At 34.6% G+C, this 288,358-nt stretch overlaps 3 protein-coding genes across 9 annotated transcripts in view; 2 read left to right on the top strand and 1 right to left on the bottom strand.

The window, feature by feature from the left end:
• Positions 1-54,702, bottom strand: part of LOC123546337 (epidermal growth factor-like protein 7) — an 80,966-nt gene extending 26,264 nt beyond the window's left edge. Inside the window, exons 1-9 of one of the 2 annotated variants that reach the window (XM_053524523.1) lie at positions 54,042-54,631; positions 29,833-29,958; positions 9,953-10,071; positions 8,150-8,245; positions 7,578-7,700; positions 7,285-7,373; positions 2,595-2,690; positions 1,228-1,501; positions 1-867 (exon numbers count right to left, since the gene is read on the bottom strand). The exon at positions 1-867 is cut by the window's left edge and continues 1,831 nt beyond it. In XM_053524523.1, coding sequence (XP_053380498.1) covers positions 839-867; positions 1,228-1,501; positions 2,595-2,690; positions 7,285-7,373; positions 7,578-7,700; positions 8,150-8,245; positions 9,953-10,071; positions 29,833-29,958; positions 54,042-54,289 — 1,200 coding nt within the window. In that variant the 5' untranslated portion in view covers positions 54,290-54,631 and the 3' untranslated portion in view covers positions 1-838. Of the gene's footprint in view, positions 868-1,227; positions 1,502-2,594; positions 2,691-7,284; positions 7,374-7,577; positions 7,701-8,149; positions 8,246-9,952; positions 10,072-29,832; positions 29,959-54,041 lie in introns of both variants that reach the window. The other variant, XM_053524524.1, reaches the window with a different exon arrangement.
• Positions 54,703-74,004: 19,302 nt separating this feature from the next.
• Positions 74,005-89,175, top strand: LOC123546323 (surfeit locus protein 4-like). Of its 2 annotated transcripts, none has more exons than XM_045332534.2 (4): positions 74,005-74,136; positions 83,773-84,036; positions 85,398-85,441; positions 87,018-89,175. In XM_045332534.2, the coding sequence occupies exons 2-4, from the start codon at positions 83,854-83,856 to the stop codon at positions 87,469-87,471; spliced, it is 681 nt and encodes a 226-aa protein (XP_045188469.1). In that variant the 5' UTR covers positions 74,005-74,136; positions 83,773-83,853; the 3' UTR covers positions 87,472-89,175. The 2 variants fall into 2 exon arrangements, with proteins under 2 accessions (XP_045188469.1, XP_045188461.1); XM_045332526.2 differs by lacking the exon at positions 74,005-74,136 and adding an exon at positions 74,244-74,398.
• A 33,323-nt stretch (positions 89,176-122,498) lies between these two features.
• On the top strand, positions 122,499-253,459 carry LOC123546293 (dopamine beta-hydroxylase-like). 5 transcript variants are annotated; one of them, XM_045332520.2, is made up of 10 exons: positions 122,499-122,690; positions 216,757-216,973; positions 247,471-247,600; positions 247,866-247,976; positions 249,112-249,291; positions 249,698-249,733; positions 250,069-250,214; positions 250,539-250,782; positions 250,988-251,084; positions 252,088-253,459. In XM_045332520.2, the coding sequence occupies exons 1-10, from the start codon at positions 122,563-122,565 to the stop codon at positions 252,641-252,643; spliced, it is 1,845 nt and encodes a 614-aa protein (XP_045188455.2). In that variant the 5' UTR covers positions 122,499-122,562; the 3' UTR covers positions 252,644-253,459. The 5 variants fall into 5 exon arrangements, with proteins under 5 accessions (XP_045188455.2, XP_045188443.2, XP_045188429.2 ...); XM_045332508.2 differs by lacking the exon at positions 122,499-122,690 and adding an exon at positions 141,476-141,896; XM_045332494.2 differs by lacking the exon at positions 122,499-122,690 and adding an exon at positions 145,161-145,402.
• The last annotated feature ends 34,899 nt before the right edge of the window (positions 253,460-288,358 follow it).

The raw sequence follows: 288,358 nt of genomic DNA, 5'->3' as shown, positions 1-288,358 counted from the left end.
GCCAACGTTTTAAATGTAGACAAGCTCCTATCAAAATATATTATTCATTCAGGGACGTTCAAATTAAAATACAAAAACGACATCAGAGTACAAACTACAAAACTTTGACGAAATAGCACAACGGAAATTTGATTTAAGAACACTGGTTGAATGACATCAGAGTATAAAACGAAATACTGAAACACTGGTTAAAAGTATCAGAATCTAAAATAACAAAATATAGACAATACAGCCTTGTACGAAGTTAAAATTGAAATTCTTCTACATCTATCATCGCACTGAAAATATCACAAACTACAAATGTATTCAAATCATACGGAGCACCGACAAATCAATTATAACGGCTAACTAATATTGAAATATTTTGTTCTGGTAAATATTGAGACAATAAAAAGTTAATTATTTAATATAAAAGTAAAATATATAACACATCTGTTTTATGGCGCCATTATATGATCACAGTATCTATAACAATTACTAAATGTTAAAAGGGTCATGCCTCCAAATGAACATCACGATACCAACATGTTTAAAATATAATACAAGGCCTTTTTCGTATGAAAAACATATTGTAGTCTACAGGATATAGGGCACCACTAAATATAAATTTGACTGCATCTTTAACGCAGTAACTAGCACTTCCTCATATTCTACGGGCTAAGCAAGTAGTGTCTTATATCGAAAAGAAATGACATAAATCTAGAGGCGTGTCCCAAGGGTAATTGAAGTGTCATAAAAAGGCATTATTTTAGATTGGTCCGATATCATGTAATTGTCAGTGGCTGTTCACTGTACAAGTGCTCCTTCTGAACAACGAAGCTGTATACTACTCGCCAAGTTACGGTCTTCTTCGCGCATGACAATTACCTAAAAATGAAGTAGATACATGACTACTTAAGAAATCTGATAAATTAATACATTGACGTAACTGTCTGTCGATAGAAGGAAATAGGTTAAAATTTGAAGTAATTTTACTAAAATAAATGTCATGCAGTAACAGTTGAGTGTTAAAAACAGCCAGTTTTTAGTGACAGTACATATACATACTGCATTTATTTATGCATGTACACTGTGTGTACTATTCTAAACCTAATACAGGATCTTGTTAAATGTACGTTTTACAAAAACTATATGAAGTAAATTTTCATGTTTATAAATATGAACTTTAGAGGAAAATACAATCCTTAGTCGTCAGTTAATTGAAACAAGATGACTATAGTTTCTTACATAGTTCTAGTTTTTCTTCCATCATTCCTATTTGGTTACTCAAGGAAAATAGCATGTCTTCTTGGCTAAATTCCAGACCTCCCTGGTCTTGAAATGCGGACTCAGTTGTAGTGGTTGCTGTTGTAGTACTCTCCGTTGTTGTCACTGGTTTCACAGTTGTTAGAAGTATAGGCGAAGCTTGTGTCGTCTTCGTGATATTTTCAATCCGTTCCATTTCATGAATGGCATTTTCGTATTTGAAGTGAAGTTCCAACAAATTTGATTCTAATCGTTGCTGGTAAAAATTATTAGAGAATTAGATATGAAAGATATAAATGTTACTTCTGAAGAAGATTTATATTGAAAGCTTCACATTATGTTTGTTTTCTTTTTAAAAGATTTTACGAGAAAGATGATGTAGTTGCTAGACATTAGCATTTACCCTAATATGTATCTAAAATGGAATCAACCATCATTCAATTTGGGCAATATCATTTATTATTGGAAGGGTGTTCACTTAAAATTTACTGACTAAATAGCGAACAGTACAGACCATGATCAGCCTGCAGGGACCTGCAGGCTGATCTTGGTCTGCATTGATCACAAGGCAGAATCACTTGCCGTCAGCAGTCTAAATGTTAAAAATAAAATATTGGGGCAGAAAAAGAAACAGTCTGAAAATAATAGAAAAGCCTATATACTTTCAATTCAAACATGTAATTAGAACGATATGCAGTAAATTTGTCCTTCTCATCTTAATTTAGGTTTAATAATTTGTATAAATATACATATAATATGGTTCGTTGATGACAGTGTTAATACAATGCATATATCTGTCTAGAAACAACAATAGGCAAACATTCTATACATGTTTTTACTGAAGATTTACACTATGAATATATTTGTATACTTATTTGTATAAGATAATGAAAATAACCTTATATCAATATGTCACTCCATCAGATATGAGAAAAAAATTGTTATCTACCACTGCAGGATTTTACCTATTCAGATATAAACTGTATGCGGTTACCTCTGAAAATATCGTAGCTATCAAAGTGATTTTTTTATTATATTGATATTAGAATGTTGCGTTATCGGGAACATCTATAAACAGATTTCGAACAAATTTCAAATAAAAAATGAAAGTGGAAGGAATCTGACGTTGTACCTGGCATAGTCGCATACCAAAAGTATTTTCGTATTAGATCATTTAATAATGTTTTATATCTCACAGAAAAGAATACATGTATAAGAAAGTCCTTTGGACAGCGTTTCTTATGTCGGGTGATTTATTAAGTTTTGGCACATCTGAGCGCATTTTTAATAGGTTTTAACCTTTGATCTGTACATTATACGCGTTTATATTTTTTAAAATTTGTACTCACATTTTCTTCTGTTAAATTACGAATATCTTGTTCCAAAGCTTTTAATTTAGCAAATACCATCTTTTCTTCCGTTTTGGATAAATCCAGTAGCTCCCTCTGAAAATATTAAAGCACATCTTGAAATTTACTTCTCCGATGGCGTGTTCTGACACAGAGGTACCACTGTATTATATCGTGCAACCAGTCAGTTAGGTCAGCTTGCGGGATGGTCGAACAGTGTGAAAAGTACTACTAACTGGCTTATGATGGTGCATGTGAGTTTATTTATCTTTTGAAATTTTTTGCAGTAGAATGGTTTTGCAAGTTCATGCAAAACTCGTCATACAATATCAAGCATATAGAATCGATTGCAAAATATTTGACCAGTTCACAGCATATTTTGACTGAGTGCATGCAAGTTATGGTTTTGACTCTGAAAGGGATCTAATATTAATTTATTTGTAAATTAGAACTTGGTATTAAGTAAGATATTTCCACAAGGAACACTGTGGCTTTGTTTTATTATGTAGCTGTATGTAAATTCAAACAGTAGAGTGTACATTGAAGCAAAACAGAAACATATGCAACTAAGATGACGGAGAGACAAAACGACTCTAAGTACATGTTCAGCTTTGAAATTATATCACAGAAAAAGTTTGTTTACATCTTTCAACATGTTCAGTTTATCATTTGAAAGATAAGCGGATATATTTACGATAGTTCTACATATTCTGGGACTTCTTTAAACTTTGTTATACAGTCTAGAAAATAAATGCTGCACCTTCAAACTTTCGGCGAGATCGTTTCATTTACCGTACACCATGAAAAAAATTGGGTAGCAACGATATATCCTTGAGGTTAAATAATTTATTTTCTGTGATAAACTAAGTCAAAAAGTGGTGTTATAAGATATTTTCTCTATACTGTTAAGTTATAATTTAGAGACAGGCAATGTTGCATTTCGTACTGTGTATTAGTTTTATTTTCATAGACAGTTTGTCTTCATATATTCGAGCGTTTGCCTGCATGTATTCGAGCGTTTGTCTTTATATATTCTAGTGACTTCATCAGGAGAATTTCAAGTCATTTAAATTTTAGAAAATGTTGCACGACACAGAATACGTTCCTATCCCAGAATTATCGCTTGCTTCTTACGTCCCATGTGTAAGTATCCAAACACGGGGAATCGCAAATTACTAAGGTCCGGGATGAATTCTTAGTAATTTCTTTAACAAGATGACGGAATCATTTGCATTTTTATTTATTATATCTATAAAACGCTGGCTTGCAGCTAAAGACGGTATCTCTCAATGTACTGTTATCTGAAAAAAGCTAACCGGGTTGAGCGGCCGGTGTAATGAAGTATTTCGATCCCCATAGAATAACGACCCCCCGGTCATTATTCTATAGAATATGTGACTCCTTTCCTTTAAAATATTGACTCCCCTTATAAAAAACTGACTCTCTTTGAAAACTCTATAAAATAACGACCCCGGTCATTATTCTATAGAAAAACTGACCCCTCCAAGTAAAATACTGACTCCCTAAAGATGACTTCCTTCGAATCTCATAGAATAACGACCCCGGTTATTATTCTATAGAAAAAGTGACTCCTTCCATGTAAAATACTCACTGCCGAAATTACTACATTCGAACTCTCATACAATATCGATTCCCGGACATTATTCTATTTAAAAGGTTACTATTTCCGTGTAAAACACCGGCTCTTAAAAAGACTTTCGACGATAATATCTATTAAAAAGTGATCCCCACCAAACCTAACGGGCAATTTTACTAGATCTACAACTCTAATACCCTCCATTGCCAATAGTTAACATTTTGATTGTACTACTACTACTGGTGCCGCTACTTCTATTGCTATTACTACATGTACTTCTTCTACTTCTACTACTACTACTACTACTACTACTTCTACTTCTACTTCTACTACTACTACAACTGCTACTACTGATACTACTATACCTGCTTCCACTAATACGTCTTGTACATGTACCTCTTCTTCTCCTGCTGCTGTTGTTGCTGTCACTTATTCCTGTGCTGCTGCTGCTGCTGCTGCTGCTACTGCAACTGCCACTACCACTGCCACTACTACTACTACTACTACTACTACTACTACTACTACTTTCTATTGTTGCCGCGACCGTACTTTACTGCCACTGCTAAGTATTGCAACTTCTATTAATACTAAGTTCTATGCTAGCAGTTTCTTGTGCAGTTTTCTTCTGAAGAATTACTTCATACCGAAGTTTGCAGGGATTATTGACACTGGTGTGTTTTTTTGAACGTATTGTGAATTGTTATTTTCCTGAAAAAAACGTATACACCAAGATACAGCGTCTAGAAATAGAATCACTTTTCCCGTTGCGGAATGCTCTGACTTCTGTGTCAAGTGATGGTATCTGGGGCTAATGGTCAAACGGAAGGACGGACAGACAATGGCAAATCAATATGCCCCCCCCCCCCACCTCCCCCGAGTGGGGGCATAAAATGCAGCAATTGATCAAATGACCGGGGGTCGTTTTTTATGGGAGTCAATATTCTTCGTGAGGTTCAGTTTACTTCACGTGGGGGAGTCATAGTACTATGATCTGGAGGTCATAATACTATGACCGGGGGGACACTTTTTCTATAGAATAATGACCGGGGGTTTATTATTCTATGGGGGTCGAAATACTTCATTACACCGGCATGTGACCTTACGCAATACCGCTCTGAAAAGTCGCTCGATTTTGTCTGTACAAATGTAATTCCTTAACGCATCGTGTATATGCCATTCGCAATTTTTCTAACAACATATACAGAGTATCAGCAAAACATCAGAACGCACCTGAGACAGTTTGTCTTCATATATTCGAGCGTTTGCCTGCATGTATTCGAGCGTTTGTCTTTATATATTCTAGTGACTTCATCAGGAGAATTTCAAGTCATTTAAATTTTAGAAAATGTTGCACGACACAAGAATACGTTCCTATCCCAGAATTATCGCTTGTTTCTTACGTCCCATGTGTAAGTATCCAAACTCGGGGAATCGCAAGTTACTAAGGTCCGGGATGAATTCTTAGTAATTTCTTTAACAAGATGACGGAATCATTTGCATTTTTATTTATTATATCTATAAAACGCTGGCTTGCAGCTAAAGACGGTATCTCTCAATGTACTGTTATCTGAAAAAAGCTAACCGGGTTGAGCGGCCGGTGTAATGAAGTATTTCGATCCCCATAGAATAACGACCCCCCGGTCATTATTCTATAGAATATGTGACTCCTTTCCTGTAAAATATTGACTCCCCTTATAAAAAACTGACTCCCTTTGAAAACTCTATAAAATAACGACCCCGGTCATTATTCTATAGAAAAACTGACCCCTCCAAGTAAAATACTGACTCCCTAAAGATGACTTCCTTCGAATCTCATAGAATAACGACCCCGGTTATTATTCTATAGAAAAAGTGACTCCTTCCATGTAAAATACTCACTGCCGAAATTACTACATTCGAACTCTCATACAATATCGATTCCCGGACATTATTCTATTTAAAAGGTTACTATTTCCGTGTAAAACACCGGCTCTTAAAAAGACTTTCGACGATAATATCTATTAAAAAGTGATCCCCACCAAACCTAACGGGCAATTTTACTAGATCTACAACTCTAATACCCTCCATTGCCAATAGTTAACATTTTGATTGTACTACTACTACTGGTGCCGCTACTTCTATTGCTATTACTACATGTACTTCTTCTACTTCTACTACTACTACTACTACTACTACTTCTACTTCTACTTCTACTTCTACTACTACTACAACTGCTACTACTGATACTACTATACCTGCTTCCACTAATACGTCTTGTACATGTACCTCTTCTTCTCCTGCTGCTGTTGTTGCTGTCACTTATTCCTGTGCTGCTGCTGCTGCTGCTGCTGCTACTGCAACTGCCACTACCACTGCCACTACTACTACTACTACTACTACTACTACTTTCTATTGTTGCCGCGACCGTACTTTACTGCCACTGCTAAGTATTGCAACTTCTATTAATACTAAGTTCTATGCTAGCAGTTTCTTGTGCAGTTTTCTTCTGAAGAATTACTTCATACCGAAGTTTTGCAGGGATTATTGACACTGGTGTGTTTTTTTGAACGTATTGTGAATTGTTATTTCCTGAAAAAAAAACGTATACACCAAGATACAGCGTCTAGAAATAGAATCACTTTTCCCGTTGCGGAATGCTCTGACTTCTGTGTCAAGTGATGGTATCTGGGGCTAATGGTCAAACGGAAGGACGGACAGACAATGGCAAATCAATATGCCCCCCCCCCCCCACCTCCCCCGAGTGGGGGCATAAAATGCAGCAATTGATCAATGCCCGGGGGGTCGTTTTTTAGGGGAGTCAATATTCTTCGTGAGGTTCAGTTTACTTCACGTGGGGGAGTCATAGTACTATGATCTGGAGGTCATAATACTATGACCGGGGGGACACTTTTTCTATAGAATAATGACCGGGGGTTCATTATTCTATGGGGGTCGAAATACTTCATTACACCGGCATGTGACCTTACGCAATACCGCTCTAAAAAGTCGCTCGATTTTGTCTGTACAAATGAAATTCCTTAACGCATCGTGTATATGCCATTCGCAATTTTTCTAACAACATATACAGAGTATCAGCAAAACATCAGAACGCACCTGTTGTAAAATACTGTCTGACAATTCCTTCTTCATCTCCTCTACGGACAAAACCAAATCTGTGTACTCCTTCTGGCACTTGTAACAATCTGAAAAAAAGACCTGATTCTGTATTTTGTATACATAATTTACATACAAATTCAAACTTAAAAGATAGAATCAGTTTTTCGTTGATATATATGTCGAATGTTTTAAGCAATGACATGTAGTCATGTTGAGGACTTCAATGAACACAATAAGTTTATATCAACATACATATTCAGCAGGCTCATTAGCACAGTAAATAAACTTACAATTACAGGTTTTTCCGTCCTCTGCAAGTGTAAATCCGGTTTGACATGCGCACATGTAACTTCCGGCAGTATTTTTACATATCTGTTGACAGCCATGGTCAGTGTTTTGGCATTCATCAATATCTGAAAAAAGCAATGTTAGAATAATGTATTTACAAAATCAACCCTCATCAAAAGGTAAATCTGCAAATAAATGGCCAATTTTCAAATAAATGAAATTTAATTTAGAGCGACTAATCAAAACTTCGTTGCGTACTTGAGGCCGGCATTTGTTCTCCCGCATTGAGTGTACTCACGAATTAAACCTAACCCTAACATTTAATCAGTATATTGTACACTCCAATAGGGGCAATTTATTGTTGGCGGCTTGCATGACACCACATCATAGTATTTAGTTTGGTTGCTAATCTGGACGTTTCTTGGACCACACCTTCCTTTCGCTGTTGTGTTTTTGATAAATCATTTGAATTTTACAACACTTTTGGTTGAAAATGCAGCTGTATTCGTAACAAGAAACCAAAATAGGTCATCCGTAGGAGTCTTTTTCACGCGTGAGATACTTAAATTATTACCAGTGTCGCACATCTCGCCTTCATAACCTTTAGGACATTGACAAATTTCAGGTTTCACACACACACCAAAGTCTCCGCAACCACTGGTACAAATTGCTGAAATGAAAATACTGAGTAGGAAAAACATGCAAACCTTGAATAAGGTATATTTTGAAATAAAAGGTTACTGGAAACTGGCATCATAAAAAATATATTTTAACATAAGAGCGGACGAGAACGGAGATAAAAGAAGGTAAATTATTCTGCAAAAATACCTTATGGTATTTAGTATGTTCGGAAAGACAATGCAATTTGCAGCAGATCTTTGACATGTAAAAAAAACAGTTTGACCCTTCTCGTCGTCTGTCATAGAATGATGTTAAAGATGTGAAAGGCTCCCATCACGCAATGAATGTTTGTGATTTATTCTTAGTTTCCCAGTTATGTATTCTAAAAATCTATGAAAATGTACGTTGATGTCTGTCAAAAGTTTCGCCACACGATGCAAGCAATAAAGCTTCATTATATATTTGTTCTTGGCATCAAGTCACATATATTTTCTCATGATTTCTTGTTCTGTCATTATCTTTGCATGTAATTCCTGTTGCATTTGTTGTTGTATGCGTATAGGTGTACCATGTCAACCGTAATAACCGAAGTATCCTTGAGCAGTGCAATAAAACCGGCGCTATATTTCAAGAAACTTTGCAACGTGTTCTAGCTATAGTGCATTCTGTCAAAACAGTGCATGCGGTTTCGTATGTTTTCTTTTTTGTAACATTATGTTTGATAATAGCAGATTAAATGTGTCGGCGGCAACTGAGACCGTCAGTTCTAGACTGATTAAGGTAGTTCTGCACGTTTGATAAATAAGAAGTAATGGCGTAATGTCATTTATCCGGAATACCAAGAATAAAGCCTAGAACCGGCATACAGAAGCACAAATGATTTTATGATTAATGGCAATTGACGAGTAAATTTATTGCAACGGCCACGTAACGAATCTTTCTAAGGATAAAATATGATATTCAAACATGTGACACATTGCATAATGAACAGCTTTAGATCAGCTGAATGCGCGGACTAATGGTCAAAAATCCGAAAGATAAACAAAAACCTTTTTTTACTTTGTAGTATTGTTTACGACTTATTTGATTAAAATCAGATAGTAAAAAAGTTCATTCGAAAACGTCTTCAAATGTGATTTACGTGACTCCCATATGAAAAGTGTTGATTTCGAACGTTGGCAAAAATCGAGATACAACCTTTTCTATGCATTTTGAAATTTAAAAATCGATAAGAAAAAAAATTATTCGACGTGAGAACTACCTTATATAAGTATTCCTTTAACATGTTTAAAATACGAATGTGAACTGTAAGGTTAAAGGTAAAGGTTTCTCATTTAGATCTGGGTAGTCGACCAAAGCCCCCGACTGTATTGTATGTAAAACCTTGTTTCCAGTCGAACCCACAGGAGAAGTCATGTTCCACCCACCCCATTCTTCCAGCCCCACCCTTAGCATCCAGCCTAGATCGACACTGCTGGAAACAGTACCAATTTTAGCCATTCGCCCAGCACTGACCACTGGTCTACATATAACAAGATACAGTTGTAGATCAACCTCCAACCCACTGAGCCACTGACTCCATATGTGGTTGTAAAATGATGCCGAAAGAAATGTGTTCATTCATGTAGGAAAGGACTTTCAGAGAAAATGGTAGCATCTTTAATCTAGTTGCGTAAACATTATAATTTGAATCAAAAAGGTAGTAACTTATTTAGGGTTCGGATGTATTTTCCATTGACTTAAGAGAAAATCTTACGTGCCATGCAGCCCTTTCCTCTCTTTTGACCTTTAGTCCACCCAGGACAACAACTACGACGGAATGAGGAGGATTTCTGCAAGATGAAGACTGTACGGTTTTTTGTCTCGTATTTTACACTGAAAAAGATAATTAATCAATTAAGAAATAAAAACATACAGACTAAATCCTATTCCGAAAAAGGTTTATTGTTTTAACAGTGTTGCAAAGTTGATAACAAAGCAATTTGGTTTTGTCATTGCGGAGGAAATGTTGTTGTTTTTTCTTTTAAATCAGAACAGACAGACAAAATTGCAAGTTATCTATTTGATAATTTATCGCTTATATATTTGATGTTGATCAACAGTTGTTACTTGATAACTGAAACTGATAATTAGACGGAATTTGCATTTTCGACTTAGGATTGAAATAACAGTCATGTTACAGATCTTTTGTTTGAAGAGTCCGATTGCTTAAACATTTTGCCCATATTATAGATTTATTAACCATGATCAAAGACTTATTGTCTTCCTTGTCTCGACGGTGGTTTTATTGGCTAAGGATGATAAATAATAATTAGATAACAACATATAACGAAACAAATAATTATCTCTAAGTCTGAGGTTTCAGCTCCCAAAGTTCTACTCATAAAGATCAGCAAAACTTCTCAGCCTGAGATTTGGACCTACTTGTAGGCACCGAGAAAACAATAATTGTCGCGTTTGAAACCACAACACTTGAGATCAAAGTCTGCAACGACTGCAATGAAATTCTGTTGCTGCATGATGATCATCTTATAAACACGAGGAATAAACTTCAATTGCAGCATATGTCTACATACTCTGCCAGATTTGGTGATAAGCGTACAGTCATAAATTTAGCATTGGCAAAAAAGATGTCTCACCACCTTGTCCAAAAAGAAAAAAATGCTAGACATGTACATCAAAACCTATCATTTCACTTCCTTTAGAATGACATTAATAAGGACTTTTGTTGGGGCACGCCGCGAAACTTTCTTGACTGATATGTTGACGAGCTGATGCTGTTTGATATTCAATAAAATAATTATGATTTCTAGAAACATTTAAGAATTTAAACTTTTTACGACAATAGCATCGAAGGGATTTGTTCAAATTATATGTTGTTTATTATCATATTTCATGTGATACCAGGACCTACTTATATCCTGAAATTTGAAATAAGAAAAATCTTGGGAATTCTTAAGATAAAAATTTTGTTTACTTCCAGATATACAGTTTTTAAACAGTTGTGAAACACATTTGCAAGCAAGCCATCCAGTTGCAACTAATCATGAAAATGTCCAAATAAATTATATCACAATGTTAACGCATGTGTGAAATGTGCAAAATCGTCTGCAGAGTCGTTTCAGGAATGAAAAAATAAACATTTTATATAAGATTTGTTGAAATGCAATACAAACAAGTGTAGAGAAGTACATGCTATAGTGTGGGTAGTATTCGCAATAGGTCTATAGAAAAGTACGACAATCCGTATGCTACCATTCATGATTCAACCAAAAACTGTCTTTGGTTCAATCTATGTTACAATCCTTCAACTCAGTTGCTTCCTAGTCAAATCGTCACTGACCCGAATTCCCTTTTCGCTGAAAATATCTTTTCCGCCGTACACTTTGAATTTGTCATCGTCAAATGTAACAGAATATACAGGTAATATCCAAACACGAAATACAACACAAATATTCGAATGTAAAATACAACACGCGAATATTCAAATGCGCATTCAGACATGTCTGGATGATCCGATTTGTTTGCAAGATACCGGTTATCAACACGTAAATAAAGAAGGAACTTAAGCGTTGTAGTTTAGGCAGAAAAGGAACGGTTGACGCGAGAACAAGTCAGAGAGCATTATAGCGTCAATTATATACTTCAGGACCGAGTTGCTCGAAGCTTTATCTACTGGATAAGCCCTCCTGGGAATAATTCTGTTGGTAATCTATGCCTGATATGCATAGATGAACATATTCTCAATCATAAAACACTTTGATCCTGACCCAGCATCAATATAATACATATTGTGTATTCTGAAGATTTTTAGCCATTGTCAACCTATTAACTCTCTCTGCAAATTTAAATCGCAATTAGTTTGCGCGAACATCACAGTTAAAAAAAAATTAAATGGGTTTAGGATATTCAAATATATAAATAGCTTAAAATATGTTACCATGTAAATTACGCGGGTGGCATAGTGTGTCGAGCAATAAAAATATCATTTTTAGCCAATTAAACCATACCAGAGCATCATTAAGCACAATGTGCATACATGAAGAACATTTTTCTTTCATCTGGTTTATAAACTTATAACTATATCTATATTAACCACACAACGAGGAGCTGCCATAAGTTTATTCCAGCACGTCTTGACTGGTCGGTATTACAACACGATTTTTGTTTGAAAGCAACGAAAAAGACCGCAGCTTTCCAGTACTACTGAGGATTTTTTTACCCGGCTTTTCGTGTAAACAGCATTGGGCAAGCTGTGAACCAACTTTCCTACCTCAATTAGCTCCGGAAGAATTTTTCTAAATGGAATTTATTTGCTATCTGCGGTATGCTGCGGTATATGCACTGTACTATGTGTTTCCACATGAATTATTGTTACAAGTCATTGATATCAAAATCTAAATCGGACTGTGAAAAATACAGGAAAAAATCTTCTTAAGAAAATATCTAACTCAAAATCAAGATTCTTGTAACAAATCGGTATAACTATTAATCTGACCCAAGAGTGTATTTGATTTATAACTGTCTATATGTGCCATTTCATTGTCTTTGAAGAGAATACTGATACTGTCTGTTCAAAATCAGGTTCATACATTCGTACTTTTTTCAGATATTTGCAATTACATTAAAAACCGAAAAATCAAAGTCTTTTTTCAAAGACCATACGTATACACACGCACGCACACACGCACGCACGCACGCACACACACGCACGCGCGCACTATTTTAGTTTAATGAAGAGAGGGCATACAACTTAGGTAAACTCGATGACTCCTTCATGAATTTCTGATTAATACTCACATCTGTCTATAGGAAACTACTCCATTTGAACGGAGAAGTTTATTCAATGATAATAACATAACACCATTATTACAGAGCTCAATATTCACCTTATTCAATGTCTGTATCCACATGGATATAGGAACTGAATAAGTTTAAAAAACTAGCAAGAAAACGCATTTGTATTCAAGATAAATTGATTTATAGCAGCCTTACAACTAAACAATTTGCAAACCACTGAGCAGAAAAATGTTATGGTTAATGGGTTTTGAAGACAGGATCAAACTTTATTTTTACTTCTTAATAGGACAGACATGTGTCACGTTAACGTACAGTTCATTTTGTCTGATGGGAGGTTAAGTTGATAGTGAAATGTTCTACGCAAATAAACGGCATATCAAAGAATTATCAAATAAATAGGTTTCTGAACTATCTCTTGAATAAATGACTTGTAGTTTCTTGGGACGTATTCAAGGCATCGACATTTGATAATTTTATATCTATCTAACAAAGAAACAAAGAACATAATCATAAACGAAAACATGTGATAAACAAGGAGCCAACTATTTGTCTAATCTTAAAATGCTTTAGAATATTAGACATAAATGCAGGTTATTAGGAACCAATACTGTCTATATCAATAATAAAATGGATTCCTGATGTTTTAGCTAAGTGATAGAATGTTGATATGTTATTCACCATATTCAACATTATAATGCTATAGAACAGAAAGCATATAAAAGTACCACGACCAAATATAACTATTGAAAGTACGTTCATTTACACATGTTAGGACTAAAAGATGTAACAAAGAATGGCACACGTAAGGCGAAAATAGTGAAATACTGCTGCATGTAATGCTCCGTGATAACCATGATTTCAGTGCGTCTGGATGTCCTCCTTTTATCTTTTAAACCAATCCATCAGTTTAACTAGCATCCGGGTTATCTAGTAAAAAATATGCGACTTGAAAAAGTGCTATCATTACGCTCTTGGTTTAAACAAGTTTAAATTTTGATAACTGGATCGCAATCAGATTCTGAAATAAACAAACAGATAACGTGTAAGAGATTTTCTTTTACTCTGAACTGTATGGAAGGCCTGTGCACGCACCATGCTAATTGCCAAATGCTAAATCATACAGTGTTTATGCGAAATGTCATTTGTCGAATGTTAGGTGTCAAATATTGACTGTCAAACAGTAATTGTCAAATGATAAAAGGTAATTGTTAATTGCAATATGCGAAACAATAAATGTCAAATGCCTATCAAAAAAAATGAGAGCTGAATATATAAGTGGATAAATGCATATAGTCACTGGCCTCTGTAACATAACTTTGTCTCTGTGAAAGTCATTTTTATAAACATTATTGAGTAAATAGTTTCTGTCCCATGTTCCCATGGCCGGTAGAACATGTTATTGTTCTAAATTAGATTGGTAATCAAATACTTAAAAGTAACATCATTAGTTTAAGAGATACATATCACTGACTCATGAAATTAAAGAATTTGGCAATTAGCTATAACGTTTGGTAAACAGCATTAGCTTTGTATCATTTAGTATATGGCATGTAATATTTAGCCTTCCCTATTTGGCATTTAGTATTAAATATCTGTCATTTAAAATTTGGCAATTAGCACGACACAATGGCCTTCCATAGAAGTGCAACTCAGGTAATGTTAGTTGAGTTAAAATATTAGATATTTTTATATATTCCATACATAGTCTAATAGCACTGCTAACATGTTTTGATTTTCTAAGCTATAATGAAAAACTCACTTCCCTTTAACTTTACGAGAGTCGATTAACTTGTATGGATAAAAAGCCATAGTATGCAAGTGTTCTCATTCCCAAGAGTTTACACCATCTCCCAGACACCTTGTGTACGAGGTACATAGGCCTACTTGTTGTTAAGCAAACCACGGCACCGCAAAAGCAATTATTGTCACATTTAATGATTGCAATAAAAATTCCGTTGTTATAAGATTACTATCGTATCATGCAATTGTAAACACAATTGAAATAAATGTAATACTCTTTCAAGATAAAATGAAAAGCAACGACAGACTAATTACAAATTCAACAGCTGGGGAAACTTATTTCAAAGAAATTTCTTATGAAATGGAGCAATGTTAAAGCTATTAACATTATATCTGGCAGTATTGTGATTGCAACAATGTTTACTCCCGGAAATACAGTTTTTTTTAAGCACTTGTCAAAAGGAATTTGCAAGCCCGTCAGTAAAAAGCAATTATGAAACTGTCAAAGTGCTCTGTAGCATACTTTTCGGATGGAATGGATTAAGCTTTCTTTGTCAGACTAATAAACAATTTCTTGCAGACTGCTTAGTACTTGGCTAACTGCGTAGACGATATCATATCTTTTGCGTTCATTTAAATAAAGGACTCTGTATAAAAAAACTTTTGTCAATAATTAACAAATACAAATGTTTCTAAGAAAACCGTAAATTCTAAACAAAAATATATTTGAAAAAGACATCTGTATTGATGTCTTCAAACGTGTGTAACCGTAACAGTTGCTTGTATTTCAAGATTTGCTGAAAGTTGCTGGTGCAATAATATCAGGAGACTCCTCGAAATTGCACACACGATCAGATGTCATTCTAAAAACAAATAAACAAACAAACTGCTTCTTGCGTTCGAAAACTTTGATATATTAGTGGATTTAAGAATAATTTATGTTTAAGATTTATACAATTTGTTGACATATTTGGTAATTAAAATGACCCGTGAACATACTCAGTCCGTTTTTTGTATGCGTGTGCTCTGTGCTTTATATTGATCTTCTTATATATTTTATAATTGTGTCGGTGCGACGTAAACCACAACAAAATAAATAAATTCTAGTATAGATTTTATTAATTATCACAACAGCAGTCTTTCAATATTGCTTTGGGATTGTAAAAGGTCTCACCCTACTTGAACAGAGTGTTGTTATACTTCTGTTCTTTGGGGATCATTGAGTCCATTCATTGAATTGTGGTTAAAATGCCGATGGGAAAATATATACTAAGTTCAGTGCTCCAACCCGGGAACGAAAAGTACAACATTTCTTCGAAAGTTTGTCTCTAAATAGAATACAAGTATTGTATTCAGATTTCTTTTTGTATTTGTATTGTTTTATCTATAAATATAAGTATGTTTCACCTGATAAATACTACAGTCGAATGTTTTGTTAAATTTAGATATATACACCATAGGTGCAAATGTTTTGTAAGAAACTATCAGATAAATGTTATGAGGTGGCTATAAAGAGGAGGTTATGATAAATTAAGTAATTTATATTATACTTTGCTATTTTCTGTTTGTTTTAATATGAAACATGTATTTCATGACTTATTGTCACACGCCTGTATGATGAAAGTTACATTTTTTTCATCGACACTTTTCCCTGTTTTCTCGTGACAGGTGGGTATGAGAGAACTAAACATAGATTCAGTTCTAATACGCATACTATTGTCAGGCTGTCAGAGGTCCGTATTCATAAAATTGTTGTCAATTTAGAGGCAGTTGCCATTAGAAAATACATCTATTGAAAATAAAAGTTAATTTCTTGAAAATTAGTAACATCGTGACAACTAGACATTATTAATATAATAAAAGAAGAAATATGAGAAAAATTAATGATGTCTTTACAAAAGCAATGTGTTCGTTATATAGGTAAACAGTTTAATCGGTTAAGAACGCTTTATCTGAATACTTAAACTAATTTATAGAAAGAGCAATTCTTACCCTAACATGTTAATCAATTTCTTGATACAGCGATAATACTTTCAAGCTTTATTATTCAAATCTCTTAATATAGTAATGTAAAATCCCTCTTCCAATTTTTTGCTTGAATTTGCAAATATGATCTCATTGACATATCTTACTACAACAGTCAGTGGTGTACTCCTCGACAGAATAAACTTACAAACGTTACTTCTAATAGTTATTATTATTATTATTATTATTATTATTATTATTGATCATAACCATTGAAATATAATTCTTTCTGTTTGATTGATCTGCTTTTTGTTGTATGTATGTGTATTTTGTAAACTATGTAAAAGGTAAAGTTAAAGGTCTTGTTTATTATAGTGTCACCCCTATTGAAAAGGCCAGCCAATTTGGCTTACGAAACACCTTTATTGTGCGTACCAATTACCTCCCAACTCCTATCACTATGCCAGGTGCCAGGCGGATAGAAGTCGGTAACCATTCATTTAACTAGCTCGCGGCTCGAGTCCCATGATAAACATCCCCGGACGAACGCTCCCCATGGAGCTCGAACCTTCGACCTCCCGATCCCGAGGCGGACGCCTTAACCACTAGGCCACGGTGACCGGTGTATGTGTATGTATTTAGGCATATTGTAAATCAACCATAAAGTAGAGCGCTTTTATGTGATCTTTTCACCTATGTACTTGCGTTACAGACTAGACTCCATGAGTTTCCCATTTACTCTTATGTTCACTTCATATTCCACTTATTGCTATCTGAGCATAATATGGCTTTGTTAAAACTTTGCGTATCATCATGCTGTATTATATATAACTTGGGTGAATAAAGTATTATCCCGTCTTTTAAAGTTTTCTCTTATCATTTTGATAACATCAATCGACATAACACTTAAGTCATTTATACAGTGATCATGTTGATATTTTGTTTTAGGTTGCGTAATTGTTTGAACAGTGTATTTTTTAAATTACATTTTACATCTGTTCACCGTGATAAAAGATTTATAACCATCCATGTCTCGTCGGTGGTTTTACTGACTAAGATCCTTAGATAAGAACATATAATGAAAATATCATCATTAATATCAGCATCGCTTCTCAGTTTTAGGCTTGGCCCTACATGCAGGCACCAGAGAGACAATAATTGTCGCGATTGAAATGACACCACTTAAGATCAAAACCTACAACTGCATATCAGTGACTGCAATGAAATTCCACTGTTGCAAGATTAACATCGTACAAACACGAGGAATGAACTTCAACTGCAACAAAAGTTCAAAAACTCTGCAAGATTTGGTGATAAGTGACGACAGAACAGTCAAATATTCATTATTATCACAAAGGTGTGTAACCATCTTGTTCTGAACCATTTTCAACCGAAAAAAGGGTTGCTCTGTACCTCTGTCTTCTCAGACGATATATGTTTGGGGACAAGCCTTGGAATCGTTAACGGACTGACTTATTCTAACATTCGCTTGTCTTTCAAAATGTAATGATACATGATATGTAGAACCATTAGAACCATTACAAAATGAAGATATGAATTTCAAAATAATTTATATTATTTTATCTTGGTAAAGAGCCTTCTAATTATCTGAACTAGGGCAGCGAAATCTGAAATCAGACAGATCTTTGGAAATTTTGTTTACTCCCGGATATACAGATTTTATTCATATGTCAAGCATATTAGCAAGCCAGTCAGTTGCAAATAATCACGAAAATGTCCAAATAAATTATATCAAAATGTTAACTTTGCAAAATCGTCCAGATTGAAACAATACAATTAGTGAACTCTTTATTGACATATAAAAAAATAACACACAGAAGTACATGCTATAAACTGGATAATATTTGCGATGGTCCAATCAAACATATTAAGCTTCGCACACCGGGCACATTTTCAAACAATGTCGCTAGGCATAGGTATCTTTTTGACAACACAGAAAATGACGTCACTCGACCTTCAGCTATTTCCGGAAGTAAAGAAAATAAAAGTAGAGAGGCCAAACTTGAAAACGATAGTCGCATTTGCATTGGTCGATAGCCAGGGGTCACTCGCAGGGGTCGCCCGTCTAAATGTATGCGCGTGGACTTCTTATTATTTTTCTAACGGGGAGTCAGTTGTCAGCACTTTCTGATGATTTGAAAATACCTGGGCTTTAGCACGACATGTCAGCTTTTCATCTACGAAAAATGTTTGAACTCGGAATAAGCACAAATCCCACAGGGGTCCATAACGGAACAAGGGCTTATGGAGATTTTGGAACTTCGTCAAATCGTTCAAAAGGTCCTTTTTGATGTTGTCTAAAAGTGTCAATATATGCCTTGGATGAAAGATATTTCGTACATGTATTTGAGCGCTGCAGACCTAGACATTTCAGAAATAATTTCGTAATAAATGTTGATTCTACGGAAGCGTGAAAGGGCCATCAAACGCTAATACGTTTTATTACGTTACAGGTGAGGAAAGGATATACTAGTAACATATTATCCAGTGGTGTGTTGACGAAATAAACGTGAAACACCATGCGAATATTAAAACGCGAAGTACAACTTGAAATATACACGCGAATATGCATGTTTGCCAGCTAATTTGGTGCAGTATATTCAAACGCAAAATATAAGAGGCATTAAATCTGATCATTATCATAAAATTCTTATTTTCTGCAAAAAAACAAATACAGTTCCAATAAAACAAAAACAACAAGTAGATTTGTCTTGTCGCATTTACAGTAACGTAGACTGGTCGTAATGACGCCGTTCACAAAAAAAAAAAAAAAAAAAACAAAAAAAAAAAAAAAAACACACAAAAAAAAAACAACGATACAGGTATTAACATAATTACGTGTGTAACGTATAGCTACAACTCCTTTAAAATAAGTTTTTAAAGTCTTACTGCTTTATACCGAGGGACCCATTTTCTGACGAAATTGGTTGTCAAATTCAAGAGTCAACATTTGAAGAGTTAATTGTCCAACAAAAGATTTTACTAACATTACAATATGTAAATACACATCAAAATTAACATACCAGCTCAAACATTGGACATTTCGAAAATTTCATAAAAGCGACAGTAGTACTTGACTACATTTACACACATTCATCATAAAGGACAGGAAGTCATTTTCATTAATAAGGACAAGGACAATTTAAGATATCGCCAGATACACTGTCTTTATATCCCAATCTCAACTTTCTGCGAATTAATCAAACCGATCGTTTATGTTAAACCCTTAGGACGGTGGTACTTTGGTGTATGACTCTAATTCTCAAAGCTGTTCAAAATTCGAAAGCTGTACTGTATATTTATCTGTTATTGTATGTTCTTCTGTTTCCGACAGTTATACATTTTTGTCATGAGGGATATTCGAAAAGAAATGCACTTAATCTTCGTATTTCCTGATCTTTTAAGTTAGTTAAAGCATAGGGTCATTATTGCAAAGATAGGCGTTTTAGTTACATCCAGTATAAATGTCACAAGAACTCAAACTATAAATAACTTTGCTTTGGGTTTTATCATATCCACTAATATCAAAACATTTGCCAGTTGATTTGGTGCAGATGATTTGGATGTCTTTATAATTAAAATTAAACTTCATAATTTAAAAACCGAAAGTGGAATAATGTAAATGAGTTTCAAATACTGAAACACAAGTTAATGCAAGAAACAGTGTAATAAACACCACCAAAAATAGTTTTAAAAGAAGAAAAATGCTTTACTAGAAACTTGATTGAAAACGACAAGGTCATGCAAAACCTTAGAATGTTTATCCTTTTTTTATATATATGTCTAGTATTTAAAAATATTGGTGAAAATGCTTCCCTTTAGCGGAAGTACTAGGTAGTTGCTAACGATAAGAGGACAACTCATTTAGTCAAAATGATCAAAAGAGCCTAATTTACTTAATACAGATCCAGTTTTATTACGTTTCGAACAACCCCCGCGCAGAAAAGTTTTGTACTAGTCATATCAAAGGTTTTCGAATCAAGTTTACCTATCAAAATTACACAACGGATTCATCACGAGGTGCATGAACTTTGACAATAATAAACTGATGAACATCTTATTAAGTTCGAATTTGATTCTGTAATATTGTAATAAGGCAAGGGGCACAATTTGCTGGGCAATAAAAATTTGTTACGGCCTATTTATCCATACAGGGATCTTCATTAAATGTGCACGTTTAAATTGCATCTTTTTGTCTACCAAAAAGATTGTATAATTTTCCAAAACAAATATATTCGTAATTTCAGCAAACACTGTGACGAACTGCCATAATCTCTGATATTTACTTTTCAACAATTTAGAACATTTTCTCACACTAAGAAATGTCAATTGGACTCGTATGCAACCAACAGATTTCTGCAGGGTTTTTTTTTCGACGTATTTTGAGTTTTTATCTCTTTTTCACATGCGCTCTGCTCACAAATTCCATCCGGTTGTGTATTCAAAAGCGTTGGGAATAACAACAATTATTATTTACTTCACTCCTTTAAGATCCAAATTTAGTTTAGACGTACAGTAGCGCTATTCAAGTCAAAGTTGACACACACAAACGGAAATAAAAAAAACTCTGTTTCTTTCGTTTCTAAAATTGAGAGGATATATATCCAGTAAAGATAATCATTCCTGTCAGCCTGGCAGTTCTAGTAGAACCCTCTTACAGTTCGATGACTTTAAGAGACCAGATCCGGATACAGATTATAGGACGTTGGTTCGACGAATAACGGTATAAGGGGAAGGCCGACGAAAAAGTCGCCCTAATTCGAAAGTTTTGCATTTGTCTGGTTATGTAACTTTTAATTGTACATTGTACGTTAAAAGAGGGGATTTGGCCTGCAACATACCTTGTCTTGTTTACTCATTTGTCAGTTTAACACACTAGATCTATTCATGCATTATTAAATTTGTCTGAAGCCGCATTAAACTTATTTCTTTTCGGAAAATTTGCATGAAATGTATTCGTAATAAAGATAAATTGCTAAAAACCGGCCAAGTGCTTAATCTTAAACAATTCTCTTGGATTTATTTTGAAAATGCAATTCATCACTTTATTTGTTTTTGTATATCTGATATGATAATTAGCAAGTACAGGTGTGCGGAGCGGTTAAAGTACAATTCATTTTTTTTCCAGTATGGAAGGTTTGGCTTTCCTACGCATATTATTTCCAAATGACTGATATTTCTTCATAAAATTGGAATTCAAATTATCAGAAATATGTTGATTATATTGATGCATAAAAACAGAAAATCTAGACACTTTTAACTGGAGACAACAAACGAAGAAATGTGAAAAAATAATTTGATTAGTGCGTTATCGTTGCAAAACTAAACATAAACCATTTTGTTTCAATCGAAATAGGAAAATACGTAAATTAGTACATTTTATGTTTTCATTTCTTTTCGTTTATTAAAAATAACTTCTGTATGGGAAACAAAAAGTAGCCCACGTTGTACGCGGAGTCTGAAGATAAATATCTGAACTAATTTTAGAGTTGAAGACCAAACTGATATGCCTGAGTTTCAGAAAATGTATAAAGGTAGAACATAGAGACAAATGTTAGCGAGCTGTTGAGGATGAAACTGTGTATGTCTACATTCCTCGCTCATTAGTAGATGGAAAATGCAAAGATTCTGTGAATAAATGCAAAAGAATTGCATGGAATTTCCGGCACCAATGTGTACAACATGCAAGCTGCAGAACCGCAAATTGGTTTGACAACGCTTTGACAACTCTTTGCAACCACTGCAATTACAGTGCATATCTATATAGTTTTTGCAATATATTTAACAGATGTTTACAATCAGACGAAAATAAGCGTGCAAACGCTTCAGGTTTCATATCAATAAGGCCTATTGTCAGATAAACTAAACACTTCCATCCCAATCCAGCTAAAAATAAATTAGTGTATGTAAATTAAATTCTGTATACTTTTTACTTCCAGCAAAAGAATAAATGTCATTTTTGTTGACACTGTCAAAAGAAATATAACATGCAAAATAAAAATTAAAATTTCATCATAGAAAGACACTTACAAACATATGAGTTGAAAGCCCGCAATATCATTTTTGATCTGTAAAAGTCTTGAGCATTAGTCTACGCTTGCTGGGCCAGTCTTCAAGTGTAAAAAACTTTAAACAATTTTCATCTTTTATCACATTTGTCATTATATACAGAAGACGCGTGCAAGCTTAATTTCGCACTCGAAGAATACCTTTTCCGGAATTTTAGCTTATACATTGTACTGTGCGGCAAGATCACCAGCAGTTAACTAATTTAAAAGTACATTCTAGCATAAAACTTCTGTTCTTGTCACTTTTCGGGGGTGTTTTAACAAGAGAGAAAACGTGTGTTAACAGAGAGATTCTCGCGCTCACGTGCTGTTATAACACCTTTTTATATATGCGCTTTCCGTGGCAAAGCGTAATCGCATTACGGCCCCAAACGGATAATTAAAACGGAAGGACGTCAACGTGAAAAAAAAAACACGCAGACCTTCCTGCGCGTTTCATGGAATAATGACGCTGAGGGAGAATGTATTCATTTATTAGTGTTTTCTTTCACTTTTTATGCTAGAATAGCGTTAGCGCATGTTCATTTCGTGTTATAACATCTTCAGAATCCCTTAGGATAGGCTAGGGTACCAACCAATCCCTCGGGATTCTGCAGACGTTATAACACGAAAAAACATGCGTTATCCCTACATTGAAGGATGTAAACAGTCATAAGTGGTTCATTTTGAACAGACCAGGGTGAAATTTACAAATCGGAGCAACTGAGAAACTGAAGTGCATTATGCATCTTTTTTTATGATACATGCAAAGATTTCAGTTTAGTGATAAATATAACGTTAAAATTGTTTGGTCAATGTTGCACTCAGTAACCTTGACTTAATTTATGACGTAGCGTTTTGCAGATGCGAAAACTTGGTATTACAGCAAATGTACAATTTTCATTGCGAATGAGAGAAGCCACGAATTCAGGGTTTGCAACAGACAAGCTAGCCTGAAGACATACATTGTTCATGGTATGTAAAAAGACACATAAAATAATGTTAAATTAAAAGATGTTTATTTTAGGTGTGAGGCAAGTGAATGTAACGTAGATGACAGTTTTCCTAGAAGATTTGAAGAATGTTTTGCCATCTGAGCGTGTTCATTTAGGATTATTTTTTACATCGGAACCGAGTTGCTAAAATCTGTATTCTCCGATAAGCCCTATGGTGGATAACGTTGTTGCTATTTTGTGCATAAACATAGATGAATAGCCGTAAATACGTTCTTTAATTCCATTTAAACAAGTTTCAGCAATGTATTCTATTTAAGATTATCAAGTTAGTCAGTTGATAGCTGTATGGTCAATCTATTAACCCTTTGTGTGGCATTTTGATCGTGAACAGTTATGCGAATTTCAGATTTATCATAAGGGGTAAATGGGTTAAGGACATTCAAATGTAGTAAAAATCTAACTAAAATCAACTTAAATTATGCAAAGATAAAATTACATAAGTAGCATGGTATGTTGGGCGATAAAACGCCAATCTTGTAGCCTATTCAACTTTGCCAGCTACCTCATTAAACACAATCTGCGCACATAAAGCGCATTTTTTCTTCATCTGGTATATAAACTTACAAAATTAATAGCTGTTTTATTATACATTATGGACAAATCTCCAATTACGACACAGCGAAGCATACCATAAGCTCTGACCTTTTTTATCACCCGTTAATAAACCATTCCACGCCAGTAAATAAAATCTGTAAGAGCTCAGTTTGACTGAGTGAGTCTGCTCATGGGAGATAATTAAACGGGGACAACACTCACGCCCCATAGATTCGTGCATGTTTTACGTTATGATTTTATGTATCTGTCCTTTTTCAAATGTTTGCAAGTACAATAATTTCTCTCCATATATCTGACATCTAATCTTATGATATATTGTTGTCCTCTAACTATGGTTAGAACATTGACCATATTAGAATGGATTATTTATATATTTGAGATATTGCTCTTGTACTTGTATCAATGTATAAACTGAGTACTATGAATACAGTTGGAATATTGGAATCTTGAAGTTAAAAACTGCCTCAATTTGATTCGATAGATTCAGTCTATTTCGTTATTTTTAAACAAAGATCCTATCGTAATACCGTCCCGCCGAGACGGGTCGTAATTACCTTGGTAGAAAAACACTTCTGTGAAATTATTCAAAAATGGGATAGAAAGTAATGCTGTTGACATTTAATCAATTTTAGCTATTTAATGCCATCAAGTTTTTTTATCCGTTACTTATTTCGGTTTTATTAGCTAAAATGAAACTTCACTTATCTTCTGTTTTTCGATAACGGTTTTAATGAGTTATGTTCGACAAACTCATATCGATAACAAGAAGCCATTAGTAGAGTCTGCATCATTTCGCAGGCATTTTGTATATGCCTATATGGGGGATATAATCCTACACAAGACAGGAAAAAATTCATTGTTAAAGTTAACGACTTAACTAATAAAATCCGTTGTAAGAAAAATAAGCATCGTACTATGCAATTGTAAACAAAATTGAAATTAAATTGCAGACTGCAATATTAGCTGACAAGCAACGACTGCACACTAATACATCAAACAGTTGTAACAGCATGTCTGTCAGCCCTGCTTCGAAACCATTTGAGCCGCAGCGGCCGGATGCGCAAGCTGGTCTGGATCCATGCTGGCCGCAAACGCACTATGTTGGTTTTCTCATTGTGCGGCTCATTTTTATAAACTGGAGCTATTATTTGTGGAAATTTTGAATTTCGAATTACCCTAGATCAGCGCTATCTTTATATTTATCAAAAGTAAACACATTTGTTTACTACGCGATATACATATTTTCAAACATTTGTCAAGCCAGCCAGCCTAGGGAACTATGAAACTGTCCAAATGCATTATGTCAAAATGTAAAAAATACCAAGTGTGCAGCATATTTTTTTCAGAAGGAAGGAATTAAGAGAATATCTAAGAGCTGTACAGAATTATTCAACATTTTCTTGGAAATGGGTTTCTTGCTTGGCTGGGCACATAGCCAATATCCTTTTAAAGGTCGATCCAAATACAGGGGTCTGTAGTTATGATATTATCAAGTGCAACAAAGAATATTAAAAATAATGAAAGTAAATATTTGATTACGTCGTTTGATATCTTCTAAGAATTATGTCATGAGTATTCAAACTATTTTATTGTACAGTACTGTGATACCTATAAATATTTGGAATAAACCTACAGTAACGGCTCAGAATTTCATCGTAAATAAATTCATCATAAATTCACTAGAGGGAGGTAGGAAACCATATTAAAAGAACATTGATATGAATACATTTCATGTTACCAATTCTAAATTGATTCAGCAATAAGAGCTTGCCACTTACATACTCGGCTATATGTATTGTGACTGGATATTGTATTAGGATAGATTCGTTTAACGAAGCGCGTGAACTTATCTGAAACATAAATCACCGAAGCCATCGAATCTAATTGAGGCAGTTTTAAACTTCAAGAATTCAAGATTTCAAGATTTTATTCATAGTACAATACAAGAACAATATCTCGTATATATATAAATAATTCATTCTAACTGGACTGCATTAAAAGAAACAATCGAAACATATTCTGTCCCTTGAACTACCTTTAAAAATCCAAACATGAGAAGTCGTCCGTATAAGTGGTAGGAGGAGACTATAAATATATTCAGAAATTCATTTCCCGCTGACATTAGAACAAATTACCAGAAAAGAAAGACGAAATTTGGTCCAGAAAGTGTCACTATTGATAGGACAGACTTACATTTAATCGGATTGTCTTTCTATTCTACCGTCCTCTTTTACTTGTTTTGTACTTTTTGAACGTTTTTCGTCTTTCGTCGACAGGAACAGATGCAATGTAAAATACTTTTTTCTTCTGTCGGAAGTTTACGTTATGCATATTATTCACAAACCAACAGGGAACCATAGTTATCTAGTGACATTAGACAATTTCTATGACATATACGCATTACCAGCAAATATATTTCTGTTTATTATATCATGGAAGCCTTGGAAGACATCTGCTTGGGAATTATCATTATACATCAGACGCTGGATAGCATAGGCTTTATCTGATTCAAGAGAACATTATAATAAACGAAGAACTCTGTTGAAATTGCTGATTAACTTAGGCGATGAAGTATCTTGTGCAATGGGCAAACATTGCATGTTATTTTATAGAATATAAATATTAATGTGCATAAATCTAGAAGCCAACATTTTTTTCTTATTGTTATCGATGAATAAAGTTTATTCTCGAGGACTAGCTGTAGTGGTTTGGTTTTCTGGGTTCACGATATATTTTCGTTTAATTATTAACCATGTTATTTATATAATGCTGTGATGATAATGTGCCATCTAAAACTGCTTTTACAAATATTTTTGTGTAATTATGTTTAGAGTTATATGCGAGTTCTGACCCGACTGGTTAAGCTTTCATAAATGTGACGACTGTACAGACTAATGCAACATTCACGAGCAGAATTTCAGGCTCCGTTGTTGATTACACGAAAGCTGCAAAATTGCCGAATGCTTGGATAATTCTTGGTAACATCAGTGATAAGAACATTTTTTATCGTTTTTGCAATATTAATTTTACAGATGTCATATAGGTTTCATGATATCTGGGGACCAAATGCCGCTTTTCATGGAATTACGCGCCACAACCCGTGTATCATTGAAGGTTCCAAGTTCACCACCGTTTGAATACATCTGCTGATGTCTCTAAATTGCTTTTTGTACTTTTAGCATGTGTAAATGTTGAGTTCTGCTCAACCCGGGGCTAGAGGGCGTGGACGTTAGCATGCACTTCCACTACCGTCCATGAACAGGCTCAATCAAACCGAGCCTGCAACATTTTCGTTTTTGTCGTGTTGAGCGACATGTGAAGTTTCCACTTTTTCTATTTCATTTGGCCAAAATGAATGTACAAACGAATGTTAAAGGAATTGACTCCAGATTAAGAACAGTTTGAGGAGCGTCCACTATCAAAACAGTGAGGAATTGTAATTTGCTCTATATTTTATTTATAATCCATTACCAGTCAAAAATCGCATAATGAAAGGGGTTTCGTTACTGCGGTGAGTTTGTAATAGAGGTCTGTGTATTTGCTCCTTCATTGTTCACTATGCTAAACCAGCGTTTAGAGATACTGAAGAAAATTGTATTTGTAATACAGATAAAGTTCTTACAACCCGCACTGAAAATGAAGAATTTGCCAAGTCTTGAGCAACAAATGTAATATTTTACACCTTTTGAAAATGGAATTCATCACATTACTTCTTTTGTATGTTCTCAGTTTAACAGGGAGAGGTGTATAACAAATGGGTTTGACTTTATTGTCCATATATTTGCCAAGTTGACTATAGAACATTTACATGAGAAAAAATATATATCGGAAAGATAAGTTCTTGACAATGCTAATTTACAACAGTGTCTCTACCTAATTAGAGGAGAAAAGAATAAATGATAAATGATGTGTTATCGTATATAGTATATGGAACCAACCTTTTATTAATTTTCAGCAAGATATAAAATTGCATACTATCAATTTGATAATTCATTCTTTTAACGAAACAAAAAACGCAATTGGTTTAAATATGAAAAATACAAGGTTAGGGTAGATTTCCCGGGAGCACAGAACTCCACAATGCGATTGTTAAAAGTGAAATGAAAGGTTTAATAGCTTGGACGAATATTGTTTGACTGCGCATTTGGGGCGTTAGAAATGCACATGTTACAATTAATGCACAGACATATTTTGCAAGAACGGTGTTTATACTATGAACACTTGAAAGTTTTTGATTGATTGGACCTCAATGATATCATCAAATACTTTAAACATTTGTTTTTGTAATATTTGTTAACAGATGTTTATCAAATGTTTTTCACCTGGCCAAAGTAAATCTGCCAGTGGAATTTGAATAAACAACAAAAAACAGGCATCTTGTGGGATGTATAGATTTAGTTCCATAATCATTTTCACCTGATCGGCTTATGGAATGCTGATTTCATATTTCTTTCTTACCATGCTTGACTGAAGATCGCGAGACACCTTTTTAAAATAACCAGTTGTTTCGTATTTCTTGATTTAGTTATATAGAGTTTGTGTAATAAAAGCAAAAATGAGCCAGCACGTTTTACGCAGCAAGAATAATATACTTGAATTTTGTTTTAAAATGATTGCTTCAATAATATACATCTTGTGGCATGCGTCTGTGAAAATGAACTGAGGCGTTATGTACAGCGATCAAATGTACATATCTACTGCATAGACCAGGGTCGAATTGTCAACAGACAAATTGTCGAGAAGTGTTATTTTGAATCAAATGGTTCGCTTGTCTTGTTTTGCCAGTTAAGTGAGTTCTATTATGGTCAGTATCATCCAGTACTTCAAAACATTATGCTGTTACAATATCTTGGTAAAGATAAGAGATATCAATAGATGATAATTATAACAAGATCAAATTATATCAGCAACAACTAATTCGCATGCATTTCCCTACAAATTAGTATTTTTAGAAGAAGAATTTTAGGTGAATGAAAACGGTTAACATCTACTAGCTCGGGATCCGTGCAAATGCTTATACACGAACAAAACGTGTTTCAACCCTATGTTAAGGATAAATTAAGTCTTATTGCGCGATTTATTTTTCAAAAAGGGGTTTTATCTCAATTTCAATATTTATACTGTATTTTCATTTGCAGTTGTTATAAATAAAAAGTGAAAACAAAGTGTCCATATCGAGGTGAGAATGTGAAAGAAGTGCTTCTTTAATAATATGCACTTAGACTTCTTTCACATTCACCCCTCGATTTGTATAAATGTAAAATACAGTACACTTGGAAAAGCTTACCGTAGTGTTAATCACGTGGTAATGTTAACTATAAGAAAATTGATTATTATGTATTGCATAATCATAAAATATTATCTTGTGACAATATTGATTTCTGACTTTTGATATTGTTATTACGTTGACATCTTTTAAAACGATATATCTATGTTCACCTGGAGATATGTCCCTTAATGTAAGTTCGATAAGTATTGGAGTAAAAACTTACTCAAATTGTGGACAGTTATTGAAGTTTGGACAGTCTCTCGGGTGGTTTGTGTAAACAGGCTTCTTATACGTCTGTGTGACCTTGACGGGCCTCGATATGACCTTTTCTGCCGTGCACACATGTCGTCTGAAATTATATCAAATTAATGTACATGAGAATTGTGACAAACAAACATTGTGTATCGTATTACCATATTAAGTCATACCGCATCATATATTATATTTATTCAAAGCTTTTGTCTGGCTTGCAGCCTTGTCTTCAGGTTACATGTATTAATTTTGTCATCTAAAACCAGAATTTCACCCCAGGCCTTTTCGCTGGCAATACGACGCTCTGAAGATATCGACGAAAATGGGTCGACATTTGCATCGACATAATGGCCGAGCATTTTCATTTTCGGAACATTTCAGAGTCACGCTGTAGTTTTTCAGTGTAGCGTCATTATCACAGTTAAGTAAGTAGCTCAAACGTATAAATAACACTAATGTGTTGAAGAGAGGTAATTTGAATATGATGTCATAGACAATTTAGTGAAGGGAAGTTTGATAAGTGTAAAAACAGTGACTGGCTGATCACTTGCTATCAAGCCGGAAACACCTTGCCAAAACATTGTTTTCGAGTAGTAAGTGCATCCACTTTTGAAGTAGTAAATAAATTTCCTTATTTCAATTTAGCACAAACTGTTTTTCTTTTTAATTTGACAAAATTGTTACTTTTTTTTTACTTTTTAGTCTGGTTTTTTGTAAAAAATATATTAAAAATTATTAAGTTTGTGGTGCGATTATATTCAGATTCGCCTAAATCAACTGTAAATCTAAATTTCAGACACAATCCCTTGTTAAATACGAACCTTACAATCATATACCTGTTTGTTACGTAATTTTCAGTGAATTATTGCAATGTTAGAGTTAAATGTATCTGGCGACTTCAAGTAATGTACACAGGGATGAATCTACACAACAATTAGTAGACTCAAAAATGAAAAGAGAATGGGGTTGTTAACAGATTTAAATATGTATCACTCATCTTACGTATTCACTCGTAGCTACACTAAATCTGATGTGCACTCAATGGAATGTATTGGAAAGAAACAAATATCACCTATAATCTTTAGCCAAATGTCTTTCTTTATGTTATGAACCGTAGTGTCTGTTTAAATCTATTACGCAATACCGCACACTGATTATTTTAATTCATTTAAGCTATGAAAATAACATTCAATTAAAGATAACCTTGATTTGAATGAAAAACAGATCTTCATAAAATGTAGATATTAAGCAGTCTGTATTCACAAGATTGTTACAGGCCATGGAAATGATAGGTGTAATCAAAGGTTTGCATGCATAATTATTTCCAATGTAAAGCTCCGAAATTATGATTTAACTTTCCATTTCTAATTTAATTGCTTTATGTTACATCTGATAGATAGCAGTGACATATTAACGACAACAAAAACACATGTAGCTGTCAAAAAATAAAATTCTAGAGAATGAATCCTTACAGTTTTAAAACATTTAGTTAGAGTTATCTGATATTTATTGCCATTTTTATCAAATAGTTTACAAATTGCAAATTCAAAATAATTTTTAGATTAAATTTCAAATAAGTACAGTATCTCAGACTATTGAAGGATATAGCTATATATTTTTTCACATTTTTCTTAGGGTAAATTTTTTCATCTGTATAACAATACAACAATACAATTAAACTTTGCTTGGAAAATAAACGAAGTTTGCTGTGATCTTTGTTGATTTTTATGACGGAAGCCGCCTGGCTCCCTAGCTGCATGGTTATCTTTTTATAAGTACCGCAAACATCTTAAAAGTAAAATTTAAGTCTCTTAATGGCATATTTTTATCTGCTGAGGGAAAGACAACTTTCACCAGACCCTATATAGAGCCAGGGGCAATAAAATGTTAATGTAAAAACAATCTGCTGGAGCTTCTGTCACGGTTAATGAAGAAATGTTATATATATGAGAAATATGACAGAAAAGACATAAAGACTGGAGCCAGTCTAAAGCTTCGGATACGGTCTGATTTAAGAAAGCTATAACGTGTAAATCGAACAGTGAGTAAAGTGAATACTCATAAAAGCAACAGGAAATGCCATGTTCCAAAAACGCAGCCTCCCCAAAACGAAAGTCACAGCACGCAGATGTGCACACTACCCACACGCACGCACGCACTCGCATACAAAGCAAACACACGAGGACAAAACGAACAAATAAAGGGACACAGTGGGGCACCGCCTTGGAACTGTCAGTGGCAAAAACACCACTGGGAGCTTAAACCGGTTTATGGTGTGCACCAACCTCACTCTTACCCCAACAATGTTCAAAAGACACGGGACACTGTTAAAAAGTAATGCCCGCCAGGTGAATATCTAACACACGCAATGGAAACAAAAAGCGCGGCATGTAAAACACAAAAATGATCCTGTATAATTATATAAAAAGCAAACCTTAAGAACCAAAACGTATGTACCCAATGCCTTTGCAGAAGACAGAGCATCAAGAGAAACACCCTTAAAGGCCCGACGAAACAGGCCAAAACAGTTCAGGACATGCACTTATTTATGTAGAATTTATGTTTACTTCACATAACAAAAATAAATGATATATAGTTAGATCCAAATTCATATTTGAAAATATGAACAAATACCTCCTGGCATCTATGTTACCAGAAATCAACATGTGAGCCGTGCCATGGGAAAACCAACATAGTGGGTGTGCGACCAGCATGGATCCAGACCAGCCTGCACATCCGCGCAGTCTGGTCAGGCTCCATGCTGTTCGCTTTTAAAGCCTATTGGAATTGGAGAAACTGTTAGCGAACAGCATGGATCCTGACCAGACTGCGCGGATGCGCAGGCTGGTCTGGATCCATGCTGGTCGCACACCCACTATGTTGGTTTTCCCATGGCACGGCTCAATTGTTGAAGTACATAAACAATTCTCTGTGTTAGGTTAAGAAAAGTGCACACCTAATACATGAGCACTGAAGAACTGGAAGTTTATACGATGTTGTTGTTGTCTAAAGCTTTTATCTCGCGTCCGCTTACAGGTGTAATATGAGAGGGCCTAGTCGTGACTGTTATTGGGCTAGAACCCACGCTCCTCGCACTGAGTGGCCGTCACCTTTCTCCTTTAAATAACAGAGTTCCACATAAGCCGGTGCTAGAGAACGTTTAAGTGACATGACATTCCATTTATTTGTTGTTATGATAAAAAAACAAGAAGGACAGTCGGTCATTGGATGGACATTTATTCATATTGCCTGTGTATTCTTGCACATCAGAGGTTGGTCTTGAGATTTTTAGGAACAGCTGAAGTGTAAGAATGGTCGGAATGTCTCGGATGTTTTCATCGTTGTGCAAAATCCTTTAATAACATCATAAAACATTGAAACAAAACGATATAAGAGGAGAAACAGAATATACAGGTAATGCAGGAAAATTAATCTCTGAGAAAATATATGAACAGGCATTGTATTATCTTAATACACGTAATTTAATTTTGACCGAGAAGGAAGATAGGAGATGGTGGTAATGGTTCAGAAATCCAAACAACCAATGGAACTACAATTTAATCTCGTTCTAAAGCGCAGTAAATTAGTCGACAAAAACAGGACGATTTTGTTACAATAATCGTGTTATGCCGGAAGAAAAAAATACGTGTGTTTTTATAACAGATTATCTTCACTGCATGTATTTGTATGAGAATGTGCGCCAAAACATTCGAGAAAGTGGTTTTAGAAAAACAACAAGTATAAGAGCATACTGGCATTTACAAGTCTGTGTTTGCTCAAAGTAGTAGTATTTAATGTGAATCGACACGTTAAAGAAAACATGTGATTATTGTTTCAACATTTCATTATACGATTTTTATTTAAAAATGTGTATATTTATGTATTTCCTAATTCAACGTAGAAATAAACCGAGGAACTAAATAGCGTTTAAAATATCACTGCTAAATAATATATTTTAGTTATAGAGGCATTCGAAAGGCGAAGAGCACATGTCCAGATATAGCTGTTTTCAAATAAGGTTCAAATTCATAACTTGTCGTATTGTACGCTACAAACACTCACATGAAATCCAAAATGCCATTCCGCGACCAGAACGTACAGAAATAACAAAAATAACCACATTATTTTCAATAAATGATATAGGTAAATATATAAATTGCAGCCAATCTCTTTAAGACCAACGCAAAATCGCTAGTATACTCTTCTAGAGTGAGGCGATTACTGAAGATGATTATGATGACGATGAAGATACCGATTAAACGAAGTTTGTGCGTTTAGTGTACTGTATAGAGTATTTCGGTTTTATTAATTTCATTGAAATAGATATAGTTCGCCTAAGGCTAGAATGCATTCGTTTCTCAGTCGACAACTGAATAAGTACTGATGGCAATCAGAAAATTTCACCGCCGATGTGTAAGCGACAATCAAGCGCGTTCTCAGATCATTTAACAGAAATAAACAGCAAATAACAGTTCGAAAACCTATGATTTTTAAATACTACAAGCTAACAAAATAATTTCTGTTATCCTTTTGTTATTCATATTGCATTTGATGTCCAATCGGTAAAAGGTAAGTAGAAAAGAAACAACAAATATCTATACTTTTTACAATACAACTGACGTACCAAATAGCCAGTTACACCATTTTCAATACTAATCATTGGAATGTCTTTCTTTATTCAAATGTAATGCCTGCATAAATACTTAATAATAACATTGTATACAGCACACTCATTTTTTACTCACTTAAGCCATGACACTCATTTAAAGATGATCTTGATGTGTATGAAGAACATTTAGATTTCCATAAAAACTGATTCATGATTTATCAGATTGTAACAGACCATGGAAACGATAGATGTAATCATGGGTTTGCATGCATCATAATTATAAACTGGTGCGTATTTTACATTCCAGTTCCAATTTGATTGCTTTATGTTACATCTGACAGATAGTAGTGACATTTTAACGACAAAAACATATGTAGCTACCAGGTAATAGGATGTTGAAGAAACAAATCATTTTTTGAAAATAAAACCATAACAGTACACAGAATTGTTTTGAAATAGGAGTCAGAATTGGGTTAGATAATAAGCGGGTTTAACTGTGACAATTCATATTTTCTTATGGCTGACCGCAACTGAAACTGAGTCGCTTTTAGATATGAACTGCCTAAAAGATATTTAAAGGGGTAAAAAAAACAAATATTTTTCGATTTTCACATATTTCATTACATCATAATACTCAAATCAAGAGTATACCAAGAGCTCGTAGCATATGATATGCCTCCCTTGATGTATTCAGTAACTGCGCAAGGACAGAAATTATTTGGTCACTGTATATAGAAGTTCTACTGTTCAGGGTCAATGAGACCTTGACCTTTGACCTGAAAATCAAAAGGGTCATCTGCTGATCATGATCAACCTCCGTATTTAGTTTCGTGATCCTAGGCCCAAGCGTTCTCAAGTTATCGTCCGGAAACGGTTTAACTGTTCCGGGTCAAAGTGACCTTGACCTTTGGCTTACTGACCTCAAAATCAATAGAAGTCATTTGCTGGCCATGACCAACCTCCCTATAAACTTTCAAGATCCTTGGCCCAAGAGTACTTGAGTTATCTTTCAGAAACGGTTTAACTGTTCTGGGTCAATGTGACCTTGACCTTTGACCACCTACTGACTCATAAGCAACAGGGATCATCTGCTGATCATGATCAACCTCCTTATCAAGTTTCGTGATCCTAGGCCCAAGCCTTCTCAAGTTATCGTCCGGAAACGTTTTAACTGTTCCAGGTAACTGTGACCTTGACCTTCGGCCTACTGATCTAAGAATCAATAGGGGTCATCTACTGGTCATGACCAACCTTTCATGATCCTAGGCCCAAACATTCTTGAGTTATTATCCGGAAACCGTTTAACTATTCCGGACCACTTTGACCTTGATCTTTGACCTACTGATCTCAAAATCAATAGGGGTCATTTGCTGGTCATGATCAACCTTTATGATCATAGGCCCAAGCGTTCTTGAGTTATCATCCGGAAACCGTTTAACTATTCCGGGTCATTGTGACCTTGACCTTCACCTTCCTATGAACTTTCATGATCCTAGGCCCAAGCGTTCTTGAGTTATTATCCGGAAAAGGATTGGTCTACCGACCGACATCTGCAAAACAATATACCCCTCCTTCTTCGAAGGGGGCATAAATAGTGTTTCCACTAGAAATGTTAAAGTTAAAATTCTAACTGTAAAGCAAAATCTTTGGTTAAAATCGAATCCTCAAAATCAAAATGACCAGTTAATTTGCCATGGCATTAAAATGGCATGCATGAGCAATTTTCTCCCAGCCGTTCCTTTAAAGGGTGAGAACAGTCAGACGTTTCATGGTAAAGAAGAGGAAAGTATTTTACTCTCTAAATGACGTTGCATGCAGATATGAAGTGTATTGTATCGTAACAGTTTCAATAGGAGATATCTTAAATTTTTCTATAAAATGATCTTTTGCTTTTCCTTCATACAAACATTTATGGGGTTTATGGTTTTATAAAATATGATTCAAGTGTTTTATTTACAGATCAAAATGTATAATATTAGACAAACGCATGCCCTAGTCCACTGGTACCAGACCAGAAAGAAAGAAAACAAAACAGTGTACACACTATGCATTACCCCTTGGTATACTATAAGAACCATGGTCATTAACTGGAAAATGTAATAACCCATTTTAATCGAAGATTCAAGATGTCCAGTGAAAGGATGGGTATTTGTATCTTTAAAAAGAAGAAGAATTGATTTGCTTCCAGCCTCTACGTAAAACTTGACACTAAATAACATATGCGAAGAAATGCAAACTATCGTATCACTTTCTGCATATACATGTGCGATAGCCCATCACCTTTAATGCTTTGATTTTTATTTTATCTTCTCGTGGCTACAGAACTTTTTATTAACATGCCACTTTCAAAACTATTACTTATCTATGTTCTCAGGTATTCATCAACAAAATGGTATATAAAAAGATACGTCAAATTATATGATATAAATATTACATATGATGATAGCAGAACAAAGATCTCCTTGAATAAAATATAAAATGAACTTTGGTTAAGTTATCTTGGTGTCAATTTCTTTATTTCAATCAGATCATGCAAACAAATACGACAACATGAGATAATAACTAAATTACTAATATTTAAACGTACAAACACGACAGGACTGGTGATAATTGTATACCATAAAAATTAATTTTATAAGATGTTTAAAATAAAAATAATAAGTTAACTCAATGGATATTACAAATATGTGAATCAGACTATTCTCTCACTATATATATTATGACTAAATTAATCTTACAGCTGTTTATGATTATGTTTCATGCTAAGGTATTTTACTTTAATATGAACTTTTGAGATATCTGTATTTTTTAGATAATGTAAAAAATACACGCAGTTCTCACCAAAAGTACAGGCCCCTTTTAAATTATCTTCGACGCATGTATCACATGTAACACACTCCCGGAAATTATAGAAATAATTTTACAACAAACAGACAAGATGCGCAGTGGGTCTGTATTCGCTCATTATAATGTTACGTAAGTTAATAGGGAACACGCGATTGTTTTTTTCTCTCAAACGTGTGCTTAGTATTTAAATATAATCTGAAAAGTAGATCCCTCGGAAGCACCGAGAACAAGGCAAACAGTGAAAATTTCAGACTCGGTTTGATTGAGTCTGTTTATGAGCAGTAATGGAAAATGCAACACTGCCCACGCCCCGGCTTAAGGACACTTCGGTGAGAGGGTATATCAAAACCTGTTCTATGGGGACGCTGTTTACAAACTTCGTAAGATTTTGGGTCATGGCAATTTTTCCAGTTGTATTTGGTAAAGTTATTAAATGTTCCATCAAAAGAGGTTATGACCCAACAGTTCTGAGATATACCGCATGTTTAGCTTACAACCATTTTACAGTAGGACCATGCGCTTTCCTCTTTGATTGTGTCTGACGGAATAGACAGGGAATTTAATAACATGTAATTCCTTGATCCCATCGGGACTGTGCTATTTTGATATCTGTCTTAGGGCTGTTTCATTGAGCCCTTAAGGGTGTTTCCCTCTTGTTCAGTCTTCTGCAAAAGCACTGGGTACATGCGACTTTGGTTCTTAAGGATTGCTCTTTACATAAATTTAAAAGAGCATTTTTGTTCTTTGCATCACTTGCCTTCTGTTGCAATATTAACCTGTTCTGACGGGGATAATTTTTATTTACATTTTCCTGTAATTTGTGAACATGGTGGGGAGAAAAAGTGAAGTTGGATGCAACATAAACCGGTTTAAGTTCCTCTTTGGAGTTTGCCACTGTTCGTTCCAAGGCGGTGCCTCACTGCGTTCCTTTATTTGTTCGTTTTGTCCTCGTAAGTTTCATTTAACAATAACGTATATCTTGATATGCTTATTGTTTTAATAATACAGTACGAACCCATTAACCAACTAAAATGCAATTAAAGTGACTAATTTACATATTTCTGGTTGAGAAAATGAAATAATCTAACTGCGAGAAATCTCTATGCAGTACAAATGCATGTTGGTTGCATGGCGCTTTTTCTACATGCTGATTAAACCAACACATGTACGCGTACCTACTTAAATTAAAAACCAGTAGCCATTCTTTTATTGTACAAGTATACAATAATTATATTTAAACATTTAGAGAGATCAAACTGATGCAGGAAATTGCATGCATTTCAAATACACAGGCATTTGAAAATACACTTTTGTAACTTTGGCAATTTTGGCTGTTACACACTGAATGTCCGAAAACTTGCAATCAGAATCAGTATATGACAAGACAGCTATCTCTACTTGTCTTGTAAGTAGGACAGTAAGTCTTGTAGATATACACTTATCATATGAAAGTTATACCACGAAATATCAACATAAGAGTCATAAAATGGTTCAAGCAAATCTAAACACAGATTTTTTTCACATATTTACTGCGAGTGAAATAATTTAGATAAAGTATCAGCAAGCGATACCATAAATCACAACAAAAAGCAAACGGACAAGAAAAATGTTACCCACGTCATAAAGTGAAAAATGAAAAATAGTTCCCGAAGCTGAATCGCAAGTTAAGAGCTGTTGGGGTCCACTTTTACCAACTAGCAGCGGATTTTCACACCACATGATTTCTGCATTATGTCATTCTTACGTAAAAATATGTTCTGCATATGTTTGCCTACTTGTCTATTGATACATAATTTTCATATCTATATAAAAAAACAATATTTATTTTCAAAACAGTCGCAAAAAGTATACAAGCACAAGAGGATGCATTTTGACTGTATTCATTTGTTGTTATCAATACAACAATAACTCCTAATTGATCAACATCAAATAGAAGAAAAACGGTTTGGACAATTTATACAGGACTATTTCATACTTTATACCTCAGGAGAAAGGTGGTAAATAGGAATAATCTTACGTTCGGTTGATTTGGTCACTGGTCATGAGATTACCCAGACGTCTGGTTGCTCCGTAGCAAAACGTTCGTGGTGTGAACTACTTCCACTGTTATAAAACTTGAATTATAAATGTGCTAGGCCTATTTTTCTCACTGCTGGTAACTGTTTTTTTTCTTTTCATGCAGAGTGCGGTTATAATAAACGTATCTTATCTTACCTATATTTTCTATTTTTATCTTATCTTATCTTACCATATGCATTGAAAAAAGTTCAAGTTGTTATGTTACGTCCCGTATGCTTACTGTAAGCGATGTATGCAGTTCGCAAACTCGCGAGAGCATGACTCAGTAACTCCTAAATTAAGAAATGTGTGTAAATTTAATGAGCTTTAAAAGACAAAAGAAATTGGATATAACAGGGTTATTATGGCAGTGTTCTATTCAGTTGGAGTTGATTTTGTCAGGCCTTGATACCACGAGGCGCTTGCGCCGTGTGGCCCGGTCCTGCAAAATCTACGACATTGAAGATCCTTTTAATGACCCTTTCATTATATAACTCCGCCTTATTGTATTTTCATAAAAAACGTACATAGTCTTTTCTTGAAATACAGCTGTATTCCAAACACGAGTCGGATACGGAAGAAAAAACCGACAGTAGGACTACATGCTTCGATCGTGACGTCAATCTTGGTCACAGAAATGATTTAATTATGGCGTCTCGACGATACATCAATAAAAATGTCACCATTTCAAACGAGTATTTAGATTTATTTGCTTAAAATTGTATCTAAACCTTATCTAAATTTCAGACCCTTGTTAATTACTGTCCTTCGCCATGATCTGTATCGTCATTGAACAGTTAAACAAATTGTTAAAACATTAGAATAAATTTCACAGAAAATAATATCAAATTGGTTTTTCACTGGTATAGAAATTGGTAATGTTTGGTAAAGCATGAAATAAAACAAAAACTTATTTGTTCGAAAACTCTTTCACTCATGAAACAAGGTTTCGCTCTTGAAACTATCGGCTGGAATAATATATCTTCTATTAACTAAAGATACAACTGAAACACCTAACAGCCAATTGTTGGTCTTCTATTCACTGTTTTCACTCATTTAAGCTATGAAAATGACGCTCGTTTAAAAAAAATCTCGATATGAATGATAAACATTTAGAGGTTCATAAAATTTTGAAATAAACTCTGGATTCCTCTTTTAATAGACCATGGAAACGATAGGGTTAATCGCACGTTTGCGAGCATGCATCATGATTTCAAGTGTAAAATTGCGAAATTATGATAAAATATTGCTTATTTTACATTCCATTTCCAATCCAGTTGTTTAATATTACGTCTGATAGATAGCAATGACATATCAAAACAACAAAAACACGTGTATCTGTCGGGTAATAAATTTTTGAGTAATAAATCATTTATGTAAAACCTAGAAGTTTCAAAACGTTTTGTGTATGCATATATTTTATTCTAGCCTGGCTCCCTGGCTGCATGGTCATTTTTTATATAAATACTGTAAACATTGTATAAGAAAATTTTAAGCCTTTCAAATAGCACAATTTTATCTGATGGCTGAACCATACCTATGTTTGGAGCCAGGGGCAATAAAATGTCAATATAGAAACAACCTTCTGGAGTTACTTCCCTCTTAATGAAGACAAGGCAGTCTGAAAGACAGCTAAATCCCCCGCCGCTGCTATGGATAGTGAAAGGGTAAACCCTTGACCTTTAGCTTTGACCTTGACCTTGAACTGACATGGCTGACTAATGAATTGAATTCTGCACAATGTCTTGATGAGGTGATCATTTGACCCAAGTTTCATGAAAATCCTTCAAGGGGTTTAGGAGATACAGAGCTCAAACCTTTGACATTGAGTTGTGACCTTGACCTTGAGTTGACATGGCTGACTAATGAGTTCTTGATTTCACCCAAGTTTGATGAAAATCCTTCGAGGGGTTAAGGAGATAACGAGCGGACACAAAATGGAAGTCTCAAACCTTTGACCCTAAGTTGTGACCTTGACCTTGAGCCGGCATCACTGACTCATAAATTCTGCACATCGTTTTGATGAGGTAATCATTTGACCCAAGTTTTATAAAATTCCTTCAAGGGGTTTAGGAGATAAAGAGCGGACACGAAATGGAAGGCTAAAACCTTTGACCTTGAGTTGTGACCTTGACCTTGAGCCGGCATGGCTGACTCGTAAGTTCTGCACATTGCCTTGATGAGGTCATCATTTGACCCAAGTTTCATATAAATCCTTCAAGGGAATTAGGAGATACAGAGCAGACCCAAAATGGAAGGCTCAAACCTTTAACCTTCAGTTGTGACCTTGATCTTGAGCCGGCATGGCTGACTCATAAGTTCTGCACATTGCCTTGATGAGGTGTTCATTTGACCAAAGTTTGATGAAAATCCTTCAAGGGGAGATATAGAGCGGACACAAAATGGAAGGCTCAAACCTTTGACATTGAGTTGTGACCTTGACCTTGAGCCGACAAGGCTGACTTATGGGTTCTGCACATCGTCTTGATGAGGTGATCATTTGACCCAAGTTTCATGAAAATCCTTCAAGGGGTTTAGGAAATATGGAGCGGACACGAAAGTGTTACGGACAGACGGAAGGGCGGACGGAAGGACGGACGAAGACCATTCCTATAACTCCCCACAACTTGTGGTGGGGGATTAAAAACTGATATATGTAAATAAGAACAAACATAGGGACGGGAGCCATTCTAATTTTATTCCTCTCTGATGTAATAATGACAGTAAAATGGTTAACAGATGACTAATTCCAAATTCCCAAATTATTTCAAATGTATATCTCAAAGCCATACTTGTTAATATTTTACCGAAGGTATATTTCATTTCGTCAAAATAACCATATAATAAATACACAATACATCTAAATGAAAAGAGTGCCTCAGAAAGTTTCGCAAACAAGCACGTATTGTAATGAAACTTTACGTATATGTGTATCGGCCAGCTTGAAAAATTTCATTTAAAGGTGGTCAATCACATTTAAACAACATTTAATGACATTTTTTACTTTTTATATATTCTGGTAGATAATTATTTAAGGAACAAAAAGACCGATTACATAGAGTTAAGTTCCTATTTGAAATGTATATGTTATTATTTTTATAAAATTTTGTAATTACTCCCCTTTAATATGAAAGTATATAAAAAGCTGGGTATTTCTTTTTATTTCGATACAATGTCTAGTTTTACATTTGCATTTGATAGACATATCAACTATTGAACAATCTGAACCAAAATGCAAGTTTAAAAGCTGTGTGTAGCTTCTGAATTCATCTATTTCCAATCTATCTTCGTTGCGCAACCAAGATAGGCAAAGGGAGGTAATAATATTTTTTCAAACTTGCGTTTCTAATGAATTCCATCTAAATACATAATTTTTAATGCAAATATTTTACAAATATATTACAATATGTCTAATATTTATACATTTCCTTAGGCAAAGTATGTTTATCAAATTTATACTTATGATAAAATAACTCTATCTTGGTTGGGCAACCAGGATAGGAAAATGAAATTTTAAAAATACCTCCAGTGAAAATCTAATTTGTATTAAGTGTTAAGTGAACATAAATGAGTGTAAATGATCAGATGCTAAAGTTTCGAACAAATCCGTTACATGGCCAAAATCTGATTATCCACCTTTAACTCAACCTCTTGTAAACAAATTTGTAACAAATTAAATATTTCTCATTAAGGGGACGCGTACTTTGAAATTAGAAAAAAGTGGGTGGGGTATTATAAAATTTACCTGCAAAAAAGTACAAGGTTTTGGTAAATGAAATGAATACTGTTTCAACTGTTATAAGTACACAAAGGATTGCTCACTAAAATAAAAATGAGAAAAAGTGAAACAAGAAAGTTATTGTTGAATTACATAATACTTCTTGTGTACATTCAAAGTCAACAATTAAGACTTCTTGGTGCGAAAATAATAGTGCTTCACTTTGTCCAAACATTTATCAATGTCCTACAGATTCTAATTTAAAGAAAGAATGTGAAATAAGTTCACTGTCTTGCTTTTCATTTGGCATATGTGAGCTAAAACACATTATTTAGTTTGTTTACAAAGTAGTGCATAAGAAAAGATACGGTGGTCAAGGAATGCCACATTACAAAACTAAAAGAGTATATTCCCCTTAATACATTAAACATTTATCATTACAGAAGTCTAGTGGCTTACAATAAAGGCCTAGAAATGTTGCCATTATTAATTTTTAACTTGGTATTCATGAACTGCAATGCACTTAAATATCAAAACACATTCAACAAACTTCTGAAAATGTACTGTCTTAAAAATCCCTAAAATAAGTTATGAAATTTGGTTGAGAGGTCCAATCAATGTGTATTTGTGCAAAAGCAACATTCTAATCTTGTTCACAAAAGTTACTAATACACAGCAGGAATGTCAATGATCAAAACTGGACGAATATACAGTTATCCTCACTTTAATGTCATTTATAATTTGTCCTTGAATTCTCCACCATACTTTTCATAACTCTGTTTGCAGAGTTGCACGAGAATGCTGTCATTCACGTAAAAAAATGGGGTCAAAGAAGTTGTAAATGCAATATCATGTAAACGTAGTTAATGGATTATGCAGTTCAAGATAAACTTTATCTCATAACGTAACGAACATGTATAATGTTGTAACAACAACTTTACTTACAATGATTTAAGTAGCAGTCGGTTTATAAGTGACTTTATTGATTCATTTTGTGTTTTGTTATTGTTGTCAAAAGTATAACGGAAGTGCCTCACAACTGAAGCGGAAACCAGTTTGATGCGCAAAGTAGTCCACTGTAAGTAATATTTTTTGACAAATGTCCACAGAAATTAATAATTTTCTAATATTAAAGACGAATATCTGAATAGGATTCATTATTTGATAAGAAATTATAATCATCGACATGTTTTTTTAAAAATCATACACGTGCTGACACCTAAGTTGTCTCCCGTTGTTTATTACAGTTACCTTTCGTCCGGCGCAGTAATACATTTGCAGTGAATCGCCGAGAAGTCGTGGGAAAATTAAAAACCATGTAAACAAACAAAAATTAACCACCTTTTCAAGATACATTTCAAGTGATCGACATTATGCATTTAACCCGCCTGACCTGTGTAGCATCTTAGATATCTGTTCTAAGGTATTCATTGTGTAGAATGTCGTGTTATGCCCTTGCAATGCTAATCCCACTCTGATTTTTTTGTTTACATTTCTTATCAATGAGAAATATGGCGTCCATCCCGAGATGAACTGACGTGGCGTTAATTTTTTACACGTTTAAGCACACCTGGTGTGTTAGAAAGAAAATCTCATCCCTTCAACATTATTTGGAACACTGTTATTGTAAAAAACCTGTTTTTTCCTTATACAAAAGCTTAATATTTTGTGTTGAATGTACTTTCACAAACACCTCTGTTTTCCTATTACATTCATAGTACCACATCCTTATCCACAAAATACTGAACATTACAGGTGTCCATCAGTATTATATCAGTTTAGGAATATGTTTTTTATTTTCCCACCATCGATTTCTTGAATATGCACCCCTTCCGCATTGCTGTATGAACTGTGAATGTAGCAATATGCGTCCCCTTAACTCTATGTCTAAATTTATAACTTAACATTCATGGATACGGGCACAATAACCCTTTGAATTTTATTTTGCCACTTCATGATAACTAAATTTTGTCATTAAAATTTCATTTTTTTAACTACTATTTATCTCATTGCCCATTTATTCATCAACAAAAACTTATATACAGATATACGCCATATTTAACACATAGATATTAGATATGATGATAACAAAACAGGGATATCCTTAAATAAACCATAAAATGATAATTGGTTAAGATATTTAATGTGCAGACGCAACAGGACACCGTCAAAATAATTAGTTGTTTAAGAGATTTCAAAATAAAAAGGGGAAGTTAACCAACATTTTATGTCTATCCGACTATTACGATCAATATATAATTAAAGATCACTCTAATCTTACAGTTTTTATGATAATCTTGTTGCAAGTGTATATTACATTAATAGGAACGTTTCAGATAACAGTATTAAACAGATAACCTTGCAAATTTACACATACTTTCTCACAAGGTTTTAGAAATAACTTTGACGTGGCGCTTTTGTGTTGCGCTAATACCTGTCCCTAAAATACATCATGAAATATGATTATGACACAAACTGAACAAAGATGAAATGCATTTTGTAACAAGCATCTAGTTCAGTTCTATTAAACTGTCGGTCAAATAAGTCGCATGGGGTTTAGTACGAAATAGGTTGTAACTGGTTAAAACAGGTATTAATGAAAATATTTTGAGGGTCCCCCATGTTGTTGGTGTATAACGAACAATTGGGTTATAGGACAGGCATTTATTTAAGAAATGAAATGATTTTTTCGGTGTTCATGCGAAATGAAAGGCAGAATAGGATCGGCAAATCCATGAATCGCGTTAGCGGTTCATGTTTAATTTGCCGATCATATTCTGTCGTTCATTTCGCATGAACACCGAAAAAAAGTTTCATTTCTTATATTTACATTATATTTCCTTCCCATTTGTAAACTATATAATATTATGAATTGCATATAATTTGTAGCATTTAGCATTAAAATCAGCTTCCTGGCCATTCTGTTCGCCAGACGGAACAACTGCGACGTCATCTAAGGAACGTCCTCCCTGACTATACGCGGACGTCGTCAAAACAGCGGTCAACATTGATGGGCATCTGAATACTAATTAAATATAGTTGAAAATAGTTTTCTTTTTTGTTTTCATACACTGATTCAGTTTAGGTCACGAGGCGACATTTCCATCTTGTGGTGATGGAAGAAGATCCCATAATGTCCCTACGAGTATTGTTTCAGGTAATGACTGATACCTAGGTCTACATGAAGAATTCTACGTGCAAAGCGAGGTTTCGATCCCACATTGGTGATTCGAAGTCAGCTACCTTAACCACACGGCTACGATGCCCCCATCCCCTCCTCCCAGCTGAATAGTATTATAGCATTTAGTTGTTTTATACAGTTCCTTGTATACAATTGTATTTCTATACCAAAAGCGTTAAAGACTTTAAAATACAGCTTAGATATGGAATCATAAAGTTTAATTATTGTGTTTGTGATCGTTATGTATCTGATAGACTGATGTTCTAAAAGAAATTAACCAAAAGCGATATAAAGTGACAACTTTGATGACGGAATATTTTTGCTTGTTAAAAAAAGAGAATCTCTAAGAAATCAACGGACGTGGTATTGTTGAGGTAAAAAAGACTTGGTGTTAGTGAATAAAACTACAGTTACATGTACTAGTATATGAGAAACTGGGAGCAAGTACTGAAACAATTCTAAAGTTTTGCGATGTCATCAAATTTCAAAGATAGGGAAAAGCAGACAAAAAACGTCAACAGCAGTTATAATAATACTTACTTTACTGTAAAAGAAAAATTACGTATGTTTGCATAACATAATTTAAAACATTAAAAGATATTATCTTGGCTGCATGTATCTGCCAGAAAACGCTCACCAGAAAACTAAAGAAAGCAATTTTGCAAATAGCAAAAACTAGGAAATCATACATGCATAGTGAGTCTGTGTTCGTTCAAAGTGCAATTATTTAACATGAACTGACACGTTTAAATGGAAAATGCGATTATTGTAGTGCCATGTACCAAAATGCAACATAAAATTTCTTTTACTAAAATGTCTATATTTATTTATTTATCGGTTTTAAGAAAAGGTAATGTAAGAAACCGTATAACGTTTCAATAACTCCAGATTAACGTTTAAATGCTGTTACTTTTTTCGAATGTTGTTCATGTTGATATCTTGATATATTGTACGCCACAGACATCCAGTTGAAATCTCACTATTTTCATAAAACTGTTACTATATGATTAACGGAGTAGAGATATTTTCGGTAACTTTTACAACTTTTATAACTTGTGCCTTTAGCTTAATGCTTCCTGGGTCTCATTGTTTTGCACTTTTAATTCACAATTCACTGATGAGTTTTCCTTATCTAAAAAAGCCCCAAGAAACCCCCCAAAATATAATTTTGTAGACCGTTTGCAAACATATCCAAACTGGAAAATATGTTCTGTTACCCATTCATTGCCATCAAAATCAGTTGCGTATGTTAGCTTATATTACTTGTATAGCTGCAGTGTTACTCCTCTTTGGTAGCTGGTAATTGGTAATAGTAGACGTATGGTATAAACTTGACCTTCCAATGCAGACAATCAAATCCACAACCCTACTATCACAGAGCACATACATTGTCTCAGAATAGCACATATAACAAATCACATAATCGAAACTAAAATTCCTGCAGGATACCACATTTTAAAAGCTACAGAGGTGTGGGGGAGTATTTAAGGTGAGGGAGGGGAAGGGAGTCTTTAGAAAATGTTAAGAACACCAACTACAAATATTAATAAGTTGAAGTTGAACTTAGGCGCTCCGTAAACAGCAGCTACTCGAGTAAAATGACAACTTCGTGGTTATAATATTTTTGATGAAGGTTATACGGAAAAACATCGAAATGGAGTCATAAAATCTTTCAAGTATGCATAAACATAAACTAATATTTACTGCAAGAGAAATAATTTAGATAACAAATCTGCCTTTGAATATAAACTATAAAGATAACATTTACCATTTTGCACAAATTGCGACAAAAATGTTAAGAAAATCCCCTTAGAAATCACAAACATTTCTTGTAGCCAAACCTTGCGTTATTCGAAATCAACTTTCACCCAAACAGCAGCATATTTTCCATTTTTCTGTACAATGTCAGTTTGCCATTTGTATTGTTTACCTACAGAGAATGTTCTACTTGTCTACTGAGACATAATTTTTCACTGAGGACTATTTGTTTCCATACCTACTTGTGTTAAAGGAAATGAAATTGATGTAAATTTATCAAATAAATTCTTGCGGCTACATCTGTTTTCTCGAACGACTTGTAAAACCGCGAAACATGTGACAAAACTTAAAACAAGCATGTTTACAAAAATCTATATATCTAAATTATCCATAATAAAACCCGAGCCTTGCACACGTATGTCTGTTTTACGAAAAATAAAAATTACTCAATTACATCGTCTTTTTAAGAAATAGTATACTAGTAATACAAATCAAAGGTAAAGATAGTGTAACGGTCAAAATGATTTAATTATCCGCTTCACCCTGACACTTTTTAATGCTCACATTATTTTTAGTCTTGTCTTTACTGATTGTAAAGCCGATGGGTTAATAAATAATGACACAATTCTGGTTTAGAACCTCATGTAATGACGAACTGCTTTCTGACTTTTGCATCAAAAAAGGAGACAAAACTCCTAAATCCCCGGCTTAGTACAACAAAACAAATCACAACAATGAATTGACCTTCATAAGAATGTGTGAACTCTTCTAAAGTTCTACACCCCTACCATAACCACCCTCTCTCAATACCTACAAAAAAACAAAGACAAATATCAAACAGGGAATGCCACGCACCAAAAACGCAGCCTCCTCAAAACGAAACCCACAGCACGCAGACGCGTGCACCACACAAACACACACACACACACACACACACACACACACAGCCAACACACACACACACACACACACACACACACACACACACAAAGCCAACACATCAGGACAAAACGAACAAACAAAGGAACACAGTGGGGCACAGCCTGAGTCCAAAATCTAATTCATTTCGAAGTCTTACGAGATGGCCGATAAGGCCCATTTAGAGCGATATCTAGGTGAAAGAGTTCAAAAAGGCCTGCAATATGCATACAGAACGTTTTGCTCAACTGAATACGGTCTAACAAAAGTCCGGAATAATATCTTGAACAAAATATGTTACAGTTCTCGTGCGTCTTGATTTTTTCCGCAGTTTTTGACAACATTGACTAGGAAACACTGTTACACCTCCACCTTGAACACCTTCTCGGAGTGCCACTGGCAACCTTCTAACTTGGAATGCCACCGTTACCAAACGGGTCTATTTCATCATTTCTAAACATATCTGTCCATGAAACACTGCATTATATCGGGCAGTATCGACCCCTTGATGCATATAGATAAAACACTCAGCAGCCATGCAGAACTCCAAACACACTGCTGACGTTTCGTTGAGGGTTAGTTACTGTAAAATCTACAAGGCGTGTGAGGAATTTGTGGACAGTGTCAAGACTCCAATACGGACATGAAAGAACAGGTCAACTCTTTGTAGATGTCTCGCTTTGTGCGATTGCACAGGAAAGGTCAAATCAGACGTTACTTAACTAGAGATGATGTCATCAAACCTCTTGTGAATACCTGGTTACCTCATACTATCCCTACTACAGCAACATGTCCAGAAAACGACAGCTCATAACTTGTTCAGCTACAGTCTTATTACCCAAATATTGAAAGAGCGTTAATGACTTCCCATGAAATACAAAGTGTATAACACATATCCAAGGATAAATTCGTCAGTCTTGTTTGGTTTTGCGTACTTTATGTACTTTAAATAATCATGTTGAATTAATTCATATGCAGTGTTCATATCTGTAATCGCTCACAAATGTAATTTTTAACAGACTACTGGAAAGTGTATGAGCAGATTGCTGTATAAATGTGGTTTAATGATAAATGCTATATCCTTAGGACACCGGGCACAGTTTCATGCAGTCTCGCCCGGCATATGTATATGTTTGACAACAAAGAAATAATCTCAGTCGATCCAAAGTTATTCACAGAAGTAAAGAAAATGAAAGTAGACAGGCTAAACTTGAAAACCAAGGTCGATTGACGTTGGTCGATACTCAAATGTTGCTTCTACGGAAGCGTGGAAGGGCCCCTCAGACGCTAACACGTTTTATTACGTTACAGGTGTGGAAATGATATCTAATACTAACACATCGTCGCGCCTTATTCTTGCATCAAGTCATTTTCTTCATAAAAAAGCGTCTTTCAACAAATATTTTTGAATAATTAAAAAGAAACTGGTTGATGGTACCCGTAATTATTTCTTGATATTTTAATAATCAAACAGCTTTTTAGACGCAGTTTCGCTTTTTAAGGTAGCTAGCTCAGCACTGGAAAAAATCAGCTTTTTCAGTTAGCTATCTACCATTTGTTCAATAAAATATGTCTGAAATAACTTACTATGATGTAGAAATAGAAAAGGATTGTGTGTGATGAAACATAAAGGATTTAGCTTAATACGTAAAACTTAAAATATATAGGTAAAAATATCAATTTACCATTGTCCTGTGCTATCTCCAGAACTTACCGTGTAATGGTGAAATAATTCTGAGAAATGTAGAGATGCGCAAGATGTGACTTCAAGACTCTATAATGGGGCTTGAAATCTTAACTTATATCTTATCAATATATCTATAATGTACGTTATTTCTATTATAGGCCTGAACCTTCGTTGGTCAACCGATGTTCCACTTCATCAAATGAAAGAAATTTTCATCCCTAGCAGGATACTTGGACGACAGATGCGAGGACCAAGTGATTCAAAACCAATTACCTTAACAACATACGGATTTGGAAATGTTTATAAGTGTATATTTTTACGTTACGGAAGTATAATTTCGTGAAACAAAGTTATTCACCCAGTGCCTGTTTTCCTAAAATGCATCCTAATGCAATTATATACATTATACTAGTTTATGTAATAAGAAAAGATATGTACTAGTAAGTGACAAGCATTATTGTCTAAATAAATGAATTCTTTTAATTGTGCGCGACACCTGTAAACTCATGGGAGCATGACTCAATAACACGTTGGATTCTCTTCAAAATCCTGTGAGAAATGTTGAATGATAAGGAAAGACTGGTGGATAACGTAACATCATAATACATTGTACATTATGCTGTATGACATACAGTTTACAATGTATGTTGAAGATCAGTTAAGCGTCTGACAGGTATATCAATGTAAAAATCGGCAAAAAATAATGAGCGAAGTTAAAACCATATGTTGAACACACTGTGAGATAGGTTTTTTTTATCACGTCTGGTGCATTCTGATTCATTTTCATGAAGACATAGCAGCCGATGGACAGAGAATCCGCGAACAGCCCTTTCGCTGATATTCAATTTTTGGGTCCAACATACTGTTTTATCCATAAATGTAATCACTAAAACAAAATCAAAAGCTAATAAAACACAATTTAAAACGTCATATATGCCCGAGGTGACTGCTTCTTGTACAAAATCAAGAGCGGTAACAGAACGCAGGAAGAAAGCGTCATTTTTGAAAACAAATCCTCGGGAGGTTTATTTTAGTGATTGATCGTAAACAAAGAAACAGTGTCCAGACTGAAATTATGAAGCAGGAGACAGCCGGATAGTTAAAAAATGGCTTGTGAACACAATTTAAAATTTCATATTTCCAACAGGAAGAAATCGTGTTATTTGTAAAATCGCGCATGAACACATTTCCAAATATTTCAAACAGGAGGCAAACGCAAACTACTTTCAAGTTTATTTATGATTGCAAGTACGAATTTATCACACAGACAACCGCACTACTTTTCAAGTATTGGCCAAGTGCATTAATTTTCGGGTGGCGAAGAGCGCATGCTGTTAGAGTATAGAAATTATGAACGAAGATGTTTTGGTATGTCTAGTGTACAAAATGCAAGGGCATTGTTTTTGACGCCGCGAACCGAACGCACTTCCAAGTATTACCATGTTATTTATGATCTGGATAATAAAAAAATGTTCCTGATAGTTTTGGATTTGGATTGGATATTGACTCTTTTATCACAAATAAAGTTGCAAATAATGATTGTCCAGAAACAAACTAAAAAAAACAATACTTTTTTGTGGCAATACTGCGTTCGGGAAGAGTGAACTAAAAGCTCAAACCATACCGGCGATCGAATACGGTCCTCGATCCACATTTAAACCTTCAGTACAATGCGTATACAATGTATGCTAAAGTATTTAAAATACTCAAAATTCTTTAGTATTAAATTACGATTTTTTATCAAGCGCACCATTAGATTACTTTTAACTGCAATTTAAGTGCGATTTTTCATTAATCACTCATTTCTATGAAATATATACTTGCGTGATGGCTTATCAGGAAATAAATGGCTACACGTATCGCCAAAGATCAGCCATGAATTCGTGCTTCTTCTCCATGATAAAATTTACGTTTGGCAGGGTAGATTATATAGCGCAACATGAGAAGTATGGTAAAAAATTAAATCACATTATTTGATAGTATTGACGGCACTTAAAACTGTAGTAAGTGTTTCTTTTCTTAGGCCAGGCAAAGTGAAATTAGGTTGTGCAAGAACAATCTCAAAGCTATTGAAATAAAGAAAACAACTAGCCACTTAACTGATAAAATTTCAATCCACTTAACAGTCCATTTCTACCTTAATATTACTTACCATAATCAACAAACCAGGCAATTTGAGGAATATATATATTATATATATACTTTGAATTTTAAGCAACAACAAAATTTAAAAAAAAAAACAATGAAAAAAAAACAATAAAAAAACATCGATGCTTCTACATAATTTATAGACTAGTAATACGTAGAGACATTCTCTCACAACTTCAGTCTGTTAATACGTGATGCGATACACACGTATCGCTCGCTGTAGACCTATATGAAACTGAAATGTTCTTAAGATAACATAGTTTTATACAGAGTTTTTTTCACTCCTCTTATCGTCTCACACATCGTTAAAATGTGTTAAAAAAGTACAGAAACATTTCTAAGTGCAACTTTATACGAGTTACTTTTACTTTATCATTTGAACGTATGGTTAAGATACCAGACCAGCTAATATATTGTTTCATAGACCCTATCGCACGCGATACTCTTGGTTCTAGGCTTGTTCACTGATATCGGCTCTGCATATGGCATGCTGTCATTTGCATGTATTTATAGAATCGACTAATCCATCCATAAACTCTATGGGTGATAATAGGAGCATTTTATTTTGAAGATAAACTTGGTATTAAATTGTCATAAAATCAATTTATTATGGGTTCTTGGTCGTACTTTCAATCGAACCTGAAAGTCTCAGTTTTTATTGTTTACTTCGAATCATCAAGTGTCTGACTTATGTTCTAACTAAACTTGAATTCCATTTTCACAAAATACGGTTAGATGAATCAGGAGAAAATAAAACCAAAACTTTCCCTATAATACCCATCAAAAGCTTAAATCTGTAAGTTTTAAAAAATAACCCCCCCCCCCCCCCCCCCCAGAAAATCACATAACTTGACTCGATTTAAGGAATAGACGAATAAGGCAAAATTCAACATTCATTTTTTGTTAAATGTCACTCTAAGATGCGAATTACTTATCATCCCACGTCATTATGTAAACACTAAAGCCTTTGTGGTTTCCATTAAATTATATTAAGTACCACTCGAAAGAAATACCAAACGTTTTAATAAATATATAAACATTAAACAAATTTAAACAAGAAAAAGAAAATATATTTGGTAACATTCATGTTTACCTTTTTTTCTTTTTGCATGTTACTTTCTGAAATAACAGGAAAATGTATTATTTTTACCATTTTAAATTATCATAAAAATGTTACACAGAAAACAATTTTAGATGTAAAATTTTATATAAAAAAATCTTAAAGAAATATTTATATTCCTGAATAATTATCTTACCCTGGTTTAACAGTAATCTTTGTTCCCAGTACCGAGTGTATAAACTGGTCACTTCCGGTAGTTTCTCTACTGTGACGCTGGTCACTTCCGGTAGTTTCACTACTGTGACGCTGGTCACTTCCGATGGTAATAACTTTCAAAACTCTGCCACTGCCGGTTGCATTATTTTTTAGGTGTATATCACTCCCGGCTGCAATGACCAGTGTCAGTGCAATTACTTCTAATATAAAATACATTTTAAACACCATTATTGAAAGACTGACTTTTTACATGAACCACTCCGTCAAAATTGTTTAAATAATCTTTTTCACAAAGTTCATTCTAATTAATCTGTAATTGTTTATTGCAAGTCACACGTTCTGTTTTCTGTCTGTGATGCCTTTTCGTCTCCAGCGTCGCGTGTTATTCCTTCACTGTAATGTATCTTTCTACATGCAAAGATCCTGCTATGATGCGAATATGCTTACTGTAAGATAGCACTTCAGTCCTTATGTGCGGCTACTGTTGTAAATTCGTGGGCATACTAGGATACCATCAAGAGTTAATAACAGTGTTATGTTATAGTGAAATGTGAAATGATACTAAAAAGGCATAAATATTTAAAGTGTTTGACGTTCAGCAACACAAAATGACAAGTATAATTTACTCAAATATAATTATAACCTTCACATATGTATATTAGTGACACAGTTTTATAAACCGAGCATGCTCCTTTTCTATTTTGCTAGATGTTCATTAAGATATAAGATATGCTGAAAAAAATAGTTCAACAGTGAAAAATGTTTCTCACAAGTTAAAATTAAAATACTTATAGGCAATTAAGTTTGTACGAGTTTTGCGCGACATTATTCCGCGGAAGAACGAGTGCACTATTCTCTGTGTAAAGCTAATATTCTTTTTATTACACATGCATCTACAACTTTAATCATTACAATAATTTATATATTATGTGTTTCAGATTAATTTAGTTTAACGAAATTTTTTTTAAAAAAAACTAACACTTCAATCATTACAGTTATTGAGCATGCTCTCTTCCTTATAGTTCTGTCTTATGCATCTGTTTAGTTCATCTTTTATCTTTTCTTTTTTTCTCTTTTTTGTTATCGTTTTATTGTATATCTTCTTCTTGTTATTGGTGTAGTCTTTCTTTTAACTAGGTAAAGATAACATCATGCACTGTAAAAGATATCGCAATTTCAATGATGATTAAATTCGTGCAATGAATACAAGTTTTTATATTAGAGTTTAATTGACATGTTTGACCTTTTTGATATACCTAATGTATATAACCTTTATCTCCTATACGTATTTGATATATGCTATTTGCAGCAGTACATTACAACCAAACTCTTAACATATCACAGTTGAAGAACTTATTGTTTAACATTAAAACAGTACTACCGACAGGACCGATATATGCAATACTATATAATATCGTAAGTGTATAAAAAATAACTTTGAAAAAGAAATAGCTCTAGCTTAATAACAACATGTTACATGCACAACGATTAAATTATCACAGCCACAGTAGTGAGTCATTACCACAGTGTCAGTCAATTAACTGCTCGTGATGAACGGCTTCCTTCCGGGTTATGTACCTTCCTTCCGGGTTATTACCTTCTTTCCGGATTCTGTGGTCTACGCTTCCATTGATCTTACGTTGCGGAAACGATAATGGAGAATGTTTCTCAAAATTTTATGAAATATGTTTTCTGTTACCTTGTATTAGAATACCTTCTTAAAGTAACATTATGCGCATCTTACTGCACATAGTGTGTTTTGGTAAATATTTTATAAAAGCAATTTTCGGTTGCTTTACATTTAAGTGTGTTAAATTAACGATAATGCCGTATAAGTATTTGAAGTTAATGCTTTAGAAATAAAGAAATCGGACTAAAAAAATAATAGTTCTTTTTTTCAGTCTTCTAGGCAGTGATCTCCATAACCTATATGTAGAGATGGGAAGCAACTCCTGCGTGCAGTTTGACTTTTCTTAAAAAGACTGTCCCAGTCAAAATAAGAAAAATCATATTTGGAAAGTTATTATTTCGTACTGGTAACAGAAACTGTTCGGTATATTGGGTTAAAAGCTATCATTTCCTCCATCCGTTCTACACACACATCTATTTCAGCTGGATTTTACTTGAAAAATGCGCATAATTCCACTTTAACGTTACCCTGATCAACAAAAGGGGTGTTTAATTCCCATTCCATCTACGGCGTTATCAATGATAGTGAACCAGTGACCTAAAATAATCTGTAGAGGCAGTTTTGCACAATTAAACCAATGCACGAGAAATCATAAAAGTACCATTTAAAGATTGTGGCGAATGTATCATATACGAACGTGGCACTTAATCGCGTATTATTCCAGTCTGTTGATATGGGTGACCATATCCGTTCTGACCGTACTTGGACACCATTATTATATTACTATTTTGGTTCCGGTCGTCTCTGTGGACCCAGCCAAATTAGTTCATGAATTCAATAATTGTATATTTAAAATGAATCTACTATTTTATTAACAAAATCGACAAGGCAAAACTTAATTACTGCCTCTTGCCACATTTAGATGACTTCTTTACTGTTTCCATGATTTACTTTTTGATATTGTAAACAAATTAAACAGAAAAGCCCACATGAAAATATAGATTTTGTTCACATGAGACTCATTATAAATGAAATCTATGAATTAAGAAGATCTCTTAGAGGTATAAAGGTAACTAAACCAAATAACAGCAGACTCAATTTAATAATGAAGCTGAAGCTCCTCCTAAGGGCGAGAACTCCCACTAATCACAAAATTCATTTTAGTTAAAGTTATGCATGTATCTATTTAATACAGAGAAGGTATCTCATAAGTCATAATACATTTTACTATGATGTGAACAAAAATACAAATGTAACGTCTGCAGTGAAAAATTAGAAAACGTGGCTGTTCTGTTTATGTTCATTCCAAAAATTATTCAAGTTTTGTTTCTAAAAATCAAGTCCTTATCCTGTTGTTTCTATGTATTCTACATATTATATCAATAAATTAAGGAAGGTGGATTGAAGGGGAAATTAGCCTCGATAGACGTTAGGAATTGTGAATAACTCGAAAAATTTCAGTGCATTCTAAATTTTATTAAACTAAAATCCATTGATACCATTTAGTGCCATTAAGTGCACCAGGGTGATAATCTAAATAGATCACGTAAAATGACATTTTCTCAAAGAACATTTCACTTTACAGTAATCATGTATACCTATTTATTGAAGGGCGATTCTGAAACAAGTTCTACAACTTATATCAATCACTCCCGGCACCTCATTCCTGGAGATATCCATTGTAACGATGGTACAACAGAACAGAAGCCAGTTCCTACTTAATGTTAAACACCAAGCAAAGAAGCTGCACATTTTTATTTTTCACGTCTTTGCTCTGACGCGGACTCGACCCCACTGTACTAGTAGCCCACGCGCTCTATCATTACGCTGCTGTAGCACTTAAATCATTTTAAAGACCTTATATGTGTTAATTATTTTTTATCCACCTGTTTGATGAAGCTTTCCATCTCCACCACTGAACCTCTGAATTTATATTGATTTTCGTCTTAGATCGTAACTGTTGCAACACTTTTATTAGAATAGACAGCGTAATTGTAGTAAAACCGGTCTGACTTTGCAAAGCAGTTATAGATATCCTTTCCGCACCTGTAACGTAATAAAACGTATTACCGTCTGATGGCCCTTTCACGCTTCCGTAGAATCGACATTTATTACAAGAAATTAATTTTAACAATATTTCTGAAATGTCTACGGGTCTGCAGCTCTCAAATACGAAAATATCCGAGGCATAAACTGACACTTTAAGACAACATCAAAAAGGACCTTTTGAACGATTTGACGAAGTTCCAAAAATCTCTATATACCTTTGCTCCGTTACGGACCCCTGTGTGATTTGTGTTTATTCCGAGTTCAAATATGTTTTCGTAGATGAAAAGCTGACTTGTATGTCTTGCTTAAGCCCAAGTATTTTCAAATCGTTAGAAAGTGCTGAAAATTGACTCCCCATTAGCAAAAAAAAAAAAAAAAAAAATGTCCACGCGCATACATTTAGACGGGGTGACTCCTGACTATCGACCAATACAAATGCGACTTTCGTTTTCAAGTTTAGCCTGTCTACTTTCATTTTCTTTATTTCCGGAAATAGCTGAAGGTCGAGTGACGTCATATTCTGTATTGTCAAAAAACATACCTATGCCTGGCGACATTGCATGAAAATGTGCCCGGTCACCTAAGGATATCAACTCTCATCCCCATCCCCCATACACACACACACTCTATTCTGATAAATAGCCAACTGTGTTAATAACATTATCCAGTAACTCTAAACTGGTAAATTTTATATTTTGTATTTGTTGAGATTTGAAAAGTTAAATTCATTATCAAATTCATTTGTCACGCTATATTAAACAGTGTGCCCATACCACGTGACTTTGACGTCATTTTATGGCTAAGACGGCAAGCCAAATTCCATCGATTCGATTCTACAAAGAGGCGTAAGTTCTTTATTTTTTGATCAAATATGACCAAATAAAGCGCAGGCTAAGGAAAAAAGTGAATACTTCACTCACAAGTAAACGGTTTTATCAACAGATGAACAGTTTTGGCCTGAAAACGGGAAAACTGTTTTGTTTAGAGAAAATGAGCATGGTAAGAGCCCTTTTTGACAGAAAACGGATGATTGTACACATCAGAGATGTCGCACGTATTACCGATTCACAGGTATTTAATGTCGGCTCTGTGGGAGGCCTTAACTGACAAAAATGTAGCATAATTATTTAAAAACTTTTAAAAAATCTAAACTATGCTAAGCCGGCAAGTCATTTTTATTAGATATATAAGTTGCACCAACTTACGTAATTCAACACGTCCGTGGTTACAGGCTATCCATCCTTCTATCGATCCGTCCGTCAGTAACATTTTTACTATGTTTCATCAATGCTTGTAAAATAAAATAGAGAAAAGTGGAAAATTTACAGATCGCCCAACACGACAAAAACAAAAATGTTGCAGGCTCGGTTTGATTGAGCCTATTCATGGACGGTAGTGGAAATGCATTCTACCGCCCACGCCCTCTAGCCCCGTGTTGAGCAGAACTCAACATTTACACATATTAAAAGTACAATAGGCAATTTAGAGACATCCACAGGTGTATTCAAACGGCAATGAACATGGAACCTTCAATAAACACTTACATAAAAGTTCAGTGACATTCATTGACCATCTTTCATTTTCTCCTTGAATCACTAGTGCTGGGCAAAAGAGATATGAACGGTTTATCCTCACTGTTTTCTCATTAAGTCAAAACAATTATTTTAACTTTGGACCATACACCGTTTTTGGTGGAATTACACATTATCATTGAAGCTACCATATGCATCGCCGAATGAATACATCATCAGATGTTGCTAAATTGATTTTTAGGTTGAAACCACGAAGTGGTTGAGACTAACAATTACCGTATTCCAGAGCATGCAAAAATATCAGACTAACCATTTTCACTGAAAAACAGATTAATCCGCTGTAAGGTTTTTGCCCGTTTTTTTTTCTCGGGCTAATCGACAGATATTCTTATTGATGTTTTCTGAACATTGTTCTACAGTCGGTTGATATTTTCATACATATGTAAATACAGTAAGGTTAAAGAATGCGTCATTTCGTATTAAAATTATGTTTTCAAGTCTGTTGATCCATCGAGCATGACTAAGTTGAAAAGCGAACGTGTATTTCTTTAAAACAATTCAGAAAATCCGCAGACGTGACCGAAGCGCATGAAACTATGCCGTGAAAAAAAATAGTTCGAAACGTATAAGAAAGACTTCTCTAGTTTAGCCTTAAATTAATACATGTTGCACTCGACAGTAAACAAAAAGCATATGATCTGAATCATTCATTTTTCTAGTTGTATAGGATATAGATCTGCATGCGATTCTTTCTACCTGTCCTGATTCGAATGACAAGGGAGATCACTCTATAGGAGTAAGCTAAATGATAAACTGCTTTATTTAATTTAAAAATAGATTTTGTGTACAGCATTTATAACGACCGATTCATATTATTTATTATTTAACATTTTACTTTATCGTTTTAATATCTCTGTAAGGCTGATACAAAACTGAATCAAAATATTTGTTTAAGATTTACTTTTTATAAATAATTATATCTGTAGTATATTAATTGCTACAGTGCTCCACTGTAACATAGGAAGCTACACGTTAAAGGTTAAAGCCCTGTATCGCGGCTATTCAAATTCTTTTGTGTGTATGCAACTCATGATTACAATAGGTAACAGTTAACGGCCACGTGCCAACCTTTAGCACTCAAAACCACAGGTATTAATTTCATATACACGGTGCACAATCACGTGGTCTATGATGTCACGCCGTAGGTATCGCGCCAAGCAATTTTTGTCAACAAAGCGTCGATTCAAGAAGAAAATTCGTCGTAAGTATTTTATTACGAATTTTTGTAAAATGTCTTTAGTATGTTGCAAGTCCGTTTATAAATGCGTACCTCCGATCAGACAGCATCTGTCCGTGTCTGCTTTAGTTTGGCTGGAAAACGGGACAAACTGACCAAAATCTCAAAATCGCTCTTGCTATCGCTCCAAGCTGATTCCAGAACCGCATTTAAACCAGCTTTCTCTTGCTAAATTCTCCAGATGGCCATTTTTGTTTGTAACTTTTTGTCTCAAAACAGCCGCTGATGGTGTTATTTTCAGGTAAAACCAAAGATAAAAACTATGCTATTGCGGCAAGTTATGGAAGATAAATGATATTGCAACAAGCTGAAATGATATTCTTATTTTAAGTCAGTTTTCCCATCAGTAAATCAACGCATATCACTCTTTCACCTAAACCGAAACTGGTCAAATGATAATGCAGATGCTAAAGGAAATATTTGATACTTTTATTTTGAGAAAATGTGACATTGGATTATACGTGCTATTCTTATTTTACAGGTCCTTTTACTATCGAACTAGCCGGAAGACTGTTTGCAATCTGGTGGACAAATATGAGCAACGAGCAGAAGACAGATCCATACAACGTGTGCCCACTAATAAGCGTTGTACATTGGAAGACAGGTAATAACCTATATTCAATAATAATAATATCATTATAATTATCAATAATGATAATAATAGGGGAAATTCTAGTCTGTAAACTCACTGAAAAAACCTTTACACCGGCAAAACAAACAAACTTCATAGGAAACGCCGTCGGGTTACAAAATAATTGAATAAATTTAGAAGAGATCCGTAGAAAAAAAAGACAAACAAAACCAACATTCGATTTGAGTCAGTTCATAACGAACTATGAGTAAAACAAAACTATCAACGCCCTTGGCAACGCTGTAAGCAGTACATGTATGTATTCATTTGTTTTGGGATTAAACACGTGGCGACATGTTATAGCAGACACACGACATGTCACATCTGCATTTATAATAAGCCATCTTTGATCTTATAAGACTTAACCAGTTTTTGTCTTTTTGCTTGTTACAGGGACCACGACTTTGATTGCTCAAAGAGAACTAGGGTCTTGTGCATGAAAAAAGGTAGCTGAAGTGAGCCTAGACAGGAATGCTGTTAAAGGGGACCCCTTTGTGTTCGATGGGACAGCAGTGCAAGGCAGAATGAAAGCAAACTATGATCCCTCCGAGCGTTAGAATTGGACTTGACAACTGATGATACACAGCATATTTGCGTGTTACTTGACTGCCTTTCGACTAAAAATTCAAGGCTGCTGACATAGGACGTTTCTTTCAAAATTCTATTTTAGACATTGTCATGAGTCAATAGACCAAGTTTGAAGAAATTTTGTATGTTGGAAAGTTTAGTTATTACACAGTTAACTCTCGTAAGCCTTTAAGGCTATGTATCATGATGTAGATTGGACTTTTCCTGAGTCAGGTCGTTTAAACATTTGTAATATTTTACAACTAACACATTCCAGAACTTTCAGCTTCATTTTTATTATTTTTAAAGACATGTAACTTCATGTATAATCATACGTAAACAAGATAAAACTCACACTTATCAAATGATTGTAAAATAATGTATAATTTCCCGAAAATTCGTTCCTATGAATATTTGGTTTACATATACCTTGTCTCTACATTGAAAGTAAGAAATCCTGTTTTTCTGAAACAATAGTTCATAATGTGCTAAAAGAACTTTTACATTTGTAAACTTTAAAGATGTGTTTATAGTATCTAAAATATGTATATTATTTCTGTAATGATGGATTTCGGATAAAATTAGACTCTTACACCAGTTTTGCCAATGACTGTGAATGTAACATACGATATTAAAATTTTATATTTCGAAACTTCAAAATAATTTCTTCCAGTAACTGCTCCACATGTCGAAGCATAGTTGTATCAGTTGCAAACTGTTTCCTCTGTATTACAATTCCTACAATTTTAAAGGTGTGTATATATCCACTATATTTTTAGCTACTGAAAAAGTGGAATGAATTTTCTGAACATTCATTTTATATTTACTTTGCAAAATAATGCCAGAATTGTTTAGCCATTTATCGCTTTAGCTTGTTTTTCTTAAAGACCCAATGTTTATCTGTACATAAAGTGAACAAGACTTAATATATCAACAGTACGTTTTCTTTTCTGAAAATCGAAAGACTTCGTCAATACTTCTCAATTCCGTAATTCAGATTTTGCATTAAAAGAAGTATGACGTCAAGTCAAGAAGATTGAGTAAAGTAAATTTCAACCAATGAATTCCATCATATATTGCTTACACTTATGGACATTTCCGTTACAAAAATATTATACACCTGGAAATAAACGAAATAAACTGCACTCATGGCCTAAAATGATATGCTTATATATATATATATATATATATATATATATATATATATATATATATATATATATATATATATATATATATATATATAAATGGCGGCAAATAGAAGCATTTTTCTGTTGTTGTTTTTTGGTTTTTTTTTTTCACCTCACGTAAAAGATCTAAATCAGTTTTTAGAAGTTTTGATACCTATATGCATTTCGGCCATTTTGGGAGGTAGTGCAAGGGCATGGGCGATTTTTCAAGCGTGTGTGTGTTCAAGCGTGCATGTGAGTGGGCGATGTATTAGACGGATTGTTGACGCCTGACTGTATTTAATGACTACTGCAACAAAACTTATACTTTGAACTATAAAATACTGGCATTAATCAAATCGTTGTAAATCACAGATTAAATTACAAACATAAGAACTATATATGTTTTATGAATCTTCTTTGACGACTAACCTTTAGTCTTGTAACATGATGATAATATCCCCGCGAATATACCGCTCTACATTAACACATAAACAGGTTTATTTTGCTTCAAAGCCTTTGATTTATCCTGAAAATCACGCTCAAACCTTTCAAGCCGTCGTCGCACATAAATGCTTCAGTTTGTTGCGATAGCATTTATCTTTTAGAACTACCTGCTAGAGCTTGTTGCGATATCAATTATCTTTCAGAACTTGCCGCAATAGCATACTTTTTTATCTTTGGGTTTACCTGAAAATAACACTTTTAACGTGAAAAATAATCTATCAGCGGCTGTTTTGAGACAAAAAGTAACAAACAAAAACGGCCATCTGGAGAATTCAGCAAGAGAAAGCTGGTTTTAATGCGGTTCTGGAATCAGCTTGGAGCGATAGCAAGAGCGATTTTGAGATTTTGGTCAGTTTGTCCCGTTTTCCAGCCAAACTAAAGCAGACACGGGCAGATGCAGTATGATCGGAGGTACGCATTTATAAACGGACTTGCAACATACTAAAGACATTTTACAAAAATCCGTAACAAAATACTTACGACGAATTTTCTTCTTGAATCGACGCTTTGTTGACAAAAAATGCTTGGCGCGATACCTACAGCATGACGTCATAGACCACGTGATTGTGCACCGTGATATAGAATTTCATATACAATAGACTCTATTTTGACAGACGTCACTGTTCATAGTCAGGATTTTCATGCTTTTTCAGTGACAATCCTAGCTTTAAGGAAAATGGTCGTGCTGCAAGTACACGTCTGGTTAACTTAACTATTTGTTTCGATATTAAATGAAATAACCTATATTAATACTTACAAGATAAATAATTGACATTCCTTGCAAATCCTGAATACATTTAGATGTTAGGGATACTTTACTATGACTTTTAACAACATTACATCAGTTCCGGATTATGATAATTGTTATTGAATTGAAAAATTTACATGAAAGTTGTCATTTTGATAAACGTTAATAAAAACAGAGTAAAAGCTACAGAGTTTTTTTTAATATATTATGAAGCAAAATAGAATCAAAACAGTTCATAACGAGAATTTATAGTCGTTTAAAAATCTCATCAGAGTTAATGTTACTTGTAATTTGACTTTCCGACTCAATTAATAAATCTTATCTTAGTATATCAAATGTTGGTGTTTGCCTGATGTGAAGTTTCTATGTATGTGTTCCCGATAAATGAAACTGTTTGATTTCTTTTAAGCAAAATTGAATCAAAGCATATCAACGGATTACTTAAGTCGTGACATCAGTACATTTATTTCTAGTCTCGGCTAAATAAAAAGTTGATTTTGCAGAAATGTGTAGAATTATACAACCCTTTCTCCAAGAATTGTGAAAGTTGGTGTATTTGTGGGTGGTCCCAATACTCCCGCTTTCATAGCCTTGGGCATTGTTGAATTACCCCTTGGATATGGTGCCTTCTTTTTAATTTTGTCTTTTGACTGTTCTTGTGATACATAGGCTCCATAACCTCAGATCCCCTTCCTAAATTCCAGTTTGTTTAGTTCTGCCCATTGTTTTCTCGTTTGGGGCAAACCCTTTATTTTATCTGGGGACCAAACGCCGCTCTTCATGGAATTACACGCCTCAACACGTGTATCATAGAAGGTTCCATGTTCATCATCGTTTGAATACATCTGCGGATGTCTCTAAATTGCTTTTTGTACTTTTAGCATGTTTAAATGTTGAGTTCTGCTCAACCCGGGGCTAGAGGGCGTGGACGGTAACATGCATTTCCACTACCATCCATGAACAGGCTCAATCAAACCGAGCCTGCAACATTTTCGTTTTTGTTGTGTTGAGCGACCTGTGGAGTTTCCTCTATTTCTAATTTAATATGTGATATCGTGTTAAATTTTGGGGAAAAATAAGATGTTTCTATTCTACTCAATACTTTGAACACAGCTACAAAGAAATACTTTTTAAAGCATGTCTTCTAGCTTATAGACTGAGTTAAGAATAAGATTCTTATTTGTCAAAACCTTATTCTATATATCTCAAAATTGTGTTTTTGATTTGTGGCGGTCGACAAAATGGCTCCTCTTAATAAGTAGCGTTATTTTTAATACATAACGATTTGTCAAGAAAACATTCACTCAGACATTATATGTACAACAGAGTTGTGAACATATAAAATAGTATTGATTAGGTCAAAAATGTGTATTATTTGTTGTTGCCTGCTGCCAACTGTATATTTGTTCTTTAGTTTTCGTAACGCTATAACATACTTTAATCCAAAGACCGACACGCAGAGGTACATCCAAGATGGTATACATGTGTAGCTTTTGAATTCTTAATCTTTCTAGAACAGTGCGCACTTATATGCCAATCCTGCTAGAGCAAATCATAATTCTCGTTTAATTTATCTATTAAGCCTCACAATTTAGCAATTGTACCAAAAAAAGCATATAAGGTAGTTCAAAACATCATATGACTTCACATATATAACGGTTCTTTGATGTTTTCCTATAGTTTTGACAAGAAGTAGAATAATCTACTATTGGTAAACACCCAATGATCGCTTGTAGAGAAGTGCGACTCCATAGACGATAATATTATAAAAAATGACTTGCCGTCTTAGCGGACTTGCCGTCTAAGCGTATTTTGGATTTTTAAAAAGTGTTTAAATAATTCTGCTATATTTTTGTTAATTAAGGCCTCACAAAGAGCCGGTATTAAATTCCTGTGAATCGGTAATACGTGCGACACCTCTAAGGTGTACAATCATCTGTTTTTCTGTCAAAAAGGGCCCTTGCTTGCCGTCTTACCATGCTCATTTTTTCTAAACAAAACAGTTTTCCCGTTTTCAGGCCAAAACTGTTTATCTGTTGATAAAACCGTTTACTTGTGAGTGAAGTACTCACTTTTTTCCTTAGCCTGCGCTTTATTTGGTCATATTTGATCAAGAAATAAACATTCTCATTCATCAGATGTTCGACATGGTACCCGAGACGAACCGGGGTACCAAGATAGACATCTGGTTTGCGAGAATGGAAATAAAGAACTTACGCCACTTTGAAGAATCGAATCGACGGAATTTGGCTTGCCGTCTTAGCCATAAAATGACGTCAAAGTCACGTGGTATGGGCACACTGGATGTGGCTCACACAATGAAATACTGAAGGTTTACAACATTATTTAATGCATGCCGAATATTTACAAACAAAAAGAAAACAATCAAGTAAATTAATCCATAGTTCAAAAAAAGAAAGAAAAAAAGAAAGAAAGAAAAAAGATACAAAAGCGCCCAAGTTCCTCTCGAAGGCAAGTTTCCAGCATAATTATCGTGGAAGAAGCACAAATGTAAAGTCATTGGTCGTAACACTTAACAACTGGACATAACAAGTGTTCGGCAATGTCCGTAAATGAATTGACCAAAGAGAAATATTGTAACAAAAAAGAGTATAATTGGACGTTGCACGTGCACGATCCAATGAAATTGATTTACAAGTTTAAAGATAAAAATAGGTTAAACACGCATCAATGATCTAATCGATACAGACAAATGTGCTTGCTTAAAGTTGCGAGCAAGAAAGGTAGGTTTGTCTGTCTATTACAAAAGAACAAATATATTTATTGAAAGAATTTTGCCAATCTCAAAATTTAGCAAATAACAACTAACATAGATTACTCGATCATATTAGTTGTTTATTAACTAAGAATATCGTCAAACCAATGAGTGTGGATGCATATTTTAACCAAGCAATATATCAAATATGCAAAATGACAAAAAAAGAAGGTATTTCTTTTTATCCAAAAGTACATACCAGTTCTGCTTATTCTGTGTGTTGGGTGATTCTAAGCCCATCGTAGTACACGAAATACATGGTAATTTCAAATTTTCAGGCACTGTGGAGAATGTAGTAATTAAGATAAGTGAAATGACAAACTGAATGAAATTCATTAACTTACTTCTGCATCGTTGTTTTTTCTCCTCCAGGTTTACTTTTGGTGTATATGTTGGTTTATTTCAAGATTTATTTAATATTGTCATGGTTCATCATAAGAACATGTGACATAAAATACAAAAATAATATAAAATGTGAACATGTAACAACCGGAACACACACAATTATACAAAGTAACAGGAGAATGGGTAACAATTACATTGTAATCATTATATTTTCTCCCATATTCAAGGACTACGGACCAAGGCAATTAGCAAAGGTCCAAAATCCCTGGAAGAAGAACATGTGACATAAAATACAAAAATAATATAAAATGTGAACATGTAACAACCGGAACACACACAATTATACAAAGTAACAGGAGAATGGGTAACAATTACATTGTAATCATTATATTTTCTCCCATATTCAAGGACTACGGACCAAGGCAATTAGCAAAGGTCCAAAATCCCTGGAAGAAGAACATGTGGCATAAAATACAAAAATAATATAAAATGTGAACATGTAACAACCGGAACACACACAATTATACAAAGTAACAGGAGAATGGGTAACAATTACATTGTAATCATTATATTTTCTCCCATATTCAAGGACTACGGACCAAGGCAATTAGCAAAGGTCCAAAATCCCTGGAAGAATAACTAGCCTCTAAACAGCCACAACTTGAACAATGAAAAAACAAACAAAAAAAAAACAAAAACAAAAAAACACACACACACAACAAATTTATGCATCATTAACAAATTTCTAAAGAAGAAAACTAATGATAGAACATTATCAAACCTATTTGCAGGTTGTAATTATTTCTTTACAAAACAATGCAAGATTTCAGTGTGGGGGAACACGTGACTTAAAACGGCAGCTTACACGGAAAAATGGCCGATAATTTCTCCGATTCGCCAGGAAAATCCAGGTATTTCTGTTGATCAACCTTTGTTTAGATGTTCTAATATATCCTATCATATGCCCCCTACCTTCCGATTTCCTCCGGTACCCATACTTGTTTCCATTCACCTATATTTTTCGAGAACACTTGGGAAATTTGAATACATTTGCAAGTTTTGGAATGACGCTATCCACGGACGGATACAGTTTTGTCCAGAAAATACAAATTACTGAAGTAAATGACTGTACAGTTACATGAAAAGTTAATCAAATACCCTGTTCAGCCTAAACATGTAAAGAACTGGCAAAAAGCAAAGCTGCCAAAAAGAGAATGTCGAAATCTACGAAATGGCGCTGAACACGTACATAGTCTTCGAAGGCGCTGTGCACGTACAGGAGCAACTATTCTGTTTTATATTATAGAAATACTAAAGTTGCCACGAGGCTTCTGTATTTACAACACACTATATGATTGTTTTTCGTAATAAATTAACATTGTGACGTCACAGCTTTAATACTTCACCGTTGTTTCCCGCACCGATGTCAAATAATATTCTTTCGGAATTCACAAAGATTCAAAAGTCTTTGGGTAGATTATAGCACAAAATATGATTGTATTGTTTAAACACAACAGAGAATATTGGCAGAAAACCCTGATTTACTCACTCAGTCATAGCTGTGTAAAAGAATTTACTGGAAAACATTTGAATACACAACACTATTTATCATATACAGAGGATATTACATGAGTGTCTTTTCATATTGAATTTATTAAACGAGTTGAATAAAGTAATAAAATGCGAGGCTATTGTTTATATTTAACGAGTTTAATAAATTCAATATGGAAAGTCACAAATGTAATATTCTATTTATCACATGTTAGCCTTTCTTGTCGAAACATTAAACATTCGACTTTCTTTTACTATATAAACAAATCAATTTGATCAACGTCTCCTATACTATAAATGACGTCGACGTCAAAGCTTTATTACACTAGTGTATTATCATTTTTATTCAATGGCTTTATTACACTCCCGCGACGTCAAACATGTGATAAAAAGTGAATCTACTATGCATTCGAGTTATGAATAAGGAAACTGATTTGTCAGATTTATTTTCTTTTGCAGGGGCATTCCTTTCCCACCATACATGTGTTGTCACATAATCTAGGAGTTCGGTGACATGGTCCCCCGGAAAATTGTTTGGTATTCGGCACATCTGAGTACCTCTCCAGCAACATATGATTGGCAATTTATTTAATAAATTTATTTTGACTTTTTTTTTTCCAGAATTTGAAACTGTGGTCAGAAGCCGGTACTGACCTATTTCACTCACAGTTTCCCGAAGAACGACTTAGCGGCACTAAGAAATAACAATGCAAAATAGGCAGAACTGACCTTTTTATTTGCCTCTATTTAATTCAGCGACCATTTCCACAACTCTTTTATATTTGAAAAAAGCATCTTGGACTACACTTTTAAGAAACTAGAGTTTTACATTTGATTTCCCTCAGTTAAAAATACTACACCATGCACAAAATCGTACCAATAATTATCTTGACTTTTAGCTATTCAAATTTCACCATGGGTTCAGTTATTTATTAATCATTTCTAACGACCGCTACAATATGTTGTTCGCATTTAACAATAATTATTCGGTAACTTTTGTCTGATATAAAGGGAAAATGTCTAATTTATAGAATCGTAAAGAGCTGGCACTGGGTCAGAAAAAGTCCATATTCAGCATTTTCTTGAAGAGAAAGCATTTAAGACGTGGTCTACACCTTTGCAAACATCCTTTTAAATGTGTAAAGAGCTAGTAAAACATTCTATCACTTGTCATTGTTGAACGAAAGTAGTTTTTGAATGCTTTCATTTTACTGAATGAGCGTTCGCAAAATGCAGATGTTGGAGGCATAGTCAGAAGCACAAACAGAATAGTGTTTACACACGGAAGCAAGACCTTGCAGGGATGTATAAGAGTGGTCTGAAGTCTGTGGTTTCTGACTGGCAATGTTCAAGTGTAGTTTCTACTTTGTACCTCATTTTTAAATATTTGAAATGCGCCATGAAGATCTGGTGAATATGCGGCGTAAATAGGCACTGACACTTCTGACTTGTTTTCAGTAGATATTGGCAGCAAAACGGACTTCATTTTGTATGTGAGTTGCCATTTCTAGAGAAAATGGTCGAAAAATACATTGATTCCATAAACTCAAAGTAATCCAAGACAGATTCTGCATCATGGTTGTCTGTATGCATTTACGTTCCAACACGCCTTGATTTAGATGTTTTAGTGCCGAAGTCTCTGATTATACGCCTTGCCTTTTTGTATCGGGCAAGCCACACTGCAGAGTAATTCCGCTCAGTCGAGAAAACTTGTATCTTTATCTCTGTAACGGCATTTAGTAAGTCCATATCTTCCTTCTGAAAAAAAAGGCTCGTTAGCGCTACGATGATACTCAACACATGTTCAGATACAAGAGAAACGACTAAGTCAAATCTAAGAACTGCAGCAAGATACTAGCGTGCCTTCTCATTTCCATCTTCATGCAGTATTTTCTGAGCATGGAACATCACTGAAAACGTGCTCTTGATCATGCAAAAGGCCCGACTTGACCACAAAGACTCAGAAAGGATTCGCATTTTAATGCGTTGTTCCAATTCCTCCCTTGGAACTGTGTCCCTTGCCAGTTCCTCGGTAAACGCTACCGATCATTCAGCTGAGTAATCGAACAGAAAGTTTATATCTTGCACAGTTCCCATCAAGGTTTTGACACATGGGACTTTAGAATTGTAAGGTTAAATTCAAACAATGAGCTTTGCAATGTATATCAGTTGGGGTCAGTAGCTCTTTCTTTTATAAGCGTTTGCACACCACGGTATTTTTATGTTTAATGCCCCATCATAGCATTGCGCTCTTAACTTGAGAATACCTAGATCAGCTTCTTGCAAGAAATCCAAGATATTGCGCTTGTAACGTAGCACGTTGTACCTGAAGCTTGTCTTGAACACAACACATTACAACAGTTCTAACATTTATTTTCTACGAAGAGCAATGCACAGTAACTTATAAATGCTCAGTCTAATTTCATGAACATAATCAATGTTCAATAAGTCTTTTAAAACAGTTCTGTTTACTGATCTATTTAACAACATTTCTTAATTATAAATATATTTCAAACTAGCTCTTAACAAAGCTTATTAAGTTTCAGCTCATGAGAGCGGGAACAAGTCCCTTAGCCCGCCGCCTGGGCAGTCTCTCCCCTGATCACAGAGTGTATTGAGTTTATAAAGGATTATACAGGAAAACATAGCAGACACATTGTCTAATTTCCCGATCACTTAAGGATACCTACAAGTTCAACAAGCCTTAAGCTACTGAAGATTGTCAAATCTTGTCTGACTTGTCAATTTATGAAATGTACAGTTTTCATCTTCTATAATTTTTTAAAATCTTAAACTTCTGAAAGAAATACCCGAAATAAAATACAAAACACATGAGCATTACACTACACGATTAACTTTAACACCTTTGATAGATTTGCAGTCAATAAACCATATAGGAACTCTTTACAGAGGCACATTTATCACCAGTCGGCCTAATCCTAATGCATAGCGAGAGGTGTTTCTTGGTTGATTTGTCAGTTGCATCGTCAACAATGATGGCAAATAAAGGAGCATTTATACAGTCCGCTTACAGTTTTTCTCATATTTGATTAAAGCAAACTCTCATTATCTCATTTTGAATGTCAGGAGATGCGTATTTTGAATTAGATCTCTATATGTGCATTGTCAGATTTTTGTTGTTGTTGTTGTTGTTGTTTTTTTAAATTATACTGTGCATTGCCCAACCTTTATTATTTCTCCTATTACGTGTCTATTTCTTTTTGCTAAATTCTTTGTTGATTCAGATATTTTCTTGCTTATCAAATTATTTTTTTCCTGTTTTGATAGTCGCATAATACCTTCCCTCTAGGACCGACGAAACGTGGTGATAGGATTCTGTATAACATCTTTTGAGCCAGATGAAAAAAAAATCTTCGAATCTGAGTAATACTGGTAGCTGTAATATGAAGGTTTTCCTCCTACCGCCAACAAACATACTGAAAATATGTAAAAAACAACAACAACAACAACATGACTTTCATATGAATTTACAGAAACTAGGGGAAAAAATTATGTAACATCCATCAGCCTTTTCACCCTCGTACTCTAATTGCATTTTTGGTATTTTCGTGTTTTTTTTTCTCATATTTGAAGAAAAGCGTAGTCATATGTTTAAAGTGCCTATATGTGTCTCCGAGACGTTATATAACACTATGTAAGTATGTGTTGCCATTGATATTACCCTAAGTACTGCGTTTATGTAATTAAATGGGAAAAACTGCAGTCCACCTATAAAGTTGTAAAAAGGTTTTCTTTGTATTTTCATTTGCATGTTCTTTCATGCACGTTCAGAATTAAATTATGCGGACAAATATAGAGCATGTCTGCTTAAGTGTATGAACTTTCTTAGATCTTGTTTTTCAGAAAATGCGATTCAACCTTTGACATTATAAATATGTAAAACACTTTTAAATACAGAAGCCTCGTGGAAATATAAATATTTCTATAATATAAGATTGAATCATTGACCCTGTACGTGCACAGCGCCCTAGAAGACTGTGTATGTGTTCAGTGCCATTTCGCATATTTCGACATTCTCTTTTTGGTAGCTTTGATTTTGCCAGTCCGTTACATGTTTATGATGGACTGGATACTTTGTTAAGTTTTAATGTCATTGTACTGTCGTTTACTTCAGTAATTAGTATTTTCTGAACAAAATAAGATCGGTCCGTGGATACCGTCATCCCAAAAACTGCGAATATATTCAAACTTCCCAAGTGTTCTCGGAAAATATAGGTGAATGGAACAAAGGAAAGGTACCAGAGGAAATCGGAAGGTAAGGGGCATAATTATGATAGGACATATAAGAACATCTAAAACAAATGTGTATCAATAGAAATACCTTGATTTTCCTGACGAATCGGAGAAATTATCGGCCATTTTTCCGTGTAATCTGCCTTTGTAAGTCACGTGATTCCCTACACTGTTTCTTAAAAGTGTTTTATTTCTACTAATCATAAGTTCTCATAAGATCCCAAATTTTGAGGAGGAACACCCACTTCTTCAAGCTGGGGATTCCTCCTGGATACCTATTTATCTAGGCCAATGATAAATAGAAATAAAGATAAATGCCTGTTTAAAATTTAAAGTCTAAGTTTTAAGCTAAGAACTCTATAACGTAATGCTTAAGTGCATTACATTACAAAACCTGGGAGGCTGCACACAACTTTCGTGAGCCTATGTTTCAATAAATGGTCTTAAAAGCCTGTTGTGATTGTTTTATATATCACATTAAGAGGGATCCCAAAGTCTAAGGAGGACTTCCAAAAAAAGCAGATCTCGTGATTCCTTTGGGCATCCTTTTCAAATAAGTTAATGTCAAATCCTGCCCTATAATAATATGGTTTTCCATTACGTGTGTTAGAGATTCACCTGGAGGGGATTACTTTTATTTACACTGCCCCGTGTCTTTGGAACATGGTGGGGGTAATAGTGAGGTTGGGTGCGCACCATAAACCGGTTTATGCTCCTCAGTGGTGTTTTTGCCACTGACCGTTCCAAGGCGGTGTCCCACTGTGTTCCTTTGTTTGTTCGTTTTGTCCTCATGTGTTGGCTTTGTGTGTGTATGCGTGTGTGTGTGTTTGTGATGTGCACGTCTGCGTGCTGTGGGTTTCGTTTTGGGGAGTTGGTACGTGGCATTCCTTGTTTGATATTTGTCTTTGTTTTTTAATAAATTGACGTCTACTGTTTACAGAATGTGTACAATAAAAGAGATACAATAGTGAAATCCACCACCCTATTGGTTTGCATCACATAATTTAAAGTACATACTCGTAAGTTTCTATCTATATTAAAGAATTGGCATCTTCGATTCATACAAAATGTTGCTCTTTCTGTTTATTTTCAATCTTTAGTTTTTATTTTGAATGGTTATTACTCTGCTTTTAAACCAGTCAGTAATCAGTTCGCCACATAAATTTCCGGTTCCGGGTAAAATTTTGTACGTGGCTCCCTGCCGGGTATACCAGAAAGAGAATAGCCATTATGGCTAAGCAGAATGAGCTTATGGATAAAGCAGAGGACGTAGCTGACCAGGTATAATGCATTTCCATGTTGTTGCATCTGCTTGTCACATGAGCTCTATGTAATATTTGCATCCGGTCGTGTTTTAGATCACTTCCATTTCGGATAAGCAGCACACTTGAAGTTTGTTGTTGTTGAAATAGGTAATGGTAAACAAAAACTTTGTTCAACGTTTCATATATTTAAAAGTCTTGAAAATAAACAGAATTTTTAAATAAATCAGGAGTAGTAAACTGTAAAAATCAGACCTCTACCTTCAGTTTTTAAACACAGGTATCCAACCTGGGATGAAAAAATACGAGCACACAGATTAAAACCCTGTTTAGAGTAGGCATAACAATGATTTGCGTAAAAACTATATACCTTGAATAAAAAAAAAATGATTTAACATTAACACCGTATTTCTTTATCCTCAGTTTGTAAAACAATCTTTCGAGTATTCAACCATATTGTTAGGGAAGTGTCTAGCCTTCAGGTAACCGAATGCCAAGCCTGCGTTCTAGCCGTCAGATAATTAATTTCTTAATGAATAAGTAATGATGATATAGTTTTAAGGATATTCCGCAAATTGAAATTAGAAATTCATGTGAAAAATTAGGTCCTCGATACAGCTTGGGAAATGCTAGGACACAAAAAATAAAAGATAAAATTTGAAATGATATATATATATATATATATATATATATGTAAGAAATTTACGCTGAACCCTATCTCCACAGTGCATTGAAATAAAATGAGTGAAAATTTTTGATGCGGAATTTGGGTATGGTATGCAACTCAAACTGCTACAAAATATGTATTTTCAAATCCAAGAAATCCCAAAATAAATATTGCATACGTAGGGTTGGATATCGTTAAGGACGAAGCGGTCCGATACCAACGAAACGATACGGTATTTTTAACGATACCAATACCATGCTTTGTAGTACATTAAATAAGCAACGTTTTGTTTAATATTATATATACCTATGTAAGTAAATATACATGAAAATTTGCTGTGATAAATAAACATTTCAAGTCGTTTAATGGAATGTTGTATTAGATTATGAAAGAGTAAAAAATAAACGTATCTTACAGATTAGTTTTCCAAAATAAAAATCTAGTGGCTGTGTAAGCATCGGCTTGCAAATTATTAATGAAAGATCGGAACTTTTTTTAAAACAAAGTTCAATTTCAATCATTTTCAAAAACTGGAAATATTGCACATTGTGCTGAATATATAAACAAAACAAAAATCCCAAAAATAAACCATTTTAGAACTATTCCGGGAACTATACGCTTCAGCCAAACAACGCATTTCAAAATGACACAAAACTGATTTCTCTGTAGACAATGTCACAGTTCACCTGAGTTAAATTGCTGAAAAAGAAAATTGCTTAGGCCCTACTTGTTACAGTTTTACGTCCTGTAGAAAGCAATCAACTTGCAACTTTAAATGTATATTTGTTCCATAACTATTCCAATCCCAAAAACAGTCTGATCTTTTCCATGAGAAATAAAACGAAGCATTATCACGAGACTCCTGTGCATTTTGAACCTCGTGGTGAATAAACTGAACTTACTTTTAAAGTTACTTAAGTATGGTGTCTCAATTGAGCAGTTATCTGATAATTATAAAGAACATACATTAAAGAAGTTGTATGAGATTACACATATTTCAAAGTCTACTTTGAAGAACTTTTGATCCTTGGTTTCGTAGACAGTGTTAGTACTGGGACGCTGCGTCCAGTAATGTAAAGTCAGTGTCCATTTCTATGCTGGAATTGCAGTAGTACACATTTATTATCAGTTTTAAATCTCTGAAAGTGTGAAAAAATAAAAAAATATCATTTTTAGCTCGACTATACGAGGTATAAGGAGAACTATCCTACTCGACCCGCCGTTGGCGTCTTTTCGCATCCCCACCTGGTTAAAGTTTTTTTACATTTTCTCTTTTTTCTACTTATCTCTGTAATTACTTGATAGATTTGATTCAAACTTACAATAGTTATTCCTCATCATCAACCACATCATCTGACATAAGGGCCATGACTCTGGCACCGGTATTTCATGAATTATTCCCCCTTTTTACTTAGAATTTCAGGTTAAAGTTTTGATGCACTTTCAATCTATCCCTGTTATTAGTATTATTGGATTGATGTGATTCAAACTTAAAATAATTGTTCAGCATCATCGCCCACATCGTATGACATAAGGTACATAACTCTGGCACCATTTTTTTTCATGAATTCTGCCCCCTTTTACTTAGAATTAATTTTGATGCATTTTCACTATATCTCAGTTATTATGAAATGCATTTGATTCAAACTAGAAGTAGTTGTTCCACATCATCACCCACATCATATGACACAAGATGCATAACTCTTGCAGCATTATTTAATGAATTATGCCCCCTTTTTGCTTATAATATACTTAAATAGTGTTTTGATACAATTTATCTTTACCTTTCTTATTACTTAATATGTTTGACACAGACTTAGACTGTTATGCAATATCTTCATCCACCATTGGAGTAATTAAAAACTCCAGTGACAGCTCCAGTTTCCTCAGATGTGCCCAGTTTCACTATCAAGCATCGAAATAGTCAAGCGCGCTGTCTTCTGTGACAGCTCTTGTTTAACGAAGAGCCAAAATATCAAAAAGTTACTTTTGAGATATTTCTATTTTAATCATGTTAATCATCAGGCTTTTTGAGCGAAAGGTTCAACTGATTGCATTTTTTCAAAACTGCTAAATGTTTCATAGTTATCTAACAATAATTGTATCCTAACATGATTTATTTCGATATTTTGCTGTACATTTTTTCTGTGTTTAAACATTCTGCATAAATTCTCAAATTGTATAAAACATGGATAAATCAAAGTTGATTAGTTTACAATACATGTACAGAGCTCCAGATAAGCTTTTGGTGCAATTGGGTATTTACCCATCACTTTTTGTCTGAATTGGGTATTGGAAATTTGAATTGGGTAAAAATAATATCATTACCCAGCCTTTTCAGAAGTAATTGGGTATTTGCTAAAACAAATTGGGTATTTTACCAATCTCGCACTAACAATTGAGTATTTTTTTGCTTACAGTATACATGGTATATATCATTAAACAGGACTGACTAAGTATTTTAATGGCGCCCTTCAATGTTTAATATAAAAATGTATTTAAAATTGTAATGAATGTTTCATACTGTTGTTTTCTTTTTCACTTTTAATGCAGTCTGAGATCAGTTCATCCACAATATCCCGAACGATGTGGTCACCGCAATATGCATTCTCCCAAAAGATGTCATCCAGTATTGGTGACACTACATCGTCACAAACAGATAACTGTCATTGTTGAACAGCAAATTATCCCACTAATTTGTTTGTTTGTGCTGCAACAATGTTTTTTCCTGCAACCTCTTTACATTTTATCGGCGTAAAATTGTTTACAAAGCGTCCAAATAACACCGATCAGCCGACTGAATGGTCCTGTTATTTTTCCGATAAATTGCAACCTGTTCTGCAGTAACGTATAACCAGTCAGTCAAATCTAGCGTTAAAGTCTCGTACCCGTTCTAGTTATAAGGAAAATGCGATACGCAAGCTATTTTTTACGAATTGGGTATTAGGAATTTTAATTGCGTATCAGTACGCACACTGTATGAATTCAATTGGGTTTTCTGCAATTTTAATTGCGTAAATACACAAATACGCAGCTTATCTGGAGCTCTGCATGTAACATCTATACACATTCGGCACAATAAGGTGTAACTTGTCCCGGACCGGTATGCTGAAATACAGTGGTTCGATGTTACAAGATTTTCTTGAAAATCCTGATATAACAAATTTTTTGATTGTTTATATCATGATTTATAAATATACAAATACATATGTGTGAAAAAAAGATACGATTAGCAATTTCGGTAGATAGAGATAAGCAGCACCTAAGTACATTAACATTTCATGTCCACTCAGTATCTCCTAAACCCCTTGAAGGATTTTCATGAAACTTTGGTCAAATGATCACCTCATCAAGACGATGTGCAGAACCCATGAGTCAGCCATGTCAGGGTCATGGTCACAACTCAAGGTCAAAGGTTTAAGCCTTTCATTTAGTTTCCACTCTGTATCTCCTAAACCCCTTGGAGGATAATCATGAAACTTGGGTCAAATGATCACCTCAAGACGATGTGCAGAACCTATGAGTCAGCCATGTTGGCTCAAGGTCACACAACTCGAGGTCAAAGGTTTGAACCTTCAGTTTTGTGTCCACTCTGTATCTCCTAAACCCATTGAAGGATAATCATGAAACTTGGGTCAGACGATCACCTCAAGACGATGTGCAGAACTTACGAGTCAGCCATGTCGGCTCAAGGTCACAAGTCAAGGTCAAAGATTTTGTGTCCGCTCTGTATCTCCTAAACCCCTTGAAGGATTTTCATGAAACTTGGGTCAAATGATCACCTCATCAAGACGATGTGCAGAACTCATGAGTCGGCCATGTCAGCTTAAGGTCAAGGTCAGAACTTGGGGTCAAATGTTTGAGCCTTCCATTTTGTGTCCGCTCTGTATCTCATAAACCCCTTGAAGGATTTTCATGAACCTTGGGTCAGTTAATCACCTCATCAAGATGATGTGCAGAACTTATGAGTCAGCCTTGTTGGGGTCAAGGTCACAGCTCAAGGTCAAAGGTTTGAGCCTTCCATTTTATGTCTGCTCTGTATCTCCTTAACCCCTTGAAGGATTTTAATATGACTTGGCTGTAATATTCCATTTATCATGACAATTTGATGTGCAGAATTCAAAATTCATCCCTGCCAGCTTAAGGTCAGGGTCACAACTCGATTGTTTAATGGTTCCACCTAATACCATAAACCCTTCCACTATCCATAGCAATGGAGGGGGATACTGTCTTTCAGACTGCCTTGTTCAAATGTAGGCCAAGTGTTAGGGCCATTAGAACTAAAAATAGGAATACCTTAAAAGACTTCTTCTCATGAACGGCTTGATGGATCTCTATCAAACTTGGTCTGTAGCATCATTATAAGATATTCTCCCATATTTGTTCAAACGTGGGCACTTGGTACTTTTTTGAGCCAAAAATAGGAATACATGTACCTTTAAAAGACTTTCTCATGAAGTCCTGTCTTAAATTTGTTTGAATGGGGGGCAGTCGGCTTTTTGTAGGGGCCACTAGGTCTAAAAATAGTAGCATCATTATAAGGTCCTCTTCAAAATTTGTTCAATTGGCGAACTCTTGGCCCCTTTAAGGGGCTGCTAGAGTTAACTTAAAAATAGAAATACCTTTAAAGTACTTCTTCTAATGAGCCATTTGATGGATCTTCATCAAACTTTGTAACATCATTTTAAGATCTTATGCCAAATTTGTTCAAATAGGGGCACTTAGGCCCTTTTAGGGGCTACTAGAGTTAAAATAGAATTAGCTTTGAATGATTTCTTCTGATGGTTATACGTTTTTGGTGCGTGACAGCAAAATATAGAAAAAACATTAAATAACTTTTGTTTTAATGAACATCTTAAAGGATTTTCACCAAACCTAGTTTGAAGTCAGATAGTTATTAAGGTTGTCTTCAAGTGAGGGACTAAGGCCCATTTGGGCCTATTATTTTTAAGCTACTGGGAAGAAGTTTAATTTTTATGGTACAGATTTTGGTGTACAGTAGTGTCAGTTAGGCTTATTTTCAGTATAAGGCACATAAAAACTCATGAACTAGGAACTTGCAGACAAATGGTGGCACCTGCAGGCAGTGCTCTTGTTTAATTTTATTGCTTATTTCTAAGATAAAGTCAAATTTAATTGAGGAAAAACTGCAATGGTGGAATGTAAAACTAGTTGTCTGTTTATATTGCCATAAATGTTTTTATCCCCCGACGAAAGTCGGAGGGATATAGTTTTGGCGTTGTCCATCCGTCCGTCCGTCCGGAGCCATATCTAGGAAATGGTTGGGAATATTTATTTAAAACTTAATATACATGTTCACCACTATGAGTTCTTGCGGCCCGTCAAGTTTCAGTCAGATTGCCCAAGTAACACCAGAGTTATGGCCCTTAGAAATTTCTAGTGTTAACTATATAGGGTACTATAAATATGGCAATTTCTGCATAATAACTTTTGATATATTTGACCTAGAACTATGAAACTTAAACAGAATTTAGATCACCATAATGTGGTTGTGTAAACACAATTTCGTTCAGATTTATTTGTAAATTAAGAGTTATTGCCCTTTCATTGTATAAAAATCCACATATTTGTACATAACAAACTTACTATTTGGTAGAATTTCATTAAATTTCTTTCATTCTTTTCCATGAACATTTATTGTAAACATGTGAAGTTGTGTACCCACACCTGGTCACCCCGATGCCTTGATCACACCCCTCCCCATCCCCCGACATCCCCCCCCCCCACCAAAAAAAAAAATCAATCCTTATTTTAGATTTTTTTCTTCGTATACATGTTCACCACTACGAGGTTATGATGGGGCCCATCAAGTTTCAGACAGATTGCCCAAGTAACACCAGAGTTACGGCCCTTAAAAGTTTCTAGTGTTAACTATGTAGGGTACTATAGATATGGCAATTTCTGCATCATAACTTTTGATATATTTGACCTTGAACTATGAAACTTTAACAGAATTTAGAGCACTATATTGTGGTTGTGCACACACAATTTCATACGGATTTCTTTTGTAACTTCAGAGTTATTTCCCTTTAATTGTCTAAAAATCCACATATTTGTACATAACAAACTTACCATTTGGCAGAATTTCATTAAATTTCTTTCATTCTTTTCTGTGAACATTTATTATAAACATGTGAAGTTGCGCACCCACACCTGGTCGCCCAAAAGCCTTGGTCACACCCCCTCCCCCCCCCCCCCCCCCCCCATAAAAAAATTTTTTTTTTCATTTCTTATTTTAGATTTTTTTCAAACCTTCCATGATTATTTATCAACATGCAAGTTGTACCATTCCCCCGCCTCACTCCTCCACCCAGTCATGCCCACAACTGATCATGCATCCTCTGCCCCCCCCCCCACCCCCACCCCCAAATTCACCCTTTTACCCTTTTTTTTTTTTCATTTTTAATTTTCCATCAATATTTATAATCAGCATGTGAAATTTTGTTTCCTCTCCCGTTCCCCCGCACCCCCACCCCCTAAAAAAATATATATATACATATATATATTTCCATTCCTTTTTTTTTATGCCCCCGAAGGGAGGCATATAGTTTTTGAACCGTCTGTCAGTCTGTCGGTCTGTCCGCAATTTTCGTGTCCGGTCCATATCTTTGTCATCGATGAATGGATTTTCAAATAACTTGGCATGAATATGTACCACAGTAAGACGACGTGTCCAGGGTTCGAATTTTAGCTCGCATACTCGCGAAATGCGAGTGCAAATTTCAAACTGCAAGGTGAGATTTCAGACACCAGCATTTTTTTGCGAGTGAAAATTTTTGGCCGAATAATGTGCATTTCTAACGGTCGTCTCGATCTTACACTGTTCTTTCTTTCGGAGCACTCTTTCATCTTTCATCGTAAAAGGACATTTACACTCGATACATGTCCCGTGCGCATGTCTTTTCAACTGCTGACAAGTACCTGCGCCAATTTTGATGACGTTTACCGCATCCGGTGGGTTTTTTGGTAATCTGTTAATAAGTTACAATTTATATAGCGCAAATACGATTGGCTGGACTTGTCACATGGATGTTTGTGTTAATGTTCTAATAAAGTAACATGTCGCGGAAAATGCAAGTTTTTTTTCATTTAGCAAGTTAAAAAAATACCACTTGCGAAAAAATGCAAGTAGAAAATCAGGCTAAATTCGAACCCTGGTGTCGCGCACAAGACCCAGGTCCGTAGCTCAAAAGGTCAAGGTCACACTTAGACGTTAAAGGTAATTTTTCATGATAGTGCATTCGTGTCTGGTCCATATCTTTGTCATCGATGGATGGATTTTCAAATAACTTGGCATGAATGTGTACCACAGTAAGGCGACGTGTCGTACACAAGACCCAGGTCCGTAGCTCAAAGGTCAAGGTCACACTTAGACGTTAAAGGTCATTTTCATGATAGTGCATTCGTGTCCGGTCCATATTTTTGTCATCCATAGATGGATTTTCATATAACTTGGCATGAATGTGTACCACAGTAAGGCGACGTGTCGCACGCAAGACCCAGGTCCATAGCTCAAAGGTCAAGGTCACATTTAGACATTAAAGGTCATATTTCATGATAGTGCATTGATGGGCATGTCCGGTCCATATCTTTGTCATTCATGCATGGATTTTAAAATTATTGGGCATGAATGTGTACAACAGTAAGACGACGTGTCACGCGCAAGACCCAGGTCCGTAAGTCAAAGGTCCTAAACTCTAACATCGGCCATAACTATTCATTCAAAGTGCCATCAGGGGCATGTGTCATCCTATGGAGACAGCTCTGGTTTTTTTTTGTTTTTTTAAATGTTCAAACCTTCAACATGTTAAGTTGTGACTGCACAAACCTTGCCCTCAGTCATGTTCAAGATATCTTACCTGTGTTCTCTTAAGGACATTCTGTTCTTTTAAGTTCAAATGTACATGTTAAACAGCAACACCTGGTGCCAAACCACTCAAAGACAATATTTCGTTCCAGTTCTTCAACTTCAAGCTCACATTTCAATTAACTGCATTTAATTTTAAAAGCTAAGCTTATTACAGTAAGCATATTCCATTCAAAATAAATTCTTTAGTTAGGATCAAAATATCATACATTTATTATGAACTCTTTAATTAAACATTTGTTTTCTGTTAAATTGATTTTGACTAATGAAATTATTTGCTTCTTATTAACATCCTTAACTTTTTGCCGGATATATTTTTTTGCCATTCCTCACCACAAACCCTTTCAGCGGGGGATACCAATTCATCAAATTTGCTTGTTGGTTTTGTAAATGAAGGGTCATAAACCACAAATCAATAGTGTATTTCATGGTAATACCATTTTAAGTAATGACACTTGTCCTAATTTAAGGGAGAAGCAAAAACACTCAGCTTAACATAGTGTAATTATCCATGAAAAAATACACGTGCAGCCTGTATATAAGTGGACCAAGTGCTAATTAATATACACATCAGATTAAAAAGTTGCTTATTTTTGATTTGCACATGGGTTTTGATATGCCTTAAATTGTGTTGTTTATCCCACTGAATGTGCACAAGCATAACTCGGATTCCTTCATTAATACTGATTTAACCCCATTAAACAATAAATGTATACACTGGGAATATGAGTGTCACTCAGACTGCTCTGGTCCAACACAGGCATCATAATTATAGCAGAAGCAATATTAATACTCTTCATGTCTCCTCAGTTTGCTAATTTATTTTGAACTTTTTCAGGTGCTACGGCATTCTAAACATATATTACCACACGTAGCCCGGTTTTGTTTGATTAGCACCTTCTTGGAAGATGGCATACGTATGTGGACACAGTGGGGAGAACAACGAGACTACATGAATATATCGTGGGGATGTGGGTATTTCCTTGGCACGATGTTTGTTCTAATCAATCTGATTGGTCAGCTTGGTGGATGTGTAATGATCTTGAGTAGACAAAAGGTTCCCATTGGCTGTGGAATTCTCTTCTTTATCATAGCTTTACAGGTAATGAAGTTTCTGTAGTACAATTATTAAAACAGTTTTTAGCTCGACTATTCATAGAATAGTAGAGCTATTGGACTTGCCCATGCGTCGGTGTCCGCGTCTGCGTCGGCGTCCGTGTCCCGATTTGGTTAAGTTTTTGTATGTAAGCTGGTATCTCAGCAACCACTTGTGGGAATGGATTGAAACTTCACACACTTATTCACTGTGATAAACTGACTTACATTGCACAGGTTCCATAACTCTATTTTGCTTTTTTACAAAATTATGCCCCTTTTTTGACTTAGAAATTTTTTGTTAAGGTTTTGTATGTAAGCTGGTATCTCAGTAACCACTTGTGGGAATGGATTGAAACTTCACACACTTATTTACAGTGATAAATTGACTTACATTGCACAGGTTCCATAACTCTGTTTTGCTTTTTTACAAAATTATGCTCCTTTTTCGACTTAGAATTTTTTGTTTATGGTTTTGTATGTAAGCTGGTATCTCAGTACTCACTAATGGGAATGGATTGAAACTTCACCACTTGTTCACTGTCATGATCTGACATGCACAAAGCAGGTTCCATAACTTTATTTCATTTTTTTTACAAAATTATGCCCCTTTTTCAATGTAGGAATTTTTGGTTAAGTTTTTGTATGTAAGCTGGTATCTCAGTATCCACTAATGGGAAAGGATTGAAACTTCACACACTAGTTCACTGTCATGATATGACATGCAGTGCAAAGGGTCAATAACTCAACTTCGCATTTTACAAAATTATGCCCCTTTTTCAACTTAGGAGTTTTGGGTTAAATTCTTATATGTAAGCTGGTATCTCAGTACCCACTAATGGAAATGGATTGAAACTTCACACACTTGTCCACTGTCTTTAGCTGATAAGCGCTATGCAGGTTCCATAACCCTATTTTACTTTTTTACTAAATTATGCCCCTTTTTCGACTTTGGTATTCATTCAAGCGACAAGGCTGTTGAATAGTTGAGCGTTGCTGTCCTCCGACAGCTCTTGTTTTTTCGATATGTGAGATCTTAATATTTTGTCATCTGTGCACTCGGGTTTCATTTATGTCGGTTTTGTATATATCTGTATTAACTCAGGTGTGTTTGACTTTTTCATACCCGCGACTTTTACCTGTTCAGCTTTCATGAGACATGGCATTACGGCTTTACATCAAAGTTCTTGCCTGTCATGTGACAAGGAATTCTGATCCAAGTCAATAGAACTAAAAGGAAAGTGAGTCAGAAGTGAAAACTTTCTGATTTTGACCTTAATTCTACCACAAACAGAGTTGATAGATAAATATAATGTGACTGTACTGTCAACTGTAGTCTAGACACTGACTTAATTTATCGTTTTTCAGACTGTTGCCTACAGCATAATCTGGGACCTGAAGTTTTTGATGAGGTAAGATATTGCTTGAAATCTGTTTTCTTTTTTTTTTGGAGACAGTTTGTAGTGTAAGAATGTGTTGAAATGGAACACTGGGCTGTTATCAGGGGTTACGCTGTTGGTTGTCTCTTGAGTCATTTGCGACCAAAAAATATGGCTCTTGATAATTTCTAGTTGATGAAAATGACTTGAATCTGTCTGTCTGCAGAAACTATCAATTTTGCCTACCCGTACTTCACAGTTTTTATGGACCAAAAGGTGTGAAAAATCGATAATCTGTGAAGACAAAACTTGTATCTAAACAACATTCGTTGTTGAAAGGAGGATAATCAATTAGCAATAATTTTATTTGAGTAGGCAGTCAATTGGCAATAATTTTATTTGAGTAGGTAGTCAATTGGCAATAATTTTATTTGAGTAGGCAGTCAGTTGGCGATAATTAAATTACTGGATAACATATTGGATAATTATAATGCTTGATACGATTATATGAATGGTCGGCCGTTACGGTAATATAGAATTCAAATTTGTATTATTTTTTGTACATGATTAAAACAGAATTTAAGAATTTCCAATAATTTTTTTGAAAATGATGCAAAATTTTGAATATTTTGAGTACACAAATCTTGTTCTAAAAGTTGGGAGGTGGTAAAACAATGCTTGCCTAATGAACATTCATTCCATGATTATGATTATGTAACATGTGAAATGGTTTACAGCTATTTCTATGTGTTTATCATTGCCATACAGAGTATCTGATGGGGATACTGTCTGTCTATCAGTCTTATGTGTGCTTCCATCTGTAACATGTATATTTTGAACACAAAAACTATGATTCTAACATAACACAAAACTATGAAATGAATTTCTTTGAATCTACTCAATAAAAAGAAATTGTGGGATAGACAAGAATCGTAACTCTCCTTTGCTTGAAATATCTCCTTGTCTTATATTAATCTCCCTCCATTAACAGGCATTACAAAATATTTCCTATTTGGCCACATTCACTACTGCAGGAGTTGGGGAAGGGGAATTGCCATGTCCAACGTGATTTTTGTTAAACTAGAAGTTACTTGTGCCAGGAGCATGAATGTTGTTGTGTATTTCATAAATCATAACCTTTCATGGAAAGACTTGCATAGAAAATAATTAGGCTCTGTTTTGAATGAGTCATAACACAATGGAGAAAAATAATTGCAGACTTTTGTTTAAGTATTGTAGTAGAGAGGTAATGAAATGTGCAACACCCCTAGCACCAGTTTGTGTGAAATTCTGTTTTATAGATACATTCAATGGACTCCCAAGATCTCAAAGTACTAGAAAATATAACAAACTAAATTAAGTTTGGGGAGACTTTTTATGGCCTGCTTGAGGGTCCAACTAAGTTCAGTAAATTATCAATCACACTGTCCTGCTGTATTTATTGGCTTTATTCCCAAGTATATCCTGAATTTTTTTTAAAAATCTGTGTTAAATAAAAAAAATTCTTGAACTGCCATATTAATGAAGTAGTCAGTTATGCATATTTTCTTTTCAAGAAATAGTGACACAAAATTTATATCAAATGATAATGTTTGTTAAATTGTTTCAGAAACCTTGCCCTGGCTGGTGGTGTATTGTTGTTGCTGGCTGAAAACAAAGCTGAAGGTCGGAGCCTGTTTGCCGGTCTCCCTTCACTCGGAGAAAACAACCCGAAGCAGTATATGCAGCTCAGTGGGCGCATACTGCTTGTCCTGATGTTCCTCACATTACTACGCTTTGAACTGGACTTCCTTCAAATCATTCAGAATCTGGTCGGCACAGCATTAATCATTCTCATTGCCGTTGGATATAAAACAAAGTTGTCTGCCCTTGTTCTAGTAGTCTGGCTTACTTGTCTGAACTTTTATTTTAACGCATTTTGGAATATCCCTGGGTACAAGCCAATGAGGGATTTTCTGAAGTATGACTTCTTTCAGACCCTCTCAGTGGTTGGTGGTCTGTTACTTGTGGTTGCATTTGGACCAGGGGGAGTAAGCATGGATGAACATAAGAAGAAATGGTAGAATAGTCTCCCTTTAGGAAAAAAAATTGTACACATTGTTGATAAAGATATTGTTTTAGCCAAATAAATTGACATTATTTTGTTAAGTTCGGTATTGTAATGACATGCATGCATGATTGAGCTTTACTGTGTGTGATACTTGATTATAGAAAGAATACCTAAAACTGTATTGAACTGCAGTTCAGCAGTTTAAAAAAATGGCAGTGTTATAAGTGCTTTTTATCTGGAGCACTGGCACAAGATTAGAAAGAAAATATCAATAAAAAGATCTATATGCTATCTGTCATCCACTTTATGAACCGGTATGTGTAATTATGAGATCCAGACTGGCACAAGAAAAATGTACAGGTCATTATACTTGCTTGTGTCTGAAGTAAACTGCCATATCCATAAAACAGGTTCTATTCATGATAAAATTTCAATTTTTTTTCTCACATTTCTCTTCAAATTAATTTTCACGAAGACATAAAAGTAATTTTCTCATTCCTCAGCATTTAGCTAGATAGATGCTATCCAAATTGGGATTTTGTTATTTTCTTTCTGGTGTCAGTGGTCTAACATTTGCTAGTCATATAAACAGCGAAAACTATAATATATACATATATATACACATACAATTTTTTTTTTTTTATCTTTACTCTGTTGTGCATCATGTACTTTACATTGATAAATGAGGCATTGTTCTTGTGCATTCAAAATTTAGCTGTGGATTACTACACCCAAGTCCCCTTTTTCATTACTAGTGTCTCAATGACTGTTGTACTCCTGTTTTGGTCTAGTTTTAGGTATACTGAAAATTGTTTTTGTTTGTATATGATGATTCTTATTCCAAAATATTTACAATGTTCACAAAATTACTCTTTTCTTGAGTTTATATCTGTTCTGAACCTTTAAAGCAGCTATGGAGAAAATAAAACAACTTGTTTTTAGAGTAAATTAAGTCATATATGTTAATTCATGTACTATAGAAATAAAATCTTGAAAGAAAAATTGTAAATATGTTGACATGTATTGAGATTTTTTAATTTTAAATTTTTGTGTTCCAGAAATTTAGCAACAGTTTATATTTAAACAACAAAAATGCTGTAGTATATGGTTTAAAAACACTCCTAAAAATGTTGCTCAAGCAATTACTGGACTTCTACAGTTACTCTACATAGCAGGTTTTAGGACAGGCAACATTTCCTTACAATGGGACTTTATGAATTCTGTAACATAATCTCTTTGCCTTGCTAATCTTTGAATGATAACTCACGGATCATAGAGTACTAAAGGAAAAACCAAAACAAAAAGCAGGAATTTCTGATTTTACAGTTTGTAAAAACCTACATAGATTATTGCTGCTTAGGTTTGGTATTATGTAATTGTATTCATATATTGTAAAATCAGATATTTTCACAAGGGTTTTATTTTTTGCTATATTTTCTGTCCTTTGTGGAAATAAGTACTTGTAAAAGTGTTACTATTCAGTAGTCCTGTCTTTTAAACAAGCAGGCCAATATCATCAACAGTCTACCATGCTAACATTACAGCAAATTTTTAGCCTCACGAAAATATCTGATTTTATAGTAGTTGTATGGCAGTGTTATTGTGAAGTCTGTGACTTCATAACATTTGTGTTCTGTTTTAAAATACACATTTAGTAATGGTGTTCATCTTTATTGTAATGTATAAAAGTTTTAAGGAATAAATTTATATGAAATCATCCATTTTCATCTTTTTCATCTGTTTCTGAATGTAAAGATGTCATGTACTGTGAAATCATACAGTTTTGTACACATGAAAATTTTGTTGTTTTAGCCAAAATAGCAATTTCTTGGGGATATAAATTCATGGATTGCAACATTCAGTCATAAAATTGAGTGCAAATTTTTCTTGTTCACAGATATTTTATTAAGTGGATTAACGAAAGTTAGCCCCTCCCTCCACCCACATGAATAGTAATGATTTCACAGTAGATGCCATAGAAGTGTTAAAAGGCAAAAAATGTCCGAGTTATGTATGGGATCTCAGCATTGTGAATTACCTATTAAATGAGGTGTATACAGTATACATAAACAGTACATACATAATATGAGGAAAAATGATCCATAATCAAATATAATCTTAACCCTTATCATGCTGGACAGGACTTGAGTCTGCCTTTGCGACCAGTATATGTCATGATCAGCCTGCACATCCCTGTAGTCTGATCAAGATCTACACTGTTCGCCATTCAGTCAGTATCTTTTTGGTAAGCACCCCTTTCAACAGTTAATGATACTGTCCAAACTGAAAGATGGACAAGTTCATTATAGAAATATAGCAGGGTAAGGGTTAAAACATTTCATCAAGGTAGTGGACCTGTAATGACGTGAAATTAGGTAATTCTCTATATGTGATTTCAACATTGTCCAGTTTTTGATAAAAGCCTTGAGCTCTATTTACTTCAGAAGAATGCTGAATGGCCAATCAAAATTTCATAATCACACGAAAATTGCCTAGTGTCTTTACTTAAATTCTTCATTCTAAAATTCTGTGGCTTGTGTTGGTGGAGACTTAATTCTGGGTGGTCAGACTTTAAATAAATGTAATCCAACCCCTCTGTGAAAATTATGATAATGAGGACACATGTACTCAAACTTGTTCATAACTAATATCTGTTTGTTAGATTTGTTTTGGGGGTCAGTACAGTGACTGGTTAATAATGACTACTAGCAATAGACGTCATAATTATTCAACCACATCATATTCTATCTTGTTCATATAAGTATCAACAACTGTTTTAAAACTGCATAAAACATTCACCTATAACTAGTTGTGAAACCTTTAGTCTTAAGTAAAAGAAGTGCTCTGTTTTAGCTTCCGACACCTGTTTTTGCATGTAAATATTGCCATGTTTTGACTGGTCTACATAGAATGCCTTGATTTGTTTCTAGATTATATCTTAGTTCATATAGTGCTTTAAAAAAAAATGACGTGCAAAGGTTCATACTCATTTTTTGATAATTATTTATAATTTAATGAAATATAATCTGTAGAGTAGCTGTATATATTTTACATCATTGAAAGTTAGATTATTGCTAAGTCATTATTTTTAAGATATATAGTTGTACTTATGCTGAATGATTGTTTGTTAGACACACACTGAAGATTTGCATCATTTTTTTTCAGAGAAAGTATTTTCACTGATTTATAGAGTTTAGATGGTAATTTACCAAACTAGAATGTATACAAAGTCTATCTACTGTGTTTGTAACACAGTAAAATTTTCATTTAAAATAAATCTCCACTTACAACATTTTTATCGTACTTTGTTCTAAAATTTTGATGTATTGTTAATGTAGTGTATGTTTTTATTGCAAGAGTTTATGATAGTCAAAAGTCTTTTCTGTTCCTAAGTATAAGAAATGTTAATAAAATAAAATACAGTACCAGATGTAACCCATTTGTGTGGGAAAAGACTTTGTGTTCAGTATTAAGTTGAGATTATCAAAATTTCAGCCTTTAACCCTTACCCTGCTAAATTTCTAAAATGGACGGGTCCATCTTTCAATTTGGGCAGTACCACTTCTTATTCAGAGGGGTGTTCACTTAAAATTTACTGACTGAATAGCAAACAGTGCAGACCATGATCAGCCTGCACGGATGTGCAGGCTGATCTTGGTGTGCACTGGCCGCAAAGGCAGAATCACTTGCCGGCAGCAGGCTAAAGGTTAAAATGTTTGGAATGAGAGTACATTGATATTTCTAATTCTTTCAATATACCTTTTAGAATGTTAATTTTCTGTGTTGAGAAAGTAGCAGTTAATTAACTAAAATCTAGACCAATGGCAGTGCATTGAATAGGAATATCTAGTAATTAAGATTGAAAGACTGGAGTATGCGGTCAAGTTCATAAAATGTTACACTTAGAATTTATTATGTTATTAATAAAATAATTTGATTATGGTTACTGGTAATTGGTAAGGATATTTTTGTTTACATTATTTTTTTAAATTTTATTTTTGAATTGGTTAGAGGATATATTACTAAAATCACATTAGATTGTTCAGTTTCAAACCTTTCTCTATGTCAGCCAAAAACATGCTAGTAACGGTGATATAGACCAAGGTGAGGCAGCTGCTACAGTACCATACAAAATTGATGTTCACAAAACAAAGTTTTCCCAACAATATACTTGCATACATTTCCTAATTTGTTGGTGAACACAAGTGCAAATTCTGTATTCGACCAGCATTCATAAAACTTTGCAGGTTATTAAGATAATGTAGTATAGTTTAGTTTTAATATTTTGCATACATAACAATAAAGACACATTTAGAATTCTTTGAAGAATAAACAAATTTTGAAATGTTTGCTGTTTCTTTAAAGGAAAACCTGATGAAAAAAATCGTATTAAATTTGTGAGTTTGTAACATTTGATTGCAAAGGTGTATACAATTCAAGTTAAGGTTATTTTGTAGCAAAAGGTATTAATTAAGAAATAACATTTTATGATTTCCAGCAATATATATCACAGTGGTACAACTGCTTTACAATATTTCAATACACATGTAAGTCTATGGTAATAACTGTTTTGTGAACTTTAATTTGGCATGCCTGCCCGCTTAGCTCAGTAGGTAAAAGCGTTGGTCTATGGATCGCGGGTACGTGAGTTTGATCCTCGGGCGGGGCGTATGTTCTCCGTGACTATTTGATAAACAACATTGTGTCTGAAATCATTAGTCCTCCACCTCTGATTTATGTGGGGAAGTTGGCAGTTACTTGCGGAGAACAGGTTTTTTCTGGTACAGAATCCAGGAACACTGGTTAGGTTAACTGCCCGCCGTTACATGACTGAAATACTGTTGAAAAACGGTGTTTAACCCAAAACAAACAGACAAACAATTAATTTGGCATGTAACTGTATTTTAATCTGCAATATAAATTTTTGAAAGCCTGTCATGGAACATCAATGAAAGGTTCTGCCTCGGTGTGTTTTGGTTTCTAGTTAAGTCTTGTTATTCTGTGTATCCTGTGCGTGTTTCTCCGGAAGATAGTATTGTCTGCTTTTTCTGTTAAATCTTGGCATGAATTTGTTTGTTATTGTAAAACCAGTAAATTGCATACAGTGAATAAAGGTATAAAAACAAACCTGGTGATTTTATATTTAATCAACTTTGTTTTTTCTCTTTCTGCCTTTTTGAAGATGTTTGTTATCTCGATTCTTGATACAGGTTAAACTGCAAAAAATATCACTTGCTATAAAACAGACGATTTAAGTTTCTTTTCTTGTAATACAGTCTAGCAAATCAATGCTTTTTGGGGGAAGCAAAATCTCTCAGATTCATTTAGAAGTTATAAAACAAAATTACAATTCTAAAGAACTATAAAAAGCTGCAAAAGTGTTCTTATTGCCAAAACCCATTTAGAAAATTCATGGCTTTCTTAGAAGGCTGTACTTCAGTAGATGGCCGCAAAGTGTTTAAGTTGAATTAATTTTACCCTAACTTCTGAGGATACATAAAATTACAAAATCCTGCAAGCATTATGTTCCGTTTTGTTTGCCTGAAGGATTGAAAACGCAATATCTATTATGAAAGTATGTACAAAATCAAACTTTTCAGCAACATAGGGTTAAAGTCAAGATCATACAGTGAGATCAAAGATCATAATGCAGAATTTCTTGTCTGTTCAACACCTTTTAACAATTTTTAGCTCACCTGAACATTGTGATTGCCCACTGTTCATCATCCGTTACCTTTCCTCTGTCGTCAACAGTTTCTGTTAACATTCATTTACACTCTTGGCCAAATCCTAGAGAAACGTGGTCAGAATGTTTATTCAATAACTTTGAAAACGACTTTTGCTATCCTGTTTTATGGCAATCTGTTCATGTCTGGTAGGAAAACCTGTGTTTTAAAATACAGTTGATCATTCTGACTCCTGTTTTTTTGCCCTGTCTGTCTGTCCGTCCATCACACTTCTTTTCCAATAAATAACTGGAGAAACATTTGACCTAGAACCTTCAAACTTCATAGGGTGGCAGGGCTTATGGAGTAGATGACCCCTATCGTTTTTGGGGTCACTCCAAAGGTCAAGGTCACAGGGGCCTGAACATGGAAAACCATTTCTGATCAATAACTTGAGAACCACTTGACCCAGAATGTTGAAACTTCATAGGATGATTGATCATGCAGAGAAGATGACCCCTATTGATTTTGGGATCACTTTTAAAGGTCAAGGTTACAGGGGCCTGAACATGGAAAACCAATCAATAACTTGAGAACAACTGACCAAAAATGTTGAATCTTCATAGGATGATTGTTCATGCAAACTAGATGACCGCTATTGATTTTGGGGTCACTAATAAAGGTCAAGGTCACAGGGGTGTGAACATGGAAAACCATTTCCGATCAATAACTTGAGAACCACTTGACCCAGAATGTTGAAAATTCATAGGATGATTGGACATGCATAGTAGATCACCCCTAACGATTTTGGAGTCGCCGTTAAAGGTCAAGGTCACAGGGGCCTGAACATGGAAAACCATTTCCGGTCAGTAACTTGAGAACCACTTGACCCAGAATGTTGAAACTTCATAGGATGACTGGACATGCAGAGTAGATGACCGCTATTGATTTTGGTGTCACTATTAAAGGTCAAGGTCGCAGAGAACAGAACATAGAAATCCGTTTCCAGTCAGTAACTTGAGAACCAATTGACCCAGAATGTTGAAACTTCATAGGGTGATAGGACTGACAGAGTAGATGACCCCTTTTATTTTTGGGGTCACTTTATTAAAGGTTAAGATTGCAGCAGACAGAACATGGAAATCGATTTCCAGTCAAAAAATAGAGAACCATATGACCTTGAACCTTCAAATCTCATAGGATGATAGGGCTTACAGAGTAGATGACTCCTGTTGTTTTTTGGGGTCACTCCATCAAAGGTCAAGGTCACAGGGGGCTGTATGTAGAAAACTCTTTTCAGTCAATAACTTGAGAACCATTTGACCCAGAATGTTGAAACTTAATAGGATAATTGGACATGCAGAGTAGGATAACCCGTACTGATTTTGGGGTCACTCGATCTAAGGTCAAGGTCACAGGGGCCTGAACATGGAAAAGCGTTTCCAGTTCATAACTTGAGAACCACTAGGCCCAGATTGTCGAAACTTAGTGCAGCCAACCATCTGTGTCTCTTTGACTCTTGCTATGTTTTAAAATACAGTTGATCAGGAAGAAAGCTTAACCATTCAGAGTAGAACAGACAATGAGAATGGTTTCAAGCTTTTAAGAATGAACTGACTGTACTGGACGATAATGGAAAAGTTGATATGAAATTCAGTGGTTTACATTTAAGATTTTTTTGTTTGTTTTGTTGGGTTTAACGTCGCAACGACACAATTATGATGGCTTCTCTACACGAAGAATTCAAAACACCTATTGAGTTTCGAACACAACCCGGTGAGGGGCAAGTGATTTGAAGTCAGCGACCACTCGGCCACGTAGGTCCCCTTACATTTAAGAGGGACCTATGAAAGTTATCACGAAGGAAGAAAAGAACACAAGGACACATATCCTACAGGAAAAGCCACATTTAATGAATGCTTGTATAACACTCCGCATGAAGGAGTTGTTGGTTGATTCAATGTGCTACAGCATGGCCCCTGCAGGGGATCCGGGGATAGGTGGGTTCCGACCCCTTCCTGGAATGAGTTTAACAAAAGTATAATTTATAGTTTCATACACTTTTCTATCACAACATTATGTGACATATACGTTTCAGTGTAAACTGTCAAAAATGACCAGACAATATGTCACATTAGACAAATGTCAATTTTACCGTCAAATATAATCACACAAGTGTTACATATTTGATCTGTTACATATACGGCTCTGCACTGATAAGGCTTAACCTAATGATATGAGACGATGATATAGGCTGGTACGCAGATGAAATCTAAGTACACAATTTGATATAATAATAATTATCATGCATAAAATTCATATACTGTAAAAATTAGCAAACATCAGAAAAATAACATACTACTGTAAATGATTTGAAAGCAATTGAAGTGACAATAAATTAAGATTGAACTTCCACCAACAAAGAGCTTTGTTACTCTTGTTTTTCACGTCGTGAATTAGAGCACTGCGAATGAATTTGTGATTAATATAGTTATGTTAGAAAACTCCCACTTGCATGAACTTTGTATGTAGATCTAACTAAATATGGTATTTTTCACTGCTGTTGTCAAGTTTTGCCTGGAGTTTTTCAGCTCTGTTGTATTTCAATGGAGTTTTCTTATTCTGTGCAATAAATGGCAATGTTTCAGAGAAAAAAAAACAAAAACAAACAACAACAACAATAACATATACAGTATGTCACACAAAATGAAAGTAGTTATCACCCAACACTCGTTTCTCAGATTGCCGCACACAACAAAAGTAGTTATCACCTGTGATACAAATACAGACTAGGCGATCTCGACACTTTCGTTATTTATATTAGAAAGAGGCATTGCATGAACAAACAGCATCAGCAGTTCTGGTATTGCACGAGTTTTCCTGGCACCGGCGCGGGGTATGCATCTGCTACACCAGTTGTGATATAGCCTAATATTGGATTGGGATCGGGGTTCTACTGAGGATTCTCCTTGTTGATAAGTTTCTGTCTGAATACACCAGTCGTACTGATTGTATTTCAGTGTTATTAAATGACTGATGTCTAATGTCTATTTTCAACAAGATAGCAACGCTTGTCTGCATTTACATGCCTAGACCTCCCAGGGAAGCATTGTATTTTCCAGCACGATAGTCAGCTCACACTACACTGGCTACCGTTCAACATATTCAGTGCAAAGGAGATATTTCTTCAGATTTGTAAATTTCAGCTAGATCTACTTTTAAATCAACAACTCTAAAGTAATTCATTTCTAAAACCATTTCTAGTTACTGATTTGATTAATAACAACAAATTTTCCATTGCTAATACCTTAATTTTACGGAAGTTTAGAACAAATATTCCAACATAATCAACTCAGTCAGGTACAAAATGTATCTGCCAATTTGGCTGAAATGAGAGAAACCTGAACTTCACAGAAAATGGAAAGTTAAAACTTCGGACACAAATCGCCACATGTACATCTAATATATTTGAGCCGTGCCATGAGAAAACCAACATAGTGGGTATGCGACCAGCATGGATCCAGACCAGCCTGCGCATCCGCGCAGTCTGGTCAGGATCCATGCTGTTCGCTAACAGTTTCTCCAATTCCAATAGGCTTTAAAAGCGAACAGCATGGAGCCTGACCAGACTGCGCGGATGCGCAGGCTGGTATGGATCCATGCTGGTCGCACACCCACTATGTTGGTTTTCTCATGGCGCGGCTCATTTATGAAACTCATTTGTTATCAGCTGCAAAGTGTTTTCTAAGGTAGCACCAAGGACACCAGTTGCATGTCCTTCCAATGTAATACGACTTTATCTCCGGATCTATAGCTGTGGCCTTGGTGAGGCTTTCCTCTGTTTCTTCCCTTGAGCAGAATTTTGATTTTGGAAAATGACTTGTGAATTTAAGAGTTTGCGGTCTTCAGATATATATTTATTAAACCACTCTAGACATATCAGACATATCACCGAATATGGTCTATATAATAAAAATGATAAGTTCAGTTGATTTATTTTGTCTGTAACGCTTAATCGAGTTTACATGTGCGATCCGTCTATCTGTCATCAAGTAATAAGAGTTTGTTGTATGTTCGAAATGTTGACCTACATTCCATGTCATCACGTAGATTGACTGACTGAAATAAATGTGAACATGTTTTTCCTATATTTCCCTTCGTCCTGTTTTAATTGCATTCTTCTGATTAATTTATTACGTAGCGTAAAACAGGAATAGATAGACTTTGTGTGCAGAATGTTGTATAATAAACAAAGTAATTAACAACAAGCACTTAATTTAACATTTATCCTTTTCATACCAAACGGGAATATTAGATCTAATTAGCATTTTAACAGTAAAAAAAAAGAAGACATACATTTCTACGTCTAGATCCACAGTTTTCCTGAAATGAAAACCAGTAAAATAAATGCGTATGATGAAATTCGAGTAAAATATCAGAAAAGAAAACAAGTCCTGCATTCATGTTACATTGTATTCACGAGAAAACCCGTGCAATATTATGTCTTGTAGCCCTATATTTCCAGGAACCTTGTACAAAAGACACAATGTTCGATCACGTTTAGTCGTGATGTCAGAATTTCAAAGAGGGCCTAAACAGTCAGTTTTACAGTACTCTGCCGTCATGTGTGGTATTTCTCGCATGCTACAGGCATTCACGAGGATAACTGAAATTTGAGAATCATTTGTCTTCATTCTTACATAATTTCTCAGACTGGAATAGAACGTCACTTAAGTGTAACAAAATTGATTCTCTCAAACAAAGCAGAAATGGTTTTGTTCGACGTATTCAGAAGATTTTTAGAATTTTTTGTTAACATATTTTGGTAAATTTGGTTATTTTAAGGGTGTTTTTATCATAATAGATCTAGATCTATGTAGAATCTAGCATTTGAATTGAACAAGTCATTATTTGAATCATGTGTAATAATTTGGTGATATTGGATAGGGTATCAAAGCTTTGTGATATCACAGTTTTGTAATATTGTAACCACGATGCATGGATAGTTTATTCTGTTAAAACATAAACTATACAGTTAAATAATCTATCATTCTAATATGCCTGTTTCTGTTAGAACACGCTCACGCTAAAATGACGTCACCTTAACGTGGGATGACGTTATTATTTTTGTTGCGACCAAGAAATAGCGCTACTATATTTTATCTACTGTAGTAGGCCTATATTAGAATCGAAATAATGTATAGCAAAACCGTGTTTTACTTAAACTAACGCAATCAAATCGGTTAAACGTTCCCAGAATAATTCACTCGGGCTACGCTCTCATGAAATTATTCCGCGGACATATAACCTCTTTTCGTGCATTAATTACGTTAAAACACGGTTTTCAATACATTATTTCCTAATTCTAGCACTATGTTAAAATTCATAATTTTATCACATAACAGCATATCCATAAAGAATATATCATTTCTACAAAAGTTTATAGTTACATTGTTTCAGGCATGTGCGGGCAGCTGGGTAGAAGCACTGACCTTTCGTAAGCCAGCTGGATGGCTTCCTCACATGAAGAATTCTACACCATATGAACTGTTTCGAGGGTTAAGCGGCCGTAACCACATAAATCCACCACTGCCTATTTATTGAAAAGTTGTAAATGCTATTGTTAGAAACAAAGCTCTGGAATGCATATTCGTGGATATTCTAGACTGCACATTCATATCTCTTGTATTACTGCTGCCATTCATACCTTTCTATCCGAGAACAAAACTGATGCTCAGTTGTGGACCAGATAAAAAAAATCAACATTAACGCGTTGCATTGGTTATTTAGAAAATAACCAAAAAACTAGTTTGAGACACAATTAATGGAATATTACACGAGTAAGCCAAAATCACAGAGACGTGATATGCACCTGCAAAAACAGTGTTTTTTTTAGATTTAGTTTTCTCTGACAGAGGTTGTTTTATATGCTATAAGCAACTTCTGTATGAATACGCCCATTGTTCTATTTACAAGACAGTATACTGTTTGTTTTATGCTTTGTTGACACATGTTTTGACATTTATTGTTAATGACTGTCTATTTCAACACCATAGCTTTACGTGTCTGAGACCTCACATGCAATCGCTTTCATTTCCAGTAAAAAAAACAATGCTACACTTGATATGTTTTAAGAAGATTCCAGATCTTTTTTCAATGTTTCTATACAAACATTCTGGTCTGCTTTATGCCTTCACCAAACTAAAGGATAAGTATAGCAGTGCGACTTAAACTCTAAAGAAATGGAATCTTGATACTGACTTTCCAGCTTTGATGGTGGGGGAAGACTCCAGGTGCCCCTCCATGCATTATTTCACCTGGGTAGAACCACCAAAACTTCAGTAAGCCAGATGGATGACTTCCTCACATGAAGAATTTAACGGTCCGTGTGAGGCTCGATCCCGGTTAGTGGCAAGTGATTCAAAGTCAGGGACCTTAACCACTCGGTCACGGAGGCCCCGCGGACTTTCTTGAGTTAAACCTTCCACTGAATGTATAATGGCTAAACCTTAGCCACCATCTGACCCCGCATTGTTCCTGTTGTGGAGTAATGGAGACAGTTCCCTTCTAAATGACTTGATCTCTGAGGTTGTAGATATGACCTCTCTCCCGTATGCAGATCAATGTTTTAGTACAACGATTTGTTAATTCTCGAACGTAAGTGTCGTCAGATACCCCTTGTTTAAATTCTATTTAAACCCGCTTTCTGTATCATATATATTTTCTAGTCATGCAATGATTTAGCGATGATGTGAAAGAGTATTTTGATTCATCTGAAAAAGTTTCTTTCTTACATCACATAACATTTTGTTGTATGTTCGAACTATTTACTTGATTCTAAATCACTCCGTACATTAACTGGTGGCATTAATATGCTTTTCCCCTGCGTTCCGATTACTTTATAGATAATAGCTAAGTATTAGGTAAAATGGGAAAATATGTACGAAAAGTTGTAAAACGGGCAACTGATCATAATTTGTATTAACAACAGCTGATATTTATGCATATAAATAATATAATATTTAAAGAATTATCACAAAAATATACATTTTTCAGCAAACACTATCAGGGTTTACACATTCCGAAATTGAGATAAGTAACATATTAAATACTTGTAATGGAATTCAGGGCAATATATCAGAAAAGAAATAAAGTATGCTGCAGTGTTGTCGCGACCAAAGTCTTCAAATAGTATCTTGTATAATTTCATTAAATGTAAATAGCAATAATAATTTTGAAAGACACACTTTTCAAAACATAATTTTCAAAACATAATCTTGGTATCCTAGAGGGCTTAAAGCAGAAACTCTACAGTAATCTGTCTGCAGGTGTGATATCTCTTATATACTTCTGGAATTTGCTCAGATAATTTAATTGTTTCGTTACAAATTTAAAACGAACGTGTCTTAATTCGATTCCAGACTGAGAAAGGAATAGAGAGAATTTTAGCGAAATTTATATTTTATTTGTTTGTTCAGCAGCGCTCTCACACAAAATGATATTCTTGCATGAAACCGTGTTCCCAGAGATATAGTAAAAAGGAAGCAAATACGCATTTACAGAAGAAATCACATGATATTTATGCACTACTTTTCTGCAGGACCGCATAGGCAACAACTAGAATAGTCGAAACGAAAAATGTACTTATCGATTAAAATATTCAAAGAAGTTTAGTATGCATCATTTAGCAGAAAAGACTTAGGTAGATTTTGATGTGAAAATGCTAAATGTAGTATTTCACTTCACAAATTATCGCAAGATAAAGTGACAGGATCACAAGATAACAAAATCAAATCACTCCGACAAGTGCGCAAGCTTACGAAATGAGAATGTTGTTGGAGGAAATAAATTTTTAGAATTTTACTTCACAAATTATCTCAAGATATTTATTATTCTTGAAATTGTGTTCGAGTCCACCAAATTATGAAGTGATATGAACAATTATTGGTAATTTTATGTTTGTAATAACGAGAGATAAAAAAGTCGTTTAAAAACCTTCAGGATGTGCTTTTGATAGTGTTGTTTACGGATACGGATATTTAAAACATGTTTACCGTTTCCAAGAACAACAGAATGGTAAACAAAAAATGTACCGGAATCGTCAAGTCATCACATATGAAATCAACACATAAAGTCGTCGTGTAATGTTTTTTTTTATGCAAGAATAGCGACAATACATGTTTGTTTTGTGTATTAACGTCTGCAGAAGCCCTTGGGGTATGTTTGTGACCTCGACCTTCAGCCTCGGTCACAAACTATCCCGCAGTCTTCTGCAGACGTTAATAAACAAAAAAAAAAAAAACATGTATTATCCCTACATTAAAAGCAGGGATAAAGTGAAAGTGCGTCGAAATTTTTACCTGATATTTTAAGTAAAAATGGGGCATAATAATTTTTTGATAACTAACATGTTGATGCCACAGTTATAGACATTGTGTCATATGATGTTGTAACACAGACTATAGTAATAATTTGGAGCAATTACAGTAAAATTTTTTAAAGGAGTGCAGCACAATTATAGATAAGCTTGAAAATCGGTGAATTTCGATTTATTAATGAAGTTTTAATTACACATGGTTATAAAAAGTAACAAGAAAAGCGCTATGGTTGCCGTTGACAGATCCATAATGCACATTTGTTCATCACATGCATTAGTCATAACGTCACGTTCTGACGTCGACATCAAGTAGCAACTTAATTATGACGGGTGAAAGGGTGCTGTCGTTATCTCATCGCTTCTCAAAGATTGATGGCATTCTGCATAAATAAAGCAATACAACTCAAAGCAATACAACTCATTAAACCTTTGGTTAGTCTGTTTCACTGATTTGTCTTATCGAATACAGTTAATAATTGTAGTATCTAACGCGTGGAAGAGTCTAACCTTTGGTGTGTATACTTCTAGCCATAATGGCACATCACGTTTCGTAATGGCCCTCGACCTTATGTTGCAATAAATAATGGCAAAGAAGGCCTAACCGAGCCCTTAATTAATCTCTTATTATTTGATATATTTAAAACAGAAGTTATTTTTTTAATAAATTAATTTTTTTTTAATTTTATTGAAGTGATATCTTTTTTAAGAAGGGATTTGAATGGATTAAATTAGTAAAATCTGACAAACATTAAAATGCAGTATTTTCAGTACCGGTATTTCTATGTATTGTCTTAGTGTATATTGTATGAATCTGTATTGAACACTAATAAACAGTTTTGTTTGAATAATGTATTGCTCTATTTTAATGGGTCTGTAAACTATTATTATTATTATTTATTATCCTCCAATAATGAAGATTACATACACAAAACATAGCACATACATATATACAGAAACATATATAAACAGAAATACACAAATATATTTACACATTTCTAAAAGCTATACAGACATTATATATCTCAGTGATTATGTTTCTTTCGTTCATACATATATCACTGAACGCCTATAAAAAGTACGGTTTTACAATCTTTTACCTTGATATTACTTGCTGTATACATACATTGAGAGCAACATTATCTATAATTAGTCATATATATAAACCATTAAACAATACATTAATACCCATTATGTTGTATGTATGGACTCTAGGCAATATCATCCACACCCCTTACCGAAACGAAATATTAGAGATTTAGACATTCTTGCCATTACTTAATTAAAGACTGGTTCTCACCTTATATCATTCACATGAGGGCATTATTAATCTGTGTCATTTATAAGCCTACAATCACACAGTTGTAAAATTGCAAGCAGCATCATGACAACCCTTACCGAAATGAAACATAAGAGTTTTAGAAACTAGTGCAATTTTACCACATCCTACCTATTACATAACACAGTTTATCATGTATATTAAAATACCTATAAAATATTGTGCAACAACATTAAAATATTCCTCAAATAATTTATATTTTGAACATGCTCATTTGTTGCCAATACAGAGGTTAGGTCGAACAACAAGATTTTGACCTGCTCTTTGGGGCTTGATCCAATCAAATGAGTATAAAAGTCTTGTTTATTCGTAAGAAAAATATACCGCCACAACTTAAGCCTATCGCCATTACTTCCTGTACAAAAACATATCTTGTGTGTTAGCAAGTCAGTGACTAGTCTGTTACACTTTTGACACACTTGTAGATATTCGCGAGAATAAAACAGTCCCATGGCATTTACAACAGAAGTACAATATGGTGCTAACACCGGATTGGTCTTACTTAATTTCCATAACTCACAGCTTCCTTCAATGTTTAATATTAACTCCGTCCGAACGTCAGGGTATTTTGCAGTCAAGTTCAAAATCACATTCCATTTTGCTTGACCAATTACTGCCGCATGAAGAATATTTCTCCACTGACAATTACTTGGGAACATACTCAATAAACCATACTCTGTCAAAAAATCTAAAAGATTATACTTCTGCAATATCTTATATATATCTGGTACAAATCCATGCATTTGCATATCACAAAAAGCTGAATAGTCTCTTGTTAAAGAAGTCTTTTGCATTGTATTGTGTAGAAAGCCGACATAACTGTCCTTAAATTGCAGCTTTCTGTAATCAATTTCGCAATCAATAGGATGGGAACCTATGGCCCTTAAAGCAAAATCAGTGTTTATATTTGCGGAAAGATGTTGAACATATTTGATACAAAATCTGTGTGATCGTTCAAGCTGCAGCAGATCAGACGGAGCATAATTGTTCCAAAGCTCACATCCATACATCCCTTTCGGTATGACAATTGATCTATAGATGGAATACAACGTTGTTGGATTTAACTCATCAGCATTTAAACCACAGTTAGATATACTGAGTAGGGTACCACGTAGTTTAACACCCGCATTATACATGTTACTTTTACTGGATAGTAAACTGTCTGTGTTAATACCAAGATGAACATAGGACTCAGTTTCCAGTATCTGTTTGTCACCCAAAAACCAACGCCTTGGTATATCGCTTTTACATTTGCTTTCATTAAAAACAATTATACCACACTTATCTAGATTATGCTCGTATCGCCACCTACGCGAATAATTGTGGCAGATTTGCAGCATTCCATTTAGTCCAGCTTGTGAATACGACATGAGTACCATATCATCCGCAACTGTCGGTGAGGAAATATTCATATTGTATATGGAGAATCCTAAATTACTGTTATCTAATTCTTGTATAAGCCCATTTATAAACCATGTTTCATCTCATCTTGAACGTATGGCTTTCTTATCATTGCCGTGAACAATATTGAGAGAATATTCACAATAAATGTACCACCAAACTTTAAGTGTTCATACATGATTCCGTCTGCGCCTGGTGCTTTACCAGTAGGACAAGAAGAAATAAACGATTCGATTTTCTCACATGTAACCATCGCACCATTGTCTGGTACACAGGAATAGATGTAGTCTTAGACTGAGTTATTGACATAGGTTTTCCAACTCTGTTCATAATCCTGATTGTCTTTTGGCGTATACAGATCTTTAAAGTAAAGCCCCCACTGCTCAGTGATGAGTTCCTGGTCTCTATACACTATATCATTAAAGCGCAGGCATGTCCAGGTGTACTGTTTGAACTTTTACGCCGTTTGTTAACCAATTTCCAAAATACCCTAGTATCAATTTCTGCCTTTTCGTCAATCTCTTGATTAAGCCCAACCATATATTGATTTACATAGTGTCTATGGTACAATCTAAATTCACGTTTTGAGTCTTTATATTTAACGAAACACTCAGTCTCTAGTTCTCTAGGTCGACCTTGATCACACCACCGTTTCCGCAACTCTGACATAGCGCTATGAAGCTGAGATAAATGTGTATTCCAGTAAGGCTTTAAGTAACTCTTATACAACAATTTTGGAAAACATATTTCGCCATACCGTACAATATATTTGACTATCACCTTATATAACATGTCAATATCATGTTTTTGAAGTAAAATCGGACAAACATTAAAATGCACTTATTTTCAGTACCGATATTTCTATGTATTGTCTTAGTGTATATTGTATGAATCTGTATTGAACACTAATAAACAGTTTTGTTTGAATAATGTATTGCTCTAATTTAATGGGTCTGTAAACTGCCAAACCGCAGAAGGCTGCGCCGGGACCTATGCGACTTGCGAAAATAATCGGATCGCATTTATTTAAGCCACAGACATCTAAATTAAAGAATTTGTTTGAAAAAAAAATGCTGTAAGTTCAAGTTTTATTAGTTTAATTAAATTTGTTATTTCAGTGTCTGTTTACATTAATTTATTTTCAATTATAAAAATACAGTATTTTATGTATACAGTTCATATAATGGCGGGGTTATATATTAGTATCGTCAAATGTGATACATTTAGTAATGGACTATCAACAACCTATAAAGTATTTTCAAACTTAAATTAAATCCATTTAGAAATAGACTGACAGTAAAAAGAAGGCATGATTTCTGAATTTTGGTATCAGAGGTATTGTGTCATGTGGTGCGAAGTTTTAATCAAATCCATGTAGTAAACATGAATTCTAAATAAAAAAGAAAGCACAACTCATGCTCAAGAAGCTCAACTAAACCCAAGTCGCTCATATATAGAGAACTTGGACTTTTTTGTATTTCTTCTGACCAAATCTGATGAACATCTATTAAACAGTTCATTAAAAGTTATTTAACATTTTTGTCACATTCTTTTTACTGTGATGGCCCTTAAATGCGTATTAATTTAGGTTCATCCCTGGGTGCTAGAGATCACATTAGTCCATCAAGTGGTTTATGAAAAGTGTTTGTTAAAAAAAAGTTAAAAAACAACAACAACAAACAAACAATACAAACAACATATTTCTGAAAAAGATAGAGCCTATTGCAGAGATTTCTGCAATTTTTAAAAGAAAGAGAAAGACGTCCCTCTGTCTGTTCTTCGAAGAAATTCACTTATGAATTCATGAATATTTTGTAAAGGGAGAAAATTAGGTTTTATACAAAGCAAAATGTAGTGCCGCAATGTGTGTTGTTTTTATCTCGTATGATCTTGTTTCCAGATAGTCACACATAAAAAAGGAAAAATAACATTCTGTAAGAATTATTTTATTCAGCATTTTGAGGGTTCAACGCAATAAGGGCGTATCTACATATAGTTATTATATGTAGATACGCCCTTATTGAGTTGAACCCTCGATTTGTGAGGTTGTGAGGATAATTAAATTGTTTCATTGGAACTTCGAAAGAAATTTTCTTAATGCTATTCTAAATTCAATTCCCAGATTTGAAAAGAAAGACAGAGTCATTCTATTGGTTGGAAAAGAAAGACAGAAGTTTAATAAAATTCATTCTATTTGTTCGGAACGATCCAACAACCGTTTTTCTCTTTGTTAAAATATGTCAAGTTTTTTTTTGTTAATACGTTGTTGTAATCATCAAAAGATTTATCATAGCAGACGAACAGTCATGAAAAACTGTTAGTAGAATGGAGTTTTATAGGAGAAGAAACGCAGAAACGCTGATTGTTCAACCATAATAATATTGACACGAAATGTGTAAGAGGAAAGAGAATAATACAACGTTGGATATTAAGATATCACACGAGACGCAAGTCTCTATGATTTTATCGGAAACATTTTTTTTTTCAGTTTGAAAAATGAGCATGTCTATACGTTCATACACAAAAGACTTTTGTACTTTTCCTGTGATTTACATAGAAACTTTATCCAGAACAACATTATATCAATAATTTAACATGCATCACACAGGTGAGATGTGTAAAGGCACCATAGACATTTAATGATATAATTTGAATTGAAAATTATAAATGCTATTTGTTAAGCCACAGAAGATCCGGAATCTGTATTCTTAGAAATTGTAGACTGCACATCTATGTCTACTTTCATAGCATTCTAGCACTCATTCCTACAAATCGATTTTCTGTAGACCCTACAAATCAAAACTCAGCTGTGTTACAAATATTAAAATATTGTTTAAAGTTCAATATAGATTTTAGTGTTAGTTTAAAAACAGATGGAGCTGCTGTCCAAATTTATATTATGCATAACCAAGTGGTTTAAAAAGCACTACTTTTGGCATGCAGACATTTAATAAGAAAATGGCGCGAAAAAAAGGTAGTCGCATAATGGCGGATTCAAATAATCTTCTAATCCTCAATTATTTTTGCTCTGTAGAGCAATTTTCCTTATTTTCTTTGCATTTGTTTTTGCTGAAATCACATGACAGATCTATGCTTGACATGTAGGTAGCATTTTCATAACGAAATAATAACATGACAGAAGTTGTCAAGGAAACCTAGATTATACACCACCACTGCAATTTAGCTGATTTTGCAGTTTGTGTGTTTGGCTGAAAATATTTTTCTTGCATCAAACATGACACCCTCACCCCCATACACTTTTCTTTTGATTTTTATTCAGCACGGAAGAAAAATGTAAGTTTCAGACTTTTAAAATGGGCCCTGATGTGTCCTGCGGCCATTGGAAATATGTCAATTTCATATTAAATAAAGAAGAACAGGTATTTAGTGTATTGCAACCTTTTGATATTGCACATGAGGTTATACTGTTAGAACTATAAAGACGGAGGAGGGGGCTAACAAAACAACGGATTGAGTAATACTTTCTAATATGTTAACTCATATTCAAACCTTGGACAATTATATGTTGAAACAGTTATCGAAAATGGACAAATTTACAACGCTGTTGGTTGCCTTTTTTGTTTTTTTGTTGTTAAAAAAAATGTTGATTTTAATGCGCATGCGCTATTTGTGTGGCAAGAAAACCGTTCAACAATAAGTAAACCTACATAAAATCATTTTATTACGATCTGTAATGCCACAATGAAAAGATTTTGACCACACAATCTTTTGTATAGAATGCCTTGATTAAAGACAGATATGTTATTAATTATATCTTACAGTGGTTCCGCCATTTTTTCTTAATTTTGGTCCGTCCACAAGCATTCTCAAGTCTAAATCCACTCACGGAACAAACATAAAATTTGTTCTTTACATTTGAGAATTTCGTTTTATTTGTCAAATGATTTTTTTCTTTAAATAGCTGTTGTATATACCAGTATTGTTTTTTTTTCTCCGACCTGAATGATATTTATCATAAAAATTTAAGGGAAGCGACTTATGTCATCGAATGTGCTGTTTTTAGTAATATACGTAATTATTATGCAACGACATGATAAAACATAAGTCATTATGGTGACCAAGACCATAACATTGGACTTTTAAAATCCATGGACGGAAATTAAATGTCTGCTTCAACTACCCTGTAGCCGGGGAGCCAAGGCATGAAAAATGGATTTACCTGTCCGGTCATGCTATAGTCAGTTTCTATACATATTATGAAAGTACAAAGTCTCGCGGATCAGAAAAATCGGGCCTGCAAAACAAAAGCTCTTGCAAAATTTGAAAATATCAAGGGGAGTTAACTCTGTATATTTGCAGTTTTTTAAGATTCAAATCGTGTTTTTACTAACAAAACATGGCACCATGTTTCTAAAATCAGATCATATATATATCTTTTAACATTGCTTTTACGCATAAGGCTTATGGTTGAAAAATACGCAAAATGTACTCATTTTATGTACATTTTATTATAAGATTTGGCACCTAAAATACCAGAGAATAAAATAAAAATATTTAACCTAAAATTTACAGTATGAAGAAGTAACCTTTAAAATGGTCTTATTTCTCAAAGTCATTTATTAATACCGCTGCGAAACAGTCTGTTAGAACAGAAAATCATCTAGATACTCTAGTTTAGGTTTGGCTAAGAAATACGCAAATCCGGGGTATTTTATGTACCCCACCCACTTTATATAATGCAAAAATTGTTTAATAAAAATATTCGACCAACAACCAAGAAGATATATTCTTTTTATCACGTATACAATATACTCTATATTTTTGACCATATAAAGCTGGATGAGTGGTATTTAAAAGATTTTAAACAGAAAAAGGGGGTAGGAAAACTTATGTATTTTACAACCGATAATTAGAATAAACAACCCGTTATTAAATAAGAGCAACACTAATGAAAGGCAATGAAACCTTTTCTTGCAAACTATTCATTTGGAAAGTAATTTATTCAAATACTCTTTCGTGCAATCTAGTTTGGTTTGGGCTAAGAAATACGCTAATACGGGGTATTTTATGTACCCCACCCACTTTATATAATGCAAAAAAAATGTATAATAAAAAATATTCGACCAACAACTAAGAAGATATATTCTTTTAATCACGTTTACAATATAATCTATATTTTTGACCATATAAAGCTGGATGAGAGGTATTTAAAAGATTTTAAATAGGAAAAGGGGGTAGGAAAACCTATGTATATTACAACCAATAATTAGAATTAGCAACCCGTTACTAAATAAGAGCAACACTAATTAAAGGCGATGAAACCTTAACTTACAAACTGTTCAGTTGGAAAGTAATTTAATTAAATACTCTTTCGTGCAATCTACTCCAGGCGTGGCTAAGAAATACGCAAAACCGGGGTATTTTATGCACAGGCACCAGTATCGGAACTGGGACAAAAATATGTTTGTTTTCATCCTAAATGAGTTAAAAAAGAAAAATATGTAGTGAAATATGAGCCCCATCAAAATATACATATGTCTACTGAAGGCCAGAATCTCGAGAATCGAGCCTGCGAGCAATGGGTTCACTTCCCGGGCCGTTGTGAAATAAATTCTCTAGACAATTAAACAAACTACCTATCAATATTTCACGTGTACATTTAGCTACAAAATGAGACCGACCCCAAGTCTCTAGCCCTTCCCGTTCATGAAATATCTATCAGAAAACGAGTGCCTATCTGTTGAAAGTTCCAGGTAGATAGAAATGTGGCACAACGGAACGGTACGAAATCACGGACTAAAAGATGTTTGTCAGCCTAGCAAGGGTCAAATTCATTTGACATTAATAACAAGTATTACTAAATATGCAAATTATGGCCACTCACCACCGTCAGTATCATCTGCTACACGCGATATTTACTTTTTTATTTTTCCGTTGGTCTTTCAATTGTATTATCCGCCATTGAAACCGATACGATAATATCAGAGTAATTTTGTGCGAAACGATGCGGTTCTGTCGGAGTGTGTCGCTATTGGCCAATCAGAAATTGCGTTTAAAAATACCTTACGAATTCTGTTCAATGGCGTAGCATTCAATTGAAAGACCGTGGAAAAATTTGAAACGCCAATATCGCGTGTTTGAAATGCTACTGACGATTGTGGGTGGCCCTGGTTTATGTATTTATTTATACTATTTAGTATTTTTTATTGAATTTGGCCCTTGCTTGGCTGACAAACATATTTTAGTCCGTGATTTCGTACCGTTTCGTTGTGCCACATTTCTGTCTACCTGGAACTTTAAGCAGAAAGGCACTCGTTTTCTGATAGATATTTCATGAATGGGTAGGGCTAGAGACTTGGGGTCGGTCTCATTTTGTAGCTAAATGTACACGTGAAATGGTGATAGGTAGTTTGTTTAATTGTCTAGAGAATTTATTTCACAACGGCCCGGGAAGTGAACCCATTGCTCGCAGGCTCGATTCTCGAGATTCTGGCCTTCAGTAGACATATGTATATTTTGAAGGGGGCTCATATTTCACTACATATTTTTCATTTTTAACTCATTTAGGATGAAAACAAGCATATTTTTGTCCCAGGTCCGATACTGGTGCCTGTGATTTTATGTACGCCACCCACTTTATATAATGCAAAAAAATGTATAATAAAAATATTCGACGAAAAATCAAGAAGATATATTCTTTTTATCACGTATACAATATACTCTATATTTTTGACCATATGAAGCTGGATGAGTGGTATTTAAAAGATTTTAAACAGAAAAAGGGGGTAGGAAAACCTATGTATTTTACAACCGATAATTAGAATAAACAACCCGTTATTAAATGAGAGCAACACTAATGAAAGGCAATGAAACCTTTTCTTGCAAACTATTCATTTGGAAAGTAATTTATTCAAATACTCTTTCGTGCAATCTAGTTTGGTTTGGGCTAAGAAATACGCTAATACGGGGTATTTTATGTACCCCACCCACTTTATATAATGCAAAAAATGTATAATAAAAAAATATTCGACCAACAACTAAGAAGATATATTCTTTTTATCACATTTACAATATAATCTATATTTTTGACCATATAAAGCTGGATGAGAGGTATTTAAAAGATTTTAAATAGGAAAAGGGGGTAGGAAAACCTATGTATTTTACAACCAATAATTAGAATTAACAACCCGTTACTAAATAAGAGCAACACTAATTAAAGGCGATGAAACCTTAACTTACAAACTGTTCAGTTGGAAAGTAATTTAATTAAATACTCTTTCGTGCAATCTACTCCAGGCGTGGCTAAGAAATACGCAAAACCGGGGTATTTTATGTACCCCACCCACTTTATATAATGCAAAAAAATGTATAATAAAAATATTCGACGAAAATCAATGAGATATATTCTTTTATCACATATACAATATAATTTATATTTATGATAATTTAAAGATGAATGAGGTGTATTTAAAATATTTTAGATAGAAAAAGGGAGTAGAAAAATGTATTTTACAGCATTTTACAACTGATAATTAGAACAAACAACCCGTTTTTTACCATTTAATAAATACAAGCAACACTAATAAAAGGCGACGAAATTTTTACTTGCTAACTGTTCATTTGAAAATAAATAATTTAAATACTCTTTTGTGCAATTTTGTCAAAATTGTGAAATTGTAGGGGTATGAACATTACCCCACCCATCTAAAACTATGTATAAAATGTGATTGATCGATCAATACAGTTTTTACAAATTAACAAAGTATAAATGCTTGCTTCGGGGTTGTACACATCTGTTTTTTTACCTTTCTCATGACAAACAGACTGATGGAATGTGAGTTCTGATGTGTTGAATGAAATGTAGAAATTTGACATAATGTATAACTTTAATGTTTATAAAATGAGACATTTTGAATAATCTTTACTATTCAGAAGATTTTAAAACTAATTAATGTAATGATAATTCATTATATCACTATTCAAGAATTTTTACAAATCGTACAAAAAAGTCGTAATTATATCACACAAACATATATAATTCAAATAGATTCTGTCAGAGTTTTAGCTCAACTGTCACGTAGTGACACAAGGGAAGCTTTTGTGATCGACTTCGTCCGTCCATACGTTTGTGAGCACGATAGAAACCACATTTTACTATTGATTTTAATCAAACTTGCGCGCAACTTGTATAAGAGCTAGGAGACGAGAAGGAAATCTACTGGCCACCAGGAACCAAGAAAAGAAGTCAATGCAACCTTTCAAGGTTATGCATTGGAATGCAAAAGGACTCCTCAATAAGAAAATGAATTAGAGAACATATTATTTGATAAGACATTCAGTCTGCTGCATCAAAGAGATTCACCTTAGCGAGGATAAATCCTTCAATGTTAAGAGGCTACCAGTGCTTCCGTTGTGACAGGTTGGGAAGGAGAAAGGGAGGAACCTAACACTGATGAGAAACAACATAGCAACTTGTACTGGTATAAAAATCTCGCTTTAAAAACTGGCCAATCCCATAATGGGTTCCAGAGTTAGGGCCCCTTAAAGAGCCAAAAGTTTCTGTTTTGCTTGTGAACAGGGTAGAGACCACATTTTGCAATTGATTTTAATCAAACTTGCACATATATTCTATTGGCATAACATCTCGGTTCCTGTCGAAAACTGGCGAGATCCCATAATGTGTTCTAGAGTGGTGGCCCCTTAAGGGCCAAAATTTTGCCATGTTGGCTTTTGTAGCCACACAGGCACTTCACTTATAGTTTGATTTGAAACAAACTTGCGAAATATCTTTAACAGCAATAAATCTTGCATTCCACGATGACTTCATCAGATCAAATCATAGGTTCCAGAATAACGGCCCTATCTGAACCTACGAAAGTCCCAAGATTTGTTAATTGTTACATTATGAACACACTAGAAATGACATTTTACGTTTGACTTTAACCACACTTACAACTTAAGTCACGATACGATCTCGGTTCCCAGTTCGAAACTGCTTTGATTGACCTTTTAGCCATAAAGAGGTTTCATTTACGCTTTGATCTGACACAGACTTGCAAATTTGATCATATTTAGACCAAGTTTGAAACTGGATTATGTGGGGCCAAAAACTAAGTTATCAGGTCAAATAAAAGGAAAAGCTTGATAGCACCGTAGAGGCCACTTTAAACTGACGCTATCTTCATAAAATTTTTGGTCAGAATGTTTGTCTTGATGATTCCTATGCCAAGTTAGAAACTGGGTCATATGTGATTAAAAACTAGGTCACCCGCTAAAATCAACGAAGAGTCTGTTAACATTCTTGAGGTCGTATTAATTACCCAAATCTTCGTAAAACTTGGTCAAATTATTTATCTTGATGATCCCTAGGCCAAATGTAACAGGTGAACGATATACATGACCCTTTTTTTCTCAGAAAATGCGTGTAAATCTTAGATAATCTAAATTATAAACTTATTGAATGGCTTGTTTGTCATTACTTATAAATTACCTAGTATATTGCTCTATGTCTGGATGACAAACAACAAATAGTTTTGACTATTGATAGGCAAGCCCTTCAATTATTGTTTTATACATGACATTAGAATTAAACATTTGTTGTATTTTTTCACGAATTGAACAACAAAGTGCCATGAACCAAGTATTTATACAGAGTCATATCATTTTAGATAACATTTACTGGTTTGGCACTAAAGGCTATAATAGTAATTAGAATTTTATTTATATGCGGTCCATCTGGAGCACAATTTTAGTTACACATTCCTGCAGTACTAACGACAAATAGTTACATCTGTATGTGCAATTTAAGTAGACATTAACACAATACTTCATAATATCATGCGTAACTATTTTTCCGATCTGTATATAGAAATACTTGTATCAATTTAAACTTTACGGCTACACCACAAAAATGATATTATCTCGTACTATAACTTGCACTGGCAGTGTAAATGGTAATACGTTATATTGTTTTAACTTTAAATATGTGATTTTAGACTGCAACAGTTCAACATGTCTTTTTCGCAACTTATACACTAGTATTAATCAAATTCATAGAAGACACCTGATGTTAATAAGGTCAATGTTATAAAATTAGAACTTACACTCCCCTTTGCCTTCAACAAACCATCAGGGGGCATATGTTTTATACAAACACCCCTTCTTTATATCATATTTTATATAACTTCAGATAAGTTATATGCGCCGCACCATGAGAAAACAAACGTAGTGTATTTGTGACCAGTATAGATCCAGAAAACAAACATAGTGCATTTGCGACCAACATCGATCCAGACCAGCCTGCGCATCCGCGCAGTCTGGTCAGGTCCCATGCTGTTCGCTTTCAAAGCCTATTGCAATTAGAGAAACCGTTAGCGAATAGCATGGGTCCTGACCAGACTGTGCGGATGCGCAGTCTGGTCTGGATCGACGCTGGTCGCAAATGCACTATGTTGGTTTTCTCATGGCGTGGCTCATATTTAGTGCAAATTACCTTAATAATAATTCTAAGATACGTTTTAAAATTTGTGAAGAGTAACTGCCCTTGACTTTTCATTTATCAGTTGGATAAGTTTTGCAGTCACGAACTTTCCAAATAAATCAGCATTTAACTATAATCATTTGAAGAGAACAACGGACTAGCAATATCGTTTTCCGTGCATTTTCGCTATTTTTGCCCCTATGGTATAAACATTTGTCTTATTCAAGGTGGGTTGGTGAATAAATTACTTCTGGTTTTTTTTTTTGGATTTGACAAACTTGCAAATGAAAGTTACTAATAATTAAAATGAGATAGTACAAAATTAAAGTTTGAATGTAAAGGCTTCAGTACTTTTCGGTAGTGTTGCTTGCATTTTATCACACCACAATGAACAGGTTGTTAATTCTAATTATTGGCTACTGTTTTTACTCTTAAATGGTTGTTGGTCGAATATTTTTATTATACAATTTTTGCATTATATAAAGTGGGTGGGGTACATAAAATACCCCGGATTTGTGTATTTCTTAGCCAAACCTAAACTAGAGTATCTAGATGATTTTCTGTTCTAACAGACTGTTTCGCAGCGGTATTAATAAATGACTTTGAGAAATAAGACCATTTTAAAGGTTACTTCTTCATACTGTAAATTTTAGGTTAAATGTTTTTATTTTATTCTCTGGTATTTTAGGTGCCAAATCTTATAATAAAATGTACATAAAATGAGTACATTTTGTGTATTTTTCAACCATAAGCCTTATGCGTAAAAGCAATGTTGAAATATATATATTTGATCTGATTTTAGAAACATGATGCCATGTTTTGTTCGCAAAAAAGCGTTTTGAATCTTAAAAAAACTGCAAATATGCAGAGTTATCTCCCCTTAATATTCTAAAATTTCGCAAGAGCTTTTGTTTTGCAGGCCCGATTTTTCTGATCCACGAGACTTTGCACTTTCATAATATATATAGAAATTGACTATAGCATGACCGGACAGGTAAATCCTGTTTCTAGGCACTTTTCGCACTTTTGGCTCCCTGGCTACTGTATTCAACTTTTCGTTTTTAAGTACGACTTTTAGTGACACTATCATGCAAGCTAATTGCGACAGGTTGTAAGTTCTGTCAAATCATGTTATGGCTTGTCCATAAAACATAAGTATTAAATTGATGGATTGGTATCCCATTTTTCTTCAACCTACATTTGTCCAAATAAAGATCAATGTTGCTGAAGAATAGTTAATTGCTTGTCCATTATGAATCTAAATTAACAGTTATAATACGCATTAAATTGAGCAATGCAGTTTAGGATCTGCAAAGGATTACATAAATATATTTTTCTGTCCTGCTTGACACATATAGTGACCAAATTGATTGGAATGTGATATAACTTTTACATGTCTTTTTTTTTCCTACGTAGAATGCGCATGCGCGAAAATTTACTTCCGTTAATAAGAAATAGGCCGATTGGAAATTCATCTTCATTTTAAAGAAAATAATGGATTTCATTCTCATAACAAAAATGTGGCAGCCACGTTATAAACAAATGCATTATGAGCATTTAAACAAAAAACTCTGATATTTATCCGATTAGCATAACAAATCCATCGCCTTTTAGAAAATAACTATCTGAAAAAATACTAATAGAATGGTGCACGAATGCGCCCAAAGCGCAGACAGGTAATCTGTCTATAAAAACTGTCTGTGTTTGGATTCTGACTAATTCGAGAGCGTAATAATTCAAATATAGTTTTTATACTACATGCAACAAGAGGCCATTGATATCTTCCTCTGAATACGCCCGTTTTTCTATTTACAATAAGTAAACGTTTTGTTTTTGTGTTTGTTGAAATCTGTTTTGATATTTATTGTTAATGACTGTCTATTTCAACACGATAGCTGTGTGTGTCTGAAAATAATGTGATAAGACCTCCAATGGAATCATTTGAATTTCCGGCATAAAAGTCAATCAACTTGAAGCATGCTTCTTGAAATTTTCTAAAGAGTTTAGAATGAAAATTATAGGACCTTAGATTCGTATATCAATGTGATTAGAATATTTACATTCACTATGCAGTCTGTATGGAAAGAAAATATTGTGGAAATTTGTTTGTTTTGAGTGAATATGGAATATATCTCACTGAGAAGTGAGAAAATTTCAAATATTTTCACGAGCGCATAGCGAGAGTGAAAATGTGAAAATTTTGTCACTTCATATTTTCACAGTGTGAGTGATGAGATATGAAAATATTTAACTGATAGAATACGGTATTTCATTAGTTATCATAAAATAAAGAGAGTTTATTTTCGTATAACTAACGTTGCTTGAGTATTATCAAGAGCGGCCCTTTCCGCGAGATTGCACGGGTAATCTGATGACATTCCCAAAAAGGCATCAACAAAATGGCGTTGTTCGAAAAATTCTTTCAAAACTGGACACAATATTAAAAAAGCTAAAATTAATTTTCTGAAGGTAAAGATCAAAATTGAATCGATACAACTGTATGATTTCTTCACTGGATTTAACGATATCTTAAATAAAAACCAGGAGCTGTAGTTTTATTAGAAGGTGAATTACAATTGAACGTGGGGGGTCTTTTTGGCTGTTCTATTTAGATATTGAAAAAGATCGATATCCTTATCCTGACATTTACTTTGATTTCCTGATACTCATGGAAATTAAATCACTTATTGTTTTAGGAAGCTATCGTAAAAATGTAAATGTAAGAATTGAATACTATTTTTATGCGTTTATACTTGTATAAATAACATTTTGCCTTCTTACTGGCGCGATTCATGGATTTGCAAGAAGTCCCAATTTCACGGTATAGGACTTGAATATCAAAACTGGGAGAGAGTGTGTGGGAGACCTGGTAGCTCAGTCGGTAGAGCATCGGAACAGCACCCCGAAGCCCCGGGTTCGAGTCCCAGTCTGGCTGCACCTTTTCCAACCGTGTGACTTAAACGCACGAAAGTAGCATTTAATTCTCAAGTAATTCATTTTTCTAAAACCAAATCTTGCTACGTAATTTTTGTCTCAGCTGGACTAATTTTGCTTTAATGCAAGGACAATCTGAAGAGCAAGTCTTACATGTTAGTTTTGACTGTTGTATTCTAGTAATAAGATTTTGTCTCGTGTATTAAGTTTTTTTTTCGGAATTTTAGAAACAATGTTTATTAGATGGATTAACAGGTTCATTATCTGTCACTCTAACAATCTTATTCGATATCCTTCTTTCATTACGAAAATAAGGCAGAATGAAGTTGGCCGTAAGCTTCCTAAGTACATACCAGCGACATTGTAGTAACATATTCGCAGCAGACAGGTATGGTCTCATAATAATAATAATAATAATAATAATAATAATAATAATAATGTCAACTGTCTACCGACATGCGATACGACGCGCGACAAAACGAAACAACGCGCGACATGACGCACGACAATGCGAAACGACATTAATGTGTCGTGCGTCGTGTCGCATTGTTGTACTTCGTCTTGTGTGTTGACCATCTACTCTTCTAGATCGACGCATGCAACAATACGAAACGACGCGAAACACAACTCTCGACACACGATACAACTGGCGACACGACGTCCGACATTAATGTCACATGAGCTAAACAGGACTCCGTAGGATTTCGTAGTTTAGACCTTAAATGATTCTAGTGTTGTGGCAAATACTGCGCCGGGGCTCAAACTTTTAAATATCGAATCAATAACGTATGTCTGGCGCTACAGTCATACGGTTTGTCATTTCTAAGCTCTTCCCATAATCCACACAATGCTTACACTCACCCAATCCTATCTCGGCTTCAAAAGTATTGACAGTTATATCTAAGCTGTAAAAACTGTTGAACCTAACTTAGTTTATTTTCTTCTTTTGTTGCGCGACATTGAGCGTTGGTGTTGCGACATATAACGGTAGACAGATCCTTGCGTTAAGGGTATGACATATAGCGGCAGATGATTCTGGACATTTAACGGTGGTTGCGACATTAAACGTCAATCTTGCGACATTTAAAAGTGGTTGTGACATTTATAGGTGCCACACAATGTATTGTGTGCATTTGTGTTTTGTAGGCATGTTTTCTGGCATTTTTGTTAAGATCTGTATATTTCAGTACAATAGCTGTATTTATCTGCATATACGTGATGAGCTTCCAGGAAAGCATGTTTATTTTCAATATGATTCATTTGACACGACACAGGGTGAAGTAGGGAATACTCCCGAACTTTTCTCAGTGGTGCTTTCATATACAAAAACCAGAAAAGAGTGTTTCAGAATTGCAAGATTTCAGATAGATATTTCAAAATGATTTCAATCACACGTCTTTACTTCTAAGGTTATTCAGTTTTCGAAACCTAATCTTGGTACAGATTCGTTTATTGCATCTTTCTAATCTGAGCAATTTTTAACCAAGCATTTATAACTTAACAAAGGCAAAGTGACTATGGTCAAACGTGTTCCTGAATTTACTATGACCCGTGTTTAATTGAAGTTATGTACTTGCTCAACGCAGCCATGTATGCCTGAGATAATATCGCTGCAAGAAACTGAAACGGTAAAAAGGGATGACTTTGGACATAGTGTGTCCATCAGAAAAAGGAAAAGGATAAATGATAGCTTTCTGGAGTTTAAATTTTCACTAAATGTCCGACGGCATGACTTTATGCGCCTGCGAGTTGATGAATATTATCATATACCTGCTCCTATTATGTATCTCGAGCGGTGCCAGATACCGCACTTAAATGTTTCATCATCGTCAACTGATTTCCAGTCCCGTTGCGTTGTACCTGGGCGATGCAAAATGTGGCATTTGAATGCTTTACCATCGGCAATTGATCTCCAGTTCCATTGTGTTGTACCCGGGCGATGTCTGATGCGGCAGTTAAATGTTAAAATGTTAAACCGTAAATCGAAAGTCCGTTTTGTTGTTCTCGGGCGGTGCAAGGTGCAACACCACCGTCAATCGAGCTCCAGATCCGCTGTGTTGGTCCTTGACGGTGTCTGGTGCAGTACTTAAATGCTTTATCGCCGTCAAATGATCTCCATTTTCGCTGTTTTGTTCCCAGGCGGTGCTGGACATTTAAATCCCTTACCACCGTCAATCGATTTCCATTTCCGCTATCTTGTTCCCAGGCGATGCCAGATGCCACATTTAAAATGCTTTACCACCGTCGACCTCCAGAATTGTATCTATATGAATATTTCCTCTCTCCATGACTTTCTGACTTGGCACAGATAGCGTGCTGTCGTCATGTATCCCTTGTTTACATTCTGTTAAAATCAACCAGATAGATCATATATATATATATCATCATGTCTGGTATGTATCACACAAATGATATAATTAAGATGTGAAAAGATTTTGATTTATACTATCTGTAAAGCATACACGGGTTCAGATGTCGGCTTTGTCTGTCTTTAATCGACCAAGGAAGGAAAAGCTTAGCTAAATAATTGTTTCGCCGATTTCACATTACCCCGCACATGACCTTAATATTGAAAAATCACGTGACCTATAGTTTCTCTGTGCTTCCATTTGTCCTTAATTTGCCATCTTTGATTTGTGTATGACTATAACATTTAAAACGGTCACAAAAATGAGTTAAAAATCTTCACACTTTTTAAAACATGAAAACAGAAACAGATCTGTCGGTATTCCCCAGCATGATGATTTTCAACGGAGTTATGGCCCTTGCATCCTCAAATTTTATTATGTTTTGGCAACTTCTTTTATATTATTGGGGACTGATTTCCACCAAACATTACAGGTATGGTCAGTGCTAAGCCTCAATTTGCATATTGTCTGCATTTTCCAGCTGTATATAATTTGATGAATAAAGAGCCATAATTCCTCTAAAAACATCGAACTGGAAGATACCATCAATATACAAAATGAGGCTTAGCACTGCTTTGTTACGTACAAAAAGAATGAGAATATTACACGTCGTTACAGAGCTATCGAATAATGCTTATATTCCTGTTATAATTGATTTATTTATTTCAGTCAACAATATACACTTTAACCATGGACTATATACATTTCTTTTTTTTTTCTGTATTTTTTAATTTCAATAAAGGTGCAGAAGGTGTTTATACAAAAAAGCTATAGATATATAATTGATGTTATCATCACTAAATAGAACGAGAGGCAACTGCTTGCAAATTTCACAACAACACCACCACCAATCAAAGAAAAGAAAGAACGACACAAACAACAAAACACACACACGCATGCACGCACAAACACGTGAAAAGCAATTACAAGAAAAACAACATATACCACAAAATAACCAGAACTGCAATAGTTATCTCGTTATTTCCTCAAAGCATTCCGAAATCAAAAATGTCTTTATTTATTACGATTCACTCTGACTTTTCTGATAAACAAAACAATAACAGTTATTATAGTATGATATTGCAAGGCGTTGTTGAAATTGAGACCTTTCTATTATTTATCTTATCATCTGAAACAGTTCCTAGTTAAATAGCTAATATTTAACTTGAACTGGAAATGTTCTTTACATGCTTTAATAATCTTATATTAGCCATATCATATTGCGCAGTTTTGGAATTCAGCAAAAGTTATAAAAAACGCTCTAGAAAATCAGCTTTAGCTGGTATTTTGAAAATACCACGTCTGCCGAAAGGTCTTGTCTTATTAACAAGATGATAAAATGTACACAAAAAGAGGGGTATATTGCAGCTTTAAGATGGCTCAATACTTTCCATATACAATGCATATACCTTTATTCCCAATTAAGGATTATACATTTTATTGAATTGCTTGCGGGTCAATAACTGTTTTAACACAATACATTAGAAATCAAGTCTCGACTTTAGCCCATTGTACAAAATTTGGGATTTAATTTGAGACGGGTCATATAGCACAAACAATTAACCGGCGACTACGTGTAGGCTTCTTACATTTTATCATATGAAACGCGGTTTTTGCACAGTCCGTATTTGTCACGGAGGTTTTAGATTCATGTTACTAGCTACTGAAATAAGACGACAATATGTATAAAATAAAATTGATAAAGTGAAGTCATTATAAAGCACCGTTTCATAAAATAGAATTGTTATCTAAAATATCAATCCCATGGAGAGTCCAGGCTGGACTATGTTGTAGATAGATGAGGCTTTAACTGAGAAAAAAATAAAGAATAAACGCAACGTTCTACTACACCTCCTGTTCCCTTTATGTGACAGAAATTGATTCAAATGTGAACGAACTTTGAATTGTGCAACATATAAGCTTATTGCGACTTTCGTCTGGCAATCATGTCGGCCAACACGTCAGCTTATATTTTGAGTACGAAAAACAGTAAAAACTAACAGCAGCATACACCTAAATCAAATTAAAGATAAATAGCCGAATTAAAATAATTAAACATACAATAAGATAACACAGCCTATTTATGTGCTATTTTTTCCTGTGTACTACTTGTACACTTACTAAGCATCTCAAAAATAGTTTAGGAATGTTTAGTATCGCAGTGGTAATCCAGATAATGTGCAGTGATTTGTCTGTAACACTGTTTTTTCTTGCAGACTGCAGCTTACGTCTGCGAGAATTATCTAATCATTGCTTTACAAATTGGAAACGATTTTGTCTTAATTTTACTCTTAAGTCGTTCATCAGATTAGAAAAGAACGTCAGAGAATTTCAACAAAATTGATTTTGTTCGGATGCCCGCTCATGCAAAACAGAAATGATTTAGTTTTGTCTGTCTTACTCTCCAGTTTCTTTGTCGCTATTTCGGTAATCACATCATGCAACTTTAGCTGCAGCGGCCAAAAATATTTGTTCATTCGATCAAGTGCCAAGTGATCTTTTTAAGAAAATCAGGAAATATTGTATAACAGGATTTAATATATGAGACTCTCAAACTTAATACTACGTTGTCTTGGGGAAGGACATACTATACACAGAGTTGGATATCAAGGTTATAGAGTGGCTTGGTTTTGTTTAGGAGTTTGGAAACGTTCTTCAGAATTTGCAAAGTAAGTTGGTCTGAAATTTCGTTTATATATAGCTTCAATCGTCCTGGAAATTTACCTGAGACTAGTTTGATAACGTGACATTTTTGTCATTCTTTGCCAATTTATAAAAGTTAACTTTTGACCAAGTGATTATTGTGTTGTAGCAGTTAGATAATGCTTTATAATTTGCAGTATTTGATTCCTAGTTTGAATATTCGGGTGTTTAATTTTGATTCGCATATTTATAACAGATATTTGATTAGTGTACAAGCGATGATTCGAAGACCCGATTTAAATTTCCATTTATAGCTCCAGGAGTGCATTTATGTAACGAATATATAAGATGATTGCAATACCTATATGGATGAGTTCATACACTCAGGATATTTTTGTTTGTTTCAGTGTAAGATCGAAATATATTTCATCAAGTGAACATCAGAAACAATATTTGAAAATGTGGAATCGGATGTGTACAGGTGAAAGTTATTTCAATCTTACATACAAAACAAACACATTTTCTTTTTACTACATGTATTTTCAATTGTTTTTACCTAATATCATAACGTCATAAGTGATGATATTCTACCGATAAATTGAACCACATTAAACCCTAATTGTCAAAACCTGATAGATAGAAATCAACTCATGCGACTAAACGTCTTTTTTTATCACATGTTAGCTTTTTCTGCTAAAATATCAAATGTCTTGTGTCTTTACCTATTATACACCGAGTCAATTCGACCAACGTCTCTCATACTTGAAACGACGTCAACGTCAATGTTTTATTACACTATTGTAATGCCAAAATAATGTAATGGCTTTATTTCGATCCCTTAATGTCAAACATGTGGTAAATCTAATTATTGGTGGACTGTTTACTTTCACTTTATCTGACAATTTATCTACTAAAACTCCAGAGCAAGTGAATATGCGCTTTTGATCGAAATAATTGTTTTTCCTACTTAGATGCTTGGAGAAAATAATGTTAACATAGAATTCATATCGGAACATATCATTTAAAATTATTTGACGTAAGATGTAACATTATTATTATTATATATCTTGAATGTTCTAGCTGATGATCGTTCAGAATGGAAGATATTCGATAAATATCAAAATATGAATTTAGAAAGTACACATGTACACGCTTTAATATTGTATCGATAGATACTGAAAGCATAGTAAGAATGCCGTAAGATCATTTTTATCATGGGAACAATTAATTCTTGGTAAAAATATTGCGTTACTAAATAACTGTATATTCATTCTGCACTAAATTAAATACGATTTTAATAGAATCACATGTGCCTCGATGCAACCAAAATTTGAATATAGCTTTGTAAAAATGCTTAAACAACTAGATCCAAGGACAAAACTTGTTAAAATCGGTATTGTTACGAATAGGATTTTTTTTTTCAATCTAGTGACTGCAACATCCCCGTTTCTGTTCTCTCCCACTGAAACATGGGGCATGGATTGAATGGAAGGAAACATTGCCTAATTGGCCGATGATACTTTTATGTCGATAATCTACAACAGGATATTCCGCTGATTCATGACTAATTAAAGCATTTTTGCTTTGTCGCCGTATTTTGCCTTGCATCAAACTCCAGAAAAAAATTAAGTTAATACAAAAAAAAAACAAAAAACAAAGACAAATATCAAACAGCGAATGCAACTATCAAAAACGCAGCCTCCCCAAAACGAAACCCACAGCACGCAGACGTGCACACCACAAACACACACACACACATACACGCGCACACACACAAAGCCAATACATGAGGACAAAACGAACAAACAAAGGAACACAGTGGGGCACCGCCTTGGAACGGTCAGTGGCAAAACCACCACTGGGTTAAGACAAAGATATTAATATATTTCGAATTTGATAGAATTTATGCTTTGGCTACTACTCTAGTAAAATGATATAGCAATATTACATCATATTTCATGCCAGGTCTATATTTCTAATAAATGATCTCCGCAAGTGAATGGCAATATTCCAATTTGACTAAAATAGCCGACAAGATGTCTCCTGCCGAGAAAGGAAAATAATCTGGTGTAAAAACTGAAGGCTAGATTCATATACTTGAAACTCTGTAATGTGTATCAAACAATAGAACTGCTTCCAACATTTTCTGGCTGAGTCGGATAGGCGGCTGCAATTATATACTCCCTCTCCATGCAACCCGGTCTCCGGGAATATAGCCCGAGAGAAAGTATTTGTCCTAGAGAGATGCATTGATTTTGTGAATTGTCTTGGGTGCTGTCATGAGAAATGTTTTGTTCAGCTACTTTACTTAACTAAACAAGATCATGTATTCCATTATGCCTGTTGTTGTTTAATAAAACGGATTGAAATATATAATCAGCTACGATTTACATGATGTATAAGAGTATAATTGACTTATTCATGTCTTTCGTCTGGCAGTAATTCAGACTTATCGGCTTATTTTCTCCTACGTACGGAAAGCAACAACAACATCAAAAGTCCGAAACCCAACAAACCAAACAAACAGCGAAATAAAAATAATAAAGAAACATATAACAAACATACTGTAGTCCCGACCGACAACTTTCTTTGACTGCTCCCTTCATGTATTCTTCTTTCACATTTCTCAAAAATGTTCAATAAAGAATATTTAGTATCGCAGCGGTAATAGAACAGAAATTGGACTGCAATTTGTCTGCAAGTGTCTTATAGCAAATTTTATATAATTATGTCTTTAGAAATTGGAAAAGATTTTGTCTTAATGTTACCCTATTTAGAGTCTTTTAATTTACAAGATTGGTTAAGAACGTCAGCAATGTGTAAAGACATTGATTGTGTTTGTCTGGAAGCCGGCTAACTCTAAAGAGGAATGATTATTGTTTTCCGCTTATTCTTATTCTCAAGTCCCCCAAGTGGAATACGGATATGTATTGAGATATTAGACTAGGATTACTGGAAGTTTATTTTGATTTGGGAGACGTTTCTCAGCCTTTCAAAGTAAGTAGTCCTAACATCTAATGTGCAATAGAGTGTGTTCATATAACTATATGTGCAAGTGAATTTAATCTGTGTCTAGATAAAGTTTCATAACATAACGTATACTGATTGTATTTATGTTAGAAGTCCACACAGTTGGTTATATTAAGGTGATGTCACATTTTGAATTTCCGGTGAATAACAAAAAAAAAAAAAAAAAAAAAAAAAAGAAAATTCAGTTCTTTGCAAAAACCGTTATGTTATGATTCAACCAAATAGTTTCCCTTGTCTATCAGAAAGGCATAATTCTTCTTTCCTTATATTGAGGTTTGATACCTTTATAACAGACAATAAACTAAAATAATAGAAATTCATACGTGAGTTCGGTTAGCTCAACAAAGCAATTTCAAGCACAAATATTATTGTGGAATGTAAGGTAAGTTACACACTACAATATCCGACCAAGATACTTAAAAATAATTTTGACAGCTCGTGAAAACTAATGACAAATTTTGACAGGTATATGATGACTCATGACCTAATTAATTTTTGTCTGTTATTTTCTAACTTCCAGTTTGATTTTGTTAAAAATGGGTATTCTATGTTGTAGCTTACAACTCGTGAATAAAAACAATATAAGAATATATTGTTACCTTACTATGGTTTTGTCTATCCGAGTCACGTACGAATTTCTATTGTTTCAGTCACTTGTCACTAATTAGAGCAACTCACAGTGTTGCAATTATACAAAACATATCCCTTATTTTCACATAGAAATTGAGGATTTATCTAATGAGCACATGTATTGGAAACACAATTTTAATACTGATTGTGTATTGCAATAATACTAAACTATCTCAGCCGTGACGTGTTCTTAAAGTTAACTAAGGCGTTTCACACATTTGGTAATATGTATGTTACCTAAGCTTTTATTATATTAGAAAAATAATAATGGATGTAACAACCCGTCATCCCCGATTTAAGTTGCCTCAGAAATCGGTTTGTAGTAACCTCGACTCATTGATCAGCAGAATAGATTGATTATGTTTTGGACTATTTAGACACATTTTGACATAATGAGGTATTGAAGTTCCGAGTAATGTCAATAAGTGACTGGGGAATGCATTAATTTTGAAAGTTCTACTAGATGGTCTTTGAGATGTTTAATTACTAAATCATTGAGACTGTTTCGTAGAGCAGGCAGATGGTTTCCATAGTCCGATTATCTAACTTTTATAGACCATTCAAAGTGTGAAACGGTGTAGAGGGAGCACACACTTAGCGCACAGAATAATATGTGTACATTTGAACACTGTATTAAATGAATAAAGACAATTATATCCTATAAATTTAGAAATAGATGCGTGTTGTACAGAAGTATGTATGAAATTCTGTTCGTTATCAATTATCATGTACTAGCTTGCCTATTTACTTTGCCAAAACGAGAACTGATATCATATCCTCGTAAAATTGCAATATGTCTATGTCTTATTTGTTATTGTTATGATTTCTTTATAGATCATAATAGGTACAATGTTCGATTTCGGTTTGAAAAAAATCATGATACGTGCAATATGAGATAAAATGATTGCGCGAAGTCTAAGAAAGATAAAATATGAAATATACGTTGAAAAAGCCATGATTGCATGCTAAGATGAAATGAAATAGAAACCTGTCATGATACAAGCAATATTAGCTGAAACTATTGCGTAAAGTCGTAGAAAAGGAAGCATGATTTCACGAAATACAGAGGTCTTCAGAGAGAATGCAATGAGTGTATTGTTCTGCATCATTTTAACGTTAATGACTTCTTGTGTAGTTAGTATCGAAGTAGGCTAAACTTCTCATCCCGACTTCCAGAACAAAATATTAACAGACATGAAAATTTGAAACATGTAATTGTTGCCAAAGGACACATATGAGACTTGAGTTCAGGAATATGAAATATTGTCATTCGTCAGAAGACGAATTCATTTTGCTATCATTCAAAATCAAGTACAAGTTGCAAATGGTTCCATTATACATGTTACATCAAAATTAATGATAAAACAAGATGAGCAATGGGATTCTTGGAGAGCAGGTAATTTTTATGACGTATTTGAAACATCTAAATTTATTAAAGCAGTTTAAGTATTTACGTATTTAAAAGAAATTTTCGGGAAGTGTGAGTGAGTCGTTTATGTAAACAACAGTTTCAGTTACAAGCATAAATTCCATGATATAGAACTTGCTAATTCATAAGAATTGTAAAATATTAACGTATTTATAAAACAAATCCTTCTGTGTTTATCTGTAAGTGCGGCGTCTCCTGTATGGTGTTCCTTTATTTGTTCGTTTTGTCCTCGTGTGTTTGCTTTGTATGCGATTGTGTGTGTGTGTGTATGTGTGTGCGTGTGTGTGTGTGTTTGTGTGTGTGTAGTGTAGTGTGCACGTCTGCGTGCTGTGGGTTTCGTTTTGGAGAGACTGCGGTTTGTGGAACATTCCCTGTTTGATATTTGTCCCTGTATTGTGTAAGGTAACAACCTCTGTGATAGTGTAACTGTAACATTTCAGTCTAGTTGGCTATGTTAGTGTTTCGGCAATTACTTATCCAGAGTTTCATAACTTTCGCCTGAGCAGCCGAAAAAGATTTTGCACGTGATAAGTTGTCATGTGGTATGTTTTAGAAATTCTGGGATAATGATTTTGAAAGAAGAGACTACAATAATTTATTGGCGCTAGTTTTTAGATTAATGAGAATAATAAATTGTTAAATATTACAATATTAGATGCGAGTAATTCGAATGTTATAGAAATATTTTTCACATGTGCAAAGATGTTGAAAACAAATAGTGAATACGAAAAGAACTTCAATTATTACAAAATTATATCATGAGGCGTTGCTATAACTGAGAACTTTTTATTTGTTATCTTATCACTTGAAACGTTCTTCGAAAAGTTTAATATCAACTTGAACTTGAAAGATTTGCACATGCATTCGTAAATCAAATTTTTCTCTATCTTATTGTGTAGTGTTTATCTGCTAAAATAATAACGAAAATAGTTCTGCTCACATCTGCGTTTATGTATACATATGCTGGAATAGAACTATACTTTTACAAAGCAAGGTGAATAACTTCTGAATTTCGACGAGGGTAACGCTACGTCATACACGTTGCTTTTCCGAGGAAAATTACCCAATGTTTCATTATTTTGCAATCAAAAAATCATGCTTGATATGAACAGAACAGAACAGAATATTTATTTTGACTTAAGCATATACAGCTTATCGTCCATACATAAAAATATATTACAATGGCCTGCACATGAAAATGGCAAAATATCTAAGTTTACATAGAAGGCACATATCATACACTTTAAACATCAACATTAATCAGGTCATTTCTTATTTTAAGTGCTTTTATAATAAAAGTTGATAGCCTATACAATAGTTTACGATTGCTACTTTTTAAAAGCTCAACAAACTTGAACATATTTGGTCGATTTCTGTAATAGGCAGGAATGTATGATTTTCGCAATTCTTTGTATGAGTCACATATACACACAAAGTGATATTCGTCCTCTATATCGTCCGTATCACATAAAACACATTTTCGTTCACTTCTTATCTGGTTCCTGTGTCTACCTCGCTCTACAGTGGGATGAAAGTCTAAGTTTGGCCAAAGCATTTCTGGATTTACTATTGTCAATTGTAAGTAGGTATTCGGACATCTCAAAAGTTTGTTTTATTTCCTTGTATAACAACAATGACGTTGAAGTGTTTACTGCTTCTCTACATTGACCTATATAAATGTCTCTAAGCCTCATTTTAAACTGTGTGATAAAACATCCTATATTTGTAACCGATGTACGAAAAGTCCATACATCATTGAACCCTGTCTGTTGTAACATAAACTTGACATTTGATAGCCAATTATTTTCTATTTCATGTGATTCAAAAAGATCATTATAAACAGAATATAAAATACAATTTGTATTATGACAGTTTAACAACTTGAACCAATATTTTATTATTTTTACTTTTCTATCCAAGATTAATGGAAAACGACCAGTCTCGCCATATAGTGCATAACTGTTTGTACTCATTTTAACATTCAATGTCCACTTCAAATATTTTCTGTGAAGCCGTTCCAGTTTGTCTGCTTGAGAAAACCCCCAAAGTTCAGAGCAATATGACATTATAGACGTTACATATGCATCAAACAGATTAAAATTTATATGTAGAGGAATCTGCATGTCCCTGGTAATGCTTCTTAATGAAAACATCGATTTAAGAGCTTTATCTGCTAATGCCTCTATTCCTTTGCGAAATGAACCACCACTACTAAGTACAAAGCCCAGATAGTTAAAGCTGTCAACAATATCAATGTTTTGTCCGTTATATGTCCATGACAGGTTTCTTGATAACGGACCGCCCTTTCGAAATACCATAATTTTTGTCTTCTCGACGTTAACTGTTAAGCCCCACCTTTTACAATACACCTCTAATTGGTTTGAGTTAGCTTGTAGTCCTTCTGGGGTTTCGCTCAGCAATACACTGTCGTCCGCGAAAAGAATTAAATAAATTGATAATTGGTCTAATGTAATTCCACAATCGATATTTTCTTGTAAGCATATTTCAAGATCATTCACGAAGTGGCAAAATAATAGTGGCGAAGTTAGCTCCCCTTGAAATAATCCGAGATCAATTTTAAAGAAGTCTGATATATTATTTACGTGCTTTACACACGATCTTACATCGCTATACATAGATCTTAACAATTTAAGTATTTTCCCATCAAATCCTTCTTTTATCAGTTTATACCAGAGGCCATTTCTATATATCGTGTCGAAACACTTTTGGTATTCCACAAAGGCTGCGTATACATTTTTATTTTGTGAAGTATACTTTTTTATAAGGGTTGATAAAACGAAGACAGCGTCTGTTGTGCTATGACCCGACTTAAAGCCGAACTGGGCGTCGGATAATTTGTCGTTGCTTTTACTCCATGATTTGATTCCCTCATTCAATATTCCAGTAAATATTTTACCGAGGCAGCTTAAAAGTGTTATTCCTCTATAATTATCTGTGTTATTAGACGGTTGTTTTTTAAGAATCGGTATAATTAGTCCCTCCGACCATTGGCGCGGAAATTCACCAACGTCTAGTATTTTGTTAAACAAAAATAACAATGGCTCAATAAGTATATCAATACATTCTATGAAATATTCATTTATCATATTGTCTAATCCCGCAGCTTTATTTCGATTTAGCTTTTTTACTATTTTACGTATTTCTGTCTCTGTAACAGGCACATCTAATTCCTCGAATGTACTTTCATGTACCCTACTATCAAAATCCTTTAGAAAGTCGACTACTTCTTCATTATTTTCAAACTGTGTGGTAGCCAGAGATTTAAAATGCTCAAAGAAGTCGTTTAATGTAACACTCTCATCCACTGACTTATTTCCATTTTTAAACATTTTCCAAAATTCCCTTGGCGTTTTACGGTGCATTTCATTCATACTTTTTCCCTTTTCAATATTATATAATGTCTTAGTTTTTCGTACAAAAAAATTGTAGTCTTTTTTAAGTCGCTGAAAACACTCAAAATTTTCTATACTTCTTTCATAATTGTACCTTTCAAGGGCCTCCCGATATCGTTTTCTTTTATTTTCGCATTCTACGTTAAACCATTTTTTACGCTCCGATCTTTCACTATCGAGAAAAGTAACCGTTTTCGTTTTAAATGTTTTTTTAAACAATATGCCTGCTTTTGAATCAATATAGTCTGTAAACAAAGTAACTGCCGTGCTAAGCGTTTCCCTATTTCGTACATCATTATTTTTCATAGAGTCTATTAGATTCCTCATTCCGTTTGCCAGTTCCGCCTTAAAATTATCCTTAACGCTATTGTCCCATTTATAAAATGTCCTTGTTTGATGTTTACTCATACTTTTATGCGTTCCAGTTTTTATTTCAAACGTTATTGGGGAATGATTTGAGTATTCGTTATATTTATGTATTTTAAAATCCTTAATACATTCAAAATTGTTGTAATCAGTTACTACATAGTCGATTACACTTTCCCCGTTATGCGTATAGCAGGTAAACTTTCCCATATCGTCATCACTCGCCGTTCTCCCATTTAAAATGCATATATTTAATGACTTACACATATCTAATAAATAATCACCGTATCTATTACTACGTGTATCCATCGAAATTCTCCTATTTGGAATATTATTTAATGACTCGGTAAATTCCATGTCCGTTAAAGTCTCATGCTCAATAAAATCAAGCTTCTGGCCGACCCGGCAGTTAAGGTCACCTATCCATAAAGATCGACCTAATTGTGAGTACTGACCTATCTCGTCTTCGAGTTTGTTAAACAAATCAACACTGTATACACCATATGCTGGCGACCCTTCCGGGGATATATAAGTCGCTGCTATATACCAGTCTATATCAATTTCAAAAAACTGTTTATCTAGCTTAATCCATACTATGCAGTCAATATCATTTCGTATCAATGTGACGCCTTTTCTTACGTTGTCTTTAATATAAATAATGATACCGCCACTTGCACGTTTCGCGCGTCTGTATTGAAATTTCCTAAATGAGTGTATAGGGTTGCTATATCCACTAAGTGTAATATTCGTATTTCTACTGGTGAATGTTTCATATAGACAAATTATATCGTATTTTGAAATGAAATCTGTAAATTCCTCGCTAGATCGTTTTGCTTTAGTTAAGCCTTCCACATTCCATGATAGTACCTTAATGCCACTCTCGGTTAGATCCTAGGCTTGAGGCCCTGGCACGTACTCCACATCATTGATAAACAGCTTATCGTACTTAAAATACACCCTCTTTTTGTCTTCCTTGGCTTTCTTAAATGCCCCGCTTAAGGCCTTTCTCTTATCCGCAATGTCTTTGGGGAAATGTGGCGAGACGCCGATTGACGTATTTTTCAAATTTGGGCAGGATTTACGTACTTTTTCACGATCTTCAAACTTTCCGATTTTTACTACAACAGGCCTTGTCTTCCCCGATTTAAAACGCCCCATTCTTTCAACGTTGGTCAATACAATATCTTCTTTAGCGTTATCGACTTTCATTTTATCTTGTATAATGTCTAAGATAGAAGTTTTGCAGTCGTCTGACGTTTCATCCTCGGAATCGGGAACTTTAAAAAACAAAAGATTGTTTTTTAAAGGATCGCATTTTAATTTATTCACCATGTCGTCGCAAGATGACCGCTCTGCTTCCAGCCTACCAAGAAGTTTTTTTCAAGCCGTCGACCTCTTTCTGTTTTTCCATCATCGTGTCTACACTCGTTGAGTCAAATGATCGGCTTGTCTTAAGTTCCGTTAATCTCTTTTCAAATGAGATGATCTTTTCATCAACACTGTTCAATCGACCCATTATAACGTTGATTGACGACTGAATTGAATCTAACTGTATTAACTTATTGTCAACTCTGTCTAGTCGCTGAAGGATTAGCGCAAATGGGTCAACATGTACTGTCGATTGCTGTGATATAGGTGTATTTGGCGTTGCTAAGGGCCCCTGAGGCCCCTGAGGTATATATTGACCACACACAGGTGAAACTGAATTCTGCATCGAACTGCCATTATATGTGAAAGTTCCAGGAGCAATAAAGTTCTGACCTGTATATGAGCTGTTCAAATGTCTATTTAATATCCCACCTGGTGCAGGCGAATGTTGGTTAGAAGCCATATTTTGTCTTTTGTTCTCGGTACCTTCTTTGTTCTCCGGCGAACTCTTACTCTTTTTGCGTTTACCGGCCATACATTCCAGATCTTGGATCAAGAGTCACTCATTAAGTATCCGAGACTTTTTTATACACACCGAGACACTTTTTCAGTTTTTTTCTCCGCTAAATATATCCAATGTATCATAAAATATTTATCAATTTTGTGCAATTTTGAAAAGTGCCGCCATTTTCGCACATGCGCACTTCTTTTTTTTTGGAAGAATGTTTGTTTTCCCTGAAAACTCAAAATCTACTTCTTCTCTTAAACATTATTCGTTATATTGCATAAGCCGATGAAGTTCGATCTCCAACTGAAACAAATCAAGTCAATATCTTTAGTATTGAATATGGTGCCTAATTGATGAAGTAGTCTTGATGGTGTTTAAATCTGGCAACAGATAGAGTACATGGAATTGTATTACAATAGAAAGTTGTTGTGTGACCTACTTTCAGTAGTCATAAATTGAGTTCATCTCAAAGAACTAAGCTTGTAAGTTAGGCAAAATACGCCTAAAAGGCATGAAACAACTGGGTGACTTTTTTTGTAATAACGTAATAAATGAAAATTCACTGAAGAACGTTATTTGCTTGTTTGTTTTTCAGTTATGTTAAATATTTTTATAACTGATTTTAATTCCACCCACACCATATTTGACTCATACTTTTCTTTGATATGTGTATTTATCGCCACATGAACATGTATGTGGTTTTGCCTAATAAACTTCGACTTGATTTGAATATTACAGAAATATTGTATTTGAGCTTACGCACATTAATGCATCAATTCAGACATCCCCACACTAATTGCATATGGAGATATGTGCATGAGAACAAATTGTTGTTGTCTAGGGGTTTTATCTTTTATTCTTAAATGGTGTCTGGTGAAAAACATTGGTAAATAGGTATTGAGCTGTTTTGACTAGCGAACAATACAAGTCAGACAAATGATAGCAGTAACCATTTTCTTATATTTCTTTGAAGAATATTTTTATAACATGCAAGCTGTCGAAACATTATTGTATAAACTGAAGCTATAATTTACGAATGTTTTGTCATTCCTATTGTTTATATCGTCTCATTTACATGTTAATCTTAAAAAATCTTTTAGGATTAAATATGATTTTAAACAAAGAACGAAGTCTTTGACGAAATCAAATACAATATAATAGAGCTTGCATGCATAAAAGGTATTAAGTAAAAGGTCATATGATGAACTTTGTAGAATGTACAATGACTGCAGTGACTTAAAACTTATAAATTAATAAGAATATAATTAGCTGAGGTAATATCATATGTGTATTTTAACTTTCCTTCTCTTGTTGTAAATACTGCTTATAACCGCTTACATTTACGGTTAAAAGCCCCCATTGCCTAAAGCACTGGCCGAATTTAAGACTCTTTTCTGGGATATCTACTGCGAAGTGTCTTAATATTTGGGTCACTGTTACTGAAATAGACATATGGATTCCGCTCAATATCTTAAGTTCGAAACAAAGATTGGCATTGCATTTGGGGTCACTCGGATCAAGGTCAATATTGTTGTTACTAAAAATAGAAAATGGTTCCTGCTCAATATCTCTTTTTTAGGGTCAAGGTCACTGTTACTAAATTGAAAAAAAAAACTGTTTCCGAAAACGTTGAAAATCTGTTTTCGTGGCGTTGACGCGTTTCTTGTCGTAATTGTTATTATGGTAATAATTTGGTAACTACACACACACATGACCTTTACCTTTTTCTTTACTGTATCTCTACCTATTTAAGCTGTACAATATCCTAGATATTCGTAGACAATCAGTTCCCTAGTAACATGGCTTATTTTAGCTTTAACTGCTTTTAAACTGTTGCGCTGCAATTTGTTAGATAAGTTTGTAACGGTCTAAACTGAATATGATAAATTAGGTATAAGTATTTCAAGTAATAAACGAGCTTTTCCGATCATTTGATATTTCAAAAACAAACAAACAGCTGTAAACTTTAATATTTTACTAATGTATAAACCATTTTGCGTAATCATTTCTCAAAGTTTTCGGATTTTGCTTTGCTTGTTATCGATTATAAAGAGATGACTGTCGTTCTCATCATCGCACTAATTTCATAAAAAAAAAGAAATGTCAAACTTGTATCTGTAGCCTCCATTCATCTTCCCGTCTAACTTTCTTCACGGACAGTCATGTTCACAGCAGTTTGACGGATGTTTGCCAACAATATTGAAATAGTACCTACTAGAAATATCCGGATTTTCTTAGTTGCCGCGGCGAGTACGAAATACTTTCGTTAAATGGCTAAATATATACTGCAAACCAAAATCTGCGGTATATGTCTTTGCAATGTTTAAATTTTCATGTTGGAAAAGTGACAAAAGAGCATTGCAGTACATTTCAATAAATTATATAAAAAACTGCCTAAAACATTTCGAAAATAGCACAGGGTTTCATGACATTGAATAAGTGTCTTTCGACTTATTGTAGGCAACAGGCTCAACACAAAGTCACAAATTCCTGTTGAATATGGCGGGCCTAGTTCAAATTGCGACTCGTATTATGCTTTACTTGGAAACGTAATTAATTCCATTAAATGGTGTTCATATTTCCCCAGCAAGAAATGAATTTTTCTACTATATTTAGGGAAAGATATATATGCCCCCGTATTTATGCGGAGGGATATATAGTGTTGCTGCTGTCCGTACGTCCGTCCGTACGTCTGTTCAATTTCTCCAACACTATTAGCCTGATTTGCTTCAAACTTTCACAGATGAACAAGCTTGATCTGCAGATAATCACAAAGGAAGGATTTTTTCTGTAAATATTTTTACCGCAGTTATGGCCCTTTGATTTTGCTATTATGGAATATAGAGAAAAGTCGTGTGTGTCCAACTACTCCCACACAATTAGCCTGATTTGCTTCAGCTTCATGCTTTAACAGATGGACAAGCTTGATGTGCCACAAAGGTAGAACTTTTTCATTGAAAAGTTTTACTGCAGTTATGGCCCTATGATTGTTTTTGCTATATAGAGGATGGCACAGTATGTGGAGGCATCCGTGTTCTGTGGACACAATTCTAGTTTAAACTCTTCCCTTTAAATTTCTGAGTTTATACATTATATTCATAGGGCAAATTTATTATGTTTCTGACCGTTCAATAAGAACTACATTCGAAAAATCTTAAATATATTCAGATTGAACACAGCAAAATAATAGCGGTAAATAAAGCCGTGATTTTGTGACGTATGTCATCCATTAGACAGAATACAATATGTGTTTTCTTCAACATGCATCGTAAAACTGCAAGTGTGTTTGAATGTTGTCCGAGGGAAATAGGATAACTTTTATTGGTTAATATTTTGGACCATTTATGAAACAGTGCTATACGCAACATTTTATGTATTTATTACATGTTATAGTGAATTATCGAAATATTAGATTGAATTGTATCTGGTATATTCACAGCGAACAATATCAATTATATTTTTCACTGATAGGAAACTATAAAAGGTGTTATTTAAGTTAAAACATGAACACTGAAACAAACAAATATCCTCTCTGTAAAATTTAATTTTCTAACACAAGTACATGTATCTGATTATTGTGCAAACGATGACTCGAAGGCCCGCTTTAAATTTCCCATTTATATTTTCAGATGTTAAAACTGAATATGTATAATTATTTTTGAATACATCCAAAATTGACCGTCGATATTTATTAAGTGGAGGATAGCTCAGTGGTTTGCACACTGGCCTTCCAATTCTGAGGTCGGGGGTTCGATCCCAGGCAGCTCCTCGGGATTTTTTTCAGAAACGCTTTTCAGTGTTTCCCACCAGCTGTACTGGTCAGGAACCCAGGCAATCCTTGCGTGTATCAGTGCTATACACTGGGTACGTTAAAGAACCAGGCTGTCTATTCGCAACGAGCTAGGCTAAGTTAGCCTTACAAGCCTGTACCTGATTTCTGATCTCTCTTCGTGGGGGCTTTGTTTCACTCTGTCCCTCTGGTCAGATCACTCTGTGTCTGTACTAGTAGAGGATGAATTATGCGCCCTGTGTGGCTGTGTAAAGCGCCTTTGAACGTGAAATTGATCATGAAAAGGGCGCTTTATAAATCTGGTATAATAATAATAATAATAATAATAATAATGAAGTAAAATTGATAATTGTTGTTACCTGGAAACAATACATATCTTGATCAGTCGTGGTTATAGTTGCGTTATAATTTTGGTGATATTTTGTATTTTGTAAAATTAACATTTGTGTCATGTACCCTTTCAAAACGTATTTGAATAAATGATCTTGATGGAAATAACATTTCCAAGAAAATGCAGCAACTTTTTTATAACGGCCTTGTCCAGTTTATTTAGACCAACCAACTTTTGTACAACGACATATGTAGGGGCGTCTTACAGAGTACATGTCGTCACAAATTAAAGGTTGTGTATAAGAAAAAGTCATTAAAAACCTATCAAATCATGTTAAAGTTCTTGTTATAATGGATCCATCTATTTTTATCAGCAACATATACTTTAACCATGGGATATACAATTTTTTTCTGTATTACCCTATTTTAATTTAAATAATGATGCAGAAGATATTTATAGAAAATAAACTACAGAGATGATCATTATAAAGAAGGTATTGCAGTATTACAACAAGGTAGAAAAACACCAAAAGAAGAACGACAGCAACAATAAAACACACACACGCAGACATGCATGCACGCAAAAACACCCGAACAAGAAACAACACAAAAATAACCAGAACTACAATAATTATCTCGTTATTTCCTCAAAACATTCCGAAATCAAATACAAATGTACGTCTTTATTTATTACGATTCACACTGACTTTCTGATAAACAAAGCAATAACAGTTATTATAGTATGATATTGCAAGGCGTTGTTGAAATTGAGACCTTATTTTTATTTATCTTATCTATTTAAACGGTTCCTTGTTAAATATCTAATATTTAACTCGAACTTGAAACGTTCTTTACATGCTTTAACAATCATATATTAGCCATATCATATTGTGCAGTGTTGGAATTCGCCAAGATATATAAAAACGCTGTTAGAAATTAACTTTAGCTAATATTTTGAAAATGACACGGAACCAAACAACTAGGCCAGTTGAGTATGCTTTTATTAACAAAATGATACAATTTAGAAAACATAAATTTTACAAAACAGGCGTGGATTGCAATTTTAAGGTTCCTCAATAGTTTTTAAATACAATGATTACATTATTTTTTACTTTATGCTAACTGGTGAAACACTGAAAATTAGCAGTGAGATATTTCTCTAAATCACTCAGTGCCGAACTTCTTTTTTTTAGAAAAAAGTTATCTCCCTTCAAATTTATTCTTTAATCACCTCCCTCTGTTGCCTTTAGAATTACTGGTACCCTATGTTAAACTTAAATTCCAGTTCATGTACAATCCAGTATAGAAAAAGCTAGCTATACTAGAATTTTCAAAAGAAATTATAGATCTAGCAATGCTCTCGAAATGTTACCCTGATTGCTTAAATAGAATTACTAGAACTTGCTTTGTGTGTTCTTCCTCCACTTTTCTTATGTTTACTATCGTTTGGTAGATTATACTGGCGACAGCACATTTAGTTGGCTGTTGTCTTAGCTAACTATCACAAGACATCAAATCACTCTTACTTAATATGCTAGCATTTTCGTCGAAGTAGTTTATCAACCAGGATCAGCCAGTTGTGTTCCGAAGTTCGTGGCTATGCAGCTCTTTATCAGTATTTCCTAGCTATTTCCACTGAATCCATGATAATATAGAATTCTGAAGCTTTTGTTAGTTAGGCCTGTTGGTAAAGCCTTCGTTCTTTACGTTTTTCGAGTTGTATTTAAACTGACCTCCAGCGAGTGTAAACAAAGCAAGCTTCCGGTTATACAACGAATTGTCCTGAAAAGTTGTAAATACATACTTAACTTTTTTCTCAAGTTTCGACTTCAGCCTAGTTGGACAATTCCCACAGGAGTCCGTAACGGAGCAAAGGTACATAGAGATTTTTGGAACTTCGTCAAATCGCTCCAAAGGTCCTTTTTGATTTGTCTGAAAGTGTCAGTATATGCCTCGGATGTAAGATAGATCTATTTCCGTATTTCAGAGCTGCAGACCTAGACATTTCAGAAATATTTTCAAAATGAATTTCGTGTAATAAATGTGATTATTATATACCTATATAAATTCTGTAAAAAATCGGCTTGTATTTCACAATCAGATATGGACAGACAGACAAAAATTACGTACTGTACCTTTTAAATTCCGTATTGTACCTTCCGTATTGTATGCTGCCGGACTATTTTTATTAATATGCATGACCTGACAAAGTTCTATAAATAGCGCACATAAAAACTTCACAAATTCCATTAAATATCGATAGACATTGAAGATTTCGTTCAAGAACAAAACAAGAATTAAAATAGTAAAGGTATATAATAAAATGGCCATTATAACAGTAGCTGGATCTGGGACTTTGTATTCGGCTCTCGTGGATTTTGCAAGGGCGGATCACACTCGGCGCTTGCGCGCCTCGTGAGATCCGATCTTGCAAAATCCACTCGAGCCGAATACTGCATCCCAGATCAAGCTACTGTTATAATAACCCTATTTTCTACGGAAGCGTGAAAGGGCCATCAGACGCTAATACGTTTCATTACGTTACAGCTGCGGAAAGGATATAGCACAAATGATAATGACGTGAATACGTGTGGATTTTATTGTTTAACATATAAAACCTTTTGTTTTGGATATGCATTAAGATATGAACGAATTTTGATTTATTTTATAAATGGGTGCATAATCTACTTTACCAGTCAGATTTATTCTAGCTTTTTACTAGCAATAACTTCGGCCAGACACCAGAGAAAATTAGCGAAATTTAAAGGTCCATTACTAAAACCCGAACGAGTATTATATGAAAACCAGAGTTTGTAGCTGAGACTTCCTATTTACTGAAAATATGGCTCACTGCATCTTATCTGACCAAATAGTCATGAATATGTTCAAGAATAAGTAACAAATAAACAAAAAATGTTGCCTATGTCAAACCGAAAGTATGTTTTCCGACTGCTTACGAACCCTTCGAACATCTTCGGATTTTTTCGGAAGAATCCTCCGAAACGAGGCTATAATTTATAAATAGATGCAAAATATATTATACGCCCAAACGATAACGTGATTTTTACAAACTTAGCACATGGAATTCAACAATTTTGTAACTCACAAAACCTTCATGAAAATCATTCTTATAATACGTGTGATAAACAGCTATGCTACAAGTTTGCGGAAGGACAATTCAGGCCCTTCCCGAATAAAAGTGTTTTTACAACTTCGTCTGCAAACGTTTTCAGTTAATCTCTTTTCAGTATAGTTTTAAGAATATAAATGAATAACTGTCTTACACTGCCGAAACAAAATGTGATTGAAATTTACCTAAATACACTGATTTATGTACATATGGCTACATTGATTTAATAAGATTTTAGACATTAAACACATTGTCTTGGCCTAATATATCACTGTCAATTTTAAACATAAATTTTGTATTTCATATTTTTCGTGCAAATTGTGTATAATTACCATCATGGAAATACAGTTATTTTGTCGAGCGTCTTTAAACGGATATTCGTTTGAAACAATTTTAAAATCACGTGATCCCGAAGAATTTCCGACCGATTACGGAAAAACGATAAACATGAAAGTAGGACAAAATGACCCCCCCCCCCCCCCATGTCAGTCTAAGAAAATACAGAAACAATCATTTGTTTCTCTGTTCTTGTTTTGATTTCAAGGGAATATTGCACGGCTATCATTATGTTTAGTACTATTTTACAAAATGTGTAGGTTTTTTTTAAGATTTATGTCTATTCATTTGTCTTTATTTTGCACCTTTAAATAATTAAGCATGCAATAAGATAACATATTTAACAGATAACTTCCTGTATGCTTCTTTTACACTTTCTTAGCGTCTCAAAATATCTAAGGATCGCAGTGGTAATCCAGAAAATGTGCAGTAATTTGTCTGCAACTGTCTTTCTTTCTCATGCAGACAGCAAGCTTACATCTGGGAGAATTATCTACTGGTTCCTTTACAAATTGGAAACGATTTAGTCTTAATTTTACTATTAAGTCATTCACCAAATTGGAAAAGAACGTCAGTGAAGTTAAATAAAATTCATTTCGTTCGGATGCCTGCTCACGCAAAACAGAAATGTTTAAGTTTTGTCTGTCTTACTCATAATTTCGGTTATCACATCATGCAACTTCAGCTGTAACAGTCAAGATATTTGTTCATGCAATCTAGTGTGATCTGGTTTTGAAGATCAGGAAATATGAGATTACAGGACTTAACAAAAATAGTCTAATTTTAATATTACATTGTCGCGGAGAAGCAGGGACTACAAAATAGGGTTGCATATCAAAATTATAGACTAGAGTGGTTTGGATTTGATTTGGATTTTGGAAACGTTCTTTTGACTTTACAAGGTAAGGTAGTCTAAAAATTCGTTTACAATAGATTATGATCGTATATATCTTCAAGTGTCCCGAGACTTTGCCTGTGAGAAGTTTGATAGCGTGTTCATTTATAATTTTGTCATTTTGTCAATTTATAAAAGTTAACTTTTAACCAAGTGATTATTATGTTGTAGCAGCTAGACAATGCATTAAAATGTTTTCTTATTAGCAGTTTTAATATTTGAATGTTTAATTTTAATCTACATTCTTACAATACAGATATCTGACTATTGTACAAGCGATATCTCGAAAACCCGCTTTAAATGCGCAAGTTTCAATTAACAGTTTCAAGAGTTCAATACACTCATGGATGATAGGTATTATACAGAATATTTGTTTGTTTCAGTGTAAGGTAGAAATATATTTCATCAAGTGAACATCAGATACGATATTTGAAAATCTGAAATCGGGTGTTCACGATAGAAAGATATTTCGATCTTACATGTAAAACAAACAAACTATTTTCTTTTCAATTGTTTCAACCAAATTATACCTATTTTACCTATGCAAAGTCACATGCACAGCTTCATTACGTCTCTGTATCATGACGTCGCAACATATGACATTATACCGATAAGTTAAACTAAAGAAGAGACTTTTGTAACAGCTACCGTGAATGTACAAACATTTTCTAAATCTATATCATTACGTAATATACGCATAATATTGATCTAAAACTTCTCTAACGGACAAGCAATTATTTTCATTCTTTTTGTACGTGACAGGCATTAATAAAAGAGTTAAGCCGAGTGTCTTTCTTTAAAGAAATAAAAAGGGCAAAATATGTTGACATAGAATTCATGTCGGAATATATTATTAAAAACGGTTTGACAAACTTTGTAATATAATCATGATATATATTGAAGAATATGCTAGATAATGGTCGCTCAAAATGAAAAAAAAATCCATAATAAATGACTATTCAATAAATAAGTTATAACTTCGTGCTTACAAAGTACCCTTTCACTGCCATCGTCGCATAAATGCGACTGCATATATAAGGGAATGAAAAATCAATAGAATTAGGCCATCAAAACAAGGATAAATATCCAACAAGGAAAGTCACGTTCAAAACACGCAGCCTATCCAAACGTTAACCCAGCACACCGACAAACACACGGCCGACAACACACTCTCACACAAAGCAAACACACCAACACACACTGTCACACAAAGCAAGCTGACTAGGACAAAATGAACATATAAAGGGACACAGTGGGGCACCGCCATGAAACGGTCAGTGGCCAAACCACCACTAAGGAGCTTTAACCGGTTTATGGTGCACCTAACCTCAGTCTTATCCCCACAATGTTCTAAAGTCACAGGACAGTGTAAATAAAAGTTATACCCGCCAGGTGAAATCCTAATATACGAAATGGCAACTGAAGGCATGTTATGTAAAACACAAAAATTCTCTTGTATATTTATATAAAAAGCAAACCTAAAACGCATGTACTCAGTGCCTTTGCAGAAGACAGAGCAACAAGGGAAACACCGTTAATGGCCCGGAGTAAGTACTGAAAGCATATTTAAGATGCCGTAAGATCATTTTGATCATGTAAACAATTCGGTTTTCTTGCATGATAATATTGCTGTAATGAATAATTGTATATTCATTCTGCATAAAAAATGATTATAAGAAGAACGGATAATTAATAATCACATTTGCTAAGATCCAAACAAAATTTGAATGTAGACTTGGCGAAATGTGTTAACATCCAAGTGCAGGAGCAAAATTCGTTAAAATCGTTGCGAAGCCGAGAAGGTTACGAGTAGATTTATTTTGTTCAGTAAGTGTAACATTCCATTTCTCTATTATAGTGACAGAATTTATAGTGGCTGATTTGTGCTACTTCATTATTTTTCGTCCCGCGACCTCGCCAAGCGAAAACACGAGATTTAAGAAGTTTAAATAGAGGGAGCATGGAGCGAACACTCGCTAAACAGCGGGGGTGCTGGACGAAAAGTCGAGATTTTAAAACTCAAACGTCGGAATCGAGACGTAACCAGAACGCTAATTACCGTCTTTTCGCTCCGAGAACACGCCATTATGCCTCTTATATCTCGCCTGTTCGCCCCCGCGCTCTCGATAATTAACGTGTTTTCGCTCCGTGCCAACGCCATTAAAACTTCTTAAATCTCGTTCTTACGCTTGGCGGGGTCGCGAGCGAATGAAACGAAATTGTGCAAATCAGCCACGGGCACAATGTGTAAAGACGAGGTCTAAGAGGCATAATTGCGGAGGTATCACTAAATTAATTTAGAATATCACAAAAAGTGAATAGATAGTGAAACGGTACCCCATAGGCCGCGATATGTCTTGACGAGATACGCTAGGCTAGACATCGTCTTTTGTAATTAGATGGCATACACTAAATGAATGATATAGAAATATTTTATAAAATTTCATACTAGGTCTTTATTTCTAATAATTGTTCTTCGCAAGTGAATGGCAATTTGTCTATAAAAGACTGAAATTGCGGGCCGAGAAAGGAAATGAATCTTGTAGATACCTTAAAACTGAAGGAATGACTGATATACTTGTATCTATATGTGTGTATCAAACAACAGAACTGATTCCAACATAGTTAGGTCGGATAGGTGGCTGCAGTTAAATGTCCCACCTCATGAAGCTCGTTCTTCGCGTATGTGACCCCTATGAAAATTCTTTGTTTTTGTACAATGTGGGTACTGTTCATAAAACAGATACAGCCCTACCATCAGATGTATTTATTTGTTTTTATGATGTATAAGCGTATAATTATTTGTCTATATCGACTTTATTTAGTCTTTCGTTTAGCATTAATTTTGACCCGTCGGCTTATTTTTGTCCCAAGTACAAAAAGCAGCCATTACAACAAAAGTCAAACAAACAAGTACAGCGAAATTAAAATAATAACGAAACATAAAACAAGCACACTGCAAACCTCCTCAACTGCTATATGTATGTTTGTTTAACAATTCCCAGATATGTTAAAGTCAGGATTTTAGCATGCAGTGGTAATAGAAAATGTACTGTAATTTGTCTGCAAACATCTGCGTAAATTATCTAATTATTTCTTAACAAACTGGAAACGATTTTGTCTTAATTTTACTCTTAAGTCACTTACCAGATTGGAAAAGGACGTCAACGAAGTGTAAAAACATTGATTCAATTTGTTCGCAAAAGAGAATTGATTATTGTTCCCTCTTTTTCTCAAGTCCCTTCTGTCTGTAATAACAACATGTAACTTTCGGTGCAGATAACTTGAGGATATTTGTTCGCGTGTTCTTGTGGCACATAATATGCTTTCGAAAAATCAGGAAATATTGGCGGATAGGATTGTATTAAAGAAATGATCTAACCACCGCACTGTCATAATGTTACATTGGCTTAGAGTGTTTAAGAGGAAAGTGTATAATACGGATATTGAGATATTAGACTAGAATAACTGGGATTTTAATTTGATTTGGGAGATGTTACTCAGCCTCTCAAAGTAAGTAGTTCTTAAAGCTAATTTGCAATAGAGTATGTTAATATATCATTTCAGCACCTGTAACGGAATAAAACGTATTAGCGTCTGACGGCCTTTTCACGCTTCCGTAGAATCAACATTTATTATACGAAATTCATTTTGAAATCATTTCTGACATGTCTATGTCTGCAGCTTTCAAATACGGAAATATCTTACATCCGAGGCATATACTGACACTTTCAGACAACATCAAAAAAGGACCTTTTGAACGATTTGACGAAGTTCCAAAATTTCCATATACCCTTGCTCCGTTACGGACCCATGTGGGATTTGTGTGTGTTTTTTTTTGTGGTTATTCCGAGTTAAAATATTTTTTCGTAGATGAAAAGCTGACATGTCGTGCAAAAGCCCAGGTCCACGCGCATAAATTTAGACGGGGAGACCCCTGTGCGTGACCCCTGACCAGTGCAAATGCGACTTTTCATTTTCATTTCTTCCGGAAATAGCTGATGGTTGAGTGACGTCATTTTCTGTGTTGTCAAAAAACATACCTCTACGCCTGGCGAGATTGCATGAAGATAGATCCGGTGTCCTACGGATATATGTGCAAGTTTCTTGAAACTTTGTCTAGATAAAGATTTGAAACGTAATGTACATGTAAATTTTTTCACACATTTAGTTATATTTATGTTAACCAAGCTGTTTCAAACATTTGGTTATATTTATGTTACCTAATGTATTTTATACTTTTTTATCATTTTCAGACATTTGATGCTATAGATACTTGGGGTGTTGAATTCTTCATGTGAGGAAGCCATCCAGCTAGTAGTATAAAACGCACCTCCCCCGCCCCCGTTTTATACTACTCCAGCTGGCTTACGGAAGGTCGGTGGTTCTACCCAGGTGTCCGCTCATGATGAAATAATGCACAGAGGGGCACCATTAAAGCTGGAAAGTCGCCATATGACCTATCATGTGTCGGTACGACGTTAAATCCAACAAAAAAATATTTTGTCATCTAGAATATCTGATCTGTTTTGATCTCAGATAATTACAAAGATATGATTTTAATGTAAACAATGACTGCCCACTTTTAAAGAAACTGCCATTTAAATCATTAAAGGGTCAACGATTGTTAACAGCTGTGGTCAAGAACAGCTGCATTAACTAACTATTACATCTATTTAATAATGCGATATAATATTTTTTTTTCAATTTTAAATATTTGCGCAATCGTGATACAGTATAAAGATATTGATCATTTTAGGGTAATAATACACTAAATTTTAACATACCATTTAGAGTAAGCAAATGCATTTTTTAATAACATAAATGGAATCGATATGTTTATTGCCTTTATGAGGTAAGGCAAATTGAAAATATGTTAAAAATGCATTCCATATTTTGCAATACCTTAATTATTGAATCACCAATAAAGTATAATAGTATGTTTAATTCACGCATATCAATAATGGATCTAATAACCCGTCTCCCCGATTTATATTGCCCCAGAAATCATTGTTCATTGTTCAGCTGGATAAATTAATTATAATTGCATGAAATGGACTATTTAGACACAAACTGACATACAGGTTCCGAGTAATTTAAATAAGTGATTTGGGCAATCAATTTGCAAATTCTGCTAGATGGTCTTTGACTTGTTAACGTGTCAATTGTTAAGTACTAAAATATTGAGACGGTTTCGTAGAGCGGGTAAATGGTTTTCATATTCCAATTATTTAACGATTTAGACGTTCGAACTACTCAAAGTGTGAAACGGTGCAGAAGGCACACAAATTACAAGCACAGAGAAATATTTGTACAATGGAACATTGAATTAAACAATGGAGAAAATCATTTCCTATAAAATTTGAAAAGGAGGCTAGTTGTAAAGAAGAACGACATATTTTCGTTAATAGATTGTTAATACTGTATGAAATTCTGCCTTTTTTCATGTATCATATACTCCGCTTTAGCTGGTTACTGAGTACTTTATTCTTCCTTGTGATATTTTTATACAAACACTGCAAAATGATATCTCTATCCCCTCTGCAAACTTACGACATTGTCACCTTGCATCAAAGTAAGATTTTAATACTGGAAGAAGAGGAAACTATTTCCGAAATAGATTCGTTATAACATTTTATACTAGTTATGATATTAAGTATCTTTTTACTAACCTAAATGTTTTCGGTTTCAGAAGAAAATATTCCATCCTTGAGAGCGACATAGCTCATGTAACAATGCTTCAGGTATAGTTGAAATTACTGATGAAGCTTCGCTTATTTGTTTTCAAAAAATATTTGAAATGGCTTTTTCTTCTTTCGTGCTTGAATAGAGACATATTCTCCTTTGCCTGAACGGGAACTAATGTCATATGTTCGTAAAATTGCATTATGTCTATTTCTAATTTGTTATTGTTATGGTTTCTTTATGGACCACAATACACGCAATATTCGGTAAAATGAATCATGACATAAGCCATATTCGATCAAATGAAAGCGCGAAATCTACGAAAGATAAATCATGAAACATTAAATATTCGATTAAATAAGCCATGATTGCATGCAATATACGACAAAAGAAAATAGAGAAATGTCATGATACAAGCAATATAAGCTAAAATGATCTAGTGAAGTCGGTGAAAAGCAATCATGATTTCGCGAAATACAGACCTCAATAGATATAATGCATTGAGTGTATTATTCTGCTTCATATTAACGTTAATGACTTTTTGTTTAGTTAGTATGGAAGTATGTTAACCTTCTCACCCTGATTTCCAGGGCAAAATATTTACAGAAATGACAGTTGAAAACACATTATTATTGCCCGAAAGAAACGTATGGGACTTGAATTTCGTGAATATATAATATTGTTATTCGTCAGAAAGTGAATTAATTTTGCTGGAAAACAACTTAGTTGTCATTGACAAACAAGTAAAAATCGAAGATGATTCTACTATACATGTCATGTTGCATGAACATTAATGATAAAACAAGTTGAATAACTGGATTCTTGCAAAGTTAAACACTTTGAAAATGCATTTTTATAAAGTTTTTTATACATTTAATTTAATTAAAGTATTTGGAGTATTTTTATATTGACGGAGAAAATAACGAGAAGTGCAAGTCGTGTATGTAAATACCATTATATAGAATTTGATATCTCATGAGAATTGAAAAATATTAATTCATTCTTTTATCAAAACATCCTACTGTTAATCTGCAAGTGCGGCACCTTCTGTATTGTGTAAGATAACACCCGCTGGGATAGTAACTGTAACATGTCAGTCTAGTTTGCTTTGTTGGTGTTTCGGCAATTACTTATCCAGAGTCTCATAACGTTCGCTTCAGCAGCCGAAAAGATTTTGACGGGATAAGCTGTCATATGGTATGTTTTAGAAATTCTTGGATAATGATTTTGGAAGAAGAGACAACAATAATTTATTGGCGCTAAAATTTGTAGATTTATGAGAATAATCAATTGTTGGATATTATTAAGATTTTAGGTGCGAGTAACTCAAATGCTAAAGATATATTGTTCACATGTGCAAACATAGTCTACATATGATGTTGAAAACAAATAGTGAATACGAAATGAACTTCAATTATTACAAAATAATATCAGGAGGCGTTGCTATAACTGAGAATTTTGTATTTGTTATCCTATCACTTGAAACGGTTCTCGACGAAATATTTAATATCAACTTTACCTTGAAAGATTTGCACATGCATTCATAAATTAAATTTTTCCCTATCTTATTGTGAAAAGTTGATTTTATCTATTAAAATAATAACAGAAATAGTTTTGCTCTCATCTGCGTTTATGTATGCATTTGTTGGAATGGAACTGTACATCGTTTACAAAGCAAATTGAATAACTTCTGTATTTTGACGCTACGTCATACGTACACGTTGCTTTGCCGAGGAAAATGACCCAATGGTTCAATGTTTCTTACTTAATATATCGTGCTTGATGACTTTAGCCATGAAAAAGATCTTTCATTTGTTGGTGATAAAATTCAGAATAGAGCTTCATCTAGACTCATATCTCGAATGTAGATTCAGAAATATTGAACGGAGTCAGCGATTATGTACAAAATGTAACATGCATCAGATTGAAAATAAATACTATTTTTTATTGGTTTGTCCATTTCATTCTGATTCAAGAATCATTATTTGCTAAAATATTATTGCATGTGACCTTTAGAATCAGCTCTATGCATATTGAACAAGTAGAAAATCTTCCATCATGCACCAGTCACATTGTCTCAATATTTCATATCGCAAAGACACTCTCCATGTTTTATGCTTTCGTAAACTTTACTGAAAAACTCTAATGACCTTCCGGTCTAAACGTCACGGCCTTGTGCAAATGTACAAAAATAGAATGTAAAATATTCACAGTTACATGATAAAACTCGAAAAGAAAGGAAAGTCATCTTAGAGATGATTTTGAATTTGAAATCATACAATGGTATACATTTGTATAGTTTAGTTAATTCACATTGCGCATTTATCTTGCATATGCACATTCTAGCGTACACGTGTAGTTGAACGACATGTTGTATTCATTTCCAGATCAGTAAATCGGAATAATTTTGTTTTCTAGACCGGAACTACAATAGGGAAGTTCACCCAACTCTTTCCTGTAACATTATAAAATATATAATATGCGGAGTGTCTCTGCAATATGAAATACTAAGGCAATGTGACCGGTGCACTACCACTTGTTCAATATGCACAGTACCCATTTACCAAACTGCGCGTTGTAGGAAAGAAAATGCAGAATTGAAAATAGTTAGTGCATTTTCCCGTTCATTACCATGGTTCGTACTGTATACCTTTGGGTAGGGTAGAACATTATACGGTGGCATTTTCTTTCTGGTCTGGTGCCAGTGTGAAGAACGTTATTTGCTTTTCTGTATTTCTATAATGCTAAATATTTATATAATTGATTTTAATTCAACCCATAACATAATATATGACTTGTACCGTTCTGTGACATGTATGTGCTTTTGCTGAATAAACTTTGATTTTGACTATATTTGAATATTACAGCAATATTGTAATTAATTATTTTAGTAAATGCCTTAATATATATAAAATATATAAAATATTAGCTTTCAGACATCCCCAACACACTGCATATGGAGACACGTTTGCCGCAGGTTTGTCTATGGGGTTTTATCTTTGTATTGTTAAATGCTGTCTTGTGATTTGCATTGTTAAATAAGTTTTAATTGTTTTCTTTTGTCGAGCGAGCAATACAAGCCAGATAATTTTATTCACAGTTACCATTTTATTAAATTTTGGTCTTATATTTCTTTGTAGAATATTTTTATAATATAGAATCGCCAGATACACTGTGGTATAAACTGTTTTATTATAAACCGTCTGCTGTAAAGAATGATGCATAACATGCTCCGCTTATATTTACGAAAAAGCAGTCATTGTTATAAAGCACTCGCAGAATTTAAGACTATTTTCTCAGGCATCTCCTAAAAAGTGTCAATTTCGTTGCACTTAATTACATGCTTACGGAGTTACTAGGGGACATGGGAGAGTTGCACTTTCCATTTCGTCATAAACAGACTCAATCAAACTCAGTCAGCTATTATTTTACATGGTTACGTGTCCCATATCCTAACAACACAATAATTTTCAGGATTTTATATTTCAAAGTCACTAACGTTAAAATAAGCGAACAAGTTCGACCGTAGAGCGATCGATGTAATATCCGAAATGCTTTCATAATCAAGTCAATAGGAAGGTCCAAAGGGAAACACAAAACAACTAAACAAATAAAAGGGAGATTCAGTTTGATGAGAAGTTATGAAATGCGCAACATCCGTCATGCCGCCTAGCAACGGCGAAAGCGGATTTTTATTTACAGTAACATTGAACGGACTGTATGATTCTAAAAGACGAACACTGACAATATGAGAAGCATAAAATAATCAAGCCATTGTATCGCAAATTGATATCAAATAGTGTAGGTGGTTCACTTGACAATCCATCATTTACATATGTTTGTATTCGCACTTACTGTTACTCGACATCATATTTATATGAAACGTATTAATCAGTTTTGCAGATACTTTGATAGTGTTCATTTCGTGTGTATAACAAATCTTTTTTACTGTTTTCACTTCATAATAATATTGTACATACATTAAGTTTTTGGTAGTATGAAAAAACAATAATCGCTGCAATAAATGTTAGTCAGTAATAAACAGTATGTAGTTATTAAAGAAACATCTGGTAATTAGAATTAGGGGTATGTCGTTTTACGCACGGAAAGAAAATGCGGATGGCATCAAAAAGATCGTTTCCACTCAGTAACTTTTGTTAGGTTTTGATTAAAATATTGTAACGAAGCTTGACCTATATGAAGCTATATAGTAAGACCAAGGTGGGAATTGCGTTTGGGTTCATTGGTGTCAAGGTAAAGGTCATTTTTACTAATAATAGGTAAACAGTTTAAGTCTAATAACTTTAGTTTGGATCGAGGTATTGAAATTAAACTCGGCCTAAAAGTTATTTATAGACAGGCTAAGACTGGGATTGTTTATGGGGTAATCGTGGTCAATTACGTTATTAAACTGCATACTTTGAAGTTTCCAACTGGGCAAAGGCACTTAACTTTTTTTTAATGTAGAAATGTTGGAGGATAGCGGCGGAAAAGTAGTGGTTGTAATCGCTGTCTGGTCATCTTTTGTCATGGCAAAAGAACCATTTAGATGCCATTGGGTCAAGTTCATGGTAACAGTTACTGAAAATAGGAAAACAAAAACACAGTGATCGCCAAAGAAGGTGGTTTCTGGTACATAACTTTTGTTAGGATTGACGTACTGTCAATACACTTCGTGTATAGAAAGGCTATAATGGCCATAGATTGTATTTAGGTCACTTATACTAAAAATAGAAATACGGTTTCCACTTACTACCTTTAATTTGGTACATCTTATCGAGACAAAGCTTGGTAATGTATTTTGGACACTCGGATTAAGGTGAATGCCATTGTTTCTAAAACAAGAAAATGGTTTCTGCGCAATGCCTTTCTTTGATCTTTTCCCATAAAACTTGGGATGTAGATAGCCTTTATTAGGAGAAAGGTTGGGTTAATATTTTTGGGTTCTTAGGGCCGATGGCAAGGTCATTGTTGCTAAAACTAAAAAAGATTTCTGCTCAATATATGGGTAAAACTATTGGCACCAAACTGAATGTCAAGCTTTTATTGAAGCAAAGTGGAATTGTATTCCGTCACTTCTGCCAAGGTCACATCTACTAGAATGGAAAAACGGTCTCCGCAGACCGTTTTCCTGTTTTCATGGCGCTGCCGCGTTACTGGTCGTAATTTTTTATTATGGTTATAAAGAGGTAACTGCCCACACGTGTCGTTTCTTCTTTCCATTACTGTACCTTTGCCTATTCAAGTTGTACAATATCTTAGATAATTTCATATACAAGAAATAGCAAACTTATCTCTGTAGCCTCCATTCATCTTCCTGTCAGACTTTCTTCACGGAGAGTCTTGATCACAGCAAACTGACGTAATGCTCAATATACTGTGTAGACAATAATAGAATATTTGCCAACAATATCAAAATACCACCTACTACAAATATCTGGATTTTCTCAGTTGACGTAACGAGACAATGTGCGAGCACGAAACACTTTCGTTAAATAGCTAAATTTAGGGAGATATCTTCACAATCTTCAAATTTACATGAAGATCATCCAAAACTCAGTGCATTGCATTACATTGCATATAGAGACTGTCCGAAAGCATTAGCAAAAATAGCACAGGGCCGCATGACATTGTATTAGATTTATTTTAAAACTTACAAACTCCTGTGGAATATGGCGGACATGGTTGAAGCTGCAATAGTTCGCGTGGAAACGCAATTGAATTCCTTCAAATGGTGATTACAGACAGCTCTGTCCCCATCAGGTACTGAGTTGTTCTACTATATTTTGAAGAACATATTATGAACTCTTGAATTGTATATGCAGACTGAAAAATCTAAACCATGTTCCAAATAATCACGTCAAATTATGTGTGATTTTGTGACGTATGTCATCTATTATGCAAAATACAATAAGTGTTTTCTTCTGCATCATGACAGAAATAATGGACTTTTGTTTTGTTACTTATAAAGTAAACGGACCTTTTCAGCATTAAAGACTTGTAGACGGAAACCATGTAATGGGTACACGATGTTTTATGTGAGATGCGATGTTCATGTACATAAAATACTCAAATGAATAGAAAAATACAAACAGATTTCCATATTTTCTATTTCTATTTTCTATTCAGGTACAAAGCGCTCATTGTTGTATAATAATGAATGAAAAGTAAAAACTGTACCCTCCACCAAACAAAAACAAAAAAAAAGAAACTAAATCATGATTGCATGAAGTATTATTTTATTAGAGATCACAATAGGTGGACTGTTCTGCATCGTATTAGAGTTAATGGCTTTATGTTTTGTTAGTTTCGAGATAAACTTACCTTTTCATCCTAGCTTCCAGAAAAAATATTTACAGACATAAAAATTGAAAGCATGCGGAATGGATTATCATTAATATGATATATTGTAATTATGCTTTAAAATGGTGTATTCAGTAAGAATGAAAAGACTAACTTGTACTTGGAAAACAAGACAACAGAGCTGATGGCAGTGAGTGGGAGCAAAGCTGTTTCAGAGATGAGGGGTTGTTTTAATTGGTTAAGGTAATGCGGTCTTTACGGACGTAGAAAATAACGGTGTAATGTCGGTCATGTACGTGATCAAAAGTCATTAAATTACATTTAACACAGTTCAAGAACCATTGTAATGAATTCCATGTCAGGAAACAGTAAAAAGGGTGAGATAACATTGATTGATTTAACATTTCTAATATTTTACTGTACTTAATCTTCAACTCTGCCACCTTTTGCAATCTGCAGCTGCAGGGTAACACGATCGGGAATAATCTAAATATTGTTTAACTAATTCGAAACGTGTTCTTATTATCAAATCTTAAATTAATTTAGAACACAACGTAAGATAGTAACAAAACTTCATTTCATGAGTTTGCTAGGATTCAACACACAAATAACTTGCAGCCCCTTTTGTTAGTCTTCTGTGTACGTATAAATATCTTATATTAACCTGATTTCATATTTTATTGTGTATTATCGAATTGTCCTATTGTAAATGTAAAACCAAATAAAACGTAACTCGTTTGGCTTAGATCAAAATGTAACTTGACCATATAGGCGAGCAGTGGTGACCTAATTGATAATGCGCAGATCCCGTAATTGGGATTTCAAAGTTTCGAGTTCCGTCAGAAAGGGGCCTTATCACTGAAAGATACCGGTTGGTAAACCGCAAGATAATAATATCCACCTGCATCATGCCTAGCAATGAAAAAAGGAATCGGATTGTAATGATATTAAATTAATGTAGGTGTCTCAAAAGCCGACACTATGATCAACAAATAGTTTACTTTACATTTATTTACTAATAACTCGGACAAGGCCAATAAATTACCGTATTCACCGCCAGTTCATCATACACATAGACATTACGTTATATCGTTCTAGTGATGAGAACGTGTTAGAAAAGAGATTTTGTATTACTTGCCAGATCAATATTTCTTTTTACTTTAGTATAGCCGACTACTAATTTCTTTATTGAAGATAATGATTTTAAAAAGTTAACAGTAAACACAAAGTTATGCTTACAAGTAATAAGCTGGATTACCATGTTCACTTGTACACTAAACCTGTTTTCACGTGCAAGACCAATTACAGCAAACCAAAAAGCTCTACTATAATGTAATTAAAGAAGAAACTTGGAATAAATACATTCACCAGAACTCAGAAAAAAGAGAAAGACTGACACTGATTTCAATCAAAACAGTCTTGTTTGAAAGAAACTGCGATACGATATCTTGGCTGATAATATGATATCAAATGATTGATCTGACCTTAGAAGAAACTCTTTCATTTAACAACTGAAAATATAAACAGTAAATACATTTTGATAATTATATATACTGTTACAAAGCGTGTGTTTATTAAATATATTGCTTTTTTTTACATTACTTACAATTACGGACCGGGGCCTCCGTGGCCGAGTGGTTAAGGTCGCTGACTTCAAATCACTTGCCACTCATCGATGTGGGTTGGAGCCTCACCCGGGGCGTTGAATTCTTCATGTGAGGAAGCCATCCAGCTGGCTTACGGAAGGTCGGTGGATTTACCCAGGTGCCCGCTCGTGATGAAATAATGCACAGAGGGGCACCTGGGGTCTTCTCGACCATTAAGGCTGGAAAGCCGCCATATGACCTATCATGTGTCGGTGCGATGTTAAATCCAACCAAAAAAAAAAAACAAAAAAAAGAAAACCAATTACGGACCAATGAAAGCACATTTTATCGTTTTATGTACATCTGAATTTTACATGCATTTGAATTTTTGTATCCCACCCACTTAGCTCAATAGGGAGAGCGAAGATCTACGGGTCTTGGGGTTTTGAAGGGCAGAACATATGTACTTCATGATTATTGTGTCTGAAATCATTCGGCCTAGGTTAACTGCCCGCCGTTACATAACTGAAATACTGTCGAAAGAAGGCGTTAAACCAAAACAAACAAACAAACAAACAAACAAAACTGAATTCAGCCACGGCAAAGTCGTTAGCTAAGTCGTTTACTTATACATTGTACATCGTGATATAAGAATCTCTAAACATGTTACCATTGCAGTGTGTGATATAATGTTGTGTACGAAACCTAAGTTTTAGAAATGTTGTTCCTAAATATTTATGAACAGAGAATAGGGTCTTTATGCGAATTTTTATTTTAGTTAAAAATGTGTGAATATAAGCTCAATGACCACTAGAACTTTCGTGTTCTGGTGTAAAACTATTCATAGAAAAGCTATTTATCTCATTTTAAAAATATTTTTGATCGATATTTGTACTCCAGCTTGTCTGCCTAAATGAATATTACTGATACATTCGACAGGAATGATTTGTGACGTTCTGTCGCACAGCATGAATCCCAAAATAATATTAATTCATAACCATAACGTCGTTGTTTCTGTTAAACAACGTTAATTATTCAAACAAGCTGTCGGTTGTTTAATAGCCTTCAAATACTACAGTATCTTCTATATACCTAACTACGGAGCTAAGAAATCGGCCTCAAGACATGCTACATAAAATAAAAAGGACAAAATCAAGAAGGAATAGCCATGTTTCAAACCATCATTTTCTTAAAAATAAGGAAGAATATCCTACAGGGAAAGCCACGTTCTAAAACGCAGTCTCCCTAAACGCGCACACGACCAACACACGCACACACCACACACACAAAGCAAACACACAAGGACAAAACAAACAAATAAAGGAACACAGTCGGGCACCGCCTTGGAACGGTCAGTGGCAAAACCACCACTGGGAAGCTTAAACCGGTTTATGGTGCACCTAACCTCACTCTTACCCCCACCATGTTCCAAAGTCACAGGACAGTGTAAATAAATGCTATCCCCGTCAGGCACAGGACAGCAAAATAGTATTTATCTCTATCAGATGAATAAGCATCTTCCGCTAACTGTTCTTTGAAGTTTCGCGCTTTCAGTCAGGCACCAATACATTGCTTAGATCACTTATGAAATTTAGAAAATAAAATGTGCTTTATGACGCTCTGAAATATTCAGATCAGATGTATAGTTAGGAGGAGAACAATGGGTAGAAAGTTTTACTGTGAGGAACGATGTTAAGCGTTTTGTCGATAAAAATGTAATAACAAGGGAATCAGGCGCAGACATAAAAGGATTTACAATGTTTTAAAATGTTATTATGTCAGATCAGTGGCCATATGGGATCATAATTGTTTCCTTGACATAAAGTTTACTATTTGTATTTCCCACAATCGTTTTTGTGACAAAAATCAGGGCAGGTGATTATACAAACTGATTCACGTCGCCCCTCGTTCAACTGTAGAGTCAAGATGTTTAATATCCAGTGTTTAAAGAACAGAAAATGTAGCATAATTTGTCTACAAGTATTTTTAGCAAACTTTAAACTTACGTCCTCGGGAATTTTCTGATTATTACTTAACAAATTTGGAACGATTTTGTCTTAATTGTACTCTTAAGTCATTTACTAGATTGGAAAAGGATGCCAGCGAAGTGTAAAAACATTGATTCTATTTGTTCGCAAAAGAGAAATGATTATTGTTAACTCCCTTCTGTCTGTAATCACACCATGTAACTTTCGGTGCAGCTTCCGAGAGGAAATTTGTTCCCGTGTTCTGGTGAAACTTCGAAAAATCAGGAAATATTGGAGGACAGCATTTTATTGAATAAAATGTAATTGACCATCGCTGTGTCATAATGTTACATTGTCGCTAAGTGTTTAAGAGTATAGGTATTGAGATATACGACTAGAATGACATGAAGTTTATTTTGATTTGGGAGACGATACTCAGCCTGTAGCCTGGCTCCCTGGCTGCATGGTTATTATTTATATTAATACTGGAAACATTTTATAAGAAACTTTTAAGCCTCTAAATAGCACAGTTTTATCTATGCTGAACCATACTATGTTCGACCAGGGGCAATAAAAAATCTCAATGTAGAAACAACCCTCTGGAGTTACTTCCCTCTTAATGAAGAAAACTGATATATATGTAAATAAATACAAACATAGGGACGGAGCCGTCTACCAGCTGCCAAAGTAAGTAGTCCTAACGGCTAATTTCCAATAGAGTGTGCTCAAAATAAATTATATGTACAAGTTTCTTAAACTGTGTATAGATAAAGTTTTGAAACTTACTGTACATGTATATTGTTTGCATTTATGTTGACTAAGCTGTTTCACACATTGTGTTATACTTATGTTCACGAAGATGTTTCATACATTTGGTTATATTTATGTTAACAAAGGTATTTCATACTTTTTTTTATCGTCTTCAGACATTTAATGCTACATATATTTAGTCATTTGGAATATCTAAATCTATTTTGATCGCACATGATTACAAAGATATGATTTTTATGTAAACAATGATTGTCCGCCATTGCACTAAATTACATTCTTATAGAGTAACTAGGGGATAATGGGGTGTTGCACTTTCGATTTCTTCATTAACAGACGCAATCAAATACATTCCGCTATTATTTTACATAGTTGCGTGTTCCATATCCTAACAACATAATAATTTTCAGGATTGTGTTTTTTTATATTCACTTCCGTTAAAATAAGCGAACAAGTTCATAGAGAGATCGATGTAATATCGGAAATATTTGCATAATGAAGATCCAAAGGGAAGCACAAAACAACCGAACAAATTAAAAGGAGATTCAGTTTGACGAGAAGTTATGAAATGTGCAACATCCGTCACGTGCCCTAGCATCGGCGAAAGCAGATTTCTATTTACAGTAACATTGAACGGACTGATTAATTCAAAAGGACAAACACTGACAACATGAAAAGCATAAAATAATCAAGCCATTACATCATACATCATAAATTGATATCAAATAATCCAATGTAAATGGTTCACTTGATAAGACATCATTTACATATTTGTGTATTCGCACTAATTGTTACTCGACATCACTTATTTGAAACGTATTAATCAATTTTGCAGATAATTTGTTAGAGTTCATTTCGTGGGTATGACAAATCATTTTTTTACTGTTTCCCCTTCATAATAATTTTGTACGTGCATTTAGTCTGTAGTAGCATGAAAAAACAACAACAAGGATTGCTGAACTAAATGTTAGTCAGTAATGATGTAGTCATTAAAGAAACATCTGGCTATTAGAATTAGGGGTATGTAGTTGTACGGGCAGGCGGGAAGGCGATCAGCGTCAAATAGATCGTTTCCGCTCAATAACTTTGGCTAGGTTTTGGTTGAAATATTGTAATGAGGCTTGACCTATTTGAAGCTTATAGTAAGATCAAGGCTTCGGGGTCAATAGCGTAATTAAACTGCATACTTTGAAATTTCCAACATGGCGCACTGAGCTAAGGCACTTAACCTTTTTCAATGTCGAAATGTTGGAGAATAGCAGCGGAAGGGTAGTGGTTGTAATCCCAGTTTAGCCATCTTTTGTTATGGAAAAAGAACTGTTTAGATGCCATGGGGTCAAGTTCATGGTAACAGTTACTGAAAATAGTAAAAAACACAGTGATCGTCAATAAGGTTGTTTCTGGTACATTACTTTAGTTAGGATTGACATACTGTCAACACACTTCGTGTATAGCCAGCCTATACTGGCCATAGGTTGTATTTAGGTCACTTATACTAAAACTAGAAATACGGTTTTTGCTCAGTATCTTAGGTTGTGGTCCATCTTATTAAGACAAAGTTTGGCATTGTTTTTATGGTCATTCGGATTAAAGTGAATGTCATTGTTTCTAAAATATGAAATGTTTTCTGCTCAATGTCCTTTTTAAGTAGATCTTTTCCCACCAAACTTGGGATGTAGATAGCTTTAATCGAGAGAAAGATTGGGTTAATATTCGGGGTCATTAGGGCCGATATCAAGGTCATTTTTGCTAAAACTAGAACATATTTCCGTTTAGTATATGGGTAGGACTATTAGCACCAAACTGAATGTCTAGATAACTTTAAATGTATTGACTGGGATTGTATTTCTGTCACTTATGCTAAGGTCAATGCTACTAAAATGGAAAAACGGTCTACGCAGACACTGAAAACCTAGATTCGTGGCGGTGCCGCGTTCCTTGTCGTAATTTCTTATCATAGTTATAATGAGGTAACTGCCCACACGTGTCGTTTCAACTTTCCTTTACTGTACCTTTACGTTTTCAAGTCGTACAATATCTTACTAATTTCATGTACAAGAAATAACAAACATATATCTGTAGTCTCCATTCATCTTCCTGTCCAAAGTAATGTTCACGGCAATCTAACGTAATTCTCAATATGCTGTCTAGACAATAATAGAATAATTGCCAACAACTTTAAAATACTACCTACTACAAATATCTGGATTTTCGCATTTGACGTGTACTTTCCAGATTTTATTTTATTGACAATGTGCGAGTACGAAACACTTCCGTTATATAGCTAAATTTAGGGAGATATCTTCACAATGTTCAAATTTCCGAGAAGAGCATCCAAAACCCAGTACATTGCATTACATTGTATATAGAGACTGTCCAAAAGCATTAGCAAAAATAGCACAGGGGCTCATGACATTGTATCATTAGATTTATTTCGAAACTTAGAAACCCCTGTGGAATATGGTGGACCTGGTTGAAATTGAAAGTCGACTGCTGCAATGGTTCACGTGGAAACGTAGTTGAATTCCTTCAAATGGTGATTACAGACAGTTCTGTCCGCATCAGGTACTGAGTTGTTCTACTATATTGTAAAGAAGATATGAACTCTTGAATTGTATATACAGTGTTTATTCATGTTATCATATCGCAAGTTTAAGATGTTCCTGATCTTTCCATAGGAATAACATTTCTACACATCACACTACGTCACACAAATTGAAAAATCTATACCATGTTCCAAATAAACGCGTCAAATTAGGTTGTGATTTTGTGACGTATGTCATCCATTATACAGAATACAGTAAGTGTTTTCTTCTGCATCATGAGAGAAATAATGGCCTTTTGTTTTGTTACTTATAAAGTAAACGCACCATTTCATCATTAAAGACTTTTTAAACTGAAACCATGTAATGGGTACACGATGTATTATGTGAGATGCGATTTTCATGAATATAAAATATTGGTATTCTGTATAAAAGTGACTTCTGCAAGAATATACTTCGCAATCTTAGAAACAAAGAGCAAAATGCGACAGTTCTAAATGGATGAATTGTTGTTGAAAGCCGACATGCGACACAGGGTTCTAGCCAAGATAAGCAGCAGTTTTTAAAATGTTTTATTTAGAATAACATAATATAACTAGGCGCTTTCTAAGTTTCTTAGTTACCTTTTCATTGAAACGAACTTAACTAAAATGTTTTGGATGTATTGTGAGCCATATCGTGTTTGTGTAGTGTTGAATTTTACTGTGTTTGCAATGCTATAAATAACGGAAATAATTTGGTTTCCAGCGTATTACTATTGCAATGAAAAGGGTATTGTTTCCGCTTTCGTCATATTTACAACAAACCACTCTGCTTTGCTGGCGTCGCCTTATAACGGCTAGGCAAGTGGAGAAAAAAAGAATGATTATACTCCAATAAATAAAAAGATACAAACAGATTTCCATACTTTTATTTGTATTTTCTATTCAGATATAAAATGCACATTGTTCTATGATAATGAATGAAAAGTAAAAACTGTACCGAAAACAAAGAAACTAAATCATGATTGCATGAAATATGTATTCTATTAGAGATCACAATATGTGTACTGTTCTGCCTCATATTAGAGTTAATGGCTTTTTGCTTCGTTATTTTCAAGATAAACTTACCTTTTCACCCAAGCTTCCAGAAAAAAATATTTACAGACATGAAAATTGAAAGCATGCCATGGGATCGCAAGGGTTACGTGTGGGATGTATTATCATTAATATGATATAATAATACTGGTATTATAATTATGCTTTAAAATTGTGTATTCATTATGAATGAAAAGACTAAATTGTACTTGGAAAACAAGACAACAGAGCTGATGGTAGTGAGTGGAAGCAAAGTTGTTTCAATGTTCATGCATGAATGATAAATAAGCGGTAGCCCGGAATAATAGCAAAGATGAAGGGTTATTTTAATTGGTTGGTTGTAATTAAGGTAATGCGGTCTTTACGGACGTAGAAAGTAACGGTGTAATGTCGGTCATGTACGCGATCAAAAGTCATTAAAGTACATTTAACACAGTTCAAGAACCATTGCAATGAATTCCATGTCAGGAAACAGTAAAAGGGGGAGACTACCTTGATTGATTTAACATTTCTAATATTTTACTGTACTTTATCTTCAACTTCGCCATCTCTTGCAATCTGCAGCTGCAGGTTAACACGATCGGGAATAATCAAAATATTGTTTAACTAATTCGGAACGTGTTTTTATTATCACATCTTAAACTATTTTAGAACAAGCGTAGAATTAACAAAACATGATTTTATATGTTTGCTCGGATTCACCACACACATAATTTGCAGCCCTTTTTGTTAGTCTTCTGTGTACGTATAATTATCTTATATTAAACTGATTTCATATCATATTGTGTATTATCGAATTGTCCTGTTGTAAATTTAAAACCAAATAAAACATAACTCGTTTGGCTGAGATTAAAATGTAACTTGAACATATAATCGAGCAGCGATGACCTAATTGATAGTGCGCCGGCTCCGTAATCGGAACTTCGGTTGTTCAAGTTCCGTCAGAAGCGGGCCTTGTAACTGAAAAAATACCGGTTGGTAAACCAGCAGCAAGATAATAGTATCCACTTGCCGGATGCCTAGCATTGAAAACAGGAATCGGATTGTAATGCTGTTCAATTAATAAAGTGTCTCAAAAGTCGATCCCTTTTAGTATGGGTGACACTATGGCAAACAAATACTTTATTTAATTAGGATAAATCCAATAAATTACTGTATTCATCACCAATTTCATCATACACATAGACAGTACGTTATATCGTTCTAGAGACGAGAACGTCTTAGACAAGAGATTTAGTATTCTTGCATTACATTCCAGAAATCAATATTTTCTTTTTACTTTAATATAGCCAACTTCAAATTTGTTTATTGAAGATAATAGTTCTAATAAGTTAACAGTTAACTCAAAATACTGCTCACAAGTAAGTAAGCTGGATTACCGTGTTCACAGGTATACACTAATCCTGTTTTCACGTTCAAGTCCAATTACAGCAAGCCAAAAGCTTTACTATAATGTAATAAAAGAAGAAACTCTGAATATATACATTCACCAGAACTCAAAAAAAAAAGACTGACACTGATTTCAATCAAACAATCTTGTTTGAAAGAAACTGTGATACGATATCTTGGCTGATGATATGATATCAAATGAATCTGACCTTAGAAGAAACTCTTTGATTTAACAACTGAAAAATATAAACAGTAAATATATTTTGTTAATTATATAACTTTTACAGAGTGTGTGTTTATTTAATTTCATTAGCAGATCCAACTGAAACATATAGCTTTTTTATACTTATAATTACGGACAAATGAAAACATATTCTATAGTTTTATATACATCTGGATTTTACATACATGTGAATTTCTGTAGTCCGCCTGCTTAGCTCAATAGGGAGAGCGAAGATCTACGGATCTTGGGGTCGTGAATTAAATACACCGGCAGGGCGTATGTACTTAATGATAATTTTGTCTGAAATCATTCGGCCTAGGTTACCTATTGAATCATCAATAAAGTATAATAGTATATTTAACTCACGCATATCAATAATGGATCTAATAACTCGTTTCCCTAATTTTATTGCCCCAGAAATCGTTCTTTATACCCCAGTTACACATACGGCGCGGATAGTACATGTTCTTGAACATGCACAAAAGTTTGAGCGATCCGTAGCCATTTGAGCGTGACTTTAGTCCAACTTGGTTGAAACTTATTCATCCGTAGTTAAACGTACTAAAACGTAGTTATCCGTACTGAAACGTACCTTGCCGTATTGATCCGTAGCTGCCCGTACTTAAGCGTAGGCCCGTCCACGCTCTGGGCAATTTGCCAGGCGCAGTAAAACGTAGTTCAACGTAGTACTTATTTGCGTCCTGTATTTTTTGTTCCCCGTTTCTCACCATGTTTCCCGTACTAAAATAGAAAAAGTAGAAACTTCACAGGTCGCTCAACACGACAAAAACGAAAATGTTGCAGGCTCGGTTTGATTGAGCCTGTTCATGGACGGTAGTGGAAATGCATGCTACCGTCCACGCCCTCTAGCCCCGGGTTGAGCAGAACTCAACATTTACTAGGCGTACTGCTCTGTACATATCCGTGTCCGCCCCACCATCCCATCCGCACCGTACCTCAACGCATGGACATATCCGTATGTATGACTGTAGCTTAAGTAACCTCGAATCATTGTTCAGCATGATAAGTTGATTATATTTGCATAAAATGGACTATTTAAACACAAACGGACGTTGAGGTTCCAAGTAATTAAAATAAGTGACTTGGGGGTCCATTTTCATAATCTGTTAGATGGTATTTAAGTTGTTAACGTATCAATTGTTAAGTACTAAAACACGGAGACGATTTCGTTGAGCGGGTAGATGGTTTTCATAGACCGATTATTTAACGATTTAGACGTTCAAACTACTCGAAGTATGAAACGGGGCACAAACTTCAAGCAAAGAGTAATATTTGTACAACTGAACATTGAATTCAACGAATAAAGAAAATCTTTTCCAATAAAATTATAAAAGGGGGCGAATTGTAAAGAAGAAAGATCAATTTTAAAGTATATTGTCCGTAGTATATAAAATTCCGCTCTTTTTCATTTATCATATACTCCGCATTAGCTTGTTATTGAGTACTTTATTCTTTCTTCCGATATTTTTGTACAAACACTGCAAAATGATATCTGTATCTCATCTACAGATTTAGGCCATTGTCACCTAGCATCGAAGTAACGATTTAATACTAGAAGAAGAGAAAAGAGAAAAAGATTCGTTATAACTTTGTATACTTATGTTTTCAGTGTCTTTTTACTAATCTTAATATTTTCGGTTGCAGAAGAACATTTACCAGCTCTTAGAGCTACAAAGCTTATGTAACAATGCTTCAGGTATAGTTGAAGATACTGATGAAGCTTTGCTTTATTGTTTTCAAAAAGACTCCAGATAACTTCTTTTACTTTTGTGTTTGAATAGATTATAAATTCAAAAAGCAGATATATTTCCTTTGCCAGAACGGAAACTGATACCATATGTTTGTAAAATTGTAATATGTCTATCTCTAAATTGTTATTGTATGGTTTCTTTATGGACCACAATAAGCACACTATTCGATAAAATGAATCATGACATGTACCATTTTCGAACATGAACGCGCAAAATCTACAAAAGATAAATCATGAAATATTAAACATTCGATTAAATAAGCCATGATTGCATGCAATATACGACAAAAGAAAGTAGAAAAATGTCATGATACAAGCAATATAAGCTAAAATGATCGCGTGAAATCGGAGACAAATAATCATGATTTCGCGAAATACAGACCTCATCAGATAGAATGCAATGCTGCTTCATATTAACGTTAATGACTTTTTGTTTAGTTAGTATGGAAGTAGGTCAACCTTCTCAGCCTAACTACCAGAACAATATATTTATAGATATGACAATGGAAGACATACGTATGAGACTTGAATTTCGGGAATATATAATATTGTTATTTGTAAGAAGGTGAATTTATTTTGCTGGAAAAAGACTTTTACAAAAAGGTAAAAATTGAAGATGATTCTATACACATGTTGCATCAACATTAATGATAAAACAAGATGAGTAAACATAGCAAAGTTAAACACTTTGAAAATGCATTTTATAAAGTCTTTTACATATCTAATTTAATTTGAGAAAATAACGAGAAGTGTAAGTCGTGTATGTAAATACCATTATATAGAACTTGATATCTCACGAGAATTGAACAATAATTAATTCATTCATTTATCAAAACATCCTACTGTTATTACTCTGCAAGTGCGGCATCTTCTGTACTGTGTATGATAACACCTGCTGAGAAAGTGAAACTGTAACATGTCAGTCTAGTTTGCTTTCTTGGTGTTTCGGCAATTACTTATCCAGAGTCTCATAAATTTCGCTTCAGCAGCTGAAACGATTTTGCACGGGATAAGCTGTTATATGGTATGTTTTAGAAATTCTTGGATAATGATTTTGGAAGAAGAGACTACAATAATTTATTGGCGCTAAACTTTGTAGATTAATGAGAATAATCAATTGTTGGATATTATTAAGATATTAGGTGCGAGTAGCTCAAATGTTATAGATATTGTTCACATGTGCAAACATAGTCTACATATGATGTTGAAAACAAATAGTGAATACGAAGAGAACTTCAATTATTACAAATAATATCATGAGGCGTAACTATAACTGAAAACTTTTTATTTGCTATCTTATCACTTGAAACGTTCCTCGGCGAAATATTTAATATCAATAATTAATTAATATGTAGATTCAGAAATATTCAAAGGAGTCAGCGATTATGTACAAAATGTAACATGCATCAGATTGAAAATAAATACTATTTTTATTGGTTTGTCCATTTCATTCTGATTTAAGAAACATTATTTTCCAAAAAATTATTGCATGTGGCCATTAGAATCAGCTCTATGCATATTGAACAATTGGAAAATCTTCCATCACATTGTCTCAATATTTTCATATCGCAGAGACACTCTATTTTTATGCTTTCGTAAACTTTACAGAAAAATCCTAATGACCTTACGGTCTAAACGACACGGTCTTGTGCAAATGTACAAAAACAGAATGTAAAATATTCACAATTACATGATAAAACTCGAAATGAAAGGAAAGTCATCTTAGAGATGATTTTGAATTTGAAATCATACAATGGTATACATTTGTATAGTTTAGTTAATTCACATTGCGCATTTATGTTGCATATGCACATTCTAGCGTACACGTGTAGTGTAAACGACAAGTGGCATTCATTTCCAGATCAGCAAATGGGAAAAAATGTTTTCTAGACCGGAACTACATTAGGGAAGGTCATCCAAGTTTTTCTGTAACGTTGATGAAAATATAGGCTATAATATGCGGAGTGTCTCTGCAATAAGAAATACTAAGGCGATTTGACCGGTGCACGACGGAAGATAAATTACCACTTGTTCGATATGCACAGTACCCATTTACCGAACTGCGCCTTGTAGGTGAAAAATGCACAATTGAAATTTGGTTTGAGCATTTTCCCGTTCATGACCATGGTTCTTACTGTATACCTTTGGGTAGGGTAGAAAATATACAGTGGCATTTTCTTTCTGGTCTGGTGCCAGTGTGAAGAACGTTATTTGTTTTCTGTATTTCTATAATGCTAAATATTTATATGACTGATTTTAATTCAACCTATAACATAATATATGACTTGTACTTTTCTGTGACATGTGTTTGTTTTTGCTTAATAAACTTTGATTTTGACTATATTTGAATATTACAGCAATATTGTAATTAATTATTGTAGTTAATGCCTTAATATATATAAAAATATTAGCTTTCAGACATCCCTAACACACTAATTGCATATGGAGACATGTTTGCCATTGGTTTACATAAGGACAAAATGTTGTTGTCTAGGGATTTTATCTTTGTATTGTTAAATGCTGTCTTATGATTTGCATTGTTAAAAGATTTAGTTTTTTTTGCCTAGCGAACAATACAAGCCAGACAAACTTGTTTACAGTTACCATTTTCTTTGGTCTTATATTTCTTTGTAGAATATATATTTTTATAATATGCAAGCGCTCGACACATTGTGGTATAAACTGTTCTATGACAAACCGTCTGCTATAAAGAATGATGTTTATCATGCTCCTCTTATATTTACGAAAAAAGCAGTTATTGTTAAAGCACTCGCCGAATTTAAGACTATTTTCTCAGGCATCTCCTATGAAGTGTCAATTTCATTGCACTAAATTACATTCTTACAGAGTTACTAGGGGGCATGGGAGAGTTGCACTTTCCATTTCTTCATAAACAGACTCAGTCAAACACAGTTCGCTTTTTGTTTACATAGTTGCGTGTCCCATATCCTAACAACATAATAATTTTCAAGATTTGTTTTCATATTCACTTCCCTTAAAATAAGCGAACAAATTCATAGAGCGATCGATGTAATATCGGAAATATTTGCATAATCAAGATTCAAAGGGAAGCACGAAACAACCAAACAAATTAAAAGGAGATTCTGTTTGACGAGAAGTTATGAAATGCGCAACACCCGTCACGTGCCCTATCATCGGCGAAAGCGGATTTCTATTTTCAGTAACATTGAACGGACTGATTGATTCAAAAGGACAAACACTGATAACATCAGAAGCATAAAATAATCAAACCATTACATCATAAATTGATATCAAATAATCCGATGTAAATTATTTACTTTATAAGCCATCATTTACATATTTGTGTATTCGCACTAATTGTTACTCGGCATCACTTATTTGAAACGTAATTTTGTAGATACTTTGTTAGGATAGAGTTCATTTCGTATGTATGACATCTTTTTTTTTACTGTTTCCACTTCATTATAATTTTGTACATGCATTTAGTCTGTAGTAGCATGAAAGAAAAACAACAGCAAGGATTGCTGAAATAAATGTTAGTCAGTAATGAAACAGTGTGTAGTTATTGAAGAAACATCTGATTATTAGGATTATTAGGGGTATGTCGTTGTACGGACGGGCGGGAATGCGGGCGGCGTCAAATAGATCGTTTCCGCTCAATAACTTTGGTTAGGTTTTGGTTGAAATATTGTAATGAAGCATGACCTATATGGAGTTTATAGTTAGATCAAGGTGGGGATTGCGTTAAGGTCATTTTTACTACAAATTGGTAAACCGTTTAAGTCCAGTAACTTTAGTATGGATCGAGGTATTGAAATTTGTCAGGATATGAGTTGTAAGAGCAGGGAAGTGCCTACGCCTTAAGTATCTTGAACAATGAAATGGCTCCAATCGCTAAGGTGACTATGTCTTAGACTAGCTGACAAACGATGTAGAATGTCCTTTGTTATAACATATAGCTGGTGAGACATATATATCTCGTAAGTTCGTATTTTGTTGTTATTTTGACAGTTAGGTTGGCTTCCGCTTTGAAAATAAAATTTAACGGATACTGATGTAACATCGTAATCATCACATAATGTTGAGTGTTAAAGACAAGGAGAAACAGTAAACACAAGGTCAAAATGACGGAAGAAAATCACGTGTGAAAGAATATACAACTTAAGACAACATACACAATTAGGTGTGAAGTTACGAAGCAATTAAACTAGTATGACCGAAGAAGAAAGATAATGAGAGGATTATGTTTATTCATTGTTGCAGGTCATTTTATTTAACACGGTCATGCCAAACAGACACAAAAATTGCGTGAATCTATATTTTGGAAAAATTCTTATCTGTGCATTGTAACGGTATAATAATTTTTATTAATCACGCCTTTTTCAAGTCCCATCAGCTCAAGCTCCTAAAGGCTGAAGATGATATACTTGACTGGTCTTTTTGTTGAATTTCCCGTCAGACAAAGTCTTTGAACCAATACATAGGAGTTCTATCGCATAGATGTTCAGCCTATGCCCTCTTAATTGAAGCTGTAACTCGATAAAATAAGCATTGACTCCTGGATGCTCAGCGCCTATATATATATATATAATATAACATATAGCATTCAACTACCATATACGTATTATGAAATCTCTGTTATCCATCTACCTATTTATACCCTAGCAGAAGTGTGCTTTGATTGGTGCTATTTATAGAACTTGTTTCTGATTGGTCAAAATTAGTACATAGTATTTTACAACGGGTACTTGCTTTAACACAAAGTTGGTTCCCTTTTACTATTGATTATAACATATTATGTGATGCTGGGATCCAGCTATTACTGTAATTAATCCAAATCGTTCATAAATGATCCAAATTCTATTATTTACAAGTTATTCAACTATAATTATAAAAAAGCGCAAGAGTCACAAGCACTATTAGTGCTTATTTGATATATTAGTAATATACTAAATATACAAATTACTCTGACAAAATTTAACTTGACCTAAAGGTAATTTATTGACAAGCTATGGCTGGGATTGTTTATGGGGTCATCGGGGTTAGTATTGTTATTAAACTGCATACTTTGAAATTTCCACCTTGTTGCAATAGGCTAGGGCACTCAACCATTTTTAATGTAGAAATGTTGAAGGATAGCGCCATACTGGCCATAGAATGTATTTATGTCACTTATACTAAAATAAGAATACGGTTTCTGCTCAGTCTTAAGTTTTGGTATATCCTATCGAGAGAAAGCTTAGTATCGTATTTTTGGTCCCTCGGATGAAGATGAATGTTATTGTTTAAAAAACAGTTTCAGCTCAGTGTCCGTTTTGAGTAGATCTTTTCCAACCATATATACTTGGGATGTAGACAGCTTTCATCTAAAGAAAGGTGGGTTACTATATGGTGTCCCAAGGGTCGATTCAAGTCACTGTTGCTAAAATAAAAAACAATCCGCTATATGTATGTTGTAGAACTTATTGCACAAAATGAAATGATTTATTGAGCCAAAGATTGGATTGTATTTCTGTTCTTATGCCAAGGTCACTGCTACTAAAATGGAAAAACGGTCACCGCAGACATTGAAAACCTTGTTTTGCTGCTGCGCTTCTTTTTGTCGTAATTTTTATCATGGTTATACTGAGGTAACTGCCTACACGTGTCGTTCCTCCTTTCCTTTACTCTACCTTTACAAAGTCTTATTCAAGTTGTACAATATGTTAGATTATTCCATATACAAGGAATATAAAAATAATCTTATATCTGTAGCCTCCATTCATATCCCTGTCCAACTTTTAGGCAGTATCGCAACAGAATCGCGTAATGTCAATATGCCGTCGAGACAATAGTACAATGTTTGCCAACAATATTAAAATACTACCTACTACAAATATCCGGATTTTCTCAGTTGACGTGACGTGACAATGTGAAGTCGCGAGCAAATTAGTTAAATACCTAATTTTAGGGGATATCTTCGCAATTTTAGCATGGCATAACAGTATATTGCATTACGTGTTATAGAGAAACTTCCCAACTTACCAAAAATGCGCAGGCTCATGACATTGTAATATTAATTATTTATAGAAACTAACAAAACCCTTTGGAATTGGCGGACATGTTGAATTTGAAATTAGACTGCAAGCACATAGTTACGCGGAACAGTAATGAAATTTTCCCAAAAATTTTTTATAGACAGTTTACTGGATTTTCTATATATGAAGAATGATATTATGAACTTGAATTTACATGCAGTGTTTATGATGATTCATATCGCAAATTTAAGACGTTCTGATATTTCATAGAAACAAACATTCCCAACACAAACTACGTCACACGAATAATTATTTAAGCACTACATCTTGGACGGGTTACAAGGGGAAAATTACACTAGCTGCTAGCCTTGTCACGTGCCTGACGGGCAGTTTCAGTTAATATAGCAACGTTAAATTGTAGAAGCGGAAAATTATCAATAATAATATGACATTACAACGAAGTTTTACAAGAAATTATAAGTTGCCCACACCATCCACCCTCCATTCGATTTCTGTTTAATTGGTCAAAACTGTTAGGATGCCTCTCAAAATATAATAAGATTTTCTAAATCTTGCTAATATTTCTATTTCTAATAAATATTATAATGTTATACAAAATGTATTACTAGACTATTTAGATATTTAATACCTGAGCCATTCTTTTATTCTTTTTATCTTTCTGCTTGTTGATCAATTTCTCTGAAGCTACTGCTTCTATCAATATCCAGATTTAATCTACCACCGTTGTTTACAAATAGCCCTATTTGTATCTACATATAGATGACGTTTATAAACAAGTCTGGTTTTCCCGTTATTTTTACATATCCACTAACCAGTGCCACTTCCTGTCCTATTTTGGCGTTCATGTGCATTTGGAATATAATAATGTTAAATCTAACATTACTAAGTAATTACAAAATGTTTAAAAAGAAATTACATGGACTAATATGAACAATGTAACATTACGTTAGATACATAGATATTTACATAAATTATCATGCTTATAGACGTTATTTTGCCACTATAAATGTCAGCGGTTGTTTGTCAAAATGGGTAAGGTAAACCGGCATAGCAATACTTCTTTTGTAATCATTGCTGCCGTACTTGTTTTTAATAGTTTCAGAAATGTTCAAACTCTCGTCATAGCTCAGCTATGGACTTGTTATGGCAGACTTGACTGGAGAAGATTTGTAAATGTACAGGGAATCTCCTGAAACTGGCTAAAGACTTTTAGAACTTTTTAAAGCAGCTATGTGTGTTATCGTTTTAACAGCCAATGCAAGACTTTGTCGAACTTCTGACATTTACAAAGTGTGCATTTGTTCTAAGGGCATTGTCGTATTAATTGGAAACATAGTGGTATTAATTGCAAAGTTAAGCAATACTCATTAGTAAGGTTGACATAAGACTTTGTGATCTGTTCTTTCTTAGTTTCTTAGTTTCTTCTTCATTTGAAACGATGCCCGAATAAATGTATGCTTTTTTAACTTAGCTTAAATTTCTTTGATGTATTGTTAGCCATATCGCTTTTTTGTGTAGTGTTTAATTTTGAATTTTACTGTTTTGTAAAGCTAAGTATAACGGAAATAATTTGGTTTGTAGCATATTACTATTACTAGGGTAATGCTTCAGATTTCATCATATTTACAACAGGGCTGTCTGCTTTGCTGGCGTCGCCCTATAACGGCTGGACGAGTAGAGATAAACAGAATGATTATACTCCAATGAATAAAAAAATACAAACAGATTTCCATATTTTTTATTTCTATTTTCTATTCAGATATGAAATGCACATTGTCCCGTAATAGTGAACGATGCCGTAAAATCTGTACCGAAGAAAAAAAGAAACTAAATCATGATTGCATGAAATATGTATTCTATTAGAGATCAAAATAGGTGTACTGTTCTGCATCATAATAGAATTAATGGCTTTTTGTTTTGTTAGTTTCGAGATAAACTTACCTTTTCACCCTGATTTCCAGAAAAAAATATTTACAGACGTGAAAATTGAAAGCATGCCATGGGATCGCAAAGGTTACGTGTGGAATGTATTATCATTAATATGATATGTTATAACTATGCTTTAAAATGGTGAATTCATTATGAATGAAATGACTAAGTTGTACTTCAAGAACAAGAGAACAGAGCTGATGGTAGTGAGCGGGAGCATTGTTGTTTCAACGTTCATGCATGAATGACAAAGAAGCGGTAGTCCGAAATAACAGCAAAGAGGAGGGGTTGTTTTAATTGATTGGTTGTAATTAAGGTAATGCGGTCTTCTCGGACATAGAAAATAACGGTGTAATATCGGTCATGTTAGTGATCAAAAAATCATTTTCAAATAAATTTAAAACGGTTCAAGAATTATTACAGCTAATTATATGCCAGGAAACAGTAAGAGGGTAGAGATTGACTTGATTATTTAACTTTTCTAATATTTTACTGTACTTATCTTCAACTCCGCCACCTCTTGCAATCTGCAGCTGCAGGGTAACACGAGCGGGAATAATCTAAATATTGTTCAACTAATTCGAAACGTGTTTATATTATCACATTAAACTATTTTAGAACAGAACATAAGATAGCAACACAACTTGATTTTATAAGTTCGTTCGAATTCGCCACAGAAATAACTGGCACGCTCTCTCTCTCTCTCTCTCTCTCTCCCTCTCTCTCTCTCTCTCTCTGTAATTGATATTTCGGTAATTATCGATAGGCAGTAATATGATTCGGAAAAGACTGGATATGCAGTCATATCTGTATAAGGAAACACTTTACCAATGGATTTCTTGAGACGATGTCCTCCCAATTGTTTTGCGAGAATTTTTTAAAGGATATAAGAATATTGATAGAAATATAGATATTAGACGAATGCAATCCCTTTTGTTAGTCTTCTATGTACATATAAATATCTTATTTTAACCAGATTACATATCATATTGTATATTATCGAATTGTCCTATTGTAAATATAAAACCAAATAAAACAAAACTCGTTTGGCTGAGATTAAAATGTAACTTGAACATATAATCGAGCAGCGATGACCTAATTGATAATGCGCCGGCTCCGTAATCGGAACTTCGGTGGTTCGAGTCCCGTCAGAAGCGGGCCTTGTTACTGAAAAAATACCGGTTGGTAAACCGCAATATAATAATATCCACCTGCATGATACCAGGCATCAAAAAATAGGAATCGGATACTAATGCTGTACAATTAATGTAGGGGTCTCAAAAGCTGTTCCCTTTTAGTAGAGGTGACTCTATGATAAACAAATACTTTTCTTTACTTTACATTTATTTACTAACAACTAGGACAAGGCCAATAAATTACTGTATTCATCAACAGTTTCATCATACACATAGACAGTACGTTATATCGTTCTAGTGACGAGAGCGTCTTAGACAAGAGATTTAGTATTCTTGCCTTATATTCCGGATATCAATATTTTCTTTTTACTTTAATATAGCCGACTACTTATTTCTTTATTGAAGACAATAATGTTTAAAAGTTAACAGTTAACACAAAGTAATGCTTACAAATAAGTAAGCTGGATTACCATGTTCACAGGTATACACTAAACCTGTTTTCCCGTTCAAGACCAATTACAGCAAGACGAAAAGCTCTACTATAATGTAATTAAAGAAGAAACTCTTAATAAATACATTCACCAGAACTAAAAAAAAAGAAAGACTGACACTGATTTCAATCAAAACAGTCGTGTCTGAAAGAAAATGCGATACGGTATCTTGGCTGATGATATGATATCAAATGATTGATCTGACCTTAGAAGAAACCATTTGATTTCACAATTGAAAAGAAAACAACAACAGTAAATATATTTTGATAATAATATATACTGTTACAGAGTGTTTGTTTATTAAATATAAATTCACTAGATCTAACTGAAACATATTGTTTTTATAGAAACTACAATTACGGACCAATGAAAGCACATTTTATAGTTTTATATACATTGAATTTTATATACATTTGAATTTTTGTAGCCCGCCCGCTTAGCCCAATAGGGAGACCGAAGATCTACGGATCTTGAGGTTGTGAATTCAATACTCGGGCAGGGCTTATGTACTCCATGATGATTGTGTCTGAAATCAATCGGCCTTGACCCGCCCGTTTAGCTCAGTAGGTAGAGCGTCGGTCTACGGATCGCGGGGTCGTGAGTTCGATCCTCGGGCTGGGCGTATGTTCTCCGTGACTATTTGATAAACGACATTGTGTCTGAAATCATTAGTCCTCCACCTCTGATTCATGTGGGGAAGTTGGCAGTTATTAGCGGAGAACAGGTTTGTACTGGTACAGAATCTAGGAACACTGGTTAGGTTAACTGCCTGCCGTTACATGACTGGAATACTGTTGAAAAACGGCGTTAAACCAAAAAAAAAAAAAAAAAAATACAAAGAGTAAGTTTTAGAAATGTTGTTCCTAAATATTTATGAACAGATGATATGGTCTATGCGAATTTTCATTTTGTGAATAAAGGCTCAACGACCAACAGAAAATTGGTGTTAGCGTGTAAAAGTTTTCATAGAAAAGCTACTTATCTCATTTTTAAAACATGTTTGGTTAATATTTGTACTCCAGCTTGTCTGCCTAAATGTATATTACTGATACATCCGACAGGAATTATTTGAGACGTTCTGTCGCGCAGCATGAATCCCAAAATAATATCAATTCATAACCATAACGTCGTTGTTTCTGTCAAACACCATTAATTATTCAAACAAGCAGTCCGTCGTTTAATAGCCTTCAAATACTGCAGTATCTCCTATATACCGAAATACGGAGCTAAGAAATCGGCCACAAGACTGCCTAGATTTAAAAAGAAATGAAAAAATCAAGACGGAATAGCCATGCATCAAACCATCATTTCTTAAGGCACAGGACAGTGAAATAAAATTTATCTCTATCAGACGAAAAAGTACCTTCTGCTTACTCTTCTTTGAAGTTTCGCTTTTTCAGTCAGGCGACAATAAATTGCTTAATTCACACATGGACTTTAGAAAATAAATTGCGCATAATAAAGCTCTGAAATATTCAGATGTTTTGTTAGAAGGAAACAATGGGTAGAAATATTTTACTAACCTATGCGTTAAGGTAAAACTCCTTGTGTGAAATATTTTACTGCGAAAAACGATACTAAAAGAGGTAGTAACAAGGGAATCAGGCGCAGACAGGACAATGATTTAAGATGTTTTATAATATCATTACGTCAAATTAATCGTCACATGTGATCAAAAGTATTTCCTTCACATTTAAATATAAAATTTGTATTTCCTACAATCGTTTTCATGACAAAAATCTGGGAAGGTCTGGTTCACATCGTCCCAAGGATAGTGACCTTTAGAGTTTAAACCTGTCTATACGCTCAGCGAACTCCTTGGTGCCCCTTGCTTTTCAATTTTGATTAGTAAAAATAGTAAAAAACAATTAATTCTCATGTTTTTTAATAACATATTATATGTCAGTAACTTAGTTTCAAAGCCTTCTTAAAATATTATATAGCAATACTTTCCTGATATCTAATTTGTTCTTCGTTTTTGTTGTCGCACGATCTGGATATCAGTGCCTTTAACGAAGAAACTAACATAAACCTCAGACTTGCTATAGTTAGCACTAAGAAGTCTTGAATCGGTTTTACTAGCTTACGTCTTATCAAAGTAGACACTACTGAAGACTACGTCTAATATATTCACTAACTTGAAATGGATTAGGTTTTCATTTGTCAAGGAGCAAACAAATACTAAGTTTCCCTTGGTTATTACAAAAAAATACACGTACAAAGACCCGGAAAATAATATTTTTTGATAGCGTATAATAGGTATTTTTTTAACTAAACGACAGATTTATACAACAGTCTTGCTTACTGGACGAAAGTGTTCAGTTTTTTTTCACTGTGTCTTGTGCAATACTGAGTGAAATGGCAAAGCGTTTTATTGCCCGAATAACACTGTTTACAGATTTAAGGTATGTGTCTGTCTGCATATTGAGCAAGTATACTGAATGTCTCGTGAATACAATAGAATATTCCGTTTAAATACTAATTTTAAGGGACTGCGTATGGTCGTATTATACTGCATGTTACATTGATAGGTGTGGTTTTCGGGTACTATCGAATTAAGTCTGCCAGGTAGAGAAGGAGTTCTGATAACTATCTTTTCTCTTGTGAATAACAAATTACAACCATTTTCATGCAAGATTTTTGTATTCGGTATCGTATGTTTTTCAGCTGTGGAAAGGAACCACAACGAAAGCAGGTAAACCGTGTTTGGTTGATTTACGGAACAATGGTTTTGTTTACATACACTTTTTTAAAAAGATATTTCTTGTTTGATGTATTCGTGTTGAAGTAAACTTACCCTTTCACCCTGACGTCCAGAACTAAATATTTATAGACATGCAAATTGATAGCATGCCATGGGTGCCCGAAGGTTACGTTTGGAATGCGAGTGTCGTGTTTATAAAGATATTGCTGTTCCTTGAAATAGCATATTCGTTCTACATGGAAAGAACTCTCACTTGTTCTCGAAAAACAATATATAATGCTCTGATGATACTTAATGTGCGCATTACTATTTCAACAGATAGGAATAACAGGGCGGAGGAATGATATTTCAGCTAAGAGGAAATGATGTTATAACATTCATTTATTACAGTAGCTGCACAAACTTCCCGATACTTGGAATTTCCTGGTCCTTTCAGATCATGTAGTCCAATCAGTTTTACTATTAAAAGTCTCACTTAAGACTTGGGTTGTGACAGATGTTGCACATTACATTACCTCTATCTAAAAACTCAATCAAACTGAGCGTGCTGTTATTTTGCTTGGTTTCCGTTATTTCTTACTGATTTTATTAATAACCTCGTTTGCATAGCTCAGGTACTTAAATTCCCTCATTAGATTATTGTTTTACTTGTATATAGTAAATATTCATCCAATTGTCGATGTCATGTGACAGTCTGAAGGGGAGCTTGCCTTTACCACTAGGTAGTGCAGATAATTCTTAATCATATCTACAGTTATATTTCTATCATTCTACAGTAATGTACTTGCAACTCAGGCATTTCTTTCAAACCACATTGTAACACGAGCAAGAATTATCTACATGTTATTTTACAATTATATTAATTTCATTTCTTGCTATTTTCCATAAATAGAAAGAAAATTTATATTAGCTAATTCTTATTTTGAGTGTAGTATCTGTGTAACACTGTGTAATGTTCTACTGTCTCCATTTTTCAAATCAACTTTGGTGTAAAATTTTTCTGAATTGTGAGGTCATCTGTATTAATTTTACAATGATCTGCAAATTTGAAGTACTTGTTGTACAACTTGAGAAGCGTTTTAAGTTTTATAGGCATTTCTGGAACGATTTTGTTTGAAATTTAAAAGTACATCCCCAGAAACAGTGTGGCATTAAAATGACATATCTGTAGATGAATATCAATTTTTAACTCATAGCAAAGTATATGAAAAAGTCATAAATCAAATGCTGGTTTCAGTTTATATTTTATGACTATGATAAAAATTTGATTTCTTTCGATTTCTAAACACATTACTATTACATGACTAAGTATAAAGAATTTTTCTAAAGCTGTCTTTAGCTCCCAGAACCATGATGATGTTACACTGTATTTACAATCACGTATCAATGACATCACTTTCTAGATTTTAAGCGTTTAACATACGTCTGCAGGCTTGCCCCTTTTAAAACATTCTCGAGATATATGCCAAGTCGATAATTTAACGATGATATTGGAATCTCCTCTGTTATTCAAAATTTTGATATCCTCTCGTATACCGAAAGAGGTAGATTAAGAAATGTTGTTAGATAAAATGGAAAATATGAGGTACCGCCTCGGAATGGCCAGTTGCGAAAGTTTTAATCGGTTAATTTTGCATAAATTCTTGTCCCAGAACAAAATAAAACAAAAAGAACGAAGTGCATTATCACTTTTTTAAAATCACAAAATATTGACCTGACAGACCCATAATTATCTTATTATATTGGAATCTCTAAGTTTGGTCATATTATGAACAGAAGTTTTTGTTTCTAAACTCCCTTGAAAAGTGCGAAATCAACAAAGCAAAAATGTCCGAGGCAGGAATCGAACCCGGACCGCCTCGGGAATAAAAACATTCCTCATTCGCACTCAACGACCTTTACTTTAAAGCTTTAATCCTCCAGTATCCCGTTACAAACGCGTTAAATTTTGAATCGAAACCAAATAGAAAAAAAACGAACTAATTTTCGTGTGTTTCTATAACATATTTTCTTTCAGTAACTTAGTTTCAAAGCCTTCTTAAGAAATATAGCAATCCTGTCCTATATGTCTTGTTGTTGTTGTCCTACAGTCAGGAGGTTAGTGCCATTAACGTAAGAAACCAACAAAGACCTCAGAGTTGTTAAAGTTTACACTCAGTAGTGATCGAACTGAGTGCTCGATATCGCCTAAAACGAAACGTATTAAAACGTTTTGCTATATCCTGGGAAAGTTTTATCGGTCATTGTGACATATCTCTTAATTACAGAAGAGCATTAGTGCCATGTGCGTTTTTTATTAACTGGAAATTTCGACTTACGTAACTCGAATTTTCGAGTTAGTAACCCGGAATTTCGAGTTAATAAGTCGAATTTTCGAGTTAGTAACCTGAAATTTCGAGTTAATAAGTCGAAATTTCGAGTTACTACCTTGACCTTTTATCCACAAAATTTGAATGTCTGTCCGTCTGTCAAAGGCCAAAAATGTAATGGTCGACTTTTGACTCTTCGAAGTGGAATCATTTATCTACACATCCACATATTGTACCGAACATGTAGGGACTTGAACATATACTACCGTACATCAATGTATGACCTACCATAGCCTCTAGAGCTACTCTAGATTTCAAACTGTATCGAGGATATATACCCCCATTTGCATGTATAGTATGTTCATGTGGTAGGGGCTCGAACTAGGTCGGAAACCTTCCAGATATGGTCAAAATAGTTTGAATACTTCGCGGTCTCCTTCTTTGACCTCTCCTCAAAATCTAAATTTGTCCAGGTACCCAATCTTGGTCATAACTATACTTTCATTTAGGGTATTTCTATATTTCATTGACATATGGGCTCAAACTAGGTCGAAAACCTTCCAAACTTAAACATAGTTTAGGCATCTGAGGTCTTCCTCCAACATAAAAGCTGGGAAGTCGCCATATGACCTATAACTGTGTCGGTGCGACGTTAAACCCAACAAAATCAGTCAATAAATAACATGGTCTAAATAGTGATATTTTCTATGAGCAAACCCTGTAGAGCTTCCCAATGGATACACCAGGTACCTAATCTTGGCCAGGACCTATACATCAACTTAAACTATTGTAGTTATTAACTCGAAATTTCGAGTTAGTAACTCGAAATTTTCGACTTAGTAACTCGACATTTCAAGATATGTAACTCGAAATTTCGAGATACTAACTCGAAATTTCGACTTAGTAACTCGAAATTATTTCGAGATAAGTAACTCGAAATTTCGAGATAAGTAACTCGAAATTTCAACTTAAAATCGCTTAAAAATATTCTTTATTAGCAATTGTCCAGAGATAAGTCAAAATCAACTTTACAACGATGGAAGATAAGTATATTCAAAGCATATTATGGAATCTTATGATTATCGTAAAGTGGAGGCAACCACATATTACGACATTACGGCTTTTTACTTCTTTGCTTCAGTGCATGTCTACCAATATATATTAATTTTGTGTTTTAGTTGCCTATTGCTATGGCAATAAAACTCTCTAACTTCGTTCAGATTCTTTACATCATTTTGATTATTTTGGTTGAATGCATTGCAGTAATTGAATCTCTTGCGCAGTCTAGGGTAATTATCATCTATAATGCTATATACATTTTTTTTGCATGTTGGTAATAATAAAAAAAGGAAAAGGAAATGTTAAATTCTTGAAGCACTGAGCACATCAAACAGACCGGATATCGCGAAGTAGGCAAATCATATAAAATTATAGAAGACGGGTTGCTTCAACTATCTTTCGAAAAATACATTTTAATTATATGAAATATATAAAAATGGGGATGGGTTAAAAAAAAGGAGGAAGGGGAAGCTAAAAGGAGAGAGGCATAACAAGGTGGCTAAGGGGGAGAAACATCCCCTACATACAGGAGAGTATACATTAACATAATTATGAAACGAAATTGGAAATAGGGACATGGCCTGGGAACGGTCAATAACTTATAAAAAGGTAACCGGGGATTTTAACGTGTTTGTGGCACACTAACTCTATTTGTAGACAGTCTAAAAAGTGTAAATACTTCCCCGCTAAGGTAAGCTCTAACATTAGAGACAAAATACCAATGTATAAAGTAAAGATATAAACACGGTTATCCGAAGATCTACTCAATAACTTTACTGAAGCGCTCGACTAAGGAAGCGACTAAGGAAGTTGCAAGACAAAAATCTGCTTCCTCCGCATGTTGTTGTAAGCATTATAGAGTCTTACACTTCAGTAGTCATTGCACTATCTAACGGCGTAGAGGAGACAATCACCAAATATGCACTTTACGTTTTTTAAGTGTGACCTCTTTTGATAGTTTCTACCATTTATTACAAATATTTTATTACAATAAGCATAATTTGTAATTTTCCATACATTCCCAGAGTGTATGTAATGTGTGAGACCAAGTTTAAGACGTGTTTTAAGGTTTATGTTGTATTTCTTTACAAGTGTGGACTACCAGTAGTAAATTCAGTACAAGGCTTCCCTAGTTTGTAATAGCAGTAACTATATTGTAACAATTTTTTTTTGTGTTATAAAGATTTTTATAATTATAGTTTTCTAACTTTGAGCAAGTCCTTGCAAACCAAATAAGTTGTGATATAGAAATTACGTGATGTTGCTCAAGAGACGAAAATCTCCGTCCAAGTGGGGAAAATTGACAATTTCAAAGTTGAAATCATCTATTTTATCACACCACAAACCAAAAAATCCGAAAACAACATAAAATATTTAAGTATTTGGAATACTTCACCTTATCATCTCGGAGTTTCCGTTGTTTTTTTTTTCCTGTTATCATTTACACACAGGCGAGTATCTTCCGTGTATAAGTACAAAATATTGCTTTTAACCTCATTGAAAGCACTATTCATCTTTCTGTCAAGAAGCGATAATTTATAAAGGTAGAAGATGAGAATGATACAGACAAGGTTCTATTGTAATGATAAACTCACGAAGACTTCCGTTTTCTATTTGTCAAAGTTATAAACGGCTAATAAATTATGACACGGAGGGACACCTGGGGTCTTCCTCCACCATTAAAGCTGGAAAGTCGCCATATGACCTATAATTATGTCGGTGCGACGTAAAACCCAACAAAATACATAAATAAAGATAAATTATGCGTTTTCAATAGTTATGTTCGCCTACAAAAACAATTACTACTTTTGAATGAGTTGTTTTTGCATTTTTCAAGACCGGACTAGTTTTTAATGCGTCAGTTGTATTTACATGGCTGCCCACCCAGATCTCAAATATGACAAAAGAAATATTAAATTTTGGTTGGTATACATGCGGCTTTATCTGTTTGATTTACTTCCTGAATTAACAAACAAAAATCAAGGACAAATGTCATAGTTATAAGAACAAAGCAACCTCAAACCAAAACTCTGCAGCAGTGAAGTCACTTTATCCGGTCTGAAAATCAGCTAGGATTATAGGCTAATGCAAAAAAAAAAAAAAAAAAAAAAAAAGAGAAGACTCAGTGTGAACACTCGATATTGCATCAGCACAAAATAATTCTTGTTAGATATTAGTATATAAGACGCGAATGATGTGGTGGTTTAAAAACGTATCTACAAAGTAAGCTGATCCTATCGTATCAGTTTATATCTAATACTAGTGTTCTTATGTTTTGCCTATATTTTGTATGTACTTCTATGTATTTTGACAACTCAACAAAGAAGCACCCACTTTTACTCATCGTACGTCTCCGATTTTACAATATTTGATTTATTATACAAATGATTGTAACAAATATTGAAAGGGTAAATACATGTAACAAATATTGTAAGCATAATTTACTGAAACAGATATTGGAAACATAAATACCTGTAACAGAAACTTGAAGAATAAAACCTGTGACAGACACTGGAAGCATAAATACCTGTAACAAATATTGGAAACACAAATATCTGTAACACATGTTGGAAGCATAAACACCTGTAACAAATATTGGAAACACAAATATCTGTAACACATGTTAGAAGCATAAATACATGAAACAAATATTTGAAACACAAATATCTGTAACACATGTTGGAAGCATAAATACCTGTAACACATCTTAGAACCATAAATACCTATAACAAATATTGGAAGAATAAATATCTGTTACACATGTTGGAAGCATAAATACCTGTAACACATCTTAGAACCATAAATACCTATAACAAATATTGGAAGAATATACATCTGTAACAAATGTAAAATCATGAATATCTGTAACGAATATTAGAAGCATAAATACATGAAACAAATGTTGGAAGCACAAATATCTGTAACACATGTTGGAAGCAAAAATACCTCTAACACATCTTGGAAGCATAAATGCCTATTGCAAATACTGAAAGCAAAAATATCTGTCAAATGCATCAGGTGGTCGGCAACTGTTAGAGTCCAAGTTGTTGACTTGGTAAATCCCTTGTTATTTGTCGTTTCAATGACGGTAAGAAAGAAGCAAAATAACAAATGCGTTTTTGTTGGCCAATGTGTTTATATTCAGTGACGTCATCGATAACTTTTTCGACTCCAATTAAGCCGAGGTGTTTTTCAATAGGCCGCACTATCATTTAAAGAAAGCAGCTGGATAACTTAAACTTATATTGGAATATTTCAAATCTTTATCGAAGAAATTTTACATTGTGCAGTATTAACAGTTTGAATGCAATAAATTGATGAATATTTCCAGGGCGAGTTCGCTGAGTAATGTTGTTTTGAAATAAGGGTGTAATTTATTCCTTAAATTAATAAATATATATATCAAGATATAAACGCTTCAACAGAACATGGTTAAATGGATAATACAGATTATTCTAAGAACGTTCAAGTGGGCAAATGAATTCTTTGTCCAAATATCCAAAGTTACAATGTCATTCACAGTACTTAATTTCGATACACCGGACGAAAATCTTATTTACAAGGCTAATAAACGTAAGTGAAGTGTCCAAGTTACAACAGTAAATGTAAACTACATTTGGCGTTTTTTTTTTTTCATTGAATTGCCTGTAAAGCAGTTTCCACATCTAGTGTCTATCGTTTGTACAAAATGTATTTTCAACATTCAAGTCATTAACATCTATGAAATATAATTTATTATATTGTTAGAAAATGTTTCGTCAAGTACCACTGATTTACGATCACTTAACGATATCCGGCAAGCACTGGTGCTTTGTATGATTAATTGACAAAAACAATGATAACCGAGAAGGCTGATGATGTATGATGCCATTACACTGATCTGTACCTGAGGAGGGTCATTTATTACATATATTATGTTGCAAACAGACTGATCTGTGTCTAAAAATGGACGGCAATTATATATATATGTATGATGTCAATAAACCGATCTGTATATGGGAAGGAACGGTTTTTATACACATAGTATGATGCCGATAGATTGATCTATATATTGAAAGGTACGGTCATTATACCGATATAATACCAATAGATTTATAGTTTATTTGTTTATTTCAGTCTCATCCATTTACATGTTTACAGTATAAAAACATGACATATACATAATAAAACACAAGTAAATGGCCACTCAAATTTGAATTACAAGAGACTATATATATAAAATTTCTACATATCACATATTTCACATAAATCAATTCTCATATATTACAGTAAAAAGCAAGACATGTCTGCTAATCATAACACAAAGATGTGTCCTAAAATTTAATTAAAAAAAAAAGGGTTATAAGACACTGAACCAGATTAGACAGGTGCACTAAATGTGCGCTAGTAAAAAATGGCTTAAAGAATCAAGTATCCCCACCAATCAGATTGGTAGAGAACAGATTAGCAGATATCTCTTACTTAACACTAAAATACTGTAATTATTTAAAAGAATCTACATACAATTTAGTAAAAAAAAATTATAAATAAATAAAAGCCTATCTATACAGGTACATTAAACTGTGTTTATATTATATAAAGTATTACTTCTTTTTTTAAGTATATCATTACAGGTTTTTGCAACTATTCTTATCAAATTTGGATGTGTGAATAACAGAACCAGTTTATCATTGTCATTTAGACTCCCAAAGTTTACAAATATAGAAGTGACCTTTTCTAATAGAAGTCTTCGTTCAACAGTATAAAGCGGACAGCATAGAATAACATGTATCTCTGATTCTACAGCATTACAACCAAATGGGCACAATCGTTGATTTTCTGTTAAACCTTCGTAACGACCCGTTTCGAGTCTTATGGGTGCAACACCGCACCTGAATCTAGACAATGCAGATCTATGAGAGAAAGGCATAAGCAACTTACAATAAGGTTCTACATTACACTCATTCTTAAACATTCTGTAGGTTCGTAACTTATTTTGACCAGCACCATTGACACCAGTTAATCTTGAAATGTCAGTAGACCATTTTTCTAAATGAGTATTTAACAAAACAGTAGACATAGTTTCAATTAAGCGTTTTCTTGAGAAAGGTAATTGCAAGAAGTCATTTAACTCTAAACACTTAAATTTTTCTTTAACAATAAATGGCCAGTTCTTACATCTTGAGTTACCTTTCTTAAAGGACCAGCTAAAGATCTTTTTATTTATACGTGTATTTTCATAACTCAGACAGCGATACCAATGATTACATACTGAAGTCCACTGATCTATAAGGATTGGCTTCCAACCCATTTCACCATAAACAGCCACATTTGGTGTATATTTTCCTGTTCCAAGGTAGAATCTCATGGCCCGGTGGTGGACTGCATTTATACATGAAAATACCTTAGTTCCCCAAATTGAGGAGCCATATGTTATAATTGGGACAACAATTGAATAATACAGTTTTGTGTATACATCATATGGTAAGCCTCCATTGTTTTTAAAGCGAGCAATGAGAAGACCCAGGGCACGTCCAGCACTCTGGGCAACAACTTTTGCTGTTACATTATAATCAAGGTGTTCTGTCAACATAATACCAAGGTACAAATACTGACTGACATAATCTAATTTTGATTCACCACATACAAATAAATAATCAGATCTTTGAACAGAGGTAGGTCTAAAATGTACAATATTGCTCTTGCTGGTATTAACAGACATACAATTAATTTTACACCAATCATTTAACATATTTAACATGAATTGCAAATCAGCTTCATTTTCAGCAATCAAGACAATGTCATCTGCATAAAGCAAAATACACACCTTTTGATTATCAATATAGACACCTTTCTCTGTACTTTTCAACATTAATGCTAGATCATTAATGTAGATATTAAAAAGAACAGTAGACAATGAACAGCCTTGACGTAAGTCTGTATTGACAGAAAACCAGTCAGTAAAATATCCATTAAGTCGTACACATGAAGAGATATTACTGTAAAGAGATCTTACTGCCGATAGCATTTTGGTTGATATACCAATTTCAATTAATTTTTGCCAAAGGCGGTTTCTGTTAATGGAATCGAAGGCCTTTTTGAAATCAATGAAAGCACAAAAAGTTGAGAGACGGTTTTTCTTGCGTGTATCAATGATATTTGTCAAACTAGAGATGTGATCTACAGTGCTACGCTTACTTCGAAAGCCATTTTGCTCTTCAACAATAACATCTCTTTCATCAGTCCAGGATACAATACGGTTATTCAAAATACCAGAATACATTTTATACATTGTAGCAGCTAGTGATATACCACGGTAAGAGAGCGGATCTCTTTTGTCATTACAACTTGCTTTGGGAATAGGGGTTATAATACTCTTCGTCCAGAGTGAAGGGACCTGACCTGTTTCAAAACATACATTGAACAAGCTATGCAGAATAAACAAAGAAGAATCATTTTTAGAACCTCTGAAGGAATATTGTCAACCCCTGCTGCTTTACCTAGTTTGGCTGTTTCTATTGCTTTTACAACTTCTAATATACTTATTCCATTATCAAGCGTGTCACAAGATACTTTATGTGTAAAAGAATTAACATGAGCTGTAGAACTATTATCATCAGTTTTTACATTTAATAAATTACAAAAATCATTTTTCCACTTTTGCAAAACAGCTTTGACTTCGTAAGAAACAGTTCCATTCTCAAGAACAACTTGCATAGGAATAGAGATATTACGGTCAGATATAATACCCAACTTCCCAATACTTTTCCAAAAATTTTCTGTATTTTTATCATTTAGGTCAGACAAAATATCATTCTGCTTCTTATACCAATAGAAACGTTTACATTTTTGGACCTCTCTATCAAATTCTTTTCTAATAGATACATATATGTGCTTAAGATTGTTTTTTCTGGCTCTTTCTTTACATTTTAGCCATTCCTTTTCAGCCGTATGTAGTTTCTTAAAAATACTTGTTAAATTCGGATTCCACCACGGTTTCGAGTTTCTGTTTTTCCTTGTAATAGTAGTACCAGAGTATATTGTCTTATGAGGCAGCTTTTCATACATTTCATGCTTCATAATTTCACACCAGCCACTATAGGCTGTATCAATATCACCCTGTGTACGCAATCCCTGTTCAAGCCTATCAATAAGCTGATTAACTTTTGTTAGAGTACAAGTATCAAGTAAAAAGTCAGAGGGAATATTTTTTAAATCAAATCTGTCATAAGGAGCTACACATTCCTCAACATCTGAAAAACTATTCAAATTATCTGATTGTTCAGTGTCTGGTATATTGATTTTCCATGAAATTATAGAATGATCAGGTATATTTTTAGAAAAACAATTATGTATACCAATAGTATTCAATAAATCAGAGATATGTGTCACATTAAAATCTGAAAAATAATGTAAATTTTCATGTGTGACAAGGCAATAATCAACAACGGCGCAGCCTTTTGATGAAATTGATGTATAATCATTACATATGTAGTTTCGCCCATTTAATATACACATACTACAGTCAATCAAAAATTGTATCAACATGTCACCATATGAATTGCAAGTAAAGTCAACAATATCACGACTTACAATGTTATCTACACCTGCAATAATATCATCATTATTGCCACAGCGGCTATTAAAATCACCACATAAAAAGATTAATCCTTTATTTTGGTACTGATAAATATCACTAAGTAAGTTTTCATAAAATGAGTTTGCATCTGAAAAACGTGATGAATTTTCAGGAGGAAGATAACAAACACATGGAAAAAATGAATAATTTTCATGCTTGTGAGCTAATTCTAACCACATTATTCCTTCATGTGAATTATTTAAAATGCTTACGTTGAAATCATTTAAAAGACAACTCTTTACTAAAAAACCAACTCCACCTGAACCGCGTTTTGCATTTTTGTGCGCTTTCCTATTATTACCATACCAGATATAATTATCTAGATCAATAGTATCTAAGCCTAACAGGTGACTTTCAGCAATTCCTAAAATGTCAAAGTTTAAAAAATCTATACATTGCTTCCTAAGTTTAAAATTATCCGAACTACTGTCTATATTCCATCCACGGACATTCCAAAAACCTGCGCTGACCTAAAAATGCCCCCTCCTGTTGCTGGAGCCATGACCTCTCCCGCGTTTATTGCCATCACCACGACCTTTCATGTTGGACTTGGACCGAGAGCCTGAAATGTAATCAAGTCTATCAGAGTGTCTGTCATTTCTGTAATGACCTTGATTGTTTTTATTGTTATTATTTGCACCCCTTGAAGAATAATCATGTCTATCTACATTTGTATGAGAACTGCCATTTCTGTTATCACGCCCTGAAAAAGAAAAATGTCTGTCTCTACTTTTACTTCTATTTTGGCTATTTGAATCCCTGCGATCACGAGAATTTGCACGATCACTATTGTTCCTTGGATGATCTCGCTTGCCGTTATGTTTGATATGGTTTCCCTGTAGCTGAATTTCACAGCCACCCTCCCGAAGAGCACCAACAATGACTTTAAGATTTTTATTTAATGTTCTCTCCTCATATCATTGGTCTTTCATGATGAATACATCTTTATATTTTGTAGATGCCTTCAAATCTGACTTTCTAGCTAAAATATCTTTTCTGTTATCAATTGATTGCAGAGTTACAATTACAGTTCCAGGTTTAGCATCAGAACCTGAACTCTTCCTTTCAGATTTCACAATATGAATATTTCTCAAACCCAAACCGTCGTGAATCAGGTCATTCACTTTCCTATTTAGATTTTCCCCTTCGTGGTAAGGTAGTCCCCGTATAATCACGTTTAGAAGTCTATAATTGTCTTCTTTACTCACTGTTTCAACTGTTAAGTGTGCCACTTTTTCATCAAGCTCAATTAAATCTGTGCGGATATCGTCTCTGAAAGATTGCATCTGCGAATCAATATCCTTCTTAATGCGAGAAACCTCACTATTCATCCTTTTATCTATAATGTTTGCAAACTTCTGAGTAATACGAGATTCAAGCGTGGATTCAAGTTTATCAATGCGATCATGCAGACTACCTTTCAATGAACTGACATCCTCTGATAATCTACAAATTAACTTTGACAACTGTTCAATGTCATTTGTTTGAGGTGTATGGGATTTTGTATGCAAAGTTTGACTACAATTCATACCATTTTCTTTCCTTCCAGGTGTATCTCCATAAAGTGAGCGTCGAGCTTGAGCAATAACTCTCTGAGATGAGCAATCGGGTTCATGTAACTCACTATCAAATGTATCAGGTTTGCTCTTTTTCTGTGAAATCAAGATCAAATCCTCACTTAAGTGTCTTTTCCTAGCGGACCTTGGAGTATTACACTTATATATGCCATTGTTATTCAAAGAAGTGATCACTGAACTCACATATTCATTTGCATCCTTCAAATCTAATGCTGTTCCTTCTGCCATCACAACTTATCGACACGCGAAAACTTATTTCTTTGTAAGTCAGCCGGTGTCAATGACACCTGAATATTCTGTCCCGTGCGTTTAGTCCGCAAATAAAATTTCCACTGAATTTCTCCTATAAACTGGAAATCACTCACTTCACAACTAGTCCCAAAATAAAAAGTACTTAATCATGTACAAATCAGCACAGTATGAGTTTTCAATACTCGCTCTAACACAGTAAACTTTGAAATTATTCACAACCACGCTACGCAATTCAACCTGTAAGGTCTCACACCATGTATATGTATCTGGGAAGGGACGGTCATTCTATGATCTGTATTATGAAATATCGTCGAAATTACACCACAGTAGAATACAAACAATGTAAATGAATATTCCACTTTCAAACTTTCAGCACACTAATTCTGTGTTTTGAAATGTAATTTGCAATTATTTGTTAAAACATTATTTACCGCTTTGTTTTCTCAGATGATACTATACTTATTAATTTGATATATTCTTGTGGCGCTGTCGACACATAGGCTAACAAAGACATTTAGATTATTCAGATATTCTCCTTTGTACACCACAGAGTAGCATTCATCAGTTAAAGGAATGAGTATAAGATATGTATAAACAAAGAGTAATGTCTTAGACAAAACATATGCATTAAACTCGATTAGCTTGAGGGAATGATTGTAAATGTTACAGTAATACGGTGTTTAATGCAAACCTAGTTGAATCGGACTTTCAAGAATTGTTAGGAATAGGTTAGGTTCTAGAACAGCATAAAACTTCTGAAATTTTCTGATTCTTATTTTAAATATAGAAGACAGGAAACACAGACGACATTTTATCGTTCGACTTGGAGTCATCATGCATATAATAGTTTGCATTATTCATAATATCGATGTTTCTATTACAAACAATCAATTATCCAAAGGAAACAACCTGCTTTGATTCTAAAGAATACAATTTCTATCTTCCGAAAAAGCAGTGATTGTTTTAGATTATTCTCTGTATATCATAAATGTTATTCCCGAGGCATCTTCTGTGCATAGTCGATTTTAATTAGACACTAATTTACATGCGGGGTTTGGAGCAGTAAATGCGGGCTCAACATTACTTAGAATGATGAAGACAAACTGACGCTGCCCGCACATTCTGCACGAAACATTTTTTTAGTCTTTTAACAAAATTGATTTAAGTTACATAATGCGAATATAACTTTTTTTTAAAAAAATTCATTCTCATCTATACGAGTCAAGATTAGACAGTAGCATAATATAAGCGAAAGGGAGGATGTGCATGTTTATGTCATATTTATAAACCAAGACTCGGAATAGAGATATCAAAGTTTCTACCGTGATTTGCAAGGCCCTCTGATTTATTTTTGCACAACTGTGATGCTTTTATGCCTCTTTTCAGTAAATTGTCACAAGTTGATCGTTTTCAAGTTTCAATATTAACCTTTAAAATGCTAACTTTCTAAAACGGACTGGTCCAATATTTAATTTGGTAATACCATTTATTATTTATTTTGTTGGGTTTAACGTCGCACCGACACAATTATAAGTCGTATGGCGACTTTCCCGATTTGATGGTGGAGGTAAACCCCAGGTGCCCCTCCGTACATTATTTCATCACGATCGGGTACCTGGGTAGAACCACAGACCTTCCGTAAGCCAGTTCACATGAGGAACTCAACACCCCAAGTAAGGCTCGAACCCACATCCCTGAGGGCAAGTGATTAGAAGTCAGCACGAACGTACAGGCTGATCTTAGTCTGCGCTGGTCGCAAAGTCAGAATCTCTTGCCGCCAGCAGGCTAAATAGGTTATGCGGTTTCGAAAAAAAAAAAGAACTAAATTTCTCTCAATATATAATAAACTGCCACAAGAAGTACTGTGATATGATTTTGTAAGGCATGCAAATGCATTTTTAACTACACATAATTTTGCCAAGCCTGACTGTAACAGTATATTGTGTACCTTCTTGTTCACGTGGTGAACCAGTTTCAGTCAGTATCAGTTACAACTGAATGGTTATTGACATATTTTAAGTTAGTTCTGCACGTTGTCATGACATCACATCATTCATCCGGATAATAAAGCCTACGGAATGACGTATCAATGTTATCTCATGTAAACATACATTACTTTCTTTCTGAAGGAAGATATGAAGCCACGTGAACTAATCCTACATAATGTCTTCAGATCCGCAGGAAATGTTCTAGTCCCTTAAATACTGAGCAAATAGCTCAAAATAAGTGTAGGACCTATACAGTTTATTTTACCATATAATAGATAATTTGTTCATTTACAACCGTGAAAAGTTTCATTAAAATCTACATTGTGAAGAAAAATATTTCGAGATCCTCTCTTCAAATTAATCCAGCAGAACACCAAGCACGCGACCCTCTCTTCTTTTATTTGCCGAATTTTCATAGTGTAGTCTTAAGTTTCGAGAAACCAGGGTTTCATCGAATTTTACATTCACACTGTAGAAAAAGTGCACCTTAAGCAATTTCATTACATCCTGTGAGTAGATTTTGTCTGTCTTTTGTATGTTTCTCCTTCTTTTTATCCACTTAAATAAAATACTCTTCAGACATAAGAAAAAAATCAAAGGTATCAGAAATTAATACAATGTGAGAATTCATCAAACAACTTCTTTTTTGTCTGCTGCGTGGCATTAAAATGTTAAAACATCATTTAAGTAATATACAGAAATAACACCCAAAAAAAAATGAACAATAGAAATATTTATATAAATCGTATTAACAACATGTAAAAATATTCTCTTATCAATTCTCAAAGCTTTCGTTTTTCTTTCCTTATCAGTAGACACGTTTCTTATAACGTATAACATACATATAGCAAAAAACAACAACAAAAACACAAAAACAACGATATTTGTCTTCCGGTGAATCAGACTGTATTGGAGCTATGATTTATATAAAATAGTTCTATTTTACTTTTTTCACAATACAAGGCCTCATTTATATAAAACAGAAGCGATGTTTTGTTCTGCATGCTATTAAGGCTAATAGCTTTTTGTTTGGTTTGAATGCAAGTAAACTCACCTCTTCACCCCAGAAAGACATATGAGCCATGCCACGAGAAAACCAACATAGTGAGTTTGCGACCAGCATGGATCCAGACCAGCCTGCACATCCGCGCAGTCTGGTCAGGATCCATGCTGTTCGCTAATGGTTTCTCTAATAATAATAGTCTTTGAAAGCGAACAGCATGGATCCTGACCAGACTGCGCGGATGCGCAGGCTGGTCTGAATCCATGCTGGTCGCAAATCCACTATGTTGGTTTTCCCATGGCATGGCTCAATATTATAATTTACAGACATGAAGAGCGAAAACATGTTGGTCATTGTTATCTTGCTTTTTTTGTGTGAGATGGTTGTGAATATACAAAACTATAATCTTAGTAATCGTGTGGCGTTTTTTTTTGTCTGCATGAAAATACTTAAATCATCTCTTAAAACATGCAACGAGTTTAAATGAGTGTTTTGTTTTTTCATAGTAATAAATATAAAAGGTGGAGATACAGGAATCTAGGAAAGATGAAAGTTACTTTGCATACTGAATTTTTATTGCCTCACCATTTCTCATGTAACTAATATTTTGTTTGTTTTGTTTTTGTTAGGTTTAACGTCGCACCGACACAGGCAACTTCCCAGCTTTGATTGGTGGAGGAGGACCCCAGGTGCCCCTCTGTGCATTATCTCATCACAAGCGGGCACCTGGGTAGAACCACTTACCTTCCGTAAGACCAGGTAGCTAGGATACAGTCAACACGTCACTTCAAACTTCAAGTGAAAATAAAGTATTTGCGACAACAGCAACTGTATCATATAAACATTGGCATGGAATGTGTTATTTGAGCTCTTGGACCAAATATAATAATAATATGATAATAAAAACCCCACCCACGAAGGCTCCGTTATTATCTTTTTGAAATAAAAAGCACATTCGAAGATCTTAAATGCGGTATCTTGCAAATACAAATGATTTTGATGAAAATTTGCACAACGATATATATATTTTGAAAACATTATATCAAAGTAAGCGTTTTCGGAAGTAGCTACATTCCTTGATAATAAAGTGCTAACGATCGATATGTTTACATGCCAGGAAAGTCTGCAAACATTTGTTTCTTCTTGCTGTGTTTAACCCGTTATAAATTCAGAACAACAGAAGTCTCTTTGCTTGAAACACAATTAGGAAGAGTTGAATGTCGATAATTTGGTTCACATGAATGCCAACCCACTAAATTAGGCAGTCTGCGCTTGTAACTCTACAGAATATTTTCAAGATTATATCAAGTGTGTTATGTCCCAACTCCTGTGCGAGAATGAGATTGAAAACGTAATGTAACAATAAAATACGCACTGTTAAACTATAAATGCCGCAAGTCGTTATATTCTTTTAATCTGCTATTCATTAGCACAGTGTGAGTTATATAACACAAAATTTAAAAACAATTTTTAATCGCAAAATCAGCACTTTATAACCGCATTTTAATACTTAAAAGTCTGCATATTTGAAAAGAAGTGGTGTATAAATATAACACATCAAACATCAAGGCACTTTAAAACTTCCTGCACAAAGTAATTGTAGTGGTTCAGATTACTCATTTTTTATATTTCCAGTTTAATAACAGAGAGGAAAATTTGATTCTGAAAATGTCGTCATGTAATCTAAATTGTGTTGGTGCGACTCTAACCCCACCCCCATAAATTATCCATAATTGAACAGTCATAATAGAAGAAGGTACTCGAGGTTTGATACGTGTTTGTGGACTTTTTCTTAGTCATAATTGTGTCTGTTTGACGCAGTGTGAGATAAATTTACGCCAATATACAATCTGAAAATTACAGAAAATGCCTTTGCCTCACTTTTTAATTTTTCTCGTATTAAGCCACCGACTTAAGATATTCATTCCGATTGCAGAGGCCTGTTTTACCGAATCGTCTACGTATACAAAAATATAAAATAAAAAGGGACTGCCATATGGGGCTCCTGGCAGAAAAAGTAAAACTGTAGTCTAGCCTCAACAACTGCGTAAATAAATAATCAAATAAATAAGTAGTTTGGCCTCAGTTTCAGCGAGGATCCCTAAGAATCTTTAAAAAAAGGCTCACATCGATTGCTTTGACTATTCAATTTATTTTTTACTATTTATCGGCTGGCCATTCAGTAAGAGTTTTATTACATTATTATTTTCATGATTATAAAAGTACAAAATATTGTTTTTAACCTCACTGAAAACAATGTCTGTCAAACGCATTAAACTCGCGATGTTTGCGTTTTTTATTTACCAGAGTTAAAACATGTTATTTCTATACGGTTTAAGGAATGATGCCTTTTTAATAGTTATATGCATTCAGATATTTAAAAATGTAATTGCAGAACCATATACATTGTTTTTGGCTGAAATCGAGCGTCAATAAATTTGCGTTTCTGTATTAGGCGAACCCTCAGGTGGCAGTAACGTACCTAGGATACAGTATGGATCCATGAGCCATATGCACTTAAATTTACTGCAATTATAATGTTTTCTTAGGAAAAAAATGACAAAAAGCCATTTTGAAAAAAAATTTGCTCCTGTGACAATGAGCCATGAGAAAGGTGATCAAGAACAGTTTGACATGTGCATTGCGTCCAGGTCCGTATTTTTTTTTTTCAAAACAATATTTCCTTATTAATGGTTGGCCGCCTTTTCGGCAAAAGATTTATCTTTCGGAAAAACCTTACTTCAAAACCCAGTTCCAAACCGTTTACGCATCACGAGCAAGCAGCGGCATACGAAACGATAGTGATTTCTCCACCCGAATAAATCCCACACATTTTTCGCATCGAAGTCTCCCCCAAAAAACACATCAAGCACACAGTGCGAGTTTAAAATAACGTTATAACCGTTCATAACAGACTAAACACAAACTAACAAGACCGAAAACTAGGTTCAATCCTACTTTTTTACTTACAAATTCGCTATTTAACATTTTCGCTTTCGGAAATTACCTTCGCCTGCCATGATTACCGTTGACAAGACGGTGGTTGTAAAGAACGTTTTCACTGGCGGAGACAGTTTACGTATTTCAAACGTAGCGATAAAATCCAAAGAGTACCCGAATATAAACAAGCAGCGATGGCTCACGAGGATTATTTACCAAATTCAAATGAATAACAACTGGTAAGTAATTAAGTAGAATTGAACCTTATTTTTAGTCTTGTTAGTTTACATTTAGCATATTCTGACTGCTTGCAGTGCTATTTTTAACTGACATGGTGTACTTGATTTGTTTTACGGGGGAGACTTCGGTGCGAAAAAAGTGTGGGATTTATTCGGGTGGAGAAATCACTATCGTTTCGTATGCCGTTGCTCGCTCGTGATGCGTAAACGGTTTGGAACTGGGTTTTGAAGTAAGGTTTTTCTGAAAGATTAATCTTTTGCCGAAAAGGCGGCCAACCATTGATAAGGAAATATTGTTTTGAAAAAAAAAATACGGACCTGGAAGCAATGCACATGTCAAACTGTTCTTGATCACCTTTCTCATGGCTCATTGTCACAAGAGCAAAATTTTTTTCAAAATGGCTTTTTGTCAGTTTTTTCCTAAGAAAACATTATAATTGTAGTAAATTTAAGTGCATATGGTTCATGGACCCATACTGTATCCTAGGTACGTTACTGCCACCTGTGTGCGAACCTACATAGATGAATGTTACTTCTTTTAAAAAATTGCAGCGCACACTACAGAACATTGTCGCAAATAAGCATTTAGGAAGTTCAAATAAAACAGTGACCAATATTTGTTTTTATGATCACCATGCGTTAAAAGAATATATCGTACAGTTGTAGACTTGAAATTCGAATACCGAAGGCCTTTCGCGAATATAAAAACAAAATGATAATGCATAGAAAAATAGAGCGTAAGAAAGGAACAAAATTGCTTTATATGTAATTTTATTGTATGGTTCCTGAAAACTCATTTTAATCATTTTCTACGATAAAATAATTTTCATGACATGGGTTAAGCATCGAAGAGTTTTAAAGTAGTTTACATGTCTACATGTGCGGTATCAACTTGAATCCCGTTCTGACTTTACAAAGTCGTAGATTTAGTCTAAATGGTTCTCCCAGATCAGCATCGGAAATTACTACAATTGATTTTATTTGGACTAAAGAATACACAAACAAAACATAAAATGATATTGTTTTTTCTCTGATACTATCTCAAGTTTCTTTGTTATCACACATAGAGAGTAATGTAACTTTCGCCGCAGCAGCCGAATTCTTTCACGTGATCTGATATCACGTGATCCGTTTTAGAAAATCAGGAAATCTAGATAATGGGTTATTATAGAAAAAGTGACTCTGAGCGCTCAATATTGCATTGGCGCACAATATAGTTAGGAGAACGGAACGGTTAAATATTTCTTAATTATTTAACCAGAGTGACTGGAATTTTATATGATTTTTCGAAAACGGATGTAGCAATTTGCAAAGTAAGTAAATATGTCTTAACAGGAGATTATATAAAATACTCACTCAAAACAGAATTTAAAAATATACCGAACGCACATATATATTTGGATATATATTTAATGCATCAGTGGTGCCCAAATTTTAAGAGACCAAATCGTTAACTTCATATTTGATCTCTTTTATGGTAAGAAAGAGTTGTAAATAAGCAGCCTGTTAAAAAATAAGACTTATCATATGTATAAAAAATACCGGAAAGAAAAAGACTGATTCACAGAACACTAGTAAGCGCTAAGATTGATATACGTTCAGGTTGATAAGCGAGGAGGCTGATGTTATAACAGCATAATATTGATCTGTATCCGAGACAAGACGGTATTATAGCTGTCATGTTTTCCATTTACTTACTTTATGTACACATATTTCCGTAAAAATATCGCAGCTGAATACAAAGAATGATAATAAATTTTCCCGGTCTCTAATTAGGCCCTAGTGGACTTGCTGGGGAAAGAAGATTAATATTTTGTCGTTTTGGATGTTTTCAATTTGGTATTATCAAGGCTTTGCTTTCTAAATCGATTTGTAACATTCTTTAGTCAAATCTCTCTGCATTAAAGACATTACCGACAGGCTATTGTTGTCTTGAAGCTGAATATGGATATTTTTTTTATTTTCCTTTGTTTGCATATGGAGTTAGTTTTTTATGAATTTGGCTGATTATAAAATCATGTTTGAGTATCAGATATGTCAAAACAAAGAAAATTATCCATAACTAAATTTCAGAAATGGCACTTGCGTACTTATTTTTTTTTTCAACTCGCAAATAGTCAGATCATGGTTTTTAAAAGTACGTAACATTTAATAAGACCATAATTGTTTTCCTACAAATAACTAAATAACTGTTTCGAGGAATTATTTTATGTAGATCTTAGATATTAGAACAACTGAAGACATTCTGAATTTTCCTGTCTCTTATTGATACAGAAGACAGGAAAGATAGATTTCATTTTGTCGATCAACGGATTTATAATTTATAGAGTATTTTACTTTATTCGCGATTTCGGTGTTTCAATTACAAATAGTCTTTTTTCTAAACAAGCAGTCTGCTATTATGCAAAGGAATACAACACTCATCTCTATCTATGGAGGGAAGAAAGCCACCGTTTAAGATTAAAATTAGATTAAAATTTTGATTCTCGAGGCATTTTTTGTGAAGAGTGTCTAGTGTGGAAAGCTGTCGATGCGTAAAGAACTTGCAGTACTTGTACTTGGAATGACTGAGATGTTGTGATGCTACACATCCTCTATGAGGGTACGGTCTAAGACAGAATGTAATGATCATGTGGAAGAAAAAAAGGTTTTAACTCATTTTTCTCGATAGTATTGACAAAAGTTAAATTTACTTATGTCTGGCTCACATTAAAACGTGTAAAGACGTTAATTCATTTCATTATTTATATCAGAAAATCCTCCTGTGTGACCTTGCGACTTGGATCATCATACGTTTGTTTTTTTGGTATTATTGTTCTTGCTTGAAATCTATACGGCGTCACATAAATATGTTTTGGGTAATAATGTGTGTGTGTGTGTGTGTGTGTGCGTGCGTGCGTGCGTGTGTGTGTGTGTGTGTGTGTTCGGGTTTAACGTCTTTTTCAACAATTTTTCGGTCATATAAACGACGGTGTCTACTTGTAGCATTGAGCACAATGCCCAACTTTATAGTGCTACCTCACTGGAATATCACGCCATAGACACGTGGCATGATTCCCCACCCAGTCACATTATACTGACACCGGGCTGACCAGTCCTAGCACTATCCCCTTAATGCTGAGCACCAAGCGAGGAAGCTGCCAGTACCATTTTTTTTACGTCTTTGGTATGACGCGGCCGGGGATCGAACCCACGACCTCCCGCACTCGAAGCGTACGCTCAACCACTAGGCTACCGAGGCGGTTTTTGGGTAATAATACTGTCGGCAGCAAGTCCACTCGAAAATTGCAGTTGTAACTAATATCGCACGTTCGGCCTGTGACCCATACATTTTCTAGTATCATCCGTTCAAAACGCATTTATACTGGTTGTAACAATGTTTTAAAATATCTTAATGACACAATCACAGAATGAGAGAAATGTGACGATTTATTTAACCTTATCCATATTTTTCATACTCTTACAAAAATTCATTACTGCCCTTTTATAAAACGTTTTGTTAAACGCAACCTAAAATATAATGGTATCAGAAATTAATGTAAACATGTGTATGGAATAGCGCTTTCTGTTATAATGTGATATTCTATAAGACAAATTTTCGTCTGCTGCGTGCTATAAAAGTTTTAAATATCGCATAGATAATATGCAAAAAGGTCACCTAAACAATATTGATATAAATTCTGCTAATACCGCCTAGTCCATCATCAGTACTTTCGTATTTCCGTAGACACGTTTCTTATAATGTTTTGGCACAAATAGCAAAACTAAAATGCAAAGCACTACAAACTACTCAATGGACATTTAAAATAGTTTTATCATTTGTCTTCCTGTCAAACAAACTGCATGGAAGCGATTATTTAAAATAAATAGCACTAAAATAGTCAGGTTTTCTACAATGGATTATGAAAAGCCTCTTTGATAGCTATGTTACCATCTTGAAATACAGCTGTTTCTGCCAGAATTAAAACTTTTTACCAGTTTGTGTGAATGGAGCGTTTTAATTGCGAGATATCTAGATATGCAGAAATGACAAATCAAGTATTATTACATAATCAGTTTTATATTCCTTTAAGTTGCACAAGGAACCTGATACATCAATATTTTTCCATGTTAACGTCTAAGTATCATATCTAATGCGATGCCATTTGTGGTATAGTCATGCGATATCCCCGCACAGCTGATAAGATGTGAATACTGAGTGTCATTCAAACCACTAACAACCAAATTTAAATTTTATTCTGGTTGTCGACATTGAATTTTATGGATTTTTTGGAAAAAGTATTATGTCTGTCCGAGATAATACAGTTCCCGCGACTGCCTGCTGTGCACTTAAAACAAATATCATTTAAAACAATTTGTCAGCTAGTCTAAACCCCAGTCACTGCTTATGTCATCTCACTTGGTCATAGTGTCCAAACATTTGATGAAATCAACCTACCAAAACAATACATGAAAAGTTAAATCCGATAAATAGTCGAAAAAATGTTTCTGTTTATAATGATATTAAAATGCAAAATATTTTACTGATATCAGAAAAAAATCCACTCACATGATTTGCCCAAATTACGTAATTTGGTTTATAAAACAAAATATATACATAAGCGTTCGTGATATTTCGATTGTTTCTTACCTTCCCACCCTTACTTTTAGAATGAAATATTTACTTTATGAACACTGAAAGTTTTCTGTTGGTGCCCTGAATTTCATCGTAATCGCCTGTGAGATGTGACTTTTTTGTGAATAAAGATATTGTTACTTTTAGTAAGTAGGAATTTATCCAAAAAAACCAACACCAGTTCTCCGTGAAAAACATATAATTGATCTAAATGGGTGTATTGTTGCCTCAACATCAATGATAAGAAACGGAAGCACAGAATTTTAGCAAAGATAAGAGTTAATTTTAACATAGAGTTTTTAGTTTTACTCACATTTCTCATTAAACTTAGATACTGTAAGGGTTTTTATAGACACTGAAACCAACGGTGGAATAATGGCTTATTTTCCAAAAATTTCTTTACAAAAATCCTGAGTTTACGTTTTAAACAAGACATATGCAGTGCGGGATGTTCTATGCTTTTATGTTCGGTGCTACCTAACGTGACTGTCATACTTTCGGATTCAGTTATTGTTAAACTAAATAGTTTGCACATACAGTTTTATTGATGCATCTGTTTGAATAGACGGAGCCTCAGATATTTCTGTCTCTTTGTAGAAATATTTATTTGCTTTGTCATTTGCTTGATAAATTGATGTTATATTTACACGCATTTTGATCAGTGTCAATCAGTTAAATGTAGCTGTTTACAAACTGGCTGATACTGCACGTAATTCCAGTGTGTAATACAGTTTACTATAATAACAGATCAAACGCGGCCATAAGCTCACATGAGTGTTTTAAGGGAAATGGTGCGAAAATGGTATTCGCATAATGGCGGATTCAAATAGCCCTCAGGTTTTTTTGTTCTGCTCTGTAGAACTAGTTTCCTTATTTTCTTTGCAATTATTTTGCTGAAATCACATGACAGATCTATGCTTGACATGTAGGTAGCATTTTCATAATGAAATAATAACACGATACAATATGTCATGGGAACTTAGATCATACACCACCTCTACAATTTGCGGTCTCATTTTTAGCTGATTGTGCAGTTTGTGTTGAATGAAAATATTTTTCTTGTATCAAACATGACTCCCACTTTTCTTTTGATTCAAATTCAGCGCTGACAATATTACCCAAGAAAATGTAAGTTACAGACATTTAAAATGGGTCCTGGTCTGTTCTGAAGCCATTGGAAGTATGTCAATTCTATATAGAATAAAGAAAAACAACTATTTGATTGTCCAGTTTTGTGTTGTGCAAATAGTAATCTCTTTCTGGTGTGCCCTCTTTCCAAATTTGACCATGCACACCACTGCATAAGAAATCTACGTATATGACCATGTGTATTATCGCAGAAGGTACTTGTAATTTACAAAATATCGTAAAACGCATTATTGTATTTTGATCACAAGCATCATTGCAGTAACTGAAACTCATTTATTTCTTTTTTATTTTCATAAATTTCATCACGTGCGTCATTGCACAAAAAAAAAAAAAAAAAAAAATATGCTACTGAAAATTCATTCCTTCTAATACCTTTTATCACGTGTTTCCGTGCTGACAAAACCGTACCTAGGAATTTAATTTGTTTATTTTATCCTTTGCACCCATAACATAATTTATATTTTTGGGTATTTTGGCATCTTAGCACAGAAAAAATACAACAACACACAAGCACTGTCAACAGTCTGAGTCCCCAACAAAACACCTAAATACACTCCTTCGTTTGCAACTGTAATCCCGTCTTGCAGGCAAAGATTCAATTAAATACGTATACGACCTCAAATCATAATCGGGGCATATAGAGGGCACTTGAAATAGTGAATTCAAACTGCAAGGCAGCATCGTTAGACACTTTACATGACATTATTTTGGGTTCTTAGCATTCTGACATAACATTTAATTTTATATCACAAAGGTTAACGTATGACGGCAGACACATGCTACCTTGGAGATATGCTGAGCCTTGAAAACGAGTGCTCATATCATATTTACGAAAACCATATGGACTGTTTCTTTCAAGTAAATAAAATATTCAAGACTCTTAGAGCAGAAACTAAGTAAAATGAAAGCAAATTGATACAGTTCGTGTGAGGTAGTGAATATGTGATGTATCCCTTATATTGGAATTCTGTTAAAAAGTGATATCAAATGCACACCAACTGGACCAGATGATCTAACAGCACTAAGTCACACAACCTCTGCAGATACAGGATTCTTTTCATTTCTAAGACAGAGCCACATCCTTTGGTCATAATATCCATATGTTGTTACAAAATCATTCGGAAGAAATATCGGACAACCTATATAATTCATAAAAGTATCGGTACAGTATGGTGGCTGATTTCTGCCATCTCGTTCTGGCGTGTTGGCGCGTTTGCAGGGCGCCAGAACGCCAGGACGCCAGGACGACAATTATACGCGCCAAGACGACAAACAAGGCATTTGTCGTTCTGGCGGGGGCGCCAACACGCTAAATTGGGAAGTTGTCGTCCTGGCGTTTTGGCGTCTTAGCGCGTTTGCAGGGCGCTAACACGCCAACACGCCAGGACGACAATTATACGCGCCAAGACGACAAAATCCATATTTGTCGTTTTGGCGCGTTCATTTGTCGTCTTGGCGTGTTGGCGCGTTGGCGTTTGCAGGGCGCCAAGACGCCAAAACGCCAGGACGACAATAATATGCGCCAAGACGACAAAATCCATATTTGTCGTTTTGGCGCGTTCATTTGTCGTCTTGGCGTGTTGGCGCGTTGGCGGGGGCGCCAAGACGCCAACACGCCAAGACGACAGATGAACGCGCCAAGACGACAAAATCCATATTTGTCGTTTTGGCGCGTTCATTTGTCGTCTTGGCGTGTTGGCGCGTTGGCGGGGGCGGGGGCGCCAAGACGCCAACACGCCAAGACGACAAATGAACGCGCCAAAACGACAAATATGGATTTTGTCATCTTGGCGCATATAATTGTCGTCCTGGCGTGTTGGCGTCTTGGCGCCCTGCAAACGCTAACGCGCCAACACGCCAAGACGACAAATGAACGCGCCAAAACGACAAATATGGATTTTGTCGTCTTGGCGCGTATAATTGTCGTCCTGGCGTGTTGGCGTCTTGGCGCCCTGCAAACGCGCCAACACGCCAGAACGAGATGGCAGAAATCAGCCACCATAGTACAGTAATTTTACGAATATAAATCCATATCGAAAAATATTCGATAAATTGAAGTAAGCATTTCGATTTGAATCATATTTATGCTGGCATGTTTGACCAATGTTGCAGTGGATCCGCAAAATGTTTGTCCTAAATATAGAATCTATTTCACGGAACAGTTTAATTCTTTGTTCTGCACGATATTAGTGCTTTGTCTGTGTTTGTTTACAAGTAAACGTACCCTACCCTTGAAGAACAAACTATTTACAAACATTTAATAACACAGAAAGCATGCTAATGGTGCCCGAAGGTTATTGTTATCGCTTTTGTGAATACAAATATTGTTTTTCTTGATAAGTGTGTATTTGTTCTGCAAGAAAAGACTAATGTCTCATTCGGATTAAATGGGTGAATTGTTCAGTATCAATGGTAAAGAACGAAGGCGAGGCACATGATTCTTCCATAGACAAGACGTTGTCTTAACATTGACATTTATAACCTTGTGCACAGTTTTCGTTGTAGGCACTAACGGTGAAAAAATTACCGTTACGTTCATAACTGCCGGTTAAATTGTAGGGTGAGAAGATGTATGCATTTGTGTTTAGGGCTAACAAGATTTATATTTTCACGTTCAAATATTGCTTAAGTGAGTTACTGGGACATAGTGATTCGTTCTAGTTATGAAGCGCTTTATAAAATATGGAATCTTAGTAAATATTCATCTGTTACGCAATTTGTCAATAAATGATTTTTACTGATACGTACTTTGATCGATATTAATCAGTTAGATGCGGCTTTGATACAAATCGGCTGCGACTGCCTGTAATTCCAATGTGTAAGTATAGTTCATTATAATGCCACATGCGATGTATAAATAAGAGGCTCAAGTGAATTTTTATGTGAATAGCAATAATTGCACTACAAAATGTACTCATTATACCTTGCATGTTGCATGTAGCAAAGCAGTGCATAATCATTGGATAAATCTGGAATTTAAATGATTATATGCAACAGGGTAAGTTTATGTTTCTTTTATTTCTAAAAGGAATGAGCGGTGGTATTTTATTTGAATGTTTTGACCTGTTGGACTCGAATTTGTTAAAAGCTATGGCTGGATACATCTCATCTTTTTCCGTAATATTCACCTATCTACCCTGACAGGTTACGTGTTTCTTTAATTTCCCAATATCCTTTCCGCTACCGTGACGTAATAAAACGTATTAGCGTCTGATGGCCCTTTCACGTTTCCGTGGAATCAACATTTATTACACGAAATTCATTTTGAAAGTATATTGTAATTGGTGATTATTCAATATAGCCCAAGACAACTTACCAATAATACTTAGAGTATAAAACAGTCGTAGATGCTTGTCTACAGGCAGATTACTAATGAATGGTTTGAGGACGTCTAACCGGCTGGAACGCTCCACAGTAAATCACCCTTTTCGGCTTCCGGTAGGGCTATCCTCACGTATGTCGGACCAGACAGGACAGGCACTACACTCCTCCCCGTCCTATAGAAGGAGGTAGTCTTAGACCATGGGAGCTAGCCATGGTCTCTTACTCTCAATAATGAGAGATTCCTGGGTAAAACCAGTACTAGTATTGCGGCTTTTCCGTCACAATACCACAACTACCGGTGACTATGGACATTTCATCCACAGTACACCGGGTTGAGCCCCTATGGCTTAACCGGACTCATCACCGTACATTGAGACTGGAGGGAGCTTCTCAATGTACAATCTTTTGCATTATCACTTGCCAACTTGAGGAGGTCACCCCAAGATTGGCCTCTGGCCTCAGCTACCCTGGATGCAACCCATCCAATCATATAGGGATTGGACTTTTTACAGCGTGGCGGGCTGAAATAAGGAGCAACCGTTTCAAGGAGCAAACGGGAAGACTCTAGTTTCCGGAGCATGTCTAGGTAGTCATTGGACTTACAGACCATAACTGTGAACCCAACATAAGTGTTAGGGAACACCTCTAACCATTTCTGTAACATGTCCAAAGACCGTGTAAAGCAGTGAAGGTGAATCAGCTGATCCTTACTGACTGAGGGATTACTCTGTAACAAGTAAAACATAGTTAACAGAGACTCATCTGAAAGGTTTGTCAAACTTCTGCAATGAATAACGAGCACATGCTCCAGTTGCAGCAAAGTCAGGACTTGCTCAACCTTGCGGAGCTGTTCAGCCCATTTTTCAGCAGGTTCAGTTCGATCAAGACCGATCTCCCCCAATCCTGCTACCTCCGGAATTTGGAGAACTTCCGCCAGCTTACTGAACCCTTTCTCGGTAACCGCCTTCCGGGGGTGGAGTCCCACGACCGGTACAACACCCTGTTCAGACCATGATTTAATACCCTCCTGTGTAGGGTAAGTCGCAGGGTCACAGAAAACCCCTACCACTCCCACGAGGTGAACCTCGTGAGACTCTAGCGGTTCAGATTACTCATCTCTTTCAGAGATGGGTTAGTCATCCCCCACTTCCTCATAGTCCTGTCAAGGTGCCAATGACTATCAAAAGCCTCAGGCAACTTAGGGAGATTCTGTTGATCATCCTGGGACAGCTGAAGTAAGTGTCCAAGTTTCTCAACCTGATGTCGCTCTAGCATTGACATCAATGACAATAGAAAGCGCCAGTGCACCAAGGCTGTGACATCATTACCCTCCGGTCTTAATATCACGTCCCTAGCAACCGACTCCCCCAAAGGCCTACCCAAATCAACCATTGCCTGCACAGTGGAGGCATCTGGCTGCTCAACCGAGGATAGTGGACTCAGCGATTCAAGATAGACCAGTAAATCACTGAGCTCCCGATGTGCTCCTTAAAGCCGCCTGCAGCATAACTTCAGGGCGCTTAACCTGCGTTGAGATATTTCATCTCCTGAAAGTGCCAGATTAAACACACCAGGCAAATGACAGAGAAGCGCATGTTTGCGACTAACACCTGCCCCACATCCTCCTACCGGACACCTAGGGCCATGCCCTGGTTGCCCTCCACTCAGCGTTTGCTGAACTGAACGGCCTTTAACATGGGACCCTTTCCCCGGACCAGTAGGCTGCTTCCCCTTACCCGGCACAGTAATGACTAGCTAAGGCTTGTCTTGCCGAACAGAAGGTCTTGGTGCCCTCTCTGCCGGACTTCTAGAAACAGGGCCTTGCGGAACCTGCCCTGTCGCAGAAGCACTGTGCCGGGTCTTACTCTCGTCTCGCTCACGCGGACGAGGCTTAACCGGGCTAACCGGCTTCACACTGCCTGAGGGTTTTGTTGGGCTGTTACCTCCCAACAACTTTTCGGCAGTTCCAGAAGAAACCGATTCTGACTCGCTGTCAGCCTCTCCCCCAACAAGCAATTGCTGCTCTGCCGGAGGGACCGGCTCGAGATTCTCACCAGTCCGTTCAATAGCCGGATCTGTCCCTAATCGGATGTCCCTACTCTGTTCACGTGGGACATCCTGCCACTTGGATTTACGAATGGGCCCCAAACGGCTCACATTCTGGGAAATCCACTCACGGGAGTGACACTGTAGAATGTCTTACTCCCTGGCCAGATCCCTTAACCAACTAAACTTATGCCTGTTTCTGGCTTCACGGACATGGTCCAACAGGATTTCAAACCTGTTCGGTCGCCTACTAGAGGTGATTTGTACAGCCAACTCCTTTGGGTTCATTAGGTTGCCCATCTTGAGAACCTTCATTACCCTGCCCAGACCGTCCCTGTATTCTTCAGCCATGATTCTGAAAATAGACACAAAAAATGATCAATTTTGAGTCCTCGCTCTTCTTAGACAGTCCGGACACTTGTATTGATTTATGTCTAGTGCATCTGAAGCGGTTATGTTCACACAGGACCCATGGAACCACTCTTTACAGAAATCGCACTGGATCATAAATCCTGACATGGCTTTCGACATAAGCAGTAGACTCTGTCGCTGCCTTTAGCAGCAGTTATGTCACCTGGATTTTGTTCCCAATGCTTAATCCACCTTGGCACTTCTCTGTCCCTACACTGTTTTAGTCTATCATGGTTCGCCACTAAAACAGCATTTCTTAGTTTTACACGGAAAAGGAATGATGACAATTTAGAGCCTATCACCCCGGGTCCCTTCCATGGTGGACAGAGCTTGCGGCATTTACCCTTCAATACCGCAGTATCAAGTAGGTAGACCCTATCACCTACCTCATAATTCCTCTCAAGTAAACGCAAGGCATAATTGCGCTTCATTCTTTTTGAGGAAGTTTTCATCATTTTGCGGGCTATATCATGTGCCTCCCGCAACTTTTGGACCAATTCATCTGAGTAATCACTAGGGGATTGGCCTTTATCCAGATGCTGAGGAAACATTAGGTGAGCAGGCGCATTGACCTCCCGATCTAACATTAACTTATTGGCCGTAAACCCGGTCATACGGTTCACAGATGATCTCAACGCTCCGGCTATTTGCTGAAGGTGCAAATCCCACTGGTTTTGTGATTTGCCTATGAAACATCTAACCGCATCCATCAGAGTGCGATTATACCTTTCTACCTGACCGTTGGCAGAAGGTCTATACGGAGTAGTCCTTGCTTTGTGTATTTCAAGAACTTTACAGACCTCCGTAAACAGATTCGATTCAAAGTTTCTACCCTGATCAGAAAATATCTCAAAGGGCACTCCAAACCTTGTAAAGAAACCGTCCACAGCTGCCCGTGCAGTAATTTCTGCGGACTGACTAAGGAGTGGTATACATTCCATCCTTTGGTGAACTGGTCCACCATCATAAGCACATACTCATTGCCCCTAGGAGTTTTAGGTAAGGGACCTAGGAAATCAATTTGTACTCTTTCCATGGGCGAACCTGCCTGGTATTCAGTCAATCGGCACTTTCCTTGCCGATCGGCTTTCTTATTCTGATTACAGGTTTCACATCGCGACACGTACTGTCGAACGTCCCTGCCTAACCCATACCAGACAAATTTCTCCTTAACCCTCTCCTTAGTGCGTTTCACACCCTGATGTCCCGAAGATGGAAGTCTATGGTTGAGTGCTATAGCTTCCTCTTTCAGGCTTTCTGGTATAACAAGACGAATGTCATCTTGTTCTGGGTCATTCTGGTATAAAACACCATCTAACAGAAGAAATTGTTCTTTGTTTTACCAATTTGACTTAGCCCCTGCACTGGCACGAAACAGATCGGACGGATCCGGATCTATTCTCTCTCGTAACTAATTCAAAACAAACAGCAATTTCACATCCTGTTTCTGAGCATCTCTCAAATCTGCTACTGAGAGCCCCCAACTACACAGCCTTGATTTATCCCTCAGAGTTCCTTGATCTGGAACCGGGGTCGAACTCTGAAGGCTAGACCCCTGACTCTGTGTAGAGTCGGAGTTACCTGTCGCACCCGTAGGTACGGCAAGTCCTTTGTCCTTTCCGGGGGATCGGACCTTATACTGTGCACTTGGTTGCCCTGCAGTAGACACTGAACCTGATTGTCCAGAATCGACTTTATTACCGAGACCCTTACCCGCCTCAGTCTGATTTTTGGCACCCTTCCTCGTGGTTACCATATTTATGCTTGTAACTTCAGTTCCTGGGCTGTGCTCAGACACCTCCCAGGGAATGAGTTCTACAGCATCCCTGAACATATCTACCACAATAGGGCTTACTCCCCCAGAGTGGTCTACATCCATGTCAGATAAAATTACTTCATCTGGTAGGCTACTCTCAGAAATGCATTCTGCATCTGAGACTTCTATTGCAAGGACTGGCTTGCCACTCTCACCTTCAGTCTTAGTGGTTGTTCCGCCGTCTTGATACCCGTAGACAGTCGTTCCCATGCCTTTGTTGGTCCCAGGCTTCCCAGATGCTCTGTGATGGCCAACCACAGAGGTATTGTCTAGGTTACCCTTATTTACCAACGGCACTGCGTCGTCTACTTCTTCATAAAAGTTTTCCCAACTTTCATGGGCCTTTTTACAATATACATCCGCCACAAGGCAACTGTTCCAGTCGTGTACCAGCATGATACTCTTCGCAATGCCCATCCTCAGCCGGCATTTTAGACAAAGCGTCAGCATTACCATGCTCACGACCTGCCCTGTGCTGCAGCACCATATTATACTGAGACAGCTCCTCTTGCCATCTCGCCAGTTGACCTTGAGGCTCTCGGAACCCCATTAACCACCTTAAACTCGAGTGGTCAGTCCGTACAATAAACGGTCTGCCAAGTAAATAGTGTCTGAACTGCCTGGTAAATCTAACTACAGCAAGCAGCTCCTTTCTTGTGACACAATAATTTCTCTGCTCGTTTGTAAGAGCATAACTACCATATGCAATGACCTTTTCTTTGTCATCCTGGACCTGAAGTAATTCTGCTCCAATAGAATTATTAGAGGCATCCGTGTCCAGGATGAATTTATCAGTTTCGGTTGGCAAGGCCAACACAGGCGGCTGCGTCAGAGCTTCTTTTAAAGCTTCAAAAGCTCTGGCCTGCTCTTCCCGTCATACAAACTGACGTTGGCCTGTCACAGCATACAGAGGTTCGGCTAACTTCGAAAAGTTCTTAACGAAGCCTCTATGGTAGTTCGCTAAGCCCATAAACCGTTCTACATGCTTTGCACATGTTGGAACCGGCCATTGCTGGACCACTTCAATGTCAGTCTTAGACATAGCTAAGCTATTGCCACTGACATTCCTTCCCAAGAATTCTATATCTTTCTGAAAAAAGATACATTTCTTAGGCTTCAGTTTCAGCTTGTATGTGCGAAACCTCTGCAAGGCCTCTTTCAGATTAACCATATCTCTGAAACTTTTACCAAGCACTACTATATCGTCCAGAAAGGCTAACACCGCTTTCCATGTTAGGCCTCTGAGGACTAAATTCATAATTCGGGGATATGTAGCTGGTGCTCCACATAGACCGAATCCCATTCGCACATGCTCAAAAAGACCGTATTTCGTTATGAAGGCAGTCTTTTTCCGGTCTTCTTCCCTGATGGGAACTTGCCAGTAGGCAGAGTTCCTCACCAGCAAAACACACAGGCGTACGCCTCATGCGTTGCTTAACTGGTTCAGCATTACCCGTTTCAATAACATGTTCCATTGCAGTAAAATTACCAAGATCAAACTCATCTTGAGCAAACACATCTTGGTACTCAATAAGCAACTGAGCCAACTGCTGCTGTTGCTCTTCATTCAAATGTTCACAGGAATCGGAGTATACTTGCTGAAGGTGGGGCGGGAGAGCACTATCACTCTCCGGCCTAGGAACAGTGTCCTGTCGCCGACCCAGATCAGAAATCTGATTTATTTTATACTCCTCATCCTCCTCCCCCACTTCAATAATTTCGGACACTGGATAAGCTCTCCCTATCTCTGATCCCTTTGAAATTAACTTATACCTATCAGTGGGGTTTACAACACAAACTACTGGATCAGTGAACCCTTCCCTGACCACCCTAGGCTTCCATACCTTAGACTGGTATAATGGCTCAATGACATAATCAGTAAGTTCTGTGTCCATCTTACACTTTACATGGGCCACCGAATGAGGCGGAATGACCCTGCGTTTAGCCACAATAACCCTGGACACTGAAGGAAAACCGTTTATGCTATCAACATCAAGAGTTATCTGCATGCCGTCAAAGATTATTATACCCCTACCCATGTCTAAAATCGATTGGCCTTTATCACAGAGAATGTCAAAACCTAACAACATTTGTTGTTCTATTGGGGCAACATATACATTCTCCTTATACCATTTCGATCCTATTTTCAACCGTACGGGGCCAACAATGTAGCCGTTTAACCACAACTCCCTCCCAGCAGTCATAAGTTTAACCTCTTTGACCTTAGGGGGCTTATGCCGCAAGGAATTATAAACTTTGTCTGAAATAATTGTGACCTGGGCAGCAGTGTCCACAATTTCTTCTACCGGTTGATCACCCACTTGAATTCCCATGGAAAATTGAGAGGCCGACTTTACCTGGCATACAACAACATGCTCAAGATCAGATTCAACCTCCACCTTAACCTGGTTATTACAAGTGCTATTACAGTGGTCTTTCTGTTCTTCCGGAACAGGGAATTTATCTAGGGTCGGGGTGCCACTGCTTTGTCCGACCCTTTGTAGTTTAACCGATCCTGTTGATCGGTTCTTTTCTTTGGACAGTCCCGGCGGAAATGTCCCTCCTTGCCGCACCCATAACACCGAAAAGGCCCTTTCTTAGCTTTAGGCTTTGGCCTATCTCGGTTGTGCTTAACTGCCATGAATTTATCAAATGTTTGTTGCAGTTGTTTAATTGCCTCCATGACAGTTCTATTACCCGGTGCTTCTCTAGCACTTCCGGATCCTTCACTCACAGCGTAAACCCGTTCAGATTCACGCCGCTTGCTTTCGCGTTTTGGTTTATCATATATGGCCGAATGTCCCTGTTGGTACTTTCGAACCATCTGTTTAGCCTGTTTGATGCTAGGAGGATTAAGCATGAACACATTCTGTCCAGCATCCTTATCCAATAGGCCCTGACAGAAACGATTTATGACCTGATTGGTCACAAATGAATCTGGCAGGCTTTTAAATGCTTTCGCCGAAAGAGTCAAAAGCCGGTCTGCATAATCATCCAACAATTCACCATCTTTCTGGCAAGCTTGTTGAAATTGTGTTTGAGCTGTTGCCGGCAGCTCCTGTTCCCCAAAACGCGCTTCTAATTTACTACGTAAACTCTTATACGAGTTCACGTCCGCTCTATCATGTATTAATACATAATATTCAATAGCTTTGCCAGTAAGTGCCCAGCACAAGCCATCAAATTTTTCTACATCTGACCATCCGCAGGCCTCTGCATATCTGGTAAACTTTAAATCAAAAGCCTCCCAGCTGCCTTTACTGTCAAATGTCAGATGCTTTGGTAAGGAACTTATTGACTTCCTTGCCCTACTACAGTCAGCGGTCACCTCTAACTCTGGCGATGGTTTAGTTGCTTTTGCATTACCATCACCCTCTTTAGGGGTGCTAGTTTCACCAAGGTCGAACTTTAATTTCGTCCTCGGTACCTGTAATTTACTCCTGCCCACCGGTGTTGCAGATACAAATTCGGCCGGACTTTTCAACAATGGCTGAAATTTACTTTGAAATTCCTTTGAGCCATTGCAGACATATAAATAGGTCTGGGGATGGCCCTTACTGGCGAAACCCCAGGTCTAGCATGAGCAGACCTTATACCTTCGGCCTTTATACGTGATGCTATGCTAGGCTCCTTAGGAGTCTTAGCCTGTTCATCACCTTCTACCTATACCCACATTTTATTCCGGGTAAAATCAATTTTACCCAGCTCTATTTCCTTAAATTTCTTACGACAAATTACCGACAGCGTTTCTGGGGTTATATTCCCAGTAGCCTCACGAACGGACAAAAGTGCCTTGGCAATTTTTTCATTTATGCCCGGTATTGTTTTTAATTGCTCAAGTGTCGCAAAATTAATTGGGACCACCTGTGCACTTAATTCTATAGCAAAAGGCTTACCTTTTAAATCTTCTTTCTGTGCCATCTTCGATAACAATCAAAAGAATAACAACAAACAATATATAGGAAATAAATTTATTATTTCAATTCCAGACTAATCCAAAAAATATATCTTTTATGGATCCTGAAAAATTCACCAAAGGAAACTGAAATGCCGACTTCCTTGATTTCCGATGGCGCATGCGCAGACAGTTATCCGCGAGATTCGAATATATATTTCAATTATTCGGCTAAATACACTCAAAACAAAATTTTAAATGTATCTGACCAAGAACGTAATCGTCTAAATACAGTTACGCCCCCCTTGGTCCTTTATCTCACCCGAATTACAAAGTTTTTAGATTGGCAAAATGGCCGAATCTAAAAATCAAATTCTGTTAGATAGCGATTTATTGGTCGACGAAATTGGGCTCTAAGTCACCGCTGCCACCAATATTGTAATTGGTGATTATTCAATATAGCCCAAGACAACTTACCAATAATACTTAGAGTATAATACAGTCGTAGATGCTTGTCTACAGGCAGATTACTAATGAATGGTTTGAGGACGTCTAACCGGCTGGAACGCTCCACAGGAAATCACCCTTTTCGGCTTCCGGTAGGGCTATCCTCACGTATGTCGGACCAGACCGGACAGGCACTACTTCTGAAATGTCTAGGTCTGCAGCTCTCAAATACGGAAATATCTTACATCCGAGGCATAAAATGACAACTTCAGACAACATCAAAAAGGACCTTTGAACGAGAACGAAGTTAAAACATCTCCATAAAGCCTTGCTCCGTTACGGACCCCTGTGTGATTTGTGTTTTTTTCCGAGTTCAGATGTTGTTTTGTAGATGAAAAGCTGACATGTCGTGCTAAAGTCCGGGTATTTTCAAATCTTTAGAAAGTGCCGAAAATTGACTCCCCTGTAGGAAAAATGTAAAAAGAAGTCCATATGCATACATTTAGACCCCTGCACGTGACACCTGACTATAGACGAATGCAAATACGACTTTCATTTTAAAGTTTAGCCTGTTTTCTTTCATTTTCTTTACTTCTGGAAAAAGCTGAAGGACGTCATTTTCTGTGTTGTCAAAAACATACGCATGCCTGGTGAGATTGCATAAAATTGTGCCTATAACTGGTTATATAGTAGTTGATATGATGTGGTAGTATGAAACATTACGAAGGTGGTCTTCAGATATAATAATATGATATTTATATCTAATGCCTTTGTTTTAATTAAAAAAAAAATTGCTGTTTGTCTTTTTTGGCAAACTCTGGACGAATCATCATTGATGTTGAAATATCAGATTCTCAGTCCTTATCTGTTTATAGTGTTAAAACATGCAATATTTCTATTTATGTACTAACATCTATAGGCTCAATTCTATTCTGTTATCTATTCAAGTTTTTTTGTGTTTTGTTAATGTTCTGTGTCGCCATAGCAAGTTTTTTTTACCCCATTTGACAAACTTATGTGAAGATTACATAATAAATAACTAATAATTACAGGTTGTAACATGTAACAAGTTATATTTCAACTTATATGTTACTTTCATGTAAATAGAATAACTATATTACCAATTTTCTTGGTATCTTTTTCAAAAATTATATATCTGAAAGTTTAATATATTGATTTCATTTTTGGGTAGTTATCACTTCCTGTAGAACATGTACCAGCTGTCGAGATTTGTGAGAAATAGTACAAGGCTTATTAAAGATTCTGATATTTATTTGATGAATTTGATGATTAATACGAATTTGATGAATCCACAAATATCTTAGATTATATGAAGTAGTACACGCGTAGCGTAAACTTGCGCCAGGAAATGTTTATCATTTTTTAATTAAAACATGACATGCGTATTTTGTTTACGAAAGTTTGCATATCAAGACTATTCTTAATCCAGAACAATTGAAGTCATTTAGTTTGAACTGAAGTGAAGGGAGTGCTGCATGTAGATAGGAATAGAGCTAGAATTAGGTTCACACGAATGCCAACCCACTTAATTAGGCAGCCTGGGATAATTGTTTTACTTGTTAATCTACTGAATACTTCCAAGATTGTATCAAGTGTGTTTAGTCCCAACTTCTGTGTGAGAATGAGATAAAATAGGTAATAAAACCATAAAATACGCACTGTTACTGTATAAATGCCGCAATTGTTATTTTCTTCTTAATCTGTTTTTCATTGGCACAGTGTGACTTTGTTTAATGTGCAATATATAGCACAGAGTTAAAAAAATAATTTCAACATCAACCCATTAAACCCGCAGTTGAATGCTAAAACTTCTGCATATTTGAAATGTAAAATATAAGAGCACATAAAACGTTTTGCACTAACATATTAAAGTGGTTTGTATGACAAAAAGGAACAACGAAGCTTCTTTAAGCCTTGTGTACAAGTCCAATGTGTCGAGATAAGTTAGCGTTATGACTTCACAAGGTTAGATTTTCTTTCTTGAATAACTCAGAAGTTGAAAGCTGGATCTGATGAAGTAATTTCGTAACAACTTGCCCTTAAACGGCATATGTGAAAAAAAAAAGACAGATGAAGATTGGTTGTAACTTTTCATTTATATTAGAAAGCAGCCCACCTCTTAAAACAAATCGTTTCTTCTTTTTTAACTAAGCAGTCAGCTGTATGAGAATTGTGGCCACTTGTACAAACTTTAATTAAACACTTCTTATCAGCATAATTAGGAAACAACATATCAGGTTCTGTCCTAACCGTGAGATTGAGATTGTCTCCTTACGTGTTACATAAGTTATTTGAGCTGTGCCATGGGAAAACCAACATAGTGGGTTTGTGACCAGCATGGATCCAGACCAGCCTGCGCATCCGCGCAGTCTGGTCAGGCTCCATGCTGTTCGCTTTTAAAGCCTATTGGAATTGGAGAAACTGTTAGCGAACAGCATGGATCCTGACCAGACTGCGCGGATGCGCAGGCTGGTCTGGGTCCATGCTGATCGCAAACCCACTATGTTGGTTTTCTCATGGCACGGCTCATTTAAGTATTGAAACCTTCGAGTTGTTGTTTCTTTCAGGATGTACTGGATAAATGTGATAGCGGTTATTTCTGGGATAACATGCGTTTCTAGCCACACAAACTATGGTGATCGTATACCTAATGGTTACAGAGTGCCACACCCTTGTGGTGGTGGACAAACATGGGAGGGAGTAGGTCATCATTATCCCGGTGGAGCGAGGGGGACCGGCGGTATCAGAAACCGGTTTGGCATCGACTTTAAACTTGCTGGTCTGGTAAGTAAAAACAATTGCACTCATCAGTGTTCTCTTCGACATACTGATAATTAACAGGGAATGGAGTACTGCAGTTAGGAGAATTACGTTTGCTATTGCATGTGCCAGGTGGTTGTTTTAAAGCTTCAAATCACATATCTGTCTGTTTTCTTGATCAGTATATAGAATACTATTGTACTCAATATCTCTTTCTTTTAATTATTTGCGAGTACCCGTATTGTATTGTGTTGCTCTGATTGCATTGGTTCGGTCAGTGTTTCCAGGGATTTGACATTATTCAGAAATCATTTTACGAGGTAGATGTCCTTGTCCGTTTCTTTGTCTTTGATTCTACCTTTCTTAAAATAATATAAAAGAGGGAGCAAAAAGTTTATTGAAATTTTATTGATTGTTCTCGCCGACATGTCAACCCAGTGAGTGTTTACAGATCAGGATGTGGATTTGACACTGTCAGTTTTCAAAAGCTTTGATAGCACAAAATATATTCTGCAATCAGTTTAACACATTCGGGACTCCTTATCAAACCACCCATACTGTTTTACCATCCTGCAAAAACAGACAACATGTAATAATCGCATCATGAACACGGATGATGTTTTATCTAATTGTGTCAGAAAAAAACCCATTTGGCCTGTGCTTTTGAACGTGATGTGTATGGGGAAACTGAGCTCTATCTAAAATCAACTTGAGATTATATAATGAACAAAGTAAGTTTTGATTTAATAAAATTTAACTTCTTGCCGTTAATATAATGCAATATATGGTCAATAACAGTATTTATCATGCATATTTAAGTGTCTTAATATCACAGTATTTTTAGAAACAAAGGAAGCGATGTAAACATACCAAAGGTTTTTTGGCAAGCTAATATTTTTGTAGCGGCGTTATGTACCATACAAAGATTTAAAGATGTGTAATCCACATATACCATTTGGCGTAATGTTGAAAATATGTTTTAGAAAGAGAAAGTAAGATATTTATGATAAAATATCATCATTTTTCCTACTGTATATAAAACGACCGATTGCTATGGAAACGCTACTTTGACCATTAATTCAGGAGTAAACTACAATTTCTGATTTGTTCTATTTAGAAGGAAAATAGTCATACAGAAGTCTATTCTGAATAATTTATGCATCCCTTATCAAAACGAAGCGTGGCAGAATATCATATCTTGATAACAGATAGGACTACTTTGTTGTGAACTATTTAAAGACTGTCTTAACACAAAATGGTATCTAACTATCTATGAAAACGTCCAGAACGTGATTTTTTTTCAGTTCGGCACGTGAGATAACGAAACATATGAATAAATGTACATTCGCTGTTTACATTTTATGTAATAAGATTTTAAGAGAAAAAAGACGAGAATATCGTTCTTCCTCATTTTGAATACTTTGTCACTATGCTTGCGGTCACTGTATGGCATTATTGTATGTAATTCTTTGGTATTAAACTGGTGCTGGTCTTATGTTTTCATATTCTATAATGTGATACAACTGCCAGAGGCAAGCCTGAAAGGGATATTCAGGTTTTAGCGTTGTTTTTACTCATTTATAGCCGCCACCGTTAACCCATGAGGGTCGCTACTCCAGAAGATTACCGATCCCTGGTTTCGTAATCTGACAGTGTTACCGCTTGACCGCTGCGACTGATCACATGATCCATTTATGTTGTTTTACTCATTCGGTTAAATAAAACAGAAATATATGCGTTATATTACGTTATGTGAAGTCGCGGAAACATATGACAAATTCTTTAACCGACAATCTAACTATCGTATGTTTGCATAGTTACAATAATTGAATTCTGGAAGAGAAGTGAAAAATTGTATTTTGTAGCAATTTTCTGATGTCTTTTTAACCTTGCATACGTAATTCAGGTTAGCATAATCATGAAAAGTACACTTCAAGTCGTAAAGAAAAGAAATAATTCTTTTGAGCTACAAACTTCAATTTAAAAAAAGTTTGACTAGTCGACGAAAATTCCAACCTGGATTGAATGGAACAACTTATTTCCAGCCGAGCCCAAGGCAGGCGTCTTATTTACCTCCCCAACATTCAGTATAGGCCGATACTGCAGGAAACGGTACCAATTTTAGTAAATCACCCAGCACTGAACACTAGTGGGGATATCATCCGCGACCGGGAATCAAACCCGGACCGCTGGAGTTTTAGTCCAACCTGCTAACCACTGTGCCACTGACTCCCTGTTTGAGAAATGTGAGAATAATGTTACCTTAGTGATTAAACGGATTACTTCTTGTATAACGTTAGAAAATAATATGTAGTGAGCAAATATTTAATAAACATTTGATTGGTACCACGTGAAAAAGGGCATGTAGAGTAAATCATTCATTTCTTGTTATTATTCATAATCATAGTATTAACTAAATGATATATTAGATCATTTTACCTCATATAAATACCCAATGCAAATATTCTATTAGTTTTAAATAAATACTGCATTCTTGAGAGGGTGATATGAAAAATGTTCACCTCGAGATATATGAATATCAACCGGGGCGTCAGCCGGTCAATTTTGACAATATACTATTATATATAATACTGTCCTACTCCGTGTAACATTTTTTGAAATCTGGTAATAAAAACACTATACCTCAAGGAGGGGACTATGATCCTTACAAAACATATGTCAAAAACAATCGCCCCTGTCTTTTAAGTGACAGAACATTTGTTTTCGTGCAAGAGCATTAGTATAAATTATGTAAATTAGATCTATTAATTATAATAACTGTATTTTTGCAACAAATTGTTAAAAAGACGTTTCAGAAACGTAAAGGATGTAAAATCTTAAAATGTAACATAGTTCTGGACTTTTGAAAATTGTCATCTATAGCCTGCTGTACTTAAATGTTTCAGCATCACTATTGTTTAGAAAGATTTTTGTGATTCCATTCAATAGATGTTTCAAATGATATAACAACAACTGCATATGAAAAACAAGAAGTATACGTGTACAGTCCATAAGAAGTTGAAATGTATGCAATTACTTAGTAGAATCACATCAATAGAGGATATTTGTTTGTTTCCAGTGTGATATCGAAATACATCTTCACCGATAAGGGAGACAATAGTTTTAGGCTATATGCCAATAAAAGGTTCTATGTTTCATATATAAAATTCAGCTACTTCAGATCAATTTTGATAGAGTTTCTAGATTTTCACTCCGTCGTAGATATTTTTCATATGATATCCATACATTTGCTCCAAGAACACGAAAAGAAAAAGGGGCAGTGAAATGCAAGTCAACTGAAGTCAGGTACCCTCATATTGCCGCATTTCAGAAAGCGGTCGGCAGAAATAGCCAGGAAATATTAATTTAGGAGCTGCATACCATAACAGGTCTATCAAATCTTTAAAACTCGGGCGCGTCTTCGTGTTAAAACACAGTGAAATGTCATCATCATTCACTGTGGTAAACTCTGGTTATACATCTAATTAAGCTGAAGTTCTATGAATTTATCTAAGTAAGTTTATACCATTATACTAATCATATTTCTGTATGTAGAGTTGCACTGTGGACAAGTGTTAGGATCCCAAGCACTTCAAACTGCAATGTCAAAATTACAGGTAAATGGGAATTCCATTTATTACCAAAGAGTGGCCCTGTATGTTAAACGTTATATAATTTTATGATTTAAACATAACATTAATCAGTACGTAACGCAAAAGTGGCTTCGGCACACCTGGGGAAGTGAGACATCTGACCTTTTCCAATATGCACATTCTTTCCCATTCAAATATCTTGTACTTGAATTATGTATCTTATCTTATCCAAATGAATGCGGATGCCTTTCAGAATTACGCAGTTAACGCGTGATTTAGAACAAACTGCAATCGCGTATCGCAAGATCATGTACATCCACGCTCAATTTACGGAAGTACAAGCATCTCCCGTTGATAATAGCTTGACGGAAAATTAAACCCAACTGGTTCTTCCTTTAATGAGTCTGTTTTGAAAGTACCTTCGTATTCATGTCATGATATCAAATCAATGTAATTTGGTGTTTAATACTTAATGCACCTAGTTATCTTATCTTAAAATGTGCACTTCAATCGGAAATTACCCTCAAAGGCACGCGTGTAATGTCTTCTAATCACATATGCAGCTAGAGACAATAACACAGTTTTCAAAATGAATTTATTTGACATTTATATACAAATATTTGAAATTTCAGACCATTTGCTGTCCAAACGACATATAAATGTTTGATACATTTCTCAAGATAAAGACTGTAAATACGCCGAATTAGAAAGGGATTAAAATTGGGCCCTACCCGCTGTGCATTTGTTTAAAAGACTTCTGTAAGAAAAACTTTAAAAAAATTCATTTCAAAAACCGTAAGGCCAAGAACTTAGATATTTGGCATGTAGCATTGTGTAGTGGTTCTCGGCCAAGCTGACTCACATCATACCCCTTGAGTCAAAATTTGCCTCACTCAGGGCTTCACTTCATTCACAATGCTATATATAGACTTATAAAGGAAAGACTTAAGAAACGTCTTCTTTTCTAATACCTCAAAGCCTTAAGCATACATATTTGGCAGGTAGCATCGTGCAGTTTCTCTGTTTAGTTTATTCATGCTTCTTGGATCGAAATTGGCCCTGCCAGGGCGTTTGCTCATTTTACATCTTTGTTTTAAAAATCTTCTTGTCTAAAATTGTAATGCTTAGATATTAGGCTTGCAATTTTTTGTAGTGGTCCTCTACCAATTTTGTTCAAATTATGTCCCTAGGGTCAAAATCGGTCAGATGTGTTCTATTTCAAACAATACTATTTAACACACAAACATTTTTATTACGCGATTGCATAAAAGGTATGTATTTATTGTTCATTTTTCAAATATGAAATTATGGCATAATATAAATTTAACAAAATGTATGTACAAATTAATTTGCAATTAGTGGGACTTGCAGTGGTGAAGAGTGTGCAGTTTCAGATATTATTTATTTAAGACATTCGTACACGAATCATTTCAGACTGGTCAGTACTGTGGCCAGCTTCACAATATACTATAATTCAGGAAAACAATACTGGTATTTTGCTTGAGATCGCCGGTGTTTGAAAAATTGTAGACCTCTGTAATAATTATACCTTCAGTGAAATTCTGATAAACATCAGTAAAGACATCTAATTTTTTACTAGTGTGGAACTACACACATTCTAACAGAATGGAGAATAATTCATTTGTTTTTGTAAACTTGTTTTCTAATCCATTCATATACAAAATTCATGTATATTGTTATAATGTGCAGTTTTCGAAATAAATACTGTTGAAACCAACATTGATGACACAAAACACGTTACGTTGCTTGAACTAAATGAGTATAATTTGGTTAAAGTCACCAAAAAATCATAGAATAGAAAGATTTTTTTCTGAAAGATCTAAATACATTTAACTCATGAACAACACGATTTACATTTTCACTCGCGGCTGCGCCACTCTTGAAAACATTGCGCATGTTATGTTGTTCACTCAGATCTTACACTATCACAATTCTCTATATAAAAAAAAACAATATTGCGTTTCTTTCAGCAAGATTGTATAGTCAAGGTTTATTAGTAAAAGACAATATCTGTCCTCTCTGACTCTTGAAACTGAGCATTGCATTACAATGTACAAAGCTGTTTGTTCTGGTATCCTTATTCAATTTCATAACATTCCGAATTATGCTGATAAACTTCATCATAATTAATGATTTACAAAACTATAGCACCATGAGAGTATCAGCAGCATCGGTGGAATAGAAATAATTTTAAGTATATCGGTTGTTACTTTATTTAACTGTGTTGGAAACAGTAACTGATTAAACCTGGCTACCGCTAAAATGTTTCCAAATGGGTCATGTTAAAAAGAAAAATAGTATCAGACCGATGAAAGAAAACTTTTAGAATAAAGTATTTACGCCTTATCGCAGAATTTCATATGCTGGTAATTGACGGAACTATTTTTACATCTATCTGAAGCTTGTGTCCTGTCGGTAACATATATAGAATGCGAGTACCCCTTCAGACACGTGGAGATGGGGAAACATATGAATAATTGTCTCCTTGAAATCCATCTTTTTAGAGAAACTTTTGCTGTTTTGGCAATTCAGATATTCTAAGCGGTCTTTTACGCTTTTTGTTACTATTCATGTCTTCTTGTGAGCTAAACGTAATACTGAAAAAGAATTTTCCTTCTAATGTCATGGTAGAGTTGCTTTTGGTCTTTTTGATATGAACATTCTGCCACTCCGAATATTTTGTATTTAAAAGATTTATCTCATCAGATTTATCTCATCAAAATGAATATGGATGCATGTGAAACTTGTGCACAGTTTATGCGCTATTTCCTGCAGACTTTAATAACGTATCGCGAAATCCTGTACATCTACGCTCCATTTACTAAAGAACAATCAACTCTCCTTGATAATAGCTTGTCGGAAAATTAGTGCTAGCTGTTTCTCTTTTGATGAGCTGCTTCATGAATATGTTACAACAAGTTTGATATCAAATGAATGTATTTTGGTGCTAGATACTTAGCGTAAAGATATCTTATCTTAAAATGTGCATTATTCATTATATGGTGTAACTGAATCGATGCTCTTAGCGGTACGCATGGAAATTTCTTAACATCACGTGTACGGCTAAGGATTTTATAAGACAGTTTTGAATTCAATTTGTAAAACAAAATTAAACACAAACAACTTTTTTAGAACCTTGATACATTACTATTTTAGTACCTATCCTGATACAGATTTGTTTGAATACAGGTTAATTAGTTTACAGTATGCCAAATTTACAAAGATTGGAAATAAAACTAAGAGGAAACTCTGACGAAATTTAGCATTAAAGCAACTATTTTCGTTATTCATGTATATGGCGTAACGACAGTTCGTTTCTGTCGGCAACGTAAACAAGTATAGTAAAAGTATGTAAAGTAAGACATGCATAGTTATCCAGTCATGCAGAACGGTGGTTATTTTCAGATTAGCATGTTATTACCTTGCATGAAAATGGCAGACTTTCACCAAATGTCATACGTACATGTATACAGAAAAAAACTGTATGAAGATCCTATTGAAACATATGATGCAACCGAGAAATTTAACAACACACTCGGTTTGGTCGAGTCTGTACATAATAGACTTTAAGCCCCTTACGGCCCTAGTACAGGCGTAAGCAAAAATCTGTAACAATTGAATGTACTTTATGATCCCGCAGGACCAGAAAATATAACAACATTCGGGTCCAAGTATTGGGAGAGTTTAATGGCCACAATACGGCCTTTAATACCAGTCGTGCTAAATCTTTGAATATACGGTGATAAAAGCCTGTAAGCATCAATTGCAATTGATGAAAATAATACCAGACTCGGTTTGAAAAAGTCAGTTCATGAGAGGTAATGAAATGAAATGCGGTGATATTTCTTTGGCGTCCATATGGTAGTTGCTGTTGATAAGGAATAAATGTGTTATAAAAACCCTTACATACATTTTAATCACGTTTAGATTTGCAACATAGTTGTACAATTTTAAACATGTGATTCTTGCTTTTATAAATGAGGAATAACATGAATTATAAATAAAAGTAAATTCAAATTTTTAACAGTAAGACTAATATCATGTATCCATTTAAAGCACTATTATAACACGCAATGTTACGGGAGAACGTTATAATATCACGCATAATAGTCATAAAATACATGCTGCGAATTGGAATTTTAAATACTAGTAACTTTGATATAAGGTACCTATTTGGATTATAACAGACACATGTATGCATCATATATTTTCATCGCACTCTTCGACAGAACTGGTTGCTTTCAGTCATATTTAAATTTTTATTCTAATGCAATTTCGCTACATGTCCAGCGGAGAAAAGAACTTGCCTAAAGTTGTATTATCCGATTAGATATAAACAGATTTGAAAGAAATAAAAAATTGATTTATTTACTCATAAGAGGCTTAAACAAGCCTCATCTTCCTTTGTGTTTAATATTATAAGAATGCAAATGATATGTACTGATAATGTACCTTGGAAGTGGTACTTATCCAAGACGATTGAAGAGTAACAACACTGAATTGACCAATAAGCTTATTTATTTTGTTGTGTTTAACGTCGCACCGACACAATTATAGGTCATATGGCGACTTTTCAGCTTTGATGGTGGAGGAAGACCCCAGATGCCCCTCCGTGCATTATTTCATCACGAGCGGGCACCTGGGTAGAACCACCGACCTTCCGTAATCCAGCTGGGTGTCTTCCTCACTTGAAAAATTCAACGCCCCGAGTGAGGCTCGAACCCACATCGATGAGGGGCAAGTGATTTGAAGTCAGCGACCGTAACCACTTGGTCACGGAGGCCCCCGACCAATAAGCTGAAGCCAGAATAAAAGCAATGATCATAATTGAAAAGGAAAACTAAATAGGCACTTTTGCCAACAACTGATCAGGCAGAAAAATATGACCTACAACCTATATTTGTTTAAAATTCTCTGTCATCGTTAACAAAACAATTATTTTATACGCCGTCCTGAGGCCATGCCAGAAAGTTTAGAAGTGCATACAGTTTAAACATTTATCAATTACATTCAAGAAATGTTATGACTTAAAAGAATCCTTACTGCGAATATTTCAGTTTTGGAGTTTTAGCAAAAGGTAGTTGCTGTCACTAAGATACCTTGGCTTACACAAATTTGATACAGAATATACAATGTATATCTAACAATGAGAAATAACAAAACGATAAAACTGGTATTACTTATTTGTAACAGCCTACGTAGAATGATCTTGTAGTCATCATTTCATTTCAGCATTTCAAAAGTGTTTCAGACGCTTTGCTCATTTTAAATATTTCTCAGACTGTTCAGGAGTACTTCGCTGCAAATAGCATAGATCAAAGGGCCGCTGTCATTAAATCTAGCTATAACATATTAAGGTTGTGAACCCGTAATGACACTTTGCAATTTGAGTGTGATTACGTATTCCCGTAAGCAATTCGACATTCCGTAGAGTAGTATTGTTTTCCGTAAAAAACGGAGAATGCCGAAACAGCATACGTAATTTGCCGATTAATCACGGAGCTATATTCTTCGTATACAGTTTCCTTGCTAAATTACTTGTAGCTCTGTTCCGCATATAGCTCCTTAGTATGGAAAGCCGTAGTTCACCCCCGGAGTACTATTCATTTTTTCTATATAACCATATATGGCTGTTCTTCTACTTCCCTTATTCATTGCCGGTGAAGGAGTATCCAGACTATATCGTGTTCTTCTCCGCCGATTGTATAAAAGGACGAAGAACAACCAACACTGGTATTGTACATCTTCCCATGATGATTTTTCGACGAAGCATCTAAACTCTGTTCTCTGTCGGTTTTTGTAAGGAAACGAAGAATAACCAACCGCATGTTATACAATTCCCTGTTTTTTTCTCGATACTCCGAACTATGTTGTGTTCTTCTCTGTCGTTTGTTAAATTATAATTTAGATAAGCCGTAGTTCACCCCCGGAGTACTATTCATTTTTTTCTATATAACCATATATGGCTGTTCTTCTACTTCCCTTATTTTATGGAAAGCCGGTGAAGGAGTATTCAGACTATATCGTGTTCTTCTCCGCCGATTGTAAAAAAGACGAAGAACAACTAACACCGGTATTGTACATGTCCACATGATGATTTTTCGACGAAGCAGCTAAACTCTGCTGTGTTCACTGTCGATTTTTGTAAGGAAACGAAGAACAACCAAACGCATGTTATACAACTCCCTCATTTTTTTCTCAATACTCTGAACTATGTTGTGTTCTTCTCCATCGGTTGTTTTAAACATAATACTTTTCAACGCGATACTTCTCACACAATGAATTTGGGAAGTAGAAGAACAGCCATATATGGTTATATGGAGAAAACTTAATAGTACTCCGGGGATGAACTACGGCTTTCCATACCTTAGTATCTTTATGCAACATATTACATTCATTTTATTTCAAAAATGCGACTTGAGATATAAAAAAGTCAGAATCTATATTCAGTAATATATGTGGAGTTGGCACTGGGATTGGCTGCATTTATATTGAAAAACGCATGCCGAGCTGCAATGCCGAGTTTAGTCAACGGCATCCGATTTTATATAGCAAAACAAAAAGAATACAGAGCTGGAATGCCAAGACCTACATTGTATTTTAATCTTTCGTCGTAATAAATGAACGCCGAGCTACACCATGAGTCAGGACAACCTTGGGTCATGTTCAGTACATTTAATTGAAATATTGAGGCTTGGATCAGCTGGGTCATGCTAAATGTATCAGGACATTATCTCTAAGACATAAAGTTTCCGCATTTACACAGAATGTCAGACCGGTTGTAATTGAAACTATTTGCGTCTGCTCTTTCAAAGACGGTAACCACGTCAGTTTGTGCAAGCACATAGTCGAGATTTTTCTGTAGGTGATTCTATATAGACAAAACTAGAGCTCTGTCCATAATCAAAAGCATTAATATTTTGATTTGTGTAAGCCAATATATCCTTAGTGAGATTTAGGTAAAAAGTTGGTGACTGTGTAATTTTTAATGTCTAGTTTGTGTAAAAATATTTCACGTATGAAGTCTCAGATCTAATTTAAAGGTCATAACTCGACCACTGTTTGCCAATCAACATTTCTGTGCGGTAATAGGGAGTCGTATTTGAATTTGCACATGACTGCGTTCGTATAGCTATTCCGAATACAGCTCCTCGGGGAGCTATATCCGAAGGGAGACATATAGGATGTGACAGAGCCTTTCATTTAGGATTATATGCCTGTAAAACTGATGTGTAGGGCATTCTTCTGTAAACATAATTTGAAACATTATCATCGGATCGAGTGCGCATTTATATCTCCTGGAACCTTTGAACAAAGTCAACGCATATAAACCTCGCACCAAACCGCACCAACTTCTATCTCAAACCGCACAAAGCAGGATCTAAACAAACCTGCAATGCTGATTTTAAAGTGCATTAGCGAAATCCATATAACGTGTCAGGCATACACTAATTGTAGATAATGTAGAATTATTTCTGAAACTCATTAATATCAAAACGGATGGTTAAAATGTGAAGTATACCATGGGGAAAGGGCAGACGTATCACAGTATGGAATCTTATTATTTTAAGACTCCGGTTACCATAATCCAACACTCTTGGTTCGATTCCCGAACAGCTTGGTCTGCTTTGCGTAATAGTTGTTTATGGTGGCCATTCATGTACATTTGGGGGAATCTCATACCCAAACGGAAGACTAGGTCTCCCAACAATAATTAACAACACAACAACATTACTTCAATTAAAGACATCATGTTATTATTATTATTATCATTATTCATATCGGGCAAATGCCCACACAGTGATAAATTTATTACAACTAGCACTATGAATTGTCACTTATTTAAACAGTCAGTGTCAATATGCTTATTTCAATAGACAGATCTTTTGCGGTACCAAATAGGTGATAGATATATCAGATCCTCCGCGGTACCATATAGGCGACAGATAGATCAGATCCTCCGCGGAACCATATTGGCGACAGATAGATCAAGCCCTTAGAACACTGTTTTCAAATTAAACGTCTGTCCCTGTATTGCGTAAAGCTTCCTATAATTTGTCCTGCTGTCGTTGTGGAGATATGTGGCCGCTAAGTAATTCTGAAGTCGCGATAGTAACACAACTAAGCACATCTGACTGGCGCGTAGCGGAAACTCAAGCTTAAGGTGTTATGTGACAAACGAAGAATAAAAACTATTTTAAGCCATCCCCTGATTTTCTTGACCCAGTGGACTAATATGGTAAGTTATTAAAGTGTTACACAACACGCAAGATTTGTTACACCATGCACTACCGTGCTACACCATGTACGGACGCGCTACACCATGCACTAACGCGCTACACATGCACTGACGTGCTACACCACGCACTAACGTGCTACACATGCACTGACGTGCTACAACACGCACTAACGTGCTACACCACACACTAATGTGTTACACCACGCACTAACGTTCTACACATGCACAACGTGCTACACTAGTATGCACCAACCGGCTGCAGGGCCTCACAAAACATTAGCCAAACAACAAGGATTACTCGAGAGACACCAAAATATGCACGAGCGAACCTCGAGACCCTGTAAGATCGTATTTTTAAATTTTGTTGTACGCAGTAACAGGGGAGGCCTAAAATACGTTCACTTTCACACATTTAATGGTAAAAGATTTACTAAGATTATCAGTTCTAATGAACTTCGAATAGCTGGAAAATACATGCAACTCTAAAGCTAGAATTTCCTCCACAAAATTTTCTCGAGAAAATTTCCGCCAAATTCTAGCCTAAGTTCTCTAGCCTTAGTTCTCTCAAAGTGCGACGCAAAGTTTATCAAGTGAAAAAATCAAGGCCGGAGTTAGACGAATGGATTCATCTGCGCGAAATAATTCTATCGCTTTATAAAAAATGTCAATTTTGAGAATCCTGTTACGACTGTTCTGAACTATTTCCTTATGCCCTATTCCATTTATACGGCGAAGTTTATCAATGGACAAGTGAAACGATACACAAGGAGAGGACCATTGTGGTACCAAGGAGGCCTGCTGTAGGAGCATGTGTAACCTGACAGTTTCGAATCGAATGTTTAGAGTAATAACACTAATTGTAGATAATGTAGAATTATTTCTGAAACTCATTAATATCAAAACGGATGGTTAAAATGTGTAGTATAGCATGGGGAAAAGACAGATGTATCACAGTATGGAATCTTATTATATTCTAAGTTGTTGATTTTCGATATTTCAGGAATCTTTATCGGGATTAAATAGAAACATTTGATTATGTTAATAAAACATTCGTAATGCTGCGTACTACTGTTACTACATGTCTAAATAGGAAATGTTTAAAAACACTTTGGTGTACGTTAAGACGTGTTTCTCGTCTCCTGTGATAATGCTTATATTAGATATTAATTTCTACTCATCTATTACAAATCACTATTTGAAATGAAAGATTCAGACAGTTTGGTGTCATGTCTGATATTGGTTGTGGTTACTAGGCATGATTAACAGAATGATTCCATATTACTTCTGGAAATTGACCGTTTGCATTCTTGTTTTTTTCTACTTATTCGCTTATTCAGTTTTATAACATCATTGCTACCTCATTCATGACAATTGACGGTCACTGACACCATGACGGTAATATTACGGACATAAAGCAGCGCATATGGCACCGCTTCAGATACAAATTACTACAAGTCTATTACTTGATATACTATGATCTCAAAGTGCCCGCTGCAAAAATGTACATGGATAACATTGATTGTCGATAAACCGATTCCAAGAGAGTTCAGATAAAAAAATACCAGAAGCATTTAAAGCAACATGTATCAGACAGAATTGCTGTAACATTAAATATCATTTCTGTATGAGTTATATGCTGATATAAGACGTTATTATATTACTGTGCTCTATTTAAAGACAGTGTCATATCAGTAAAGTGTTATCTAGACATCTCCAGTTGAAGAAGAACAGAGTGCGATTCCTCATTCCAACACGCGAGATAGAGAAACATATGGATATTATGATATTCTCCTGTTTATATACAGAGCATGCTCGATTGATCTAGTCTTTAAGTCAAAAGGAACTTCGACGAATTTCCGTATATATAAAGTAGTTCTATTTTATACAGATTATCAATATCGTTTAAACTTTCCCGATAGTTATATGTAATAATGAAACATTTAAACATTTTATGGTGCTGTTTCTATCAATGAAATACGTAATTCTGTAATAAATTTAAACTTTACCTGCCGTCAATGTAATTTAGGCACACCTGGGAAATCTGGACATTTTTCAAAAGAACATTCTTTCCCATCAAATGTCTTGCACTTAAATTATGTTTTTCATCTTATCAAGTAAATGCAGATGCAAGTCAAAATCACGAATTTCAAGTGTGATTGCCACCAAATCAAATTGCAATCCTATTAGTAGAGTATGTGCATTCGCACTCAATTTGCGAAACTACAAACATTTCTCGTTTACTACATTTAATGAGTTTGTTTGAAAATTGGCATCGTACTTATATGATTAGATTTTACATTTATTTCAGTCTCATCTATACACATTACAGTAAAATCTATAGTCTTGTATATGATGACGTGTTTGATATCAATTAATGTGATTTGGTGCTTAATGATTAACAGAACAGAACAGAACAGAACAGAACATACATTTTTTAGAATTAAGCATAAACAGCTCATCTTCTTTTATATACAATACGAAAATGATAAGTATCTAAGCATTGAGTGAGAGTGAATAAAACCATTGGGCTACAATTTGGAGGATATTTTCTCCAACACAGTACATATATATATTTACAATACAGTACATATATATTTTTACACTCAAATGATATTTTCTAAATCTTTAAGGATACGCTCTCTGGTGTACAATTTCGGTGTATAAAACATTAATTGTATGCGCTTGTAAAATTGTGAACGTGCAGTGATTCGCACGAAAAAAAAACCTACTGTCAATAATTTTCCGATGAAACGATTATAAGAACAACTCGATAAACCCGTGCATCCATGAGTGACCGATATTTAGCATAGCAGTGTGCGGTTTACTAACAACTTTTCAAACCAAGTGAGAAACTGTGTACATATAACATTACAATATCGTGTCCAAATAGAATAAAACATACATTTATACAAGCACATTTTCAATAGTCCTTCGCGATAGTACAATGGAGAGCGTAACCACAGATAATATGCACAACAGACTTCCACGCTGTTTCAGTACTCAACGTCTTTAAGGTAGATTAATCATATACAAAAAAGAAACAGGCAACCTTCAGACTATTTCCGGGACTTAGTGGACAGCTTCAGGACAGCCGGCAGACGTCGAGCCTTGAAAACGCATAGACTTCTGGTGTGCAATAAAACTAAGATACATTATACATTATAGTGCAAACAAATCATGTTGACTTATTATAACGCATTCAATGCATTGTTTCTTATTTTAAACGCTTTGTTACAATATAAGGCTAGCTTTATCACAACTGATTTCCTCGTGGAATTTAGGAGTTCGATAAACTTGTACATACTAGGGTGTCTTACGTAGTAATTAGAAATATACAAATTTCATATTTCATTATATATGGGACAAATTATTACGAAATGATATGCAGCTTCGATAAGCTATATCGTTACAGTTACAAAGTGTATATTTTCTTTCACTTCTGTCAATATTATTATGTCTTCCTGTTTAACGTTGAGATGTATATCTTGAAACGTACATTATAAATTATATTTTCAACTGTTAATACATATATTCTCAAAAGTATGGGTGTCTGTTTCTTATCACCTGTGTGGTAGCGCAGTTTCGATACTTTGACTATTTACACACGTATTTTGTTCATATAAAGATTTACTACTTTCCAAATAGCCTACGACTAAAAACGGTGACCTCTTAAACTGAATGAAATGATATAATTAAGAAATAATATATCTCATCCAGTGATTTGTCGTTGAATAAATCATTGTTTGGAGTTCAGATGCGAAGGAATTATATCATCACAAGGGCGCAGCCCGAGTGATATAATAATACGCATCTGAACGACAAACAATGATTTATTCAAGAGCAAATCACTAAATGAGATATATTATTTCGATTCTAACACGTTACCAAGGATTTTTAAGTACATCCTTGACGACATTCATTAAATATTTGCCCGTTTTCAATCGGTTTCTTTTCAAGCGCGCCGCCATGCCGTTTGACGCCATGACGTAATAATTGTGACGTCAGAACAGTGATTTGTTTAACAAATAATCAAGGCCTTCGCGTTGTTTATCGTCTAATTTACCACGGTTCAGAGTTTAGATGCGTAAGAATTGAACCACGAGGGCGTTAGCCCGAGTGGTTAAATACTGAAGCATCTGAACGATGAACCGTGGTAAATTAGACGATAAATCACAAGAAGGCCTTGATTGTTTTCATTCTGACATGCTCATTGATATATTTTAATAAATGTTATACTGGACTTCATTTACGCGAGGAGTCATGTATCGGACGTCATACGGCAATTTGACGTCATAATTGACGTCATAATGCTCTCTTACCGGTCCGCGCGTCAACCGTTGTTTATCGCAGAATATACAGAGCTTGATTTCCTTCTTTGTTTAACTGGAAATCAAACCGAGTCATGTTAGAATGTTTAATAATTCACTGTTTTCTGCCTTCTTTGTTTAATAGGAAAATGAATCGGATCGTGTTAGAATTAATTTTTACCAATGAAAGGCTTAACCTAACAATTTGAAAAAAATCAAACTTCACCAAATCATAGAAAGAATACACTTTAAAGAAACTGAAAATATTAAAAAAAAAAAAAAAAAAAAAAAAAATGTTAGCATGTATGAATAACTGCTTGAAAGTCAATCAGAATTACGACCTTTATATTTCAGGAATAAACTATAAATTAATGTAGATACGAAATTCGGAGACATTATGACAGCGTGAGCCTATTTAAAACACTATTACCATAAAGAATACAATTTAAAAGGAGCAATAAAGTCATATTACATGTTGTTATATACTGAGCAACAAAACATGCATGCTGCGAATTGTTAACATTTATTGCAATTTTTAATGTATTTTAGATAATAAAAATAGATACATTATGAAATTGTTTAAACTACCTTATTATAACAGTTCAGTAGGTTAAAGTAAACTCAGTATCACCTTGTTTTCATTCCCTTCGGAACAAAATTTCCAGTTGTGAATATGTCAAATATTTCACATTTTTTTCCAACTGGTAACTCATAGCATTCGCTTATATCTGAAATCTCGTTTCCAAGACATGTAGGACATACCGTACATTTCAGTTATGCATTTTGAGGCAGGATGTATAAGAAAATTTGGGAAAAACTTATTTTATTTGCTGATTTTGTGTGTAACTTTTGAAAATGAAGAGTAAGTTATTCGTTACATTTCATGTTGAGCATAATACGTTCAAAACAGAGCGTGTTATAAGAATATAAGTATATAAGAAGCTATGTCAATAAAAACGCAATATTAAATTCCAAGAAGAGTATGTATGACTTATTGTTCAGCCGCGTTTCCCGTAGAATGGGTGTGTTTTGCATATTCTGTTATTTATATTCATTTGCCTATATACGTGATTTTAATTGCTATTAATAATAAATGTAGACAATACGTAAGTCTGTAAAAAAATCTGTTCTGTTCTGGCCTGTTCTGTTTAATACAGGATTTTGTAAATGGACATATAGAAAACACATACGAGGTTCTATTTATTGTTTAGCTGTTGAAGGTTTGTTATATATAAGTTTGTATTATTAAAAGCTTTAAGCATAATTCAATTGTTCTTGATTAAGTACGCCGTATAAGGCCGCGTGTAAGTCAGAACAATAAGTAAATAGTTCCCCTCTTGCTATATTACTTGATTTTATTTTCTTAAGGCAAGAATAAAATCCTGGAAGCATTTAACAAAACTAACATGGGTTAACCTCAGCAACGTCTGTCCCAGACCACAGAGCCATGGTATATAATCTCAAACCTCAACGGCGTTAATCTAAAACCACACCCAACATCAATTAAAACTGCAATCGTCAAAATCGCCAATCCAAACTGCATCCAGCTTTAACAAGTTTGAGGTTTTTGCTTTGTTTACACGGCATTTCAGTATGTATGCATTTAGCAGACATGATGTTTGTAACATGTGAGGTATTATGCAGTAATTGTAAATATGTGCAGTCTGATCTAAAAGTATATCCCCGAAATTCGTTAATGCCGAAACAGATTGTAAAAAGGTGAAATATATAATCAAGGCTTTACTTCGTTACTTCCTGAGGCAAGGAGTGTGTGCGTCATCAGACATGGAATCTAAATTAGTTTTGATATCTAGGAATTTGCAATTTGTCAGATTTATCAGAAAAGTAATTAAGCACTAACGAAATAAAAGAAAAAATAGTATTTTGTAATCAAATACATTATTTTGTACATTTCAGTGACCATCTAACAAGGGGATAAAAAGTATCAAACATATTTGTTCTTCCTTTATGTATGGTTAAATATCTCTTGAGTGAGGATTGATGCAAATATAAACTATTACTGCCTTTCTGTTATTAAGCCATCAGTTTCTTTGAGCATTATTTTAGACTGGTCTCTGTTTGTGCTTACTGTACATGCCCACAAATTAGAACAAACGGGTTGCATTATAAAGCAATATTCATTGTCCTAATACCTGATGGTGCTGATATGTACGATCCTCACACTCTGACACCATGGGAGTAACATTTAGGTTACCAAGCAGTACACACAATGAAACGTATTACAAGATCATTGCTTGTACATGTTATGCTAAGGTATTGTAGTTACAGCTATGTGAATGGTAACTGACTAAAGCTAAGTGTTGATAAGACGCTTCTAAATTGGTATTTTAAAAATGATACCAGTTGTAATCGATTCCCTATTCAGACAAGTGAGATCGAGAAACGTGTTAATGATTTTCGTTTTGACAACATACACAATATGTTAAAAGATCTAGTTTGTAGACAAGAAAAGACTTGAAGAAATCAAAATGGCTGTCTATATGCTAAGCGTTGTCTAAAACTAGTCTATTTTGTTGGCTGTTTAAGAATATCAAGACAGTGTGTACTCGTTCGAAAATATTTTTTTCTATTTTCCCCTGTTTTTATTATGTTAAACTGTTTGTTTTCTGGTTTGTAACAAAGTGAGAAGACAGTACAGACAAAACTACTTTTTGTATCTGGCATTCTTGTATATCCTTAAGCGTGAAAAAGGGTTTTGACACTTCCATGCTTCTGTAGAACCATCTATTGCAAATTCATTTTTTTTTTTAATTTTGTAAAGGTTACTTGACGCAAAATTTGTTTTCTGACTATATCATCGATATGACTATAAACTTTGTCGATCTGGGAACACAGTATATTGATTATTTTGAATAATGCATTTTCCTTTATACGCGTCTGTCTTTCGGAGGAGAAACTAATCTGTATATTCCGGTAAAATATCTTTCTGTAGAACTACTCTTTATCTTTGCAGTTATCAAGCTGTGCGTAATATTTGATATGATATATAATTGAGCCGCGCCATGAGAAAACCAACATAGTGGCTTTGTGACCAGCATGGATCCAGACCAGCCTGCGCATTCGCGCAGTCTGGTCAGGATCCATGCTGTTCACTAACGGTTTAACTAATTGCAGTAGGCTTTAAAAGCGAACAGCATTGATCCTGACCAGACTGCGCGGATGCGCAGGCTGGTCTGGATCCATGCTGGTCGCATAGTCACTAAGTTGGTTTTCCGATGGCGCGGCTCATATGTTGGTTTAATTCTTTTATCTTTCACATTTCAAGCTGATACTAATTTTTAGCCAAAGTGCCTATTTAAGTGTAATGCATGTTATTAACAAATTTGTAAATAAGGAAAGAACAGAGTAAGTGCTTTTGTATTTTTGTTGGCCGCTAAGTGCGAATGCTCTTGTAATATTTAGACGTTAAAAATGATACATTCCTGTTGTTTTTTTATGCAGATTGATTTTCGCTCTTTCAAGTAGGAAAGCAAATAACTGAAATTGAGATAAAAGTGAAATAGAAGTTCCAGTGACCACGAGACCTGTTTAAAGGATTTTCATGTATTTGTTTCATGAAATGGATCTGAAATTTATCCACACTGTTTAAAATTTACTCAGTGAAATAAAGGAAACGAAACGAGATCAGATTTATCAAAATATATCTTGCTTTACGACAATCGCTACATGATAAGAAGTGAAGTCGCAGGAACATGTTACAAATAAATTAAGTCAAGAATGGAACCATCAGACTACCATTAGTGTATTTTGATAAAGTGAAAAAAGGAAAGTAACCTAGAATATTTTAAAGAAATTTTAGCGAATATGCTAATCTACAATATGAAGGTTAAGAGGGTAAGTAGTTAAGGTTGCTAACTTTGAATCACTGCCGCCTCACCGATGCGGGTTCGAAATCTCGTTTAAGATGTAGAATTTTTTTGTGAAGAAAATAAAAAAGTTGAAAACCTCAGGTCGCCCAACACGACACAAACGAAAATGTTGCCGTCCAGTTGTCTCAGGGAAGAACGATGGTTTTACGAAGGTGCCAGTCCTTGGCAAAATAATGCTTGTAGGGGCACCTGGGTTCCTCCACTATAAAAAGCTGACATGTCGCCGCATGACCTAACTTCTGTCGCCACCACCCTATACCCAACAAAAAATAAAAGAGCTTAGGTCAGGTAAGCAAACTCCAGAGTTGTAAGTGAAAGGTAACATTTATCTTGTTTGCCATAAAGTATAAAAACTATCACTTCTATAACAATTAGAAAAAATCAATTTTCCACAGTTAGCCTACTTGTATGACCCTTTAAATAGACATTGCTTGGCACTTGACTTCATTAACTGATAAAAATGTCGAAACAAATTCATTCATCTTCTTACAGTTTCACATACAGAACTCATTATAGAATTTATCATTAATGTCTAGCAATGTCAAATGTCTTAATTTGCAGTAAATCCTTGCAGCAGTGAGTAATGCTGTTATTGGAAGGCTGTCTAGGGCAAAAGTTCTTGTTTATTCAGTGTTGATTAATTGCCGATGAACTTGTCAAACATATCATTTCGCTCTTCCGAACAGCATTGCATTCTCCGATATATTTTTTACCAATGCCAGAAACAGTGCATGTAGCGATTCCTTCTTAAATTACATTTCATGTCCACTCTAAGTGCCCAAAATGTTTATCATTTCGAAGACATGTTTCCTGTCCACTGATGAGGAATATGGTAAGTTGTCACTACTTCTACGCGTGATAACATACTTTTCAGGCACAAATTAGACACCTTCGATGTACAAGATACGTGTGCTAAGTGTTTGTGTAATAAACTAACTAATGATTCTTTCATGATATCGTTAAACATAAATTATACAATATCTTAGTCTGGCTACCCACTAGTTAATCATTTAATAAAGATAAGAATTATTTTTAAATATGTAAAAGCAGATAAAATCCTTGACTGGTATTTCTAAATAAATTTGTCCGAATTAAAAAATAAAGATACAAATGAATAAAATCGAAACCCATTTGAAAGCAAAGAACGCAACCAAACGAAATGATGCAGCAATTTCTTTGATTGAGTCTATTCACGAGAGACAATGAGATGTGCAACTCAATTTAAATCTCAAAGCACTGACTTCTGTGTTATAGAGAAATATAACATGGACTCAATGATCGAAAATGCTTCGAAATGTCTGTACACATGCTTTACGACTCTTGGAGACTGCTTGAACATTCTTCACTCCTCCATTGGAACTGTACATGAAACCTTTCAATAGAACTCAAGAATTCTCTCAAACCTCAAGCAATACCTTTCCATGTCTTTTAGGCTATTCAGATACCATTTTATTGGCATTAACCAGTGGCATGTCTTAGCTGTAAGATTTAAAAGAAGATCATGTAAACAGATATATCTTAAGATTTAATGAAATCGCGAATGACTGAAAACCCTGTGCGATAAAACGAAAGTAGGAAGTTTGCAGAACATAAAGTGGAAATGATTACAAGACCCGTAATATGATAAAAAGACCGCAGGAGGGTGCTGCGTTAGCGATTACATTAAGTTAACATAAACAATAAATGTAAGGTCAGTTACATCTTAAATGCAAAACAATAGTTCTACCTTTTTATTGTGTAGTTCTTTATTCGTAAGCCGTGTATGACTTTCTTCCGGGTGATGTGCTAATTGTATCCAGGGATTATACATTTGTTTTGATTAAAAAATACTTGTAGTCTTATCCAAAGATTAAATGTATTTGATGCAAGTATTAATTTGATGATGTTGTTATAGATATGTTTTTGCTTAAGAGAGAGAGGGCCGCTCTGGAGAGGTCGTACTGTACAAAATTTATATAGAAAAAAAAATTTGATATTCACGTTAGTTACGTAAAAGAAGTAATTCGTTACAGTATGATTTAGTGTGCTTAACGCAAATCCGTAATACTAAAGACTCAAAGATATGTACCCTTCATTTTCAGAAATCCTAGAAATGTGCACGAGGCATTAAGCAGTGATTGTAAACATGTAAAACATAATATAAAGATGTATACAATTGCTGTTTAATTCATTCTTTTGTACTGTAATACTCTTCCATATCCCTTATTAGCATAAACTCACAGAAAGCAGTTAATAAAATAGTTTTATTCTCTTCTACGAAATCCATGTTCTGAAGCTTAAATACCGTAAAGCTAAACGATTCAAGAATGCAGTCCACATCAAGCCAACACCTACACCAGCAGTATGTTTGAATCTGTTCTAACTGATATTCACAAAAATACACAATGTTTACAAATGAAAAGTGTGAAACTAAACGCATACACGAAGGAACAAAATAGGGTACCGTTTTTGAACGCTCAGAGGAAAAATCACCACTAAAGGGTTCAATTACAAAACCTCACCGTGAAAGTACAATACGGTGGTATGCGTTGGACACGCAGTTATTTTGTTTTAGGTTAAATTAGCTCGAGCCCACAAAACATATGTGGTATGATCCAGATAAGACCGCAAGCACTCGAAATAGGTAGTTGTCATCTTGAGATAAGATGTTGTGCGCTCAAACTAAGATGTCAAGCCCTCGCACGACACATCATAACCTCGCTTGAAACGTCATAAAACGATTTAAACCTTTCCTTAAGGAACGAGTCGATGAAACTGGATTTATTTATTTATTACCCTTCTTTTAGCGTTTTGGTCTAAGCTCTACAGAATTATTTATTATTGTCACAGATCTCAAATAAAAGCATTCATTGAACATATATTTTCTGCTTGTAGAATAAGTTGAACAACTATCGTATAAGATTTAATTCTTACGTTTTATAGGAAGGAGTCTTTCTCAGGACAAAATGTTTCAAATGGTAATGTGCCGCTTTCTTTTCTTCAACAAGTAGATGAGAAGCCAAACTGAAGAATCCCCATGCCCTATTTGAATTGCTAAAATTAATAGATATATTTTAACACCACGGTATCGACATTTATGGGTCTTTCAAACAACGGCCCTATCCGTATACGCGATCATGGCCGTTTCTAGCATAACACATGTTGTGATTTGAAGACATCTATTGTAGGGTAGTAGGTGAAAGTGTTGCATAATAGATAAGGCGTGTATTGTCATCATCTGCAGTTAAGTTGTCAACATTCGAGTATGAATACGCGCGTTACCCCACGTAGGCATGTAACAAACGATACTTCTCTCATGTCAAAATTTATTAATGTTTTGAAAGCATCTTATTACATGATATAAGCGGCCCAAACAATTATGCTTTCGAAGGATTTTTTTCAAAAGCATTATTTACAAGAACTCTGTAAAAGATGTTCTTCTTCTCTTCTTCTTGTCGTTCGCGGACATAGCGACATCGCTCTGTAAAAGATGAATAGTTATATTAAATCTTAAACTTATCAGAGACTGGCGATGTAGTATTTTTTTTTCAAGAAATTAAAGAAAGTTTGAATCATTTTACAACCTTTAAAACAAGGAGTAAATGTCATAAATGATATTGAAGAATTTCGATGATTGCAAACAGCACTTATAAAATATGTGTTATGTAAATTTTGTAGTTTACTATAATAAATTATTGACACATTATTGTCTGGGATACACGTAACTTTATCAAACATATTGGAAAGTTTTTAACTTCAGGCTGCTGACATGCGCATGCTTTTGCCGTTTGGCTTGAATTATGTCTGTTAATATTATCAATATGAATGCTGGTGCATTTCTGTCGCATTTCGCGTAGTTTACCGCAACAGATGAAAGTTTTGCATCACATAAGCGTTTATAGACATCTACTGATATTATAATCCCCCATTCTATTTTGATAATACCTCTGCAGCTTAAGAAGTGCTAGGTGGAAAGTGACATGTGATATTTTAAGCTATATTTACCTAGCATGCGTGGGTATAGAGGGTGAATAGTTCCGGTTGCTACCTTCCAATCACTGCCACATCGATGTGGGTTCGATTTAGAATTATTCATGCGAAGAAGCCACCGAGCTGGCTTAAGGAAGATCGATGGTTCTACCCAGGTGATTGCCCTTGTCTGAACTCATGCTTCTAGGGTATCAAAAGCTTGAAAGTTGCCATACCTACTTATTTTGGTGTGTCTCTAAACCAAACAAAAATTAAAAGAGCTAAGGCCAGGTAAGCTTAAATCTAGAACTGCGCTCGTACATCAACAATGTAAGATATTGTTTCTTTTGTATGCCATTAAATGAAACAATAAAGAACTTCAATATTATATCAATCAGAGGGAATTTAATCTACCTATATGCCACTATTGGCACCTGACTTAGCAAACAATTCCATCTATCTTCTTACAAATTCATGTACAGTCCTCATTATAAAATAAATCACTTATGTCAGATATTTCAATTTGCAGTAAACTCTTCCAGAAGTAAGTAATGCTGTTGTTGGAAGGCTGTCTAGGACAAGAGTTCTGGTTTATTTAGTGTTGATTAATTGCCGATGAACTTGTCAAACATATCACTTCGCTCTTCAAAACAGCATTGCATTCCCTGATATATGTTTTACCGATGCCAGAGAAAGTGCACGTAACGATTATGTCTAAACTTACATTTCCATATTCACGAGATCAGTCATAAGACCGCAGGGTTAAAGATGATCATTTCATCAGTTTCTACCAGGTACATGTGCTACCTATCAGCATAATTTATCAAATTGTAAAACCATAAGACACATTTTACAGTTAACAATCATAGACAAATATCTTGCCGTAAAAATAGGAATTAGTGAATGTTATTAACGAGACCTTTCTGTACACTTCATAGTTTACTACTTAAATGCCATGTGTTCGTTTAGACTGAATTTTATCATGGGCTAAACCTCTCCGATCAAAGACAATTTAAGAGAAACCTCAAAACCTATTGTATATGCCTTCCGTATTAACATACTTAGTCTAGTAGACTGTATTATATCAAATACATAATGTCTCTGTCAAGTTCTATAACAACCTGGATTGTCCCAGTGATTCTTGAGTAATGGCCCTCGAATTTTTAAATATTGCGGAATCTATTAAGGCCACGTTTGATACCCATTTGTCCAGACTGCTTTGTTGTTATGACACTTGAAGTACTAAAACTGAAAAAAATTGACAGGTTCTGCTAATTTGAAGAGTTCTTAAAACAATAATCTCCAAATTATATCACAATGTTATAGGCTATATATCTCAAACAAGTTAGATAACTAGCCGAATACCCAGTTACTCTTCAGTTATCGCCATTGCATTACTTAAAATTGCGAAAATTGAAAGTGTCCATTGAATAACTTAAGGATGTCTTATTATCCAAAATTCGCCAAACTTAGAATAATAATTTGCATGTTATCTTGGCCAAATTCGATAACTAGCCGGATAGACTTCGTTGCTGCTGTGTTACTGCCTTTGAATTAATCAGAATTGAGAAAATTCATTTATAAAGTATAGTAAAGTCAAATGAATATTTTCATGACGGGTGTATATTGTGACAGTTTGACACTCTTGTTTAAAGAGTTTTACACTGTTTATAGATAGTTCCGATTTGCATTCAATAGTTTTCAAAACAAGAAAAATCACAACACCTTACCTTGTATCGCCAACAAAGCGATGTGTTTTGGTGTCAACATTTCATCGGTTAAGCCAGTGCTAGGGGCTTCAAAGTTTTTGAACTTATGAACAGACACATGTTTGCTGTTATTTTGCTTGGTTACGTTTGTTTTCTTTCAAAAATATCTTTTTTTTAGATTTTAGTAGATAAAACAGCCAGAAATGCTTATAACGAATACAGCTTTAACTTGTTGCATGAATCGGAATGTTTTGCTGTTTTCTTTCTTTAAAGGAAACGGAAGGTCTAACTAGAAATATTAAGAGTTTATTTATTCTGTGCTTTTACCCGATTAGATTAAAACTACATACATAGATTGTAATATTGAGAGTAAACTCCTGGTTGGTTTACAGCACATATTTTTCATATGTTGGAGATAAAGGGGAAATTATACATGGCTAAGGATTAAGTTGTCAAATGAAAGAACCTCTAAGTGACCTTATAGCAAGTTGTCAAACGTTAATCCTTTCAAATGCTTGCAAATAGCCAGGTTTGGAAACATATATAACAGGGAAACCATGTTGAGATGTCAATTATCTCCTACGTGGGATCACATAGTTTTCGGGACCTTCAGTATAAATGATTTTAAAGGTGTGTTTGCTTTGTGACTATATAATAAACTAAATCTTTAGATTTACTATTGTGTAATGCTTCCATTTTGATATCGCAAAAAGTAATTCGTCTGGTTAACCGATTACATAATCATTCTAGAAAATTAAATATAAGTCTTAATTTTCTCACTTAGACTATCACAGCAAGATTCTGACCCGGCTCTGATTATGTTTTGAGGGTAAAATGGGTACAGTTATACACAGTTTGAATGGTTCAGGTGTTATTTTCTATGAACAAAACAAATGGTCTGAATACAGACTAAAGACCTGTGGCTATATGTTCGACATCCGTGTTCGTTGACTGAATCACTTGCCGCCCACCGATGTGGGTTCAAGCCTCGCTTAGGGCGTAGAGTTCTCTTTATGTGAGGGGCTTACGGAAGGATGGAGGTTATATCTAAGTGTCCATTCGTGATAAAATAATGCCATATGACCAATAATTGTGTCGGTGTGACGTTTAACCCAAGAAAAATAAAACACTGCCCATTAAAGCATAAAGGATTTGCAACAGTTAAAAGCCCTCTCGAAAACTCAAGCAATACCTTGCCATGTTTTTCAATTCATTTATGACATCATTTTATCGACTTTAACCAGTGGTATATCTAAGCTGTTTAGATTTAAAGAAGAACACTTAAACGAATTAATGCAATCTTGAATGACACTGAAAGCCCTAAGCAATAAAACGAAAGTAGAAAGTTAGCAGAACATCAGATGGAAATGATTGAAAGACCCGCAATGTGATATAAAGACCACAGGAGGGTGCGTTTTCGATTAAATTAAGATAAACAATAAATGTACGTTAATGCGAACCAATAATATGTTAAAGTGCATTTCATGTGTCATAGATATTCATACTTAGTTACGTATCTCACCTTACCTTGTGTGGGATGGGTAGGATCACTAAAGAAAACTGTATGATGCTGTTCAGCCACAAACATGTGTATCTTTTTACCGCTCAATGCCGGTGTCCCTATTTCCAGTTTGCTTTTGTGTGAAAAGTTTGATATATAATGTTTGCTAAGATGTAGGTTGGCTCTGATACCTGCACAGACAACGAATATATTACGATGTCCGTTAATATATAGTTCTTTTCCTATCAGCGGCGTTTGATATTCTTTCAGTTGATGTACTTAAAGTGTCCAGGGTTTATACATTCGTTTTGATTGAAAATAATTGTAGTCTATGCTAGATGATTATATGTACTTGGCGCATGTATTTATTTGATACATACATGTAGTAAATTTCTGTGGATATGCACGTTAGTTACATAAAAAATCATTATAGTATGATATATAGCGCAGACTGCAAGGCCGTAATACTAAAAGCTGTAGATATGTACCCTTCATTTTCCGAAATCATGAAAAATGCGCTAGGCATCACGCAGTGATTGTAATCATATACAGCATAAGATAAAGTTGTATAGGAAATGCTGTTTAATCCTTTCTTTGATACTGGAATATTCTTCTATAATCCTTATTAACATTAACAACAGAAAACAGTTAATGAAATGCAGTTTTATTCTCTCCCACGAAATTCTTATTTAAAGCTTAATTTGTGTTATTATCAAGAATTTCCCCCCGTTCCTCGTATAGTTCCTCATACTAAACTATGTACTTTGATCCACGATTAGGAAAAACAAGGGACATAAATAAAAAAACAAGACTACAGCCAAACATACAGCATTGTTGATGATCAACATAATTACCCAATTGTCTCATCTATGATGTTGGCAAATATATTTATCAATTATATGCAATTCAGATAGGTTACGGGCCTCCGATCTACTTGTTGGAGAAAAGACTGAGCGACACATTACCGTGTGAAAAAACTTGTCCTGAGAATAACCCGTTAAATTATTGGTGTTTTTGTGTATTTGCATTTTTACTCCATTTAATTTAATTTATTTGTCTCATACGGCGTTCTGTGCACAATAGTCCTACTTCCGTCTATTAATTTTACTGACTTTACTGCTAACAACAGCCCTATGCGTGTCCTAGCCGTTCCTGGCAAAAATCACGTGGTGATCCTAGGCATCTACTTTGTAGGGTAGTAGGTGAAAGTGTTGCATAATAGATAAGAAGTGCATCGTCATCAATTTCATTAAAGTTGTCAGCAGTCGAGTATGTATACGCGCGTTACCTCACGTAGGCATGTAACAAAACGAAACTTCTCTCATGCATGCGCATGCTGTTCCAAACTCAAAATTTGTTTCATTTGTTTGGAAACATCTTGTTAAATGATAAAATTAAGCCGCTCCAGACGATCATTTGTAGAAAGCCTCTTTGAGCGATGTTATTGTAATTGTTTAACATTTAACGCGTAATTTTGTCGCTGATATGATTATATAACTGATTCTTCAACTAAATTGAAACCGCCTATATAGTACTGTATTAAATGATATTTTACTTTTTTCTGTCTGCTGACATGCGCACGTTCGCAGCAGAAAACAATCTTGCATAACAAGAGCATTTACATTCAACAATAGCTTAAGAGTTATGTTTAAGTCAATATTAGGGGCACGTTTTATTACACCTCCTGAACCTACTCATTTAAACCAAATCTAGTTTTATGTTATTTAGATGCATTTGGCTGTTCTTATGGATTTTATTAAATATCAGAACAGCATTAGTCAAGTGCCGTGTTGTGGCTATGAAAAGTATCCCGATACTTGAACTCAGCGGCGTTGTTATATTTCATGGTCCTTTTGGTTTATGGAGTCCAATCAATCTTTATAACACTGCAACAGGAAGTGACGGTTTTTGCACGTTTCATTTCCTTTATGAACGGTTTCAGTGAAACTGTGTTTGCTGCTATTTTGCTTGGTTGCATTCTGTGCTTCCAAAGTATCTATTTCTATTAGATTTTAAGTTTCTGTTCTGAAAATGCTGTATAAAATATATTATGAGTTTTAGATATAAAAAGGTAGACTAAATCGAAGAGTAAATTAAGCAGTTACAAATATCGAGGAATGCAGTATACACGTAAATGTCTGCGAGATACTGTTTACCCGAAATTAGCCTAACATATTGTCGAATTTGCAATTCAAGTTCAGAAGTTCATTACAGTATCGGGTGAAGTCAATTAATTCGTCATGATGAGGATTTATCTTGAAAAGATACTTTTCAATAGACTGACATATTCATTCTAGTAAACGAAATGTAAAATGTCTTCATTTCCAGTAAACTCTTCCAGAAGTGATTGAAGCTGTTATTAGATAGTTGTCTGATTTAGTCTTTGTTGATTAATTGCCGATGATCTTGTCAAACATCATTTCGCTCATGCAGATTTCTCGTTCTTATACAAAAATAAACATTCTGAAGTCACTTTTCTTAACTGATATAGAAAATAACAGATGGTAGCATATGAAAGTGCATCGCATTTGCAAGAAAATCAACAACATTATATTAAAAAAGAATTCTACATTTTAAGACACGTAATTTTGAATTATTTTATATCAAATCAGTTTTCTTTTGTAATTGTTTTCACTGATGGTTTCAATATAAAAGCAAGAGGAATAGGTTTTTACAGTTGATATTTTCCGCTTTAAATTTTAATCCTACCGGCCATTACTGGTGGTAGTACTTTTCATGGGAACGAGGATACTGGGAAAACAAGTAAACGTTTATTTTCATGAATATCATGGTATCTTAAAGAAAGTCTGATACAATAATGTCTGTAATATAGAACTTTTATGCATATTCAACGACAGGTTCTTTTTTTCTCTGTATTACCTGAGACACAGTCAACACTGAAACTCAACTTAAGAACAAAATTAAATTCTGTTTTGCTTTCACAGTTATTGCCAGTTATTCTTTCCTCCAAAATCAACAAATAGATCTACGCACCGCAGTTGACGAGAACAGTTGTTAAAAGCTTAATGTACAAATATATTTTATACTGATCAAAACAGCTAATCTACATTTTGCTATTTTGCCTGTATCTTCGAAATAACTAAAAGTACATATTTCGGCATTTGGCTTATGGCAATGATATGAATTGATTGATTTTACCTTGATCGGCTTTATTTTTAAAATGCCTGATAAAAAAGTATGTTTTATAAACTCTACTGAATATTTTATATTATCATTATTATTATCATTATTATTATTATTATCATTGTTAATATTAATATTATTATTATTATTATTATTATTATTATTACAGATGTGGACTCATGAGTTATGCAGAAAAGATTCCGATATGGACGGATTGACAAACGGCGAAGAATTAGGAGACCCTAACTGTAACTGGAAACAAGGAGATGTTCCTGAAATGGAAGCCAAGTCACATCCAGGTAAAACTTACAAATAACTGGGATTATTATATAAAATCGATTTTTTTGCAATTAAACCTTGCCAAAATATGTAGTGTTATTATCCTTGTTCAAGTCAATGCTAATTAAAATCTCTCCTGACGTTTGTAACGATTTTCTAATACAATTATGTCAAAAAAGTTGACACGATTTTTTGTAGTATTTGCTCCATTTTTTTGTGTCCACCGCTGAAACATCATCAGTATTATCAGTTAGAAGCATGGTTCTAGTGTAACATATTTTTCAGGTATATGTGAGCCTATTGACAGTGTGAAATGTCAAGAGCACAACGAACGCTTTGGTGATCGACTTGACTGCGCGAAGGTGACAAAACATTGTCCAGCATTGTCCGAACCAGGTAAGATAGTCAAAATATCATGTATATGAGACAAAATGTGTTTTTCAAATAACAACTATAAAAAGTACAGATTAGGTTATATAAAAGCACTCCCAAGGAAAGGTTTCAAAATGGACTAAATTTGTATTGCGTCTTGTAGTCTTTATTAGACAATTTAATTATAGCATATTAACACTCAGAACTGAAAAAGAAAGAACGTTTAACATAGGTCTGTCTAAGTCTGTCTCGTTTGTAGGCAATTGTATTTGTACACATCCAAATATATGTGTGTTTTAATGCAACAATGATAGTCTTGAACGATAATCCTACAAAAAGCATGCCAACGTGACAAGGGAGACCTTAATCTTTAGGAAATGTTACGTAACGAATGCTTACACTTTTAGGCAGTGATATGTTACATAACGCCTGCTTACACTTTTAGGTAGTGATATAATTTGTGTTTCTTACACTTCATTTGCTGGAATGATGATTATAATTCATGTCACGAAGAATTTTATGAAGTTTCTTGATAATATCAGTTTATATCGCAATTTATAATATCAATATTTTCTGAACAAAATGTGTTGTTATAAATATGTATTTATTATGTATTTATTATGTTATTGTAAATGGAATAAAAATGTTTCCCGTAAAATAATTATTGACATCAAACATGACTTGTACACTTGTACATAAATATTATGTGTAATTGCAGATATATGAATAAAATGGTATGTTAACATGAATTCGAAAGGAAAGTTGATTGATTTTGTTTGCAATTAAACACTTGAAAATATTCTTATTTCTAGCCAAGATGTTCACATTCTGTTCAGCAAAAATATCTATAATAATACAATCTAAAAATATATCTTTAGAAGCTTACTACACTTGAGAATTTTATGCATTTCAAGTAAATATCTAGCCTAAGACATACATCCAATCTTTCTAAATTTACTCTTTATATATATTCCGTAATTATGTGATCAGAAGAATATTTTGTCGCATATAAACATGATTTTGAGCTTTTTAACTCACGCCTATTTTGCTGTTTATATCAATTTTCAATGAAATTGTTTACAAGAGAGGTTTGGAGTTACTCCTGCAGGTATGCAAGATCTGTATGCTCGACATATTTTTGTATCGGATATTCTTCCAGGAATGAAAAGCAAAGACCTACGTTTTCCTTTGACCCCTATCCCCGGTACAGAAACCGTCTACAAGTGCATGGCGTACGACCTGCCGACAGACGGGGACTTTCATTTGGCGTCGACCACACCCATCATTAACAACACAGATATAGTACATCATATGATATTGTTCGGCTGTGACTTTCCAGGTAAAATTTGTCCTTGTTTTTATATTGTTTCCAGATTACGCAAAGTTTTAAAAGCTAGACACCTGGAAATATCCAAAACCACGTCAAAACAATGCTTCTAACAAAATAATTTTCAGACAAAATAAACGAAGTTGAGACCAAAATTTCTTATAAAAGCTGAATGGAGATTTTCGGCATGCTATCTAAGTGAAGTCGAGTAAAATCAAAATATTTATTGACATAAACATATATGTGTGTTTTTTTGCCAAAAGACATTCTGTTAGGTTAAACATATATTTGTCTAAGAATATGTTTAATTCCATGCGAACCAGGCGATAACTATGCAGCAAGAAACTCTTATGTCACACGAGTTCTGTCCGATTTTGCTGCGAGTTATTTACATAATATTCTTACTGTTTTTTTATAGAAAATTTCAACAAAACAGTTCTATATAGGATGAAAGGTAAGATCTTTTTTTAAATATTGCTTTACATGGATTACAAATGATATTAGTATTTAACATTGGACTAAAAATACCGATTTTATTAGCGACTTATAAGATAAAACGGCAGACAATTATTTATTTCTGTAAGGATTTATTAAAAGAAGACCAGGTCCGGTTGCAAGGAAACAAAATGTCTCATGCTGAAAATTGCGCTGTCTTTGAATGAGAATAAATTTAGCTTACCGTCGGCGGCGATTGCTGATGTAAATTTACTTAATAACTCTGTTTGAAGCTCCATGCCAAACTGAAGATTATTTGTAAAATCAACTGTAGTAAGATTTGAATATTGACAGCCGCACCGTATACTTGCGAAATGACGCCACATAAATACTGCAATCATTTTCTGGGCACATGGACATATGGTCATCCAGGGGATTGCTGGTCAAAAGAAGCTGGTTTCCGGATTGGCCGCTATGGTACAAAAGTTGCAGCCCTACAGGCAAGATAAATATACATTATTTTTCTTCTTACACAACTTTATATCAAACTAAGATATTATTTCTAAGACTTACATGTATGGTGCGGCATCATCTCGAAGTGCGCGTGTGAGGTTGTGTCGTATTAGTGACGTGCACAACAGTCCAGATTTTAAACGTAATAAAACTATATAGATCAGAAAGAAGTTGACTGTTTTATCTTCTGTGATACACTTAATTATGTTTGAAAAAAATGATTGTTTAATTTTTCTTGACTAAGTGTAGATTTTAAAAATGTCATGTTTTAAGTGTCTTGACTCAAATATATTTATCTTTCATATTCACAGATTCATTGGAATAATCCACGAAAATTGCTCGGCCAGAAGGATAGCTCCGGTATGACTATTCATTACACGGGCACACGGAGACCCAACGATGCATCAATGTTTATTCTTGGCCAGGAATATCTAGAGATACCTCCTCGCTCCAACGGTGTAACCTTCAGCTCAGTATGTCCATCGGAGTGCACGAGGGAAATGTTCCAAGAGAAAATATACATAACACGTGCAGCCAATCACATGCACTATTACGGTACTATTTACTAGGCATTTTAGTTATATAGTCAAAACAATATACACGCTAAACTTGATTTCATGATTTAGCTTATAGGGAATGAGTTTATTATCAACATATGCCTCCTTTAAGCGGAACTATCCAATGAAGATACACGGTCCTAAAGCAATAAAAATAAAGTTAAGTCATTTCTTATTTCTTAATATTGTAGTTTACATTTCAGGTAAGAAACAACGCATTAGCATCTATAGGAATGGTACAAAAATCCGGGATCTAACAGATGAAGACAATTATAACTACGATCATCCCATTTTTCATCAGTAAGACCGACACTTTCTGTTTTATATCATAAAACCTGATGTCTGTTGTCAGTGTTGACTATGCAGAAATGCGGCTTTGAATTTGTATTGTAGAAGCGATTAAAAACAAATTTTGAAAATGATTTATAAAATACTAACATAGTGATATATAGACTCAGTCACACTTTTATCTAATGTCATAATCACACACGGGAATCAATCCGTTACCATAATTTTAAGCTTTGTTACGGAGTTAATGTATATATGCCTTAACCAGGGGCGGTTTCAGGATTTGGTGTTAGAGGGGCGCAAGTAAGGGGTCCGGGGACATGCCCTCCCCCCCACCTCCCCGGAAAAATTTGAAAACAATCCATCTGGTGCATTCTGGGCGTTCTGAGGTACAGGTTATGTGACAAAATCAACCCAAATAACATGCTAATTATAGCCCATGTTTTATGTCTTGTCAGACTTATTCTTGCGTAAGTATCTTAGAATGGAAGTTTTAGCCCGATTGGATTTCTGAGGATTTTTATGGGGACGGGTTAAAGGACTATTAACATACAAATGGTAAAGAGCGTTATAAGAGCTCATGCAAACTTTGTTGGATTTTTATTGTACGAGCGTAGCAAGTGAGAAAAATGCATATTTTATATTTTGTTTTACCTATAACAGAAGACAAATTACCTATGCGAGCTTAGCGAGCGAGAAACAAATGCATATTTTATATTTTTCACCCAGAACAAAAGATAAATACCTATACGAACGTAGCGAGCGAGAAAAATGCATATTTTATATTTTTCACCCAGAACAAGAGATAAATTATGTATGCGAGCGTAGCGAGCGAGAAAAAATGCATATTTTGCACTTTTTTCACCCAGAACAAAATACAAATTACCTAAGCCCCGGCGATTTTAGGGGATGGGGGTGGGGATCCGTCCTTGTAAACTATTTTTTCAAACGATCCTTAATGTATTTTTGCAATTTTATAACATTTTGAAATGAATTTTACTATTTCATTCCTCAGTTTCAATCCGCCGGTCGAGGTGCTGCCAGGTGACGATATTGTGACAGAATGTACGTATGCCTCTGACAAGGTGAAAACAATAAAGTTCGGTGCTGGAACAAGTGACGAAATGTGCTATGGATTTTTAACGTACTATCCAAGACAAAACTTTCTACAGACTTTATGCATTCAGTGGAAAAGTGTGCAACGTTGTGTACGAAAATTACCAAAATTTAAAGGAATCTATAATGGTTGTGAGTGGCGTAGTTTCACGGAGGGTTCAAATAAGGCTGTTATTTCTCAGGCGTTTTCTAATGACACATGTGGATATTATCATCATCATAAAATATGCAGTTCTAATTGTACAGACTTTTCTCAGAAAATTTTACAACATCCATGCCTCCAGGGGGACCTCGGTGATTTTATAGGAAAGCGCACAAAGATGCCTATCGACATTCTTCGTTCTTGTGCCGAAAGTAGTGCCGAAAGTAGTGCGAACAGAGTAACGTTTGAAGCTGTCGCTTTCGCTAGTTTAGTTATCTGTTATTTGCATATACAAAATTTGTATAGAACCTAGTCACAGAATTGATTTCCTGATTGTAAACTAGTGTGTATATGTGAACCACGACTGTCTTCCATATTGGAAGTACCTTTTTCTAATTTGTTTTATTTTAAATTGACTGCGCTAACAATAATCAGGAATCGTTTTCAAGACAATTACATCGGAGGTCCAGCGTAGATTTATCCTTCTAAACAAGTCGGCCTGTACTTAACATATTTTTCGCAAGAATATACATGTAAGATCATATCTTAAATATGGTGGCAGCTGATAGGAGTATAACTTTGGTAAATATGAGCATGATGACAGGAGATTACAGGACATGGAACATATTTCATCGTTTGAGGTGTACTGACCGTCAGCAGTTAACAGCCTACATAAAAGGATAGTATGCTGTGTTATTGTATTATCATAGTTTATGTATGATCCTTAGCAACAAACAATGCTAACCTCTTACTAAGAATAGCATTTGAACTGCCAGAGGTACCAAGGACATTATGGAAAGTTTATCAAATGTCTGTGACGAGGGATTTTTCTATAATACAATATAGTGTTAACTAGAAACTACATTGTAAACATTGAGTACTCAGGACTACACACGATTTTTTTGTACAAATATACATTTTACATTCTCTGTGAAATACTCGAAGAAAGTCTATGACTCGTGCTTATATTTTTGTATGAACTTATTTTAAGTAAACAACCATATTACCTTGTGATCTGACTTTGACTGCAATTTAAGTACACGATAGGAAAGAAATAAAAATTAAGCTTTAATTGCACAATTATGTTATTGCCAGAGGATATTCGAAAATAGCAGACAGTTTCTTAGAAGTTCGCCTTTGTAGTCATTTTAGTTTAGATTCTGACAAATTTATGGTTACCAGGTATAATTGTCAAGAAATAAAAGAATTATCTACACTGTAATACTGGTTGGGGGCCAGTAGCCGGACAGGACCAGTTTCCGGACACATGTAATAACCTCTTTATTTCGACGTACCTGTTCACGTAAATGTTTCATCTGGATCATTTGGATGTTTGATCTACATGTCTACAACGTACCACTATATTACAAGGCTGTATATAAGTTTTATGATACTACCTCACCAGTGTTTACAAAACAACTTTCTGTCTTCACGGGGCATGGAGATAGCATTGCGCATACGCAGTAGTTTACACTTCTGGAGGTATCAAGTGGGGAAGAAATAATTAAACTACATATTGATTGTCTGCTGATAGCATGTGCTACTTTTTATTTCACGGTAATAGTTACATAAAATGCAGGGCTGTCGATTTTTGCACTAATTTTATTCTGTATCTATTGGAATTATCAAGAATTAGTGCTAGACGAAATTCAAGTTTTTTTTATAGTTAGTCCCTCTTTGCTTTCGTAGCTGTCATTGAAAGTCGGGTTATCTTTCATTTGTACAGAGATTAATGATAAAGAAATGTGTAAAAATAGTTTAATTACCTATTTTGGTATCAAAATAACAGCAAATCATCGTCAAATTATTTGTCCGGCTACTGGTTTATACCTCACGGGGAAAGTAACTTCTTTTTGTGACCCCATGGAACCCATATTCCACGTCACAATGCAATGCTGATTGCAACATCGGATGCAGGAGCTGAAGTTTGTGCAGTGTGGGCTTCATTTATGTCAAATATATTTTTAGGAAATAATGGAGCCGAAATATGAAAATTTGTCCGGCTACTTGTTCCCAACAATACAGTCGAGAACTTGTTTTACTTAAAGTCAGAGTTCGACAAGACGAAAGCATCTTTAACGTTAAAACAGTGCTAGTATCTACCAGTATTAATCATTCGCTGTTTTATAATTTTTAATCACATCATTTTTACCAACTTACCAATTATTGCATTTCTGATGAAAATAATGACAAATGTACTTCTGTTGCAAGCAATTCTTTACGTTAGGTATAACTACGTACAATAATACGATGTGTCAATGACAAAGTTTATTTGGTTCAATTTGTTTGCTTTCCGTGCATTTTATTTCAGATATTTTGGTTCGAAAATGTAATAGTCGGGGATATGTGCAAGGAAATTCCTTTTCTAAAAGTTGTGTAAATTAACATCATAGCTTTGTTTATTAAAAGTGGTCTGGGCGGCATTCTCTAGTAACAATGTAAGGCTATGCAACCTAAGGAATAAAGAATACTCCCGTTTCTGCTAAAGATTACTGTATATTTGAAGTCTTGCAATATCTTATAACTGTAAATCATCTAATACTGTTCTTATATTGGTGATATACAGGAAGTTATATAAATTAAGTTGTCATGTAAAGTTGAAGATAAAATGAAAATTATAGACAGCTGAGAATTAAGGTTTCAGGAAAATGAAAATCTAAGTGACCTTAAATTTGCATTTAAACGAAAAGAAATACCGCTTAGAATTAAATTGTCAGAAGAGAAACCCATAAGTGACATGAGTATTATGTTCATATGTTTGAAGGTAAAAAGGGGAAGGTATCGCTATTCATTCAGTTGCGAAGATAAGGGCCACGTAAGTTATCGGAAAATTAATCTTTGACTACATATTCCAAGTCTAACACGAGCCGACCAGAATTAGTCTAATTTTAAAACAAAGAATACTGAAACTTTGTTGTTATTCAATCAAAAAAACTCTTTATACGTCAAAGTTATTACACATCAGCGTCAAATCCATTGCGGCGCGCTGAAAGAAAACGCACAAAAAAACAGGCAAATAGTTACTCATGTCGATGAGTATGTAGATAATAATTCTTCATGTGACTGAATTGAGAAAATATATCTTCAATTTTAAGTGCTTTCCTCTTGAAGAAAATCTTTTTTTTTCGTATTATTTTATCTATGGCTGTGCCCTTGTGATTTGATTCCTTTGCATCTGAACTCCAAACAAAGATTAAATAAAACGACACATCACTGTTTTAGATATATTATTCCTTATTTCATTATGCATCCTTTAGAAAAAATTGTAAACTAGAGAAACCATAATGAGTTGTCGATAACTTTCTGTGTGTGGTCAAATATTCTGATTTTTTTTACGAACAGATGCTATGTAATAATGAGATGTAATACACCTTCAGCGTTGAATGTTTGGAATAGAAGTAAACATACGTGTGCTTAGTGATGATATAAAGCACTGACTTTGTGACTTTTATGTAATGTTAGCCGTCCTCGGTGAAAATACGTAACAGAAATGTATATAGTCTCTGACTTTTATGTGGCATAAGTATTAACTAATTGAACGGTATGTCTGTATCTGTTTAATCTGACAGGGGCTGAAACGTTTGAAAATGATGTCTATTATCAGAAGTTATATACTCGTACTCTTAGCATTTCCTGCTGAAAAATTCACATTGCGAAACTTACTCAAAACCGAAAGTAAGCGCATCGGGAAAACGCAAAGACTTGATTGCCAACGCAACAGGATTCTTACTGTTGATTTGTAAGAGTTTTGGTTGTTCACGAATCCGTAATTATTAAAAACTGTACACTCAAGACTAAAAATTATATTTCGAAGTGAGCAAGCGTTGCGGTTGTGAATCAAGTCTTTCATACAACTGGTTTTGAAGCGTTCTTGTAACAATATGATAACTACAAAAAGCTACACAAAATACGAAATTAGACAAATAATAATTACACTATGTAGCCGGCTGACTAGTTTGGAAAAATACTTGTTAGTATGTTTTAATAAAACAGATAAAACATTCAGACTCATTTCTTAACCACCATAAACACACAGAGTTAAAACATAATTTTAACATTATTATATTGTCATTTAATACGCACATTTTTACGTTTAGCCTGTACAAGCTAAACTTGATATGGGTTTTAGATAGTTACTGAGATACTTTTTTCTGATCAAATCCCTATATTTTGCTATGAAATAGTTTGATGATATAAAAACTAGCAATACTTTATTTATAAGATAAAACCTTTTTTCCGCTGCATTCATGCATTAAAACTTGACATGTATCTGAAACATTCATGCGTTGGTGGGCAGAAGCTTGCTTTTCCTCTTCCGTCCATGAACAGGCTCAATAAAACCGAGCCTGCAACATTTTCGTTAATGATGTGTTGGGCGACCTGTGGTTTTACACTTTTTCTATTTCACTAGACTCTCGTGAAGATATTTGGTAGGGTTGTAAAATTTTGTAATTTATGTAAATACAATAAAGAATTTGAAAACTATCGCTAAGTAATGTTCTCAACAATGCAAAACTATGGGTGCAAATATTGACGGAAAAATATACCTCCATAAAGATTATCACGGAGCCAAATATTAAGATGTACATTTGATGAAATAGAAGTTTAAAAGGTTCGATATCTAAAAGGTAATTTTCAGACAGTTAAAAAATAAAGACTCACTGTTTTTATCCATTCACAAAATAGCAAATTGCACTGATGGTGCTTTAATTATTCACAAATGTTTGGCTTTTTCATTTTTGCCTAGGGAGCATAATATCATGTGTACCAAAACCTTACATATTTTTCTACTTTGTACAAGATGAATATCGGTCAAAAATAATGTCTGCTAGGAGCAGGAAGGTCTAATACGTATCAGTTGTTCCAGCTAGGAGTCAGTAATCTTCTGCTTGCATAAATGCATCAAATGCATATGATTTGTGGATGGCATTCCCAAGTGGAATTGTTGAATTGTGTAGAAAAATGACCTCGTTATCTGCAATTACATTAAAAAGGAGAAAGCGCAGTACCGACTAACATATGCGAATTATTAATCAACAGCAATCGGGCTGTTTTTATAATATTGTCATTAAATTTAATACGTACTACTGAATATGAAATAGTTCAATAGCATAACACCTAGCAATACTTTGTTTATTAGATAACACCTTCTTTTCTCTGAATTGGTGCAATAAAATTTGGCATGTATCTAAAACATTCATGTATTGGTTTATTTCTAGGTAAACTATTTATTCACACTTGTAACCAAATCAGAACTTGACTGATGACGAGACGTTGAAACCTGGTAAACAGGAGGTTCGGTTGCTTTGAAGAATTGAGCGAACACAATGATTAAAATGAGCCGGGAAACTTCAGCTTGTTTATTTCCAGTTGCAAAGAATATGATAGGAAGTGTAGATATTCATGTTTCATGCAATCAAGATAAAAGTCCAATTTCTTTTAAAATTGCATCTGCTGTGTTGGGTTAAAAGTTTAATAACTCAACTTTATCAGTAATTTGGAGTACCAACGGGGTTGCCATTTGGGCCAGATAAACACAGGAAAGGAAAATGGCAGATAATACTATGTCAAAGTTTATTGTACATTTTATGGGCTTTAACTAGTGGTAGATCTTAGTTGTTTAGGTATGAAGCAGATAATTTCAATAAAGTTATCTAGTAAATGAATGCAATATGCAATAACAAAGAATCCTACGCAATAAAACGAAAGTCGAAATTTAGCAGAACTTGAGATGGCAAGGATAAAGGCGCTGCTGATGTGATCATATCATTGGAGGGCACGTTACCTTTGTAATAATAAATGTAAATGTATATTCCTACATATTCAAACCATTAATGCAAGCCTGATAGTGTAATATAAAATTTACATGCTTGCACTAAAATCAAGCGATATCAAAACTTTGCTATTGAATAAAGTACGGCCACTGAGAAAGTTATTTAAACCCGAGCATATATATCTTGATTCGAGAGATGTAAATTAGCGAAAATCATTTTCTTACTTGAGGCAGAGAAATGACTCTTCGTCAGAACAATAAGTTGTATTAAACAACTGTCCTTCGAAGCCAGTTGTAAATTGGTACCAGCAAATTGCTGAGGAAAAGGTTCAGTTGGTTAGTCTGTTCTTAAATAGGGTCGCTCAAAAGCGCTAAAGAGCTTATGTTCTTTGTTTCACAACGCGACGTAAAAAAAAATTTACCTTAACTTTTATAACGTTTTGTTTACATGCCACTTGAGTTACCCTCACCCTCACTCTAAAGCTTACCTTCACTCTAATCTTCGCCCTTTTGCTTACCCTCACCCTAACATTCACACTGATAATAATGTGAAAACACATGTAATTTTTAACAAGAGGACCATGATGGTCCTGAATCGCTCACCTCTTCCCACATGACCCAGTTTTGAGTATGACGTCGTTTTTTCTATTATTTGACATAGTGACCTAGTTTTTGAGCTGATGTGACCCAGTTTTGATCTTGACCTAGATATTATCGAGATAAAAATTCAGACCAATTTTCATGAAGATCCATTGAAAAATATGGTCTCTAGAGAGGTCACAAGGTTTTTCTATTATTTGACCTATTAACCTAGTTTTCGAAGGTACTTGACCCTGTTTTGAACTTTAACTAGATATCATCAAGGTGAACATTCTCACTAATTTTCCTGAAGATCTCATGAAAAATATGGCCTCTAGAGAGGTCACAAGGTTTTTCTATTTTTATACCTACTGGCCTAGTTTTTGACCGCACGTGACCCAGTTTCGACATTGACTTAGATATCATCAAGGTGAACATTCAGATTAATTTTCATGAAGATCCATTGAAAAATATGGCCTCTAGAGAGGTCAAAAGATTTTGATAATTTTAGACCTACTGACCTAGTTTTTGACCGCAGTTGACCCAGTTTCAAACTTGACCTAGATATCATCAAGACAAACATTCAGACCAATTTTCATACAGATCCCATGAAAAGTATGGCCTCCAGAGAGGTCACAAGGTTTTTATTTTATTTGACCTACTGACCTAGTTTTTTAATGCATGTGACCCAGTTTCGAACTTGACCTGGATATCATCAAGGTGAACATTCTGGCCAATTTTTATGGAGATCCATTTACAAGTATGGCCTCTAGAGAGGTCACAATGTTTTTCTATTATTTGAACTACTGACCTAGGCTTTGATGGCATGTAACCCACTTACAAACTTGACCTAGATATCATTAAGGTGAACATTCTGACCAATTTTCATGAAGATCTCATGAAATATATGGCCTCTAGAGAGGTCACAACGTTTTTCTATTTTTAGACCTACTGACCTAGTTTTTAACCGCACGTGACCCAGTTTCGAACTTGACCTAGATATCATCAAGATGAACATTCAGACCAACTTTCATACAGATCCCTTGAAAAATGTGGCCTTTAGAGAGGTCACAAGGTTTTTCTATTATTTGACCTACTGACCTAGTTTTTGATGACACGTGACCCAGTTTCGAATCTGACCTAGATATCATCAAGGTGAACGTTCTGAACAATTTTCATGAAGATCTCATGAAAAATATGGCCTCTAGAGAGGTCACAAGGTTTTTCTATTTTTAGACCTACTGACCTAGTTTTTGATGGCACGTGACCCAATTTCAAACTTGACCTAGATATCATCAAGGTGAACATTCTGACCAATTTTCATGAAGATCTTGTGAAATATATGGCCTTTAGAGAGGTCACAAGGTTTTTCTATTTTTAGACCTACTGATCTAGTTTCTGAAGGCACGTGACCCAGTTTCGAACTTGACCTAGATATCATCAAGATAAACATTCTGACCAACTTTCATAAAGATCCCATGAAAAACGTGACCTCTAGAGTGGTCACAAGCAAAAGTTTACGGACGCACGGACGGACGCACGCAAGGACGGACGACGGACACCGCGCGATCACAAAAGCTCACCTTGTCACTTTGTGACAGGTGAGCTAAAAAAAATACATATTTGGCCGTCTATTTAGTCACTATTACTGCTCGTAAGTGATATATGCTGTAGGTGACACTTGTTGTGTGTGGTGGGCTTAATGCTTCTAGGGATTCTAGATTAGTGTTCATCGAGAAAAAAACTAATTACAACCAAAGAGAAAAACTTAAACTAAACTAAATTTATTTGGAGCATATTTTCTGTTGAAGTTTGGTGAAATTCAATATACACATAATAGTTACATGACAATAATGGATCAGTGTATGGTAAACTACGCAGATTCAACGTCTGTAGTACTGAACCTCAACAAAACTACAAACTTCATTTTCAAAAATACTAAAATGAGTCAGACATTATATGAAAAAAAAAACGTATAAGATCGAATATAAACTTGCCTAAAACCTTTGCTTAGGCATGCCTCATAAATCAATGGAATTCATTTAAAGAGAATTCCTATAGTTTTTTTCCTTTCATAGAATTGTTTTAAATTCACATATATGATAGGAAAATTCGTGCTGAAAACAATGAACAAATAAAAACAATAGGTCACCAAGCTTGTTTTTGTGAAAAATTGTTTTGAACACACCCACTGTTGCTGAAACTGCCAGCGATTTTTCAACATTTTCATAATTTTCTGCTTTTTTATAAATACCAACCAAAATATACATCCAGGCAGCACAATACGGTTTTTTCTTTTTACAGATTTTATTATATACTTATTTGATATCATAGTCATATTTGTAATACTCTATCCTTACAATAATGGGTACAAATGAAAAAAAAAATATTGTTTCATATTTACTTTTGTGAACTTTTTTCAATGAAAAATACCCATAGTGAAGAATTTTTTTTTTTAATTTTGTAAAAACTCTTTCATAGATTTTTTTCTTTTTCTTCTTGTGTATAGATAATTGTATTGTGAGCATAAAAATGGCTAAATATGTATGGGTCACCAGGCTAAATTTTATGTTAAGACCGCTAGAATACAACACCAGTTCGGACGGAAATGGCGCTAACCTGGCCAAATTGATTACATGTATGTCTGCTAAAAGTTTAAAAAAAGTTAGAAAAATTCTTAATTCTTTCTATAATTGAATAATATGAAATAAGGCACTGCCTCAATCGGGAATCGATCGGACTTCAACTCATCCCTTTAACATTTAAAAAAACTGTCTACTAGGGTGTTTAATAACAGGCAAATTGTTGAGAAGCACAATGACAGACTTAAAGGTGATCACAACAGCTCACACTGTGCTCAGGTGAGCTAAAAATCATACAAACTTAAAAGTTACTAGATTGCAGCTCACTGTTAACAAGACTTAACAGACACACATTAACAATCTATTTGCACCACGGCAGGTTAAGAGCTCAGTCTAGGGAGACATATTAGCTTTCTTGTGCAGGCTTGGTTTTTTTCTATTTGTGTTAATTGTAATTCTGAAATTACTCGTAAAACAAATCCTAATTTGCTTTTATATACACATCACAAAGACTTGCATTACACTTTATTTATTGAATAAACTGTTCACATGTTTAAGTTTTATCTGTATACACATTATAATGACACAGATCACATAATTTGTTTTATCCATACATGAAATATAGCTGAACTGTGAATAACAACTTTTAATACCAGTACTGGATGCTTTGTCAGGCTTTGAAATAAGTATTGTCAAAATAAAGAAAATGTGACTTGCTGTAATCTGTATTCTAAAATGTACAATTTCTCTTACAACAAGAACAAATAAACAAAGGGCCATGATGGCCTGTATCGCTCACCTGGCATATTGACATAAAGATCATCAAGATCAACATCTGACCAAGTTACATTAAGATATGATCATAAATGTAGCCTCTAAAGAGTTAACTAGCTTTTCCTTTGATTTGACTTGGTGACCTAGTTTTTGACCCCACATGACCCAGATTCAAACTTGACTGAAGATCATCAAGATTAACATTCTGATTAAGTTTCATGAAGATGCAGTCATAAATGTGGCCTCTGGAGTGTTAACAAGCTGTTCCTTTGATTTGACCTAGCGACCTAGTCTTTAATCCCACCTGACCTAGATTTAACTTGGCCTATAGATCATCAAGATAAATTCTGACAAAGTTTCATTAAGATATGGTCAAAAATGTGGCCACTACAGTGTTAACAAGCTTTTCCTTTGATTGACCTGGTTACATGTTCCTAGTTTTTGACCCTAGACGACCCAATATCAAACTTGTCCAATATTTTATTGAGGGTAACATTTTGACCAAGTTTCATTAAAATTGGGAAAAAATTGGGACCTTGGGAGTGTTAAAAAGGGTTTCCCCCCTTTGATTTAAACCGGGTTTGACCTATTTTTGACCCCACTTGCCCAAAGATTTAATCTGATCAAAGGACATTAATTTTAAACTTTTCCCAAAGTTTCATGAAAAATATAGTTTTAAAGTGCCCTTTCTCAGTGTTAACAAGCTTTTCCTTTGTTTCTGATTTGGGTGACCTATTTCAAGATGACCCAAACATCAAATGTGCCCAAGTTTTTTAATTGGGGGGAACCATTCTGCCCAGTTTCATAAAGATTAAGTAAAATTTGTGACCTCTGGATTTTTAACAGTCAAATTGTTGACGACGGGGGAAACACGGGCGATCACAAAAGCCCCCTGACACTTTTTTGTGAGGTGAGCTAAATGCTAGAGTTTCACAGGGGGTGACGAATTTACCCCACAAAAATGGTTTTTATCAAAAAAATTAAATTTCTCCATAGTTTCATGACCCCTTCCCCCCAAGTGTTTTTAAAGTTGAGGGAAAAAGGGTTTTAAATTTTTTCCCGGGGTATCCTGCCCTTTGGAACTCTAAAAAAAATCAATACAGGTAATTGGGGTAAAGGGCCCCCCCCTTGTACTAAATTTTGTGTTTCTTTCCCCAAGCATCCTAAAGTTTTTTCCCAAAAAACCTTTTTTAAAAAGAAACCTTTTAATTTATTTTTTTGAAGTTAACTTCACCCCGAAACAGGATGGGTCATAGGCGATTTTTCCGGGTTTTAATGGTGGAGGAAACCCCCAGGTGCCCCCCCCGTGCATTTTTTTAAAAAAACCCGGGGTCAGGTTGCCCTTTGCCCGGGGAACCTAAAAAATCTTTGGGGGAAAACCTGCGGGGTCATAATCAAACCCCAAACAATTTTAAATGATCCAGGCCTAAAGGGTTTTCCATTTAAAAATCTGAAAAACATTTCACTGTTTTTCCCTTTAAATTGTGCCCTTTGGGCCCTACGGGCCCTCAAAAAAAACTTGCCCTGTTTTTCATGATGTGACACCTTTTGTACCAAACTTTATACCCTGGCTCAAGGCCCTCAATTTATCTTTCCCGGAAACATTCCCAATTTTTCAAAATCAAATGCCCTTTTCCCTTTGATCTATTGACCTAAAATTTCCCAAACAAACCCTGTATTTTTTTTCATGTTACATTTGTGTTGCAAAAGCTAAAAATCCCGGGAAAACGTTTGCAAGTTATTTTTAAAACCTTTAAACCTACTGCCCCCCAAATCAAAACTTGACCTGTAACTATGTACCAAAAAATTTTAAAATCGGTCAACCCTTTTTCATGATTTTATCTTTCTGGAAGCCAAAAAACCTACTGACTGAAAGACAGACAAGTTTTCAAAAGGGGGTTTAAAACAGAACTTTCCTTTTTAAAAAATTTTCAAAAAAATTATGAAATTTTAAATGCCCCCGGGCAAAAATGTAAAAGCCCCCCCAGCTTCAAAAAACTGGGAGTTGTGCAGGGAAAACCCCTTGTCTCATTTTGGGGAAAAATTTTATGCCAAATAAAAGAGATTGCAAAAGTTCCAATATAAGTTAAATTTTTACAGAAACCAAAAGGAACAAAAAATTTTAAAAAAAAAAAATTTTAAAAAAAAAAATTTAAAAAAAAAAAAATTTAAAAAAAAAATTCACCCCAAAAACCCCGCACCAGCAAGTTGGTTTAAAAAATACCCCCAAAAAATTGGATGAAACATGAAATGTTTACTCAAAAAATTTGGTTTTGTTTTTTCCCTACAACCATAAAAGCAAGTTACAAATGTAAGCTATTTATAGTAACAAAAAAGGGGAAGGGCTTTTTCTAGGATCTTATCCCCAAAAACACCCCGGGTCGCATGATGTGAAAAATTGTGCCAAGTTACATCAAAATCCCTTTTATGCATCAAAAAGAAATCCCTCCAGAAAAAGTCATTCTTGTGTCTAAATTTTTGACCTCAAAGTGTGCCCTTGACCTTTAAACCGGGTTCTTCCACATACACTTTTCCCAGGTGGTAAAACATTTTTGCCAAGTTAAATCAAAGTCCCTCCATGCATGAAAAAGAAATGCTCCAGAAAAAGTTGTCTTTCCCTTGTATCCTTTGACCTTAATTGACCTTGCCCTTGACCTGGGGGACCGGGTTCTTGCTAAAGGACACCCCACTCAGGATGGTAAACCCAATTTGGCAAGGTTACTTCAAAAATTCCCCCCATGCATGAAGAAGAAATGCTCCAAACAAAGCATTTTTAAAATTTGCCCTTTGGGACCTAAGTGTGATCTTGCCCTTTTAAAATTAGGAACCTGGGTTTGAAACAGACTTTTCCCCGTGTCACTGAAGTTAACTTTCATACCAATAAAAACAAAAATTGCTCCTTTGGCAGGGCCAAAATTATGGTCCGGACAAAAAAAATCCGGGAGGGCCCGGCACGAAACGCAACAACACCGTTTAGCCCTTTGGAAAAACTTTGTCTTCGTTTCCCGCAACTGGGCTCGCCCCAAAAAAACCCAATGTGATAATCCATTATCTCAAAAAAGGGTAACAGGGTTTTTAGTAAAACCCATTTTGCTTTTCCCCAAAAAATATTTGTTTCTAAATTAAACCAAAAAATTTTCCTTCTAAAATTTTTTTTTTATTAAAGGTTCCCTTGTTCTTCGTCTTTTTTATTTTTTTGGGGGTTTCTTTCTTGTTTTTCCCAAGTAAAATTTGGATTTGTTGCCTTCCCTTTTGTACTGCCTGCTCTCAAGAATGAACCAAAAAACAAAAAATAAAAATGTTGAAACGATAAAAAGGCCCCCAACCCAAATTTTTCATAAAGATCCCATGAAAAATGTGCCCAATAAGTGGTCACAAGAAAAAGTTTCCCGAGCACAGACGGACGACGGATGCCCGCTATCAAAAAGCCACCTTGTCACTTTGTGACAGGTGAGCTAAAAAATCAATATTTTAAAAAAACCCGTTTCCTGCGATAACACTAAAATTTTAAAAAAAATTAAAAACCATTTGTTGATGTTTTTTTGGGGGAAATGTTACCTTCTTTTTTGGTTTTGGGGGGAAAAAAATGAAATTTTTTTTGGGATTGGGAATTTCCCCGAATATAGGCCTCTGTCATGAAAGGATAAAAAACCCCGGGCCGGCTAACAATTTCTGACAAAAAATAAATTTTAAAAATTTTTTCTTTTCAGGGTTTTCTTTATGGAAAAAAATTTTTTGGGGGTAATTTGGGAAAGAGGCCCAAACCCATGATCTTTTGAAAAGTTTGGTGAAAATTCTGCCCATGGTTCTGAAGAAGATTTTTACAAATTGTTGGTACATAGGGGACACCCAACTCATTTTTCCCCCGGGTGAAAGGTAACGAGCTAAAATTTTTTTAAATTTGCTTTACATGTTTTAAAAATTTTATGGTTTTTGTCCGAAATGTTTTATCATAAAGAAATAAATTTTTACAAAGGGACTAAAAAAATTTTTTGTTTCCGGAAAACGTGCTAAAAAAAATTAGGGTGGGTTAGGTCGGAAAAATTTTTTTCCTTTTTTTTTTTAAAAATTTTTTTTGGGGAAAACTTTTGGAAAAAATTTTTGTGTAAAAAAATGAAAACAAAAAAAGGGGGTTTATGCCTCTAGAGCATTAGTAATTTGATTTATAACTTCACTTTTCCTGTTTAAACATAAAAAATTTGCATTTTTCCAACTTTTGTCAAAAAGTTAAAAAAAAAGGGTTCCCCAAAGAAAAAGGTGGAGGGGCCCGCCTTTAAAGGGGGGGGTGGGCCAAAAAAAATTTTATGGTCCCCCAAAGGATCCGGAAACAGAAAATTTTTTTTTTACCCCAAAAATTTTCCCCTTGGGTATTTGTTTCTATGAAACCGACTCAATCGAAAAAATCTTTTCACAAAAATACTAATTTTATCCGAAATATCATGCCTTTTAAAATGTTTAAAAACTGCTTCCCATGGTGCACAGCTGCAACATATAATAAAAAAACAAAAAGATAGAAATACCTTAGGACCCAAAGCAAGGGGTTTTCCCAGTTTTTTCAAAAAGTTTTTTTGGGAAGCAGTAAAACCCATACCCCTGTTAATAGCCCCAAGATGCCTGAAATAGTGAAAAGGTGGCAAATTAAAAAAACATGGACACCAGCTGTTTTGAAATTTCAAAGGGCTAAGGCTACATGTAACATCCTTTTTTTCAGTTTATCAATTTTCATGCCCAAAAAGATGACCCCCCAAATTTTAAACATTGGCATGGCGGGGGGGGAAATTTGTTTTAAAAAAAAAACTTTTTTAATGAAAAAAAAACAGTAGAAATTTTTTTCAAAAAGTATTTAAAGGGGAAAATGAAGTAAATTGGGTTAAAAATTTCAGTTTTTAAAAAAAAAAAGTCACTGAAAAAAATAGGTTTTTTTTCACGACTGACCCGCCAGAACACCCCAAAAATTCATAGCTGTCCCAAAGGGTCCCAAAGGCCACGAGTGTTGGGGTGGGGTTTTGAAGGGAAAAGGTTTTTCCCCCATAGGGTCTGGAGGGCGATGATCCCTTTAAAAACCCGGGAAAGCCCTCACATAGAAAAATTTGACTTTTAACACAATAATTGGTTTTTAATAGTCTCCCTCCATGTTTTCTTTTTTTTGATGTTTATTCAGGGGGGTAGAAAATTTAAAATGTTGCGATGGGGGATGTAAAAACTGTATTTACGGTATTAAAAAAAACTGTGTCAACGTCACCTTGCATTTTTTGAAATTTAATAATTTTCTACGAAAAAAAAATTGATTGCTTTATTTTTTTTTAACTTCGTGTGACCTTGAAAAAGTAGGGGGGTGTGGGGCGTGAAACTAAGGCCGAAAAAGGGTGGTTTTTTCCCGGTATGAAATTTCTTTAACCCCGGAATTCCAGGGACCTTTTTGACTTGGTGGTCTATGACCTTCACTTTGCTCGGTATATGAAAAGGCAAAACAGACTTGGGAAAACAGCTAGGGAAAAATCTGTTTCCTTCCTCAGTTTTTATGAACACAGGAGCCGACAAAAAGCTACAATTGTTAATTGGTATCTGGGCGGTCATGAAAATTTTATAAACGTATAACTTTAAACGTATTTGGGGTTGTGGGCAGTGGGACAAAATTCAGATTTCAATAACCAAAGCTGGCAACCAGATAGAAAATTTTCCAAGCCTGACACCAATTTTACATGCCCGAACTTAAAATGAAAAATTTTTAAAACCCTAAAAAAACGGTCTAGCTCATACCCCCAAAATTTCTTATCATATTGTTTTTGGGGCAGCTCGACTGGGGAAACCCAGGAGAACAGGAAAAATGAATTTCATATCGACGGACCCAAAAAATAATGTGAGCGGTCTTCAGTTTTTCATTTGCAGAGCTCAAATTTAACTTTTTTTACCAACTAAAACATGTAGCTTTTTTTTTTGTTGCTTAATCTGAAACTAAATTGGGAAATTAAAACTTTCAATTTTTTAAGAATGTTTGAATATTTCCCAAAAAAAAATGCTAGAACATTTAAAAATTTTTTTGGGCCCGGTTTTTCCCGGTGTTTTTCAATTTTTTTGCGTTATTTAAATCAAAATACCTCAAAAATAATTCCGGGAAAGCATCATTTTTGGATAAATTAAACTACGGGGTGAAACTACCCGGGAAAGGGAAATTTTCGTACCTAATATTATAAACACGATTCAACGTAAAACTGTACGAATTAGTAAGATAGCCTTTCATTCTGATTTAATTTTAAGGGAAAAACCCTCTACATTTCTTTAAATCAGTAATCCATTCAAAAAAAAAATGGCTAACCCCAAAAAAAATTTGTGTTTTCCGTTATCCCCAAATGGGAAAACGAATCCCCCCCCCCCCCCAAAAATTAACAAAAACCCCAAAAATTTTTACTTTTTTTGTTTTAAAAAAAATAAATTTTTGTGAAATTTTTTCTTAAATTGCATTTTCCCTGAAATTACTTGCATTTAGCAAGTCCAAAATTTTAGCCCTGTGAAATTTTTTTGAAAGTAATTCATCTTTTGCCCTGATTATTTTTCTGACTAAATCTTAAACTCTTGCATTTAAAGGAAAGTTTGAAATTTAAAATTTCCCCAAATTCTGACCAACTAATCGAGCATGCTTCAAAATCCCCAAAAAAGGGGGTATTTTTTTAATTACAAAATTTTTAGGGATCAATATGACTTTTTTTAAAAAGTGGGTTTTTTCAATACGAATTTAAATTTTTAAATGTGGTTTTTATCCCGTACGACATGTAAAAAATATTTCAAATATTCCCAAAGGGGAAAACGAGCCGAAAATTTCAAGTCCGCGCCAATTTTCGCTTTTCAACGTTTATTTTCGACTGTTGACAAAATTTTCCAAAGGGGTTTTAAAAAGAGTGTGGAATTAGAAAAAAAACACCCAAAAGCCCTAATGTAATGCATTAAACATAATTTTTTTTGGGCTTCAAAAATTTTTGCTTTTTAAAAATTGACAAGGGGGGTAATTCTACCAAAATGAAGGCAACCCAAATTATTTTTTTTTTAATTTTTGTCATATGAAAAATGAACCCAAATTTAAAGAAATACTTTACTATTTTTCAAAAAATGTTTGTTTTTATGTCGAAAAAACCCATCGGGAATGTTTTCCAGCCTGTTTAAAAAAACTATATTTTTTTCTATAAGCCCAAACCGAAATTTTTTAAATGCTATATTTAGGCCACCAGCTTACGGGAGAATCAAAGCTAACTTAATTAATGTGTATACATGCAGTTTAGCCTTTAAAAAAATAATCTAAAAGGCCCCTTTCAAATTTTATAAATACATTAAAAAAGTAAAAATTTAAGGAAAATTTTTATGCCCTTTTTTTGGGGGGGGGTTTGTTTTCATTATTATTTACAATGGAAAAATTAGTTACTCACTTTTCTAAAAATGTCAAAAGGGCCAACCCTGCACATGCTGTAATGGAAAATGCCGTCCATATTTTTATATAAAGTAAAAAAAAATTTTTTTAATCATTTATGCCTGCAAGAAAAAAACACGGATTTCTTAATTTTAAAAAAATTTAAAAATAGGGTTGGAAAAAAAGAATTCCAAAAAAAAAAAAACTAAAATTTCCGGAAAAAGGGAAATTTAAAAACGATCTGAAAAAGCGACACAAAGGGAAATATTCTCTCATTCCCCGAGGGTGAAAAACTCGTTGGGGGAATGTTTTTTTTTTCCTCAAAATTTTTAAAAAAAACCGGGGGCCCGTGTAAGTGTAACCCCCCCCTCACTCTAAAAAAAAAAATGTTCAAAATGTCGCCTTTAAAAAAGCTAAATCAGTATTGAAAAAAAGCATGTTTGGATCACAAATTATAACCTTTTTATCACGTTCCCGGGTGATTAGCTTTGAGGCCCAAAAAAAATTAACAGCCCTTTCTTTGAATATTCTTTCGGTCGCAAACATCTTATTGTGGGTATTGGTTTTTGCCCAATGATCCCTGACGGAGCTTATTAACATTAACAAGACCCCTGATATCCCGAATTTCATCGGGGGGCGTCCCGCCCATGGTCTTTAAAACCCGGGAAATTTCCCAAATTTTTTTAAATTTTGGGTAGGAAAGTGTTGTTTTTGGGTACCCCCGTATTTCCGTAAATGGGATTCGATCCCGATTTTCGTCCCCTTCGCGAAGAAAAAACGGGAAGATCGATTCCCCACTAAATAAACTGAAAAGGGGATAATTTTCTTTTCATACTAAGTCAATTATTTTTCATTTATTTATAAAGAAAAAACAGTCTTTGTACTAAAAGCGATGTGAAAAAAAAACCAAAAAAGCAAGATACCTGTCAGGAAAGATACTTGTCAATACAACATAAACCGTTTTCAACATTTGATTTCTGAAATAACTTATCAAAAAAAGTCATTTTTTTAAAAAATTTCCCCAAAATTTTAAAATTGTCTGTAACATTTTTAACAAAAAGTTGACTTCAGTTTTTAGTTTTTCCCTTTGAAAGTGTCGGCCCGCGCAGAAAGATGCGCCCTTTAAAAAAAAAAAAGGGAAATTTCCCCTTTTAAAATATTTTAAATTATTCGTTTAAAGACACCAGATTCTTAAGCTAAGTAATGTTTTAACGTATTGTGAAACAACCGGGGCATGAAAAGGAAAGAACAGCAAAGTTCCAACAAGGCATCCCGCTTATAGCTAAAGCATGCAACAGGAAATGTATTGCTATGTTCGTCACAGATATGTTCAAACAAATGCATACACAAAGGAAAACAAATAAACTAAGAGAAACTAAACATACACAGTTGCAAAAGTTTTGAGTTACAAAGTTCATCGATTGCAGGAGCTAAAAGATCGGCCAGCCACGTTGGGAGTTTCTCTTGGAATTGTTAAATTATCCGTATTGGTAGAGAAAAATATTAGGCTGATTAGCGTGACACTGCACACAAAAGCACGTCCTTAGATGCCCTGAAAGGTAATGCACAATGGGCAATGGAAAACGTGTTCTTCTGTAAAGGCGATCTTCTATTTACAATATGGAAAGCACGCGGGTATCTTGTTTTATGTAAGAACATAAGAACGGATTGTTACCATAAAATACATTCAACTTGCAACGCACTACTGGATGCACATGCCATTAAAAGAGTCATGAAATTGGCCTTAATTTTTTCAAACGTTTTTAACAGAGTTTTAACAGGTCACCATCAAAATTCACCCATTACTTCTTACTCTTTAATGGGATTTTCATGACCATAGTTTTAATGCCATACATTTAAAATGACTTTGATGGCCATGAAAAGCTGCTTAAAATAAACCATTAAAATAAGTTAACAGGCTCCTTAAAACTCCATGAAAAATTTTAATTGGCATGAAATTAATGTGCCATTAAAAAGTACTCCTTAATTCCACATTAATTAGTAAGAACTAATGGGGCCATTATTTATTTTAATACTCTTTTAATGGCCATTAATTATTAAAAAATTGATCAATGGTCTCATTAAATATGTCAAATTCAATTTTAATGGGTTCATAATATTTTATTTGTATATCAAATTGAAGGCCATGAAAATTTGCCATCAGAATTAGACATCTTAAGATAATCAACTTCATGTTAATATTTGCCGTATTGATTTAAACTACACTCAACAAATTTCCTAATCGGTCAGTTTTTATTGTATTACTATTTGGTTAATAATGCATGTATTTACACGAACTTTCACATACCGACTTTTAAATAGGTACTGCAGCTAATATTTGATTAATTTTTTGACCGACTCGCCGGCAAAGTAACAGCATTAGGCGTTTTGACCAATTTAGCATATTTTGCACGTGCAGGGCATGTGAACCAATATGCACGTTTTAATGAACACTTTTGACATTACTGACGAAAGTCATACTAGAAAAACAAATATCATCGAGAAATTGACACAAGAGCAACGCGCCCGGGCTGTCGGAATTATACATCACAGTTCAAAATCGGTAACTTCAATTTGTACTTGGGCTGAATTTCGCCAAAAGAGCGCGGATGGTAGATTACCAACGACTGAAGGTTCTTGTTAACGGAAATAAGGTTACAAATGGAAATAACCAGCAAAGTAACAGCTTCAAACAAATTACATCAAAATTCTTTTGAAATTGCAAAAATAATTACACACGTGTCGTAAATGTGTCCCAGCTAGCAACATTCCGACAGCTCGATTGCGTTGCTCATGCGTCAATTTCACCATGATATGTGTTTTTCTAGTTGGACTTTCTTCAGAAATGCCAAAAGTGTTAACGAACACGTGCATGTTGGTGCACATGTCCTGCACGTGCAAAATATCCAATATTAAGCAAAACGCCTAATGCGGTTACTTTGGCGGTGGGTCGGGTCAAAAATAAATTAATAATAAGCTGCAGCACCCATTCAAATGTCGGCATGTGAAATTTCGTGTAAATACATACATTATTAACAAAACAGTAATACAAATATCAACTGACCGATTAGGAATTTTGTTGAGTGTACGTATTACTACTCATGTAATAGTATCTATACATATTGTACTGTTTTGTAAAATGCTAGAAGAATATTGGTTTCCTCTTTTTTCTCTTATTATGTTGTAATGTAAACACATGTAACAGCCTCGTTCAAACATTTGTTATATTGTATCCTTATTCTGTCATATGTTCATATGAAATGAAAAAATAAATGGATATAGTGTAATGAATTGAGTTGTACTGAGAAGGGTTTACAGGTACCGGTTTAATTGATCAAGTGACCATGTGGGTAGTTTTAACTATTCAACATTATAATATTGACAAACATTCTGACCAAGTTTTTATTGGTACAGACATTAGGCATCACTGTATTAAAAAAACAAGTGTTGATGACAATGTCAGCGCGCAATGGGCAATCACAATTTAGCTCTACTTCAGTACTTTGTGCTCATGTGCATGCACTTAAACAGCTAAGAGCAAATGTTTGAGGGGATTCTCCCATCTCCAATCAAGCGTACCACACGCTTTAATTCATTGGAACGAAGTAGCGATTGATCTGCCCATGCCCCAAATACATTTAAATCAGACTGTAAATCTTCACAATTATGTGTACTGTTCACTTCTCTATAAACCTTAGTTTCTACTCAAGGATTGGAAAATTTAAAAATCTAAACTAGTCTGAACAGATTTTATAATGTAAATTACTTACCCCACCCATTTTCTTATACAAATGCTGATTATTTGGACAAGAAAAACAAAGAACAGAAAAAGTGGCATGCATCAATACGTATTTACCCTTACCAAAATATTGTTGACTGGTGTTATCAAATAAACTAATACGTTTATCCGACTTTCATTGAAATAAATCCGATTTTTTGTAGGAACACAGTCACAGGCACTTAGTTGCACTGATAGTATTTTTCTTATATTGGCCAGTACCTACAGTTTGTTGGTTTTAATACGTGCACCAGTGCTCCCTGTATTCAAAAACATTATTTACTGCAAGTGAATCCCTTTTATTAAAAAAGTTAAAATTTTAGGTTTTGGTAAATTATTACATATAAGGCTTGTATGACGAGTCAACGGAAGTGTTTGTCTTGTGTATGACGGGTAAGGACTGGTTTTGTGAAAAGGTTTTCAACCACTAAATTATTTGTCGTGCGGTGTTGTTCCGGTGTACTGCAACCCGGTGTACTGATTGCTTTTTTGGCGAAACGAGAACCAGTCGAAAAAATAGTGGCTTACAACCGTTTGCGAAACCAGTCGAAAAACAAGTGAGTCGTAGTTCCGTTGCCGAGAATGGCGGATCAATGGCGGACTGCAATACCTTGGCTTTATATCTATCCCTAGACCTATTTTTTTTAAGATTCTTTAAAAAGCAATTTCTCGATACTTTGTTGATTTTTTTATATTCAGGGAGTGTATTTCCCGGGAGTTTAAAAGCACAAACGTTTGGAAATTTTTCCTTTTCCCGAAAAATTTAACCATCCTGAACCAGGGGCCTGTGAACACAATTTGGGAAAAAACATTTGAAAAAAGGGCCCCGTAACTGCCCCCGGGGGAAAAATAAAAACTTTAAAGAAACAAAATTTATAAAAACATGATAATTATGGGACGAGTGTGCGTAGTATGTATTTATTGTGGATTAAAGCCCCTTTTTAGAAAAAATTTATAAGACTGGAATTATAAGAAATTAATAGGAGAGCAACCCAAAAAACCAAAAGAGAAATAAAACGAATCACTTTTTAAAAAAATTTGTAGGGATTTAATGGCTTTAACATTGGCTTTAAAATTGCTTTTTAAAGGCCTTTAAATTTTACTTTTAAAAAATAAAAATCGTACCCCAACCTAAATTTTTAAATGGGCATTAAATAAAATTTTAAGACCCAAAGAATAATCCTTTAAATCCCAAAAAATCAAAATTTCACTTTTTTTTTTCAAGCCATTACTATTTTTAGCTCCCAAAAACAAAAATTTTTAATGGAATGATTTTAGGTCAAAAAAATGGGGGGGGGTTTTTAATGGATTTTAACATTACCCATTAATAAGGAAAACCTTTAAATAAAGTAATGCAAGGTCAAGGGGGTTTAATTTAAAGGGGGTTTTTCCTATTTTAAGGGAAATTTTTTTCCCGGGTTTTTTTAAACCATTTAAAGGTATGTGAAACCGGGATTTGGGGAAACCAGCTCTTCTTCTTCCTATTTCCCGTAAAAAGAGTCGAAAATTAAATTTGGGCCAAAATTAAAAATTTTAGTCCGTACCCTCTAATGTTTTTAATATCTCGAGGGCAGTCTTAAAAAACCGGGTAAGACGATTTTTTAAAAACCCTTTTCACTACTTAAGCCTGCTCCGTGGCCTATATTTTTGGGGGAATTTTTGGGGTTTTTTAAAGTCTATTCAAACATATTTGCTTTAATAGTTTTGAGATTTTGGGTACATTTTACAACGTTCATTTTTTCGTTTTCTCCCAAATTCTTTAGCATTTGGGTTTTTTGTGCTTTAAAAATGTTTTTCGTGATGATATTTAAAAACTTTTAAAAAAGCATTTTTTATGATTCGGTAAAATGCTAAAATTTTTAAAAGTATTTGGAAACACGATTTTTTTTCAATTTTTGGGGTTATCCGTCCCCAAATGTATTAATGATTTTTAATCCCGTTCAAAAATGTTCTTTTTGGGTTTGAGGAAAGTTGCATTTTTCGTTAAAAACGTACCGGCGACTTTCCCTTTTATTTTTTTCTGAAAACGGGATTTTAACTTTTAACACTGTCTTTGGGGTACTGACCCTCTTTTAACCATTTTGAATGACTTTCGAAGAACCTATTTTTTTTTGGAAAGGGCAGCGCAAAAATTGCATGATATGTTTGTTTCCCTCACGTTTCAGTCTCGAAAGTATGCACAGGCGTTTCCCACGTAGCCCGGGTAAAAACGAAACAAATTTGGACACATTTTTACAAAATAAAAAATATGTTTTTGTTTGCACTTGATTGGGGAAACATCTTATTATTGATATAAGGGGGCTTTTGTACGGTTTTTATTCAAAGCGAAAAATGTTTTTAAATGTAATTACCCAAAAGAAAAGTTTATTTTTCCCTATAAAACCCAACAAAAAAAAACCAAAGTATCGAATCCCTTCGGGGACTGTTTTTACCTTGTTTTCTGTGCGAGCAGTTTTACTAAGCACGGGGAAAGCTGAGAACCATGGCAAGGGTTTTTTTACAACTTTAAAACCCTTCGACGTTCAAAGGGTTTATATTTTGGGCCGCCCCTTAAAAAGACTTGACTTTTTATTATTGATGACAAAAACAGTTTTTTAAACAAATAAAAAAAACAAAAAAATTTTTTTGGGAAAAACGCCCCACATTTTTTTTCCAAAATCCAATTTCTACATTTTTCAGAAAAACTAAAATTTTGCAGAATGTAATCAAAACGAAAAAATCCCCCTTAGAAAAAGTAATTGTTCGACATGATCCGACCATTACAGAAATACACTTATCAACTTCCAATACACTAAAACCAATAGAGTTCAACTGAATACAACCGTTGGCCTATCAGAGGTAGCGTAAACAAGCGTAACAAACCGAGACCGACTTGATTTTAATTAGTTCTCAATAATTATCCGATTTTAATGAAACGATAAAATCACTTTAATAGATAAACAAAAAAGGCGGGTTTCTAAAGGAAAGTTGTTTCCATTTTTTTTAAACTACTAAATGGTATGACTTCACATATCGTTCGGTCTCAAGTACAAACCATAATAAACGGGCGGTTGACTAAGTTTTAAAAAAAAAGGCTAACCTTGTATATTTTTGCGAAGGAGTTTTGGACGGGACCGGGCCGAATTTTTTGGATTAAGATGTTTTAAAAAAATGGTAAAAAAGAGTTCAGACAAACGAAAAACCCCTTTATGGCAATCTTGTTTTTGTAAAATCAAATGAACAAACCCAAAATATTAAACGTTATACAAAAATGATTTTTGCAAATGGGGAAAAAAACACTGAAAAATGGGTTTACAACTGTTGCCTTTGGACTCCTGCTTTAGTTTTTTAAACGAAAAAAAAAAAGGAAAATAAAACCCCGTGTCTTTAAAAATGCTATTACCCAAGGAATTTTACGTAAAAAAATTAAATTTTTGGGATCGAAGTTTTTAGTTCAAAAAATTTTTGGATTTTTTTCCCCCTTAAAATGCTAATGGTTCACAGAAATTATCTATTTCCCCTTGGGGCCTAGCATGTAAGATGCATCAATTTCTTGAAAAGTGAATAACGCTGTATTCTTGTTTATTCTGTTGTGATGAATTGCCGAGTAACTTGTCAAACATATCATTTCGCACTCTTAAACGTAGCTTTTACCCTCTGACGGGATGAAATTTAAAACGATGCCCAGGGGGGGAACACTCTTTTAAAAAAAGTTTACCCCAATTTTTTCAATTATTTTAAATATTAGGTCGCTTTACCGGACCTTTTTTGTTTTTAAAAAATCCCCCGGAAAAAGAAGACTGGGGGGGTTTTATAGGATTTGATTTGTTGGTCTGTCGGTGGTCCTTGGTTTTCATGGTTTCGGACAAAGTTTTAATAAAGGGCCTTGACAGATTTAAAAATTTTTTGGGGTACCCCAAGACCAACATAAAAAAACGGGTCAGGACATTAAATGATTTCCGGATTATAACGAGAATTTTTAACCAAGGATCTTTAAATGTCGGTCCCACAGGAAAAACAAAAAGGGAAACAGGTAAAAGGTAAAGGTCACATGCCCCGAAACATTAAAGGATGTAACTGAAAACCCAATTGGGCCAAGGATCACAAAATTTGATCGGGGGTTGATCTTTTTATAGATTTGAGGTTGGGATTTGAAATTCCCCTTATTTCTTGACGAGGGCCCGTATTGGGGGGGTAAAGGGGTTTGGTTTTTTTTCAATATGATAGTACTCTATTAAAACCCTTGCTACCACGTATTTCCTCACTGGAGCAAAAGTTCATCGTAAATATACAAAATCTTTTTTTAAAGAAAGCGGACTTTTAAGATTAAGGAAAAGGATTTTTGTCACTTCTTACCCCCCCCGGGCCCCGATTTCAAATCAGTTAGAAAGGAGATATTTGGTCTAAAAAAACGGAACGTCTAACTAAACTTAAAAACATCATTTAACCTTTTTTTGGCCCAAAAAAAGTACGGGTTTTGGTGGTCGCTTTTTTCTTTTTAAAATCTATTTAGAACAGCTGGGGCAATATTGATTTTTTTCAGCAAAAAAAAAATTTAAAATAGGAAAACGTACGTGGTTTTTGGGGTTTTCCCCAAAACAAAAAACAATCTTTTTTTTAAATAAATGTGATTTTTTCCCCAAACGATATCTTTTTCCCAAATGTTTTACAGTATAGCATTTTTGTAACATGAAGCTTTAATTTTAATGAAAAACCCTTTCCTTTTTTCCGGTATGTTTTTGGATTCACCCAACCTTTGAAACTAAACAAAAAACAAATCCGTTTTTTTCGCAATTGCCCCAACAAAATTTTTCAAAAAATTAACAAATATTTTTCCCGAAAAAACGAGATTGGGCCGGGAGCTATTCTTTTAGGGAGATTTTTTGTAATAATATGATTTTTTTTACCCCCTTTCCCAAATTTTTAAAAAAGAGACATAAAATTTTTTTCCTTAGTACATATTAGATATCAGAAAGAATAGAAATGCCCTTTTTAGTTTTAAACGAGTCGCCTTTTCCATTTGTGCTCTTTTTACTGTTTTTTTTTAAGTTTATCATTTGGAGTTGAGCCCTTTAAAAGGTTTTTATTTGTAAAAAATTGTTGGAATTTTAAAATAGGTCCCCCAACACAAAATTGGTATATACGAGCGGTATTGACAAAACCCAACTTTAATAACACGTAGCGTTTTGGGGACCCGGCTAAAACGGGCACGATAGTGAAAGAGCCACCCCCCGGTTTTCAGCAATAATATGCAAAATTTTGGGATAAAAACCCTTATAAATAGAAATTTATTGATGGGGCAACATCAAAAGGGCCCAAATCAGACCTTTTTTTTAAATGAAAAAGCTAGTAATAATAATAAAAAAAATAATAATAATAATAATAAAAATAAAAATAAAATAAATTTTTAAAAATTTCAGGAAAGTGAAAATTTTTGAACCAAAATGATACAGGGGGCTGACAATAAATTCATCCTTTATAAATTTTAAAGAGATACAAGTATAAGGTAGATAACAAAATCCCAAAAAGGGAAGATTAAAAATTTTTAGCGAAAAAAAAAGATAATCCATCATATTTTTTCCAAGATAAAATATCAATATTATCTAACTCAGTGTATAATAACACATGATTTATTACAAATTATTTCAAAAAATTTACATTTTCATCAAAACGTTATTTATCTGTTTTATGGTAACCTAAAAGAAAAAAAATAATTAGTGCCCTTTTCATATTGAATTTATTAAAGGGTTTTAAATTTAAAAAAAATAAAATGCGGGGGGCTCTCCCGAGCTTTTTAAATCAATTTTTTTAAAGGGTTTAAAAAAATTAAATGGGGGGAAAGGGTCAAAAAGTAATATTTTTTATCAAAATTTTAGTTTTTTCTTGTGAAATATAAAAAAATTCTACTTTCCTTTACTAAAAAAACCCAAGTAAATTTTCCCCCAACGTCCCCCTTTATACTAAAAGCGACGTCAACTTTCAAAGCTTTTTACCCCTAGATCTAGTGAATTATCTTTTTTTATTTAAGGCCCCCCCCCCCCCTCCCCGAGAATTAATGTAATAAAACAGTGTTTTTAAAAAATGACTTTTTAAAGTTTCAAAGAAATAAATATAAATATATGTATTTTTTTTTTTTTACTCTTCCGGAATTTGCATTTAATTAAATGCAAAAATATAATCGGAAATTCCTTGCCCCAAAATATATTCCCCCTTTGAATGTATAAAATAAAATTTTAAAAATTTACAAAAAATGAAGGAAAACGCTAACCCGTAAAAAATTAAAGGAAATCTGTGAAGTTCATCAAGTAACGGTTTTGGGGAATTTCCCAGATTTAAATATACGAAACGCTGCGCGGTTTTAAAATTTTTTTTTTTGGGTTTAAGAAGTCATAAAAAAAAATTAAAAAATTTTTGCTTTACATTTAAACCCATAGAAAACACAATAACAGATTTTTTTAAACTGTGGTGGGGAGAAAAATATTGCAAAGGGAATTCATTAAGTGAAATAAATTTGACCCTTAAAATAAAAACAATAAATATAATCTATAAAAAATGTTACATAAATACAGTGGGGAAAAGCCATGACCAAAACCCAAAAACGAAAATTGTGAATGATGCCCCCCACAAAGTCAGATAGGTCGATTTTACCACCATCGAATTTTCCCTTTAAATTTTTTTCAATGTTAAAAAGGAGCTGAAATTACGTTTTATAGATAGTTAGAATTCATTTTAAAGAGTCTTTAAAAAAAACCCAAAAACAGTTAAAAAACAAAAAAGGGTTGTTTGCTACAAATTTTAAATTGAATTGCCCGTGTTTTTGTAAACCCCTTTAAAAGTTTTGGGGTTTTGCATTAAAAAAAAACCGGTTTTTTGACGTGAATTAAAAAAGAAGTAATTAACCTTTTTGGGAAAAGTTCGGGGGATTTTGTTTGCCAATAAAACAGTTGAAAATTTTGATTTTTTATTTTGCAAAATTTCTTCTGTTTTTTTTCGGAAAAAATTGCGAATGAATAAAATGGTAGTGATAAAAAAAGATAGGGGTTTCAGTTTTTATCCTGAGATACTAAAACTTTTCTTAATTTAGGGGGAAGTTTTACTCGAATTATGTTATTTGAACTTAAACATAAATTTAAAAGTTTTTCTTAAATTATTTTTTAAATTTCATCTATTTTTTTTTCGGGTTTCCCCTGATAACGTACAAAAAGGAAAAATATCTTTATACACAACACACCCATAATGGCCAAACGGGGGAATTGCCCCAAAATTTTGAAAACCTGATCTAAATCATGAGATTCAATTAAATTCTCCAAAAATAGGGGGAAAAATCAAAAATTTGAAAAAAGGAAAAAAATCAGGCCCCTTTAAAAAAAAAAAAAAAAAAAAAAAAAAAAACAACCAAAAAAAACAAAGAGGGCCAAAGAGGGGCCCCAGGGCGCTAGAAAGAAAAAACACAAACCCTAAAAAGTTTTAATCATGTTTGGGCCTAAAAGATTTTAAAGGAAAAAAATATTTTGACCAATTTATTGGGAAAATTTGGAAACAAAAAAACTTGATTAAAAAGTATTTTCTTTGATTTTTTCCTAGTTTAAACCCAAAGGGGTTTGACCCCAGGGATACCAATATTCGAAAGTGACCCCAGATTTAACAAAACAAGGGGGGCCAGCATTCTGGACCAAAATTTAAGAAGAAAAATTTTTAAAACTTTCAAGCCTTCTATGCATACAGAAGGGTTTTTTTTGATTTGGGGCCTTTGTGACCTAAATTTTTTATCCAAAAGACCCAAATCAAAATCAAAGAGATTTTATCAAAAGGGAATCATTCTGAAGAAATTTCATGAATATCAAATTGAAAATACAGCCCCCATCGCATACATAAATTTTTCTTTAATTTTAAACCCAGGACCTAGTTTTTGGGCCTCAGATGACCCCAAAAAAACTCACCCAGATTTTAACAAAAGGGAATCATTCTGAATTTAAATTTAGGAAGATCAATTGAAAAAATGCCTCACGCCCCACAAGGTTTTTTTTTTGATTTGACCCCAGGACCTATTTTTACCCTAGAGGGCCCCTATCCAAACATGACCTTATTTAAACAATGGGAAATTTGTTCTGACCAAATGTTAAGAAGAACAATTGAAAAAAATACAGCCCTATCGCATACACAAGGTTTTTTTTTTGATTTACCTTGTGACGTAAATTTGATCCGAGGGGTACCCATTTTTGAAAATCGGCCTAGATTTCATCCAAAGGGAAACATTTGAACCAAAAAATTTAAAGAAGATCAATAGAAAAATTACACCCCCAAACGCATACAAAGGGTTTTTTTCCATTTGACCCCAGTGACTTAGTTTTTACCCAAAATGACCCCTTTTCGTTTCTTTGGCCCCAGATTTAAAAAAGGAACATTCCCGGGCCAATATTCATTCATGAAAAATTTAAATTTAAAAAATACAGCCCCTCAGCATTCACAAATTTTTTTTGGTTTTTCTTTGATTTGCCTAGTTTAACCCCGTTTTTTTTACCGAGATGACCCCTTTTCGAACTCGGCCTAGATTTCCTCAAAAAGGTTTTCCCCCTGACCCAATTTTAAGGGAAAATTAATTTTAAAAAACAGCCTCATCGCATACACAAGGTTTTTTTTTGATTTGACCCAGTACCTAGTTTTGACCCAAAATTTATCCATTTTTTAATTCGGGCCAATTTTATCAAGGTTAAACATTCGGAAACCCAAATTTATTAAGATTAAAATTTAAAAAAAAACAAACCCCTATCGCATACACAAGGTTTTTTTTTTGATTTGACCTATGCCTATTTTTTTTTTTCCCAATGACCCATTTTCCCAACTCGGCCCTAGTTTTACAAGGGAATCATTCTGACCAAATTTAAGGGAAAACAGTGAAAAATACGGGCCCCTATCGGGATACACAAGTAAATGTTTTACCCGAAAGACAGACGGAAAGGACCGCCCGGGAAACGAGGAGCTAAAAAAACAAAGAAGTTAAAAAGTATGATTGTAAACTAAATTAAAAAGGGTAGAAATGCAAAACAGGGGTTTTTAAAACGTATACCCAAGGTTTTTACCAAACCCAAAAAAAGGGGCAATCTGTGCAGGGAATTTTTGTTAAAAAAGCTGTGTTTTCTCCAAGCAGGACAAACCTGTTTTCCCCAAGGAACTGTCAACTTTTTCCCTCATAAATCACCCGGGGGAAGGGCGAAGGTTTTTTTTCAAATGCATGGAAAAAATACGCCTCCCCCTGGGGTCAAAATCAAACTTTGCGATCCGTAGATCTGCGGCCCCCCTATGAAAATAAGGGGCAGACATAAAATTTGTGACCAGGTATGAACGCCCCCCCCTTTAAATTTTTTGAAATTTTTTTTTAAATGTACATGTCCGAATGCTCTAAAATCGGGGGTTTAACCAAAAAAACAGTTTTGCAAACCTTTAGTTTTCCCCCTAAATCTGCATTCAAAATGTAAAATTAAAGGTTTACAAAGACTTTTTTGAGTTTTGCTCAAATCTTGGTAAAGTAATTTTACAGGTTTTATAAGGGCTTTCATTTTTAAATTCCACCCCTTTAAAAATTTCAATATTTTTTTCTACAAGTCACTAAAAAGTTTTTTTATAAATGCCTTTAGAAACACTCCCTACCCAAACCCGGGCCCCTAGGAAATATTTCCCTAGTTTTTTAATCAAAAGTGGGAAACATATTTTCCGTATAAGCTCCTTTGTTAAAACTGGAGCTAAACACGGAATACATGTAGCTCTGTTCCGCATATAGGTCCTCGGTCTTTTTAAGCAACATAGACCACGCATTTTCTAATTCATTTTTAAATATTGGGATGATTTCAGAAAAACAGCTTAAATACAGAATAGTCCCCGGTTTTGTAAATGTGCGAAATTGGCTCCCGGGGATGGTTGTCGGCATTTAAAATTTTTATAGGAAAAAAATCCCGGGTTTCAAATTTCCCAAACTTAGCCAACGGTGTCCAATTTTAAGAAAACCAAAACAAACACGGCAATCCCCATCAATCTTTCGTAGTAAAACAAAAGGGTGTCGGAGGACAGCAACGCTCGACTATTCAACCCGCCTTGTCCCATTTAATGAATACGATCAAAAAGGGGGGCAAATTAGGAAAAAAGCAAAACAGGGGTTTTGGAACCTGCATTTTGTGGGTTTTCAGCTCAGGACAGTGGCCCAAATGTGTGGGAAATTTTAATCCATTCCCCTTAGGGGGTAAAAAAGAACCCGCTTACAAAAAGGGGAAATTTAAACCAAAAAAAAACCCTTTGTTTGAAAAAGGGGCCCTAATTTTTTAAAATGCGAAAAATTTAGTTATTTACCTAAATTTCAGTCATATCATGACAGTGAACAGTGTGTGCAATTTCAATCCTTTTCCCAAGTGGATTTCTGAATACCAGCTTTCATACAATTTACTTTAAACCCCAAAATTTTTATGGTTTAAAAAGGGGGATTTAAATTTTTAAAAAAGCAAAAAAAAGTTATGGGAAATCTTTGTAGGGCAGATAAAGACAAATGAACAAGTGTGTTTAAGTTTCCCTCCATTCCAATTAAGTGAGTACTGAGATTTCCAGCTTTCATACCAAAAAACCCTTTCCAAAAAAATTTTAAATCGAAAAAGGGGCCCTAATTTTGTAAAAAAAAAAAAATAGAGTTAGGGGGCCCTGCAATTTAATCAGTTTATCACAGTAAATAAGTTTTTTTGAAGTTTCAATTTATTTCCCCCAAATGGTTACTGAGATACCAGCTTACATACAAAAAACCCTTTCCCCAAAATTTTTTAATCGAAAAAAAAGGGGGAATAATTTTTAAAAAACATAAAAGAGTTATGGGAAACCCGTGCAAAAGTAGGTCATTTATCACAGTGAATAAGTGGTGAAGTTTCAATCCATTCCCCCCCAAGTGGTTGTGAGAAACCCGCTTAATACAAAAACTTAAAACCCAAAACGGGACGCGGACGCGGGGCGCCAAGCAGACGCCGAAGCGGACGCCGACGCATGGGCGAGTTCCCCAAAAGCTCTACTATTCTATGAATAGTCGAGCAAAAATGAATGCCGAGCTGGAATACCCCGGTTTGGGGTTTTTAACCTCGGGGGTCTTCTCAAAGTGTCACTTCCCTCTTGGGAAAACATTTTTAACATTTAAAGAAAGGGAAAGGCTTCCACACAAACCAAACTAAGCTCTGTAGGAAAGGTACGGATGTTTCCCCCCGTTGGGCGCTTTTTTCACAAAACAAAATTTTTGATATTTATTTTTCCTTTTAGACTCTGCAAATTGTGTGAAATATGGTGACTGTATAGTTTTAAACGACCAGTTTGCGTCATAACATTTCACATATTATATCAACAGTCTAATGTAACGGTCGTAACTTAACCACTATTTGCCCGCTATATTTTTTGTTTTGGAATTTTGGGCAAATTACTTTATTTCTTCCCAAGGGCCATTTAATTTTGCAGTTTTTTTGGGCCGATACAAAATATAAAACGTCATTTTTCGCCCCCTTTTGAATTTTGCCCAAAAAAAATTTTTTTTGAGTTGGGGGTTCTTCAAATAGTTTAGAAATGAAAGCCTGTTTATTGCATTATTAAAACTATTTTGGGTTTTGGTTTTTAAAACAATGCCCACAAATGTCAGACCAGATACTAAAAATTAAAAAAGCTTTACTTTCCCCGTAATCATTTTTTTAATTTTGGGATGGTCCCAAATTTTTGGGACGTCATTTTCTCACGTAACGCTCGCTCTTTTTTTCATTCCCTATGCCCCTGACGCAGAAGGGAAAAAATTTTTTTTTATATCTTTCCCCCTTCCCCCAAGTCCAAAACCCACACCCTTTCCCGAAAACTCATGGTTTTTTTTTAAATCTTTCATTACGTTTCAGCATTTTTAAACAATGTATAGCAGTCAATTCGGCTTCCCCACCTTCTTACATTCTTTTAAAAATTTTTACAGCTCCCCTTTTTGCAAGGACAGTATACGAAAACGTACTCCCAAAATAGCTCCCCATGGAAACTAATCCCATGGGGGGTATTAGGGTGAGACATAGCACCTCACAGGAAGTTCATTTCTTTTTTTTTTATTGGAAAAACCCCCCTTTTATTTACAATTTTTTTTTATTCTCTAATTCTGATAAAAAACAAATCTCATGTTTTTTGGGTTTTTTGGGGTTTGTTTTGTATTCATTTTTACAACACAAATTTAAGGGAAAAATACAGAGAGCATTTAGACCACTAATAAAAGCGAAAAATTTAAATCACAGGAAGTTTTTTGTTTTTTTCTAAAGTAATACTGGGAGCCAAGGGACGTTCTAAAATTTTATGAAAAAAACCCGTGCCTTTTTTGACCTTTAAATTTCCCTGGGGAAAAAACACAAAAACCAAATGAAAAACATTTTTTTTTTTTTGTTAAAGGTAAAACCTTTAACTAAGGGAAGGGAAAGGGCTTTAGGTTAGAGAAGAAATAAAAAGAAAATTTTTTGACGTTTTTTCAATTTTAAAAGACAGGTGTTTGGGGCCCCTTTTTAATTTGGGGCAAAAATTTGGGAGCCCTGGCCCAGAAAAGAATATCCAACCCCAAAAATTGGGCAGAACAAACGGGGAAAGGGGTTTGTCTTAAATTTTTCCTCCTTATTTTAAGTTTTTTTTCCAAGCCTTTTCCCTAGGGAATTTTCAAAAGGCTTCTGGGTGGTCGCACTTTAGAATGGTTCCCCCTTTTAGGAAACAACGTGGGAATAATGAAATTAAAATAGGTAAAAATGGGTTTTAAAAGAAGTAAACGTGGGGTTTTTGTTGATATAATGAAATTTAAAAAGTGATTATTCAGTTATGTGAAAATCCTCAATGAAAAACGTTTCATAATATAAAAAATCATGACTTTTATGTCAATAAAGTTATTAATTAAAAAAAATCCGGGCCTTTATATCTGTAAATTTCTGACAAAAGGGGGAAAGGGATTCGAAAGCAACTACAACTATTTCTGAAGTCAGCGACTTAGCTGATGTATTTTCGCTTGAAAATTGAACACATTAATTCAAATCTAAAGAAAAAAAAAAAATTCCCTATATTAACAAAAAGGTTTGTCGCAAACAAAAGTGTGGGAAGCAGCAACAAAGCGTAAAAAATCCGGTTTTTTTTTCAAATTGTCAGCACTATAAGATATATTTTTAAAACTTAGATAATGTTTGGGAAACAGCGTCATAAAACATGGGGGCCATAGACTCGGACAACCCGGGAAAAAAAAAAGGGGGGGCCCGGGGGGGGGGGGGGAGTGAAATGTAAATTCCGAAAAGGGGGAAAAAAATTTGGAATTTGAAAAAAAAAGGAAAAGTCAGGGGGGAAATTTTACAAGAAAGGAAGGGAAATTTTACTTCCCTTCTATTTTTACAAAAAACCCTATATCTTTATATTGAAAGGGATCAAAAAGGTTGTAAAATTGTCAAAAAAAGGGAAAAAAATTTGGGTTCTTTAACATATCAAAAAGCTTGGGCTTAATGCAAAGAGGGTTTTTTGGAGTTAACATGAGGGATTGCTTTTCTTGGGGTTTTAAAAGTAATTGTTTTTTTCAAATATAAATTGAAAAAAAAAACTCTTCTGAATTTAAATGTATTTTTTAATATTTTTGCTTTCAAAAAAGATTTTTAGGCAAAACAAGACGTACATCTAAAGTAAAATGGCAGAAATAAATATAGCTAAAACGATCATAAAACGGAGTTTTATGAATTATCTTTTATATCTGCACAACCCCACACAGTCACCGTTTCAGGATTTGTTAGAATAAATTGCTGTAACAGTCAAGTACAATATTAGTTAGTTGACATAAAAAGGATCCGTTGAACGTAAAGTGTTGTTGTGGGAGTCTTTATGTGAGACGTTGTTTTTGTGGAAGTCAAAATGGCGGAAAATGACGTTTATTTGTCGAGAAATTTCTGAAAACTTTGTAAGTGTAACTTTGTTTACAGTTTTCTCTTAATTTTAATATGGCCAGTCCAGAGAGCTCTGGTTTGGCTTTAATCGGCATTAATCGTTGGCTAAATAGATTTAAGAAAAAAGAAGTTATAGAAGGCACCAGTTGGCTGACTGGGGTAATATTTTGAAAGAACTTCACTTTTTTGTTCATTTTAACGTATCTAAATCCTACTCAGGCCTTTATGTTGTTAACTATGATTAATCACTTGCTAATTAAGAAATTCATCCAATTTTCACGTTCATATATACATTCAGATACGTTAAAATGGAGATAATTCTCGGCAAAAAACGTCATTTTCCGTCATTTTGACTCCCACAACAACAACTCCTCACATAAAGACTCACAAAACAACACCTCAAGTTACGTTCGATCCCCTGGTTGTGTCTACGTACAGCATTTCAAATGGAGCTCATTTTTATAGTTGATTGAAATTATGTAAATTTTTACGTAACTTGGATAGAGCTTCTCAACTTACAGTTACTTCACACTTCCCTTTGATTTTTATCACAATGTATGAGCTGTCAGCTACAATTTTGAAAATCAAAATTGAAAGTAGAATTTTTGACCATATATATTCTTGACCTGTCCAAGGTATGTCAAAAAATATTTACTTTTTTTCATTCTCTTGCATACATGATTGTTTAAGTATTGATAAAGGATATTTCAATGCATAACATTTCAATTAATTGCATAGTTTATACTCATGATGGAAAGTTTTGCTTGGCTCATCTATGTCTATTGGAATCTGGGACACTAACTCTTATAAATCTCGAAATTTTATTATCCATACAAGATTAAAGTCTAATTTAACTCAAAATTACATCTTCTGTTTTAAAATTCAAGTTTGTTAAAAAATAATTGCATAAGTGAAATATAGAAATGGGTAGATTTTTTTCACGATAAACCTGCAGGTTTCCTCTTGTCAGCTCTTCAGTTTGTTCTATATTTCATTATATTCAAACAGCCATTTGACTTGGTATTTCAGACCTTCTATTAGCGAATCTTGTACATTATTGTGGGAATGAATGACTAAGAGTGTTGTGCAATAAAATGAAAGTTGAAAGTTAACAGAAAAAGGATGTAAAGTGGGAAAGATACAGATCCCGATAATATAATGAAAACATCACAGGAGGGCAAGTAATAATAACTATAAATGCATTTAATGACAGGCATACTGATCGAA

This window comes from Mercenaria mercenaria, chromosome 15 (genome assembly GCF_021730395.1).
Source record: "Mercenaria mercenaria strain notata chromosome 15, MADL_Memer_1, whole genome shotgun sequence".
Lineage (NCBI taxonomy): Eukaryota > Metazoa > Mollusca > Bivalvia > Venerida > Veneridae > Mercenaria > Mercenaria mercenaria.
The sequence above is the reverse complement of the archived record's forward strand: the minus strand, read 5'-3'. Positions and strand labels throughout refer to the sequence as shown.

Excerpts from the sequence above, each read along its gene's own strand:
- LOC123546323 (XM_045332526.2), top strand. The coding sequence starts at position 74,348 with ATGGCTAAGCAGAATGAGCTTATGGATAAAGCAGAGGACGTAGCTGAC. Across the intron at positions 84,037-85,397 it reads TCTTTATCATAGCTTTACAG|ACTGTTGCCTACAGCATAAT; the intron begins GTAATGAAGTTT and ends ATCGTTTTTCAG. Across the intron at positions 85,442-87,017 it reads GACCTGAAGTTTTTGATGAG|AAACCTTGCCCTGGCTGGTG; the intron begins GTAAGATATTGC and ends AAATTGTTTCAG.
- LOC123546293 (XM_045332520.2), top strand. The coding sequence starts at position 122,563 with ATGAGACTCTCAAACTTAATACTACGTTGTCTTGGGGAAGGACATACT. Across the intron at positions 122,691-216,756 it reads CGTTCTTCAGAATTTGCAAA|GATGTACTGGATAAATGTGA; the intron begins GTAAGTTGGTCT and ends TGTTTCTTTCAG. Across the intron at positions 249,292-249,697 it reads GTTCGGCTGTGACTTTCCAG|AAAATTTCAACAAAACAGTT; the intron begins GTAAAATTTGTC and ends GTTTTTTTATAG.